Below are 288,358 nucleotides of genomic sequence, written 5' to 3' on the forward strand. Positions count from 1 at the left end.
CTATTAGTCATCAATAAACCAATAAATTTAATCACCTATCTATATCTGTCTACTATCTGTTACCTACTATATCTATTATCTATTAGTCATCAATTAACCTATAAATTTACCATCTATTTACCTGTCATCTTCCTAATTGTTTTCAAACAAGATCTCGATAAGTAGTCCTGGCTGGCCTTGAGCTCATGACCCTCCTGCCCGTCTCCTGGGTTATAGGCATGACCAGCACACCTAGCAGGTCTAGGCCTCATAATTCAAGGCTGCATCTTCATCAGAATGTACTATGGGTCCAAGCTACCACATGGTTGTTCCTTTGCACACAAAGGAAGCTGGACACCAAAGGGACATTCCATATGAGCCCGTATGGACCAGGTCCAGAGACGGAAACCAGAGTATCGGAAGCATGGAGCAGAAGTAGCAGGAGCAGGCAGGGCTTTTGGACTCTGTTCTGTTCTGATCCCTGTGACATAACTACCTCAGCGGAATCATGTAAATTCATCATGATGGTGGGATTTGAGATCTGTGCCATAAAGTTTATGTCGCTCATAAAATGAAAAAACCTAATAACAGAATTTGAAGTCCAGGAAGGAGCCCTGTGACCAGGCCACCAACAGCCCCTTCAATCCTGAGTGTGTGGAAAACATCAGTTAGACCACGTGGGGTCCTGCCTACAACCTCCCAGGGTTTTTAAGTTCCCAACCCATGGCCAACTGGGTTCCACGTGTCTCTCTGCTTTAGTTTTAGCCCCCAGAACTTCCTTAAGATTCCTTTGTCCTACCCCCAGATGTTCGTGCCTTCACTCCCTTCCTTAAAATGATTTCTCTGGGGCTGGAGAGATGGCTTAGTGGTTGGGAGTGCTGGCTGGGAGGACCCAGGGTTCAACTCCCAGCACCCACATGGCAGCTTGAAGCTGTCTGTAGCTCCAGTTCCAGGGGATCTGACACCCTCACACCAATGTATATAAAGTAAATTTAAATATATTTAAAAAAAAAGAGAGAATTTCTCTGGCCTCTGTCTTTCTGTCTGAGCTCAAATGTCACCTACTTAATTGTGACCAGCCATTTCCACAGACCCCTTGATTCTGTGTCATCAGCAGCGTGTGACCCCAGTGCTTGCTTCTGGCCTGTCACCTTAGATGTTGAGGACAGTAGTCTCTGGTTTTGAGAAATCGGAGACACGTCTTGTACTAAAAGCTAAAATCTCTTGAGCCAGGTATGGTGGCACTTGTCTGTGGCCCCAGCCCTTCAGAGGCTGAGGTGGGAGGGTTGCCAGGAGTTCGAGACCCTCTTTTAAGAATAAAATTTAAGCTGGGCATGATGGCGCACTCTTGGTCCCAGAACTAGGAGGATAGAGACAGGCAGATCTCTGTGAGTTTGAGGCCAGCCTGGTCTACATAGCTAGTTCCAGGACAGGCTCCAAAGAAATACAGAGAAACCCTGTCTCAAAAAAAGAAACAACAACAAAACCCTAAAATAAACTAAATGTCATCCAGCAAAAAGATTTCAGAAGTTTATCCCCAGGACAAGTACCTCTGTTTGAATGGACATTGCCGTCTCCTTCAAGAGGCCATGTATAGGATCCCATCAGCTGGTCTTTTCAAAGTGGCCTAATTCATACCTTTATCATCTACTCATTTATTAGTCTACCTTTCATGTATCTACCATCCACATGTCCATCTGTCTACCACTCACCTAGCTACTCATCTATTTATCCACCCATAAATATATCTACATATCCACCCATCTGCCTGTCCATCTGTCCATCCATCCACATATTCATCCATCCATCATCCATCCACATATCCATCCACATGTCCATTCACACACGTATCCATCCATCCATCCATCCATCCATCCATTCATCCATCCATCCATCCACATAGCCATCTATCCACATAACTACCTGCCCACCCACCCATCCATCAGTCCATCCACCCAGCTACCCAGCCACTTCTCCTTCCAAACATTCCTAAGGGTCCTTCCTAAGGGTCCTTTCTGCACCACAATCTCTGACATATACAGAGATGAGAAAGATACCACCATGTCCACAGCTGCCTCCAGTCATCCAGACTTCAAACTCCAATGCTTGCATTAGAACCTGCCGACTGTTAGCCTCTAGCAGCCCAGCTTGACAGGAGTTGTCCCAACAGAAAATGAAGGGTCAGGTCATCTTCTCCCCTAGACCTTTCCCTGTATATATTACTAAAATTTGACTTCCTTCCTTCCTTCCTTCCTTCCTTCCTTCATTCTTTCTTTCTTTCTTTGTTGTTGTTGTTGTTGTTTTGAGATTGGGTTCTCTGTGTAGCCTGAGTGTCCTGGAACTCACTCTGTAGACCAGGCTGGCCTCAGAGATCTGCCTGCTTCTGTCTCCTGAGTGCTGGGATTAAAAGTGTTCATCACTACCTGGCTGTTTTTTTTTTTTTTAATTTTAAGTACTTATTTATATTTATATGTGTGTGTCTATATGAGTGCCTGCCATATGTGTGCAGGCACCTGTGAAGGGCATCAGATCCCATGGAGCTGGAGCTGCCCAGTATGGGTGTTGGGACACAAACTTAGGTTCTCTGGAAGAGCAGTAAACACTCGTAACTGCCATGCTATCTCTCCGGTCCCCTCTGAGTTTTTCTAACCAAAGACAACAGAAAAATACGTGCAAGTGTGCTCCTTGCTCAGCTCTAAACAGAAGTCCCCTCAATGTAGGTGTGGTGGTGGCACTAAGTGTGACGCTAGGTCACAATGGCATGTGGTACAAGTGCAAGAAAGGTGTAAGGTCCTTGGTACATGGGGGACCCTGAGTATGCATGATGTGCAGTCCCAGGGTGGTTTGGTTCTGGTCTCTGCCCACCCTTCAGCCAATCGGACCCTTCCACTCCTCCTGGGGAACCCCAGGCTGGCAGAGTGTTGAGAGATGGACAAGACAGTAAGATGTTAGGCATTATATCTGCACTGTCCTTTTGTCTGTCTGACCATCTCACACTCCACTCCGCATTGCTGCCTGTTTTACTGTCTTACCTGTGCACCTTCTTACCTGTCTGTGTGACCTGTAAGCCATCTTACACCTGTATACCCAGGCATCATTGCACAGCTCTCAGCAACCCATCAGCCACCAGTCACAGATTTAGGCTAACTGCAGTAGGAAGATGTCCTGGTTAGCATTTTTGTCATCTTGACACAAGCTAGAGTTGTTTGAGGAGAGGGAACTTCAACTGAGAAAATGCACCCATAGATCGGCCTGTGGTGCGTTTTCTTGATTGACGTGGGAGGGCCAAGCTCACTGTGGGTGGTGCCACCCCTAAACTGGTGGTCCTGGGTGCTATAAGAAGGCAGGCTGAGTAAACCACGAGAAGGAATCCAGTAAGCAGCATCCTCCATGGCTTCTCCTTCAGTTCCTGCTTTGGGTTCCTGCTCTGATTTCCCTCAGTGATGGAGACCTGAGAGTTGTAAGCTGGAATAAATCCTGTCCTCCCAAGTGACCTTTAAAAGGTCATGGAGTTTTATTAGAGCAACAGAAACCCTAACTGAGGCAGAAGAATCATCATAAATATGGACAGTACTATCCCATGGATGGGTTCCCAGCTGCATGAAGAGGAGAAAGTGAGCTGAGTACTAGCGTTCATCTCTCTGCTTCCTGACTGTGATTGCAGTGTGACCAGCCACTCTGAGCTCCTATGCCTTCCCCTCTACACTGGACTGTACCTTCCACCTGTGAACAAAAATACACCTTCCCTTCCTTAGGTTGTTCTTGTCATGTCCCAGCAATGAGAAATGTAAACAAAATACCTTCCAAAGCTACTTATTAATTATTCATTCCTCACCCTATCATCTACTCATTATTTCTAACCACTCATCCAGACGATTGTCCATCCATTCATTTCAGCGCAACAACCACTCGCCAACTATCACCAACTATCCACCCACGCACCCATGATCTCTGCAGCCATCCAGCTCATTACTGAACATAGGTACCCATCCTTCCATGTTCCCTCTTCCAATTGCTCAAGTATGTATTCACTTGAACATGCACCCACTCCTGACCCAACTACTTAACCATCTATGCATACCCTTGTCCAATGGCCATGGCCCACCTGACTACCCACCCCACCATCTTCAGCTCTGCAGAGTGTTCTGTTGGGTGATTATCACCACGTGATATGAGGACATCCTAGTTTGTTTTCTGCTGCTGTGCAAGAACACTGACCAAAAGCGGTTTAAGGAAGGGAGGGATTTATTTGGCTTACACTTCCAGGTCACAGTTCATCGTTGAGAGAAGTCAAGGCAGGAGCCTAGGGGCAGGAACTGAATGGAGCCCGTGGAGGAACTCAGCTGACTGGCTGGCTCTCCCTGGCTTGCTCAGCTACCTGCCTTATGTAGTGCAGGCCCTCCTGCCTAGGGATTGGCACCTAACGACATGGTCTGGGCCCTCCTACATCAATTAGCAGTTAAGAAAATGCCTTGCAGACATGCTCACAGGCCATTCTGATTTGGACAGTTCTTCCCCTGAGGTCCTTCCCAGGGGACCAGATTTGTGTCAAGTTGACAGCTGATACTATGGTACATGGAATGTGATCCTACAGGACCACTGTTATACGCGCCTTCCTTTGTCTACTGAAATATTCTGTAATACGAATTAGAGTAGAGAGTAACCAGGAAGTGTCTCCCACACTTGCTGAAGCCTCCTGGCGGCCGATCTTCTAGCTCTGAGGCTCCCGTGACACAGTCCTCTCCTTCAGTATGGCTCCAGGGACCCTGGATTTTCCTTCTTAGAGGAGGCCATGTGTCTTTGCCTGGTGTCAGTCAGATGGACTTGGGCCTGCGCAGTGACACGCTCACAATGTCCTCAGCTCCTCTGTGATGTCCTTTCTGCCCCTTACACTGGCTCATTAACCTATATCCTGTCCTCTTCAAAGTCCCACGACTGCATAGATAGACACTGGCATTATTGGAGCGCATTTGGCCCCTCGTTGTCCTTTCCCCAGGTTGTTTGATAATAGCTCTCACCATTGCTGGTGGCTTTCCTTTGGAGGACAAGCTCCTCAGCTGTCCGTTCATGAGCAAATCCAGCCAGGAGAAGTTCCTGGAAAGAAGTCATATCTGATTGGGAGCGTTCATTAAAAACTCACAGTTTAGAACTTCAGCGATTGTGGAGAGGTTAGAGTATTGTGGGCCCAGAGCCTAGTCATGATTTATCTTGGGCTATCTTTCTGGCTTTGGAGGCTGTCCTGGAACTAGTTCTTATAGACCAGGCTGGCCTCGAACTCATAGAGATCTGCCTGTCTCTGCCTCCCTAGTGCTGGGATTAAAGGCCTGTGCCACAAACACTTGGCTATCTTGGGTTATCTTATAGTTCCTCAAACAGCCATTTCTTGCTCTGTGTCTGAACTAACACCCTTGTGACTAAAGGTTGAAACCTTTTGGAATGTATTAACAGACCACTCACTGGCTTCCACCAACCCAAAAGCTAAGCATATTACCAGACGGCACTTGAGGCTGGCAGCAGAGGTCGCTATACCTAGCTCTGCTGCACCTAGCTGAGGCAACCATCCTTATTTACCGCGATAGCAACCATCTATCCACCGGAAGCGCCTACCAGTGTATTTATTTTTTAAGATGTCTGAGTTTATGACCATCCTTATTCTGTTGTTATGAGACTTCATGAAGCTGTCACTATATTGGGAAATGGAATTTGGGGTAACCTACTATGTACCCCTGGGCCGTGGCCACTCTTATTTGGCTGCAGAACAAACTGTCTTTTATGTTCTTTGAGCTGTGTGTTTTGTTTTAAAGCCAACATCCTTAAGTCCAGCTTCCTGGATATTATACGGCTCAGTTTGGTCAAAGAGATGGCATATAGTATCTACTGTGTACTGTGGCTAAGGCCCCTCCCCAACTTCACTGGAACCAGTTCAAGTTCAACCTGGATTTTATTAGTTGCAACTTAAAAATGCTAACATGTGGGAGCCTAAACAACAGGTAAAAGTCACCACAATCGTCCAACTCCAAATGTAAACGTGGTTTTATTTAATGCCTTTATCCATCATCACAAAGTACCTTTTCCTTCCCAGGGTCCCCCTTTTCCTACAAAATAAGATGGCGGCATAAGGCACGCACATTGTCCAGATGACATCAGGGAGGGGCTTGGAAAATGAAAAGTCAGCAAGAGGCATCCCCCACAGCCCCACACTGCCTCCCTCACCAACATCCAGAGAAAGATTGTCCCTGAAGCACAGAACTGGGAACCACCCCTCAGCCAGTGTAGAACCCCAAACCAGACTAACAGCCAAGAAACCACAGCACAGGGACCAGCGGGTAATGTGAGTAATGGGATCAGTCCATAAATTAAAAAAAGAAAATAAGATGAGCTGCCCCCGTGCCCTCCCGAGCCGACCGACGCTCCCTCATTTGGGTCTCTGGGTTTCACAAAACAGCCGGACTGTCTGTCCCCAAGGGAAGAGGACACTTCTGAAGTGGCTGTGGGACATGTCCCCAGGGTGTAGGGCCCCTACCCAGTTTCATGGAGTGAGATGACGAGGCCTGGGTGGCGGGTGGTGGCTGCAAACCTCACTGCTATAGATACTCCAGTTCCAGGGCATGCCTGAGAGCTTCCAGGTCAGCGTGGCAGGATATCCTCCAGAAAGGCATGTTGTGCTGTGATGGAAAGCATTGGTTACACATGTTCAGACAAGTTGCCTAGCCAGTCTGGAGTGTTCCAGAGCACATCAGTGAGCTCCTATGTGCCCAGCATCCTCAGTGAAGCCCAACCTCTCTGCTCCCTCAGGGCTGAGTCCTCATGCAGGAAGCAGAGGGAGCCATCCTCCGTGGCAGTCAGAGTGCTGGGGTGGCCCAGAGCATGGCATAGGTTTGTGTCAGGCCTTGGAGGATGAATGAGAGCTTCCTGCTCTGTTGGTGACTGAAGGGGAGGGTGTCCCAGGACTGGTATCCTTGGGCCAGTGAAGGCTGTCAACTGTCTTCCTCTAGTGCTTTCCAACCTGGTTTTTTTTTTTTTTTGGTTGTTGTTGTTGTTTTATTTTTGTTTGTTTGTTTTGTTTTTTGAGGCAGGGTTTCTCTGTATTGCTTTGGAGCCTGTCCTGGAACTCACTCTGTAGACCAGGCTGGCCTTGAACTCACAGATCCACCTGCCTCTGCCTGCCAAGTGCTGGGATTAAAGGCATGTGCCACCAATGCCTGGTTTCAACCTGTTGTTTTTTTGAGACAAGGTCTCTCACTGAACCCAGACTTCAGCTAGACTTGGATCCACCTTCCCCCCCCAGTGCACCCCCCCCCACTTTTTACAAAGGTCCAGAGGACCTGAACTCAGGCCTTTATGTTCATGGAGCAGGAACCGCTGGCCCCTTTATCAGCTGAGCTGACTCCCCAGCCCTGTGTGGTGAACTTAAAGTTACAAAGATAGGCTTAAAAGGCTTTCCCCCATAATGCCTGCAGCCGCTCGGTGCTGTCGCGTCCCCCCCCCCTCCCGGCAGCACCTTGCCAGCTAACTCTAGCCTGCAGGGCTTCAGCTCCCGTCCTTTCTCCCTGTCAGTGAGGCCTGCCTTGACGACACTGGGCCTGTGACTTGCCCCCTCACCGCTCTAAGTTCTGTCACCTGCTGCCATGCAGGTGACACTTCTTGATCCCCAGTCTGTGTGCTGGCCAAGTGGTGGGTAGCAAACAGTAGCTGCTCACTTGGCTAACACAACCCCCACACTGGCTGGAGCATCACAGGCCATTGTTCTGGGACAAGAGGGGACGAGGGTAATAGGAAGCCGAGTTTGGCAGCTGGAGGCCCTAGGCAGGGTGCCTAGGTGAGGTGGGAGGGTGTAGGACTGAAGTCATTCAGTCAGGGAGGGAACTGCAGGGCAGCCTCCTGGGGCCTTGCTTCTTCTTTTTCTCCCTAGGGACCCCTAAACACATTTGCATTTCCCTGGGATATGTTAAATGAGTGGGCGGGTCCCTGAATTAAGCTTTATGACATTGACTAGGAGCTTGCCTGGCCTTGGGGTGGAGGGTGACAGCTCTCTGGGGTGCCGTTGACAGGGCCAGATCCAGGGTCCGGGCAGCTGTTTCTTTTCCAAAAGCCCCCTGTGCTCTGCTGGAGGCTGAGATCACAGATGTGGGATTGTCTTTTTCATCAGCCTAACCCTGCCTTTATTAGCCGGGACGCGTTCTTGGAATCTGCTGCCCCTGAGCATGAAATAAAATGCCCGCACGTGCACTGGCCCTGCTGGTCCACCGTGTCCCTGGGGTTCAGAACCGGGCCAGGATGCCAGGGGCAGCAGCCAGCGCCATAAGGGGGATTTGTGGGAGGAAATTACTCAGGATGCTCCTGGATCTGCAAATGTGAGCAGCCCTGGAAAGCAGAGCCTGGGACAAGGGGCAGGGGCGGAGGGTGGGAGTGTGTGTGTGTGGGGGTGGGGTGGGAGGTGGGGGGTGCTGTAGGCATGCCGCCCACAGGCTCAGGTACCTTCTTAGCTCCTTGTTCTTCTTCTACTCCATCACCTATCACAATGTAGACAGCTTTGCGGCCAAATCTCTGCATGATTCTCTCGAAGCAGCTCTCCTTGCCTGCACAGAGGGGGAAGGAAGGCGATCAGAGCTCAGAGTTCCCACAAGGAGTGGAACAGTGCAGGTGGCAGCTATCCAGGGCAGCCACCGCCACCCTGTCATCCATCCCACAGCAAGCTCAGCACTGCCATTAACCAACCTCACAGGAAGGCGGCCAACTCCAGCCACACAGAGAATTTGAGCAGCTTGTCTCAGAAAGAGCCAGAGCAGGGTGGAAGGCAGCCCCTGTCTATGGTGCTGCTATTTGGGCCTTGGCAATGTACACTAACAAAGGACTGGCTGTCCTGTGTTCAGTCCCTAGTATTGCAAAGTGGTTACAAACATTTATATTGTTGCCAAATGTGGTGGTACAGGCTTGCCATTCCGGCTACTTGAAAGGCTGCAGCAGAAGAAACCCAAGTTTAAAGCCGGCTGGGTACTAGTAGGTTCAAGGCCAGGGTAGTCAACTTAGTGAGCCCAGTAAGCCATCTCTCCAGACCTTGGTTTGTTTTTTTTTATAAGTTATTATTTTTATTTTATGTGCATTAGTGTTTTGTCTAAATGTACGTCAGCGTTAGGGTGTCAGATTCTCTGGGACAGTTGTGAGCTGTCATGTGGTTGCTGGGAATTGAACCCAGGTCCTCTGGAAGAGCAGCCCATACTCTTAACCATCTCTCAGACCCCTAGGTTTATTTTTTAGTCCTGTGCACTTGGGATGTAAGAATAAAAAAAAAAAAAAAAAAAAACCTAGCCTCCTCATGGGAAAAAGAAAGCTACCATTCCGTAGATTTTTCAAGGGACTCAGTAAGAGGCTGAGAGTAAACTGGGCTGTTGGTTCTTGTCACTCCAGACAGTGCTCAAAGTCCAGCTCTGTCCTTTGCAGGGCCATAAGGTTGTTTGAGGTCTGAGTCCTGTCGGCTCTGGGTGAGGGCTCCTTCTATGTCCCAACCCCAGCCCTTCCTACCTGTTTTGGTGGCACTGTAGATGTTCTCAATGGGGAACACGGAGCCCAGGCCATACAGCAGGACCTTGGCCAGTGCAGGGATCAGTTGCGTGGTGGTGACCAACACATTGACACAGTTGGGTCTGGAGACAAAGGCAACTTTGTGTCAGACCCAAAGGCACAACCAGGCTACTCTTGGTGTCATGGATGAGTCAGAGCAGGATCTGGGTGTGGGGTCTGCCGGATTTGCCGGTGGGGTAGGGGGTGTCTGTGACATCTAGGGGGTCTCTGGGATCTGGCTGGGCAGCCTTCAGGTGGGGTGATGACCAGGGATGATGTAGCTGCTTCTGGCCTGAGGGTGCCTAACTTTGGTATGCATTGGGGTGGCTCCCTCCTTATTCATTCACACACACACACACACACACACACACACACACACACACACACACATTTTTGAGATAGGATTTCACTGTGTAGCTCTGACTGGTCTTGAACTGGCTTTGTAGACCAGACTGGCCTCAAACTTGCAGACACCAGCCTGCCTCTGCTTCCTGAGTGCTGGGATTAAAGGTGTGCCCCAGCTTCCTTCCTTAGAAGCAAGGATTTACATTGAGAACTGCAAGCTCTTTAACTACAAGGCTCCAGGTCATGTGATCTAGAACCAAGTGTGGGACTGTGTGGGCGGGTGAGGACAGGGTTCCACACCACGGCACAGGGGTCCATTCCAATCTTTTGAAAGTTCTGGAACTGGAAGGCTACCGGGGTAAGAGGCCTTAAGCTATTCACAGCAGGCGTCCACTGGGCCTTGAAGAGTTAAGCTCTAGCCCACACTTGGAAAACATGCAACTGAGAGTTGGGAAGTCCCTCTCCATGTGTCCTGCCAAGTGAGGGAATGAAGATGTCACCACTATGCACGGGTGAGGGGTGGCCACTTGCCGAGAGTTGATGAGGTTGAGGGCCTTCAGGGAGTGGGTGAGCCAGAGGTCAGTCAGGGCTTCCAGCTCGGCACGCAGCTGCAGCCATGTCTCTCTTTTGGGTGCGCCTATCAAGCCTGCAGTAAAGGGAACAAAGACGTCCTTAGGTTAGAAAGAACTGAGGGAAATCAAGGAAGCTCAAATCATTCAAGGTCAGCTCAATTTTGTCATTCTTCTTCATCTTCAGGACATCCACTGACTGATTTATCCATTCATCCAACATCTACCCACCCAACCACCCATCCACCCATCTAACCCATTCACTCACTCATCCATCTACCCATCTAGCCTAACCATTCACCTACATGTCTAACCCACCCATCCATCCACCCATCAAACCCATCCATTCACTCATCCATCCACCCATCTAACCTACCTAACCATCCACCCATCTAACCCATCCATCCACCCATCCATTCACCCCCATCTAACTTTTCCATCCACCCATCCACCAATCTATCCACCCATCTAACTCACCCAACCACCCAACCACCCATCCATCTATCCGTCTAACCTGCCCACCTACCCATCCACCTACCTACCCACCTATCTAGCCAATATTTCAAGATTGTCTTCTATGTGCTTGGTATTGTGACAGGCACTGAATGTGTGGAGCTGAAGGCCAGAACTATTAAGATGGACACAAAGACAGCAGAAGATGCTAATGACTAACTTTGCTAGGATCTTGCTATACACCGAGCATGTACTTTTGATGTGACCTCCTTCCCCTCAAATCATTGAAGTCCTAGAGAGAGGCACTAACTGCATTCTGTCCTTTAGATGAAACAAACAAACAAACAAAAAACCAAACCAAACAAAACCAAACAAAACAAAACAACAAACAAACAAACAAAAAACCAGGCCCTGTAAGAAGTTGACACACTTGCTTAGCACAGGGAAGCAGTAATGGAGACAGGACTGGTGGATGACTCTGGAACCCTCTCTGGACGTTTCTGAATTGTCTTTCTCAGCTGCTTTCAGCCTCCTTAAGATAAAGTCCAGAGTGTCCAGATGATCCTGTCGCAGCTGCCACCTCACCTCTCTGCCAGCGCTCTAGTGTCTTTCTATCCCAACCTCAGCGTTTGTCCTTAATCACTGAAGTACTAGGTGTGTGCCTGCCTCAGGACCTTTGCACACTCCATTACAGATTCCGTGTAATGCTCTCTTATCTTTCTCATCTTTTATCCAGCTTAAGTCCTCTCCCCAACATCTCGGGTCAAGTTCCAGCAGCATCTCCTCTCTCAACCCCTGGGACTCTTCCCAGGGCTTCACACTAGGATGGAAAACTCCATGATCGTGTGTTTGATGCCTCCCTAGCCTCCCAGTTGTCTGCTCTAACAAGACAGGGCCAGGAGGAATACCATAGGACCATCCTGGGTGACAGGGTGACTCATGCTTGCTGTTGAGCTAGCCTGTGCTGGGGGAGGATGACTTCATTGGGACATGATGCTGCCTTGTCCCCTGAGCCAGCCCAGGTCATGCATTTGTAAGTAGCTTCAGGTGGCTGCTCTAGAGACGACACTTGGTCCTTAGACTGCACACACCACCTGACTTGGAGGGACCACGGCCTACCCTGAGCAGCAGCCTTGGAGGGTGGTGGGAGTGGGGTCAGGAATCTGTATTCTTTTGGGAGTAGATGTAGTCTGCCATCTGAGTGGCTTTGGTAGTGTTAGGAGGATTCCATGGGAACTGAGTGTTTTGGGACAAGATGTGACATCAAGGTAGCTGGGAGTGGTTGGCAGCCATTTGTAACCACAACATTTGAGAGGCCAAGGCAGAAGGACTGTTGTGAGTTCAAGGCCTGCCTGGCTGCATAGAAAGGCTATGCCTCAAAAGTCAACGAGGACTAGGGAGATGGTTTAGTAGCTAGTGTGCTCACACTGTGGAGCATGAAGACCTGGGTTCAGATCCCCAGCACCATGTAAAAAGCACCAGCCCATAATCCCAGTGATTGGAGAGGCTGAGGCAAGAGGGCCCCTGGAGCTTGCTGGCCAACTAGCCCAGCCTAACAGCAAGCCCATGCTACGTGAGAGACCCTGTCTCAAAAAGTAAGGTGGTGAGTGATCGAGGGAGACAATGACATCAGTCGTCACATGTACATGTTTATGTGTGCCTACATGTACATGTGTATACACACAAACACATACATACAGGACACACACACACACACACACACACACAGCCATCAGTCCACTGGCATCCTTGCAATCATAAACATTCCAGAACCTTCCAAAGCAGTGCCTGGCCCAAGCAGGGTCCAGGAGACTCAGTTCAGTCTTCCATATACTCTCCCATCTCTTCCGTCTTGCTGGTCACTCACCACCCACGTTGTTGCGGTAGGTGTTGTACATCTCCTTGACCCGGCGGTAGCGGAAGGCTAGTTTTCTCATCCAGTCCACGCCACCATGCACTCCTGTACCCAGGCACAAGCTGGCCCCCGGTGCCGTGCTGTGGAAACCATCAGTGGAAAAGTTGTATGTGCTGGAGAGACAGAGGTGTGGTGGCATTAGTGTTGGGAGACCCAAGTCCCTGGGACCATGGTGGGCTTTGGGGTATCTGTGAATCCCTGGACACACTCAGGGTGCCTGGACATGTATATGGAGGGGGTGGGATTTCTCATTAGATTTTGAAGAAGGCTGCATCCTTGCTGGGGCTGAGCAGAGATGCCCTTGGTTCTGTCTTTGGGCATCAGACTGTACCCCTAGGCTCTTTTGGGGAACTATCTCTGCCCCTGAATGCAGGGGCCAAGCCTGAGAAAGTCTCCGTCTTTGCCTCATGGAATTCCAAGTGCCAGTGAATTAACTGTGCTTACTGAGGGCCAGAGGGTTTGTAACGTTGGATTTGGCCATATCGGCACTCCTCTCTCACCCCTAAATCTAAACAATATGCCTCAAATGTATTCATCTACAAAAGAAATTCCTAAAGATAAGAGGGATAAGTAAACTGGCTCATGTATCTTTATATAATTTTAAAACTTTGCTTACATTTTGAGCTTTTCTTAATCTTTAACCCTTGGAAATTATACACTTGAATGAACCCAGTCAGCCACAGGATCTTAAGATGTCAACAGCTATCTTTCACAATCAATCAAAAGTCATACACCCATCATCTGTTATCTTCCACCTGTCAGACATCTATCTCTTGATCATCTATCTACCCATCTTCACCTATTATCTATCATCTGTCAATAATTCATCAATCATCAGTCTTTCTATTATTCAATCAGTCATTATTTGTTATCTATCACCTAACATCTAGAAATCAACTAGTCTATTATCTATATCCATCTATCACCTATCTACCAGCTATTTATCCATTTATCAACTATCAACTATCTATCAATCTATCTACCTATCAATCTTCAATAAACTGTTAGTCTTTTGTCCCTCCCTCCCTCTCTCCCTGCTTCCTTCCTCCCTGCTTTCTTCCTTCCTTCCTTCCTTCCTTCCTTCCTTCCTTCCTTCCTTTCTTTCTTTCTTTATTTTTTAGACAGGTGTTCTCTGTGTAGCCTTGGCTGTACTGGAATTCACTCTGTAGACCAGGTTGTAGTCCTGGAATGCACAGAGATCCACCTGTCTCTGCCTCTGGAGTGCTGAAATTGAAGGTGTGTGCTACTACTGCCCGATTGTCTTTCTATTATTATAAAAAATCAATCAGCTTTCAACTATCTGTATCTAGCTATTTATCTATCATTTATCATCTATCCACCTATCTATCAGCTATCAATAGTCTAATCTATCTATCTATCATCTATCTATCTATCTATCTATCTATCTATCAATCAATCATCTATCTCCTTGCTTACCTACCTATCTCATGATAAGGTGGCCTTTCCGTTGAATTTTATTCTTTCCCTGAACATCTGTCTATCAAACCCTGTACTTAAAATCTGGGACTGGGAATATGGCTCAATGGGTACAGTGCCTGCTGGGCAAGCATGAGGATCTGATTTTGGATTCTCAGCACCCATGAAAAATGCAGTGACCTCAGTGCTGGGGGCAGGAGATGCTTAAGAGGCAGAGACAGGGTCCTGGGGGTGCTGGCCAGTTAGTTTAGCTGAAATAGTGAGCTCAAGGTTTACAGAGAGATCTCATGTCAAAAATAAAACAAAGTGGAGAGCAAAGAGGAAGACATGTAACACCAGCTCTACACACACATGCTCAGATTGACATACCTGCACACACTAAAATGAATTTTAAAAATTCCATGTTGGCTGTCCTTTCTATGGCAAAGCCGAGTCCAGTCTGACTTGTGTGGAAGGAACTCTTTAGCCTGGAGCAGGAGTGGGGACCAGTCTCTACCATAGACAGTGAGAGCCTCTCTCTCCTAGGCTACTGTGAACACATGTGGGGTTAAGCCAGAGCCAAGCAAGCATCCTACCACTGAGTTACAGCCCTAGTCTCCATTCTTTTTAACTTACTGTGAGAGGGTCTTGCTAGGTTGCCCAGGCTGGCTTAGAATTCACTCTGCAGCCCAGGCTGGCTTTGTTCTTGCCAGTCTTCTGCCTTAGCTTCCCAAGAGAAGGCAAACACTGTACCACTGAGCTAGGTCCCTTGAGAAGGAGTTGTTTTTTGTTTTTAAGAAAGAGTTTTGACTCCCCAAATTCTTTGTTTCTTTTTTTTTGACAAGATCTCTTGACATAGTCCTGGCTGAGCTGGAACTCATTATGTAGACCACGCTGGCCTCAAACTCAGAAATCCTCCTGCCTCTGCCTCCCGAGTGCTAGAATTAAGGCATGAACAATCATGTCTGGCTAGACTCCCCAAATCCTTACCTTAAATCCTGGCCATTGTCATCAGATGAGACATCATCCACGTGGATTTGGTCACAGTCCTTGTGGAAATGTGATAAGGACAAAGATGTGACAGTTAGTCTGAAGTAGCGCTGATACTTTGGTTTGCTTTTTGAGACAGGGTCTACTGCAGCCCAGGATGACTTTGAATTTGTTACATAGCAGAGGATGACTTTGAGCTTCTGGTCCTCCTGCCTCCAGTTCCTGAGTACCAGACCATAGCTGTGCACCACCAACACCTACTTTATGCAATGATCCTGATAGGGCCAGGCTTTCATGCCTCCTAATCAAACACTCCCAATTGGGCTACTTTCCAGCCTAGTGGCTCCGTCCGTCCGTCTGTCTGTCTGCCTGCCTGCCTGCCTGCCTATCTATCTATCTATCTATCTATCTATCTATCTATCTATCTATCTGTTTGTTTTTCAAGACAGGGTTTCTCTGTGTATCCCTGGCGCCTGGAACTTGCTCTGTAGACCAGGGTGTCCTCAAACTCAGCGATCTGCCTGCCTCTGCTTCCTGAGTGCGGGGATTAAAGGTGTGCGCCACCACTGCCTGGCTTTGTTGGTTTTAAGAGTGTGTTTCCTAAGCTGAGGCTGGGTGAGCGAGCCCTATAGCTGGCTCTCTTGGGGGCCAGTCTGGGTTTTGTTAGGGCCTTGGCTTAGGTATCAATAGCTTTCTCTCTGGTTCTCATATGAATAAGCACATGGCCAGGCAGAGGAAACAATGTACTGTAGAGCTGGTGCAGGATGTCCCTCTCTCAGGCCTGAGAACCCTGCAGTGTGTGGGGGGTGTCAGACACGCCCCCATGCCCCACTCTCTTCCCCTGGCAGGTTCCCAGGGTTTTCCTGACGTCAGGGGAAAGGCATGCGAGGAGGCTCTGCTTTTCTCATTTGTGAGGGGATTGTCAGGGGCGCTAAAGTGTGACAACAGTAGCGATCACATTTCTGACTTCATAAAATGCCGTGACACATGCTAGACGCTACCTCATACTCCACCAACTGACCTGGATCAAGTTACCCTCCAAGCCAGTGGTGCCAGGGCCACTGGACAGTGCAGAGGACAGGGGACCTGACTGGGCTTTTATGGAGGAAGATTGGTGTCCCTAACTCTGCTGTGCACCCAACCCCACCTCGGTCGTGTGGGACAGCACTCAAAACTGGAGGGGAGGCATATTCCCAGGGCCTGCAGGAAAATTCTGGTCTATTGGGTCAAAGAGGGAGGGACTACCCTGTGGAAAGGGTTTCAGTGGGACCCACTGGCAAAGACAGGCCAAGGCTTCCTATGGCCTTGGTACAGGTGAGATGATGTGGGTTAGGGGACCTGTGCACAGAACAGCCATACAATGCCAGCTTCTTGGTGCAGTGAAGGGGTACCCTCTCCTCCATCTATTGGAACAGAGTGGAATAACAGTGGTATGCCCATTTGGGGAATTCCAACATTAGAGCCCAGAAGACCAGAGCAGTCCTTCAGTTTACTCACAAAGGGCTCCAAGGCATCTGAAATTGGGGAAAAGTGGCTAAGAAAGCCACATTCACTGTGGAGTCATGCATGTGGTGACAGCAACCCACCAGAGTACTTGATATGTTAAAGAGCAGATATATAGAATATTTAAGAGGGAAAAGAACAATCTAGAAGTTTATATATCTGGGAGGAAACAGCAGGTCCACAGGGAAGAAGCTGAGGTTGGCTTGGAAGGCGGTAGAGGGATTAGCCTTACCTAAATGGTGTCAACAAATTAATGATAAAGGTAATAATAAATATGAGAGTTGGGGGTGTGGCTAAGCCGGAAGGCCTTGTCTAGCTTGTGCAAAGATTCAGTCCCCAGTGCCACCACAACAAAGCAAAGGCTGGGGAGTGGCCTAGTGGCAGAATATTTGCATTATGAGGCTCTAGTTTTGTTCCTCAGAAGAGAAAAAGTAAGGGCCTGAATCTACGTATGCACATGCACAAGCACACACACATACACACACATATACACACTTGAGGAGGGGCAAGGATTATAGGCATATGCATTGCTTTAAATAAATGGTTGAAAATATCTTCCTGGGAGGAGATAAGACCTGTCACGTGGACTCTGCCTGGACCTTTGCACAGACTGAGAGTCACGCTCATTGCCCCACCTTACGTGGGAGAAAATGAAACAGAGAGCACACGGGGCCTGTTATGGGTTCAACTCTCCCACTGGAAAAACAAACAAAACAAAACAAAACAAAAAACCAGAGTAGGAACGTTAGCCTCCAATGTCTGTGAATGTGTCTTTATTCAGAAATCGTCATACCAAATGAGTCTGATAAGTCCCTAGGTTTGGATCCAGGGACGATTTTGTCTTTGCCTGTATCACCCTTCATGCACTTGATTTGGTCTGGTTTGGGAAGCTAAGCAGAGTCAAGCAGATTAGCACATGGATGGGAGAAAAGTGCTGCTCTGACAGAGACCAGGCACGCCTGAGACCACCGGGAGCTGGGAGCCTGCGTCCCTCTCAACCCTGGCTTGGTCATAGCAGACTGGCTCCTGTAGAGGCTGCTAGGCATGCACACAGTATTTGGGGTTTTCTGCCTGGGGCTTATTTATGGTTCTTATCGTCGTCAGCGTGGACCTGTGGGTGCTTATTCTGTACTTTGAGTTGGAATTCAATAGTTCGTTGTTTACCACTAAATCAGCCCAGCTTTGGCCGCTGGGGACCCTTTCAGTTTCGTCCTGTCCTTTGACATAAGGCGTCATTGGGTTTTGAGAGCTCCCTCAGTTTCTGGTGATCCTTGTGTCCCCACCTCTTCTGGACAGACCGATCCTCCTGTCCCCGCCTGTCAAGCATATCCCATGGGTGGTCGCCACTATAGCTTTCCCTTATTTTCTATCTCTCATCCCTCCCATTCCTTCTTATTTTTGAAATTTAGTTTTTACATTCTAATCCCAGTTCTGTTTCTCATCTCCTCCCTCTCCGTCCATTCCCTCCCCCACCGCCCCCATCCCCTTTTGCTCCTTGGAGAGGGTAAGGCCTCCTCTACCTTCCTTCTTTACTTTTCCCCCTTTTGTTTTTTGACACATATCACTCTGTACCAGCTGATGGCCTTGAACTCGATGTGCAGCCCAGGCTGGCCACACTATGTAGCCCAGGCTGCTTTGAAACTCCTGCTCCTGAGTGCTGAGATTACTGGTGTGCCCCACCATGTCTGGCTCTTACTTTCTGACCCTAGGAGATGTTCCTGGTTAACTTGTCTACCACCTGCCATCTCCAGGGTCACCTTCAGGGACTCTCATGGTAGAGAATGGGATGGGAGGCGAGGTTTGGGGTGCTGGGTGGGGCATTGGTGCTGGGCCGTCCCTGTTTTTATCCTCAGAGGACAGAGCTGCCTTTTAAATGATAAAACACAGTGAATGAACATGCCTGCCGGCAGGTGTTATAAAACAAACACTGGGTGCTCAGTCAAAGGCTCACACCCCACAAAGGCTGAATGTGGCTGAGGTCAGCACATCTTCCCCATGAGGTCTGTTGCCTAGGAGATCGAGGAACACTGCTCTTGCTTCTGGTCTCATTTCTAAGCCCTCTTGTCCACTGGGTGGCCACAGGTAGTCTCTGAACCATGCCCTGAGCCTGAGGTTCCAAGTGCCTAGTGCTCCCTACCCCTTTTATATGCAACCCCAACCTCTGCATTGGCCCCCAAGCTGCACCCCATTGCGTACCCCACTTTCTGCTTCTACTTCAGCTACGCTGCCTCCTCTCTGTTCCTGGCGCTGCCAGCCTTGACAATATCTCTTGGCACTGCCATCCATTGTGTCTGGAAGACTCTCCACATACTCACAGGCCCCTCTCTGACCAACTTTAGGTCTCTGCTCAAATGCCTGAGGGGCCCTACTGGACAGATGAAGTGTGATAGTTGTTGTCTTTTTAAAAAATTATTTATTTGCATTTTATGTGCATTGGTATTTTGCCTGCATGCATGTCTGTCTGTGTTAAGGGTGTCAGATCCCCTAGTATAGGAGGTACAGTTGTGAGCCATCACATGCATGCTGGGAATTGAACCCAGGTCCTCTGGAAGAGCAGCCAATGCTCTTAACCACTGAACCATCTCTCCAGCCCCATGATGTTTTAATTGTTGACACAGATCTAGAACATCAGGGAAGAATCTCAGTGAGGAATTCTCTAGCTCAGGTCAGCCTGTCAGGGGAACTGTTTTGGTTACATTGATTGACATTGGAAGATCTAGCCCACTGTGAGTGCTACCATTCCCTGGGCTTGAGTCCAGGTCTGTGCAAGAGTGGAGAAGGAGAGCTGGGCAGTAAGCAGGCATGTACTCACTGCTCTGCTCTGTGGACGTGACATGTGCACGCTAACTTGGTGGGCTGTACCCTGAAATGTAAGCAACATAAACCCTTGCTTCCCTAGGTTACTTTTTGCCATTGCTTTCCCAAATCTTACTATCTGGGTCTAACCCCACCTTTGCTCGGACCATTGCAGTAGGTTCTTCATCCACCTGTCTCCTCCTCTCCTCACCCTCACATCTCCCATTCTCCATGAAACAGCTAATGTTTGGCTTTGTTTTGAGACATCTCAAGAGGTCCAGGCTGGCTTTGACCTGCTGTGTAGCTGAGGGTGACCTTGAACCTCTGATCTTCCTGCCTCTATGTCTCGAATGCTGGGATTACAGGTATGTGACACTGCACACAATTTATATGGTTCTGGGTCTCAAACCCAGGGCTTTGTGCATGCTAGGCAAGCTCTCTACTGATCAAATTGTTCCTAGTTTCAGTCTGGTCTTTTTTCATGCAAATCACAGGAGACTTTCCTGTCCAGTGTCTTCTAGCCCCATGCTGGGTTCAGCAGTTAGAATTAGTCATTGTCTAGGACATATCCCCTCTGAGCCCAGATCGCCTTCACCCCAGGGCCTTGGCACATGCTGTCTGCCTCTATTGCTCTCCCTGGCTGGCTGTTTGTCATCACTTGGTCTTGTATGTGTCTCAACACCTGGACAATTCACTCTCCTGCCTGTAGCTCGGTTTCACTATCGTAAATCAGTGAGCTGGTCTGGCCTATGCTTGGACCTTTTTCTACCTTAGCTTAGTCCTCAGGACTGTTCTAGGACAAAGATGACATTCCCAGGACAAATAGAAATGTCCTTTCATGCCCAGCTTGATTGAGGTCATCTTTAGCTTAGAGATCAATTTTAAACTCGACTGCAGCTGTTAGCTTGTGTTGGGCATTTTTGTAGAGCTCTTTGCCCTCACCCAGTACACAGCTTTCTATCCCTTGGCTTCTATTTCTATAGTTTTATTCTACTTTATTTTAATTTTAGAACTTCTGTTCTCTAACTTTAAAATTAAATTTTTTATTGTTGTTATTATTGTATGTGTGTGCACACATATGTGAGGTGAGTTTGTGCATGTGTCACTGTGTGTGTGTGTGTGTGTGTGTGTGTGTGTGTGTGGTGAGTTTGTACATGTGTCACAGTGTGTGAGGACAACTTTGTGGAGTTCAGTCTCTACTTCACCTTCATGTTGGTTCTGGGGTCAAACCTAGGACACTGAGTTTGTGCAGCAAAAACCTTTCCTTTCTGAGCCATCTTGCTGGCCCCAGGAGTTCTATTTAAGTAGGTTTTCCATTTGAATTCATCCCCAAGTCTTTCAACATAGATTAGGTGTAAGCTGAGTCCGAAGCTGCTTCCTGCCATTTTTCTCTGCATCTTGATCAGGGGTTTAAGGGCTCAAGAGCAAACCTAATAAGTGTATCCTCTCTCTCTCTCTCTCTCTCTCTCTCTCTCTCTCTCTCTCTCTCTCTCTCTGTAAACCATGTACCATGTGTCCAAGGAATGTAAACTCTGTTTTGAAAAGCTTCCAGCCTGGCCCATTGCTAATTATTTTGCCCCAAGAGCATCTGTACTAGTCTGCCTTAATGCACATATTAAACAAAGGCATTTCAGAAGGAAGAAGAGGTCATCAGTTTTTACTGGATTAGCAGAACCACTGTCCCCTGGAGCAGGGACAGATGAGGCCCAGCAAGCTCACTCTGGCAAGAGTGGTCCCCCAAAAGGACACTGACTACAGATCTGTACTTTCCCAGGAGTCCTTAGTGATTCTAGTCTCTAAAAGAAACGGGAGCGCTGGAGGAAGGCTCAGCGCTTGGGTGCACTGCTCTCCCAAGAGAACCCACAGTCTGCTCCCAGCACCCACATCAAAGTGGTTCACAACTGCCTCTACTCCAGCTTTAGGGGACTCCATGCCCTTTTCTAGCCTTTGAGGGCATCTACACTCATACACACACACACACACACACACACACACACACACACACACACACACACACAAACAATAAAATCTTTAAAAGAAAAGGAGCCAGGTGGTGGCGATGGCGGCGCACACCTTTGATCCCAGATCTTGGGAGGCAGAGGCAGGAGCATCTGTGAATTCAAGGCCAGCCTGGTCTACAGAGCGAGTTCCAGGACAGCCAAGGCCACACAGAGAAACCCTGTCTCAAAAAACAAAAACAAACAAACAAACAAAAGACGGAGATAGATAGCACTGTCCCCCGCCCCAGTAACTGTGAAAGTGAGCGTTGCATGCTAACCTCCAGGTCATTGAAGAACAGGTGTGTGTCAGCAAGGTTGAAGATCATCTCCTCCATCATCAGCCCGATGCGCACTGACGTTGTAGTGTCCTGTGGGAAAGGGACAGTTTAACAGCAAGCTTGGCCTCCTGGTCTCAGCCCATCCTCCTACCCCCATCCTGCCCTGCTTGCTCTGGAAGGCGGCTGGAGTCCAAGCTCTCAGGAATGGCTCAAAACCAATTTGTGTATCTGAGATCATGGCCTGGGGTGGGAATAGCTCATCTATACCAGGAGAGAAGAGGAGGAAGAGAGAAATGACACTGCTCTACAGTGACGGCTGCAAACAATAATAGCAAAGAGGACAGGAGCAAGTTTGTCCGAGCAAACCACAGCCAGTGTGCTCATCCCCCACCCTACTATGTGTGACGCGGTTGGCTCTTGTGATGGTTCCTCCACGGTCGATTTGACTGGACACAAAGTTGTACCTCTGCCTTTGAGAGCGGGGATTAAAGGTGTGTGCTGTCACTACCTGGCCCACTTTCTTTCTTTCTTTCTTTTTTTTTTTTAACCCAGGAGAAAGTCTCACTCATTGCTATGTTTGAATGTGAAAAAGCCTCCACAGGCTCAAGTGTTTGACCATTTGGTACCCAGTTAGTGGTACTGTTTTAGAAGGTTGTAGAACAGAATTGGGTCACTGGGGGTGGGTCTTAAGGTTTGATAGATAGGCCTCGCTTCCTGTCTGCTATTTGCCTCCTGATTGAGAATGCCATATGGCCATCCATCTTCCATACCTTCCTGGTCACGATGGGCTGTGTTCCCCTTAAATTGTGAGCCAAAGAGACCCCTTCCTCCCCTAAATTGCTTTCTTATCAGGCATTTGGTCACAGCTGGGACAAAGGACACTAATACACTCATGAACAAGGGGACCTCCCGAGAGATGCTCTGTACAGAACTGATGGTGAGTTGCAAAAGACTGGACCTAACTTAGCCTTTCAGCTGAAGAAGATGAAAAGAGAAAGATGTAAAACCGAATCTCAGCAGAAGGGAGTCTCCAGACTGCCTTGTATTAATATGAATACTTAAAATATATTGAGGGGCCAGGAGGTGGCTCAGTCAGTAAGTCCTGGCCATACAAGCATGAGGACCTGAGTTTGGTCCCCTAGCACCCATGAAAAGGATAGGCATAGTGGCTCATCTGTAACCCCAGTGGTGTTGGTGGGCCAGAGACAGGTGGCTTGCTGGAGCTCAGTGGCCAACAGCGTGCATGTGTTTTCACACCATATATATGCACATACCCCCTCCCCACAGACACACCTGCATGTATGTAACGTTTTTTTTTTTTTTTTTTTTAAAGGTCAGAGAAGTTAAGACAAAGCCAGAATTCAGTTGTGAGAGCTGGAGGGACACTTCCCATGCACCTCCCGCTGCCTACTGGGTTATTCCTGAACATCTTCCATGACACACCAGCTTGTTCTGCTGGCTTCAATCCCACAAGCAGCAGTGCTCGGTAACTTTCTCACCATACTTTAGGATCCACACTGAGCCTTGTATCAGCCGATGGTGCATGGAGGGTTGTTTAAACAGTCTGATATGAGTGTAAAAACCTCACCCAGTCTCCCAGTTCTGCTCTTATCCCAAAGGCTCCTGTCCACTTCCTCACACTCTCCATCAAAATACTCAGCAAGAGCTCCTAATGGCCCATAGTGCAGCCCGAGATGTCAGGCACGTGAAAGGTACTCCCCAAACCATCACATGCTCTTTGGATTAAAGCAGAAGTCCAGTGGTTAACTTGCTAAACAAGCAACATCAGACACGGATGCCTTGAAAAACAAAGAGCAATTAAAACCAGAACGGGAGAACGGAGAACGAGTTCAGTGTGGAGCTTGCCCCTGGAAGGGCTGTGCTGGGGCAGGGTGGGGAGGATGGAATGCCATTCTTGTCGGCCTAGTGTGCTTGTGGGTGGCTGTTACCCTGAGAAGGCATAAACCTGGTCCAGACTCTGTGGGTTTCTGGAATTGGCTCTGATGTCACCGTGGTGGTCTCTGCATGCCTTGGGTTAGGGGGCTGCAGAGCAGTGTTGGGGCCACTGGGACACAGACAGCTCCAAGGATCCCCAGGAAGCATGGGGACTCAATTCCAGCACCTTCTTGGCGAAATTCTTTTAGTTAGCCTGGTGGTTGTTAGGCTATCTTGTGATGCCTGGTTATATTTCTTGGGTGGAAGAGAGAGAGAGAGAGAGAGAGAGAGAGAGAGAGAGAGAGAGAGAGAGAGAGAGAGAGAGAGAGAGAGAGAGACTGTAAAATAGCAAAGTCTTTCCTAAAACAAAATCAATCTGATTTGAAAGAAGAAAGAAGGCAAGGCGAGTGGCTTGGAGAGGCTTTGGAGTTTGAACGCAGAGTTACTCAGTGTGAACCACAGCATTTGGTCCTTGGGGCATGAGTGCCTGCTGCCTTCCAGAGGTTGGGTTTCCAGCACCCACACCAGGTGGCTCACAATCACCAGTGTCTCTAGCTTTAGCTAGATCAAACTTTACCAGGCCTCTTTTCCAGTGATGACTCCCCATCGCACCCAACCAGAGGTGGCTTTGACCATGCATCTAAGGTCTTGGTTATGCAAGGATTATGGAGTTAACAGTCTTTGTAGCTAGGCATTGTGGCACATACCCTTTAATTCCCAGGCAGAGGCAGGCAGATCTCGGTGAGTTCAAGGCCAGCCTAGACTACAGAGTGAGTTCCAGGACAGCCAAGGCTACACAGAGAAACCATGTCTTGAAAAACCAAAACCAAAAACCAAACCAAACCAAAAAACAAAAAATCACTTGTTGGGCATGTGGCCTCTTGCAAACAATAGACCACTTCCATCACTGACAAATTGTCCCTGACAGTGGCCATAGGCAATGGTCTATAGGAGTCAAATGATTGGGCGCACCAACTCTGGAGCCAGAAGGAGTTGGGCTCAGATTCTGCCCTGTCATTTTCCAAGAACACCAGAGGTGACAGATCCCTCTGTGTGTCCCAGTTTCTTAGTCTGAGTCTTTGTAGGGTTTCCTCAGAGTGACACCTCGATATCTCTTGGAGCCCAGGTGTTTAGCAAGAAGCTGCAGGGCCCAGAATCACCCACAGAAAACATTTAAAAATTTTCATGTAACAGTTTAACCTGGTGTTTTGCAAGCCATGGCCATTCTGTAGTTTGTTTATTTTAGAGGCCGGGCTGTCTTCAAACTCATGATGTGCCTGAGGATGACTAGGAACTTCTGATCCTCCTGACTCCGTTTCTTTTTTCTTTTTCTTTTTTTTTTTTTAAATCCATCTTTCTATTTGCTTATGATAATATTTTTTATTTAAATTTGAAACAAGCTTGTTTACATGTCAATCCCAGTTCCCTCACTCTCCTCTCCTCCCTGTCCCTACCAACCCCCATCCCATCCCCTTTCTGCTCCCCAGGGAAGGTGAGGCCTTCCATGGGGAGTCTTCAAAGTCTGTCATATCATTTGGAGCAGGGCCTAGGCCCTCCCCTGTGTGTCTAGGCTGAGGGAGTAACCCTCTATGTGGAATGGTTTCCCAAAGTCCATACTAGGGATAAATACTGATCCACTACCAGAGGCCCCATAGACTGCCCAGTCCTCCTAACTAACACCCACATTCAGGGAATCTGGGTCGGTCCTATGCTGGTTTCCCAGCTATCAGTCTGGGGTACATGAGCTCCCCCTTGTTCAGGTCAGCCTGACTCCATTTCTTGAGTGCTGGAATACCAGGCTTGCATTTATCTTCCCTGCTTTAGGTGGTTTGGGGGATCTTACCCTGGGCTCTGTACACGCTAGACAAGCACTCTCTTTTTATAGTGTTTACTTAAAATTTTATATGTATAGGTGCTTTGTCTGCATGAATGTCTGTGTGCCATGTGTATACCTAGTGCCCATGGATACCAGAAAGGGGCATTGGATCCCCTGGAACTGGACTCACTGATGCTTGTGAGCCACCATGTGAGTGCTGGGAATTGAACCTGGGTCCTCTCAAGAGCAGCCAGTGTTTTTAACCACGGAGCCATCTCTCCAGCCCCTCCTTTTGACTTTTAATAGCATTTGTCACGATGTGAAGTGATCTTAAGTATTTTAAGTACTTGTGATGTAGGGTCTCACCACCCCACCCCTACACACCCTCAGGAGGCAAACTTCCCCAGAGCTGGCGTCTGATCCCTCACACCTGAACCGGCAGTTGCTCCAGAAAGCTCTTCTGAGACATGACCCTGTGTGTCCCTGTGTCTGCAGCTTATTTCCTCTAGACAAATTGAGACTCTAAGGCCATACACATAATAAGTGGCAAGAGCTGGGATTTGAACCCAGGACCATTCAAATACAAAAGAAAACTAAAGTTGTAACCACTTCAATGACATAAAACAAAATACTTTTACTGCAATGAAGGCAATGATCATGTTTCTTTTGATAAATGCCTATTTGAAAACAGTGGTTGTCTACTTTTTAAGATGTAAGTGGGGCCAACCAAATGGCTTCGTTCGTAAAGGCACTTGCTATGTCAGCCTTGGCAATCTGAATTTGATTCTTGGGACCCAAGCAAGGCTGGAAGGAGAGAACCAACTCTACAGAGCTGTTCTCTGACCACACGCGCGCGTACACACACACACACACACACACACACACACACACACACACACACACACACCTCTTCTGCTGGCTTTCAGCTCTTTAGATTTTAGATATGTTTCAGAAAGATAGCAAACGGATGGTTAGTAACTTCAATGGTTTGGTTAATTTTTCTCCTTGTGCTTCTGGATACAAGGCCTCTGTATGTACCAGGCACATGCTCTACCACTGAGCTTTCCCCAGGCCACATGGGACCTTATCAATACCTCTGTCCCTTGTTTGCAAGGCGCCCAGAGACTACATAGTCTGAGTATTCTAGTAATACAACCAGGCGTTTTGCCTTAGTGCTTGCTCTCTCTCTCTCTCTCTCTCTCTCTCTCTCTATCTCTCTCTCTCTCTGTGATATGCATGTGTGTGGTGTGTGTGGGTATATGTATAGTATATATGGTGTGTGTATATGTATATTTGTGAGTGTATATGTGTGATATATACATGTGTGGTGTATGTGTATGTGGTATGTATGTATTGTGTTGTATATACATGTGCATGTGTGTGCTCAGGTGTGCAGGTATGGAGAGCAGAAGTTGACTTGGGCCATATTCCTCTATTGCTTTCCATCTTATTTGAAACAGGGTCTCTCACTGAATGTGGAGCTGACTGCTTCAGTTAGGGTGGCTGACAGTGAGACTTAGGGATCCACCTGTCTCTACTGCATGCCCCTCTCCCACATCGATAGGGTTACAGATGTGTGCGGCCATGCCTGGCTTTACATGGGTGCCAAGGATCCAAGCTCAGTTCCTCATGCTTGCATAGTGTGCACATTCCTCACTTAGCCATCTCTCCAGCCCCCAGCTCAGCGTTAATGGTATTTCCAGAGGGGGCCTTCCTGGGTATCTGTGTCTCTAATCTCCACCCACTAAATGCCAATAGCAACTTTCCCCCTCCCCCCCTCAGTGATGACAGCCACAGATGTCTCCAGACTTGGCCCAACAGGCCCCAGGAGCCAAGTCTGAGAAGCCCCACTCTAAAGAACTGTAGACCAGAAAAAGTGTGGTTCTCGGCTCACAGCATCAGCAACTGAGTTTGCAATTACAGAGTGGAAAACCCTGAAATGAAACCAGCTTTCTAACTCAGGCTCAAACTGGATTACATTAAAAACCACAAACTAACCCAGGCCTGGAATTGGGGCTCAGCTGAAGGAGTGCTTGCTTAGCTTGCCCAAAGCCTGGAGTTCGATCCCCAGCTCCAAAAAAAACCTACAGCGTGCTGCATGCCTGCAACCCCAGCACTTGGAAGGTGGGGGCTCAGTTCAAGTCCATCTTAGACAATTTAGTGTGTTCCAAGCCAGCCTGGGCTACATGAGTCCCTGCCACCACCACCCCAATATGGAACTCTCCCAACCACCAAGGCAGGAGGTGCCTCTTTTGTGTCTCAAGGAGGAGGTGAGACAGAGACTGGGAACCCTGGGTGCACACTGGCACTCTGCATGTGTTTTCCGAGGGTGACTTGGGGCAGCCCCCTTAACTGGAGTAATTACAGACCCGCTTCCCAGAGGGTCAACAACAGTCTGGTCACAAGGAAAGCACTCTGCTTTACGGGGTGGCCAGGCTGTCATCTCTGTGTCTCTGGCCACACCTATAGTGTGAACTTGGCTCTTCCTTCCACCTGGGCAAAGGATTTGGGGCAGAGGGAGGGTGCTGGCTTGGCACTGTGCCACCCCAGGTCTTTTCCTCTCCTGTCAGGACCCAGACTGCCCTGGAGTCAGGCCTGCATCCCTGAGTGGTGCTGTCTGGGCTTGCCCATGTTCCCTACACAGGGTGGGTGTTGCACCAGCTCTGAAGCTGGCTCACAGCCTGCCGCCTGCACCTAGCGATTCAAGATGATGTACTTCTGCACCTATTCTGATACGAAGACCCATCTCTTACTTTAAAAAAAAAAAAAAAAAAATCCCACCTGCACAACACAAAACCAATTGAAGCCATCATCACGCCATCCAAACCAACCCGGCCTTTAAATATCCCTGCCAAGTAGCTGTTTATAAGCTGAACAAATAATTACTCTGCCACGAGGAAGAAAAGTACTAATTAAAGCTATTCATTAAAGCGGCTCGCCTATTCTGTGGGGTTTATCTCTGTGAGTGTCAGCCAGAGGTTAGGGGCGGATTAGTGCACAGTGGAAGGCTGTTCCAGTTAAACCTCCTCCTTGCGGTTAGCCTTTAATAATAAAGTTGTCATTAAAAGCAAGAATTTAATGGTTTTAATTGGGTTTAATTACTTGGAAACTCCTGGAAAACAGATCAGCTTGTTAGAGAAAGAAAAAGAAAAACTTTTTTTTTTTTTTTTTTTTTTTTGAGAAAGGCAAGAAAATGATGGTTATGGAAAAAAAAAAAAAAAAAAAAAAGCCCCAAAACCAAAACAAAACCCAACAGGTTAATTCACGTGTTTGAACAGTAAAGAAAAACAAATCCAAACAAAAAAAGCTCTCAAACTTGCTTCCTTGGCAGTTCCAGAGAACAGGAAAGTGAGAAAAATCTGAAAAGCTCAACAAATGTGTCTATCTGTATGAACAAGAACTTCACCCAAGACCCCGGGATAAATTCTGTCATGGCCATAGCAAGAGCCAATTGAGGACTCACGACAGAATCAGGGTCAGGGAAGAACAAAGACGCCTCAGCCGTCTCCGCTCTCAGGGTGTCATGTAGCCCCGCACTACACGGATTCTTTTTATTATTTTTTAATTATTTGCCTTTAAAGAATTCAATGCTGTCTAGCTGCAGCATTTTTCACTCTTATCCGAGGAGGCCAGAAATTCAAAACCAGAAACACAGGGGAGGCAGCAGCTTCCATCGTTTGCCCTGGACCCAGCGGCCTGGGGGAGGTGATCATCCTGACGTGAGTGGGTGCAGGGTGGTCCAGGATGGAGAGGCATAGATAGCACTGGGACCTGGTGCCTACACATCTGCTTTGGACAAGGAGGTACTAGATGGTACCCAGTAGCTGCTTGATGCTCTACCTGTGTCCCTCCCAGCACTCCGTGGTTTCTCTCTTTGCTCATTACAAATAGTGATCCTTCAAAATTCCTTCCACAGATACAGCACTGGACACAGCCAGGAGCATGCTTTAAGTTAATTAATCAACTAATTAACTAATTAATTAACTAACTAATTAATTAACTAATTAAGTAATTAGTTAATTAATTTTGGTTGTCTTGAGAAAAGGTTTCTCTGTGTAACAGCTCTGGCTGTCCAGGAACTCACAGAGATCCACCTGTCTCTGCCTCTTGAGCGCTGGGATTAAAAGTTTATGCCTTCACCACCTGGCATTTTTTATGTTTCTGAGACAAGAGTTTGCTATGTATCCAAGACTGACCTCCAACCTGGAGGGTTACCTCCTGCCACAGTATCCCTGGTATTAGCACTACAGGCTGAACCAGTATTCCTGGTCCCAGCAGTCAGCCTATTTGATTCTTAAGATTCAGTTTTTTCTTTTTCTCTTTTTTCCTTTCTCTCTCTCTCTCTTTTGATACAAGGTCTTGTTGACCTTGAACACTAACCTCCCTTGCTTTAGCCTCCTGACTGCTGGGATCACAGGTGTTCACTACCACACATGGTTTAAGACTCAAGCCTGTAAGACTCTGCATTCAATTTACCTTATAAGAGCTACCTACCACAGAGCTGACCCCTTGTAAATACCCACGATGTCTTAATGTGCACATTCCAACCTGGGCCCCAGGAGGTGAGTGTTGCTGATATCACAATTGCATTCCCCACAGGTGGAAACTGAGGCACAGGGAGACCAAGCAACTTGTGAAATACAGCTAGGGAATGAGGTTGGCTTTGAACTTGAGCCATCTGGTTCCAGTGCTTACACTCTATCTAGCCCACAAGAGGGTGAACTTTTTCTATACAATGCAGGTAGCCCAGGCTCCATGTTCTGTGTGGCCTCCACGATAACTCCTCAACCCTCCTGTTGCAGTACAAGAACGGCCACGGACAATGTATAAGTGCATGGGAGTGGTGTGCGTCAACACAGCTTCACTTACAAAGACAGCTGCTGGGTCACACTTGGTACACAGAATGGACAAGATCCACAGCACAAGCTGATCTCAGAGTCTCCAGCTCACCTGGGAGCTGAGGTGAGCCGGAGAAATCCTGCATGTGTGAAGAGCCTTTGCTTTGCGTGATAACCATGGAACCTGGAGTTTTCTAAGAACTGACACTATTCCCTTTGGTGGAGTGTATGTACTGATTATGAAGATGTATGGACATGGTGGACTGCGGAGTCCACACAGATCCGTTGTGCACACTCGTCCTCAAGCACCCAGCACTAATCCCCTGTCTTGAACCATCTCTATGTAGCTGAGGATGACCTCGAACCATTTGGTTTTAAATATTAAATATTTATTGTGTGTGTGTGTGTGTGTGTGTGTGTGTGTGTGTACGTGTATACATACCACAACTTGCACATGAAGGTCAGAAGACAACTTTTTGGAGTCAGTTCTCTTCTTTTACCTTCTGAATCCCTGAGGTCAAACTCAAGTCATCAGGCTTGGTGGCAAGAGCCCTCTCCTGCTGCCCGCTCTTGCTGGCCCTGCCTTGAACTCCTGATCTTTCTGCCTCCACCCTCCAGGGCTTGGGATCACAGGTGTGCTCTACCGTGTCTCCTCCCTTTCTTATATCCATCATTCCTCTGTTCTTTTCCTCTCTCCCTTTCTCATTTTAAAGCATACAACCTGGGGCTGTGTGTGTGTGTGTGTGTATGTATATGTATGTGTGTGTATGCACATGTGTGCATGTATATGCATGTGTGTGTATGCATGTGTGTATGCATGTGTGTGTATGTATATGTATGTGTGTGTATGCGTGCGCGCCTGTGTGTATATATATGCGTGTGTGTATGTATATGTATGTGTGTGTATGCACATGTGTGTATGTATATGCATGTGTGTGTATGCATGTGTGTATGCATGTGTGTGTATGTATATGTATGTGTGTATGCGCGCCTGTGTGTATGTATATGCATGTGTGTGTGTGTGTGTGTGTGTGTGTGTGTGTGTGTAACTCAGCTGTAGAACTTTTGTTGAGCATACACAGACCCTGGATTTCATCTTTAGCAAAATCCAAAAGAAACACTTTTGAGATGAAATATTATGTAGTAAGGCTGACCTTCTTCTTGATCCTTCTGCCTCCAGCCCCCACATCTTCACCAAGTACAGGGATTGCAAGCATGCTCTACTGTGTTTGGCATAATTTTGAAAAATTAATTGATTTATTTAATGAATATGGGTGTTTTGCCTGCATGCAAATCTATGTACCATATGTTTGCCTGATATCCAAAGAACTCAGAAGAGGGTGTCAGATACCCTGAAAATGGTGTTCCATGAGCCACCATGTGGGTGCTGGGAATCGAACCAGGCTCTCTGCAAGAGCAGTCAATGCTCTTAACCACTGAGCCAACTCTCCAGCCCCCACACCTTTTTTTTTTTTTTTTTTTGAGCATGTAATTCAAGGGCAGCTACCATCTCCATCTACTTCCCAAAGTTTTCTTCACTGGAAAAAAAAAAAAAAAAAAAAAACCCAAAACCTTCCTCTCTACAAAACTCTGGCTATCTAGTACCCTTTACCCCAGGTAAGCACCAGTTCCCATCCTAGCTCCTTGGACACGCCCATCTGGAGCCATGGCACTACTCCACCTCTTATCTATCTCCCGTGCTTTAGCAATCTTTCACATTGTCTCAAGTAACACGCTCCATTCCTCTTTAGGACCAAATGATATCCCACCAATTGGCTGTTCTGTTTGGGAACTACTTGTGTACCCAGAGGGATCCTTTAGCTATATGTCCTAGGTCCTAGTGGGAGTTTCCCCCTGAACGCTGCCTCCTGCATTAAAGGGGCCCCAAAGTCTATAAACTCAGAGGGAGATGGGGGCTGGCACGGGGAGGGACACACCCCATTGCAGTGCCCACCTGCCACTCATCCAGCCACACCTCAGCACCAGAGGCTCCAGGAATCCCAACAACTTTTGGACACGCTCAAAACCCCTATTGTTGGAGACTAAATGGCATGACGCGCAGGTGGGCGCTGGTGGGGGTGAAGGTGGGGGAGCAGGGGGCACCCTCTCAACTTGAAAAGGAAAGCCTCTGCATTGTTTCGGTTTCCAGGGCACCTGAGCCTTTCTCGCTGGGGCCATGGAGGGCACAGACCCCGTATTTAGAGAACAAACAAACAAACAAACAAACAAAAAAAAATCCTCTGGTCCCAACTCAAATGCGTTCTCTTCGGTTTTCAGAGGTGAGTGAAGCCTTTCTTCTCCTCTCGGGTCCCCTCCAGCAGGTGGGCAAGCAAAGGGAGCAGGCAGCCTTTACTAAGTCTTTTACTAGTTCCCAACCCCTCAACCCAAGCTGGAGGGTTCCACAAGGAGACAGCTTCAAAGAAAGACCATAATGAAAGCTCTCCAGATAACCCCCAGCCGTCACCAAAACCTCTATTTTCTGTTGAATGGGATCCTTTAATGCCAAAAAAAAAAAAAAAAAAAAAAAAAAAAAAAACCCGCATAAGCACAGGCCCTCAGCATTTAGGCTCCTGCTTGGGGGTTAGCTATTATAAGGGATTAAGATGACAAAGGGTACCGCCCACTGCCAGAGGCCCAGTGACTGTCATTCACCTGTGTGGCATTTTTCAAAACTTCTCTGGCTCCCTCCTGGTCCACCCCCAGCGAAACAGCAGATGCCTGTGTTTGGTGCCTTACAGGATGGGTACTGGGAAGCTACCTCGTACCACAAACAAAATAATCGTGAGCTGCAAGTACTCATCCATGTGGTTTGGTCCCAAGAACCAAGTATCTTTAACTGCCAGCATCTGGAGGTGGAGAAAAGACTCTGATGTGAGATCAACCCCAGGGGAACAAAATCTCCCACTTCCTCAGCAAATCCTTTCTAAATTGTATTCATCTTGACTTAATCCACCTCTGCCGAGCGAATTAGGCAGTATTTATTTTGAGAATCCACTTTATAGAGTTCTAAGGACTGTGTTTTGCCTGGGCTGGGGCTCCCTCAGCCTGTCAGACCTCAGGCTGTTGCCGGCCCAGAGCCCAGCACAATGTAAATAAACACAGCTGAACTCTGGAGGAATGAGAAGGTTTTCTCATTAAAGAAATAAAATAAACAGCGGTCCTTAAGCATTTTGGCTGGTGTTTGTTGGAGAATGGAAAGACCTAGATGCCTGAGAGGCAGCTGTGAACAGAGCTGTGTCTTGAGGTGGGTGGGGGTAGGGATTCAATCCAAGGGCCTTGGGATGAAATAATTGTCTCATTTGAACCTTAGCAATGTCAAAACAGTAACATGATCATTTTTATTTTTAAAATTTCTAGTGTGTGCATGGTGTATGTGTGTATATTTGCATATGTGTGTGTGTGCTTGTGCATGAGGTGCGCTATGTATATATGTATGTTTGTATGTGTATATATATGTGTGTGGTGTATGTTCATATATATGCGTATATGTGTGTGGTGTATGTATGTATGTCTGTGTGTGTGTGTGTGCAGGTGTGTCTCCACTTCCCCAGTGCTGGGATTATAAGTGTGTCATTGTGGGTTTTGGGGATTGAACTTGATACCTCATGCTTACAAAGCACACTTTGTATTGACAGACATCTCAGAAGCTTCATATACAGTTCTGCTTTCAGAAGAGATCCAGCCTTCTCTTCCCCCTCTACCTCTTAACATGAACAGCATTTTCTTCCTTCCTTCCTTCCTTCCTTCCTTCCTTCCTTCCTTCCTTCCTTCCTTCCTTCCTTTTTTTATTTTTTTATTTTTTTGGTTTTTTGAGACTGGGTTTCTCTGTATTACTTTGGAGTCTGTCCTGGAACTATCTCTGTAGACCAGGCTGGCCTTGAACTCACAAAGATCCTCCTGCCTCTGCCTCCTGAGTGCTGGGATGCCGCCCAGCTCATGAACAGTCTCTTTTATCTGGCCTGCAGCTGGCTCTCAACTATGCCTCCCTGGGAAGCAGCCAGGGCCTCAGAAAGAGAATGTGGTCAGCTTTTCCTCTGCCCCCTACCCCGGAGCTCCTGCTTCACAGCAGAAGCTGGTCCCATTGCTACAGCCTCACTGGCCTCTCTGCTGGTTTTCATGCTCACCTGGGAGACTTCCTGCCACAGGACCTTGGCACATGCCAGGCCCCTGCTTTTCTACTGGGCATCCGTTTCTCCACCTCATTTTAGGTTTATGTTCAAATGTAGATCCCAAAACTGGGTTTGAGCCCTGTCCCTGTGGTACTTCCTGCTCTCCACTACCTTGTTTTGCTCTTCTTTCCTCCTTCCTTCCTTCCTTCCTTCCTTGCTTCCTTTGTCCCCCATACCCTCCTTTCTGATACAGGCTCTGTCTATGTAGCCCAGGCTGGCTTCAAATTGGTGATCCTCCTGCCTCAGCCTCCTACTATGGGACCACAGATGAGTACTCCCATGGCTTTTCTCTGTATTTCTGGTTTAATCTCATTTATTGTCTTCTTTCTCCTCCTCAAAGACATATGTTTTCCTGGCTTTGGCTCCCTGCTGTATCCCCAGGAGGGGCTGGGCACTTGTCCAGCTGAGCTGAGGATATTGACTGGGCTCCTGGGCAGCACCCTTGGGGCATCATGGGGCGGAGTCTTAAGTATACTGCAACAAAGTCAGCTGCCTCTCTGACCCACAGACCCTGCTGTTCCCTCCCACGATGACATGGCAGAATGTGAGTGGCCCTGTGAGTCCCCTCTGCTCTTTCCTCCCAGCTACTCCCCTCCCCCCCTCCCACTGCACAAAGGAGCAGATTGGAAGTTTGGGGATAAAGGACCAATCAGTCAGCCGCGCTGGTTCCTGGCCTGGTTTCACAAAGCTCAAACCACTGAGGAGGAGGGTGTTCTGAGGACCCCTGACCTCACTACTCCATGAGCATGAAGTCCTTGTGAGGCCCTCATCCTGTTTTCCCATGTGGGAGCTAAGCCCACCAGAGGGACAATTTGGCTAGGGTGAGATGGCCAGGACCACGGCTAGCCTCACCATGAAAGTTCCAGGGACAGGCCCCTGGTGGCACCCTTAGCAGCTGAGGACTGCAGCAAGCAAGCCCTCAGCCAGGTCCTTGCTGCTGACTCCAGTCACCCGATCCAATCTGGGGGAGGCTGGTGAAGAAGATGAAAAACATGGGCTTGACTCGAGATGTTAAATTGCATTAAGGGGAAAGAAAACTCCACTTAGTGAAGCGAGGGCCGGGAACTCTTGTCTGCTCCAGACACTTTAAATGTCTCCTCGTTAACATTCATGGTCCCAACAGACACTTCTGGCTCCCACTGCCTGCCAGGCTCTGTTTTAGTCCCAGGCTGCAGCTGGGACAGTGCTCCTGTCCAGCCCAAGGCAGAAAAAAGCTGACAGCCCCCTAACAAATTCTTAATAAACGTTTTTCTGTACTTTGGACCAAGTGGAAAAGTTAATGAAATCCTCACAGTATAAACACAACTATATCAGGGGCTGTGGAGGAGGCTCTGTGAGAAAGAGGGCCCGGGACACACCCGGGAGGACCTGAGTTCCCATCCTCAGCATCCACAAAGAACCCTGGGCATGGCCATGCATACGCTTGTAGGGGGTGGAGTCAGGAGGATCACTGTGGCTTGCTTGCTGCTAGCCTATCTCCAGGTTCATGAGAGACCCTGTCTCAAGGGAACAAGGCCAAGAATGATGGAGGACATCTCACATCCTCCTCTGGCTTCAACATGCACTCCCCAACATGAGCACACACATGTGTACACACACACGTGTACACACACACACACACACACACACACACACACACACACACACCAGGCATCTCTAGAAAGCCTGTTCCTGCTGTTGTCACACTGTAGAGTGTGTCTGCCCTGTACAGACTCAATGGCCACTGGGGATCAGGCCGAGGAATAATCAGGATTGAATGGAAGCTGTTTTCTCTGCGCAGTGACACTGGTTGTGACCTGCATTACAGCTACTTACCCTTATTCAAATGCTGATTTTCTTCTTTTAATTATTGAGTTTTGGTATTGATTTGAATTTTTTAAATGTTGTATTAAAATCTGGCTGATATTCATGTCTCAAGTTTTGGCACACAGTTTGGTTTTATGCCTAAGGTGCCTAACTGAGGCAGGCAAGCATAAGGAATAGTTCAGTGAGCAGGGGGATCCACTTGGCTTGGGCTGTGTACACATTAATCTCCAAACAATAGAATCAGCTAGCCCTTCCTTATGAGCCACTTGCTAACTCCCCTTCTCAAATGATTTATTTCATTTATTATTATTGGGTCTATGAGTATATGCCACACGTAAGCTGCTACAGTGTCTCTATGAAGGTCAGAAGTCAACTTTGGGAGTAAACTTCCCAGTGTGGGTTCCAGGGCTTGAACTCAGATACTCAGGCACTTTTACCCACTGAGCCATCTTGTGGGTCTGGTAACTCCCCTTTTGGGTATTCCCCTGAACATGCATTTGAGAACATGTCTGCATATGGGAGGCAGGAGCCTGATCTGGCCTGAATGAGCTCTGCATGCTTGAATAATAAGGCATACCATATCCCCCCAAGTGAAGTTTTGGGGGAAACACTTACTTACTATCGATGTCTATACTGAACTGGTGAAAAACCTGGTTAAAATCAAAGCAGAAAACCTGTGACTCTACAGCTCTTAGCAGCCAGCTCCTCCTCCTAGGCTCTCCCCCCGACCCAACACACACACAGAGGAAGGCACCGCAATACCTGGCCCTTGAGTACTCTGCTTCAGTGCCTGCTGCTTTCTTGAGGTGGCACATCTGATCTGCCCCATGCTTTGCTCCTGAAAAGTTCCCCTGCCACATGTAATCTGTACCTTTTTAAGTCTTTGACTAAGGTGCCAAGAACCTGGAACCACCTGGCAGGGCGGGTGACCTCCAGTAACAACCCTGTCATGGACCGCTATCACAGAGTCTACATTCGTGGGAAAGGGACAGAAAATTAATAATGAACATTAGCTATGACAGGAGGCAGCAAGGCTTGTTTGGTGAGAGAACATTTGGGTAGGTTCCAGAATAAAGGAAAGGAAGAACCTTGAGGAAAATTAGGGAAACGAGATTCCTGGTAGATGATGCAGAATGTGCAAAGGTCCTGTGTAACCACAGACATACTGGATCTGATGGAGGTGCCAGTTACAGAGGTTGAGATGGAGCTTCAGCTCCAATTTCAAAACTGACTGTAAAGATGATGCAAACAGAACAGTGTGGTACTGGATAGAGACAGACACACAGAACAGTGGAGCAGAATGGACAGGCCCAAACAAACCTGTATATGAATGATTGTCACTCCCCACACACCCGAGTCTGACCCTCAGGACCCACACAGTGGAAGGAGAGACCCCATTCCGGCAAGTTGTCCTCTGATCTCCACATGAACACCATGGCACGCACGTGTGTGCACACATACACACATACTAAATGAATGTAACAAAACTTTAAAAATGATACAGACTGGCTCTGCTCTTTCAACTCTGGGGATAAACAATGGTGTATACCAAGATGGTCATTTATACTAAACACACTGAACCTAGACAAGGCAGTCATCAGTAACAGTGCAAGCTAGAGCCACCATTGTCACCATCCCAGAGGTAAGGGAGGCACGGAGGGTGTGTGGGAGGGAAGATGGCTACCACACCTCTCCTCAAATCTCATCCTGGTTCCAGGATACCTTCCACCTGTGTTCTCCTAATCCCAGCAGGGAAAGCAGGATTCAGAGAGGAGTAAGCAAGAGGTTTAGGAGGGAGTGATCACTGCTGGGGCACATCTGATTGGTCCACAAGATGTGGGAGGCAGCTACTCCAGGGGTGGGGGGTGGGAAGGGCTGAGCCCTGGGGAGGAGGGCTTGGCACAGAGCTGAGAGGTGACAGCTGCTCTCATCAGCCCCCTGATTGGGATCAGGAAGACAGCCCAGTTTCTGTTTTAAAATGCAAACACCCTGTTTTGGATCACTCCTTAATTGGTTAGCTCTAGTCTCTGTTCCCTCCTCTGGCTGGAGCTGACAGACATGAGCCCTGCTTCTGTGTACCACTCAACAGGGTGAATGTTGAGGGAACAGAGGCGTGGGGCCTTGGCATGGATGCCCTGAGGGTTTTGGTCTCCAGAGCAGGACTCATGCATATCTGAGGGCTTATGCCCTTCCAGAAAGGGTGCTTCAGGTTCCTTGGGGTGGGGTGGGGCAGCCCTCTTCCACTTGGTTCATTTAGTTGGGGTATAGGATGGTTTGTTCTCCATTTCTTCCATACCAGGAATGGGCTCTGGTTTAGCCTGGGCAAGTGGAAGTGCAGAGGCTGGAATGGACATGGGAGCCTGTGTAGAGCAAGAGCTTTGTGGGGTTGAGGAAGCAGGAACTTGTAACGAGTACAGGTTTTTCTGCCTGCCGCCGCCCGGTCTTGTCCTGCCACTGCGCCAGCCCCAAATAACACACAGAGACTCTGTATTTGATACAATGCTATTGGCCAGGTACTAGTTTCTTATTGGCTAGCTCTGCCTTAGTTATTAACCCATTTGTGTTAATCTATGTATGTCCACGCGTTCTTCTTACCGGGAGCCTGCAGCCGCATACTGCTCTCTCCAGACTCTCCATCTTGACTCCTCCCTACTACTTCCTATTTCCTCCTTGTCTCCTAGTCCCTCCTATCTTCCTTTCCTATTGGCCAACAGTGCTTTATTATTAACCAGTATGAGAAACATATACAGAATGACATCTCCCATCATCTCCTCTTTTCTGTCTAAATAAAAAGAAGGGTTTTAACCTTAGCATAGCAAAATATATAACACAACAGTTATCAAATAAGAATCACAGTTAACAATATTTAGTCCATTAACATTTAGCAAGATTTGAAGAAAATATTTCATCATCTATTCTATCTTTGTGTGTCTAAAATCTAAGTAACTTATCTTTAATCCTAACTAATGAAAACTATAACCATAACTATCTGTCTTCAACTCCTTCAAAGACCACAGAAGGATAATATATAAGCTCTAGAAATGACAGAGACATCTTGCCTTTTCAGTCACCCGAAGTTCTTTTGTAATCTTTCATCTTCAGCCCATAGGCCATAGTGTGTCTGACAGACTCTCCAGTAAAGCAGAAAACTTTAAACTGTCTTCTTTATTGGCAGTTTGTCAGTCACTTTTCTCCGTGTCCTGCATACTGTCTCGAAGACTCTTCCATGAAGCAGGATCTCTGTAGCAATGTCCATCTTGAATCAGGAGTCACTTTCCTGTGGGTCCTGCATGTCCAGTTTATACAGCATAAAGTCAAACAGTCCAGACAAGAGCAGTATCTTGTCCAAATGGCTAGTCTTGCCATATTGGAAGCAAACTTCATAATGCATTTCTTCGATGTTCATCTTCCTTTCTGGTGCAGGTGGTATTGCCAAGAGCAATTATGTCTCACTGTCACAAAAACCCTAAACCACTTTAAATGCCATATTCTGTAGGTCTTTGAAAGATTTGAAGAATGCCTATTTATCTCAAATACATCTCTGTGTATCTTGAAAACCTAACTAACTTAACTCTAAGCTTTGAATATCATAGGTAATTATCTATAATCTGTACTACATTATACAATATGTTTCTGAATGAACTATATAAACACAATACCTAAACAAAAGGAGAAATATATACATCACAAAATTGACCTTAAATTGTATCAATAAATGCAAATCCATTACAAAACAAACTATGCATATCTATATCATAATTCCCTTTTTACCTTTAAAAAGAACTGGCTGTGATCATTAACCATTTATACACAAGTCCATTTAAATGAAAACAAACATTTATAAATATTTGTGGCCCGGTTACTTGTTTCTTATCGGCTAGCTCTGCCTTAATTATTAACCCATTTCTGCTGATCTATGTATTTCTCTTACCGGGGAGCCGGCGGCATACTGCTTTCTCCAGACTCTCCATCTTGACTCCTCCCTACTACTTCCTATTTCCTCCTTGTCTCCTAGTCCCTCCTATCTTCCTTTCCTATTGGCCAACAGTGCTTTATTATTAACCAGTATGAGAAACATATACAGAATGACATCTCCCATCAGGAACTCTTTTTTCAGTTGGGATTGCCAAGAGGGACTCAACTGCTCCGTGCAGAAGTTGGCTGAGGGTGCTGCTCTAGATCCAGCCAGACTTGAATTTCAGCGGTCCCTGGATGGTTCAGGTATTGTGATTAGATTAGGCCCCTGTGTGGCACTCTTACGTATACTTCAAACCCAGAGTTCTACTTGCTCTCAAATGGTAGGCATAGGCACCATGATTACAGCCGAGGAAGTACAGGGAAAGGCAGCAGGCTAGAAGCGGAGGCCTTGGGTTCCATTTGTTATGAATATCCCAAATGCACTGCCTCCTGGGCCTTGGTTACTCTGTCTTCAAAATGGGCTCAAAGCTATGCTCATGTCAGTGGCTCCCACTTCTCCAACTCCCTGGCTTAGAGTTGTAGCTTGGACTTCTCTCTAGAGCTCAGACTCACAAATTCAGTCCTCCCATACATGGAAATAATTGTATGCTGGGCAGTACTTTGGACTAGAAACTGCCAGATGTCTTCCACTATCTCTTCCTACTTTCTCTTCCTCAGAGCAACAGAACCCTTGCATCTTAACTGGGGCATATGATTGCCTCAGAGAAAGACCATTTTACCCTGACTCCCTTGCAGCTACAGTGTGGTCATATGACAAAGTTTCAGCCAATGGGATGTGAACAGAAGTGACATGTGTATCTTCTGGGTCTGGTCCTTAAAAGAGGGGGACCAAAGAAAAGAGGCTGGAGAGATGGCTCAGCAATTTCCAGCCAGCACACAGTAGTTCACAACTACATCTAACTCCATGACATCCAACACCCTCTCCTGGCCTCCATGGGCGCCTGGTGTGTGAGTGGCGCACAGATACACATTCAAGCAAAACATCTATTCACATGAAATTTAACAATGATAGCAACAACAAAAGGAAAGGGAAGAGAAGGGAAGGGAAGGGAAAGAGTGGCTTCCCTCTTCATGTTCCTTCTTCTTCTTGGCTGGAATGAAGACATGAGGTGAGCTGTGAATAATCTTGGCTGTGACAGCAATGTTCCTGAAATGGCAGAGAGCAACTCTGGAGGAGCTTCCATCCCTGGGGCTGGTCCAGCTCGAGCTGCTTTTGCCTGGATTGTGAAGGGTGTGTGGGTACATGCATGTATACATGTTCATGTGTGTGTGTGCTTGTGCGTAAGAAACTAGTAGTCACCTTGCTATTTCAAGGCTCTTAAATTTAGGTCTGCAAGAATTAGCAACTAAAAATCCTCTTTTTTTTTTTTCCCTTATAGGGAGATGGGGGGGGGGAATGGAAGTTTCCAGAAGAGGAATGAGGACATCTAGAGATTACACAAGAAGGCAGATGAGCTTGAGCCTGAGCCTGGGTTCCATGTCTCCCCTGGGGTGATCTTACTTCCTCTAAGTTTCAGTTACACCTTCAAATGACGGAGACTGATTGCTTATGGTCATTTTGGGGTCTTTCAAGTTCTGACCTCCTACAGCCTGGTAGTTCTAGGACTTTGCAATCCAGATACCCAATGGGGCTAGAGAGCCCCATTGCTGGGAGAAGGGGGGGCAGGTAGGGCCGTGGGCCTGGAGAACACGTGTCCCTAAAGGCAGTGCTGTTGGGTTCCTGCTGATTGCTGTCACAGGGGAGTGCTGGCATGCCAGATTCCCTCATTTTTCAAGAAGGGTTGGAAATCTGGATTGTTCTGGTCTGAGCAACTGCCTGATTTTTAAATGCTGGCGATAAATTCACTTTTTTTTTTTTTTTTTTTTTTTTTTTTTTTTTTAATACTCCAGAGGCTAAACAAAACTATCTGCAGGCTGAATTTGGCTAGTCTCCACCAGTTAGGAATTTCTGTTTTGACACAATCTTCCTTCCTTTTCTCCCTCCTCCCTCCTTCCTCCCTTCTTCCCTCCTTCTCTCCCTCCCTTCTTCCTGCAAACAATTACTTGATGCCTGTTAAGTAGGAGGCCATGTTCTGTGACTGAGTATGAAGCAACAAACAAGACAGAAATGGAAACCCTGGTCTCCAGAGGTCAGGCATACTAAGACATCACCCCGACTCGCTCAGCCAAGAAATGCTCACTGAGCAACAAGTCCTCCCCTGAACCATGCTGGGTTGGGAAGTTGAGAAATGTTCATGGTCCCTTGTCCTCAGAGCATCCACAGGGGAAGGATGCATGAAGAGCAGAATTATGGTAGAAGTGCAAAACGCTTTTCTAAGGAGAGACGCATAGATAGAAGTGGTTAGGAAAGGACCAGTGAAGAAAGCAACATTAACTAGGCATGATGGCACACTCCTGCAATCACAGCTGTTTGGGGGGGGCTGAGGCAAGTGGGCAGGAAAGCAGAGGATGGGGGGAGGGGTCAGCTAGGAAGCCCAGCTGAAGGTGGTGACTTGACTGAGGGAGTGATGCTGGGCCTGGCATTGCACCAAGGCCATGGGACCCAGAATGGAGTTGTAGGTGGGCCCTTTCCTTGAGGGGCTTCTTGGTGAAGCTTAAGATGCCAAGGGGACACATATAGCTTCTCCTGAGCTCATAGAGGCTCACTCGATGTACATCCAGTGTGTGCCTCTGTGTGTGTGTGTGTGTGTGTGTGAAAGAGAGAGAGAGAGAGAGAGAGAGAGAGAGCTGGATGGATGCCACAAAACAGTGAGTGACACACAATAGCCCTGGGGTAGAATGTACCTCTAGTTGTGGCCCTAAGGGATGGTATATGCTTGCTGTGACTGCTGAGCCCCTAATGTCTGCAGCCACTCTTATTGCTGGCACTCACCTAAGTAAGCTTCACAGAGCCTGAGAATGTACTCCGCTGTCCCTGCCACACATATTAATGGCATGTCTATGGGCGAGAGATTTCTGCGCCCCCGACACCATTTTTATATCCGGCACAGCATTGTGGCAGACAATAAATCTACCCTGTTAATCACACCTCCAGCTTGTTACAGCCTCCATAAAAACCGCAAGCAGCTGGGAAAGCCATGAGGTGATGTCAAGTCCAGCACACAAGCAGAAACAAAAGGGTTTCACAGGCCTGGTGAGCCTCTTCCCCGATCCATGCTGGAAGCAGCTGCCCCTGGGCTCTCACCTCTGAGTAGGCTGCCATTATGTTTTCCTCTTAGGTACCACATTCAACCCCTACCCTGATGGTTTGTCTGTGATCTGCAAGTCCACAGCAGCCTATGGAGATGGCTCAGTCAGTAAAATGCTTCCACAGAAGCACAGGGCCCTGAGCCCAGATCCCTGACACCTGTGTAAAAAGCCAGGCATGGTGGGGAAGCAGAGACAGGGTCCTGGGGCTTGCTGGCTAGCCAACCTTACCAAATCAGTGAGTTTCACCTTCATCAAGAGACCCGCACCTCAAAAAAAGGCGGGGAGAAATGAGACGATGCCCACTGTCAACCTCTGGCCTCCACAAGCCTGTGTCAGCGTTCCAGATAACCGGGGCGTAGGAAAGCACTCTGCCCCATTTTCTGGCTTAATATGTGTTTGGCTGTGGTGTACCCCTGCTCTTTAAGGAAGTAGACCCCCCAAGGACTTCAGTGATTATAGACACTGATGAATTCATGCGTTGGAATGTGTGAGATGGCAGATAGGAAACTGATGAAATTGTCACACCCTGAAGGAACGACTCCTAGTGTCAATCTCGGGCTAAACCAGAGGGGCAGTTTGGGGTTGATATGTTTCTTGTGAGCAGCCTCTATGATTCCCAGGACAAGTAGCCTGCCTGCACACACAGTCACATCTGAAAAGAACTAAAAGGTCCAGCCAGCAGGTTGGTGATGGGAGATGTCATTCTGTAAATATGTTTCCCTTATTGGTTAATGAATAAAGCACTGTTGGCAAATGGGAAAGCAAGATAGGCAGGACTATGAGACAAAGAGGATTTTGGGAGATGTAGTAGTAGGAGATTTAAGAAGTAGAGACTTGAGAGAGCAGAGGTCCGGACCTTCTGTCCGGTAAGACCACGTGGAAACACTTAAATTAATAGAAATGGGTTAATATTTAAGACAGAGTTAGCAAAAAAGAAACGCTAGTATCAGGCCAACAGCTTTATATATAATACAGAGTCTCTGTGTGTTATTTGGGGCTGGCATGGCTGTGGGACCAGGCTGGTGGGAAAACTGGTCATAGCAAAAAGGCGTCTAAATGGGGTCCGAGAACTTTCACTTTACAAAAGCTTAAAAAGACATCTTAAAAACAAAAGAACAGAGACAAGCAAGTCTTGATAGCAACATCCCCCCCCCCCCCGGTGGGCTCTGTTTTGCTAAAGATAAGCAGAGATTTGTTCGGCTCCTTTAAGGGAGGTTTCCTGACTCAGCTTAGTGACAAAAAACTGCAAGGCTTTTAAGAAGCCCTACTAACAACTTATTGGTATGTATGAGAGCTGGCAATGACCACATCCCACATCTTCTAGCCAGCAACATGCTCCTGGATGCAGCAAAGACCAAGGTGGTGAGCACAGCTCTCAGTGCTGGTGCTAAATGTAGCCCCCGATCTTAGATAGACCAAGGCTGACACAGCTGTGGCTTTCATTTTAGCAATGTTGTTGTTTACCAGATAAAAGACTCCGTGGACAAAAAAAAGATAAAGATTTATAGTAAAGACAGATTCAGATAAAGACAAACCTCTAAAAGTTTACAATATGTTTTGAAGTATACTTAGGCTTGGGAGAAAAAAAAAAGAAACAAAATAAAATGGTTTAAAAAACCCAAAAAAACGAAACCAATGTAACAGGTTTGCTGAGTGAGCAAAAGGCGCTTGCTGCCAAGCCTGATGATGTGGGTTTGATCTCAGGGACTCATGTGGTGGAAGGAGAGAACTAACTTCCTTAAGTTGTCCTTAGACCTTCACACCCTTACAGTGCCACTCATGTTCACACTCAGACCCAGACCCACAGGTACATGCATAACAAGCAACTAAGTAAATGTGATTTTTTTTTTTTTAAGAGAAAAGAGAAAGACAAAATGAATTCTTACCTTCCCATATCTGGATGCAAAAGTCCCCGTGAGGAGGGAGTGGAAAATGATGATTGTCTCGTCCAGGTCCCAGACGAACACCCGCTGTGAGGGAGGAGAGAAGATGGGTTCACCTATGTCTGACTTGCCCTCTGCAGATCCCAACCTTCTGGAGAAGTCTTGAGACATGTTAAGTTGTAAAACAGGTGAGCCACACTGTGCCCGGAGCTGCCACTGAGCCCCATCTGTGTCAAGTGCGTTGTCATGGCCAATTTCTAGACTCCTACCAGCCCCACCCGTGCTGGAACCTAGAGGTCTTCACATAAAAGCTCAGAAAGGGAGGCATTTGGGCCAAACCAACGCTTGAAGACACCATAGAACTCTCTCGACAATGTGAGATACTACCAAGTGAACATTCACAGAAGCTATTTCTGTTTGCAGCAAGTTTGACTCTGCAGTTCTAAGTAACATGGGGAGCTTTCCTCACAAACTTGCCAATGTTTGACAATTTCTTTTAACTCCAATGGAATCTTCCATTTTTACAAATGGAACCGCTGCATTTCTTCCCTGGTCTAAGACAGAGGACCTAGTGGGCAAGAGGAATGTGTTGATGTCCTCTCCTCGGCTCTGTCTCTGTTCTCAATTGCTGTTGGCTTTACTTTGCCATTGTCAGCGTGAGCGAATCAGCCTGCACATTTAGTTTCATGATTATAAATGTCTTCTACAGATGGATTCTTAAAAAGACTGTTATTGTATTTGAATGGTGTGTGTGTGTGTGTGTGTGTGTGTGTGTGTAAGGCAGAGGACAACTTTGTGGAGTCAGTTCTCTCCTTGTATCTTTATATGGTTCTAGGGATCGGACTCACAGCATTAGTCTTGTTGGCAAGCGCCTTTTCTCACCGAGCTATCCTCTGGGCCCTCATTCATAACTAGGAGCCATTTACATTGTTTGATTAGTGTTCATTGCTGAGACAAGTAATATGCCTATCCAACCTCATAGCTCTGGATCCACTCTGAGGAGAACACGTCTACCATCAAGGTCATGAGTCTCCCTGTCCATCTTGCATTCTCTTGCAGACACCCTCATTCACATAATCTCAGTGTGTTCCCAGATGAGTCACTGCTTGTAGAACTCACTGTCCCTGCTGGAGCTTATATTCATTGCTTTGCTTTTCTCTTTCTTGTTGTAATGTGCCTTCACTATAATGTCAAGTTTAGTCATACCCCTTGTCCTGAGAGCAGTGTCTTCAGGGATGGGAACAGGCAGTGTGGACTGGATCACCCCTGGGCTCCCTGACAGCATGATCCTCAGAATTCCATCCATGTGTTTGAGTTGGATTCATTGTCCCCTGGACTCTAAGTCTGTCCCTTTCTTGATTTTCTGCCTTGTTTGACCTGAGTGCATCCTTAAGTCTCGTCTTCTGAAGGGATGTGTGGAGAGTAAACCTTCCCAAATTCTAGCAAACCTATTATTTACGTTTTCTGTGCATCCAGAATTCTCCGTAGTAAACAATGTTCTCCGGCTCTTTAACATGGCCCCTTCACTGCTCTCAGGTGCTGATCTGATGCTTTGCTGGCCTGCTTCTCGAAGACTTGACTTTCCCTCCCACTTTTCTGTGTGTGTGTGTGTGGGGGGGTGTGCACACACAGGTAGAAGGCACACACAGGCATCTTCCTCTACCTCTCCCTGCCTTGTTTTTTTGAGACAGGATCTCTCACTGAACCTGGAGCTTACTGATTGGCCAGGCTGACTGCTCATCAAAACCCTGGGGTCTTGCAGCACTAGGGTTACAAAAGTGCCTGCTGTGCTCAAGTTTTTAAGTGGGTGCTGGAGATCCCAACTCAGGTCCTCATGCTTGCACAGTGAGCACTGTACCTTCTATCCTGGTTAGTTTTTATCCTCAGATTGACCCAACCTCCAGTCAGTCCCCTGGGGAGAGGGGACCTCTGCTGAAGAACTGCTTCTATGCGACAGATTGTCTTAACTGAGTATTGATAAAGGGGAGCCCAGCCCACCATGGGTGGCACCATTCCTAGGCAGGTGGGCTCTGCTTATATAAGAAAGCTGGCTGAGCATGCACCAATGGACAAGCCAGTAAGCACTGTTCCTCCATAGTTTCTACCCCTAGTTCCTGCTTTGAATTCCTGTCCTGACTTCCCTCAGTGATGGGCTCTCGTCTGAAGTCTAAGCCAAGTAAACTCTTTCCTCCCCTCAGCTGCTTTTGATCGTCATGTTTATTATTATTATTATTATTATTATTATTATTATTATTACTGACAGTCTGCTTAGCCCTGGCTGTCCAGGAACTAGCTCTGTAGCCTCAAACTCACAGACATCCACCTGCCTCTGCCTCCTGTGGGCAGGGATCAAAGATGAGTGCCAGGCTAGGCTCCAAAGCTACACAGACAAACCCTGTCTCAAAAAAGAAAAAAATTTCTATAGTCACATCTTTGGGGGCTATCAGTAGTCAAGCAGTTTGAGGGGAAAAGAAAGCCCATTGCGGATGGAGAAAGGCCCAACACTTCCCCAGGACTTGGTTTCGGTAAGAGTAGGGAGAGGCTGGAGTGGTCTGAGGTGGACTGTATGGGACAGGGCCATTGAAAAGGTGCAGCGTGGGGCTTTTAGCTCCTTTACACACAAGGAGAGAGGCCCAACCGAGTTTCCTTGTCCCATTTCCCAGGCGATCCCACCACCTCTCTGATGCTCCATTGTTCCGTTCACTGCCTTTGAGTTCTAAGAGGTGTCTGCATCCTTCAAGGAAACCCTGCTTTTACATGTCAGCCAGCTCAAGCCAGTTCCTGGCCCCTGTAGCCCAAGGATTTCAGCTAACACACCTCAGAACTGCCACTTCAACACAGGCTCCTCTCCTGGGCTTCTGTCATTTAAGAAACCATGGAAGACTTAAGAGGTGTGAGTGAGCCTGCTGACATTAAACTCAGAAGGAAAGCGCTGCTCACACCTTGGTGCCCAGTCTCACACGCTGGTACTTTAGGATGGAGAAGCAGGTGTTTCCAGAGTAATATTGCCCTGTGAGCCCCCACTTCCATGAATGCCTTGAGCCCCTCACCCCCTCTTCAGTGACTCTCCATTCCCCTGTTCCCATCCAGGGTAGAACTCCTCAGTCATCCAGGTGATTGCGGAGTTCTTCAGAAGGAGCATTAAGGCCTTGTTACTATATGTTTTCAAGTTGGTGGAGACATGCAGGAATGTGGGAGGGAGGCAGGCCACAGACAACAGAAGCCCTTTTGAGAAGACCCAAACCCTGTAGCAGGGCCCTGTCGCAAGCCCCACCCCGCACTGGCCCTGGGAAGCTGAGGCAAGAGGATCACTGTTCAGCCTGGGATATACAGCTGGATATATGTAGCATTCCTTTGAGCTCGGAGCTATCTGGGAGGCTGAGGAAAGAGGATGGCTTGAGCGCAGGCCTTTGAGACTGTTTTGGGCAATATAGTGAGAGCCCATCTCAAAGTGAAGGGGGTGGGGCCCGAGGGAGGAGAGGACAGAACGGCCCAGGCTGAGGGCATTCCTTTCAGCAGGGGAACTCTCCCTGGCAGAGTCCTAGAGTGCATTAAATTTGTTGATGACTAACGGAAGGGTTAAGAGTGAAGTCCACAGGACAATACTTGCCAGGCTGGAACAGCAAAGCCACAGACCTCGTTAAAGTTGCATCAGTGGGACAGGTGGTACCAGGTGCCTCAGTAACGGGTGCTCCTGGCATGGGTCCCCTCATGTCTTCTGATGGGGGCGTCCTCGTCCCCCATCCCATAGGGTATCAGGCAAGGGACATTCATAACACTTAAGCTGGGCCTTGAGTCTGACCTTGGGTCAAATGGGGCTGAGTTCTCAAACAGCTTGTTCTTTGATGGCATAGCACCCGAAAGTTCCCTGGGTTTGCATTCTTTAATCCTTGGTTCTTTGTGTGTGTGTGTGTGTGTGTGTGTGTGTGTGTGTGTGTGTGTGCCTGCACATGTGTGTGCACATGTTCATGCATGTGGAGGCCAGCTATCAAAGTCCAAAGTCCATTGATTGTTTCTCGATTTATTCGTTGAGATAGAACCACTCATTGAATCTGGAGATCACTGATTGGCTAGACTATCTGGTCACCAAACTCCAAGGATCTTTTGTCCCTGGCCCAGAGCTTGCCCTTCTCCAGCCTGGTTTATTACGTGGGAGATTCAAACTCAGGTCGTTGAGTAACAAGCTTTTTACTGGCGGAGCCATCCCTGTAGGATGCACTTGCTCGTTACAGCCTCCTGCCACTCTGCCCCAGGTTGGGACAAGCTGGACTTCCTAAACTGCCCACATGTATTGTCATTTGATATGGGATGGGACTCAGCACCTGTCTTTGATTGGAGTACAGTGTCCCCAACACTGTATTCCAATTAAAGACCCTACCCAGCATCTTCCTTCCCAGGGGCTCTAAGGGTAATCCCCCTCTAGGGTTCAGCAGGCTAAGGGGCTTGTTACACATGCCACTTCTCTATCTTGCCCAGGACCTGGGGAATTGGAGCCTCTGAGAGGACCCTATAAGTCCCCCAGGGGACTCTGAAGCTACTGAGGTGTGAGAGGCATGGTTCATGCTGGCTCTCAGGCTGTCCTTCCCCAGACTAGTTACCCAGAAGAACTCTATACAGTCAACCTAATTTTTCTGGGTTTATCCCCCTGGTTAGTGGAGCTGTCACTGAGCTGTGCTTACACAATGCAACTGACCAAAACTTGGAGAGCCTTGGCCCCCAGCAGTGACTCAGGCTACAGATAGAGATCACTTTTTACCCCCATTAAACATCCCTGGTTACCTCAATCTCATTGTCCCCTGATGGGGAGGGGTCACTACTCCTCTTTGACCGGCCGCGTAGCTTCCCATCTGAGGCCCGATGGGGCCTGTCTGTGTCACCCTCTTTTACTGGTGTGGAAGGCCCGTTGTGTGTGTTGTAGTCACCTGGGAAACAATAGCGGATGATACACAGTTCAGAAACTCTCTTCCTGGGAAATATTGCACCAGCCCCATCACCATGCAAGCCCCAGATTGGACACCCTGAAGAAAGTACCAGAGGTCAAGATCATAAGATTAAACTGCTGGTCACTGCCATCCTCTGTGGAACGATCTTTTCGTTCACTGTGAATATTTGTTGCTCTCACTGGTCACCAGCAAATGCAGAGGGAGCAAGACACGCTGGAGGACAGGTAAAGCCACAAGCCGTGTGGCAATACATAGATTAATAGAAATGGGCTAACTTACATTGAAAGAGCTAGTTAAAAACAAGCCTAAGCTATGGCCAAGCTTTATAATTAATAAGTCTCCACGTGTACTGTTCATGACCTTCTGCCAGCCAATAGGTATCTATGAGGCTGGCTCTGTTTTAGGTTCTGGGCCCTGTCTAGAGGCTCAAGCACTCAAAAACTTCAGCAAAGGCTGGGGGCACAACTCAACTGGTAAGGCTCCTGCCTTATAGGCACAAGGACCTGGATTTGATTCCAGAGAGCGATCCCAGTGCTGGGGAGATAGAGTTGGTAGAACCTCAGAGGTGGCCCGCCAGCTGCTCTAGCTTATTGAGCTCCAGGTCAATGAGAGACTTTGTCTCAAAGGAGGTAAAGGATGACATTTGGAGGGTGACACCTGAGATTACCATCTGGTTTCTACACACAAATGCATGCAGGGTATTGGGTGATGGTAGGGTGTTACAGGAGAGGTCTGTCGAGAAGGCTTCCTGAGTGAGGGTGTCTGGAAGGTCTCAAAGGTCTGGAAGACGCAAAGGAGGCTGTAGCTACAGTGAACATCCCATGCCGATGGCTTGAAGACTGCGAGGCAGACAGAAGGATGAAAATGCATGCCCACAGGGAGATGATTTTCTAAGACTTCTATTCCAGCTTCACGATTTGGGGTTTGAGCCCCAGATCGGTGATGGTAGGACTTCTAAGGTGGAACCTTGTGAGGTTCTCAGATTTACTGGGGACACACTCCGAAAGGTCCCAGGTCCCCCCAGAGCTGTGAGACAGCTAAACCTCTCTTTTATAAAGTTAGCCAGACTCTTGGTTTGCATCATGGTGGTGCGAAAACATGACCTCATAAATGTAGTTTCAGGAGAGGCTTCGTGAGGGGGCTGAACCTGCCTGGGGTCCCTACAAATTAATGGCAAGATTTGGGCCTGTTCTTGTGAGTATAGAGTCAGAACTGCGAACCCTCTTGGACCCTCAGAGAACTCCCCATCCCATTCCCTCACACCTGCCTTGCTGGTTTTCTCTTCTAAATGCATCCTGCAGATGCCAGCTCTCCTCCAGCTCTCAGGTCACCATGGGAGGGAGGGGCAGCTTTTTCTAAAAGTATTTGGAAATGAGCTGAGTTCTTTCTCCTATCCTGGAAGGACCATTTTCCTTCCAAACCCAGGAAACTCAACTTTGTTTAATATTTAGAAAGCTCCTTAGCAGACTAAGGGACGCAATGGGAGAAGAAGCGGTAATGTGAGATGTCAGGATGGTGGGCATTTCCCCGCCAGCCAGCATTTTGGGGCTCAGCACTGGACACTCGCAGCTCAGTCAGAAACAAGTTTCTTCAGGAGGAAGAGTTCCTCCTCCGCTCAGATACTTGATTGAACTAGTAGGAGTGACATTTTCGCTGGTCTCAGAGACCTGGCTTTGTTGATGGGGCAAAGCAGGGCAGTGGTGGCCGGAGCCTCTTGCTGTCGGTGACATAGTCCTTAGTCCGCCATACCTGCTGCTGCCACCAAATCTCTAGCTCCTCTTCTCTCCTCCAAGCATGCTGCTTCATCATTTTCTCCAATCCCACAAAACCACTTTTTAAAGCACCTTCCCACAAGATCTGCCTTCTAGAAGTTGTTCCCAAGATCCTGTGTGCTCTGCAGGCTCATCCTCCACTGTCTCGTCTTCCCTTGTAGCCTCCACGGGTCTCTCAGGCTCCTGGGAGAACCCACAGCCCTGTGGGTGCTGGCAATGCCTCCATCTTTTCTAACAGCCATTTACTGCTAAAACCTTCCCTTTTCTGCTTTGATGACATTCCATAAATTTGGATGTGCTGTGTTTTTATTTTCATTCAATTCCAAGTACTTTTAAATTTCCTTTCGATTTCTTCTTTGACCTCCAAGTTACATAGAGTGAGTTACTGAGCTTTCCAAAGGTTTGAGGAATTTCCAGAAGGATTCGTTATTTATTACTGATTTAATCTTATGCCGCCAGAGGACAGGTTTTCTGTCTTGAATGCTAACTTAACTGGAACTTGCTTTCTGGTCCAGAATGTGAGATGATCTCGGTGGACGCCCCCGATGCTGCTGGAGGGGACACATTGCTGCTGAGACATGCTGTACAGACATCTGTTATCACAGTCTTTCCCTTCCAGTCCTCGTTCCCAGCTTTTTTTCTCCAGAGAAAGTGACCACAGACAGTTGTTCTGTGTTTTTCCAGAAACTCCCTTTGCAAACATGGACTTCAAACAACACTTCCATTTAAGAAAACTCTCGGGACACATTTCATGCATAGCTTCCCCCCCCCTCCCCACATGGGTGAGATAAAACACAGTCTCACTCTGTGGTTCATCCTGGCCTGGAACTCAGTACGTACGTAACTCAGCTCACATTTGAACTCATGGCAATCCTCCTGTCTCAGCCTCCTGAGTGCTGAGGTCTCAGCTGTGAGTGAGACACCATGCCTGGATTTTCACATGTGGATCTTTTATGTCTCCCTACCTATAACATCAGTTCAAAGAAGGCCGCTTAGACTGACATCACTCCATCTTTTTCAGAGCTGCATAGTATGCCATGGGTGGATGCATCACCCTTTTCCCAACTTGGGTCCTGTTAAGTACTACCATGGCGTGTCTAGTCTTGCTCTGATCTTAACTGCAATAAGGGTTCTTTTTCTTAAGTGTTTGTATTCATGTGAAAGTTGTCTTTAGGATAAATTCTTAGTTGTAGAATAGTTGGGTTAAAGGGTGCATGGATTTCTATGTTTGTTAGGTGTTATCTGACTGCACAGAAAAACCTTAAACCTCTTCTTGAGAGCTTGACATTCTGTCACCAGTAGTTTAAGAAGTTGCAAACAACCTTCCAACTTCTTTTGGGTAATTTGTAGCAATTAAACAAAGGGAAGGAGTTCTTAAGCAGTGACCGGTGGTGCCTGTTCTCTTGGGTCTGGACAGGTGTTCAGCTCAGCTGGCTGCTCAGTGTCCTCTACACAGATGTTCATGCCTGTCAGAGAAGTGTGGCTTTCAATGTGTCTGATGTGAGGCGGGGGCTGGGAAGGAAGTGTTAGAGACCATTTCTGAAAGCCGGTGGTATCTGTCAATCAAACCACCGGAGTATCTGGGAAACACCAGGCACCCTAGACTGCTGTAAAAGTGGAGTTTTGTGGGACACTCTCTAAATGTCTGAAAGTGAGCACATATGTGTGTGCTCTTCCTGTGCAACAAACATTGGGGGAAAGAGAGCAGGCACCTCAGTTAGAGGTAACAGTCATTGCTGCCATTAAACTATTTTAAGATTATATATTTTTTTGTGCATGAGTGTTTGCCTATATGTATATCTGTGCATCACATGTATGTCTGGTGCCCTTGGAGGTCAGAAGAGGGCATCAGATTCCCTGGAGCTAAAGTTAGTAATGATTGTGAGTCACAATTTGGGTGGTGGGGACTGAACCTGGGACTCTGGAAGAGCAGCCAGCGCTCTTAACCACTGATCCATCTCTCCAGTCCTGTGATGCCATTAAATTTTATATGAGCTTTTAGACACAGCAAAAAACCATACCAACCATTTATTCATTCATTATTTATTCATTTATTCATTATTTATAATAGTTTATCATGCCTGAGGCCAAGGGATAAATGAGGAATGGGGACAATGAAGGAACACTTCAGAGATATATGTCTCCTGTTTGTCCCCAATGGGGCCCAGAGATAACCTCGCCTTATAACCCAAATCCTCAGGAAGGGTACCATATGAGTCAGGCTCATCCTTGGGCTCTGGATCCACTGGCAGGATCTCCTGCCGGGAGCTCCTCTCCATCTCGACTCCCCATTAGCCTCTTATTTCTCTCCTTTATTGAAAGCAGTGTATTCAGAGAAGCAGGATGCCAAAGATGGTTCAAGATCAGGGAGAGAAGTTTACCGGGCTCTGTGACTTTGAAATGCTTGACCAGGTGTCTCCCTTTGTCTTTGGGATAGGGATGACTCCTCAGGGAAGGGACGTGTGGATCTAGACCCACAGCCACACCAAGAGCCGAGGAAAAGAGGGGGCAGGGACCCCCACTGCTTTTTCCCACCCCTTAACTAGCAAGCAATAGCTAGTAATGAATGCCCACACAGCACCAACCCTGAGAACACCAGTGGAGGCAGGAACACGGGGAACTCAAGGTCATCCTTGGCTACATACTGAGTTCAAAGAGAGCTTGGGCTACACTAGATACAGTCTCAAACAAGACAAAACAACCAAAGAATAAGACCCAGTGCTGGGCACACCTGTAACCCCAGCACCTGTGAGACATCTGGTTTGTAGAATAGCTTAGCAACCCAAGACCACTCCTGCCCTGAGCTACACACATGCTCCTTACCACACAAAGCAACCTGTCACTCCACTTCAAAACCCCCTAGTAACTCCCTAGCAACCACTCAGTAACTCCCTTTTGTGGTCAGACACATCCTGGAACTGGGGGCAGTGGGCTGCTCCAATCTGGACTGGTTTTGGGTACTCGCACAATAAGGCATTCTGCCCGCTGAATGACCTTTTTGGTGAAAATCTTCTATTTACCATCTTATGCCTATGCATGATTGGACATGCATATGATTAAGCCAGATGCATCATGGGAAAGGATATCTGCAGCAAACCGAGGTTTATATAATCCCAGCCCATCAGTCAAAACAGAAAATCACCCACATTCTGCCCCTAGCAACCAACTACCCCCCCCAGACCCTCACAAAAGGAAACTGCAAAAGTAACCGGGAGCTCTTGAGCAACCTTGTTGGAGCCCAGCAGTCCCCTGCAGCCTCTCCACTCTGGGTTTTTGCTGGAAAAAACTCCTGTGGCTTTGTTATTTCTGTGCACTCCTTAAATTCTATGAAGAAGACACCAAGAATCTGGAAACACCTGGTCCAGACAGCAACTCTGGTAATAGCTGGGAGACTGCCACAGGAGGATTGCTAGCTTGAAACCAGCCTGGGCTGTATAGCTTATATCTGAGGAGGGGCCCAGGTCAGGGGTCAGGGTGTCTCCTCTGCCTTCTGGCTCTGGGGCTCTGGGTTTCCTTGCCTCCCCCTTCCTCTTAGTCTATTGGTTCTGGTTAAGGCTGACCCAACACTAGCTCCAGCTGTGGGTTACAACATATCTTCCACCCCAGCACTGTACCTAAGCCACAGAACCTGGCTACAAGATGGCCATATGACTACGCTGCTCAACGAGAGTGGTGTAGGGCTCTGGCAGAAGTGTCCAGAAGGAAAGGGCATTTCTTTGTGGTGGTATAGCGGGCAGGATGAAGTCCTGAGGTCAGAGGCCCAGGCTCAGCAATTTGTTGGAACCCCTGAAGTTATGCTGACCCCCAACACTGTGGTTACACCTACCTAACAAGTGTTTTGTTTTGGAGCCTAAATCCTCCAGGAGTTCCCTAAAACTGTGGTGCCTCAGAGACTAATGTGTCCCAGGGCTGTGTAAGGGTTCTACAAAGCTGGGGCCTGTGAGCCATGGCAGCCGTTCTGAGAGCACAGACACCAGAGAGCCTCTGGCTCGCTCCCAGGTGTACTTACCCTATTATTTAACAGAGATGCTGGGGTCAGTTCCCAGCACACACATGGTGCATCACAACCATCTGTAACTCCAGGTTCACACCAGCAAAACATACATACTTGTGAAAAAAAAAATTATCTTAAAAAAATCTGTAGAGCCCTTTATAGTTGTTCAAAGTAAGGACTGCCTGGAAAACAGCAGGAGTTTAATAAATGCACGTTACCAAGGGTAGAGAGGTGGTGACAGAAGACTCTGCCGATGTGTGCTCCTTTGGACCACAGCTCACCAATCTCCTTCACACAGGAGCTCAGAATGAGAGCAAAGGCAAGTGGACTTACCAGCCAGTGACTCAGAACTCTGGTTGGGGACATTGTGAGGAGCCTCCTGGAGGACGTAGGTGGACGTGGAGAGGGGCGAGGAGCAGAGGCTGCTGGCGGGGACATAGGGAGGGTTGTAGGATGGGCTGAAATACTGGGGGTACTGGTTCTGTGGGAAGCCGGGGTAGGAGGGGTAATCCTGGTAAGAGAAAAACAGACAGGGATTAAGTGAGGAGGTGCCAGGCCTGGCAAGCCCGGGTCTCTCTTTCGAGTAAACATTGAGCATCCATACCATTGCCATTTGTTTTCCCATAAATCAAATCTGACCCAAGAGCCAAGTGTAAGTAGTGCAGGCTGGAAGTAGAGGAGACTCGAGGGGAAGGAGGGATGAGGCCACAGAGTGGAAGCGGGTGGTCCTGTGTTGGCTGTCACAGGAGTGGGCAGGATGACCCCCACCGGGAAGGTGGAGGTGGTGGGAATCCCACTCACACCAAGGGGTGGGAACTGCGATGTGGACATACTGAGTCTAGCCATCGCTAGAGTAGCTCTCGGGGCTGGAGGTGGGGGATGTGGGATGGAGGGGGAACTCCTTGATACTTCCTGCCTGCCCTACACACTGCATGCTTGATGATGGAGGTTGGTTGATGACCCTGAAGAACAAGGGTGTGGCCTCGACAGCCGCCTGGTCAATGCTGTGTCTCCAGCATGAGAACTGGACCTAGCACTCACAATAACTTCAAAGACGTTGTGTGAACAATGAAGGGAGCACAGGCCCGGGGGCGGGAGGACATCTCAGGAACAAGTCACAAGTGTAGTAGCACCTGCAACATCCAGGGTCGGGAATACTCTTCACCAGGAAATGCCAGTCAGCCTGCATCAAGGTCAACAGGGTGGTTCTCCCCACAGCCCTAGCCATCATGGTTTCAAACACTCAGTTCATAGTCACAGTTGTCATCCTTATCACCTACACCACCACCACCTCCATCACCATAGCCACCAAGACCACAGTAACCACCACCCCTACCATGATCAGCATCACCACCATCCCCAACAGCACCACCATTCACACCACCACCATCACCATTACCAACATCTCCTCTACCACCATCATCATCTCCATCATCATCACCATCACCCTCTGTAACCACCACACTATACCATGGTCACCATCACTACCAGCATCCCCATTCCCATCATTCCCATCTCCCCACCACCATTACCATCCCTATCATCACCACCAAGACCACAGTAACTACCACCACTACCAGATCACCATCACCGTTCCCACCACCACCATCTCCCCTACCACCACCATCATCATCACCATTACCATCACTGTAGCTACCACCACCACTACCATGATCACCATCAGTGCCATCAGCACCATCCCCATCACCACCCTCACCACCATCATTACCACCAGCCAGTGATTTACCCACAAGGATCTCATAGAAAGCTCTATGCCCTGGGCCCTAGCTCATATCTGCTAAGTCGGGATTTCTGGGGAGTCTGAATCTGTGTAAGGTATTAGAGTGAAACAAACGGATACCTAGACTTAAGAGTTGCTCCTTGCACTTCCGTGTGTTAGAAACACATGGAAAGAATTTTAGATTTACAGGAAGTAATATAAGAGGGTCCTTTAGCAAGTTCCCCCTGCTCCCCACGCTCCGTCCTGAATATGAGACCCAGGGCCTCGAGCATGCTGGAAGAACTATACACTCTACCCCCAGTAGGCTAATTCTTTTCTTTATTTCTTTTTTTTTTAATGATTTCTTTATCCTTATTTTATGTGCATTGGTGTTTTATCTGCATGTATGTCCATGTGAGGGTGTTGGAGACCCTGGAACTGGAGTCACAGACAGTTGTGAGCGCCATGTGGGTGCTGAGGATTCAATCATGCTCTGAAAGAGCACCCAGTGCTCTTAACCACTGAACTATCTCTCCAGCCTCTTTTTGTGTATGTGTCCATATAGGTATATGACACATGCATGCAGGGCCAGGTCCCCTAGAGCTGTAACTACAGGCAGCTGTAAGCCACCTGAGGCTTCTGCTATTCTTAATCACTGAGCCATTTTTCTAGCCCCCGGATAATTTTTTTTTTTTTGGGCTGTCTGAGACAAGGTCTCATGTAGCTCAGGTTGGCCATGGACATACTATATAGCTGAGGATGACCTTCAGTGCCTGGCCCTCAGACCTCACCCTCCTGATTACTGGATTACAGGTATGCACCACCACATCCAGTTATTTTCTAGACTGATCCTTAGCAACTGCAGGGAAACCCCGTGAATTATACAGTGGCCAGCATCCCATGAAGCAATGCTGAAGCCCCCATTGGATGCAGAGAGAGCAGATGTGTTGTCCTTTTGAGAGGCTCATGTTCCAGAGAACACACACACCACTCACAGCCCACGTTCAAGAGCTCCTAGATGCTTTGAGCTCAGGTAAGATTGGACCTGACAGCTTGGGGATCTTGTGCTTTTATTTCTGATGGTCTCTTGTACAATCTGGCCCCCTGGCATCCCCACACCCAGGCAGGGTTAAGAGGCCATGTTTCTGGTAGGGACTGTGTGTGTGAGGTGGCTCTGTTGTGCACCTTAAGCTAAGGGCAACCCTGAAAGAAAGAATCGAGAAGAGAATTGGCAGGCGCTATGTCTACCTGGTGCACGCTCCCAAATCCAGCCGTGTTGGTCAATCCGTTGGTGCCTTGGTAGAGCCCTGCGGTGCCTGGAGGAAGACAGGACGGGTTAGGACTGCATCAGGGAGGGCTTGGGGGAGGAGTAGCAAAGAATGTGGTTCTCAGGCCTGAGGTGAGGGGCAGGACCTGTGACCTGGAACCAACTCTCCCTGGCCTGTGTTTCTTTAGTAAATGAGGAAAAGAATGCATTCTGAGCCAGGTAGTGGGTGAGAGGGAGGGCACCTTTAATTCCAGCACTGGGGAAGCAAAGGCAAGTGGATCTCTGAGCGTTCGAGGCCTGCCTGGTATACAAAGTGAGTTCTAGGACAGCTAGTGTTATTAACATAAAGAAACCCTGTCTCAAAAACCTAAATAAATAAATAAATAGATAGATAGATAAATAAATAAATAAGGATGCACTCTGAGGGGTTAAGAGAGCAGTGTGTCCCTGCACACAGCGGTGTCAGCCCTACCTACCATGATTTCTGAAACACTGTTTTGTTCTTGTGCACAGTGTCAGGCCTGGTGGTAAGTGCTTTTACCTGCTGAGCTGTCTTGGCTGACACTGGTAACATTTTTTTTTTTTTTTTTTTGAGATAGGTTTTCTCTGTGTAGCCCTGGCTATCCTGGAACTTAATTTATAGAGCAGGCTGGCCTTGAACTCACAGAGATCCTCCTGCTTCTGCCTCCCAAGTGCTGGAATTATGCTCAGTCCCAAACCATTTATTTTTCTAAACCGTGGTAAAAAATTATGGAACAAAATACCACTCAACCCAGTTTAAAGTGTACAGTAAGGGCATTAAATGCATTTTTATTGTGTCACCATCATAACATTCATTGCTAAGACTTTTCTAGAACATTCTGGAAAATCTCCAGAATCTTGTAAAATTGGAACCCTGTATGCATTAGAGAAACCAATCATTCCACAGCCCCCAGTAACTGTCATTCTCTTTGCCTATACGGATTCAGTTAGTTTAGGAATCTCACTTAAGTAGAGTTATCCAGTATTTTTGTTTTTGTGATGGCCTCTCACTTCTTCCTCAGGTCAATCGTGAGAAGATACAATCACCATTCTCATTTACTCTGTGGAAAAGTGCAGGCTGAGGGTGGTGGCTTGTGCAGGGTCACAGGGTTGACGGGATGCATTCACAAGTCCAAGCAAACAGATCCTGTGGTGTAGGGGACATTCTGCAGTGTAACAGATGTCTCACCAGGGCCAGCAGAGGCCAGGGTGGCATAACATTTTCCAAGCTGTTTCACAAAAACCTGCCCGCTCAGATATCTATATCCAGGGTCCCTGACTTCAGGCATGCAGGGAAAACAGGCATGCACAAGTCATGGGGAACCCCAGATCTGTTCTGGAAGTTCTACCCCAAGAACAGAATGGGGGGTGTCAAGGGAAAGGGACAATTAGTGACAAAAAGAAGGAAGGGAATCAAAGTATGCTGGGGAAGCAATTTCCAATGCCCCCCTTGTAATTTAAGAAAAGCGGCATGTGCAAGAAAGCCGCCATGCAACAGGGTTTAAGCAGAGGGACCATAAAGAGGGGAAAGGGGAGGGGGGAGACCAGCCTCTGGAGACAGGAGCAGCAGGAGAGAGGAGAAAAGAAAGGGGGGGAGGGAAGAAGGGAGGGAGGTAGAGAGAGAGAGAGAGAGAGAGAGAGAGAGAGAGAGAGAGAGAGAGAGAGAGAGAGGGATGGGAGGTCGGCAGGGCAGGGCCCTTTAAAAAAAAAAAGGGAACACAGTGAATTTGCACAGGTGGTGCTCTTAGTGGCTGCAGCTGAGGGTGTATCCTGTCAGAACCCCAAGGACAGGCCAGTATAGATGTCTGAATATTAACAACCCTCTCAGGTTCTGATAGCTACCGGACAGCCCAGTGGAACTTGCTGGTGTTCATCTGTCTAGGTTGTAAGTTATTTCTCCCTGAATAAACATCTGTTCGGCCTATTTGTTTATCCTGATCCTTATTTAACAGCAATATCTGGTGTCAGAAGCGGGATTAGAATTTTTAGGGGACCTGAATTTCACCCAGGCGGCAGACGCTGCTCCCTTCCCCCACCATCCCCAACAGGCAGAGTCCCTTGCCTAACCAGGTGGACTCACCACAGCTTTGGGACATTTGCCTCTTCCTTACAGCAAAGGAGATCTTTGCTGCCAAAGCGGGCCTGAGAAGGCACTCACTGCTTCTCATTTTTTGCCCATTTCTGCACTGCACTTTGCATTTGCACAGAGCCGCTTGGCACCCGCCCTGCTTGTGTGTTTTCCCGCGGTTAGCCCTGCGGTCCCAGCAATTCCACAAGACTCCTTTTACTCATTTGTCTAACAAAATTTCACTTGCCATAGTTTGTTAAGAGCTATTCTACAGGGACCAGGATCAGAAGGATCGTCTGCTGCCAGACGATATTTGGTGGTACACTTCCGGGCAGAACCGGGATCAGACGGGTCCTCTGCGGCTGAACGCTATTTGGTGGTACACCTCCAGGCATAACTACCACAAGCTGAGATCTACAACTAAAAGCATCAAAGTTCCAGGACAGCAGAATTATACCTAAGGTAATTGTAACATCCTTTGCAATTTAAGCTGAAATTATATCTGCGATCAATTTTTCCATAACTATGGCAGATAATTTTACAATGCGGGACTTTAAGAATTATTTTACTTCATATATAGAAGGGATTTTAGCAGAAGAAACTTATGACTGGACCAATATGTACTTTTATTTTGTAATAGCAATGGGTTTCATCATTAACATGATATTCTTAAAGAAATGGTTTGAGATTACAGCAAATGATAAGGAACTTGTACAAGCCATAGGAGACTTAGTAACAAGGATTCGAAACATTGAAAATGATAGAATTCAAAGCATAGAAAGTATAGAAAGAGAGGTTCAGAATATTGAAGATGGCATTGGAGAGCTGACAGGTAGAATACAAAGCGTGGAACATGAAAATGACCAAGTAAAAAACAGAATTTGTTTCATGTCAGATACCTCAATAACCAGAACAGAAACAATGGAATGCATTAATGCTAGCAGAAACAGCTTGTTCCTGATCGGAGGAAGCTACTAATAAGTTTAAAAAACTGGAACATCAGATAGAAAGGCTAGATGATAGAATCTCTTCTATGTCTGAGGATAATGGCAAGCTAGCAGATAGAACACATTGTTTCTGGAAGGCAGTTTACATGCCATTCAGATAATATCTAAGGATGATAAGATTAAAAATATGGAATCATTTGTAGTTGGAGAAAGTAAGAAACTGACTGATGCAATGAAGTCTCTAGAAAGTTATTTGATTCAAGAAGTTCAGACACTCAAAAAAACAATGGTGAATAGATTTCAGGCTTTAGAAGACCTTCAGTCTGATACATCAGAAGAAGAACTACAGGCAACAGGGCATGAAAAAGATTTAAAATTTTCCACACCATTTAGGGTCAGGGGAGCTTTCCCTGTATCTATTAATGAAAAACCAGCAACGAAAAAACACCCAAAAGGTGTCATTGCATATCAGTGGGAACCAATACGTATGAAAGATTTAAAAGGTATAAAGGAAGCAGTAGTCTCTTATGACGTGTACTCACCATATGTGAAGCAATTAGTAGAATCATGGGCAAGGAATAACAAGGTAACCCCTAAGGATTGGGATCAATTAATATCAGCTGTCCTTGAAAACGCCTCTCAATTAGAATGGAGGGCTTTATGGAGAGAGGAAGCAAAAGCTCTTGAACTTCAGGGCTTAAAGAAAGGTTATAAAGCTCCCCAAGGTAAAATTCTTGGTGAGGGTCTTTATGCTGACCCAGGAACCCAAGCTGCCTATGATGAACATATCTTGTCTCTATGCAGTACAGCAGCTCTGAATGCTTGGGATAAGGTTCATGAATTAGGGGAGAAGATATAATCCTACACCAAGATAAGGCAAGGACCTAGAGAACGCTTTAGTGTCTTTCTAGAAAGATTATCTAGGGCAGTACAATTAGAGGTAGCAGACATAGATTCTAGGCGAATACTCATAGAATCTTTAGTTTATGAGAATACAAATCCTCAATGCAAACAGGTGCTTTGGCCTTTAAAAATGTGATCAGCACCCTTGGATGAATGGGTCCTATATACAGGAAACACTGAGTATAATGACAATAAGACTGAAGCATGGGTAGGAGAAGCCATATCTAAAGGTCAGATAAGACATCAAGATAACAGAGTTCCTTACTATGGTGACTTAGAAGCTTGGGTAGGAGAAGCCATCTCCAAAGGTTTGAAGAGATATCAACATGTCAGATGTTATAACTGTGGTAAGATAGGACATCTAAAAAGAAATTGTAGGCAAAGCTTCCCTAGAAATAACACTCCCAGGAATGAATCAAACAGAAGGCCTTAGCCTCCTAGGTTATGTAGAAGGTGTGGCAAAGGAAGACACTGGACAAATGAGTGTAGATCCACCAGAGACAAGCAAGGAAACCCTTTACCATCGGGAAACTCCTTGGGGGGGCCTCTTGAAGGCCCCCACTTACAGGTGGTCCGAACATTCCCAGTCACAGTGGAAGACAATCTCCCACAGGACAATTAGAAAATTCTGTGCCTATCATAAAAACTCATACTGCTCTGGATGACAAACTAGTGACGGAAGTTGAATCAAACATGACAGAAGGAAATAAAAAACGTATATTTTGGCAAACCGCTATAAATAGTCATAGGCCTAGATTGATAGTTAAGATGAATAATAGACTGTTTGACGGTCTCCTGGACACCGGGGCTGATGTAACTATCATATCTAATAAATCTTGGCCTCGAAGATGGCCCCTGCATGAGGTAAATGTTCAATTCTTAGGGATTGGAACCCTGTCTCAGGTAAAACAAAGCACGAGATGGATTGAATGTATAGGACCAGAAGGACAGAGAGGAAGGCTGAGACCATATGTGGCTGATGTAGTGATAAATTTATGGGGTCGTGATCTATTACAGCAATGGAATACACAGATTAACATTCCTCCTGTATTAGATAGGAACCATAGACGACCTCATGATTGTGGAAAAAATACTGTTAAGTACTATACAAGACAGATACCAAATATCCAGGCAGTACAAAAACAGAATACAAGTGCTGAACAAACCGAGGAACCAAAAGCCCTACCTTTAAAATGGCTAACAGAGGAACCTGTCTGGGTAGGACAATGGCCTATGACCTCTGAGAAGTTAGAAGCTTTAGAAAGCCTGGTTCAGGAACAGCTAAATGCTGGACATATCGAGGAATCAACCAGCCCTTGGAATTCTGTATTTGTGATCAAAAAGAAATCTGGTAAATGGAGAATGCTTACAGACCTGAGAGCCATCAATAAAGTTATCCAGCCAATGGGCTCTCTACAACCTAGAATGCCCTCGTCTTCTTTGATACCCAAAGAATGGCCTATTATAGTTATTGATTTAAAGGATTTCTTCTTCACTACACTTTACAAGAACAAGATAAAGAGAAATTTGCCTTCACGGTACCTAATTACAATAATTCTCAACCGGTGAAGAGATATCAATGGAAGGTTTTGCCACAGGGAATGCTAAATAGCCCCACCCTGTGCCAATATTTTGTACAAAAACCGTTAGAAATAATTCGTAAACAGTTTCCACAATCCATAATCTATCATTACATGGATGATATATTGTTAGCTGACTCTAAAGGAGAAATATTAGAAAAAATGTTTGAGAAAGTAAAGGAAGTTTTACCTCGCTGGGGATTACAAATTGCACCTGAAAAAATACAAAAAGAAGAGTTTATCAACTACTTAGGATAGGTCTACAGAAAATTAGACCACAAAAAGTACAGATCAGAAGAGATCGCTACCAGACCCTTAATGATCTTCAAAAATTACTAGGAGAGATTTCTCAACTGCAAACCATTATTGGAATAGAAGGGCATGATTTGAAAAACTTGAAAATGGCCCTAAAAGGAGATAAGGAGTTGAATAGTCCACGAATACTATCAGCTGAATCTGAGAAGGAATTAGAATGGCTAGAAAAGAGGTTACTAGAAGCACATGTGGACCGTGTGGATCCAAACCTAGACTGTATTCTGGTTATATTACCATCTAGAGAATATCCTTCAGGGATTTTGATGTAGAGAGAAGTTATCATATTAGAATGTATATTCCTACCACATAAACAGAATAAAAAACTGAAAACATATATAGAAAAGATCTCTGACTTGATTATAAAAGGTAAATTAAGACTTTGTCAGCTAACAGGAAGGGACCCAGCAGAAATTATAGTACCTTTAACTAATGAGGAAATTTCCTCCTTATGGAAAGATAACGAATATTGGCAGAGAGCTTGCAGTAACTTTTTGGGAACGATTAGCAATAACTATCTCAAAACTGAGAGAATCAAATTCATAAAGAAAACGATTTGGATCCTCCTCCCATGCATTGTAAGAAAAACACCTATTTCTGGAGTTCATACATTCTACACTGATGCAAACAAATCAGGTAAGGCAGGATATAAATCAGGAAAAATTAGCAAAGTGGTTCAAAGCCCTTACAATTCTGTACAAAAGGCAGAATTGTAGGCCATTCTCATGGTACTTATGGATTTTACAGAACCCCTCAATATAATTACTGACTCTCAATATGCAGAGAGAGTCGTTTTACACATTGAGATTGCAGAATTTATTCCTGACAATACAGAATTAACTTCATTGTTTATACAGTTACAAGATAATATCAGAAAGAGGACTCATTCTATATATATATAACACACATCAGATCTCATACGGGTCTGCCAGGTCCTCTAGCACAAGGCAATGATGAAATTGATCGTTTATTGATAGAAAGTGTGCTAGAAGCCTCAGAGTTTCATAAGAAACACCACGTGAACAGCAAAGGTTTAAAAAAGAATTTTTCTATCACTTGGGAACAAGCCAAGGAAATAGTAAGGAAATGTCCTACTTGCTCATTCTATAACCAAACTCCTTTACCACCAGGCAGTAACCCTAAAGGTATAAATATGAATGAAATATGGCAAATGGATGTGTTCCATTTTGCAGAATTTGGAAAATTAAAATATGTACATCACACTATAGATACATTTTCAGGGTTTCAATGGGCTACTGCTCTGAGCTCTGAAAAGGCTGATTCTGTTATCACACACCTATTAGAGGTAATGGCCATTATGGGCATACCTGCACAAATAAAAACTGACAATGCTCCAGCATATGTCTCCAGCAAATTGAAACAGTTTTTTGAGTATTATAACATAAAACACATAACTGGTATACCACACAATCCTACAGGACAAGCAGTGGTTGAAAGATCCAATCGTACTTTAAAAGAAATGCTCCATAAACAGGCAGGAGGGACCAAGACACCCAAACACAAATTACATAATGCTTTATTAACATTAAACTTTCTTAATGCTGATGAAAAAGGAAAAACAGCTGCAGAAAGACACTGGACAATAGAAAAAACTTCTGAACTAAATTAGCCAGTGTACTTCAAGGATGTATTGACTTCAGAATGGAAAGCAGGATATGTGTTTCATTGGGGTAGGGGTTTTGCATTTGTATCTACAGGAGAAGAAAAATTATGGATACCATTTAAGTTAATCAAGATCCAAGTTGAACAAGAGAAACATCTTAATAAAGAGAAATGACAAGTCATCCAACAAATTAGGTCCCGTGATGTATGCGCAGACCTCTCAAAGGTAGGGGAAGTGTTCTGTTCTTGTTCAGAGAAAACCTATCATCAAACAGCCAGAAGACACTGAACATGTAGGTACCTACAGAAGAGAAGACAGCTCTTCAGAAATAATCACTTAATGAAGCAGAATCTTATATATGGTAAAAATATTTAATTGTAGTAAACTATTTCTATACAGAAATCTATTTCTCTCTACTATCTAGTATTCTTGAAGTCCCAATTTATGTAAACCAGTGCTGGCTTTGGAGTTGGATTTGGCTTTCCTTCTCTAAATTCAAGCATGTTGTTAAGATTAAATTCATGGTTTCTGCCTTAAATCAAGAAGCCAATTGGTGTAAGACAGAAGAAAACAAAATCTGGGGACTCATTTCTTATATGCAATTTTCTCTCTGAAATCCTAATTTTCTCACATATGTTTTAATGCTTATTGTTGTCTTTCCCTAATGCATACCTTAAAACTTGAGAATTTTACTTTAATATTGATGTGTAACTTTTCCACAAGGAATAATAATGATTTCTAACAGCAGTCTTTGAACTCTCCGGAAAGAAGATGGCCCCACATCATCGTTTTCACTTGACTCAACCTGATGCATCGGAACTACAAACTTCACCCTAAAACCAGTTTGAGACTGTTTTGCTCAAGACAACTCATGACTAGCTAGCTGTAATGGTGCACCTTCTTATTACACCCTGGCCAGAGTTTCAAATAGAACTACAGTCAAGCATTTTCTGCCACACAGTGACTAGCTACATATGTCACAGCCAGTTCTGTTGATAAGTTTGGTTGCTAAAAATTTTCTTCCTACAGGATCCATTGGAGCAATCATCGTCCCATTTCAGCAGGAAGTAACCTTAAGAAAACGATGCCCCTTTCCCTACCCTTGGAATTTTGGGATAATAGTCATCGTCTTTGGGTTGGTTTTAGTTATTTAGGGTTGGGTATGGAAGGTGATGCTTACACTTGGGTTTATCTTTTAGACAGGAATAGGGAATGGTTGGGAAATGTAAGGTTTAGATGGGATATAGGTAGATTAGCCTATTTTCTTGTGAATTTGAGTTAGAATGAGATAGTATTTTACAGCTTACATTGTTATATATTCTTATTTGTGGTAAGCTATGTAAAATTAAGTTTATATTTTGTTATATTGTGTGAAATTTTTCCACTTACGATGTTTTATGCACATTATTTTTTCCATATTCTATGTATGTATACTTTTACTTATGTTTAAGACATTTCATATATTGATACAATTTATGCACATTTATTCTTGCCATATTGTATGTATGTATATTTTTCTTTTATTAAAGACATTTTGTATATTGATTCAATTTGGGATATTTATCATGCTGCCCTTTATAGTTCTACCTCTTGTCTTGACATTTCTACTCTACCTCTATTTTAGGGATTTATATGTATGTATATGTATATAGTTATATTGTTTAAGTATTTGTTCCTGCTTTACTCAGGGAAGTTTTAATCAGTTTTTTAGCTAAGTTCCTGAGTATTACAGATTATCTTCACTCATGTTTCCTGTACCTATGAGATTAGTCAGATATAGATGCTTAATCTTCAATCACTTCATAGACATGCAGAACATGGCATTTAAATGTTTTAATATTAGTACTCCATTGACATGAGACACTGTTGCTCCTGACAGCACCGTGCACTTTCCTGAAAATATGCTGGACACTGTTATTGCTCCTGCTGGAGTTCATTCTTGCCTCAGCTAATGGCCTGTTGGGCAAAGAATTGCCCCCACCTTGACCACTGATTTGGACATGCAGTCCTATGTGCTTGCAGGAGACAAATATAGAAGACTGCTAGACCTTGCCAAGTCAGGATAAGACAGTCATTCTACCTTCCTGCTGTTGTTGTGGTCTGTCAAGTTCTCTTGGCGTTAGCCAAAACTGGGTGTACCAACATTGCTGTGAGAACTAGGGTGACTGTCCAGGTAGCTTGCTGTTTCTGTGTTTGCTGCACCTTTTGGAAGTTGCCCATCTGTACTTCCTGCTTACACTAGTATCATTATTTTCCTTCACAGGTCTTGATGAGGTTGAAGATTAAACTATCACAACTATTATTCTCTCTTCCTAGTTAGATATATTAGGTACTAGACTTATGTTTTCCAGCTTAGGACAACTCTATTGTAAACTCTGTTATGCCTTCACCCTAGGACTAGATATGTAGGTCATTTTTTTCTCGATTTTCCTTTTCTTAGAGCACACTTATTATTCATTGTTTTTTATATAGTTTTGTATTAAGCCTAAATCTTTTCGTTAGACTAAAAGGGGAATTGTAGTGAGATAGTCCTTCTGTGGAACTGACCACGCCCATTGGGGGTGGAGCCATGGGTGGAAGTGACCTGTGGAAGGAGGTCTGAGGAAGAGCCAGGAAAAGCTCTCTTGCTGGCGGGACTCGGACAGGAGATCATCTGGTGGAAGTTGCTGGTGTTCATCTGTCTAGGTTGTAAGTTATTTCTCCCTGAATAAACATCTATTCGTCCTATTTGTTTATCCTGATCCTTATTTAATAGCAATATAGCTACCGGACAGCACAGTGGGTCCTTTGTCCATATGTTACCAGCTGTCAGCAACTACTTTAGAAATGGGTTGACTTGGGGGTTGTGCACCTCCCAAGTCAAGCCTGTTAGGTAGGCCCTATGCCCATCTCAGATCAACACTAGGAGAGAGGAACTTCTAGTATGGTTAACAAAAGTCAGGGTTTAAATTTGAAGTGGGGAACAGGCAGATATCTGTGATTTGAGGCCAACCTGGTCTATCAACAGAGTTCCTGGACAGCCGGGGCTACCCAACACAATGAAACCCTGTCTCAGAAGAACAACATAACAACAAAAACAAACAAACAAACAAACAAAACCTTGAAGTTTGGAACACTGAGGAAATACACGAGAGCTAGGCTCTAAGAAGGATAAGCAGGCGAGTACTCTCAAGTCTACCTGGCTCCCACAGAGGCCTCTGGGGACACCTTCTGAGGAGCCAACACAAGGCACCGTTGCCTTTTCCCATAGTACACTTTATGTAGAATTGTACCTAACACAACATGGTAACAGACTGAATTGTGGGTAAGCACGGTTCTGAGAACGCTTCATCCTATTCCAGGAAGGAGACTATCCAAGACTACCCAGGGGAGGGGAGGGGCATAGTGGCAAACCCAAGGCCAGGCATTAGAGGCAGCCCCTACCTGCTCTGTACCCACACCTGGTGTGAACGCTGATCCAAAGGAGGTAGGATGAGGTGTCTCTCATCTGTTAACATTTCCATCTCTAACACAGTACCCAGGACCTTGGGGACTCAGAGAAATCCTGAATGGTGGTTGGGGAAAGGGTGGGGTTGGGGAAGGCTTCATCTGAGCTGAGGTCCAAAGGAGGAAGAAGTAGTTGAACAAAGAAGACCAGAGGCAGGAACAGGACCCCACTGGGCCTCTCTCCTGACTTCTATTACACAGTAGGTCCTTAATCTTAAAGGACACAGACCGTCAATCCCAGTGTGGTCCACTAAGTCCACTCTGACCCACTGGGATCCCACTCTGTCCCTAATGCTGGCCTGCACACATGAATCAGAAGAAGGCCCGGGTGGCAAGTCTAGGCTAGCTCATTCTACTCAAGGTCATCTCTATGGTCCTGGTTACCATGGTGAGCCAACATGACCCAGGACAAGGCCTGGCTGTGGCATTTCCATCCTCCTGCTGTTTTGTGTGGGATTAAGGAAGGGTGACTTGAGAAAGGGTAGCCATAGCCAGTCCCTGGACCTTTCTCAAAACATCTTTTTGTTTATTTTAATTTTGTGATTCAGGGTCATCCGAAGAATAGACAGCTGAACAAAACATGGTGAGAAGAGACATCAACAGACCAAGCAGGGACTCCTCCTGGGCCAGAGAGGGCTGGAAGAGATGGGGTATGAAGTCTTGGACCACAGTACCTGGGGCCTGGAGAGGTTTTACAGCCTTACCTTGGTGTCTGAAAGTTAGGCACAGACCTTGCTGGCTGGGGTAATGTATGGTGAGAGGCAGGAAGTCTGGCAGTGGCAGGCCCTGCTGGAGCCCTCTCCATCGTCTCCACCCCATCACAGAGACAGAATGCTCTATGTTGGACATAGGCTGATTAGAATAAGTTCTGCACTCCCCAGCCTCTTTTGTGGCTAGATGTGGTGACATGACAGGGTGTAGACAAGGGGGAGAGATAGGATGGGCAAGTTCAACTTGCTGGTTGTGCTTTTACAGGGCAGGCAGGGCCACTCCATTTGGAATATGGCCATCTCGGATCACTGGGCTGAACAACAGGTGGAGGGAGTTGAGGCCTTGTCATACTCGGCAGAGGGATTGCCACACTGCACTGTGTGTGTGTGTGTGTGTGTGTGTGTGTGTGAGTGTGTGTGTGTGTGTGTGCTCACAAGTTTGCTAAAGATGCTTGAGTATATTCCACATACACAGACATCTTCAGGAGGTTCGTGTGCATGTCTCAAGACACTTCTATTGGGTAGGTGAATTATATTACATGAAAAAGAAAAGTGGGTCTTTGTAAAAGATCTTGACAGAGAACTTTTACAAACAGCAGGCAGGCGTGTTCGTATATGTCTACAGTGTTTAAGATGTTGATTCTCCCGTATCATAATGGCCTCTATCATGTCTTTTGTGAGCCTGAAATTTTGTTCACAAGAGCCAGTGTATTGCAAATGTAAGTACCCAGTGTCAGGGATAAAGCGCAGCTTTGGAGGTGTGCTTATCCCTAACACATTTTAAACTTCCTTGTTCAACATCACTTGAAGGCTGGGATACAGCAGGAAGGGAAGAAACAAAATAAATAATCCTGTTGTAAATCCTAAATCGACTAGGAAAACACCATTACTTCTGACTGTGTAGACTAGGTGTCATGGTTAAACTTAAGGATCTAGGTGACTGAATGGTACAAAAACTGGGGCTTACATCTACTTTTTCAGATTAAAAAACCATCCTTTTAAATCTACTTCTTGTCTATTCCCAGAAGGCAAAGCTTTGAAAGCCAAGATCTGGCTGCCTGGTCCTGCTCCCACGCTAAGCCGCCTTCTGGGCTTCCTTCTTTCTCCCTGACCCCAAACACACACATGCTTGGAAGAGGGTGGCAGACAGGAGAGAACCCACATGCAATTATGATTTTCCCTGATGTCTGTAGACAGGTGGGTGATCTTTCTAAACCCATTTCCCTTTTGAAAAACGGAGCCAAGTGTGTGACATTTGTTTGGTGTCTGACAAGGATTCTAGGAAACCAGGGCTCTGAAGGGCAGAGCTAGCTAGCATAAGCCATCAACAAACTAGCCATGACTTTCATTATTTTATGCACTTGGCAGGCTAAGGGAGAGAAGGATCGTGATGCGTTGGAGGCTAGCCTGAATTACGTAGCGATAGGGTCAAACAGCAGAGCACAAATGAGTACAGAACTTGGGATGGCCCAGGCTGAGTTCGGGGCTCTGACAACAACAGGGATGTGCGGGAAGGGAGACATCAGGTTCCAGTTCTCATGCAGTGCAGGGGCTGAGTGTGGTAGCTGAACAAGAATGGCCCCCGCAGGCTCACATATTTGAATGTTTGGTCATCAGGTAGTGGCACTATTTGAGAGGGATTAGGAGGCGTGGCCTTGTTGGAGGAAGTGTGTCACTGGGGGTGGGCTTTGAGGTTTCAGAAGCCCAAGCCGGGCCCAGTGTCTCTTTCCACTGCCTGCGGAGCCAGATGTATAACTCTCAGCTACCTCTCTAGCACCATGTCTGCCCGTGTGCCGCCATGCTTTTTGCTACAAAGAGAATGGACTAAACCTCAGAACTGCAAGCCAACCCCAGTTAAGTGCTTTCCTTTATAAGAGTTGCTGTGGTCATGGTGTCTCTTCACAGCAATAGAACACTAAGACCCTGAGGGAGGTAGGAACTGGGTTCAATCAGATCCATTGCTAAATGTCACAACGGCCTCATTCACTGGTCATGTGAGGCATTCTTAACTGGCTGGGAAACAATCTTGAGTCCTCAGAGGTGACTTGTCACTGGGGCTATCATACAGGCTGGCATAATGTGGCAAGGAAGGAGGGCAGAGGATCCAGGACACTGTTAAGTAGAAGGCCACCTATGTCCTGCCACATGTCTCCGTGAGAGATGGCACAGAGACAGTGCCAGCTGAGAGAGTGCAGATGGCAGAGTCCAGGCTGCCCCCGACCCCTGGGACAGGGCCTTAGTATTTGAGCTTTAGCTGAAAGTCACTTAGAGCACACTTCAGCTCTCCACCGGAGGGAGAGCCCTTTTCAACCAAGAGATTTACATAAGATCACAGGTTTACAGAAAATAGTCCTTCAGATCAGCAGTGTGTGAGCAAATGATAAAGCAGCTGATTTTATTTGTTTTTTGTTTTTCGAGACAGGTTTCTCTGTATTGCTTTGGAGCCTGTCCTGGAACTAGCTCTTGTAGACCAGGCTGGCCTCGAACTCACAGAGATCCGCCTGCTTCTGTATCCTTAGTGCTGAAATTAGAGGTGGGCACCACCAATGCCCGGCCTAAAGGAGCTGATTTTAAAGCCCATCTCCACTATGCTTGTAAGTTTACTGTGAACCACAGAGGAAAGTGAGCTTGTCTGATGCTGAGCGATGCTGGTTGGGAACAAGAAAGGCTGATGTCTCTTGTCAGCACTCTCATCCACGCCAACAGGACATGGCCACAGTTCTGTAATATGGGGTAGTCTCCGAATCACAATGCGTCAGGTAGCGCTCAGTGGTGTTGCGTGGCGGGATGGTGTGCACAGTTTATGTTCAGATCCAGGCTACAGGGAAGTCACTCCATGCAACATGGGCAGATGCTGCCAGGAACACCTCGGATCACTGCATGATTGATTTTGACTTAATTTCTGGTCAGTGTGTGTCCACAAGGTCCAGGCCAGCCTGGGCTGCAGAGGGCATTCCTGCCTGATATGACCCTCCTTCATGCCACCCACAGCAGACATCACATGATTCTTCCACAGCAGGGGACTGCCTGTGTTAGTTTTTGGGTGTTTGGGGACACTAGCTCTGAGCCTGAGGATGACATGACAGTTCAGGTCTGCAGAATGTACTTTCATAACCCTCTGGTTTCCTGTGTTCAGTCAACAGGGGACAGTCTGACAGGAGCCAGGGTGACACCACAGGGCAAACAGAGGCCAACATCTGTTTTGTAAAAGGGTGGCTGTGCCCTAAGTCAGGGTACAGTCTCTGGGCTAACACCTCCTGGCAGTAAAAGACAAACTTCTCCAAATTGGTTCTTTTCAAAGAAGGTCAAGGCTCAGGGGAATGACCTCACAGGTGACCTGGGGATGCCTCTGAGATTACACACTGCCATCAGAGTCAGAGTCTCATAAAATACCGTGCGCAGCTGGGTCCTCTGCACATGCCCACTCAGTCCCCACAAAGCTGCCTACCCTGGGTTTCCCGGCAGGAACAGAGACACAATGACCCACACATTCTGAGGGCTCCCCAGTGTCCCCCAGGAAGAGGTGGAGATCACTTAGGCTAGGACCATAGCCTCCCAAGGTGTCTCTGCTTTCAGATCAAAGCCTCAAGCCCTGGGGTCCTCCAAGCTATATATAATTCACTGCTTGCCCTAAAACCTCAGGTTGCCATTACAGGGTGATGGCTGGAGCAGCTGCAGGCTTGACTTTCATCTCAGCAGGGTTTATTTCCTCTTTTCTTGTCCACCACCTCCTGTCCTCAGGTGAGATGCTCCTCCCCTCCTGCTGTCACCGGGGGTGGGGGGTAAAGGGGGGTGAGGGGGTGGGGTGTTCTTAAGCCTTTGTGTCCATGCTTACTTCATAGATTTGAGGTCCTTGCCAGACAGTGCCCACCCATGTAGCCTGCATATATTCTGTGTTTAGTATTTACACAAGGTGAACATTAGGCCAAGGGTGGAGCTCGAGGTCCCTATTAGCAAATCACGAGACATGCCAGGGTTACACTGTTCTAACCTGAAGTGTCACCTCAGCATGCAGTGTGATTTCCATGCCACACACGAGCTGACAGTTTCCATGGGGAGGACCAGGCATGCCCAAAGGAAGGGTCGCTCAAGTCGCTCAGACACTTCAGCTCTGTTCAGCAAGCCAGTCAGTGTGGTCAGGGAATGTGGCTCAGTTGACAGACGATACCCTGGGTTCAGTCCCTACTACCACACCAACTGGGAGTGGTCTTTCTCAGCTGCACAGTGACTTTGAGGCCAGCTTAGACATGAGATCTTGTCTCAAAACTCCAAAGGCAACAACAATCACACGTGCCCTGACCTCTCCTTTGTCCTCCTGGCTCCTGGTTCTATCTGGATTGAGATGTAGTATATACCGTATTGGGTGCTGCTGACGGGACCAGACCCTCACCCAGTCCCCTGATTTGGCAGTCATGACAGGCTGCAAAAAAAGACACAGAAAGACAAATGCCCCTGACTCAGCAATATGTGCTTGCCTGACCTTGCCCGACCACCTAGTCACTAAGAAGTCAGATACCCTCCACGTGGCAAGGAATCAATCAGAAGTTAGATGGCGGGTTCTGGATATGCTTTATGGTAAAAGTGGTGTAACAGTCAGAGCTTATTAACTGCCTTGGGAGGGCCTACAGGCCATAACAACCAATTGGCCAATCAACACAGGACAGGTCGCCCAAGCCATAACAACCAATTGGCCAATCAACACAGGACAGGTCGCCCAAGCCTGGAAGCATACCAATCATGAGACTGCTGCATACCCCTAGACACGCCCCTTACTCTGCCCAATAAATCGCACCCCCCTCGAGGTTCTCCTGGGTCCTTCTCAATCCAACCTCTGTGTTGGACAGACAGGGAACTGAGTCAATACAGTTAACTCGATAAACAAAAGACTATGCTCTTGCATTGGAATGAGTCTCTTGGTGATTTTGGGGTTCAGAATTTGGGCACAACACTACACAGTTCTTTAAACTTCAGGGCTGGAGAGATGGCACAGTGGTTAAGAACACTGGCAGTTCTTCCAGAGGACCTGGGTTCATTTCCCAGGTCCTGGGTCAGACTATCATTAAGTCGAGTCCTAGGGGATCAAATGCCCTCTCCTGACCTCCAAGGGCACTAGGCATGTTTACAGTGCACAGACCATACATGCAGGCCAAACACCCCTGTGCGCGTGGCCCTGAGAACACAGTACTCTCTTCCCCTCCTCCTCTCCCTTCCTTCCTCCTTCTGCCAGTGAGGTGCTCCCCCAGCCCTTCATTACTGCTTTGTTGTGTGTCTTGTTTCTAGAAGCCTCCATTCTCACTTTTAAGGTGCTGATAGGAGACAGTGCAGCCTGGGGCATGCCTTCAGGGGTGGAGACAGTCCCAAGCTTAGTGAAAGGTGGGGAGGGCAGAGAAGTTCAATGGGCAGTGAGATGAGGGTGTCCCAGAATCCACTCACTGACGTGGGCTCAGGTCACACCATGGGACCCGGTGCTTCCAAAGGGTGGGGGCGGTCGACTCTATGCTATCTTGACACAGAAAGTATAGTACATTATACGTGTAGGCATGGGTCCTCATACATACACAACACACACATCCTTCCTTTGTCTTTTCTGGCTTTCTATCAGGAGCCTCGCAACAGGCAGAAAAGACAACTTACCAGCTGTAAGTTGTGGTTCCCACATAGCTGGGGACATAGGAGAACCTTTTTAACCCCAGATAACTCTCCTGCCTTAGGCTGCAGCACACACATGCCCTCTGGACCGGGTCAGGGCTGAGTCTCTTCTAGGCTCCCCACCTCCTCTGGGGCTAGAGTGGCTTTCCTTCTTGGCCTGTTGAAACACGCTACAAACCCCACCTGCTCTTCCAGGCCCAGTCTTATCTCCCAGAGGTCCTGTTGGAACCTGTGTAGCACTGAGGTGTCGTCCCCCCCCCCAACACAGGGCCTGAAGAATGTGCCCTTGCATGGAAAGGGTCTTAGCAGTTGTGACTGGGATAAGAAGGCAGAGATGCTGTCAGGCAAGTATGGGCCTTTAACCCCAGGCCAGCATTCCCCAGAGAGGTAGGGAAAGACACAGGGACCCTGATGGGAATCCAACAAGGCAGCAGGATGGGGTGGGGTAGGGAGCAGTCATCTGGTCTCCAGGTGGGACCCTCCTATAACTTGCTACAAACTTCCAGCCTCTAGAACCGCACAGAAATGATTTGGGGTTGCTGCAAGCCCCTTTAGATGACAACACTTGCTACAGTGACCTGGAAAAGTACTATTATCCTCCAGCCCTGCCTTCTTGGAGACACAAATAGGGTCCTCCTGGTCCATGCACCAGCCACACTGCTCGTCTCTTCCTCTTACCTCCTCGGTCCTGGCCATGCTGGCTCTGCTATTCCTCCACCCTCGAGTGTATGCCACCTTGGCAAGAACTGTTCTCTGCCTGGAATGCCCTTCCCTGCACCTTCCCATAAGACTCTCCTACTGTCCTTTGCCCTTTGCTTAAATCGCCATCCCAGCCAGGCCTTCTCTGGTCCCACTAGCCCCTCAGCCCTCCCCCATCTCTGCTTTTCTGTGACTACTGGCATCTGAAACACTATTTTTTATTAAGTAAATATGCTTTTAAAGAAGTAGGATGCAGAGAGGACTCAGTGCATGAAGACGCATTTGCACACGAGGACCTGAGTTTTGATTTCCCAGAGCGAGTGTAAAAGCCAGGCATGAGGTTATTATATGCCTGTCATCGCAGCATACTTGAGGCAGAGAGCTCTGTGGAGCTCATGGGCCAGCCAGCCTAGCAGAGTTGATATGTTTTAGGCTCTGATTTAAAAACACGAGGTAGAGAGTGACTGAAGAAGACAGCTGCTGTTGATCACTGCCCTGCACACATGCATGCCCACACGTGCTCACCCCCCTATGAACATATACATGTACCAAGCAAATCAAAAGACCACCAGGGACCTCTGCGGGTTAGTTATGAGTGAGCACCAGAGGGCAAGGCAGTGCTGATCTGTGTTGTCAGTAGCTACAGCTGTCCTTGTTGCTGGAGCCTGGGGCTGTATGGATCATGGGGTAAGGAGAACTCAGGTTTAAGATGGCACGGAGGTTGTTATCAGCTGACCTTCAATTGGGCAGTTTTTCTGGATTGTCTGGGTGGGTTTGGCGGGGTCACAAAGGGCCTTAAAAGAGGCAAAGGTGCTAGAGACATGGTCAACAGCAGAACATAGTAAGTTGACACAAGCCAGATGTGCCCTGCTGACCTGTCATACACAGAGAGGGGACCCAAGACTAGGCTCAGAGCCCGTAGACTACAGCTAATGCTCTTCTGAGGCGAAGCACCCTGGGAAATGGCTCTGCTTTGAGCTGAGTCCTGGTCTGAGCTTGAGCCCTGTCTCTTTGGATCCTCAGTGTGGTCCTGGTCAGGTAGACCACCTGTCACCTGCATCTCACAGTGTAGGAACCAAGGCTCTGAGAACAGAGGCTGCTACTCATGGGACTTTGCAAGAGCAGAGCCAAAGGGAAGTTAGGTGGGCTCAGAGGCTTCGTATTGAACCCACAAACTTGCTTACCTGGGTGTCATGAGATCTTGGATGCAAAACTATAGAACCCATCAGTAGGGAATCACTATAGAACTATTGATTCAGGTTTGAGCCAAGTTGTGCTATGGAGGGGGTCACAGGGAAAACCACTTTGCTGTCTGTGTTAACCAAATCACCTTTCTATAGTGTGATCCTACTGGAAAAAGTTATTCCAGATTCTTTTGTCAAAAAGCATCTCTTGGGCTGGGCAGTGGTGGTGCATGACTTTAATTTGAGCAGAGGCAGAGGCAGAGACAGGAAGATCTTTGAGTTTGAGGCTAGGCTTGTCTACAGAGTAAGTTTCAGGACAGCTAGAGTTACACAGAAACCCTGTCTCAAAAAACAAAACACAAACAAGCAAACAAAAAGCACCTCTTGGCCTGAAGAAATGTCTTAGTAAGTACATAGGACCTGAGTTCAATTCCCCAGACCTACATAGAAATAAAGAAGGGGAGAGTGGGAGAGAAGAGGAGGGAGGGAGGGGGGAAGGAAGGAAGGAAGAAAGGGAGGAAGGAAGGAAAGACGGAAGGAAGAGAAGACCAGGTATGGCAGCTCCTGTTTACAATCCCAACACTTAGGGAGGGATTATAAATCAGATGGATCCCTGTGGCTCACTGAACAGCCAATCTAGACTAATCTGTGAGTGCCAGGCCATTTAGAATCCCTGTCTCAAAGGCAGAATATATAGCATTCCTTGGGATGAGATTGTGTGTCCCCAGTCAGGGTTGGCTGTGTTCATCAGGTACCTGCCACCGATGGGTGGTGGTGTGATCAAAGTGGTGACAGATAAATGTGAAATAAATGGCTAGCATCAGGGCATGCCATGAGTTATAGTGGCCTCGGGGCAGAGATGAGTGGGGAGGACAGAGGTGCACACTGCAGGGGAGTTTATTATGAATTTTTCCCCAGGGGAGGAGTGGTGGCGGCTAGAAGGGGCTGGTTTTAAAACAATAAAGTCAATTCGCTATGGTCTGCTCGGATGTTTTGAGATCTTTGAAAGAGATACTGTGTGGCCTCAGGAGGGGTTGGCTGGGACCTACTCTATTTATCCTGTAAGGAGGGCGCCCTGACCTTCGCTGGCTACCATGGCCTCTCAGCCTGAACTTGCCAGGTCTGGACAGCAGGGCTACTGCCGCCTGAGACCGAGACAAATGACAGCCAGCTGCTGCTGGCCTCGGCAGCCTCTGAAGCCCCTCTCGCCTGGGTGGTTTCAATTTCTGCAAAGACTGGGTGTCTCAGGGGCACAGCCCAGGACCCTTAGCCTGTCGCCGCTCAGCAAGAATACACCAGAGGAGGATGTTGGGGGTTGGCTTGTGTTCCCCGAGAAGACAGATTCACATCCTAACTCTGGTACCCATGAATGTGATCTCATTTGGAAGTGGCCTTCACAGATGCTGTGAAGTTAAATGAGGCCACGGGGATGAGGGTGTGCTGTAAGAACAGGAAAACTTGGGTGCTGACTCTCAGGAAGGGTGCTTGGGGTGAGAGGCAGAGATGAGCTGGTATGTAATGTCTCCTGGATAGAAGACACTGGACGCTACCAGAGAGTAGAGGTGGTGAACTTATGGTTTTTTAGCCACAGACACACTCCTTCCTTACAGTAAATACAGTGGCCCATGGATGGACACCATTCTCCATAGTTTCATTCAGTTCTCATGGGGACAGAGCCATGGGTACAAGGATGATCCAGGCTCTGAATTGCAAAACCTGGTCCCTGGAGACCTGAGTCACCCTCTGTTGAGGATGGCTCTCTCCTAGCCCCTACCTTTATGTCTGTGAAGGGAAGACACTAAATTTCCGAATCTCAACTCCACATGTTCCTAGGACTCTCACAACGTCACCATATTTGCAAATCTATACCATTTAATCTTACTTCACATTTCTGTGTCACTTTCAAATGGGCTCATGCTTCCGTAAAGCTTATCATTATAAAGCTATGTCATCATCATGGTGTTTACTCAGGAGAACTTCATAAACATCATGGTGTTTATGAAGGAGAAAAATTAACCTCAACCCTGCAGAATCAGTACCATTTGTCCTCAATAATAAACACAGAAAAAGAAGAAATACAAGGAAAACAAATGTTTTCAGTCCTAGCTAAATACTGTTGCTTACCTAAGATCCCTACCTGGGGTTTTCCCCTGTTTTGTGAAGAATAAGTATTTGCAGGAATTTAGCCGATGTTGAAGACATATTAGCTCCCAGCAGAGATTTCCAGTCTCATTTTCTGACTGAGCCAGAAAGATTGGGAAAGACAGGACAGGGCATAGTTTCCTCACCACGGGAACCAGTGATTTTCACGTGTCACTTTCACCTTCCATGCAAGTGGATTAGTCAGACAGTGAGTGAGCTGCAGTATCAAGCATCTCTGGGTATCAGTTAGAACAGGTAATGGTGAGCTGTGGTAACAAACATCTCCAGGATTCAGTTAGGATAGTGGATGTTGAGCTACAGTAACAAACATCCCCAGGAATCAGGACAGGAGATGGTGAGCTATAGTAACAAATATCCCCAGGAATCAGTTAGGACAGTGGATGGTGAGCTACAGTAACAAATGTCCCTTGAGTCTCAGTGGCTCATACCCAACATACATGAACTTATTTCTGATGCTCTATGTCCACTGGGGGCTGGCAGAGGGCTCTGCTCTTTTGTATAACTAGTAGACATTTACCAAGAGAATGTCCCCTGGTTTGAACATTGTCAAAGAGGAGAAAGAGTCCCATTCTAGCCCTTGAGTGCTCTGGCCTGGAATGGTCTGGTTACCATCAACCTAACTTCACTGTCACACTGGCCAACTGCTTGTCTCTATACACTACACATGTGAGAGGCCAGGAATGCCCTCTTGCCTCTAGGTCATTTGATATGACTCAGTGTTGGGGGCAGCAGTGGTGGCAGCCATGCTGCTTTCCAGCCTTGGCTGATGTACTATAGGCACTGGGAGCTGGCACACTTGGGTCTGGTACTTGTTTGTATAGACAAAATTTATTTGGCAGACAGCCAGGCCTTGTCTCTGTGTGGTCCAGGTAGAACTGAACTGCCTCAGTGACTTTCAGAGCCCGAGATGTTTCCCAGTGGGACTTCTATAGAAAGGGTTTGCTGACATCTCCTCTGGGAGAATACGGCAATTCTAGAAGTGCAGTGTTGGGGCACTACCATCTTTAGGAGGCTTCTGAACCTGTTTCTCGATCTTCTGTTCCCTGCCCCAGAGGATCGTAAGTACTCCCAGCACCCAAGTCCTCAGTCACCCCACAGAGAACTCATACAAAGACAACAAAGCCACAGAACTCCTCAAGCTCCTGGCTGGTGCTCACAGAGTGACACTGGGTAGCATGCAAGGCTCCCAGAATTTCATAGCTTCAGACTTCTTTCCTATTTGTAACAGTTCAATGAGGCAGGGACTACTGTCCTTGCCAAAGGAGTAGAGGCATGGGAAGATTACAAAGCACACACATGCATGATTGCATGCATATGTGTGCACACATACACACACCATCCAGAGTCCCCATTTTACACACTGGCATTCCAGCACTTCCCAGCAGGAGGGTGTGTTCTCTTGATCTGTTCTATGCTGGGCAGGCACCAGAATCTGGATCCTACTGCCTCTTTCAGAACCTGCCTAGAACCCCTGCCCATCTGTTCCAACATGCTGTACTGTGTCTGGGCATTTAGCAACCCTGGCAGGTCACCTGACACTGAGTGTGAGCAGCTGGAATCTCAGTGAAGCAGAATCCAAGCCCCTGGGGCTGGAGGATAGGCCCCTCCCCTGGCACACAGGTAGGACTCTGGGTTTTCTCATCCTTGTCCCTGTCTTGGTCACAGGGGTGTGTCATGAGGCCAGGAGAGCAGCCTGGAGATGTGAGAGACCGAGCAGCCATTGTGGACTCAGATGGGCAGGACTGCTAGCCGTGGGCCTAGCTGTGGCTGTCAGAGCTTTGCAGCACTCCTAAACAGCCAGACCCAGCAGCTGTAGCTCAGGGCAGCAGCAGAGATGTGTCTGGGAGGGATCTCTGGGTGTCACACACACACACACACATACACACACACACTCACACTCACATATGCATGAATGCATCCAGACACATGTCTGGAGATTACAGGACGGAAGGGTGCTACACCAACCCAAATTTTAACAGAGTAGAAATTTCTGGAGGCTGTGGACTTCAGAGGCGATTACAAAAATAGCTGACATGGTAGAAATGGTCACATTATTGGGAACCCATGGGTGAAGGGGAAGCGGGGAAATTGGCATTTGCCAACAGTGACAACAGCAGCTTCAGCTGAGCGAGCTCTGGCTTCATTCCAGGGCTGTCCTCAGCCACAGCCTGCACAACCTACACCCAGTCCACAGCAGAGGCCGCAGTGGACCCGTTCCTCAGAGAAGACCATTCCCCCCGGGAGGTGGGATCAGCCTGAAGGTGCATACCAGCGAGCAACAGGACGGAGGTGCCATATGAGGTCTAGCTCTCTCTGCTCAGTACCCAGAAGCCAGACCAGAGACCAAGATGGTGCTTAGGGACAGGCTGCAGATGACCTCCAGCACATGCTATGGCAAGATAGTATGTTTAAAAACAAATGGAATTACACACACACACACACACACAAAGAGAGAGAGAGACAAAAACAGAGAAAGTTCTAGAAAGATTTATACCACTAACACTTACACGACTTAAATATCTGAGCAACTCCAGGTAGGTCACCTGCATGGGGCACATGGCTATCACAGAGGACATGGTGCTCTGAGAGCTGGGGACTCCCTGCCGGGCTCTCAGAGTGAAAAGCTCTGTCTGGCAGCAGCTGGCTCTGGTTCCCCTTCACAGCCTAAGCTCTTAGTGACAGCTAAAATGGATTTGTTCCAAGGGATCACTGTGCATCCGATGGCCTGGCCTCAATCCTGACCAGGGACAGTTTCCGAGTGGAGGGGAAGTTCATACCACACTGTCTGCCTCTTTCTCAGTAACAGCTCCCTAGGCTGTGGGAGGCTATGTCTCCCATTCTTGGCTGCTGGGCCTTCAGGATCCCATTGGATTCCTGAGCAGAAGGCTGTCTGCCAGGCCTTGAGCTCTCTGCTTCTGGAACGGCTCATCATGTGGCTCCCATGGGTCCCTCCCATCCCTCACTCCCAGAATTACTGTGGGCAGGAAAGGGGACTCTTCCATCACCTTTCAACAGACTTTATCCAGACCTTAGTGCAGGTTCAACTCTTATTTCTTTGAAACATCTGAAATAAAAATGCTAACACATAGGCTGGAGAGATGTCTCAGCAGTTGAGAGCACTGGCTGCTTTTCTACAGGAGTTGGATTGCTGCACCCTTATCAGGGGGTTCACAACTACCTGTAACTCCAGCTCCAGGGAATCCAATGCCTTCTTTTGGCCTCTTTTGTTATTGCATTCATCACACACACACACACACACACACACACACACACACACACGCACGCACGCACGCACGCACGCGCACACACACACACACACACACACACACACACACACACGTGCGCGCTGTCACCTCACCCCACTGTGGTCACCTGGTCTCTGAAATGCAAACCAGGTCACCTCCTCTGTCTTACAACTCTGATGGCTTCCTGATGATCCACGGACCAGATCCCAAGCCGGCTGCCAGGTCTGGCCTCACCTACCCTCTGGCTTCCTGGGCCCTGTCCATGGTTTCTCAGCCTCTGGACTCCTTTGTGATTTGCTGCACCCAGCACTACTGTCCCCTCTTGGACAACCCTCTTCCTCTCCCTGTTGTGCTCCAGGGAGCACACACCACAACTGGGAAGGCTCCAGCCACTTGCTGGCTTCCCTACGGTTGCACTCTGAACCCTTTACTCCCCCCCCCCCAACCCCGTTTGTATGTTAAGGCTCTGACATGTAGGGTGTCTGCATTTGGCAAGGGGGCCTCTACGGAAGGATTGGAGTCAAGTGAAGTCACAAGTGTCATCAGGCCATAACCTGTGTCCTTTTAAGATTGGAAGAGATCTTTCTCCAAGCCTATACAGAGGAAAGCCCATTAACTGCTGCCCATTAACAGCAGAGGTGGCTGACCAAAACCTGGCAGAGCATTTGCAGTCATCAAATATGCGGCACCCGAGACTTCCAGACTTCTGACCATGAGCAAGCAAGCTTCTGTTGTTTAAGCCACCCAGCCTGTGGTACCGAGTGACTGGGTGAACAGTAAATGTCCCCTTCCTGGGACATGAAGTCTGCACAGCCTTGGCTACCATCTCAGAGCTCCATGGCATGCATCCTACCTGCTGCCTGGAATGGAGCCTGCACTTGGGGGCCTTTGCTGAATGGATGGTTTTCCCTGCAACGCACCCATCTCTCCTCATGCCTGCTGTTGCCACTGTGGGAATGAGTGACTCAGGGGTAGTACAGGACCTTGCTTGGCAGGCACTTTAATTTATTTTGGGAAGTATCACAACCTCTAGGAGTGGGGTGTAGCTGGAGGAAGGGACAGGTCATCTCCAGAACCTGGTTCTAGCCTGGCTTTCTGCTTTGTGGTCCTCTGTGATGTGAACGGCCTCCTCCACACACTCAGGTTCCTCTATTGCCTTCCCCGCCATGATGAACTAAAACCCTGAGTCAAAAACACATTTCCCCTTCCCTAATTGTTTCTTTCAGGTGTGACCACAGCCACATGAACATCACATTGCTGGTGACAGCCACGTCTCCCAGGAGCTCAGGCTGCTGTCCTGCTTTTATCTCTGTACTGTTTCATAGAGTATCTAAAGTGCTATCCACAGGTTCAAAAGTGTATCTTCTAAATTACTTCATTTAAAAATCATTATACTAAGAGCATTTTATTTGGCTTAAAATGTTTGACTTAAGGAGCTGGAGAGATGGCTCAGCGGTTGAGAACACTGACTGCTCTTCCAGCGGACCCAGGTTCAATTCCCAGCACCCACATGGCAGCTCACAACTGTCTGTAACCCCAAGATCTGACACCCCCACACAGACATATATGCGAGCAAAACACCAATGCACATAAAATAATAAAATAGCTATTTTTAAAAAAAATTGACTTAAAAATAAGCATAAGCAGGGGCTGAATAGATGGCTCAGATGGTAAAGTGCTTTCCATACAAGCAAGAGGACTTGAGTTCAATCCACAGAACCCATAGAAAAGCTAGATGTGTGGCACACTCTAGTCATTCCAGCCCTGGGGAATGAGACCAGACGATGCACTTGGCTTGCTGGCAAGCTAGTCTACCTGAATCAGAAAACCTCAAGCCAATGAGAGATCTTGTCTCAAAACAAACGAAACAAATGAAAAGCAAAACAAAAACCAAGGTGAACAACTAACTACCATGGAAGGACAGCAGAGGTGGACCTCTAGCCCCCACACAGACGCTCATGCATGTTCACACGCAGATTACATAAGCTGGTTAGATGGCATGTGAATTTCACTTCAAGATCAGGAAGGACTTCTAAAATGTTTGTTACAAAAAGGGAGCATTGGATGTGACAGGGATAAGGGCAGCCAATGTCTACTTCAGGCTTCCAGGTGGTTCTCCACTGGTACCTGTGACCCACGCTTTTCTGTCCTCAGTCCCCAGCATTGGGAACGATTCCACCACCACCCTTGGGGACAATGGCTACGTGGGGACAATGGGCCTCTGTGTCTACCTGCTCTCTACATCACAAGCAGATTAGCAGTGGCACCTCAGGCCCCAGTCCTGTCACTCTGACTTAAGAACCCCTCTAAAAAAGGCCGAAGAGGGATGTGGTGTCCCCCACAGAGCAACAGAAACTGTGCCTGGCACACTGGTCTTCCTCTTGCTGTGGCCTGGCTTGGAAACCTGCCGTCTTGGTGAGTCAGGCTGTCACAACGAGAAACTATAGATGGATGGAGTGGCCTCTTTCTGTAGACTGGAGGTTGGGAAGGTCAAGATCAGAGGGTTCAAGGCCCTGGTGAGGATGCTCTGCTGTCTACAGACAATCCCCATCCCCACACATCGTCACCTAGATATTCCACGGGGAGCATTGTGGTAGGTGAGAGCTCCAACTCAGTGAGCTACTACTGTAAGTGCCCCTCCCCCAGGCCTATTTCCAGATCCCTCCCCATGGGGTGAGCCCTATAACACACACATGTGGAGTACACAGTTCATAGAAAATACCATGACCTGCCCCCCGGCCCAGCATTAGCTGGGTTGACAGCTGGCTTTTATACTTCCCTTAGAAGCTGGATGTGCTTGTGCTGGAGGATGCCTGAGTGGGGCAAGTGTTTCATGCACAAGGACCTGAGTTCAGGTTTCACAACCCTGGGGATAGGAGGCAGAGGCAAGAGGATCTTGATACACGCACAGGCTAGGCCCGGCATACACCGATCAACAAGACATCATATATCCAGCAAGGTGACAGCTAGGGCTGAAGTTAGAGTTGTTCATGGACTTCCCATATATGTGTTATGATTTGCATATTCTCACACACATTAACACATGCATAGATCATATACACAAAGACATGCGCCCAAAAAGATAGAAAAGGAGGAGGGGGAAAGTGGATCTGCAGCCACGAGATTGTAATTCTAGTTACTTGGAGGCTGAGGCAGGAGGATCATGAATTTAAGGCTCTTAAATGAGATCTTGTCTCTAAATAAACATTTGTTTTTAATAAAGGGTTGCAGGGAGAACCTAGTGGCAGAGCCCGTGTTAGATGCACAAGGCCCTGGGTTCAACTCTCGGTGCCACAGAGGAACCCACCTCTCTCAGAGCTGGTCTGCCCAATTCAGTAGCCATGCTGACACCTTGATTAATCACAATGAAATAGGAGTGAGAGCCACTTTCTCCATCACCCTGGCCACATTTCAAACGCTCAGCAGCCCCGTGGCCAGTGAGCACTGAAGTGGGACATATTGTCTCATGGGGTGTTAACTGAGCCGTTCCTGTTCCCCAGGCAAACTTTTCACATACACCCGCCCCCATCATTCCTGGTGGCTTTGGGGTTTGTGACCAATTAAATTCTGTATATGATCAGAGAGGCCCCGGCTCCGTGACCTAGCCACACATGGGAAAATGGAGGGCTGGCCAACCTGTGAAGGTGACCACCAGGGTGAGGTGGGGCTGAGGCCAGAGTGACATGTGTTGGGACCTCAGAACTTTGTGGTCAGCAGAGTTGCTGACTCACACCTGGAAACCCAACCTCGGGCCAGCAGGGCTGGGCTGCCAAGCCTGGCTTCTGACAGCTTGCCCAAGGGAGATCAGGCTGACTTGGCCTGCTCAGAACTGGCTAGGCCAGGGCAGCTACCATTGCCACCACCAAGGTGAAACACAGCCTCGCTCACTTGGCCAGGAAGGGGGGCATTGGACCCCAGCCCTTGCCATGGCCACCTGCCGTTAAGGTTCACTGGGATGGGCTTTTTGTCTGCCTGCACCTCAGACATGGCTGCCAGGCTGGGGACAGGCCCCAGTCAGTTAAACAACTTTCTGTACAAGTATGAGGGCCTGTAGTTGCAGTACTGGTGGTGGAGACAGGGGGATGCCTAGGACCCACTGGCCAGCTAGACCATCCAAAGTGGCAAGTTCCACATTTAGTGAGAGACTGTCTCAAAAACTAAGGTGGAGAGCAAGAGAGGAAGATACTTAAGGTTGACCTCTGGTGTCTACATGTGGGCATGCCCCATTTCCACAAGTGCTCATGCATACACAAGTACACACACACACACACACACACACACACACACACAGAGAGAGAGAGAGAGAGAGAGAGAGAGGTGAAAACATCTTGGTTGATGGGACAGCGTCAAGTGTACATCTTGGCAACAACGGCAAGAGGCTCAAGGACTGGCAAGAATAAAGTTCCTCAGAACACTGAGGGTGGCCAGACGAGGAAGAGGAAGAGCCCAGTGCATATAACAGCATCTATATCTGCAAGGCTGGCAGCATTCATGCCAGAAAAATTACAAGTAGCACTTCCCCATGGGACTCCCACTCCTGGCCATGACTGATGTGCTTCTGGTTGACAGAATCTGAAATGGCCATTTTCCCAGGCATTGGGCATCAGGCCACCTGAAACAAATGGCAAATGCCCTTTTCAGGATGGGCACCTGGGTGGAGCTGTACCAGCAGGAAGTATTGTGGCTTAGATTCTTAGGGTGGAAGGCCAGAGTGAAAAAGCTGTCTGAGAGCTTGTGTGTGTGTGTGTGTGTGTGTGTGTGTGTGTAGGCAGTGGTCTGCAGATTGCTTCTCCTCAGAGGCTACTTTTAGGGGAGGCCCATGTGTGTGTGAGGAAATTACCTGGGTGAAGAGGGAGAAGCGGTCTTCAGAGATTTCCTTGGAGAGAGAGAGAGAGAGAGAGAGAGAGAGAGAGAGAGAGAGAGAGAGAGATATTACCCTTCACAGGTCCTGGGTAGAATGCCCTGGAGGGTTAGTTTCAGTGAATGTAAAAAATGCCAGCCTCAAACTCACTATGCAGCTCAAGCTGACCTTCAACTTGGATCCTCCTGCCTCCATCTCCCAAGTACTAGGCTCACAGGTGTAAGCCACCATGCCCAGTTTATGTCAAGCTGAGGATGGAGCCTAGGGCCTTGTGCATCCTAGCAAGCACTTCACAGCCACACCGTCTATGTCCTTTGAGTCAGGGTCTTTTCTGGAGAGAGATCTGGAGTGCCAGGTAGGCTAGGCTGGCTGTCCAGGGAGCCCCAGAAGTCCACTAGTTTCTGCCTCCTCAGTGCCCTAATTTAAGGTGGGTCCTGGGGGGGATCGAACTCAGGCCCTCATGCTCATGAGGCAATTACTGTATCAACTGAGCCATCTTTCTAGGCCAGGATTTATTAGCAGAAACAAAACTATGAACCCATAGAAGCTCAGTGAACTCAGTGCATGAGAGTCAAGAAGGGAGCCTTGAGACAGCACATGAGCACAAAAGAAGCCGGCCATAAAGAGAGACTCCAGGGCAAAGGAACTTGGCCACCTAAAGGATGTTTTTCCTTATGACCATTGTCATAGTAACAGGATCCAATAGTGTTGATGGTGCTTATGTTTCATAAGAAGTTCTGTGTGGGTTCTCAGGCACTTGAAAAGTAGTTTGAGGTTTGGACATGGGGTAGGTACAGGACCTGGGTGGAAGCAAATGTTTATAGATGTTCAAACTTTAACCTGCTCTCAAAATCAGTGTGAAAGAGGGGTGACTTCTAATGCATATTCCACCCTTATTAGTAAAAGAATCTACTAGAGGGAGGGGGTGTCTTCCTTTTTATTCCTCCAATACCAGGAATTGAACCTGGGATCTCTGTGTGATGGTTAAGGGCTCTAACACTGAGCTACAGCCCCAGTGATATAGGGTGTCTTTTTAGGTTGCTGTAACTACTGGGGAATCACTGGCAGAGGTTGCACAGCTATGTAAATGTACTGACTTAAACAGTCCCAAAGAGCAAAGCTTATGGCGTGTACATTATGTCTCAGCAAGAAATAAATGAGTTAGAACGAACAATCACATCTGCTATGAACAAATACTGCATTTGGTTTCAACCCAGTCAGAACGGTGAGCATCAGGAAGAGCAGGCAAATGCTGGCCAGGATGCGGGCGAAGAAGAACCTTCATTCGCTGCTGGGAGTGTAAAGCAATAAACTTGCTACAGAAATCAGTGTGTGAGAAGCCGGGAGATGAAGGGAAGTCTTCAGCTTACTGAACACTTGCCACACCATTGCAATGCCTCAGTTTACCAATATGTAGAGTGCTGGGATGGTCCTATTTCTGTCCTGTGCACAGTTTTGGAAGGAACCCTGGCTTCTCATCACAGAACATTGCTGCTAGCAAGTCAGCCCACTGATATCCTCAGGCTCCACTCAGCCAATGTAATCGTCCCCTCCTTTCTCTCTCTCTCCCCACAGAATTAAGTCCCATAAGCTTCTGAACTGTACAGATCATTTGAGAGTTTATTCCACCTCTGGAACAACTCAGGGCAGAAATGTTGACAGGCTGCACATAGATCTGGGATGTGAGCGTGCTGTGTTTGTGTTTGAAAAGGCGGAGGCCCGGCTTTCCTGACAGTCATCAATGTCAGACTCAGAGCTGGCAGGAGGTTCGGTCATAGCCTCCACACACGGTGGCCATATGAAAGTAGTACAGGCCATTCCCAAGGTAGGCAGGAAATGAGTAAGGGGTGTGTTTGATGTGTGAAGGGCTCATGGGGATTGAGGTGGGGTGGGGTTCAAGGCTGAGTCTTCTCTCCTGCTGAAAGTCACGTTCTGAACGGAGCCATGAGTGCAGAGGGGCAGGGTGCTGCGGGGCTGTGTACCTGGGCTGGAGAATGCTAGGTCTCCATCTCATTGTCTGGGTCACATGATCTTACTCGACTGTCTTACAGTGCCATGGGTTCTTCGCCTAGGAGGGACGATAATGCCTTTGCCATCGGGCAACTAAGTCCATCCAGAGGATCGGCATACGGATTCTTGTTCCTCTGGAATCAGCCATCATGACATCCTGAGCTTCTTCTTACTCTTGACCACAACCTGTAACTGTTTTCCTGTGAATGGGTTACTGACCAGCCCTCTCCCGAGGGAACCATCCTTGTCCATGGCTGCCTCCTCACCCCATGCCAGGCACAAAGCTAGCATTCAGTAACGGAACATAAATGTGTGAATGAACGGAGAGGCACCTCCAGAGAGTCACATAATATGCAGCTGGGGTGAGAATGGACGGTGCTTCCTGTTCAGCCTCATCGGCACTTCTGTGCCCAAGTCAGCATGTGTGGTTTCTATCTGCAGCACTAAGGATTGGTCTAAATGCAAGCTTGAGTTCATGGCCCTGGTGAACCTTTATTGCCACGAATGGTCCCCTCCTCATTGGCTTTCAGGGATGGATCCAGCAGTTGCCACCCTCTAGGGGTACTCAGAAAGGTCACTGGCAGGATGGCGTGGGAGGAAGGAGATGTCATCATAGTCAAGGTCAAGGGTTTGGGATGGAGGCTGAGGGATGGGACTCCACCTCACCAAGGAGACACATTTTTCTCACTGAATTTGAGACAATATCTGAAGTTCTTGCCCTGACACCGACCAAACTGGCCATTCCCTTGACCCCTCAGTTTCTTCTGTGAAATGGGCACACTTACTATCGCAACACTTCAGAGTCGTGATGGCTGTATGCCCCCTCCCATGGCACCCACTGGGTGCTGCAACAAGGTAGGACAAGGGACAAAGTAGGATCATCTGCCTGGTTGTGACTGCATCCACTTTCTGCATATACCCTGAAGACATTCGTACAGCCCTTAATGAAGCAAGCAAAACACAGATGATCAAGTGGCCACACTTCCCAGCAGCCATTTTAAGTAAAAGCACACTCACCCTTGCGCCCGCCCAGACATCATCCCGTTTTTCCTGGTGCTATTTTTCAGACCCTGATGGTTTATTGGGGAAAAAAACACACCAGGATGAATGTTCCCAGAGTCACTGCCACTATTCCCCTGCTCTGTGCCTCAGGCCCAAGAGCCACCTGGGACATCAAGCAGAGAAGGAGCCGAGGGTCAGAGAGGGGAGCATGAGTCCAGGGGAGCCCAGCAGATCCGTTCCTTCAGTCACATCGGGGCTGCAGGAACACCTACTGGGCAGCTGGAACTACAGTCTGTTTTTCTGCATGCCTCTTAGTCCCTGGATGGACTTTCTATGCATCTTAGCAATGAACTTGGAACTCAAGCCAACATGGTTGCATAGACCGCAGGTTCCTACTCCCTCCCGGAGGTGCCCTTCTCAGGGACCCTCTCAGTCTGTCCCAGTGTCACCATTCTGCTCCGTTCCTTCAACACATCGACATATTTTGCCCATTCCCTCTGTGTATCTAGCTGTGCACCTCACCCTTGCCTTTGTCCTGTGTCGCAGTTGGTCCCACCTCTCCCCTGCTCTCTCAGCTGCTTGTCAACTCTATGTCAACACCATGATGCTGGCTTGTGTATCCCATCTCTGCCCTGAGGCATGCATAGAGCAGAACTCACATTTTGTCCATCACTTAAGATGGAGCCTGGCACACAATAGGCACTTTGGGAGTCTGCTGAGTGGGTGAATGAATGGATGGACATCCACTGTAGGGTGCCCCAGACAGTGGCAGGGAGGACCGGACACCATACTCACTGTGCACTGGGTAGGCATATGGGCTCTGTCCAGCAGGCGCGGTGCTGAAGCTTGGTCCGTAGCTCAGGAAGCCACTTTGGCTAGGGGAATGGTTCAAATTGTCTTCTGTCTTGATACCTTGGAAGGAGACAGAAGCACCGAACACATAGCTAGAACTTTCCCTGTCATCCACAGAAGAGCCACCGAGTCAAGATAGTGTTCTTATCAGCGTCTAAACCACAAGTCAGTTTAGTGCTAAAGTTAGCTGGTGTACAAGTTTGTGTATTTTTGAGACTGGGTCTCATCCATCACAGGCTTGCCTTAAATTCACTACATAGCAAGAAAGATCTTGAACTTCTGATCCTCCTGCCTTCCCAAGCACCACACTCGGTATATTCAGTGCTGGGGTGGAACTCAGGATACTGAGTGTGCTGGAGGAGCCCTATACCACTGAGCTACTGCTCCAGCCCCACCCTGACCGCTGGGATTGCCAGTGTGTATTGCCATGCCCAGCTCTCATACACATTTGTGTGCCTGGAAGTGGAGGCTCTGTAGCCAGTTGCCCCTTCTCTGAGCATTTCCCCTTCTTTATATTAGGTTAGTTGCTCTGGATGGGCCTGACCCCCAGTTATGCAGGAACATGTGGTTCACAGCAACCATCTAGAGCATTCCATCCTGTCTGCTCTGGAGTCTGGGTCAGGGACAGGGTGGAGCTTAGTCAGAGGGAACCCTGGAACTTTAGGGAGGTATCCTAGGCAGGAAAAGCTCACTGTCTGCGGGGTACTTGCAGCTTAGAAGTGCTTGGGGTACACCTGCCATTGTAATGGAAGATCCTGCAACACTGAAGCCCACATACAGGGAACCAGCTGATTCCTGATAGTATTTGAACATTCAGGTTCCTGCCTGAAGCCGGTGACATAACACTTCTCTGCTCGGAGGTGTTGATGGTCAGGGCCTCCAAAACACCCTTTTCAGCTTCTCCCACCCTACCTGACTTCAAGAGAACTGTCCTTCTCTACACTTAACCTGTGACCCATGGTCTCTTTCCTTTGAGTGAAGCACTGCCACATGACCCAGTTTGGCCAATGAGGACCAACATGAGCTCCTTTGGAAAGTACCGAGAAGGGCAAACTTCTTCTGCCAGGAATACTGATGTCCAAAGACCAAAGCTGGCAGGCACTGTCTGTGTCACCACATGGAGACACCTCTGTGAGAGGAAGACCATTCAGAAGAAAGCAGCTATAGACGGTTCAAGCTTCCCACGGGCTCACTGTAGATGATGTGTGAATGTGTGCACGTGCAGAGGTCAGAGGATGGCTTGTAGAGTTTGGGTCCCCGCCCCATCCATCCTTAAGTGGCTTCCAGGGATAAAATTCAGGTTGCCAGGCCTGTGCATCAAGCCCGAGACATCTCATCAGACTCTCATGATGTCACTGGAGCACCTGGCTCCCGCCATACATGATGGCAACTGCATTCCCAGATGTGATAGTATGTGAATCACTAACTTCTCATTTTTCTGAAACCAGAATGGGTTAGTGTGTGATTCTTGCAATCGAAAGAGGCTTGCTGACATAGTCTGGAAGCAATCTGAGCCATGCTTCAGCCATGTTCTCTCCTCCTTGACCTATAAGCCAAAATGAGTCCAGCTACATTTATGATCCTGTACTGAGGCATGAAGGGACCACAATGTTGGGGCTGCCAGTGGGTGCAAGGGCTTGCTTGGTACTCACTGTAAGGGGGTATCCCATAGGCTTGTGCTGGAGGTGGGTACGCTGTATAGGGTGGTGCCTGCTGGATGCCTGCGCTGTACTGTGTCTGGCCATAGGCTGCCATGGCTGTGGAGCACTGACCAGGAGGGACACGCGGGTGAGGCCTGGTGGAAGGAGAGATGGTTAAGTCTTCCAGTCCAGCCCAGCATCTTCCCCAGGATCCTGGGATCACCACTAGTTTTCCTTGGGCATTATGTCATCTGGACTCTAGATGGCCATCACCAGACTGTGACCCTCTGTCTGCTCCAGCCCAACCATGCCATTTCAGTTGGTGATAACAGCTGGCATTTCCCTTCCCATTGCATGACCAGGTCCCAGTCCAGGTCATTTTCCAGCCGTCCTGTGAAGCCTCCAGTTCTGACAACACTGGAGGTTCTTAGTTTTCATTCCAGGACACTCGTTAACCTGCACACCTGAAGGCTGGCATGGACCCAGAGGCCACACACAGGACGCCTTCGCTTTCCCCAATTCTTTATCTCCATGGCTGGCCGAACGCGGCCCACATGTTTACTCTCTCTGCTTGGGCCTCCAGGAACATGACTGTGAGCCAGAAGCTGGGACTGGTCTCCGATTATCACTTCAGTTAAAATCTGTCCACTTTGAATGTATCTTTTAGGTAGACACGAAACCTCTGGGTTCTCCGGGTCTGAAGCCTCAGGGCAGACCGTAAAAGGGTGCAGGGTCACAAACAGATGTGACCTTGCCTTGCAGAAGGTTCCTCTTTCCATGAGGGAGTCCTTTGGGGGAATTCACACTTAGCGATTCCAGGCTGGGATCTAGAAAGTGCTCCACCAGCCACTATCCCAGCTGTGTGGATTCACGTGGTACAGTCAGTGGGCCTGTAAGGCGGGACTTCCTGCTGAACACAGGTCCCTATTTGACAGTGTTCTTGGATCACATCTTACCTTTCCACAGAGACGTTCAAGGCAGGAAGTCAAGCCTGTCTACTCCAGTGTCCTATCACAGCCCACTGAAGAGACTTGGACTGAACTGGGGCTCAAATTAAAAACCCAGAGAAATGGGAGCTGATGTTTTGGGGGTAAAACAATGGGGCTCTGAGTGCTGATCCCCAGGACCATGGACAAATCCAGGCCCCATGAAAGATATCTGCAATCCTACCGTGGGGGAGGCAGAGGTAGCGGCTCACTGGCCAGCCCACCCCGCTGAATCTGTGTGCTACAGGCTCAGTGAGAGACTGTCTCAAAAAATAAGGTGGAGAGTGACTGGGGGAAACATCTACCGTGGACCTCTGGCCTCCACATTACTCACACACGCATACCCACTGAACATAACACACTCACATACACACGTAACACCTACACATAACATACACGTAACACATTCACATAACAAACACATACACACATAACACATACACATAACACACATATAACACACTCACATAACAAAGACACACATAACACATACACATAACACACATAACAAACATATACACATAACACACAAACATAACACATATAACAAACACATATACATAACACACATACACACATAACACATACACATAACACACATATAACACACTCACATAACAAAGACACACATAACACATACACATAACACACAAACATAACACACATAACAAACATATACACATAACACACAAACATAACACATATAACAAACACATATACATAACACACATACACACATAACACATACACATAACACACATATAACACACTCACATAACAAACACATATACATAACACACAAACATAACACATATAACAAACATATACACATAACACACGTACACATAACACACATACACACATAACACATAACACACTCACATAACAAACACATATACACATAACACACATACAATACACACACAAGCATAATACGTGCATAACATACACATAAACACACCCCACACATCTCACCCTTCCACATCATACACAGCTCACATATTCCACACACCACATACTCTACACATCCCCCCATAACACTCGCTTGAACACACAGACACCCTCCACACACACACACACACACACACACACACAGCCAGTGCCCCCACACCTCTTCTGATGGAGAAGCAGCCTGAGCCATGCCCTCACCAGAGCTCCTCTGTGGCACGCAGAGAGGGGGATTTCTGGAAGCCTAAGAGGGCAACATCTGGCTAGGTCTAACCTGGTCTCTGTGCTCAGCTCCTAGGACTGGAGCTTGCTTAGGGAAGGCTCTGGTACCCAGTGCTCCTGGTTGATCTTATGGTGGCACACTCATGACACCAGATGAGGGGCTCAGGTTCTGTCTCCTCACTAGCCTGGAAGCCCTTATGAGGCTGGGCTGTGTCCCCTCCTCTCTCAGGGCTCATATGGCTTTAGGACTGAGTCCTGGGTGAGTGTCTTGGAGCCAGAAGAAAGGAACAAGGAAAGGATGACTCTAGCAGGAAGCAGGGAGATTGGGGACAGCAGGAAGAGGGAAAGGAGGCGGCAGAGGGTGGGGGGAGGAAGGAGGGGAGGGGAGACAGAGGCGGGGAGGAGACAGGAGGGTGGGGGAGGGGAGACAGAGGCGGGGGGAGGAGACAGGAGGGTGGGGGAGGGGAGACAGAGGCGGGGGGAGGAGACAGGAGGGTGGGGGAGGAGTCTACACAGGGAAAGAAAAGAATGGGAAATGAGCAAACTCCAGAATTTACACATTCATCCACTTTGTGGGACAGGCCACTCAATGTCCTCTTTCCTAGATGGAGAAACCAAGGTTCAGGCAGACAGATTATCTGTGCAAGGCTATCTAGCTGTGTCCATGCTGGCATCCCTATTGGGGGAAACAGCTCCAAAGCACCCCCATCCCACCCTAGCCACCAACCTTGAAAAAGAGAAAAAGGAGTAAGTAAGACAAATGGGGCGTGGCCAGAGTACTCACTTTGCAAAGAGCTGAGGCACACACGGAGAGGCCGATTTGGTGATGCCTGGAGAGAGAAAGAAACACATGAAGGTTTGGCTACTGAGGCCATGTTCAGCCCAAACTGTGACTTCAGAGGGACTTGGGTAGGGGGCAACTTAGAGAGTTGCTGCTGGGGACTTCTACCACAGAAGTTTCTGGGAGGCAGGGCACTCTCCGGGTAGTGGGCTCAGAGACCCTCTCTTGTGCAGCTGCTCTTCAGACACAGCAGGCAGGAGAGCAGGATCAGAAAACACATAGAGCATCTAGAACACCATGGAGAACCCACACCCCACACAGGGCACAGAATGGGAAACAGGCCAAAGAGATGGAAGGTACATGCTGGAGAGGTCCCAAGACCACAGGAGGCAGCCAAGAGCTGCAGGGTGAAGATGCAGGCTGGCTCCAACCATATGACTTGTCCTCATCTTCATCATCTCCTCCTCTTCTTCCTCCTCTTCCTCCCCTTCCCCTTCCCCCTCCTCCTCTTCCTCTTCCTCCTCTTTTCCCCCTCCTCCTCTTCCTTTTCCTCCTCTTCCTCCCCTCACGCACTATATTTCTTCTACTTGCTCCTCCCCCTCCCCTTCTTGTGCAGGTGCAAGCGTGGATACCAGAGGACAACGTCAGGTGTCATTTCTCCGGAGCGGTTCACTTTGGGTTTTGAGTCAGGGTCTCCCAGGGGCATGCCTACTCTAGTAGGTTGCCTCAAGGGACCCTCAGGTTTCCACCTCTCCAGGTCTGGGATTACAAATGCAGACCACCATGCCCAGAAGTTTTACATAGGTCCTGGGGGTTAAATGCAGGTCCTTACCCTTCCGTGGCCAGCACTTTATAGATTGAGCCTTCTCCCCAGCCTGGACATCACTGATGGATTCACCTTCCCGTTCCTCACTAATTCTAGTTGGTGGGGGTTCAGGTCAGGATAGCTCCAGCACATCCAAGGAAGGCACTTCTTAGCTTACCTCTGAGGTCCTGACATATATATCTCATTGTGCATTCCTGGACACCCAGTTACCACAGGGAAAAACTGTGGGTGACGGACAAATGGCCACAGACTTAGATGGAGAGCTGGTTTTAAGGGTGTAATTGGTCTGGGGCGTATTTTTGTGCCTCATCATTTCAAATAACACCACTCCGTGTCCTCAAGCAGTCTGGATGATTTCCAGATGGGGACAGGATACACTCGTTCACTGTTACCCTTCAAGTCTTCTGACTCTGAGCCTCTCTCCGACTGCCTCACCTCACTCTGAGACTGGGCTGCCTCCCCCACCTCCAGCCTCAGAAACTTCCCAGACACACATCTCATATGCCAATAACATCTACCTCTTACCCAGCATTCCCTGTGTGCCAAGCTTCCTTCGAATCACTTTCTCTGTATTGATGATTTTAATTCCCAGGTGAAGAGTCCCAGGGGACTTGGAGGGTCTGAATAACTCACTCAGGGCCTATGATCTGAACCCTGGTGGCCCAGCCCTGCAGTCTGTCTTAACCATGACACTACAAGCCAAGAGACAGACACCAGAATAACTGCAGCAAGCACTCCCTCAGGAGCAACTGTGAGCCAGGCCCAGTGGTAAGGACTTAGACATAGGATCTCATTTAATCCTTACCATGAGATAATAGGACCACCAGGCAGGCAAGGTCACCCTCCTCCCATCCTCTGTCCAGAAGCTCCAAAAACTGAGTGTGTCACATGAGCCTGATCTCTTTAGTCAAGTCCCCAGACAAACTCCAATATGTCTCCTTGAACTGCACAAAGTCACAGCTGAGCTTAGACACACAGAACTGTCTGCATGACTACAGACAGTGTCAGCATGTATAGATCATGGTAAGAAGGACCAGGGCTCAGCTTTGTGTGTGTGTGTGTGTGTGTGTGTGTGTGTGAGAGAGAGAGAGAGAGAGAGAGAGAGAGAGAGAGAGAGAGAGAGTGAGTGCACGTGCATGGTATGATAGCATAAAATATACTCCTTACACACTACACTTAAAAACTAAACAGCAGCATTGACTCAATGTCAAGGAAAGTTCTGGCACCTACTTGGTACCTCCTGATACTTCCCATGGTCCTGAGGTCTTTGCCCCAGGCAGGGTCCACATGGCCCCCTTTCTTGGTCCTTGGTTTCCAGGACCAAGAAGCAGCCACTCTCACTGTTGGGAAAAGCTCAAGTGTGCAGAACAAATTCAGGAACCTTTGAGTTAAACACTTTTAATGTTTTCATTAATAAATATGCAAATACTTGCCAAAATGGAACCCATGGGAACTATGTCCCCATGGGCTCCAGTTAACTTGCTGTTCCAGGCATTTGAAGTGAATGCCTTTCCTTCTGGTCGCCAAGGAGTGACTGGCATGGTGGCTTTGCTTAGGATTCTGGCTCCCTCACTTCCACCCCCTTCCTGAGCCCAGTGCTTTCTCTCTTGCAGACTGTTCTTTAGAAAATAGTTTTTAACCTCTTGCTTCCTGTATCACATTTAAATTTTGCCATAATGGGACACACTAGGGACTGAGAAGGTGGGGCAGACTCCCCTCCCCTTCCCTTGTCTCTCCCTGTGTTCCTCCTGGGCAGGACAGAATAGCCTTCCTGGATAGTCCGCCTGTGCCTAGGGGTGATGGGATTGGACTGGAACACGTAGGACAGAGACTCTGGATATAGTGAAAGGCAGCCAGGTCCTCCCCAGGGACAGAGCAGAGCCCCCAGTCCCCTCCCCAAGCTGCGCTCCTCCTGCTCTGTGACTGCTAGTCTTTGGAAGGAATTTGGATCAGTGGTCATTCTGCATTTGCTACAGCCAGTGCTCAGCAAGTGGCTTGATAAAAAGGGTCACTGTGGGTGAGACTGACCCCAGAGTGGCAGCTGGGGAAGCAGGCAATGCTGTGACACTCTGACAGGAGAGGGTGAGTCCTCAGTGAAGCTTTGGGTGCTCTTCCCAACTGGGGTGCCAGTACCACCACTGCTGTCTTTTTCTTTTCTCTCTCTCTCTCTCTGTGTGTGTGTGTGTGTGTGTGTGTGTGTGTGTGTGAGTGGAGAGGCCAGGAAGAGGGAATCAGATCCCCAGGAACTGGAGTAACAGACAGTAGTGAGCACTGCTTGATTCCGGTGTTGGGAACTGGATCTTGGTCCTCTGCAATGGCGGGCGGTGTGTGCGCTTAACTGCTGAGCACCTCTCCAGTCCAGGGTCCAGTTTTAATATGTAGAAACTACAGGAGGAGTCTGCGTGTGAGTGCGGACAGCTGTGTGATTGTGTCTATGCACACACTGTATGCACTTGCGAGTGTGTGCTTGTGTGAAGGATACACCCAGCTACTCGCTCACTTGTGCACTCTGTATAAGTATTTAGCTTACTCACCTTGAGCCAAATCTGCAAGCACATCTCATAACTGGCTGACTTAGCGCTGTTTGCAGAGGAAGTGGGTGGGGCTTAAGTGCTCAGGTGCAACCTGACAGAGTGGCACTGTGCCCTCATTTTTTTGAGGCTCACTTTTCTCCTCTGTAGCATGGCTACAGTTTGTACCTGCAGAGGAAATCCAGGCTACCAAATACCAACCCCAGCTACTCTTATATTTCCACTTCCCTGCCCTAAGCTCTTTCTCTTCTGAGACTCATTTGATATCGGCACACCTTTATCATCCCTGCAGGGATGCTACCAAGCTAATGGCTCTGGAAGCCGATAGATAGCCCTAGTAAACAGCCTTACTGAGCCCCTGGGCTAACTCTGAACTGATGTTCAGTGACACAGGATGGCTTCTGAGGCCAGCAAAATGTCTCCAGGCAAGTATGTATGTGTTATCCAAGTGTATCCTCTCCTCTTCCCCAAGAGTGTGACAGGCATTACTCCCAACCTGGAAGAGCCTGCGGAGAGTCCACAAGTGTACCTCAGTCTCTTCTCTCAAAGGGCACTTTGACAAATGAATACCTCTCTTGGCCCTCGAAGTGATGTTCTGAGAGCAGAGGTAGAAGGGGAACATATCTCATAGTATGAGAGGGGGTCAGAAATACATGCTTCTCTGTGGAAACCATCACAAGTTAATCTTAATGTGTGTTAAGAGCATAACGAAGCGATATAAGTCAAATTTTCTAAAGCTGGTTTATTTCCAGGTTGTTGCTTTTCTTCTCTCTCTGTCTTTTTCCTAAAGGAAAATTAGTAGCAGCAGGCATATCAAGAGACAGACACGGGCTGCAGAGGGAGTGTTTGAGCCATAGTAGAATCCCCAGCAGTTGGTGTCCTTATTCCTAGAGTGGGTTCTGGAGCATCCTTGGTACCCATAGCGGCCTCTGGGAAGCCCAGAGAAGGAGCAGAAAGTAGACTGTGTTCCTTCAGGTTGGAGCTGGCCAGAGTAACACTGGAATACTCAGTCTGAGGGGAGTGGGAGGGAAGTCAGAGAGCCGGACGCCTGCTCACCTCCCCTGAAATACTTGACCGGGTCATGGCTGAAAATTTTCAGGAAACACCTGTGTTCAAAACAGGAATCTTCCCCTTGGCTTCTTGGTATCCGGAACTTTTACCTCCTCCTCCCAGAAAGCAGGAGATAACTCAGATCCAACTATTGCTTAAGTAGGAATGAAGGAAGGACAGGGTGGGTTTGCCCAGTGGCTACTGTAAATTGGGAGCGTTGTGCTCACCTAAGTGTTACTCATTTTATCCCTGAGAGAATCTGTCGGCATCTTGTCACAACCTACAGTCATCTGAGAGCAAAGCCTTGGTTCAGGAATTGCTTAGACTGGACTGGCTTGTGGAAGCGTGTGTGTGTGTGTGTGTGTGTGTGTGTGTGTGTGTGTGTGTGTTCTTCATTATTAATCGATGTAGGAGGAAACAGGTTGCCATGAGTGACACCATCCCTGAGCAAATGATCCCTGGCTGTTTTAACAAGGTCAGCCAAGCATGAACCTAGGAGTGAGCCAGAGAGTGAGTCACCAAGTAATGTTTCGCCTAGCCTTTTGCTTCAAGTCCTTGCCCTGACTTCCCTCTATGATGGGCTGTCACCAGGAAGTATAAGCCAAACAAACGCTCTGCCTACCCTGCCCCCTAAGTTGCTTTGGCTTAGAGGGTTTTTATTACCCTCTAAGCAACAGAAAAGTAGCGGAGGCAGAAAACAGGACCAAGATGTTGCTGTGATACCCTGAGCATGTAGGATTTTATGCCTTTGGATTCAAGTTGGGGAAAATGGTGGAGTGTTCAGAGATTACTGAAATGTTCTGTGGGAGTTTGGATGCTAAGAAAGCAGTGAGAAGTGTGGGCTGTAGAGAACTGTCTCGTGAGGTTTCAGAGGGCAGTAAAGTCTCTGTCTGTCCCATTGTGTGATATTTTCAATGAACAACCTGTGGTTGCTGGTCAGTTGGGGTTGAAGAATCATCCACAATTAATGAGAAATCAGCTTATTGAGACATAAAAGTTCTCTCTGTGCTTCACTGGGACAATGGAAACATATTTCCTCATGGCTGCACCTAGAAGCTAATGTTCCAGTGGCCCCTGAACTTGAGAATGTATTAGAGTTTCTATGTGGCACTGGTTTTAAAGGCATGGATGCTACATGATAAGAGGAGTCAAGGAGCACAGCTGAGGCCTGGCACTGTGTGGTAGGGTTGGAGTTCCTGAAGAGAGGCCATTGGTGAGGATGCAGTCTCGGCACCCTGGAGCCTCCATATTGGAGATGCTGGGAGTGCACGCTGTCTACCAGCGACAGAGACAAGCTTGGCATGGAGCTGACCTCAGACTGTGCAACAAGCCTTGTGTGCTACAAATGGCAGAGCCTGAGAAGTGGGGCTGCCCAAGCTCTCTGGAGTCTAGAAGACCATGCGTGAGCTCAAATGCCAGGCACTGAGCTACAGAATCTGGATTCACGATGCTGGTTAGTTCTGCTTTGATCTGATTATTAATACACCCCGGGCCTTCCCTTTTGGAATAAGAAAGTATGCAACTTGTATGAGACTTTTGATTTTAAAAGAGACCTTGGACTTTTAAAGTGTTGAAAAATGTAAAGACTGGGGCTTTTAAAGAGCTGTATGGTCTTTTATAATATAACATTAGCATAACGTCTCAGGGACAAGGTATTGAAAGGTTACAGTTTAAAAGTGATATGTTTGTGGGCCAAATTGACAAGAGACAAAAGTCAACTGAAAAGCCTCAACTGAAACCAAAGGATTGCCTAGATGGGCCTGTGGGAATGTCTATGGGAGAATGTCTTGTTTATTAATTGATGCAGGAGGGCCCAACCCACTGTGGCTGTCACCATCCCTAGGCAGGTGGTCCTGGGATATATAAGAAAGCTAGCTGTTAGCATGCTTGTGTGGTTTGTTCAATTAGTGGACAAAAGCAGAGAAGATGCCTGAAAGGGCCTATCTTCTTTTACAACCAGAGTTCATAGTTCACAATGAGTTTTGATACACACAAGAAGGACTACGATACACAAGATAGCTCAAAGGGATGACGGTGTTGATGGTGAGGTTGGTTGGTTCATAATTTAAAAACATAGGTAAGGAGAAAACTAAGACCTATGAATCACCATGTAATTTTCATGTGATAAATGAATATGCTATAATAAAGTTAGCTGAGCGTGAGTCTAGGAGCAAGCCAGAGAGCAGCATTCTTCTGTGGTTTCTGCTTTGAGATGTTGCCCCGACTTCCCTTAATGGAGGACTGTGACCCAGAAGTATAAGCCAATTGAGCTCTTTCCTCCCCTCAGTTGCTTTGGTCAGAGTGTTTTATTAGAGCAACAGAGATGAAACTAGAACAGAATCCAAGAGGAGGTTGCCATGACCTAAACCTTAGGGAGGCAACAAACCCAGGCAAGGGAAGTTAAGAAAACCTCACTTGTGGTTCAAAGCTAATATTGACTTGACATTAGCTCATCCCTCAAGACCACTGTCTGTATCCATGTTTCAAAACACACAACTGCCTCCCCATCTACCCAACCACTCACCCATATATCTACGCAATCACCCACGCACTCACACATCCATTCATGTACCCACCATCCACCCATCTATCTATCCACCTCTCTATCCATGCATATACTCATCCGGCCTCCCACCTATCCATCCACCCATGCATCCAGTTATCCATCCATCTGCATTTTTTAAGGTCTTTTATAAGTCAGGCACTGAGCTATATACTAAATAGGAAGGGGATTTAAATGCATATATAGGAATGAAGGCATATGCTGGTGGACTGTAGGCAAATGCTATCCTGCCGAGCTATGCTCCCAGCCCTTTACTTTGATGTAGGGGCTCCACCACTGAGTCACGCCCTCAGCCCCCAGTTCAAAATGACCACCGAATGTTTGCCATGGTAGTGAAGGAGAAGGAGGGGAGGAGGAAGCCAGATTCATAGGACTGGGTTGGGAATGCACCCCAAAGTGACCCTGTTCTGTGGTAACATCAGCATTTCTTGGAACCAGGGATGAGGAAGGACCTGCCACAGAGTCAGTTCTCAGGACTATCAAAGAGACATGGACTTATCCAAGGGACAACTGCTCCTTTGCTCCTGCCAGGTTCCCCTCCTCATCTCAAGGGAAAGTAGATGTCATCAACTTTGCAGAACTTACCATTAAGGCCAAACAAAGGACTGGCCCAGGACCAGACTCCCACCCTGCCTCTGATCCCTGCGGTTATTTGACTCAGAGGGTGACAATGGTATACTTAATCATTTACCATGCCCCTGGGGTGGGTGAGGTCTGCCACACACCACAACTTCATTTAATCCCCTGTATGGCACTCTACAGAGTAGGTCATTATCACAGTCCATTCAACAGGGGTGGAAACTAAGACTTAGAAAGATTGCTTGGCTGGGGAGTGGCTGGGCTGGGAGTCAGACCTGGATGCCCCACACCCGCAGCCCAGACCCTTGCTATGATAACTTGGAGGCACAGTAGGAAATTGGCCTGGGCATCTACCCAGAGAGAAAACTATGACGGTCCTTGAGCCCTCGAAGTGGGTCATTTTCACAGATGTTTGTAGATGCTAGGAGAACTGTGGGTGTGCCCCTCATCCAGTCTTGGTCTTAGAGACAACACCCTTGCAGTGAGATTTTGAACAGGGTTGTCTAATGTTATAACCAGCATGCAAGGGCAATGCCATTCATTGTCTTGGTGACAGAATAATTACTCAGGGAAGCCTGGATTTGCTCTCAAAAAGTTCCTCATGATGTTGCTTTGCATTGCACGCATGACCTCCTGGTTACTTGGGACAGTCCTATCACATTCCTGTCCCATGATCTGGCATCACACAGGGGCCATTGAAGAACAAGTGGGGGCCCTGGGCATACTGCCGGGGAAAGGGTTAAGTCTAACACTTCAGTATGATCGCTTAATGCCTTCTGCTCACCCCAGGCTCTACCAGGAAGGCTGACAATCCCAGCAGAGCAAACAATAGCGTGGATTGTTCTAGAGAAAACTAGTCTGGCAGCATCATTTGCCAATAATTTTCTAAACAGCTTTAACTGTCTTCTGCTTCCTTGACTTCAACCCAACCTGAAAGCAACAGGCAGACAAGGTCTCATCTTGGGCACAGAAGCCTGTGAACCCAACTCCTGCTGGGAGGGGACGATGGCAGGAGGGAGCTGAGGGACAGAGGTGGAGACCCAACAGGTCATGCCTCGGGTAGGGCTAGGAATGCACCCAAGGCGACTGTTCTTCATAGCAAATGTCAGGATCTCTTAGAACCAGAGACCAAGAAGGGCTGCTTAGAGCAAGACCACGTATACGTGTCCCTTGAATGAGGGACAAGACTGTGATGCATGTATACCCAACTTCTCCTCTAGAACCATCAGTGGGAGTGTCAGGTTCTGGGAATGGTACCATGGGAACCTCAGGCTGTCACAAATGAACAAGGCCCTCTTAACTCGTCCAGTCAAGTTTTTGCAGAGGCCTACCTTCTCTGTCACTCAGAGCCCCCAGGGCAGCTTTGTCTTCACTCCACGTCAAGGATTCCTTGCAGTCACTGCTTGCTGCGAGGCTGGGTGAGATCACCACTTCTAACATTGCCTTGTACCTGAGTGGAGACAAAGGGAAATGTAATTTATTCATTATTATGCATGTTTGCTAATGAATCATCTTTCTCCCCCTAAGAATGTAAATATTAAAAGCTGATTACCTATTCCCAACCTTCTAATAGATTCCATATTATACAAATTTACAAACTTTTTGTCAAAATGGAAATGAAATCCTTGTCCCTAGAGAGCATGCCCACTCCATAAAAATGCCTCTCCTGTGTTCGGAATTTCCCATTAGAAGTATTGTCTCTCTTCTGGATTGCCTTTGAATAGGGAGAGGAAGGGGTGACAGGGAAGGGGGGAGGATTGGTATTTCAACCTCCAGAAACTAGAGGAGCTGGGGGAAGGCACTTAGAGTTGGCTGTGGTTATGGTAGCAAAGTGAGTAGTGTGTTGTTCGCGCAGGTGGAAAGTGCCATAGAGGACAGTCACAGTGTCCCACAAGTGCCTCAAGGATGGGGCCTGGTGCCATATCTCTGTAACCCCAGCTACTTGAGATGCTAAGGTAGAAGGATCTTAAGTTCAGTGCCAGCCTGGGCTACAGACAAAGTTCAAGGCCAGCCTGGGCAACTTTGTGAGACTCTGTTGCAAAATGAAAAGTAAAGAGAGGTCTAGAGAGTAGGCGCTGGGTTCCATCCCTGGGACCTGAGTGTCTCTAGGTGGTGTGCCCCACAGCCCAGAGCAGCCGCCCCTTCCAAGAAAGGAATCCCTGAGGCTGGAACTCTTCCAGATTTTAACATGCCACAGGGTTGGGGGTGGGCGTATGTGTGGGGGACACAAGGTGACAGATGGCCAGAGTCCCGCCAAGAGGCAGAAGGGCACCATGGGAGGCGAAGAGTCTACCAAGCCCCAAACACACAAGTCAGGATTGTACATTTAAGATGCATGAGGTCAAAGGAGAGCAGAGTGGGCAGGAGAGGAGGCTGGGGGAGGGGGTTGGGAGCGTACACTTCCCTTGTTGAGGCCCCAGGCTTGGTGTTTAGCGCCCACATCAGGGGGCTCTGGGCCAACAGTCAGTTCTAGGGATCTGACCTTCTCTGGCTTCTTTCCACACTGATACATACAAATGCACATAATTTTTTTAAAAATACCTAAAACACAACAAAACAGACAGACCAACAAAAACCAGCAATGTGGATGGGAATGATAAAATGTGATCTCTTGAGGCAAGCGGGAAAGGAGGAGGCTGTAAGCTTGGAAGTGGACCCCGGAAGTTCAGCCAGATCAAGGGTTCAGCTGGAGCAATGCCCCCTGCCCCAGGCCAACTCCAGCTCGTCTCCTACTCCAACCTGAGAGCTAATAGTGGCTTTCAGTTTTTTCACATTTCTTTCTTTGCAGTGTTAGAAATTGGACCCAGAGCTTTGCAATGAACGGCAAGTGCTCTACCACTGAGTATTTCCCCAGCCCAGGTTGTCATATTTTTAAAGGGTTGGGAAAAAATCCAAAGAAGAACACCATTCCCTAACAAGTGAACACAATATTAAATTGTCAGTGTCCACAAGTGAAATTCCAACAGGCTTCAACCTACTGTCATGTCCATGGTTACTATTTGGGCAGAGTCCTCTAAGAGAGGCTGTGGCGGATCCCCAAAGCTGAAGATATTTAATGTCTGGGAGCAAGCTTTTCCTTTTGGGCCATCAACCAGCTCCCAAATCATGTCTCAGAGAGTTCTCATTAGTTATGAATGCTCAGCCCAGCGTAGGCTCATTTCTGGCGAGCTCTTTTAACCTAAATTAGCCTGCTTCTCTTTGTCTGCTTTTGCCTTGGGGCCTTTTACTTTTCTTTCCTTCTGTAGACCTTACTTCCAGTGCTTCTCATGTTTGGCTGGCGGCTGCCAGGCTTCTTGCCCTGAGTGTGTCTTCCTCTTTCTCTCTCATTCTCCTTTTTCCTCTTCCTACTTATTCTTTCTGCCCACTAGCCCTGTCTATCCTTTCTCCTACCTATTAGCCAGTCAGCTCTTTATTAGACCAATCAGGTGCCTTAGGCAGGCAAAGTGAAACAGATGCAACACATCTTTACATAATTAAACACACATCCTTACATCGTTAAACAAATGCAGCGTAGACAAATGTAGCACACCTTTACACAGCTAAAGTAATATTCCACAGCATAAACAAATGTAACACATCTTTTCCCGGCAAAAGTTGATCAACTGTGATTCAGATTTCAAGCAAGGTTGTGGATACACCATTATTCTGTGGTTTCCTACACTTTTGTATGCCTGAGGCAAGTCTTTTACAGTGTGTGGTATATGTATGCATGGGCAGGCACTCGTGGGAGGGTATACGCACCTGAATAGGTACAGGTAGGAAACATAGATTGACGCTGGGATGTCTTTCCTCAGCCACTTCTCTATCTGAACTTTTTTCAGATAGCATCTGTCTCTGAGGATACAGATGGCTGTTTAGCTAGTCTGTGTGGACAATAAGTCCCCAGATCCTCTAGTCTCCTCTCCCAGACACTGGGGTGACAGCTGTGTGCCATGTTGTGCAGCTTTTGTTGTGGGTGTTGGGGATTCAAACTCAGGTCCTCATGCCCTTATAGCAGGCACTCTACCCACAGAACCACGCCCCTCAGCCTGAAAGTGCTTTATATAAAGTTTCTAAACTGGGAAAAACAAAACAAAACAAAACAAAACCAAAAAAAAAAAAAGCAGTGGGCACTTGGGACTTTACATAAAAAGAGGATTATTGGTTCCCTTGTTCCCACAAACACAGCATCGTAAGTGTCCTTATCCTTGTTCCCAAATTGCCACAGGTACTGCAGGGTGAAGGTGTGGATGTCCCGTCCTTTAGCCCTGCAGGGTGGATTGTGCCCTCTGCCGCAGACTTCAAATCTGTAACCTGACTGTAGGTGACAGAACTTTACACGGAACCCCCATCATTTCCTTCTTTTTTTCAGGGTGTCAGGGGATAACTTGAAAGGAAAGATGATGTAAAAACCTTTGTCCCCAAATGTCACCTTGCTGTCTCTGAGTGAGGTATTCAGAGACTGGGGCTGCTAGCGGAAGCTGTCAAACCCAGTTTCTTAACGGCATGAACCACGTTTCCCCTGGTACTTAGAAGTAGTTGGAAGAGCTTGACAAGACAACACTACATGGCAACCTAGGCTCTTGCCTTCTCTTGAAAATGAGGGAATAACACCATGATTTTTGCTTGGCAACCGTTTGCCACAGGCTGTGCCGTTTGCCTCTTCTCCTACTGGCTCCCTTTTTCTTATTTACTCTTCTCTCAGGTGCCACAGTCATTCGCTCTAGAGGCCTGGGCATACGTATTTTCAGAACAGAGTGGATGGACACTCCCAGCCTGTCACATGACTTAGGGGTCTTCCACAGCTCTGCCTACACTCTTAACAGTGTCCTCTTACCCGATGGCCTTTACTGACTACACTCTGGTGGGTGTGTGCCCTGGAGTCTCTGCTATGGGACAGAAGGAACGTGGATGAAGTTTGGTGGATTTTATGTGTTCTCCCACCTAAGCTGTCAATGGCTTGGAAATCAATTTTGTTTTCCTCATAGGACCCATTCATTCCGTTACCCCATTAACACCTGCTGGAGGAAGGAAGGGAGAGCGAGGGAGAGCGTCAAGAAAGCTGATAAAGTGCCTCCTGTGCACGAGGACCTGAGTTCAAATTCAGTGCCACATAAAAACGTGGGCATGGTGGCACATGCCTGTAACCCCGGAGTTGGGAAGAAAGTAATGGGAGGGTGGTCTCTGGCCAAACACTTCAGTCTGATCGGTGAGCCTCAGGTCCCAGTGAGAAAGATTGTTTCAAAAACTAAGGCTGGTGCCCTAGAAGCATCACTCCGGGTTGTCCTCTGCCCCCTACCTGATATGCGTATAGTGTACACACACGCATGCACGCAAACACACACAGAGTGAGTTCAAGGCTAGCCTGGGCTACACAAAATCCTGTGTCAATTTGAAAACTAAAAGGAAGACATCTACTTAGTAACCAGCATCTTTCCATTGGACCAACCCCTTTCCCTCTTGCCTTCATTTTCCACCCGACCCTAGACAATGACTCTAATCCCTAATGTATGAAATATGTAAATATGGTTTTTGTAGACATCACTGTGCCCACCTGTTCTCATTAGGCTTTTTACAAAAGGCTTACTTATTCATATATTTTATGTTTATGAGTTCTCTGTCTTCATGCACACAGAAGGAATCTGATTCCATTACAGATGGTTGTGAGCTGCTATGTGGTTACTGGGAACTGAACTCAGGACTTTGGGAAGAGCAGTGAGGGTCTCTTAACCACTGAGCCATCTCTTCAGGTACACTCCTTAGGCTTTTATCTTTAATCTGCACTGTGACTTTTAAACACATGCATTGCCTGGTGGAAGCCTAGCTTGTAGCCATAAGCGCACTGCCCTGGAGGGGGAGTCCAGGTAGCTACTATCTCTCACCCATTCCAATCAATCAATGCTGCAATGAATCTCTGACTATCCATGAAAGCAGCATCCATCTATCCATCTGTCTGTCTGTCTGTCTGTCCATCTATCTATCTATCTATCTATCTGTAGATAGTTATCTGTAATTTGCAAAGACATGGCCTCTCTCTCTCTCCCTCCCTCCCCCCCCCCACTGTGTGTGTGAGCATCAGAAGAGATCTTTAATGTCATTCCCTAGGCACCTTTTACCTTTGGTGTGAGACAGGGTCTTATTAGTTTGGCTTGTAGCCTGGGCTGACCGGCCAGCGAGCTCTGCTTTCCTAGTGGTGAGGTAACAACTGTGCAATTCGAGGGTGGGTTCTGGGGCTTGAATTCAGGTCCTCACGCTTGTGAGGCAAGAGCTTTACTGACCAGTCATCTCTCGGCCCTGTATCCATGTATCCTTAAAATGCACGAGCAACCCCCCCCCACACACACACACGGAGCAAGATTTCCATGTGATTTGAAATGTTAATGTTGATCAAACATTAACAGCTGTCCCTCATACTTCCTGTGCTTTTTAAGAGCCCATCAGCCATGCACAGGCTTTCAATTTCACAGCTTGATGTTACATTTGCATTGTGCTCTCCATAAAAAGGTACTCCACAAAGGCTGCTGTATGGAAGGCTTGGCCCCCAGCTGGGGGATCCAGTCACAGAGATGAGGCACCTGGTCTGCAATACACTCCCATGTGGTTGGTCTCACCTTATCCTCACAGCCACGAAGTTGTGGCCTGAAACCTCTGAAATGAGGCATTGCCTCCAGGCAGTGAAGGGCAGTCTGATTAACACACTCAGAAGTACCCAGAGCTCTAACCTACATACTGAAAGGCAGGAAGCAGAATTTCAGTCATTTTCATTCCCATCTCTCACATTGATGGTATGTTGGGGAGAAGTAGGTGCTCATTTCCTGTATTCTTGTCCATTGTTATTATTATAGCTTCCCTTTGTCATTGTTGCTTAGGGATTTTTCTTGTTAATACATCTAGGAAGCTTACATTAGTCTATTATTCTGTTCAGATGTTGTAAATTTCTTTCTCTTTGCTCCCTTATCCCTTTCTTTGGGGGTAGGGTCTCATATAGCCCAGGCTGGCTTGGAAAACCCTGCATAGCTGAAGCTGACCCCTGATCCTCCTGCCTCTGTCTTCAGAGCGTTTGGATTATAGGAATGTGCTGCCATTCCTAGCTCAAAATGACAACTCCCCACCCCCTCCACCATGATGGAACCTAGGGCCTTGTGCATGCTAGGCCGGTGCCGGTCATGGCTGCATCCCTAGTTCCACATGCTTGGAATGTCTTTCCTGAATCTTCCATTTGTGTATTTCCTTCATTTCTGGAAGGGAAAAGTATATTTTAAATTTTATTCTATGTATGTGGATATTTTACCTGCATCTGTATTTCCAGTTCCAGAGGATGACACAAGCAACATTCTCTTCTAACCTCTGTAGCCACCAGGCACACAGACATTCATGCTGTCACATGGGTGTTGATGATAGTGGAGTTTGAAATTTTAGCTCACTTTCTCAATCACAGTAAAAAACAACTCTAGGAAGAATGTTTTTTGTTTGTTTGTTTTTTGAGGCAGGGTTTCTCTGTGTAGCTTTGGAGCTGTCCTGGAACTCATTTCATAGACCCATAGACCAGGCTGGTCTCCAACTCACAGAGATCTGCTTGCCTCTGCCTCCTGAATGCTGAGATTAAAGGTGTGTATCACCATCGTCTTGTTAGGAAGAATGTTTTAAGGCATTCAAAGACAAGGAAGGAAGGCAAGACTTGAGGGCCCAGGTCTCCAAGATCAAGGATGGTCAGAGTTAAGGCTAGCCTCTACCTTCTTTTCTCTCAAGACATCTACCGAGTCCCGAGCAAGAGCAACCTGATGCCTCAGTGTTTCCCCATCTCACCGGGCTGTTCAGACAGCCACTAGTTCAGCTTAGACACAAGGGGAAGAAATCGTAGAAATGTGAGGGCTCAGAGTTCGGCCTGAGATTGCGAAGGTGTTGCTTTCAGGGAAATTGCTGAAAGGCTGGTGAGGGATAGCAGAGAATCCAAGCAGAAAGGGTTCCTCAGCAAGAAGCCAAAGATGGGGAGCCTTAATCAGTACCTTAGGCTTGTGGGGTTGGGCAAGTAGCTTAGTAGATAAGAGCACCTGCCAAATGAAGCCATGAAGACCTGAGTTTAAATCTTCAGCACCAAGTAAAAACCTGGATGTGGCTACCTGTGACCTGTAACCCCAGAACTGCGAGAGGGGGGTCAGAAATAGAATTGCTGGGTCTTGCTGGCTGCCAGCCTAGCTCCAGAGAGCTGTCACAAGGGGAGACAGTGGACAGACAGAGCAGGGCATCAGTCCTTCTGTGCACTCAACATGCACACATGGACACATCACCAACATATACACACACTGCTCCCTCATACACAATTAAAGCGTATTCCAGGATTTCACTTGGAGTAAGGGCAAGACAAATACATACTGCACGTGTTACATCCCAATCTCACATTGGACTAAGGATTGCCTCTGCCATCAGGGCCTGACTGGAGAAAAGCCGTGTTTCCCCTAAGGAAGATGCAATGTCCTGGAGTTTCTACATCGTTTTCAAACACAATAAAAACAAAACAGAACAACAACAACAACAACAAAACCAAACCAAACCTCAAACTACCAGACATGTAAGGAGATACGACCAAAGGATCAGGGCTCAAGACTGAAAACCAAACAAATTGCTAGATTGAAGAGGAAAAATGCACTAAGGCACAAGAATGTGTTTTTAAAAATCAAGCGGAAACTGCAGAGCTGCAAAATGAAACAAGCACAACCGAGAGGACAACGCAAACCTCAGCGGAGCCACAGGGTAAACACGGAGAAAGAAAAGATTAGTGAACTGGAGGGCCAGTCCGGAGGCGAGGCTCCAGAAAATTGGGACACAGGATTTGGAAAGACTACTCATGGTGAATGAGCTGACACACATGTAACAGGGCCACAGAAGCACTGGGGGAGGAAGAAATAAAACAGTGTATTAAGGGAAACTGACAGAAGACTGTCAAAAAACCAGTAAGGACATGGATGACGGAATCAATAAGTTCTGTCTCCAGCACCGTGCAAGCGCGAGGGAGTGAGGTCTCAGTCTCCAGCACTGTGCAAGCATGAATGGCAGTGGTGATATATGATTTGTGATTTATTAAAGCTTGCCTGAGGATTCAGAAAGCAAAGTCAGCCACAAGCCATAGAAGCCGAGCACACACCTTTAATCCCAGCAGCCAGGAACTAGAAGGTGGTGGCACACACCTTTAATCCTAGGACTAGGATTAAGAGTTAAATAGATCTCTGTGAGTCCACAGCCACTCAGATCTATACAAGAGTGAATCAGTCTAAAAGAGAATTATAGCTCACACCTTTAATCCCAACATTAGGGAAGTATGTAAGCTAGAAGCAGGGTCCCAGAGAGGCATTCTTTCTCCAGCCACGCTGAGGAGAGGTTATAGTCTGAGGCTTGGTGAGAGCTTGTGGAGACAGGATCAGCCCATTCAGCCTGAGGTAGAAGAAGCTAGGGGTCAGCTGCTTTGCCTTTCTGATATTCAGCTAGAAGCTTGAACCCTAATACCAGTCTCTCGGTCTTTTATTTATTTGTGTTACAAGAGTCCAAGCTCAGTCTCCAGCACCGTGTAAGAACCAGGAGTAAGAAGGCTGCCAGTAACTGTAGTGTGGGTGTGCAGGAACAAGGAAAACCCCGGGGGCTTTGATGGGCAGCCAGGGTAGTCCAAAAAGAAAGATCTAGGTTCTGTAAGTGATCTTATCTCAAAGATTAAAGGAGAGAGCTGTGGAGGAAGACAACCAAGGTCAAGGGTCTGTTTCCCATGTGCACAGACAAGGGAATGCAGCCATACATATACACACTCATATAGCTCATACACAAATGAAAGCCAAACAAAAATAAAGCAAGAGTTGTGTGTTTTGTTTTGTTTTGTTTTGTTTTGTTTTTTGCCATCAGCAGAGCTACAGTACAAAATGTCATGTTGTAGAAGCATGACAATTCAGCAAGGATACCCAGCGACATAAAAGGGCAAATGTGTGAGTAATCAGGGACCAACACACTCAGTCTGGCTTATGTAAAAAAGGTGTGTGTGCTAGTTATCGACATCAAGAACCACCAGAGGTCCGTATTGTGAGTTTTACAGAAGCCACTTAAAGAATGTAAAGGAATGTAACCATTTACTGTCAATTTACATTCTTTTATAATAGCATAAATATAAGCAGGATGAACCTTCCAGTTATAAGGGTGGGGCTGGTGGGATGGCTCAGTGGGTAAAGGCGCTTGCTGCTTGACTGTGCTAGCCTGCTGACCTGAGTTCAATCCCCTGGATGCATGTAAAGGAGTGGAGAGAATCCCTCAAAGCTGTCCTCCACACTTGTCCTTTGGCATATGTTCTCAATTAAAATAACAGTGACAACAAAGATTATCAAATCAGACTTTTAAAGCTGACATGCTTTGTATGAGACCACTTTTAAAGATAAAGCTATATAACTTGGAAACATTGCAAGAGAAGACATTGAAACAGCAAATCCCAGGCCATATATATATGGGAAAACATGATATAAACACTAGGAAAGCTGGAGTAATTCCAGACAGACTTTAAAATAAAAACCACAGCAACAGATTTAGGGGAATATATAGATAGTTTGCAAAAGAATCCCTCAATCAAGGTGTAATAATTTAAAACATGTCCTTTCCAGGTTCATTTCTTGATAACTGACTGAAAATAGGGATAAAAAGGCAGCTAGCTAAGTCTCTGCTAGACAACTCATGACCTAAAATCCAAACACAGGATACAAACAATAAACGGGTCTGTGGAGGCGATGTAGTGGGCAAGGTAAGGTAATTGATACAGAAGCTAAGGGGCTGAGTTCAGATCCCCAGAGCCCATGTAAAGGTGGACACATCTCTAATCCCAGGCCTCCTACATCATGACATGGGGTAGAGACAGGAGAAGCTTCCGTGTCAGTTAGCTTGGGGTATGAAGCAGTGAACACAAGGCCTGTTTCAAACAAGGTGGGAGGTAAGGACCAACTCCCAAGGTTGTCCTCTGACCTCCACCCAAGCTCCTTAACAGAACTCTCTCTCTCTCTCTCTCTCTCTCTCTCTCTCTCTCTCTCTCTCTCTCTCTCTCTCTCTTTCTCTCTCTCTCTCTAAGGGAAAGAACGAAGAGAAACTTTAAGAAGGAATATGCACAGTTGACTGAGCCTGACTCCCTGCCAGGCAATGCAAGGTCCCCAGACCTCTGCAGCAATTCAAACATGCCCCGGTTCTGAGACAGACAAGCATGTGGCATAACCAGCCTCAGCAGTAGGGATGCTGGCCTTTGCAAGGTGATGAGACTTTGAGTCTACTGATGGACAACTGACCTTTCCTGCTGCCCTCTCCAGCTCCAGGCTCCCATGCAGACAGACAGGTTGACCTTCCACATGAACTCTGGCTCTTACACAGCAAGCACCATCACATACCGGGGATTGCCTGGATCTATTTCCCCCCAGTGCTTCCTGTGACCGAGGGGGATGAAAGTACCTGCCCCGTGTTTCCCAATAAGTGATAAACCCAGGTCTGAGCCAAGCCCAGGCACTGGCAGCTTGTGAGTCATTCCTGCTGGCTAAGCATTTCCTGTTCTGAGGTGGTTCGGCATGGCGAGTTTGTGTTTTGTGAGCTGTGGTTCTGTTAGTGACTTGCTGGGGCAGAGGAGGAAGAAGGCAGACCTCTTCGGTGTCTTGAGGCATTTGAGCTTAGCCTGGCTGTGTTCTCATTTTAGAGAAAACAGAAATGAATAAATCTTCCACTTAAAAAGAGTATTCCCTCTGGGGCTAAGGACTCTTGGCCAGTGTCACCTTGTGTCATCCTGTGAAGCAGGCAGAGATGAAGAGATCAGGGTTCACAGTGATGGCTTCTTAGTGAGAGAGAACCAGGACTCACTCATTCACTCTCAGTCTGGTTCCAGGGTGTGAACTAGGGGCCACAGTGTGCAAGGAGAATGGGCCGAGCTTTGGGACCGGGAGGATGCCTCAGGGGGTAAGAGAGCTTGCTGCACAAGCATGAGGGCATCAGTTCAGATCCCAACACCCATGTAAAAAGCCAGGCATGACCCTGTGAGCACGTAACCCCAGTGCTTCGAGAGGCACATGGATTGCTGGAATTTGCTTTCAGCCTGCTTCTAGGCTCGTGGAGAGACCCTGTTTCAAAGGGAAACGGTAGCAGGAGGGTAACAGAGCAGGGCATCTAGCATGCTTCTCTGACCTCTGTGTGTGCAAGACACAGGTGCACACACCTGCATACATGTGCACATATAACACATAGGCACCCATTTTCATACACATACACACACACATGCACACACACACATACCAAACAAACAAACAAACACACAAAAACAGAATAAACCAGGCTTTGAACCCAGGTTCCAGCTTACTATAACATCTATTCCCTAACCCATAGAGTCCCAGACTTGTCATCTGCTACAGGGGCTGAACCCTTAGCTACCCCTTCTTATTGGCTATATGATCTGGGACAAGCAATCAAAACCTCTTGAATGGAGAACTAATAGAATCTTCTAGGCTTTCAGATTATTCAGAGGATTTAATCAGAGAAAGCACATGCCAGAGAGTGCACTCCCAAGGGTAGGTAGCTCAGGACGGTCTCTGTCCCATGGTCAAGGCCTTAAACACACCATGGGGTTCGCTGAGGCGGTGGGGGAGAGGGAGACACACTGGAGCTCGAGACAGTTATTGCCAGAGACCACTGGTTCTTCTACACAGCTCAGGGAACAGAGCTGAGCCCTGCAATCAGGGGTGGGGATGTCACCCCTTCCAAGCTGCTCCCCCAAAGGCCTGCCCCAGGGCAGCAGCTCCTCTGTTTGAGGACAACCTGTGCACAGATGGGCTTGAAAGGGAGCACACCTGCAGAAGGCATTTGCAAGACTCCACCCCCAAACAAAAACCTTTTCCCTGTGTGATTGGTAATTCTGCTGCCCTCACCTTCAGAACCGATTCTGGAATCAGCAGGAAAAAGGCCTTCAATGGCCCTGCCTCTCTGCCTTCTGAGGGAGGGGCTGCTGCTGTCTGCCGGTACTCCATTTATTATCCTTGTCACCACCCAGGTCCCCAGGGGCTGGGGCGCTTTGGGGGAGCCAGGGCTGCCCAGGAGCAGAGCTGACAGCTGGAGGCTGGGGGGCAGGGTGACTTCAAAGGCTGGCAAGGATCAAAAGCAGATGGAGGGTCCCAGGCGGTGGGTCCATTCACCTTTCCTAGCGCAGGGCCACCTTGGCTGAGCACAGGGGCCCTCCCTGGGAGAAGGAGAGAGGACAGAGGGCCAGGCAGGCTTTGGAGAGGGCCAAAGATCCCCATCCATGGAGGGCTTGAAATCGAAGCCTGTTGACAGAAATCTCAGGCTTCTGGGTAGACAGCTGTGGTCCAAACTCAGCCTCCCTGGCTGCCTCATCCTCATTTGATTTCAAGTGCAAAGGAGCCTACTGATCTCTAACAGCCTGGGCCCCATCTCCCTGTGGTGGGGACAGGTGCTCACGTAGGAAGCTGTCTTCTCCCCGGTCCCCGGAACTCTCAAGTCTGAGCCTTCACCAGGTCCTGCCAGGTTCACTTCCATGGCTACTGCTCAGTTCCAGGCCACCACCTCCTCTGTCCCGGAATGCTGCGGTGGCCTCCACACCCATCTCCCTGGGGCCACTCTGGCATCCCTCCAGTGTCTTCTCTGTGACAGCTCAGATCGGAGCCCCCTTGCTGTCCTTGCATGACCTCAGTTTGCATCCTGTTCTTGCCTTGGGGTGAATCTTTGAGGCAGGCTTGGTGAGGCGTGTCTCCTAAGAAGGCTGCCCCTTCTGTGTGCCGTACCATTCCCTGGGGCTCACTTCCAGAGGTCTCATCTCTCTTACATTTGTCTCCATTCCCCACCTTTTAAACATCACTCACTACGTGTTTTGCGTGTGTGCACGTGTCTGTGTGCGTGTGTGTATTTCATCTCCATCCGCCTCCCCCACCGTACTTTAAGCCTTCTAATAGCAGGGATTTTTATCTTTTTAAAAGGTCCCCCTGTTAGTACTCAAATCTCCTACAGGGACTTTAGTAGTGGTTTTCATGAATATTTGTGGCATGATAACCGAATAAACTCTGGGAATAAAGGCACTCATCCAACCAGTATGTGTTGTGTGCTTGTTATATGTGCCAAGCTGCCGGTGACAGCTTTTATCACCTCCCCAGACACTGCCTTCATTAACATCACCTGCAGCCCCTCTGGGCGTCTCATGGAGAACCCCAGCTGGCCCTCTATCTGTAGGGCATATGCAGGAAGTATAGATGCTACTGTCCCCCCCCCCCCCAAAAGGCTGCATTGCTCCAGATGACTTGAGATGCCGCTTCCATTAAGACCTCCGCCTGGCGTTCCTGGTTCTGAGCAAGGGGAAGGGGATGAAGCAGGCATGCCCAGAGCTGCAACAGGGAGAGGGAGCCAGGGACTGTTCCAGGCACAGGGGATGTGGTGGCAGATCCCACCTACAAGGTCCCTAATCCTGCAGTGACAATCCACAGTGAGGTCTGCTACCTCGGCTCTGCTGGGACCCTGCAGTGGGTCACTCCACACCTCTGGAGTGTGAACACACAGTGGGTGCAGACACCAGAGCCCCAGGCTTCTACTTCATTAGTCAGGAATTGTTTTCCCCAACCCTATCCCCCCCCCCATCTCATGTAGCTCAGGCTGACCTCACCTTCACCTCTCAAGCACTAGGACAAGAGGGATGCACCACCATGCCTGGTTTACTCAGTGCTCCGGATGGAACACAGGACTTCATACATGGTAAGCACTCTACCAGCCAGGTCACATCCCCAGCCTTCATGCCCCGCCCCTTTTTTCTAAGATAAATTACCTCAATAGTGTCTCAGAACACTTAAATATTTTCAGTTTTCATATGGTATTTAGGTCTCACAGTTGATGTGATAAACTCCAGCAAGCCTTTTCTCTTTCACAAACACACAAAACATCCACATGGCCCACAAAGATGTTATTTATGCTTTCTGAGACAAAAAGCCAGGCTCTCCTCACACTGGTGATTCTCCTGCCTCAGCGGTCTGAGTGCTGGGGTCACAAATATGCACCTGGTAGGAATATGCTTTTTATCCATGTTATTTAAGCTTACATTTTCCTGAGACTTTTTTTCATCTTGTTTATTAGCTACTTCGGTGTTAGCTGGGAGGTGCTGGCGCATGCCTTTAGTTCCAGCACTCAGGAGGCAGAGGCTGGTGAATCTCTTGAGTTTGAGGCCAGCCTGATCTACAGAGTGAATTACAGGACAGCCAGGACTACACAGAGAAACCCTGTCTCAAAAAACCAAACATTTTATCGGTGTGTTTTGTGTGCGTGCGTGCGTGTGTGTGTGTGCGTGCATGTGTGTGTGTGCATGTGTGTGTGTGTGTGTGTGTGTGTGTGTATGGGGGGGGTGCTTGTCTGCCATGGTGAGTGTGTGGAGGTCAGCGGACAGCTTGCAGGACTCAGTTCTCTCTTTCCACCATGTGGGCCCTGGGGATTGAACTGATGTAGTCAGGCTTGGCAGCAAGCGCCCTTACCCCCTAAGCCAGTAGTTCTCAGCCTTCCTAATATTGTGACCCTTTAACATAGTTTCTCATGTTGTGGTGACTGCCCCCCCCAATAAAAGGTTGTTCCACCCCTCCCAAAAGGGCAGTGGCTCACAGAGCCACTTAGAGAACCATTTCTCTAAGCTATCCCCACTGATCTTCTTATACCACTGGGAACACAGTCCGTATTCAACCTTCTCTAAGTGCTGACTCGGGAGAGGCATGACCTGCCTGCACAAGCCCACCCTTATGCTTACCCTCCACATGGGACTGGCCACACCGTCTTTCCCTGTATGGACAGCTGACACATGGGAACCACCAGGCCACCTGTGCTGTGCCATATTCTCATGTTCAGGATCTGTCTGCTGCTAGCCTCTGTTATTTATTTACTTTTTCCTTTCCACTGTTTTTCCTGTGAGCAGGCTTAGATGAGTGGAAGGGACAGGGATACTTCCAAAGTATTGCCGGCCTTCCACTGTCTCTCTTGAGGACAGCTTGTCTGATGACACCACCAGGGAGCTGCAGACTCAACGGCAACATCCCAGAGCCACCCACCTGGGCTCTAATGATTTTACTCCCGAATGTTTGTGGTCCGCATCACTTGTTTCGCGAAGGTTCAGGAACATTTAAATCCATGTATTTTAATGGGAGGAGGGATGCTGTGGGGTATTTGATCCCACTGTGAAACTCCGATACCGTTAATAAAATTAACCTTGGCCGGTGAGCCTCAGGGAGCCTCCTGTCATCTCCCTAGCACTGGGACCACATCTATGCATCACCATGCTTGATCCCAGTGTGGTTTCTGGGGATGGAAGTCACTTCCTCTGCTTGCATGGCAAACATTTTACTGACTCAGTCAGTAAACTCCCAACCCCTAGGGTTTACATGTGAAACATGGCTGATATGCACCTCTCTTTGATGCTCTCCTGAGCAGCCCAGGCAGAGCTAGCCAGAGCCTGTGGCAGCTCCCTGGGTGCCCGTTTGCCTCCCCAGATCTACCACTGCTTGTCAAACGGTGACACAGACAGCCGGTGGTGGCCTTTTCTGAGGGCTTTGGTGAGGATGTCAGGTTGGCAAGGTTCCGGGGGCAGAGTGTGGTACAGAGCCACAGCCTCACTTTTCCACCCTCTGGAGGGACAGCACTGAAAACCCAGCCACAGAACAGAGTTCCCTCAGGTCCCATAGGAGCTGACAGGCAGACCTGGTCAAAGCCGTTAAGCTGGTCTGTCTTCTAGGATCAGGCCTCAGATTAGAACAGGATGGGCCGAGAGGAGACACATCCTGTCAAAGTGGCCTCAGAGACAAGTGTCATTGCCACTGCAGGGTCTGCACACTTTAAAGGGTGGGGCTGAGCCTTGGGGGGTTGGACTGGCCTGTGTATCCCGCACCCCACACTTCAGTGTTTTTAACAAAGAAGCACTTCTTTCTCAGAGCGAATGGAAGCTGGAACCAGCCTTGGGGATGTCTCCTGGGCCATGTTTAGCATCCAGACAAAACCTGGTAGGAAAAGGTCAAGCCCCAAAGAATATACTATGGTGTGAACCAGGCCAGGGGCTTGGACAAATAGACTCCCAATTTTGCTAAGTCACAAATCTAGGCTGATGAACTCCTGGGGTTTGGGAGAGGCTGGGGTGGGAGTGGGATGGGAAGCACTTTCAATCAGAAAGTGCTTCCATGCCAGTGTGTGGGTCCATGTTAAATTCTCAGAACCCACGGAAGCCAGGCATGGTGGTATGTGCTTGTAGTCTCAGCTCTGGGGAGATGGCAGATTTCTGGGCTTCACTGGCTTTCCGGCCAGCCTAGGCTAACCAGCAAGTTCTAGGTTCCAGTGAGAGGCCATGCTTTAAAAATAAGGTGACAGTCCTAAGAAAGGACAACTGAGATTGTCCTCTAGTCCCCATGGATATGCACATGCACGATCACGCATGCACACATGTGCACACCCTCACATAATATGTACACATACTCCAAAACAAGTTACATGAAGGAGTGAAAACCAGAAACTAGGAGGACTGTAGAGAAGGCACAAACAAGGAGCCCAGATGTTAACAGGTTGCTAACTGTGTGCTCCCAGGACCTCATTTCCAGGAATCCAGAGGGAAGGAAGACAGACAGAGTCACAGCTCTCAAGAGCTAAGGTCCCCACTGCAGACCACAAGATTTACAGCCACCGCTGAACATCTCTGGTTGCTCCTGAGTAGACCAGGCTGGCCTTGAGTTAGTGATGCTCCTGCCTCAGTCTCCCGAGTTCCAGGGTTACAAATGTCCTCCCCATACCCAGTCTGACAGCTTGTCCTGGCTGAAGAAATGCAAAGCAGAGGCCAGGGAGCCAGCTTTTCAGGTAGAAAGGAGCTCATTATGCACCAAGCCTTGACCCATGGTGAGCCATGCACTGAATGCCCGAACAGGATGACCAACTCGGTAGGTGAGGTGACTGGTGGCACCCACTGTGGAAGGGATTGTCCTTCGGAGGCTGTCACAGTTTAGGGAGGGGGTGGATCTAGTGGTCAGAGGTCAAGGGTGCTTCACAGGACTCAGGACAGCCCTGAAGCACAGAGCCACCTACCCAGAGTGGCAAAAGTGCCAAGGTCGAGAAATGCTCTTTTACAAGTATGCTGAGTATTGGGTGGATAAAAGTTTCAAACATTAGTTTGGACATTAGATGTTAAAGTTCAGAATTTAAATTTTAAAAATTAAGGAACAGAGAGCCAGGGAGGAAACTCAGCAGATAAAGGGCTTGCCATGCAAGCCTGAAGTCCTGGGTTTGAACCCATGGAAAATCCAGCATTGTGCACCTGCAAATCCAGCACCAGAGAGGCAGAGACAGGAGGACCCTAGAGTTCACGTCCCACTAGCACAGCCAAGACAGTGAGCTCCAGGTTCGGTGAGAGGCCTCGTCTCAAAAATAAAGTGCAGAGCAGCTGGGAAGACAAGCAGCATATCTACCTGCTACATGAGCATGCAAATGCATATTTGTCTGCCACATGAACATGCAAACACATATCTGCCCACATGAACATTTTGCCCACATAAACATTATTATGTGCACACGCACACACACACACACACACACACACACACGAGAGAGAGAGAGAGAGAGAGAGAGAGAGAGAGACAGACAGACAGACACAGAGAGAGGTGAGAAAATGAACTGAGTGAAGGCAGCCCCTAAGACCCAGAGGTGTCTGATAATATTCTCAAGTGGCTTCATGTGGAATATTCCCTTCTTTCAGGGGCCGAGGCCCTGGCAGCCATGAAGCCTAGCTGTGAACACTGCCTCATTTGGCCAAAGTGTCTAAGAAAGGCCTGCATCCATGAGAAGAGCTATCAGGAAGAGCTCACATTGAGCAGACATCAGATAAATGTTTGCTATCCCTGGGCTCACCACACACGGCAAAAGCTAACTCTACAGAAGATGTGTATGGTGGCCCAAGAGGGTCAAGTGTCAAGATCCTAGCGGAGAACTTGTGTATCTCTTGGCCTCCTGGTATCTTAGGATTGCATACACCTCACTTGACAGGAAGGAAGGAAATGGAAAAAGTCTCCCTTCAGATGTCTTCCTTTCCTCCAAGAGAGGCTTTTCTATTTCCAGGAGACTTCCCCATGTCTCATTGGCTAAAACTATGGCCGTACCTAGCTGATCATTGACAATTGGCTTAGTCTTGCCATCCTCTATCCATTCGGCTGAGAAAGTGGCCAAGCAAGCAGGACTGGAGCTCTGTAGTCTTGGAGTGGGGGACAGTGGCTACTGGCTGAGCCACAGAGCTTTGCTATGGCTTCAAAGGGACCCGTTTCACCATATCCCTCACTGCTTTCCTTCTGTGGGCATCAGGGTTCTACCCACTGCCACTTAAAGCACTGAGCTTCAGGTTATGGATAACTTCATGCCTTCCATCCTTGTAGCTTGTCCCCCCATTGCTAGGCACGGTCACCCTGTCACCGCTTCCAGGTAGCCCTTCCCCAACACGCCCACCATCGCCGTTCAGTTTCACTAGAGCAGTTTGCATGGCACCCTGCTATGTCTTGTGGGCCACCAATGGCTGCTATGGTGGACAGCTGAGTGAACCCTTGTGTGGTACTCACCTCTCCTTCCAGATCCTGTATGGTCAACATGAGCCACAGGGCCTCGGTGTGCTAGTCCAGACTGACAGGTGCCCAAACAGGTACTCAGCAAGAACCAGAACCAAAACCAGCAACACAGTGGGTGATGAGCTCACCAGTTGACTCTATCCCAGTAGATGACACTTTGTGTTAAATGAAAGTTTTCTCCATTTGTTCCTACTGCTACTGGAACATTCAAACTGCATGTGTGTGCGTGAGCTTGGGTATGCATGTGCAACCCATACCACACCCTTTTTGGACAGCATTGTTTGAGAGTTTAGTATACACTCCATGAGGGTAGAGAGCGGAACCAGATGGTTTCCCAGGGCTTGGATCAGTGCCTGGCATAGAAGATGCATTGAATGAGTTCTTGCCCAGTGAATGACTAGATGAGCAAATGAATGAATGAATGAATGAATGAAGTTTAAAAGGCTGTAGATGTGTGCTTGTTTCCATCCCAACTGTGGCTGAGGGTGTAGCTCAGTGATAGAGCTCTTGCCTAGCCTGCACAAAGATCCTGGGTTCCATCCTTGCTGTCATAGAAACAAATACACCCTGGTTGTCAGAGCGCTCCCTTCCCACACAAGTTTTCCAAGGACTCTCAAGGGCCACCTCATGGAGTCACCTTGCCCCAGCCTGCATGACTGCCAGCCTTCAGACTGGGGTTCTGTAAACACAGCCTGCTGCCCCACCCTCCTCACAGACTCCATCCTACAAAGAAGACAAAGCCAGCCAGCGATCCTCGAAGCTGTAGAGCCAGGACTTCCCATGAAAATCAACAGACGGTGGCTTGGGAATGTTGTCAACCTTGACTGGACAAACATTCTGAAAAGGGCCACTCGTCATTAGAGGGCTCAGCCTGGCAGACCGGAGCCAAGGCAAGCCAAGCAATGCCAAGCCCAGGGGAGTCAGAAGGCCAAGCCTCAGAGCGTCTGGGAGACCGGGCAGGCCTGGGCCTGAGTCAGCCAGGTGGGACCACCTGTCTCCCTCCCAAGCCAAGGAAAACAGCCATCTACAATGGGGAGGCAGGACCGGTCATACTCAGGGGCTAGGAAACACAGGTTCAGGCCCCAGGGTGGCACCTTTGGCCTGAGGCTTCCTGTCATTCTTAGAGGCTGAGGGTGAACCATGCATCTGAAGGCTCAGCAGGTCCGGAGATCTAAAGTGGATCCACAATTTCTCATCAGAAACAGAGAAAGGAGACTACAAACCCTAAAGGACAAAATGATACCCAACTTGGTGTCATGGGGTGGGGGGGGCAAAGGGCTATGAGTGTGAATTCTGCCTTGGAGTGCCTATTCATCGGCCTTGCACTGTGAGGCCAACAGCTCAGTCTTGGTGAGAGGCGAGGCTGTACTGTAGGCACAGGCAGGCTGAGGCCTGAGTGCTGACACGCAGTACCTCAGAACAGGAGTCGAGAGGATGTCCGGGAGCGAGGGCCGGGGTGGCTCGAGCCCCACAATGCTCTGTGAAGTTGGTTTGAATCCAGCATGACTGCTCATTTGTTGGAGCAGTTTTGGCACCTTTGCTACTGTCCCCCGATGCTCAAGGCTCATTGCTCTGAGCTCTCACCAAATCCTTCCGTCCTCAGCTGACCCTGATCCCAGTCAGCATGTAGCTGTCACATGTGCTGCAGGATCAGGCCTGGGATTCACTACCTGGCTGCTGAGCCCTCTATGCTGCATCTACTTGTGTGTGTGGTGTATGTGTGGGAGGTGCAGGTACACGTGGACACGGGAGGTGAGCATGGGTCTCCTCCCCAGCTGCTTGCCCGCTTAATTTTTTTGAGGTAAGGTCTGACCTTACTGGCCCTGGAGTTTACATTTCAGCCACACTCCTGACCAGCCAGTCTCTAGGGTTTAATTATACCCCCCCCCGCACCCCCCCAGCACACATTACCACAGCCAGCTTTTTAACCGGGTGCTGGGGATCCAAACTCAGATCCTTTGCTTGTGAGGCAAACATTTCATGCACTGAGCCGTCCCCATGTGTCATCCCCCCCCCCCCTTCAAGACTGTCTTATCCTATAGCCCAAGCTGGCCTAGAACTGTGTAGACCAGGCTGGCTCTGAATTTACCACAAATCCACCTTGACATTCTGAGTTCTGGGATTACAGGCGTGAGCCATCACACAACGCGATGGCAGCTGTGGCTCCAGACAAATAACCCCTCCTTTCCTGAGCCTCGGTTTCCCCATTTTTGAAGTGGGGAGAGCAATAGCACCTCTCGATAGGGTTACGGTAAATGGGCAGACGCTACAAATGAGTGTTCTGCAGGTCGCCAGGCTGAGGGGCAAGTTCAAGAGCCTTTTGTCGGGCAGGTGGCTCAAAGGATTACAATGTAAGCACAAGGACTTCAGTTTGAGTGCGCAGAACCTGAAGGCCAGGCACTGGGGAGCACATACCTGTAATCCTAGCTCTCCTCAGGCGAGGTGGGAGGCAGAGGCAGGAGAAGCCGTGGAAGCCTGTGGGCCAGCCAGTCTGGTGTGTGAAGCAGTAACAGCAAGAAGGCCCGGAAGGTCTCAGCCAAGTGGAAGGTGGAGAGTGACACCAAGCTGCCCTCTGATTTCCACATGGCACATCGTGCCCATGTGCACACATGTGCGTGCACACTCACACCATTCACAAAAATGAAATAAAATGTGTCCTTTGTCTGCTGTGCTTGTGCGGGTTCTCCCCAGAAAGGAGGTGAGTGGGGAGGAGTCTGGGGGTCCCCAGGGAGGGAGGCAAACCTTTCAATATTCTAGCCCTTTGCCCCTTGCAGGACATGAAGCCTTTTACAGTTATCTGCAAGCCCCGCCCTGCCATATGCCAGCTGCCACTCAGGGCTGCCTGCCTGTCACTCCCTGGTGACTAACTCCAACAGCCTCCTGGCCTGCCTCCCCCAGACTCCCTCTGCCAGCTCCCTGAGTGAGGCTTTAAAACACCATTCTGGCCTTGTCATGCCCCCATTAAAACCTCTTTAATGACTCCCCACTGCCCTTGGGCTAAATTCCAAACTTCACAGGGACCTGAAGCCCTGGCTTTCAATTTCTTTGACCCCCAGTGCACAGTAAGAAACCCATTTTACAACACAACACAGTGGAGCTCTTTACCAAACTGGGAAGAAAGGCTGGAGAGACCACACTGACCTCAGGCAGTACACTCTGGGCTCTCTGTTCTAGTCTCCCCACAAGCCCCTCCCTTCCTGCACGCTGGCTGTGGCCCATAGAATCATCGAAATGATTCCATGGCTAACAGCTGAACCCCTCCCACTTCAGAACTCTGAGAGCCAGGTCTGATAGTCAGACCTTTGGCTTCACAGCCCCGCCTCCCTCTGCCCCCCCCCCCTGCTTACCCTGGCATCAATACCCTCCAGCCACCAGGCCTCTTCACACTTAGTTCCTTCAGTCTAGAACACTGTTCCCACTGTCTATCTGGCACAGCCAAAGGCTACTTCCCAGAGGATCATCTTCTGGACTCAGCAGGAAAGTGTTTGTCTAGCATGCACAAGGTGGTAGGTTCAATCCCCAGCATTTACCCTCCACCACTCCAAAAGCAACATAAATAAAAGTAATTTTTTTCTGTAGCCTTTTCCAGGCACCGCCCTGAGATTTCTGATTGAGCTGGTGAATACCAGGGCCAATGGCTCTGGCATTCCTCTGAGTGCCTAATGCTGGAGTGAGACTTGGGGACTGGGGGCTGCAAAGAACAGATGGATGAATGGATGGATATGTGGATGGATGGATGGATGGATGGATGAATGGATAGATGGATGGATGGATGATGGATGGGCATGTGTGTAAGCAAGCAAACTTTCTTCTCTTTGTCACTTTCACATGCCAGAATGGGAGCAGGTGTGCACACAGGTTGTGTGCGTGTGCACGTGAGATGGCTCAGTGTGTAATGCACTTGCTGTGCAAACACGAGGACCTGAGTTTGAATCCCTGAACTCACATAAAATTGGGTGCAGCAATCCTAGAAATCGTGGTGAGATGGGAGAGGGGACATCAGGACCCTTGGAAGCTCTAAGGGGACCTGAGTTCAAACTTTGCTCAAAGTAGCAAACAACAAAGAGACTTTATTTCAAACAAGGTGAGGGCCAGGACCAAAGGTTGCCATCCGACTTTCCCTTGGGAAGCATGTGTGTATATGTGTATGTTTTTCAAATACATGGATTTTGTTTTTGTTTTGTTTTTAAATAAAAAGAGTACAGGGGAACCACTTCAGAGCATTCTGATAAGCCCTGGTGGCCAGTGGTTTACAGGAGGTGAGGGACGAGGAGGTGGCTAGGGAGACTGAGGCCTCCATGCCAGTCTTCAAGGGGAGGGGGAGCAAGCATACACCCATCGGGAGGAAGGACCAGCAGGATGGCAGGGGATTTAGTTTGGGACAATCTACAACTCAAGTTTCTTACACATTGCATCACCCAGAGAACCCCAGGAAGCCTGGAGGTGTCCCAGTGTCCTGTAGCTTCTGCCTTGAAGTGCCACACACTCAGCTGCTGAAGATAAACAGAAATTTATTCTCTCAAGCTTCAGATCCTCCTTTAAGTCCCAGCATCTCCAGGGCTGCGTTCTCTTGAGGTTCCTGGGGAGACGCTTGTCTTTCACCTCTTCCAGCTTCTGGTGGCTCCCAGTGTCACTTGGCTTGTGGCTGCATCCATATGGTCTCTAAGGCTAATGTCGTCAACCTTCTGTCTTCACATGTGTGGGAAGGTATGGAGTCTACCTTTTTAAGAAACACCCATTATTGCATTTGGGAACAACCTGGATAATCTAGGATCATCTTCTCCTCTTCATCTTTAATGCAACCCCATCCACAAAATCATTGACACCTGAAATAACATTTATCTTTTTCATTTTTATTTTTGGTCCATCTTGTGGAGGGGGGTGGTGTCAAACCTAGAGCCTTGGACATGCTAGGCAAATACTCTGCCATCAAACTACTATTTACACTTTCAACAATTAATTTTTATTTTTGGAGACAGACTCTCATTTTGTATCCCAAGCTGGCCTTAAATGCCTGATCTTTCTGCCACCACTTCCTGAGTGCTGGGATTATGGGTGTGTACTACCACGCCCAACTAACACAAATTTCAGTATAAAGAACCTGATATTTTGGGGGACATAGTTCAGCCTAGCGCACTTGGTGTTGATCAACTTTTATGACTAATTCTAAAAAGTTTGGACAATCAACAGGCCTGCCAGTTGGTAGGGGATTAGGAGTGGTTAAAAAAAAATTGGCACTGATGCAGACATCTGCAGAGACAAAGGGCATACGGGTGCTATGAGGATTATGACATTATAGAACAGGAAAGAAGCATGTGCTTGTAGTAGCAGAGGCCACATTTAGTGGATGTTCAGTGCCCTCAGGTTGGTACTGCTTAGCCCTGACTGAGACATCTAATTTCAGAAGTTCCGAGGAGGCCAACATGCTCACCAGAATCTAGCTTTCTTCCTCTTGGACGTGGGTACACACTATTTCCCAGGCTCTCTTGCAGCTAGGTATGGCTAATGACTGTTCTGACCCAAGGATCATGGGCACATGTCATGTGCGCAGCATGTAGCTGTGATGCAGACTGCATGCAACACAAATCTCTAAACATGTGTCCTGTGGCCCTTCAAGCTTCCAACCCTCAATCTTAGCTTCTCTTTTCTTACCAACTTGACAACTGGACTTGTTATTGAGGGACCAGAGGGAGGAGGAGACAGGGAGGGGAACAAAATTGATCAGAAATCTGAAATTGGTCTGTATGTGGGAAATCACTTGTGTCTGTGCTGTGCCTGGGGACTACAAACTGTGTTTGCCACAGCAGCTAGCATTACCATAGCCACTCCCCAATGGTGCTCCTTGCATATGTAGGTTCCCTCACCTCTTCTGAGGGAAGCCTCCAGAGCATGTATTTGTTATTGGTTGTACCCTAGCTTTTAGCAGCTGAGCCATCTGTCCATTCCAGAGCTGGTCCTATCAGCAGTAAGTCCTGCATGCCTGGCGAACACATCCCTCATGCCAGCCTTCCCTTCCCTTCTCGTCTTTTCATTTCCAATATAGTGTTTCCCAAAACCACATCCTAGATGGGTCACTCGCAGCTTAATCCTCATCTTGGGGTCAGTTCCAGGGGCAGCTGGACTGAGATGTCATGGCTATCAATACATAAAACTATGAATACCCACTGAGATTCTATGAAGGCTGTAATCCAAAGCCCTCTAGATTGTACTCATCAGCCTAAGCAGCAGAGATGGTTTAGTCATGACCTCTGCCTTTTGGATCCCATAGCAGTGAGTCTTCTTGAAGAAACCTAGCTGCAAAGGAGTCTGGAAATACTGTCACCAACCAGGTTTTCGGCCTAGTGACAGAGTTGAGAATAGGTGCTGGAAGCTGACCATTGTGCCTTTCTCAGAGTCTAGCACTCCAGCCAAGGTGCAATTCTGGGATACAAAGGCCGGCTCAAAGACTTCCGCATTCATGGAAGTGAGTCTCAGAACTTCGACTCCCAGGGTGAGTGGGTCCTGGAGATTATTTTATGGTAGTGAAGACTCAGTCTCTGAGAGGGGAGGGTCTCACAGAGGATGAGGGGCATAGTGGAAACAGGAATATATTCCTTTCTAATTCTGGGAAAGTAACGGATATTATTTAAAGACCTTCATTTATATGTATGCATGTTTTGATTACATGTATGTATGTGTACCACACATATGCCTGTTATGGATCTCCCAGGACTGGGGTTGCAGATGGTTGTGAGCCACCATATTGGTACTAAGAAATCACCAATATGATTGAAGAGGTTCAAGAGGAACAAATGCTCTTAACTACTGAATAATCTCTCTAGCCCCTGAAGGTAATTGATATTTATAGTACAGCTATGTGTCTGTGAAGGCTGACCTTTAAACAAACCCACAGAGATGGCTCTTCACACACCAGTGTAGTCTGCCAGGTGCACACTGTGTGGATGTGGTGAAGAAAGCAAAACTCCAGAGACAACCGCCTGAAATGCACCCTGGCCCCACAATCCCACAGTTCACCTTGCCCCAACTGCCCTGCTTCCTGTTGCACCATGCTTGTAAATCTTGTGCACATCGCAGGATGGCTAAGTGTGCCCAAGCCCCACGGTAAGTCAGAGGCATGAGCAGGAGCCTCTCCATTTTCCTTTCACAGACGATGCATGAGCACTCCCAACTTCCGGAACAGGGACCGACACCAGTTACTGAGGACCTACTGTGTGCCTGAGAGCAGGCTGGGATGCCCCCACCATCTGGCTCATGTACAGGCCGAGGATCAGATCAAAACAGCAAGGAGACCAGAATGTGGTCCACAGCCAGAAAGCATCAGGAATCCTCACTGTCTCACCTGAGCCCTGACCCAGCTGTGCCTTAACTTACTCCAACCCCAGACCCCTCCCCAGTTCCTCCAGCTTACATCTCCCCTCCTCTGGCTAAACTGGTTTGCACTGCATTTTCTGTATAACTGATTCTTCATTGTGAGAACGGGCTTGGTCCCACTGTATCTCACACCATCACAGTTCTAAACATTAAACTCCCAGGCTGGGGAGATGACTCAGTAGGCAAAGCCCTTGCCATACAATCTGACCTAAGTTCAGATCTCCAGAGCATGTAGAGCCAGATGTGGTGGCACCTGTCCCCCAGAGCTTCTGTGGTGAAACGGGAGGCACCTAACTGGTGCGCTCCAGGCCAGTGAGAGACCTTCTTTGTAAAACTACAAACAAGTCCGCCAGCTCCCGAGGGGTGACTTGGAGGTTGACCTCTGACCTCTGTATACCACAGTGCATACCTGCTCCCCACAGAACTGGAATGACTAGATCCAATAATTCTAAAATGGGCCAGTTTTAGTCTCGGGTATGTAACAAAAAATCCCACTACTTGAACAACATCTAAGGCAGGGAGAAGGGTCAGTAGACATTTTATGTGATGAGTTGAAGAATAAATATTTCAGGCTTCTGGGGGATGAGAAGTCTAACTCTTTGTTGTAGAAAGGGAAAAATGCAACGTTATAGGAGCCAGTGGTCATGGCCCTGTGACAATAAAACTTTATTTACATTACAGACAAACAAGGAAAGTTGACCTTTGGATTTAGGCTTGCTCTAAGAGATCACTTGAAGAGGAAGCAGGTTAGAAGGGCTTGAAATGAGAACCACCAAAGGGTTAAAGAGGGGCTCCAATTTGAACAAAAGCTATCATCCAACTCAGGGTCTGCACACGATGGCACTCAGATTGGTTTTAGCTGCTGTTTTCAAAAGTAAAGTTTATTTGTTTCTGTTTTGTCTGTGCCTGCTTTGACACAGACAGGAGACGAATGGAGTTGAATAGCCACTGGAAGACTATCTGGCCCTCAGAGCCTGAACTCGCTGCTCTCTGGCCACTCATGGCGCATGTTTGCTCTCCTCTGGTCTCCACGGACGCCCCTGTGTTCAAAGAATGGTGTCAAGGGGCTTAGGGTGGACCTGGGGCCACAGGCACAAAGCTCTGAGAACAAAGGCAGCCCCAAGTAGAACAGTGTTTTTAATAAAGTGGATAGGGCAGATGCTAAGACAAGAAGCAAACCAATGCTCTGCCCCGCACCCTGGAGAGTCTGACCACAGTGACGCCTGAGAAAAGTTCACAGCTAAGACGCACTCCATAAATGTTAAAATAACAAGAACAATAAATAGTAATAAAACACAAAGCACTGCACGCAGGCTCCTCGGGCTGGACCTCCCAGGGTTTTGACCTCCGGAGCCAGGAGATCAGGCTTGGCAGTGGTTCTGCAGGGCCTGCAGGGGCTGAGCAGGGGCCAGAGGAGGAGGAAGTTCACATATGAGCAAGGAGGCACTGACAAACAGCCTTGACTGTAAGATGGTAAAGAGATCCAGGTGAGGCTGCTGTTAACTCAGCGCCTTTCACGATGGGGCACGGGAGATGGTCCAGTTGGTAAAGCGCCTGCCCTGCAAGCACGGGGACCTGAGTACGATCCATAGCATCCTTGTAAAAACTGTGTGGCACCTTTAACTCCAGTGCTGGGTAGGAGGGTGAGATAAGTGGGTCCCTGGGGTTTGCTGGCCAGCCAAGCTCCAGTTATAATTCCAGTTTCAAGGGATTGAACGCTTTCTCAAATCCATGTGCACACAAATGTGAGTGTGCACAAGTGCGTATGCACGCACACAGGCACACACACACACACAATAAATATTAAAAATAAGGTGGAGAGTGAATGAAGACAGCACCCAGTGTTGACCCTTGACCCCTAGTCTCCACACACACAGGTACACATGTGCACGTGCTCTGTAAGGCCCTAGTCTCAAAACTAGGTGGTGCCTTGTGGTTCGCAGTGGGCATTAGGCAAACAGTTCCTTTTCATGAGGCTGCTTGGCTCCTCCAAATGTCTTAGAGTTGGTTAAAAACGGAGCTTGCAGGATGCCATCGGCTTGTCCCCAGTACCCAGCCACCTGACTTCACTTGGTCAACTCCTAAAGTGCTCTTAAGAGTGACCGGGCACTGCTCACAGCCCTGTGTCTAGCCAAGGCCACCACATGTCCTGCACTGCTGGGGTGCAGATACAGTAGGACTCCATGTGACAGATGAGTAGGCTGAGGTCCAGAAGGTGAGAGCACCAGGGACAGGGGACCTTCCTGTTATTTACTATGGGGCAAGGTGACCAAGGAATATCTGGGCCTCCACATCCCTTCCTTCTAGCTGGATCTCTTATGATTCAGCATGCTGGAGATTGAGCAATACTTGAGACATAGCCCAGCAATTGGTTTGAGAATACTGAGAGTGCCAGGTCCTCTTGGGAGGAGAGTCATGGCAAAGAACTTACAGAGTCTTCTGGAGAGATTGGAGGAGCTGGTCTGGTCTTTCCTCCCAGATTAGAGATAGAAGCGCTAAACTGAGCAGAGCACTAGGCCGGGCAGGTCGAGAACATAACCCCTGCTGATCCCAGGGGCAGATAGGCGAGGTCACTCTCTGCACCATAGAGCAAGAGGCCAAGCGACAGCTGTGCCAATGCCAGTACAGCCCTTACCCATGGCCAAAGCATCAGATGACCACCTTCAGATCGAACCTCTGACATCTTGTCCCCACCCCTTGTCCTTGGGTCTGAAAGACTGTCCACATCACATACAGACTGACTCTGAGCTAGGAGTTTTCCTTTTTGGGTCCATGGACTGCAATGTCCTCCCCTTTCTCAGAGGGAAATTCATGCAAAGCTGCTTCCCTGCCACGGCCATCCTGACCCCAGAGCAAAGTGGAGGAGAAGGGGATGAAGCTGTTGCTGAATGCATCCAACTCCCTGTGCCAAGAGGAAAACCACTCTTCCCAAGAACGCGCGGGAGTTTGCTGGGGAGATGGCCCAGTGGGGAAAGGGCTACTGTACACGTGTGAGAACCTGAGCTCTAATGCCACACGCCCAAATAAAAAGCTGGCCATGGCCAGGTGGTGGCGGCACACGCCTTAATCCCAGCCCCTGGGAGGCAGAAGCAGGAGGATCTCTGAGAGTTCGAGGCCAGACTGGTCTACAGAGCTACACAGAGAAACCCTAACACTGCTCCCCCCCTCAAAAAAAAAAAAAAGAGCTGGGCATGGCGGCACCAGGGGAGTGGAGACAGGTGGATCACCGGGACTCACTGGCCAGCTAGTCTTGCTGGCCAGTGAGCTCTTTATTCAGGGAGCTCTGCATTCAGAAAAACAAACCAACCAACCTAGACAACGATAAATAGACTCCCTGCGTTGATCCCTGGCTTCTGTATGCATGAGCACACACGGGGGCATACACACTGGCTTCCGCACACACGAGCCCACATGGGAGCACACACATGGAGACCCAGGAAGATAGACCCCAGCTCATGAAGGGCTTCCAGCCCTGAGGGTGTTTTACCCAGGAGCTCCCTGTTGAACCTGGCACAAATATGGCCACCAACATCCATTAAATTTCTCTCAAAATTCTTCCTGCTTTGGGAAGGAAGGGGGAGGGAAATGGGGATCAAGTATACTCTAGACTCCTTTGCTGTTGCCTCGGCCAACTTTCTTCAGAAGTGTGAGTTTGAGCTGGAAGCTGTATGCGCTGAGATCTGAGCAGCCCATCTTCCAGATGAAGCCTCTTGCCCAAACGCCAGCTGCAGCCTCCCTGGAGCCCTCCCAGCCACTGTCTTCTCATGGAGGGCCTTGCCTGTGGGCACTTTGGTGTATTTTCTCATTAAGTCTCACAACACGACTACGAGGTATGGGCATTCTCCCCGTGCCAGGAGAAGGAGACACCGGGAGCGGGCAGATTGGTTTCATTAGGCAACAAAAATGAGCGTTCATTGAGCAGAAGACAGCTTCTACTTCGTGACTTTTATGGTGACTACTGACACTTGGGGAAATCACTCTTTGTGCCAGTGGTTCTCAACCTGTCAGGCACAACCCCTGTTGTGGGGTGAGGGGGTCAAATGACTTTCACAGGGGTCACATATCAGATACCCTGCATATCAGATATTTATATTATGATTCATAGCAGTAGCAAATTATAGTTAGGAAGTGACAACGAAATAATTGTATGGTTGGGGGTCATCACGTGAGGAACTGTAATAAAGGGTTGATGATTGAAGCAGGCCTCTCTTCTAGATTTATGCTGTCAAATGTTTTCCCTGACAGGAGAGTGAGTCCCGGGCTGAGACTAGCTGATGGGCTCCCAGAATTCTCTCTGAGCTGGGTCTATCTGGTCCTCTGTAAAGGGAGGAACTAGCTTGGAGGAGTCACGTGGTTTGCTTTGTCACAAGCCACAGGGCTAGTGTACTAGAGTGGGGTTTTAAGCCAGCCAAGTCTCAAACCTTAGCTGGTATGTGAACCTCCTTTCCTGCTTGACCCCACCCCCTCCTTGGAAGGGACAGGTTGAACCTCCAATGCCACAGAGCCGGCTGTTAGAGACCCTTGGAGATGTTATCTTTGGGGGTTGTGTTCATACACCCAAAGACTACACAAATAGTGTCCCCAAATATCAGTAGGTCACTCCCTCCCTCCAAAAACCTGGTGACAGACCTTTCCTAATGGATAAGATTTTGGTCACTCTGAGAGCAAATATTTATCATGGAGTCACCACCTGCCAAATCCCAAGGGCTTTTATGCCCCAGACAAACTGCACAGGAAGGGGCTGGAGTATCTCCATGTGACAGGTAAGGAAACAGGCACAGTGAAGGGAAACCATTTGCCCCACCCACATGGCAGAAAGGCAAGTAAGGCTGCATTTATGTGTGTGTGTTGTATACATATGTACGTGTTCATGTATGTGTATATGTTCATGTGTATGTGCATGTAGACAAAGGCATGTAGAGGTCAGAGTTCCACACTTGGTATTTTCCTCTCTCTCCACCTCATTTTTTGGGATAAGGTCTGTCATCAATTTAGCTAGCCTCTCTGGCCAGCAAGCCTCAGGGATCCTGCTACCTGTCTTACCAGGGCCCGCTGGGATCCTCGGATGCCATACCTATTGGTGCACTAAACTCCTTGAGGCTATTCTGTCCAGGGTGTCACCTCATTTTACAGATCTAGAAGATGAGACTCTAACAGCCTAAGGAAGCTACTCCATCCAGGCCATAGATCTGGGGAGGGATGGCTCTGCCATCAGCGGGCTGGACTCCAGGTGGGTCTCAGGGTAACAGAGTCATCTTAGTGTCTCCAGCTCCTTGCGGGAGGAGATGGGAATCTGCTTTACACGCGACATCGTGGCCACTCACCAAAGATGCTCCTGGGGTCCATGGGACCTCAGTGCCTGCCACTATGCAGATACCTCCATCTTTTTCAGCCGGTACCCAGTGACATCCAGCCTGCCCGGGCCTTTGGAGGAGGGGGTGCCCTGTCTGTTTCTTGCCGTTTGTTATGTCTGTAGCTGCTTCTCCGTTGGTGCTGAAGGGGAGAAGCCAGAGTGGCGGCTGCAGGTGGTGAGGCAGATGGTGAGGCAGGAGGCCTCGGGCCACAGGTGAACCTTTCACCCCGGGGTTACTGGCCCCACTCCGCAGGTCGCGTATGGCCAACAGGCACATTCTACTGCGGCAGCTGTTGAAGTCTCATGTGAGAGGCCTAGTTAGGGGGGGGGGGGTTAGGGCTTGGTCAGCAGGAGACAGCTGGCCCCAGCCCCCATGCTACCAGATGCTGGGAGCCCTCCCAACCTACTGTCCTTGAGAAGCCATCCCTGAGCCACAGCCTTTCCTGGGTCCTTTGCTTGGCTCTGCCCATCCCTCATTGAACAAAGAGTTTAATCTGTGGGTGGGGGGGGTGTTGCAAGCACACAGACCTGGACCAAGTGCTGTCCACATGATCTGTTCTTCCTCCCTCCCCTCCCCTCCCCCCTCCCTCCTTTCTTCTTTCCTAGGGCCATGGCACAAGCGGACATAAGGAGCACATCCCATCAAGCCCGACACACAGTTAAGTGTCCAATAAACACTCCATACTACTAGTATTGACTCACATTGCTGGACCTCCCTGTAGGAAGCCCCCTTGTTCATTATGGTTTTAAATCTAGGGAGGTGTTTGGAGCGCAAAACCCAGCTCTTCCCCCTCTACAAAGCTTCCTGAGACAGTGGGGGGAGGGGGAGAGCTGTGTGACTCCTGCACCTCTAGAGGCATCGCACAACACTAGGCAACAGGAGCTGGCAGTGCTGGTAACGTCTGTTTTGTCAAGTTCTTCCCATAACTCAGCCCCACCCTCACCCCAGCTCAGCATATGCTGTCTTACATTTACATTCCTCTAAGTCTATACCTTAATAATGGACCCATCCTATTGATGAGGAAGCTGAGGCTTGCCAATGCTATGTGATGGGTGTGGCAGCCCAGAGCACAGGGTAGCAGGAGGAGAGGGGACTGAGGCTTGCCTTGCACCATCTCCGAAACCCTCATATGGTCTGAGCCTGGCTGTGATGTCTGAGAACCCGACCCTAGCTTTTCAGAGCAAGATTCTACTGTGAACCAATTTACATCTGTGGTAAAGAGTTCCAGTAAATCATCCCCACCCACCCCTTGCCTGGAAGATGCCTGGCTTAGTCAGGACCCTTTCCCATGCAAATAACAGGAAAGTTAGTGCAAAGTGGTTCAAATTAAAAGGAGGACTCACTGATCCACATAGCTAGAAACCCTAAGATGTTGGCTTCAGGCACAGCTTGATCAAGGGATTTTTTTTTTGTTTAAAAAAAAAAAAAAAAAAAAAGAACCCACTACCCTGTCTCCTCCCTACTCTTTCTCTCTTTCTGCCTGTCTCTCTGCCTAACATTACTCTGTTTTCAATTCCCTGAGAGCCTCTTCCACAATCTGTTGGCAAAACTGTCTCCCAGAGCCTTCAACTGGCCCTGGGCTCCTAGTAGGAAGACAGCATAGTTTCCCTAACATTAGAGGCTAAAAATCCAGGAAATGTTCTGATTGGCTGGGCTTGAGTCACATGCCCATCTCTGATCTAACCAGTATCACCAGGGTGTTGATGTGCTCACTGGGGGACCTGAGTCATATGCCTTTCATGGTTGGGGGATAGGACCAGTTTCCCCTGAGTTAGATAACCTGGGAATGGGAAGCCTGCACTTCCCAAGGTAAAGGAGTCTGTGTGTGTGTAAGGGAAGTGGGTGGGTCTAGACTGGCCCCTCAGACCTGGCACAAAGGCCTGCCCCAGACAGTGAACCATGAGAGAGATTTACAGAAGAATGAATGAGCAAATGAGTTGATTTTCTGGTGGTGATTTCCAAATTCTCCTTTGTTAGCTCACGTCTAAATTGCCTTCAGGAAGCCTGTCCCAAAACGCTGGATTAAAATCTGAACAATGAGAGGCTGGACAGATGGCTCATCAGGTAAAGGCATTTGCTGTGCAAGCCTGGTAAGCCTAGTTGGAGTTCTTCCAAGCACTTAAGACTAGGTGCTGATTCATGGGACAGGCCCATAATCAGCTGTCTGTGCACAAAGATGGGAAAACACTGCGAGGTGACGACATGGACCCAAGAGCACATTGCCACCAAGAGGCTTCCTAGCTCATGAAAGTGTATGCTGTCATGCATGGGCCCCACTTCCTGAGACAGTACACTGAGCCCTGAAGTAACAAACCTTGAAGACAACCATTGCATCAATGATGTTGTGGTTGTTAAACTGCTTTAACTCCTACCTATGCCCCTAACAGCACCAAAGTTACCTACTGACCCAGGCAGTATTGTCTGGCTTGCTGTCTCAGCTTACATCCATCTTCTGGCCTGCAATGGGAGGTCCTGATAGCACGCTGCACCAGGCCATACTGACTTCCTCACCGCCAGAATCTGATGAGAGCCTGACCCAGGTGGGGCTCACTGGACCTTGCCGGGTTAATGTATTCCTCCATTGAATAACTCTTTATTGAGCACCTACTACGGGATAGACAGTGTTATAGGTATAAGGATCCAGCCTTTGTCTCTCCCAGTGACTCTGCATCTTGGTGGCCTTGGTAGCAGCCATCACACAGACTTCAGATGCCAAGCTCAATTGCTGTCTAGGCCGAGTCTTAACACAATGCTAAAGATCCTCCCAGGAACACGGCGGACCATCAGCAGAAGCTTCCAGAGTGCTTCCTATCACCTCTTTGATTCTGGTGACATGAGACCCCTGGCCCTAACTCCTCCACACAGCTGCAGGCCACAAAGCCACCGCATTGCAGCCTGGATCTGGTTCTTTAAATACAGAGTGGCCTGACATATGTCATCTACCACTAGTATTCAGAATCTAGCACCAGACAGATCTCCCTCTTAGGGGCCACAGCCTCAGAAGTGTGGCCAGGTGACCTGGCAGCTGTAGCCACACTGCAGCCTGGGGACCTTGGTCCTGCTCAGTAGCCCCACCAACCCCTGGACCCCACACTCCCTGGCTGGCTTGTTGTCTAAGGACATGGACCTCGTGCCCTGAGCTGGCACTGACTGAGCTCTTGCCTGTGCTCTGTACACAACACATTGTCCAGTTTCCATCTCACATGACCCCACGAATAAAGGTCCTGATTGGCCAGTAGTACTCATTCCATAGGGGAAGAAACTGAGGTCCCCTTGTCTACCATCTGCAGGGCTGGGGCTTAAACCTCACCCCAGAGCCATGGTTAGAAGCTACACTGCTGGAGCGAGTGAGAGGCATTGGGCAATTTAGGTACAGTGACACCAATGAGGGTAAAGAGGTTCCACCAGGAAGAGGAAGCTGGGAACAGAGGGTTGGAGCAGAAGGAAGGCTAGGAGCCTGGAGTGGCAATGGGATATGGAATAAAAAGCCACCCACTTCTTAACTCTTCACCACCCCGTGGTTCTGGGGAGCCCTGGATGCTGGGCCAGAACCCCAGAAGCCCCAGAGCTGCAGATCAGGGCCCGCCTGGTAGAGCACTCCCTCCATCTGCAGCCGAGTGGGTTGACATCTTTGGTGTGCATACCTCCCCAGGATCCTCCAGGACTCCTGCTCGAAGGAGACACAGGCTCCACAGCTCAGACAGTGTTTCCTTGGGACATGGGTGGGGGACACCAAGGCCAAGTCCACTTTTTTCTGCAGCTTGGGGCTGGTTGCTCAGGAGTCAGCAAGAACGCTACCTAACTGTGTCTCCAGTGCAAGGAAGCAGGGAGGGCTGCTCGCAGCAGCCCCTTCCTCTCTCCGCACGGCAGCCCATTATACAGAGAAGAAAACCGAGGGACTGGGAAATTTAAGGCACTAGTTCCAGACATGGCGTGTGGACTGGATGGGGGTATTCAGCTCCGAGGCCCCTGCTCGTTGCAGCCACACCAGCAGCTGGCTTGAAAGCCCTTAAAGACACTGCGGCCCGTCTTCAGAGATGCCCACTAGGCGCCAGGCAGCAAAGACACACAGCGGGGCTCCCCAACACTGCCCGTTTTCAGTGCCCCCAAACCCCAAAGAGAAGAGCCAGCGTGTCCCAGACAAGCACTGCTCTCTCTCTCTCCCTCTCTCTCTCTCTCCCTCTCTCTCTCGCTCTCGCTCTCTCTCTCATGACTGTCTTGTGCTCCTTTTAGTTCATGCCAAGTTGCAGAAATCCTAAAAACCCACACTCCAGAGCCAGGGCAGAGGCACACACATGTAACCCAGCACCTGGCTAAAGGCAAGAGGGCTGAAAGTTCAAGACCAGTCTGGGATATGCACTAAGTCTCTGCCTCAAAACAAATAAGAATAAAAATTAAAGAAAATGTAAAGCAAAAACCATAATCTCCTTTTGTTGTTGTTCTCATTTTTTCTCTGTTTTTTTTTTTTTTCATGAGTGTTTCTTCTCCATGTAACAGCCTTGGCTGTCCTGGAACTCACTCTGTAGACAAGGCTGGCCTCTAACTCACAGAGATCTGCCTGCCTCTGCCTCCCAAGTGCTGGGGTTAAAGGAGTACACCATCACCACCCAGCCTTATTCTCATTTCTTCTAGCACCTTCTGGTCCTTTCTGGAGCACCCTCTCCCTGAATGTCAGACCTCACAGAGGTCTCACCCATGCAGGAGACACATGAACATTATAGACATGGGTGTGCATCTGACATAGTTCTAAGTCACCCAATGGGAAGCAAGCCTTGCCCACTGCTGTCCCCTCCCTAACCTGGGACTCACTACAGAAAATAAGTGCTCTTAGTGCAGAACCCAGTAAGGACAGCTACTGTCATGGTCTTTTGATGTCGATAAGTTTTAGGGCTGGGAAGATGGCTCAGGGAGTAAAATGCTTGCTGTGCAAGCATGAAGACCTAAGTTTGCTCCCCAGCACCCATGTAAAAAGCTAAGCACAGCGGTGTGCATCTGTCATCCCAGTGCAGTGCAGGGGAGGTGAGGCCAGGAGGGCGCCTGGGGCTCTGACCAGCCAGCCTAGTCAACTTGATGAGCTCCATGTTCAGAGAGGGACCCTGTCTAAAAACAATAAGGTAGAGAGTGACAGAGAAAGATGCCCAATTTCCTTCTCCGGTTTCCACATGCATGAGCCCAGATGTGCATATACAAACATGTACAAACACACAAGAACACAATGCATAAACAATATGCACACACATGTACAATCACATATATGCCTACAAATATATGCACATATAAGCATGTACAAACACATATGTACAAAACATGTACAAGCACACTTACACAAACACACGTGCACAAAACGTGTATAAACACACATGCACAAGCACACATGCACAAAACATGTATAAATACACATGCACAAACACATATGTGCACACATGTACAAACACATATAAGTATTTACAAACACATATGCTTATACACACAAAGAAGTTTTAAGTTTTTCTTTAAGTTCCTATTATACCTTTAAGTCATTTTAAAGCTCATACAACACAGAATTGGTCACATGGGGCTGGTTCCCCAGGGAACTGGCATTGCCAACCTGCCCACTGTTACCTACTGGTCATTAGTGCCACTCTCTAAATAATGAACCACCAGCCACACACCCCCAGGCTCCTCTTTACACTCATTTCTCCTCTCCTGTTTCATCAAAATCAGAAACATATTTTCCTAGAGTCACAGACTTTAGTGAAGGGAGGGCTTAGCCAAGGTTTCCAGGGCTTCTACCCACCTGCTGTGCATTCTGGAAGGGCAGCTGAACACCGAAAGGGAGGGTGCAGATCTTTCAATAAAACGGATCAGGTTTGGTTTGAAGAAATGGCTCAGCCACAAAAGTGCTTCCCCTGAGAGCATCAGGACCTGAGTTCAGATCCTTCATCCCCCACAGAAAAAAAGCTGGGTCAGGCATGGAGATGCACGCTGTAGTTTCAGCTCTGGGGGGGGGGGTAGAGAAGGGAACCCTGGGGCTAGCTGCTCATCCAATCTAGACAATGAGCGGCAGGCTCAGTGAGAGACTTTGTCCCCCGAAATAATATGGGGCTAGCAAGATGGCTCAGAAACTAAAAATGCCTGGGCTGAGCAAGCCTGGTGACTTCTGTTCAATCCCTGGAATACATGAAAGGTGAGGTGACAGACAGAAGCAACTCCCAAAAGTTGTCCTCTGACTCCACATACAGACCTGGGCAGGTGCACACTCAAACACATGCATTGAGAACATGCAATAATGATAAATTAAAAAACAAGATAGAGAAGGATTGATGATGGCACCCACTTCTGACCTCCACACGTGTACACACACACACACACACACACACGTACGCGCGTGCACGCACACACACATGCACACACGCACACGCGCACACACACACACACACCATCTATTGTATTTTTCAGAGTTAGCTTTGATAATCAGTTCCCGTTTCCCTCCACTCACTGTGGACAAGCGCAAGCCGTGCACACAGGCCAGTGTTTGAGTTTCTGCTCCACGTCTCACACCAAAGCTAAGCTCTGGCATTACTACCAATCTCTGCTTGAATGCTTCTGGGTGTGGTCCACTAACTACCATGGGAGATGGCCTCTGAGCAGCTCCAGGGATATGTGTGGGTTCAGACTTATTTTTGCAGATTTTTTTTATAGGGCTCTGATCATCCATGACAGCACTTACTTCCTCAAAAACATTTTATTTTAAAGGTGTGGGAGACTTTTTTCATCTCCCAAGCTTTTGCCCCTGCCTCACCTCTTTCAGGGTCATTATGAGGTGCTGGGCAGGTCCACAAAGCTCCTTCCAGGTCTGAGATGGATCTATTCTTCTTAGAACATTCCAGGCCCCTTTTGAGGGGTTTCCATGACCCTATGGGATGTCAGAGCTGACTGCATTCACTCTCTCTACCCCTCAGCATTGAGGAAAAGCCTGCAGTGACATTTTTCACACCCCTTACTTGTGACAGCAGAGCACATCTCCAGGCTGCTCCAAGTCGCTCCAGCCTGCATCTGGCCCAGCCTGCTCTGAGCCCTCAGAAACAATGGCCCCATTTTATTATTCCTCCCGTTTCTCCTTCTGATAGTCTGCCCTGCTAAAAGTGGCTGTTGGCAGAGATTTCTGCATTTCAAATGGCTGGGGTGGGAGACCAGGGCCTGGACACAATACACTCTTGTTGGAAGGAAGAATTGGTGTGTCCTTAAGGGATGGCCATGGGGACATCGGCGCAGCACTGTTTCCGGGCCACACAACCCTGCCCACACAGCAGCCCAGGAAGCTGCTGGTGCCTGCATCCCGACCAACAGAGAGACACAGGACAGCTCTGGGGAGCTTCCACCAGGAAACACACAGGAACAACACAATGTGCCCCACACCCCACAAAGCTAACTCTCATCTTGTGACAGTTCCCCAAAGACACAGGAGAGGGGAGGGCCCAGGCTCTGGAGTCAAAAGCTGTGGTTTGAAATTCCGACTTTTCCTTTTACAAGTGCCCTAAAATTCTGAGCGGGTGCAGGCTCACACTTCAGACTTATGGCCCCAAGGTTACTAAAGAGAAGTTAAGCTAATATGAGCTGGGTTCTTGCCTGGGTTCAAGCCCCACCTCTGGCACTTCAGGAATGGGCAAGACAGGTGATCTCCATGGTGAGATCAGTACATGTGATAGGCCTTGATCTACTTCACAGGGGAGAGTGGGTGAAAAAGAAGTAAGAAGGGTCCACTTCCTTGTCCAGGACACAGCTGTCCCACCTGTCCTGCTATAGACCATGAGCTGACGTGCATTGTCTAACGAACTCTTGAGGATGGGGTATCTCCTAGAATAACAAGAGAGCCCCCAAGTTTAGAACTTAGGGTGTGATGGCAGCAGCATGCAACATCAAGGAAGCCACTGCACTAGAACAAGGCTGGGCATTGCTGTGTGTGTGTGTGTGTGTGTGTGTGTGTGTGTGTGTGTGTGTGTGTGTGCGCGCGCGTGCACGCACATACACATGTGTGCATACATGAATGAGTGTGCATATATGTATATGTGTATATGTATGCGCACACTTGTGAATGTATGCTGGGGCTGGACCCTTGTGTATTGTACAAGGCACACAAGCACTATACCTTTGAGCCACACCCCAGTTCTTGCACTGATCTTTAGCTTAATTTCAAATGTAGACTCTAGATTCACATGATCTAGAAATTAAAATGAGAGAAGAATTCAATGGAAAGGTCTCACACCCATCCTCTCCCACAGCCACGTGGCACTGGAATCTTTACAATTTACAGTGTTTGCAGTTGGGTTCCCAGATGAGATTGGCACTTGAATCAATGGGCACAGTAGGTGGACCCCCTCTCCTCTGAATAGAACAGAAGGCAGAAGAAATATTTCCCCCTCCTGCCCTCTCCCCGTCTTTTCTCTCCTCTCTCTGCTCCATTATTTGAATTAAGACATCTGTCCCCTGCTCCTCTGTTCTTGAACTGGCGCCACACCCTTGCTGCCCTAGTTCTCAGGGCTCTGGATTCAGGTATAACTACCCCCATCAGCCTCCCCACAGCCCAGCTACAGAGAGGAGCCTGTAGGAGTTCTCAGATTTCACAATTGCACAGGTCAGTTTACTAATACAATAGTTTTTAAAGTACCCTTGCACATTCATTTTATGTAAACTGGAGCAAATACAAAAAATACCACTCCTATTTTAAAATAGGCAGAAGCATCCTATATCACTGTCTTTTAGAAATAATTGTTTAGATTCTTAGTATGATAGTGGTGCATGCTTTTAATCCCAGCACTCGGGAGGCAGAGGCAGGTGGATCTCTGTGAGTTTGAAACCAGCTAGCTCCAGGACAGTCAGGGATACACAGAGAAACCCTCTCTCAAAAAAACTGAGAAAAAAGAAATAAAGGAAGAGAAAAAAGACAGTCAGACAGACTTATTCAGAAGTTTTGACCAGAGAATTCCTAGAGTACATTGTCACTCTGTCTCAAAGGTAGACTGTTAGAAATAATATCAGGCAGAAACAGTTCCATGTGCTGTTTCATATGTGTACACTTGAGTAAGTTACTGGAAGTAAATTCTCAGAGCTAAAGGAGCTTCACTTGTAATTTGAATAAGCATGCCATTCCGCACCCACTCCATCAGGCCTGGAGCTTTACATACTCCCCTAATAGGCGAGTGTTCGATTCCCCACAGCCACCCACCCCCCAGCATATTAGCAAGCTTGGAATTCCTGTCCATCTTATGTGAGATAGAATACATTTCCACATGTTAAGAGTCTAGTCTGTTTCCTTCTCTGTGGACCACCTGTCCATGTCTTTGATTCATTTTTTTTAATAGTTAAGTTCTTGTTTCTTCTCTACCTCTTCCTTCTTTAAATTGATTTCTAGAAAGCTTTCCATGTGTTAGAGAAGTCAGGCTGCTTTTCTGTGACTTGAGATATTCAGCCCCAGGCTGAATTTTGCCTTTTGATTTTGCAAAAGCTCCATAATATACCAGAGCTATAGTGAGACTCCATCTCCAAAAGCCAAGAGTTGTCCTATGCGGCTCTGTGGCAGAGCAGTTGCCTAGCATGTGAAAGACCTTGGCTTCTATCCCTAGCACTGCCAAAGACACAGCCATACAGACAGGCAGGCAGAGGGACAGACAGGCAGACAGACAGAATTAAGAGACAGCTGACCTCTGGTGCAGGAGAATATTTGTACAAACAAACAAACAATCAAGAAACCTAGCATAAACCCTAGGTGGATGTGACATTACAAGTTTCCCAAAGTCTCACAGTTTTCTACCACCCAGTGCTCCATGTGTCATCTAAAATTATCGCACAGCTGGGGAGGCAGCAGGCACCTGGGACACTGTGGGTCCCTCAGAGTCTGGCCCGCACAAGTACAATGTAGAGAGCATGCACACATCCTCCAATCAGAAGAGTGGGCTGTCAATATTCCACAGATGGCTTGGTTACTGCTCTCTGTCCCAACATGCTAGTTTTCTTTCATGAACCACATGGAGAAAGGGAATTACACCCCCACTCCCTCACCCCTGAACACTTGCACTCATGTTTCCTAGGAGTTAGGACACTGTCTCACCACCTCAGGTTTGTCATTAACCTCAAGGAAAGTGGCAATGCCAGTGTGCCTGCCATCACATTCCCTTGCTGCAGTTCATTACTGAGGTATGTGGCACACCTCTGTTTAAGATGGGCTGGTCTTTGCAAAGCCTGTTAGCCCAGCTCCCAGCCCCCAGCTCGTCTCCACTCGGCCTTGGCACCCTGCCCTGCTGGTTTATGTATTGATTTATTACTAGTACAGATCTGCGTGTGCATGTGTGCTGTAAGTGTTTATGTACATGTGTGTGAGTATGGAAGTCAGAAGTCGATGTCGAGTCTTTCTAAGTTCCCCTATACCTCATTCCTTGAGATGGGGTCCTTCTTAGTCATTGTTTCTATTGTGTGAAGAAACACTGTGACCATTTAATTGGGGGCTACTTACAATTAATTTCAGAGGGTGAGTCCATGACCATCATCATGTCAGAGCATATGGCAGAAGGCAGGCAGGCATGGCACGGAGTAATAGCTGAGAGCTCACAACTGATCCATAAACAAGGGGGGAGGGAGAGACAGACAGACAGACAGACAGACAGACAGACAGACAGACAGACACTGGGACTAGCACAGGCTTTTGAAACCTCTAAGCCCACCCCTAGTGCCACACCTCCTCCACCAAGGCCACACCCCCTAATCCTTCCCAAAACAGTTCCACCAATCCAAACGCATGAGCCTATGGGGGCCATTCTCACTGGAACCACCACAGGGTCTCTCCGAAGCTGACATTTGCTGACTCAGCTATACTGGCTGGCCAGGAAGCTCCGGGGTCCTCCCATACCCACCTCTCCTGCACTGGGGATTAAGGAAATCATGTCAGGAGAGCCTAACCAAAACACTGCTGCAAAGTTGACATCTACAAGGTTAACACTCAGGATCCATAAAAACAGCCTCATAATGTTTAGAGTAACTGTATCAAGTTATGTTGAGCCACACATAGCTACTCTGGGGCATACGTAGCCCATGGACAATAGACTAGACATGCTTGCAAGAGGTCATACCAACTGGGCCAGTGGCACAGGTCTGTCATCCCTGTGCTAAGGAAGATGAAGCAGGAGGACCTAAGTTCAAAACCTTCCTGGGTAACAAAACAAGTTCAAGGCAACCTACTGGGATCCTGTCTCAAAATGCAATGAAAAAAGAAAGAAGAAAGAAAGGTTAGATATGCAATCAATGGTAGAGCATTGCCTAGCATGTGCAAGGCCCTGGGTTCCATCCCTAGCACCTTAAAGGAAAAAAAGAGAAGACATTGGGTCAACAATATGGCTCAGTACTTAATGGGACCTGCAGCCAAGCCTGACAACCTGAGTTCAATCCCCAGAACCCACACAGCAAAAGGAGAGAACTGACTCCCATAAGTTGTCCTTTGGTTTCCACACTGGCACCATGACAGTCACTGACTGCTCTACACACACACACACACTCTCTCTCTCACACACACACAAAATAAACAAACACGTGTAAATGTTAAATGTTAAAGACATTAAGTCCTTATATGGGCTCACACACCCAATCAATGCTCATGTGTATTGCTAACTTTTCCCCCACAAGTCCACTCACTCACCCACTCATACGTGATCACTTACACACACACACTCACAATACACACACTCTCACACACTCACATGCTCACACACACTCTCACACACACTCACACACACTCTCTCACACACACTCACTCACATTCACACACAGTCACACACACTCACACACTCTCTCTCACACACACACTCACTCACACTCACACACTGTCACACACACTCACACACACACACACACACTCTCACACACCCACACTCACTCACACACACGTTCTGGCATCCCCTCTGACACACACACAGTACACTTCATCCTACTTTCACACTCATACGCACGCACACACTCCTTCCCTAACAATCACAAAGGCTTTCTCTTGAGCAATTAAAAATTATTTAAACTTTTCCAAGCGCCTTAATTTGGTTTAATAGCATCTCAGGTCTCAGACAAGCGGGGCAGATTTAGGTCAAATACGTTTAATTCAGCCTTAAAAAAATAAGTGGAAACTGTAGGGCTGGCACATACAAGGGCAAGCGTCATGCTGGCAGAAGAGGGATGGAGAGAGATGGGTGGCTTCTCCGGACACAGACACATTGCCTGCATATTAAATGCACACACATTCCCCCACCATGAAGAAAGAATGTCCTTCCAGCTAGCTGCTGAACCATAGGTGGCTTTGGTTGTCTACTGTCGCTTGCTAATACGCACACTACAGGCCTATAATCCCAGGGACTAGAGAAGCCAAGGCAGGAGGGCCCTGAGTTTGAGCACCGTCTGAACCACTTAGTAAGATCCTGTCTCAAAACCAAACAAACGAGGCCTGGGGACACAGCTCAGTGGTAGAGGACTTGCCTAGCCTGTGCGAGGTCCTGAGTTCAATCCTCAATACCACAAACAAGAAAAAAAAAAAAATCCTGGCCCCTGGGAGAGCCAAGACAAGAGGATTCTGAGACAGCTGCCTACCTGGAGCTCCTAAGATGAACAGGGTGTGTTCCTGGGAAAGGCAATGGCTGAGTCCCCAATTGTCACCGTGCAGGAATGTAGGCCTCATTTGGCAGATCTCCCAAGGGCCCGGGAGAAGCCAGAAACCCAGGTTTTTATATGGAATCTCCCAAGTTTTAAATGCTGGCAACTCACTCAAATCAAAACACCCTTAGGCCAAAGAAAGCACATTTGTGGGGCAAAGGTGGCCTGAGCCTGTCCCCATGACCTGGGATCAAAGAGGACAAAGTCAGCCTTGAGATTTAGAGATCTGCACGTGACCTGGGTGGTTGAGTGCACAGCCTCCCTCAGTCTCTGTTTCCACATCTGTCTGGGGGAGCTGGCCTAGACAGGAGGCAATGCTCTACCACCACAGCCCTCGGAAAGGCCGTTGGTAGAAAGAATGGTGTATCTAGGCCACAAAGGGGGGCATAATCTGACACCATTTCAAAAACCGGTAATTCAACCAGAAATGTTTCCCCTTCCCTGGCTGAGGTTTTTGGAGGCAGTGGGTGTGTTTTTAGAAAAACACACCACACCAAGTCAGGAATTTCATGAGGAAAAACGTGGCAGCTGAGAAGGCCACATCTGGGGATCTGCTTGCTGTGTGAGTACACACTGTTCTGCCTTCCCCAGAGCAAGGCAGGGCTGTAGCCTGGCTGCTGCCGGCCGGCTTCTCTGGGACCTGGGGTGCTTTAAGGGCCAAGGCAGGCCTCCTGGGAAGGGACACACACCCAGATAGGGCCTTCCTCCTCCAGGACGAGGAACAGAGAACGGAAAAGGCCGAGTCCCAGAACTCTCCATCATGAGGTGCACCAAGCCCCTCGCCACACCCCTGCCACGAATATCACTCCGTCCTTGGCTACAACTCAAGCCTTTGTCCTAGTCCCCATCGTGAACAACACTGGCCATAGTAGCCTCCTCTGTTCAGTAGGACTGTGTGCCTGTGACTTCATTTATGGCCCCACTTCACAGATGGGAAAACTGAGGCTCAGGCATAAGGCCATTAGGTGGTGGGTCTGGATTTCCACCAGCATCTGAGTAGAACAGAAGCTATCCACACTGCCAATCGTTTGTCTACTGCACCCTGCAGGTTCTATAGGCATGGACTCTCCATGAGGTCTAATGTGGCTCTGTCCAGATGAACCCACATATGTGGACTCTACCACTGGGCCCCTCTCTATGGCCAGGGGATAGAGAGTCTCAGTGACACTGTGGGGTCTTTTGTAGAATTTCTCTAACCTCAGTTCCTCAGAACAGAGACTTGGGATGGCCTAAGAGAGCCCAGCAAGTCAGGAGCATGGCAGCATGGTGGCAATGTGGCCACAATGCCACCAGGCCCACGCCATCAGTCATCTTGGCCATGCTGTTTAACCTTTTTGCGTGGCTGTCATATTCTCTGAAGTGCCAATAAAATGTCTGGCCCATGAGGATGGAGGCGGTGCTAGATATCTGGACATTCTAGCACTTGGTTTTGAACCAGACTGTCCAAGGTACCTGTTCCTTCTGGTGACTGGTCCACTGTGTCACACTTCGTGAAGCCTCTGAGATCTCCTGGTCCCACCCACAGTGCCCAGGTTGTATTCCCAGGGCAGCCAGATCTCACTGCCCCTGCTCTGCTGAGAGCCCTGCACTGGCTCCCACCTTGCTCAGAGCCAAGAATCAGACAGGGCCTGGGATGTCCCTGTTTTCTGACATCCTGACTCTGCCAGCTCCAGCAAGTTCCTGGTTATTCCAGAAGGTACCAGTCAGAACCCACTCTGAGTCTTGTGTGTACCCTTTGGTCTCAGCACTGAGGGAACCTTTCTTTGCTGACGATGGCCTGGCCCATCCTGCCTGTGAGGGGCAGTTAAGTCTTTTGCAGCTGGGCGTCAGTCGTTATAGAAGATGCACTATCAGAAAAGGCATAGTCTCTTATCAGAGCCCTAAGTTTCCCAAAAGCTGGTTTCCCAGCATGTCGGGGCAGTGGCCACCTTTCTTAATTTAAATGTTATGACCCCTCCCCTTTAGCAGCACTGACCCCCCTGCCCAGCCAGTTTTCACAGCAGACTTGATTTCGAGCTAGGACATAGCAGGTAACATTTGGAGCCCGTCTTGGGCACATTCATTCTGGGTGCAGCTTGCAGGGCCATAGTTGGGCATGCTCAGAGGTCACTTGTTCCCTCCACCCATTTTCTCACGAGCTTCAGCCACTGCCTGAACCCCATACTGCAGCCTTGTTGCAGGGCCAACCAAGACTTTGAAAGGGGGCATCCACCAAGGCCTATCAAAGGTAAATGTTAAGAAAGGTTCCAAGGATCCTTTTAAAAAGATGGACCCTCTCATCCACACCAATTCCTTCTAGAACATTCTAGGAGTTGTAAATAACCTCAATGGCTAGAAAATACTCATAGGATTAAGCCAGTCAGCCAACTCAAAACTGTCACTGCCAACATGGTCACAGTAAGGACAACTGTCTTCACTTAGCCTAAGTCTGTTCAGACCTGTGTTAGGTGCCAGTGTGTGGGGGGGCTGTGGGTCTCAGTGCATCACAGCCCGTGTGTGTGTGTGTGTGTGTGTGTGTGTGTGTGTGAGTGTCATCCCTTAATAAACAGGACAGGGAATAGAGGTAGTCAATAAGGCGCTTGCCAGACAAGCATGAGAACCTTGGTTTGATTCCAAGAACCCAGGAAAAGGTGGAAAAAAAAAATAAGTGACTTCATATAGCTGCGTCCTGACCTCCACACACACCACAGCACACACAATGCCTGAACTTATAGAGCGCACTCACATACACAATAATAATAAAATCAAAAGCTGGGTGTGGTAGTGTGTGCCTGTAATCTCAGAACTGGGATGGAAGAGTCAGGCAAACCCCTGAGGACTTGATGGCCAGTTGACCTAGCTCACATGATGAGTGCTGGAGCAGCGGGAGACCCTGCCTCAAATAACAGGGGAGGGAGATGGCCTCCAAGGAACGACACCCAAGGTTGACCTTGGGCCTCCATAAGCATGTGCACACATAGGCACACTCATGCATGCATTCATACACACATACATGCTAGGAATAAAAAAGACAGATCTCCACAACGAATACACACCCTGCCCTGAGTGTCAACAATGCCAACCTTGAGAGACCTCGACATCTCCAAAGACAGCACAGCCTCTTATTTTTGCACACTGGTGAGAACTTGGCCTCCATGCCTTTCATGGTTGGGGGAGGACATGAGGGCATGATGTTGACATATCTTATGATTTCTTTTTTAATGGAAGCTAGAAGGCAGCAGTTTTGTGTGAAATACCTAGAGATTCAAACGATGGCCCCACTCTCTTTTAAAAGTGTCCTGCATCCCAAGGAATGCCAAATTCTCCTTGGAGTTGGGCTGTCTGCCAGGGCCATATCACATAATGCTGCAGTACTTCTAGCCAGGGAAGAAGTCTGGGGGATTTTACTGGGGATCTGAACTCAGGTCCTCACACTTTTCAGCACCACTTACCCCCTGAGCATCTCCTCTGCCCACTTCCCACTTTCCCTCCGAAGTCCCAGACACCTGCTGTGCATGGCTGGAGCCTCCCCAAATATGGAGTTCCAATTTTATAGCCAACACCACGATTAAAGATGACCCAGGATCGGTCCTTCAGGCACAAGTGGAAGGGCAGATGAAGGGCCCCTAGAAGCTCATTTTGCATTATCCGCCTAACAGGGACATTTGGACAGTAAGGAGAAAAGACAGAAGGCCCACCGTGCATTTGGACAAAGGGCACATTTCATACAAAGCACAGCAACCAGAAAGGTGAGGATGGCGGGTCTGCAAGTGTCCAGCAAGGCAGTTTGGGGGTCACAGGGAGCTTGTGTACTCGTCTCCTCTAGCAATGGTTACTGAGTTCACACCTTTCTCCATTCCCTCCCTGGCGCTGAAGGTGACAGTACAGAAAAGGATGGACTAAGAGAGGGTATATGACCCACAGATGAGCTTTTGACCCAGCTGAGAGTCCTGTTGGTTGAGATTTTTGCTCAATGTGACTTTTGGGGTGGGAAGAGAGATAATGATTTCACTGCCAGCCTGGGCATTAACATATCTTTAAAAGCTCCAAGCACATCCCTCATCATGCCATCCCATCCCCTCCCAATTCCCCGGCCTTCCTTCTTGTGTGGAACCCTCCCAGGTCCTTGCTGCTCTAAACAGTGGCTGACACCACTTGTGAAACTTGAAGATGTCTCATCACTCTTACATTGACCCCAGATGACATAGCCGTCACCTTTGTGACTCAATGAAAGCTCAGGGGATAGACTTGGACCACTGTACTGTTATTCATGATGGGCCGTGATTAGGGACACTCCTGAGGAACACATAAAGCTAGGAGAGCTAACTGCTCCTTGCAAAACTCCGCCAGGCTCCAGGAGGCCCGAGTCCTGCTTCTTCCTGGAAACAATATTTATCGAATCTTTGGCATCTCTTCTGGTCAGGATTTAGTCAAGAGGAAAAAAAGGGACAGGGGAGGGCGAAGCTTAGGGTCTGTTGACCAAAATGAGATGCCCAAGACCTGTGATGTATGCAAGGAGGAGTCGAAGGAGTTCCTCGTTCAGATTAATTTGAAACTCAGGATCTTTTTTGTGAAAATCAAGGTTGCGCCATCTTTTGAAAAATCAAAACACCTGGCAGCTGGAGCTTCATCCTGGACTAAGTGTCCCACCCCATCCCCTCTCTAGCTGCTCTGAGAAGCCCACTTTAGACTAAGGGTGTGTGCATGAGTGTGTGTGTGTGTATGTGTGTGTGTGTATGTGTGTGTGCATGAGTGTGTGTGTGTGTGCATGAGTGTGTATGTGTGCATGAGTGTGTGTGTATGTGTGTGTGTGAGTGCATGAGTGTGTGTGTGTGCATGAGTGTGTGTGTGTGGGGTCACTCTACATGCCCCTGTCAGTCCTGAAGTCACATTGCAAACCGGGCTGGCCTCAAATTCACAGTGCTACAACTAAAGATATGTGCCACCTCATCCAGCTAAACTTTGTGGATTTTTAAAAATCATCTTCAGATACAGTATTGTTTTGGACACAGCTGGTTGAGACAGAATCACGGGTTCTGAGCAGGGCCCCTCTGCTGTGATCTCATCCCTGCAGCTGCCCCCCCAACCCCAAGGCTCCTGTGCCTGACTCTTCCGCTGTGCTCTTGAGGTCTCCCTCCCCGGGCTCTCTCTAACTGCCTGCCCCACAGACTTGTCACCATGTGATATTTTGTCTAATTTACATACTTCTGTTACATTCTGTCTCTTCCATTCAATTAGGACTCCATGAGGGATTGTGTGTGTGTGTGTGTGTGTGTGTGTGTGTGTGTGTGTTTGTGTGTATACCTGTGTAGGTACATGTGGAGGCTAGGGATTGACATCCAGTCTCTCTCTTTCTCTATCTGTCTCTGTCTCTCTCTCAAGTCATGGTTTCTTTGTGTAGTCCTGGCTGTCCTGGAACTTTCTCTGTAGACCAGGCTGGCCTTGAACTCACAGAGAGTGCCAGTAACTGCTGTGAGCTGGCTCCAGGGTGTTTCTGTCCTCCCACAAAATCCAGAGTTCTTGGATTTAGGGCTGAGGTCTTCACTCTAGCTGTGTAACAGTGGGCTAGGCCCTCACCTGACTCATTTTCCTAATTGTGGCTCAGGGGCTTTGACTCTCAGGCTCCCATAGAAGGAGAGGGGACCTCTCAGGCAGGGCAGGGGGGAGCCAGAAGCGAGGGTCTCAGAATGGACCTACCACTAGTCCTAAAAATCCCAGTTCCTTTGCAAGTCATACCTGTACCCCAGACCCTTTCCCTCTTCACCCAGAAATGAGCCTGGGAACATCAAGTCCAACAGAAATCTAGGATTCCAATGGCTGAATCCTTTTCCCCCAGCAGGTGATAAATAGCTTTTAATAACTTCTGTGGGTCAGGTGCCTAGTGGCACAGATCCATTCCCATCCTTCATTAAAAAGGAAACCGAGGCTGGGAGGGGTTGTGTGAGCCCAGAGCTGTGAGACCAGAAGATGCGATCACAACAATGCTTCCATCCATCCCCTAAGATCACAATGGAGCTGAAAGATTCCCTTTGCAGGGTGACATCATGGCCCTTGAATCATTGCAGTGCACACATCGTGTTTGGGTGGTTGGCACTGGCATAAACTATCCCATGGCACCCTCGGGATAAACACAGCACACACAATTACTCACAGCACATCAGACTTGACCAAGACAGTAAGTCACCTGTCAATGCCAGGACCGGAGTCTACTTCTTCACATTGTCACTGGAGCGTGCCTCTATACTGTAACATGGGGTGCTGCATGCACCAGAGCAGTCTTGGCCATCAAGGTGATTGTCAGCATCTGGATCGAATGCAGCAACTGACTGTACAGCGTAGATCTGTGTAAATGCACACAGCATTCACACCACAACTAAACCACCCAACGATGCATTCCTCAGAAAGTAGCCCAATGCATGGCTGAGGTAGACTGCATCTGATCCCAGCTCCCAGATCGTCCCCAGCACTGTGCTGCGTCTGAGGCCAGGAGAGAACACAAATGAGGCTTGGCAGGTAGAATGGGAAAATGATGGATCTGAGTTCCACCCCTAAGATGCACGTGGTAGAAGGCAAGAATCAACTCCCGTAAACTGTCCTCAGATTTACACACGTGTGCCCCTCCCCTGTCCACAAATGTAATATAATTTCTCCAAACTCCAGAATTGCAACTAAAAAACTTTTACCTCCTTTGCACACCTGTGTTTAGATTGTCTATGACACAGTTAAGTGAGGGGCAACAGGAGGGAGCTGGATTCTTTCTGGGGTGCTAGAGGCTGGGCAGTGTAGTAATTGGGAAACATACACCTCTAGAACCCGCCCCCACATAAAAGCCTGGCTTGACCTCTTTCCGGGGTCAACTTGAATGGGCCACTGTGTGATGCCCTTTGTGCATCTATAATAAGAACAGCTGTCATGAGGTAGAGGGAAGTTTGTGTCTGCAGCATTCAGGACTGGACCATGGGGAGGGAATGCTTAGACTATTGCTGTAATCTCTGCATGTGCCCAAAGCTGGGCCACACATGCACATACACATGTACCATGCAGCTGCTCAATCAGCTGAGACCAGCTGTGAGTGTAGGCCCAGAAGGCTGTTACAGACAGCCTCGGGAACCCCTCTCTTTCCATTTTATGCTCCTGAAGACAGAGCTCAGAGTAGCAAGTCTCTATACAGGAGTCTTGTTATATGAGAGTTTAGAAAGGAAATATTTCATTGTTGTGTTTTATTTTCAGTGCTTGAGATGGGGTTTTGCTAAGAGCCTAGGCTAGCTTCAGAACTGATGCTTCCTGCCTCTGCGTGTGTGTGTGTGTGTGTGTGTGTATGTATGTGTGTGTGCGCGTGCGCACGCGCATGTGCGCACGCACGCATGGGTGTCCTCACATGAACTGGAAAAGAAGGACACAGACATGCTAATGTGGACGGGGAAAGCTCACAAGGCCCCACCCCTACACAAAGAACTGTCATGACCAAGGAAGGCTAAAGGCAGAAGTCTTCCCCAGGGAAGAGCTCACCAAATGGCTGTCCAATACCCAGTGGTCAGCTCTGAAAACCTACACACAAGTTACATTATACAGCTTGAGCAGGTTGTAGTTACATATTGGGAACACACACGTAACAAATTAATGAAAAGGGAGGTCATAAATTAGAAAAAGCAAGGAGGGTATATGGAAGGATTTGGAGAGGGAGAGGGGAGTGATGAAACACTAAAATGTCAATAATAAAAGAAATATTTTTAAAAAGAAAAACAATTATTGGTTCTCAGTGAAAAGAGAGGGTAAGGGCTACAGAAATCCTGGTTAGTTTAACATAGAGAACCTGCCATCAGTCTCTCAATTTGTCACACAGACACTCTTATATAAGACAAGGGTTTTTTTTTTTTTTTTTTTTTTTTTTTGTTATTGTTTTGATGTGCAAGGGCGTTTGCTTGCAAATATATACATCAAGTGCATATAATACCTACAGAGGCCAGAAGAGGGCAGCAGATGCCCCAGGAATGGGAAAAACAGGCATTTGTGAGCCCCATGTGGATGTTGGGAACTGAACCCAAGTCCACCTGGAAGAGCAAGCAGTTGCTCTCAACTGCTGAACCATGCCTCCAACACTCTATCACGAGGAACTTTTTTTTTTTTTTTTTTTTTTGGAGAGGATTAAACACTTTAAACCTTAGTGAGATTTTAAATCTTCTACACCTCCCCCACTCCTCTCTGACTACTGAGATGACTTCGATCTCTGACACCCTCGTGATTTCATTCTTCAAAGTCTGGGGGTATTTCACACTCTAAGGAAAGCAAATGATGAAAACAACCACCTTGATGTATTCCTACCACAAACCCCAAACACGCAGGTTATCTGTTTTGCAAATGGGGAAACTGAGGCAAAGCTCGGCTTTGAACCCAGGTCTTGTCTGTCAACAATGTACGAACTCCCTATCTATAAAGTCTGATGGAGACATGGTTGAGATTAGGTTAGCTCAGATCGGATCTGGATCATTCCAAGGTGGTACCTCAGAGGGTCAGGGCTATGGCACTAGCTAGCCAGTGAGTCCTAGGGACTCGCCATGAGTCTTTGGCATTTGGAGAAAATCTTTTGTTTTTCTTTTTCAGCCCCTTAACGTTTGCCTAACACAGCAAGACCCTCATAATTTTTTTTTCCTTCCTGTGATTTCCCTTTCATTTAAACGGGAAAACATGCATTTCAAAGACGTTCAATAGCGGTGTTGAAGTCTCAGGCTCAATCACAATGTCCCCATTGTGGCTGGGGGACTCCCTGGCCTTTAAGCTTGGGTTATAAAAATTTGGTCTGAGCCCAAAGTCTGGCTTTAATAGAATATTTAATTTTGTTTAATGAATATTATTTTAAGTCTATTTGGCAGTTAAAAATGTGTTCTTTTATTTTCAAATTAAGCTTTGTCCATGATCCGTGCTTTCTTGGGGGTGGGGGTACAGCGTGCAGTGGGGGTGATAATAATACGAGCTACCATTTATTGAGTGCTTACTATGTGCCAAACGCCCTGTGAATGCGTGCCACCTCATTTAGCGTGCACGGTCTTTCCAGGAACAGCGACTGTGCCCAGAGGTGACAGTACTAGGGCACTGTAAGTGGCCAAGATTCACACCAGCTCCGTCTGAGTCTGGGGCCTGTGCTCCCAACCACAGCCCACACTTTCTTCACACGGACCGGCAGTTTCCAGGCACCTCATTGGCCTGGTATGCAACTCTCTACCATCCTTACAGCCGACTTATTAGATGCAGGCAAGCAGGGCCACAAAGCCAAGACTCTCAAAGGTGATGCCTTTAAATGTTCACCACAGCCCGTGGCAAAAATCCTTGTGATCATCATCACACCCAGTTTTACAAACTGAGAAACTGAGGCACAAAGAGCGAAGTCATTAGCATCAGGCCACGTGGCTTGTAATTTGTGATCATGGCAGTATTTGCCTTGGTCATCACTCATGCTCTGCCCCCTGCTACTCCAAACACGTTCTGACTAACTTCGTCTCTACAGAAAGAGGCACTATAAGCCTCGTTTTGCAGATGGGGACACTGGGGTATAGGGAAGTACAGTGAAGGGTGGGCAGTCCAGGGATCCCAGCAAGGCTCCCATTTGGGGGAAGCCGATTCTCCCCACCCTGCACCATTTCCCAGGGAAGCTTGAGAGCAACTGCCAGGGTACCAGCATGTCCCATGATGAGCAAAGCAGTTTAGGGCACAGAAGCTGGCACGACACTCTTGCTGAGCTGGGCTTCTTGGGGCAAGTGAGCATCTGCAGAGTTGCTCTATCCCTCATCCTGCTGTGGGAGCCACAGAAAGCTCCCAAAGGTCTGGGAGTCACGGCAACACCCTCTGTCTACTCCATGGTCACCAGGACTAAGGCAGGTAACAGCTCCAGGACACTGGAATCCTGGTCTTGCCGGTCTCTCTGATCATAGACACGGAAGTGTCACTGAAGAGAGGGATAAGAAAGAAGGCGCCGGGAAACCCAGAACATCTTTGGGATGGTTTATCAAATGCTCGGTGGAATTTATCTTGCCACACTGCAATGGGTCAGGGGTCAACATATTTTGCTCTAAAGGGTCACAGCCAGTGTGTAAGGATGTGTGGGCTGCCTGAGGTTATTATAGTGGGACAGCAGTTGGAGATAGGCAGCTGTAGGGTAGGGGACAGCCAGCTGTAGGGTTGCAGACCGGCCCAGTTTCTGGTTGCAACAGCCCCGATCTCCACACATGCCTTAGCTTCCGCGGGGCAGACTCCTCCTCTTACTCCCAGGCTGGCTTCTATTCTGGCCCTCTGAATACACACAAGGCAACACAAGTGGGGTTGACTGGGAAGTCTGCCTCCCCGGGGCCGACGTGGAAGCTGTCTGTTCTTGGGGCTTGGAATCAGAGCTGGACATAATCCAGGCTTTGACACAGGCTATAGGACCTTGACCATGTGCCTTTACCCCCATCCCGCAACATTCCATTTCCACATCTGTAAAATGGAGATAATAACAGCCCACTCCATCCAGAGACAAAGCAAAGTATTTCCTAAGTGTAACGGCTGGCACGCAGCACATCTTCAATAAACAGGGGCAATCGGCGGTTGCCAACAAATCCGGCACTGGCAGCTTTTTTTTTTTTTTAACAAAGAAACCAAAAATTAATTCACTGAAATAAAAATATTAAAAAGTGGACAAACTTTCCAAAGCAAGTTCTTAAGTTAACCCCGGGAGTCCCAGAGGTCAGAAAACACCCCGTCCTGGATCAACACACTAGAAACCCTCCCCTGTGCCTCTCTGCCTCCCCGAGTCTGCATCTATGCCCCTGTACCAGTCTGTCTTTCTTGTGGTGCCTGAGCAATGTGGAGACATTCCGTGAGTTTCAGACATCTGCAGAGATGAAGACATCACCCCCCCATCGTCCCTCCCCCTTCCTTCTGCACCCCAGCCACTAGCCTCTGGGGGTGGGGTCCAGTCTCTTCAGCAAGAGTGGAGCACACAGCTCAAGATGCTCTCAGACCCACCGGAGGTGAATAATCTCCCAGGGTTCACTCTTTGTGTCGGCTGGATGGGGCTAAAACTCTGTTAACAACACAGGCACAAGTCACAACTTGTTATGGTACTTGAGACCATCCATCCCAGCAGAGCCATCATCTCAGCTTCCCTCTGCTTCCCAGTGGCAAAGGAGGCCAGAAGATCCTCCACCCTTCCCAACCAAGCAGGGAACCTTTGCTAGAGAGATACATGGTGCTAGAATGTTCCAAAACAAAGGAAAGTGGCCATATGTTCAGAGAACGAACATCCACAAAAGCAAACACCTCTATGGGCTGACACCTTCTCTTTCTCTCAGAGGAGAGTTAAATTCTTTGTGGGATTCCATTTAGGAACCAGTTAGGTACCAAATTCAGGGACACCCAGACTTCAGGAAGCCAGAGGCTAGTGAGAGCTAAAGGCTTGCCTTCACACTGTGCACCCCACATTTTAAAAATCATGGAAACAAACAAGAAAACAGAAGCAAAAACCACCACCACCAACAACAAAAAGGCAAACTATTAGTACTTCGACCGTGAGATGGAATAAGAGTGGAGGAAATTGACTGGGAGACCACGGGACGTTTTAAGCTCTGACTCTCCGCGGACAAAAGCATCAGGAGGAGGTATCAGTGGAGACAGATGGGCCCTGAACCCAGTTTTCCCTCTAGAATGGTGAAAGAAAGTTCTGGAGGAGACCGCCATTCCAGCCTCTGTCTCTTTTACCACAAGACGTCTTTGCTAGTCCTTGGAGAACCAGATCAGGACAAGAGCAGAACGCCCCCTCTTCTGAGTCCAATTCAACCAAACACGTCTACCAGGCAGGAATTCGGACTTGGCCCGGGGAACGAGTGCGGGTGGTTTTGTCCTGTTTTGGTGACCTTCAGTGCGTTTATTTATGTACTTCAAGCCCATGATCTAATACATGTTGGTTTGGCATCCCTTCTTATAATAGCAGCCTGTAAAAAGCTATTGAGAATTCCCCGTGTTTTCTCATTTTGGGTCAAGAAAATAAAATCGATATCTAAGTAACCTTTTAAAAAATGTAAAGGCCTGGAGTGTTTGCACCTGAAGAAGGGCTATCTCTTAGGGCCTCTGTAAGGTGCAAGATCTGGTGGTGGCCGACATAAGAATTAGCTATAAGGGACTTTTTCGACCTAAGCCAAACAATGACATTTAAAGCTGACGTTAAAGCAATTACCATGCAGAATCTGCCCGTGTTTTTCCCATTTCTTAAACAGAAGTGTGTATGTTTTCACATAGTTTCCTGCTGTGATTTTCTTTCTTGGCAAAGTCACGCTGTACCATGAAACCCAAAGTATTCACGTTGCAGGAACAATAATGGCTGAAACAGACCCAGCCGCTTCTACCACGATTTTTCTTTACAAAATTAAAATGTCCACTGGTTAATAATGCTATATTTTAGTTCCGAAAAATGGTGCTTAGGAGATAAACAGAAAAGAGATGGGACCCCGCCTCTAGAGGATGCTAGGAAAAGGGTGTTGCCACACATGTAAGAGTAGGAGTTGGACCCTCTGGTCCCTCATTCTTTGGGGGAGGGTTATACCGATTTTTATCATTTTTCCTTTCATTGCAATCCCTAAGAGCTGTCTGTTTCCTGAATGAATGAATATAAGCAGATATGTTCATCTCAGTTATGTCTGAGAATACACAGCCTTTTAAAACTTAATTTTCCTAGATAGCCAGACAAAAGGGGAAAGTTGGATGCCATCGGCATCACACGCATTTTATGGTATGGGCACAATACTATGGATGGTAAATGACAAAATAGTTCTTAACCTCTGTTAAATTCTTTACACGTTTTAAAAGTGTTTAAATTGGCATTATTTTGTACTGGCATTTCTGTTTTAAATTTCTGCATGGATTTGAGAGTACAAATTCACATATCAAAACACCAGGAGCTGGAAAATCTCTGTTGGAGGGGATCTAATTGTAAGAACAGAGTAGCTGCGAGGCCGAGGCTCCTGCTTCAGTAGGAGGGTGGGCTGAGACCCTGTGTTCCATCCATTCCACTCTGCTTCCTCCCAAGGATGCATCTCTCAGGCCCTGTGAACCACAAGCCTGTGAGTCTCCACATTCAGGCCACTAGCCGCATCCCTTGACATTCTAAGTGGCCAAGACGAACCGCTGTTGTTACCCGACCCTCGAAACCACCTGTTCCAAATTACTCTGTCCTCCAAATGTTTACAATGGAACCCCAGGCCAGCTCCCACCCGTAGTAATACAATGCAGCTCCTTCCGGTAAAGCTGACCTGTGCTGTGCCTACCGTAAGGTTTAGGGCCTTCCCTCTGCCGGTAAATATATTGACTCGTTTTAGGAACAGAACTGCTCAGTGTTAATATAAAAGGGGCAAATCAAATTAGCCCTCGTAAATAAACAGCAGTTTTCCTTGACAGAACCAGAACCAAACTGCCAAATACGACTCCCAAGGTTTCTATTCCTGCTTCCTAAACACTGAATATGATTTGCCTTCTATTTAAAACAACAGAGACAGAGAGAGAGAGAGAAAGAGAGGCAGAGAGAGAGAGGGAGAGAGAGAGAATAACTAGGGCAAAGATAATTCGTTCTGTGCATGTTCAGAATATACAGATAGTGTCACCCTCCGAGGGGAGGGAGAGCAGGGTTTTCGGAGGACGTGGGTGAGGCACCCGTGGGGAACTGAAGGCTTGGGTTTCATGTGCACTTCATCTGTGGCCTGTGTGAATCATCCGCTCTGTGACTCGGTTTCCTCCTTAACAAGGCTGGGCTATTAATAATTACACCCAAAGGACTGCCGTGACGAGCTACCCTAAGGATCGATGGGATGAATTGACTGTTGTCCTTTGCGTTCAAGTCCTGGATGTGTGGTGGCTGTTTTGCTTGGTTGCTTTTTTTTTTTTTTTTTAACAATTCGTGTTTCCATAAGTGAATCTTAAGGGTGTTCTGTAAGTGAGAAAAACAGCATCGGTATTCACTGCCATGAAAGCCAGGGAAAAGAAAAGGAACAACACACACGTAAAAATGTGTAGCTTCTAGGTACATCAGGCAGGCACTTTCCTACCCGGAATTACAAGCTCCACAGAGTAAGCTCCTGTGGGCCAATTACGGTGAGACAAGTGGGTCTTCAAGTATTAGTCCCTGATAGAGGGTTCACCCTCCTTAGATTAGAAGGTGTTAGGCAAACACCATTAGACCAGTTAAGACAGTCAAATAGCAAAACTAGAGTACTGTCAACAGCAAATACTCCACGAATAGCTTTTCTAGCAAAGTGTGTGTGTGTGTGTGTGTGTGTGTGTGTGTGTGTGTGTGTGTGTGGTGTCTGGGACTCTTGCATGGCCTCAGATGCTGAGGGGGAAGTGAGGTGCTCACTGCGATTCTGGAATCAGGAAGAGTGTTGCGAGGGAGCGAGGAATGAGAGAGAGTATGTGTGTTCTGTCAACAGGCCATGTTTTCTCAACTCCCGGGTTAAGCCTCTATAAAGGATTCCTTCTGGGCAAACGCCTCCAACTCCTTACTCAGAACAAATAGCGAGAAAAATGTTTCCTGCCCACAGCAGAACCCAGTCTTGGTGACAGGCAGAAAGTGTGGCGTCTGGGAATGACTCTCAGCCCTCTGCCTGAAACCCCAAGACCAGGAGAGCCACAGAACTAAGCAAACCTCCCCTCTCAGAGGCCTCTGGGAAGGCAATTCTTTCCCTTAAGGAATTTCTGTCAGGCCCCACAGTCTTCCTTTGTATTTTGTGCCCAGGTGAGAGGCAGGTAAATATCTCCAGCCATGTGACAGGAAGCAGGTCGTTTCTCCCAGTCTTTGAGTGCATACAACACACACCTAAGGTCTGTGGACACTGCCTGAGAGCTAGGTTTTCCCTTGTGCCCTGAGCATCCTTCATGGGCAGGAGGCCTGTCCAGCAAGGACTATCCCCGGCTTCTGCTCCCATCCATCCTCTTAGATGCAGGGGCTTCAGCAGCTGGCCCTGTTGAGAAAGACCTCTCCCCTTCCCCTTTTTGCTGACACCCATGGCTGTCTCTGTACCCAGAAATGCGTCTGCTGTGGGTCTCCGGACCCCACTCCCGCTCAGAGATAACCTGCGCTTTTACTACACAACTAGTTTATTGCTGGCTTAATGAGTTTCAAAGGGGGCTTTGCAGCTGAGGACACCCAGCACACATCTTCTGTGTGTGTTGTGGGGTGGGGGTGGGGGTGAGGGTGTGAGACAGAGAAAGACTTCTTGCCCCGAGCTTGTCTTGAGCTGGTGACAGCTGGATAGGATAGCAGCTTAGTTCTGGTCTCCAGCACCCTGCCTAAGATATCTTTGGGAAATAGCTGAAAAATAAGGAAATGCTTTCTTCTTTGTTAGGGATGGAGTCATCTTGTCTTGGCAGAACCAAAAGACATCTTAAGTGGACGTGCCTGGACTGTGTATACATTTTTGCAAACTGCCATCGTCTCCACAATGTATTCAACCCAATTCTGAAAGTGCCCAGCCATACCACAGACCCATTTTACTGCTGGATTTTTCACTCTCCCCCACGGCAGCCAGCATTTTATCCATGTATCTATCTGGAAGGAGACTTGAAACCTCCTGTGATTTAAGGCAGTGGGGTGTTTTGGAAGCAGTGCATTATATGGGTGGTTCCCATCCCAAGTGGTAATCCTATGAAGGTCAACAAATCACATCTCTTTATGAGGTGTTTAACCCAACACAAAAGTCGTGAAAAGATGCTAGAACTTAGGACATTAAAACAGCTGTGATATATATACACATATATATATACATATATGTGTGTGTGTGTGTGTGTGTGTACACACAAACAAACACACATACACACACACACACATATATATCAGGCAGAAATCTTTTCATTTTTCCCTCATGTTGTTTAGTTGTCTGATACTAGGAAACCAACTTATGTGTTTGTGGGTTATTTTTACACATGCAGGCAGAGCTCTTTGAGACACAGAAGAAAAATACCAATTATTTTAAGATAAAAAGTTTATCAAGTTTTGAACTAAGATACAAAGGAGCACAGGAACCTAAAAATCACACACACACACACACACACACACACACACACACACACACACAACCCAGTGTCTCTCAGATCTATCCACACTGGTTTTTCTAGAGCTGCAAAATCCCAAGTTTCAAATACACTCTCAATATTATGCTCAGCCACAAACAAGATTCAAAACATTGTCATTTCTTACATAAATAACCTGTTAATTTCCCCAATCTGTAGATGTCTAAAGACAAGGAAATATTAGGCTTGAGGGGATTTTATGCTGGAGGGAAGTGGGAAGTGATGGGCATTTCTTGAGTAAAACTGCGGAATGACTTGGACAGGATTATTTGGAAGTTTGTGTGTGCTGGGATCTAACACATCGCGGTGGTATAATGTGTCTGCTGACCCATACTCTGGTAATAGAAATTTCACCAGAGCATCAAGGGCCTGTGGAATTAATAGTCTCGGCTCTAAATACAACCACTGTCCCTAGTTACAATTTCCTTGGTGCGGGGAGGGGGGGTGTCTTGTATACTTCGCGTTGTGTTTTTTATTTTTAAGTCATTAAAGGTTGTGTAGCATTTCTGGGGTTGGAGGGAAGGGAGATAAAGGACAACTGGTAGTGTAATGAACAAGGGCTGTCAAATGTGAGCCCTGGATGGCTTTGGGGCAGGATGAACCTTTTAAGAAAGGCTTGCTTTTAACTGCTGAGCAAAGCACGTTGAGGCTTTAGCGGTGGGATGCTTCTCCCAGTCGTACTTCCCTGGTACTCCTTGAGCTCCAGAGCTATTTGAAAAGCACCGAAGCAGCTAGGGCCAGTCCACAGCTGCCTGGTTAAAATAACTACACACCGCGCGCTCTCCCCTTAGTACGAAACCCAGTCTAAGTGTTCTGATGGAAAGTTGTAAGTTTCAGCTCCAACTTCAGCGCCCTGAGCTGGACCACTACTGGCTGCAGGATCATAAAGACTTTTCAAAAAGAAAATCGGCGTGAAGGACCCTGGGCCACCCGCCCTGAGTTACAGCGGTTTGCCCCGCTCCTAGGTCACCCCATCGCTCTGGCACCCTGGGCATCAGCTTAACTCTGGGTTCCTTTTGGGTGGGATCTGAGACTCAAGATGAGCCTCCTCCGAGGCCAGGTATCTAACCAAACCACGGCCGCGTCCTGCACTTGTCCCGCGCGCGGGAGTTGTCAACTTCAGTCACTGCGCCCCGCACCCCACTCACCTGAAACACGCGGGGAAACTGAGGCCCAGAGACCCAGAGGGATTCCGAGAGATCTGCTTGTGGCGACCCGGCCTCGACTCTGTTCTTGTTTGCGGGGTCCCCGGATCTGCGATCCCGCCCTCAGTCCCCTAGCGCGGTACTCACCCGCGCAATGCAGAGGCGTCCCGAGCCGGCCAGGCCGGGTGACGGCACGCGGAGCGACTAACGCGGGGTTGCGGCGGCCGCCTGTGCTGGAGATCGGCCCCCTGTCCCGACCGTGGGTCTCCTGCGCCCCCGCCGGGCCGCGCCGTGCGTGGGGGCCGCGAGGCGCGGCGCTGGCTCCGGGCGGGGACTCGGCCCTGCAGTGCGCGCTGCTCTCGCTGCCTCCGCTGCGCTCCCGGAGGAGGGACGCGCCGGCCTCCTCCCCGCGGCGACGCCCACGCCGCCTCCCGGCCCCGCAGCGTCCTCACCGCGGCCAGGCGCGGCCCTAGAGAGGCAGCAGAGCAGACAGGGACCGCGTGCATGCATTTATCCATCCATCATCCACCCACTCATTATCTATCCATCCATCTATCGGTCCATCCACTCCACTTCACTGCCCGTGACGGGCCAGCCACTTCACTAGAACAAGACCAACTCGTTCTGTTGTCCTAGAACTTTCCATTCACGCCGAGAGAGGGATCATGAACAAAGAATCCAGGAAAAAAGAAGGCAGTTGGAGAAAGTTGTAAATACTAAGGAGAGGGGGGGGGGAAGATGGGGGGGCCGAGGTTAGAGCACCAGAGAGCGGTCCTGGTAGACATCTCTGAGGAGGTGTCACCTCAATTTCAGGAAAATGTGTGTGTTATCTTCGTGAATTGCTCTTTACCTTCTTTCTTTTCTTTTCTTTTCTTTTCTTTTCTTTTCTTTTCTTTTCTTTTCTTTTCTTTTCTTTTTAAAGCAGGGTCTCTTTTTTCAATCAGCCAGAGTGGCTGACCAGCAAGCCCCTGGGATCCTCCTGCCTCTGGCTCTCAGTCACTGCATTATAGGCACCGACTGCCATGCCTGCCTTTTTATATAGGTGACGGGGATTTGAACTCAGGCCCTCATGCTTGTATGGCACTTTATTGACTGAGCCATCTTCCCTGTCCCAGCACCTCTCTATGGAGCTCAGCGGGCTCTGCAGACTACTACCACTGCTGGGACTATGAGTGTCTCCAGCAAGCCAGGCTTTGCGCCCCTTAGCAACCAAGTCTGTCGGTCTCTGGGCCCCTTATCAGAGGCCCTGATGGGAAACTAGAAATGGGCTCCAACTGGACTCCAGTGGTGGGGGATCTGCTCCAGGTTTACAAACATCAGCTTCTTTTGGCCTCTAGCTGTTAAGAGCAGCTGACTGAACTCTGACTCCTAGTTCCAAAAACCACTCAGCACTACAAACTCTAGAGCATCGAATGCCCTCTTCTGGCCTCTGCAGGCACTGCACTCACATGCATGACTTCCCCCCCCCCCCCCACATACAGATAGATAAAAATAAAATTAGGGGCTGGAGAGAGCACTTGTTGCTCTTGCAGAGGACCCGGGTTCGGTTCCCAGCTCTCACATAGTAGCTCACAACTGTCCTAATTCCAGTTCCTGGAGATTTAGTACTGTTTTCTGAATTCCACGTGGTACACAGACATTCATGCAGGTAGAACACCCATACACAAAAGTAAAACTAAAACGAAATCAGAACCAGTTGTGAATCCTGTTCATAACTTAAAGAAATAACCACCTGTATATCTACCTTTGTGCTTACGGTAATTATATACCCTTGCTAGATAGGGGATCCCCAACCGTAGATGGGTCAGGCTGTGGCATTCCTGGCCACATCTCCAGCCCTATCTTTCTTTTTTTCCCCTCACACAAACAATAGCAGAGCAAATGCCTCCAGCTGGCATGGGTGTCCCCACTTGGTGAGGACAGACCAGGCATCTCTAGGTGTCACAATGACCCTCTGCCCTTTAGAGACATAAGGGAAATCTGCCCTAGGTCTTGGTTTTTCTCATCTAGAGCTCGGAGATCTGAGACTTGCTTTGTATTGTCACTGTGAGGAGGCAGTCCACGCACACCGCTAAGACACTTCCCACCAAGGCTGTGTCTGCCACCAGCCATGCTCCACATATTACCTACCGCTCTGGGCATTTTGTTCCCTTTGGGGTCATCTCAGGAAGCACAAGGGTGCTCTCACTTGAGAGTTTCAGAGTCCCTTAACAGGGCTTTGTCTTGCCCCCAAACCTCACTTTTTCTTCTAAACAGCAAACACAAACCGAGGATGAAGGGCTGGGGTGGGGAGAGTGGCTCAGCTGGTAAAGTGTTTGCCCTTCAAGCATCAGGACTCGAGTTTGCATCCTCAGCATCCACATAAATAGTTGGGTACCATGGGTAGCTCATGTCTATAATCCCAGAGCTGGGGAGGCAGAGACGGAGAACGCCTGAGGCTCACCAGTCAGCCAGCCTGGCCTATCCAACAAGCTCCAGGTTCAGTGAGAGATAAAAAAAAAAAACAAGGTAGAGTGTGATGAATGTGTCCCTCGACATTGAACTCTGGCATACATACACGCTCACATACACCAGACCCAGCCTCATCTTAGACACTTTTTCTTGTCATTATTCCCCAAGAAATATGTCACAGCAAGTATTTTAATCACCCCTGATCACATTAGGTGCCCAAATAATCTAAAGTTCACAGTGCATAAGGCGATGCAGAGACTCTATGCAAATATTATGCCATTTTACCAATCACTTGCATATGCTGAAGTGCTACAATATACACATACATATATATATATATATACACATACATGCACATATACCATATACACATCATACACTATATACACACATATACACATGCTATATATACATGCATATATTGAATACATATGTACTATATACACATGTTCATACACATTCACACATATACCATATATACATATGTAGACACATCTATATACACACATATTTTTACATACATATACATATACACATGCATACATATACTGTGTACATGCGCATACATGCTATATACATAAATATACTATATAAACACACATATACATACACACATATCTGTACACACATACACAATGCACATGTAAATGATATATACACATATACTATACACTCATGCACATGTGCACACAATGATATATATACAGATACACCATATAAACATATATACACATACACAATGTACACATATACTATACACACACATATATATTATATAAATATACACATATACTGTATACTCACATATAAAACACACACACAGAGGACCGGGATATGAAATGTTTTATTTCCTGTGGACTGTGAGGAAGTCTTGGACATCTCATAACTCAGTGAGAATTAATATTGACTCTGACACCAGAACTGGTCCATTACCTCCTGCAGCCTCACCAGCCTGATGCCCTGAGATATAGGTGGGAGACAGGTGTTTACTACCTTCCTTTCTCCTTCTTCCAGGGCAGTAGCCCTCAGATCTCAGGATGGTGCTCATTAGTGTCTTCAGGCTCTTGGGACAGGGCTGGGGACTAGCACTTCCCAAAGCTTCCTGGGTCATTTCTACAATCAGCAGAGAGGGAATCCTAGTCTTTGAGAAGCTGCCACTAGAAGTCATCCCTTGAGCCCTTGGCCTCAGTTTTTAAAGTGAGAGTGCCAGGCCATCGGGCAGGTTCTTCAGGAATTAGTGCCTTACACATCCACCTTGGAGCAATGTTCCCTCATCTTCCTAGTCAATATACATAGGAGAACAGATGGACCTTGAAAACCATGAATTCCACACCATATCCTACACACATATACATCCTATACACATGTGCATCCCATATCCCATACCATACACATCCTACACACACATATGTGCTCAATATCCCACAGTGTACACATCCTACACACATGTGTGCACTCCATATCCCATGATGTACACGTCCTACACACACATGTGCACCCAGTATCCTACACCATACACATCCTACACACACATATGTGCTCAATATCCCACAGTGTACACATCCTACACACATGTGCACTCAATATCCCACACCATACACATCCTACACACACATATGTGCTCAATATCCCACAGTGTACACATCCTACACACATGTGTGCACTCCATATCCCATGATGTACACGTCCTACACACACATGTGCACCCAGTATCCTACACCATACACATCTTACACACATGTGCAACACACACACGTATACACTTCATATCCTATACACATACTCATCTTCCAACACATACATGTACTCTTGATGCAAAATAATTCCTTTCCACACCATTTCTTTCCTACTCACAAGATATCTTCTGTGAAGACATTTTTCAGTGTTTTCATAGACTTTAGCTCTTTTCAAAAAGGATTCAGGGCAGTCGTAATGGAATGGTGATAGAATAAAGAATGCAAGATTACAGGGAAACCCTGAGAAGGAAAGAAAGTCAAGGATGAGGCTTGCACACAGATGTGAACTGGGTTTGGGCACTCGAGGGGTGAACTGAGAATTTAATGTGAGCTTCCTGGCGGCCAATGCAAACAGGAAAATGTGATCAGTTACATCTGCATTTCTCTGATTTAAAAGCAAGTGTGCAAAGATGTTCCTGTGTCATCTCCTTCCCCTGTGGGAATTGTGAAGATGTGAAGGATCTCCCATACCTCCAAAATCTGTATCAAAACTGAAAATTAGTCTTTTCAAAGCCTTTCACGTGTGGAAGACAACCACAAACCAAGCTGCTTGGAAAATCAGGCCTTTGACTGCTACTAATAAAGGGAGGTGACCCAGGGGTTCTTACAGATGTGGAAACAGACTGCAGCATGGGGGCTTGTTACAGACATCTGGGACTCACAAATATTTTCACACCAGGAAAAAAAAAGGTGTGTGGAGATGCCCCCATGCAAAAGTGCCTGATGTACAAGTGTGAGGGCCTGAATTTAGATCCCCAAAACCCACATAAAACCAAACATGGGAGCTCCCATCTGTAAATCCAGTGGTCCTATATGAAATTGGGGGCGGGAAAGAAAAATCTCTGGACACTCAGGGTCCAGCCAGCCTCAGGGAACACAACGACAAACCAGGAGAGGCCATTTCAGACATGGTGGAGGGGAAGGCCAATACCCGAGGCTGTCTTGCCACCTGTACGTGGGCACTGTAATTTGCACTCACAGAAGGTGGGGTGAGTGGGGCTCATATTTTCCCTAACCCAAGAATCAGACTTCATTTAGACAGCTCTCCAGTGAGCAGCCAACAGAGAGCTCCACTTCTGACAGACACCCAACTGCACAAGGCACAGCTTCCTGCAATAATCACATGCATTGATGCTGGTTGCCCCTAAACTTGATTCAGTATTCCTCTCAAAGCAGCAGGAAGGAAAAATAACATCATTACTGCCAGTGAGAGAAGATGGGGTCACATTTGGATGTGAGGCTAGGTTGCTACATGCAAACAACAGTCTGTTGATAACTTCAGTGGTCGTCCATTGATCAGAAGGCTGTGAGTTTTGTTAGTTAACTAATTAATTAACGTTCCATGTTCACATGCTAGTCTGTGCTTTACTGGGGACTCTTGATAGGGTTTGAGTATGTCCTCACCAAACGATCTTTGTATTGGTACTAAAGGAACATTAAAAGGTGGTTAATGCCCAGGGCTCCTTCCCCAATATTGTGGAGGGTAGAGATAAGAGGATTCTGGAGGTTTGCTGGCAGCTGACAACACTCTAGGTTGAGTAAAAGACTCTGTCTTAGGAACTAAGAAGGAGGGCCATAGAGGAAGACACTACATGTCCTCCCCTGGCCTTTGTGCACATGCATGGGTATGCACACATACTTTATAAGTGTGCAAGGAACTGAACTCAGTCCTCACCCTTGCACACTTGACATTTCCATAGCCTCTCATGGGAGCTGTAGTTAGTTATTTACAAACACAACAGTAGATTTGAAATTGAAACCTAAAAGAACGAAAACCCAAACCCCTCAATGTGTAAAAAAGATTGTGGGGATGTTACCACTCACGGGCAGATGGGGCAGTACAGCAGGAACTAGAACAAGTCACAGAACCTCCATCCCGCCTGCCCCCTCCTTGGGCTACTGCCATGGAGGAATTAGCCACACACACAGGAAGGTTCTTTTCATGTCACAACAGTGTGGAACTTAGGAAAAATTTAAAGTACTGAGTCATTTAATTTTTCAAAATGGAGAAATCTCAGCAAATACTGGGCCTGCCCATCCCAGCTGGTTTTGAAAGCTTTTTTGTCCCTGCTGGTTCCGTAGGCAGGACAGGAGCCCCTGCCCACCTCTCTGCCCTGATTTGTTTTCAGTGGCTGTGATGAAACACTAGCCAAAAGCAACTTGGGGAGGAAACGGTTTATTTAGCGTATAGGTCACCATCAGCCTTCCAGGGAAGCCAAGGCAGGAACTCAAGCAGGCACCTGGAGGCAGGAACCTAGGGGAATACCATGGAACATCTTCACAGGCTTGCTCCCTCTGGCTTGTTTGAAATACAGCCCAGGCTCACATGCCTAGGGATGGCTCCGCCCATGGTGGACTAGAACCTTTCATATTAATTAGCAATCAAGAAAATGTCTCACAGACATGACCACAGGTCAAACTGATGGAGTCAATTCCTCAACCAAGGTTCCCTCTTGCTAGCGGTGTCAAGCTGACAACCAAGATTAGCATCACACCCTTAATAGAGAAACAGTGGTCCTGCCATGTGTCTTAGGTATGGTTTCTGTCACTGTGAAGAGGCCCCATGACCATGGAAACGCTTATAAGGAAAAACATTTAATTGAAGCTGGCTACCATTCAGAGGTTTAGTTCATTATCATCGTGGCAGGAAGCATGACAATGCACAGGCAGGCATGGTGGCAGAGAGGTAGCTGAGAGCTCTATATATAGATCCAAAGGTAACAGGAAGTGAGCTGTATCACACTGGCCAGATTTGAGCTTGTAAGACCTCAAAGCCCACCTCCACAGTGACATACTTCCTCTAACTAGGCCACACCTCCTAATAGTGCCACTCCTTATGTGCCAAGCACTCAAACATTTGTACTCAAACCACCACAGTCTGTGAGACAGGCAGCTACTCCTTAGAAATCTCCACCATCTTCCCAATGTAAAGGGCTACTGCCACTTCCAAGCCTTGTCTCTCAACACTCAGTGACCACTCTTGTCACATAGTGTCTCCATCCGGCTGCTGTGACAGTGTGACATTTTTTGAAAAGTGACTTTCCTGTGATAGTTTCTGAAAAAGCAGTAGGTAGCTGTTTTGAGGCCTCACAACCATCTGTATCCTGGGTCCTCATGTTGTGTTACAATGCCATTCTCAAAAAGGACTTTTACCGTGTAGTCTATCTAGAATGGTTGCTGTAACTCCAGCCATCACATCTCTCTTCTAGACAGAAGGAAATAAAGGAACTGTGGGGCATCCTTTGCTTAAAGGATCTGTGCAGAAGTTGAACATGTCATCTCTGCTAAAAATCCTGTTGACTGGGACTTCATGACAGCCATATCTACCTGCAGCAGTCTTTGGGGGGAAAGACTGTGTTTAGGTATTGGGTACTGAGCATCCCATCACTAAGTGGGAAGGAGATTGAGTAGAGCTGATCTCAGCCTCACTAATCACTGAGTCATCAGGATATTGAGTTTTGTACACTGTGAATTCTCTCATAATATGCCAATATTCCTTGTAAGTGCAAATCGTTGAGGGCCACTAACCAGGAAATTAGAAAATACTTTCTCAAAACATAATGTGTGGGTGGGGCTGTGGTTCAGCAGCAGTGTTTGACTAGCATGCAGGAGGCCCTGGGTTCCATCCCTAACACCATGAGCAAAACAAATAAAATACAACCCACTAGTTCTACTTTCCAGATCCTTCTGGGGACTCAGAGAACCTCTCCGGGGAGCATGGTCACTGTTGTAGACCAAATGGGAAACAAGATGCATGACCATCCAACGGATGTGGCCAGATGCCCCAAACCCACATGTTGGAGTGCAAAGGAAACCCCCATGCCGGGGCAGGCAAGGGGAGGTAATCTATAGACATTGGGGAATGATATGAGTGTCAGTGCTTGTGTATTCCAAAGAGAACACAGATGCACACATGAACTCATGTATATCCAGAAAAAATGTCTGAAAGAATTACACCTTTGCAGATATGAAAAAGCTTGCATTTTTAAAAGGAAACTTCAGTTTTTTATTAAATTATTTTCTTGACATGCATTGAATGTGTGTGCCTGTGTATGCCTCTCTCTCTCTCTCTCTCTCTCTCTCTGTGTGTGTGTGTGTGTGTGTGTGTATGTGTGTGTGTGTGTGTATGTGTGTGTGTGTGTGTTTGTGCTCATGCTCTCTAGCACACACCTTTGGAGGTCAAAGGACAACTTTTAGGAATTGGTTTGGCCCTGCCTTTCTGACTTTCCCACTTGGACCTTTCCCAGTTCTGCCTTTCTTCCTTTCACCACCAGTTGGACCATCAGGTTTGGAGGCAAGCACTTTTACCTGCTGAGACATCATCTCATCAGCCCTATTTCTGTGGTCCTGTGAGGGTCTTTTTTATTTTTTAACATTTGTTTGTTTGTTCAATTACTTGCTTGTTTATTTATTTATTTAGTGAGTGTGTTGGCTTTGTGTTCGTATGCACAGCATCTGCATGGACTGAAGAGGGAGTTGGATCCTTGGAGTTGTAGTTAAAAATAGTTGTGAGACATCATGTGGGTGCTTAGAACCACGCCCCAGACTTTGCAAGAATGACAGATGTCCTTAACTACCAAGTCATCTCTCCAGCCCCATTCCAATTTTGTTCCCTATTTTGTTTTTTTTTTTGTTTGTTTGTTTGTTTTTTTGAGACAATGTCTTACTCCGAGCCCAGGCTGGCTTGGCACTTGTAGCGATCCTGCCTCCACTGAGAGCTGAGAGATTACAGGTGTGAGTCACCACACATACATACACACAAAACATATTCACATATAAAATGTTTGTTTAAACAGGAAAATACATGTTGAACATGTGTATGTATGATGCTGGGCATGCTGAGATTCTGACAGGCCCAAGTCTGTGGCATATCCCTGTTTAGATGACCTGACATTCTCTTGGGATTGGGTTAAGGCAGGAATCTTCAGTAAGAACACTACGGAGTCTGCAGTGGGCTCCTCTCGGCACGTGTTTTTAATTTGTCCCCTTCAGAGTGACATTGACTCTGATCCTAATTGAAGGTGGTGTCTGCCAGGCTTCCCCATGATCAAGTTACCTCCTTGCCTTGGTAGTTAATAAGGCTTCTGTGAGTGGAGGCTTTGAGGCTAGGTGGGCCCCTGCTTCCCCAGCCAGTTCCAATTAACAACCTCATTGATACTTTTAGCTGACGGCTAGAAACCCTTACTATACTCATTTTTAAAGAATTATTTATTTTACGTGTGTGTGCCTACGTGATCTATATATGTACCATGTGTGTGCAGGGCCTGCAGAGGCCAGAAGAGAGCATCAGATCCCTTGGAGCTCGATATACAAGTGGCTGTGAAAAGCCTGACATGGGTTCTAGAAATTAAACCCAACCTGTGTAAGATCACCAGGTGTTCATAACTGCTGAGCTGTCTCCCCAACCCAACTACACTACTTTTTCAATGTCTGGCTTGTTGCCCCATGTGCCAGAGAGCATCTTCATGATGGCTTCTATGTCCCCTTGGCACAGCCCTGTCATTCTCTGAGCAGTTCCTTCCTTTCTGTCCATTTCTGACATTCCCTTTCTCCTCCACAGCACTGGAACTAAAAGCCTGATTCTTTGAAAGGAAAGTGGTTTTGGAAGACAAGACCTGCACCTGAGGAAGTCTGTGGTGGCTCTGACATCACTGCTTTCCTGTCCTCTGGATAGACAGATCTGCATACATAAGACAAACAGACACCTGTACATACTCCAGTTATCTACTCATTTATCAGCCTATGCTTGTCCATCCATCTAGCCATCTGTATATCTTTAAATCTGTCTATCCATCCAATTATCATTTCACTTATTAATTTATTCATGCATTTAATCATTCTTTCTTCCATCCCTCATTTATTCATCCATTTATCTACATGTCTATCTATCCATCTACCCATCCATCCATGTATCATCTATCTATCCATATATCTATTCATCTGTGAATCCATCCATTCACCTGCCAGCCAGCGATCAATCCACCCATGTATGTGCATATTCATCCATTTGTCTATCTATCATCTATCCATTTATGTTGATGTGTCCATCCATCCATTCATACACATATCCATCTACCTATCCACCCATCCACCCATCCACCCATCTATGTATCTGTGTGTCCATCCATCTATCCATCCACCCACCCACCCATCCATCCATCCCATTATTCAACCACATATCTATCTATCTATCTATCTATCTATCTATCTATCTATCTATCCATCCATCTATCCATACAAACATCTATATATGCATCTATCCATCTATATATACACTTATTCATCATTCTATCCATCTACACGAGGAGAGGATTGGTGTTGGAGCAAGAGGTAAAACTAAGTTCCTTCTAGGCTGTCTGAGTAGTTTGAGAGCCTAGTATGAAGCAGGAGCTTGGGATTCTTGTTGCAAAGATAAAACAGAGAGTGCCCTCCTCCCCTCTCTCTGGATTTGTCACAGGCTCTTCCTCTGCATGGAAAGCTCAAATGATGGTGCAGAGTCTCAGGGGTGCCCAGGGTTTTAGCCTGTGGCTCAGAGGAGTGTGATCCATCTGCTGTCTGTCCTCTCTTCTGTCACTGTCCCCTAATGGTGGTGCCCCTGACAAGCAAAAAAGTGAAGCCAAGAGTCTCCTCTTTTCCAGCCCACTTGTCAACCCACAGCATGGTTTCAGCCTGTGAGGCTCTATGCACCAGGTACATGAATGTCAGGTGCACAGGATGAGCTTTGGGCAGAGGGTGGCAGAGAAATGATTGCTGCTGTCAGTGAAGCCAGGCAGGTCCAGTAGTAGGATGGAGCTTTAGCCTCCATCCCAGGGAGATGGGAAGGTGAGACACTGGGCCACTCCTGAGCTCCAAGTCTTTATTCATGCTCCACTATCCCATTGGACTGGGCTCCTGAAATTCAGATTTAAAGACAAAACTGCCAAGGGTTGCAATCTGGCAATCCACCCATGTTCAGGGTCCCTTTGAGTAGTAGGTTCTGCAATGGCACAGTGGGCATGCCCATGAAGCCCTCCTGGCTTATACCTCTTGCTCCAACACCAATCCTCTCCTCATATATTTACAAAAGTGGGCATCTTATTCCTTTACCAACAACTGGGTTCACCCTTCTTGCTGCCCAGCTCCCTGTTAGTTGCACACAAACTGTATCTGCCCTGCTTGCACTTGGTGAATAACTTAAGAGCTTTCATCCTCCAACAGGCTAAAGACAGGCAAGTGCTTACTCAGAGCTGGGCAGCACCTCACCCAGATACCCCATACCAGCTGGACCTGCAGCATCTGAGGCCAGGTTGGTCTCCTTCCTCTACCATGGAGAAGCCTTTTCTCCCTCTGGGATACAGGGATGCTGTCCCAGACCATTGTGTCCTGTTCTTTCACCAAAGACGGGGGGAGGGCATAGGAAGGGGCAAAGAGGAATTTTTGGTTTTATCTATTTGTTTAATGAATTTATTTTTCCTGGGAGCACACATGCCAAAGCTCATGTGTAGAGGTCAGAGGACAACTTTCTGGAATTAGCATCTGGTGGCAAGTGCTTTTATCAGCTGTGCCATCTTGCTGGCCTGAAAAGGGAAATTTTGACAGTGGTAAGTCGATGCTATGTAGATGGAGTTTCTTTCCCACAGCTGTTTAGCCCCAAATAAACACACAGAGACTTATATTAAGTATAAGCCGTTTAGTCAATGGTCCAAGCTCCTTACTGGCTAGCTCTCTCTTAATTGTTAACCCATAACTAGGAAGGTTCTGTTATGCCACTACTAATCTATGCATTTCTACGTGGGCTTATCTTACCAGAGAACATCTGACATCCTATCTTCCCAACAGCTACATGGCATCATCTCCCTCTGGAGACTCTTCTCTGTCTTCCTCCTCCCAGCATTCTCCTCGCCTGGTAGTCCCGCCTGTACTTCCTGTCTGGCTACTGGCCAATCAGTGTTTATTCATCAACCAACAAGAGAAACACATATACAGAAGGACATCCCCCATCAGTTCTATAACTTCTTTGAAGAAGGAGGGGGTTGCAAAGGACATCTTGAAGGTGAGTACCGGGTCCTTGCCAGGCGTCGATGCTGTCAGCTAAGCTGTGGTGATAAAGTGAGACAGTGCTGGCAGAAAGGCAGACTAGACCAAGGCAACTGGTCAGGAATCCAGGTGCAAAAGGAGATTTATGCAAATTTTTCTCCCTGTAGGAAAAATGTGGATTAATTTATAATATTGAACAATCATTGCTCCGTGAGAAGGGTTAATTCTTACCTGCCTTGAGTCATAGATACAAATTACACAGAGGGTAAAAGGTGCACTTGTCCTCAGGCCTGATGACCTGGCTTAGAGCTCTGTGTTGGAAGGAGAGAACTGATTCTACAAACTCCACACACACACCATCACACACACACACACACACACACACACACACACACACACACGATGGTAATTTTAAAAGTAAAAATAGTACACGTGAAAAGAAAGGACAATAGTTTGGTCATGGTGCCTCACACTTGTAATCCTAGTCCTGGGAAGGTGGAGTCAGGAGGCTCATGAGACCCCGGATGTCTGGTCCAGCAGACTTGTCCATCTGTCCTTAAAAGAAGGAGTAAGGATTGAGGAAAGAAATAGAAAAGAAACATAAGATAGAGTTGTGATCAGCCCCAAGTTTATTATCAAAGTTCTTATATAGCCCAATCAAAAGGTGGGGGGAGGCAAAAGACTTCCTTACCATGATACAAGGAACAAACAAACATAATTACCTCCTTAATACCCAACATATCAAGAGACCACAGCTTAAGCCAAACATTCTGTTATTAGTCAAGACATCCAGGAGCCACACCTTTGGCCAAACATCCTGTTGTTTAATCTTGAAGGAGCAAGAACCTTAGATGGAATGGAACCACTTCTGTGGGCCTCCACACAGGGAAGGCTTGGTTACACCCCACAGCTGTGTCACAGCGCCAATCAAGTAAGAATCACTCAGACAGAAAAAGCAAAACACACAATGAAGAGGGCAGACCCCATCAGATGAGAGGTATAAGGCTGTCTGAAGATGACAAAAATCAGAAACCAAACTAAGAGACAAGAGACAGTACAGAAGCACTTGTGAAAAAATAAAACAGGCAAATGTAATCATTATGACCACGTTTAAGAATTTCTATGACAACCCTATACAATATAGAGAGAGCTAAAAGTATAAAGTAAATAAACTGTGAAATAGAAAAGTCAACAGCATAAAAGGAACACTGCTTAAAAGTCACACACACACACACACACACACACACACACACACACACACACACACGATGGCAGATAGGAAGGCAAGATAGGCAGGACTAGGAGACAAGGAGAATTCTGGGAGATGTAGGAGAGGAGAGTCAGGATGTAGGACTTGAGAGAAGAGGTCTGGACCCTCTCTCCAGTAAGATAAGACCACGTGGAAACACTTAGATTAATAGAAATGGGTTAATATTTAAGACAGCTAGCCAATAAGAAATACTAGTAACTAGCCAACAGATTCATAATTAATACAGCGTCTCTTTGTGTTATTTGGGGCTGACGCCACTGTGGGACCAGACTGTCAGGAAAAGTACTTGTAACACACACACACACTGTGCACATGTCCATCCGCATGTATATGTCGATACATGGCATGCACATGGGTGAGAATATAAAACCAGAGGACCTTAGATGTCATGTCTCAGACATTGTTCATCTCTCTCTCTCTTTCTCTCTCTCTCTCTCTCTCTCTCTCTCTCTCTCTCTCTCTCTCTCTCTCTCTCTCTCTGAGGTAGAGTCTCTCACTGATGTGGAACTCAAGCTACACAGGCTGACCAGAGAACCCAGAGACCACCCTGTTTCCATCTCCTCAGTGAGAGAGTATCAGGGACCCCACACAGGGAGTCTTTTTCAAAGGAGCTCTTATTATGCAGTCCAGGCTGCTGTGAAACTTGTCGGTAGACCATATCCTCCTGCATTTGTCTTCTGAGCACTGGGATTAACAGTGTGTGCCACTGTGCCAGAATGCCTGGCATTTCCCTGCCCCCATGGGCTATGGAGAGCCTATATTTGCAAGGGAAGCACTTTCCCAGCAAAGGCAACCCCCAAGCCAGACTGACATGTTCTTTTGAAACTGAAGATTGAAAAACAAAGAGAAGATTGCCAGAAACCAGTAAAGCCTGGGATGATGAGGGGATGACTCTGCTCAAAGTAATGGAACATACATAAAGCTGTTCAGACTTTTAAAGGGAAGGCTCAGTTTAAAAAAAAAAAAAAGATGGATGTATTTACTATATTAAAACTCGGTACTATTTTATGTTTCAAATTCACACATGGCCATATAAATTAAGTATGCAAACCCTTTAGTCATGAAATGTAACGTCGTCTATCTTAGAAAAACAGTCATACAGAGGCATGAGGAAAACCACATGAGACTTTTCATCCAAACAGGCTGGCTGTTCCTAACCCCAAAACTCACAAGTTCCAAATCCTCCAGGTCCGAGACTTCTGGATGCCAGTGTGTCACCACAGTGGAAAATTTTACGCTTAGAAACTTTATTTCACACATAAACTCATTTTAAGTATCATCTGGGGTTCCGGTCAGCCTGCATGTATGGGACAGATGAAGTCTATGTCTAAACTTGGGTCCCACCCCCAAGAGATCTCATTTATGTCTTTGCAGACTACTCAGTTCCAGTCTCTTGTGTGTGTTCATCATATTTGCGAGTGTGAGCATGTGTGAAGGTCAGAGGACCGCCTCAAGTATCCTTCTGCTTTGTTTAAGGCAGGGTCTCCTGTTTGCCACTGTGTACTCAAGGCTAGTTGGCTCAGTAGTTTCCGGGGATTCTCCCGCCATCCTGTCATTGCCATAGGAGCAAGGTACTGTATCTGGCTCTTTGTGGGTTCTGTGGTTTCTTTGTGGGTTCTGGGCATTGGAAGTCATATCTTCGTGCTTGCACAGCAAGCACTCTATGCACGGGCCATCTCCCCAGGCTCCAAATACAAACTCAAAACATATTTGTTCCAGTAGGGGCTACTCAGCCTGTGTATGGCACTTGAGTGGCATCCCACTCCCTCAGATAGTGCGTTCTTGTCCACTGCCTTTGCCAAGTTCTACTACCAAAGCCACTCAAGTGCTACCTGCCCTCCAGGGGAAGGACCCATCATGGCCAATAGAAGTAGAAGTTGAGAGTGGAGATCACCAGGGCTTACTCAGTGTCTTCCTGCAACAGCATGTCTTTGTTGCAATCATTAAAACCCATGTCTTTTGTTTGTTTCAAGACAGGCTTTCTCTGTAGTTATTTGTTTATTTTACTCTTTGCTCTTTACTTTGGGGGGCTCATCACCCAGCTCTCAAATGAACACACAGAGGTTTATTCTTACTTATGGATGCCCAGGCCTTACCCCTTCTACCTTTTGTTTCTGGGCTTTCCCTACTTCTTTATTATCTGTTCTTTCCTTCTTACTCTGTGGCTTGCTGTGTGGCTGGGTGCCTGACCCCTGATGTCCTCCCTCCTCCACTCACTCCTGCTCCTCCATCTTCTCTTCCCAAATTTCTCCTCCTATTTATTCTCTCTGCCTGCCAGCCCTGCCTCTTCTTTCTCCTGCCTTGCTATTGGCCGTTCAGCTATTTATTAGACTAATCAGGTGTCTTAAACAAGGAAAGCAACACAGCTTTGCAGAGATAAACAAATGCAACACATCCTCACATCATGTTCCATGACATAAAAAACTATAACACATCTTAAAATAATATTCTACATTTCTCTGTGCAGTCTTGGCTGTCCATAGACCAGACTGGCCTCAAACTCACAATCTGCCTGTCTCTGCTTGCCCAGAGTTGGGATTAATGGTGTGTGCCATTTAAAGCCATCCAGCTTTAAAAACCAAGTCTTAATTATCTTCTTGATAAAACTATTTTAGGTCAGGTGTGGTGCTACATGGCTGTAATCCTGGGACAGAGAAATAGATTCAGAGGATCAGGAGTTTAAGGTTGTTCTTAACTACCTAGTAAGTTCAAGGCCAACCCGGGATACATAAGACTGTGTCTTTTTAAAAAAAAAATTATTTTGGCCATAGAGTAAAGAGGAAGAAAAGATTTATCAGGAAAGTAGATGTGCTAGTTATTTTTGTCAATTTGTTGGGATTTATAGGGACAATGGAAACACATCTCTGGGCATATCTATAAATGGCGTTTTCCACAAAGTTTGCCTACTTAGGGAATACTCACCCTGAATGTAGGCAGTGTTGCCATACAAAAGACCCACCCTGAAGGTGGGCGGTGCACACCCACACATTGGGTTTGTGGGCTGAGTGAAAAAGGCAAAGAGAGCTAAACTCCTACATTCATTTCTCTCTGTGCCTTCCTTGCCTGTGGGTACAATGTGACCAGATGCCTTGAGCACTTGTTAGTACACCTTCCCCACCAAAATGGTCTGTATTCCTCATACTGTGGGCCAAACAGCCCCGTCCTTAAGCTACCATGGGTAGGTGATTTGCATAGCAACAGGAAAAGTAATGGTAGAAGTTCATTTTCAAAGAGATATTTTGCAGCAAAAAAAAAAAAAAAAAAAAAAAAGTCAACAAACTTTATACCCAGAGTTCTGGTTTTATGATTTATTCAGAGACTATTTTACACACTAATTTTAAACCATCCCTTCAAGCCATGATGCACTGGAAAATACATATTTAAACAGCATGTGAAAACAAACCACCCCTAGACAATTATTTTGAAAAATTAATTCCTACCTGATTTTTAAAGATACATCAAGTTCATCGTTTAGATTCTATTTTCCATCATTTTTATACAATTATACTAACAATTGAGGCTATGGTATGCTTGGAGGGGGGCAAAGACTGAAAGAGCAATTGAAAAAAAATAAAAGAAAGGAAGGAAGGCTCCCTCTGAGATGTGCATTTCAGCATCCATCATTTGCATGATTCCATGCAAAGCAAAGAAGGCGTGAGGCTGATACTCTCTCAAAAATATGGCAACTGAGAAGCAGTTAGGCAACAAAGACGAGGAAAAGAGAGAAGAGGTGAAGTAGAGCTCCTGAGGCGGTAATGGGTGATTGATGATGGAGACATCCATGCATCTGTGATGGACAACCGCCAGCAGGTGTAAAACTCACTACTGGGATGCTACCTCGTGCCCCATCTGCACGGGTGAGCAACGCTTGGCTCAGTTACAGAGAAAAACAAAGAAACTTGTTAATTCTTTCCTTTATAAACTAGCCCAAAGGAAGGGTTTTCAGGAAAGCTTAGCTAGTTTCACCCATCGCCACAAAAGGCCATCACAGTTAAGTCAAAACTTGTGACCCAGAAGCTACTTCTGTGGGAACAAGCATATGTAATGGAGTGAACATGGAGGGTGTGAGTCTGTCACTGGGGAAGGAAGCTGCACGGTTACCTAAGTGCCCAAGTTGTCCATGTTGGACTGCAGGGCCGGCTTTGTTGTTCGGTGTCTGAGGATATGGCTCAGTGGGCAAAGCGCTTGCCCACATTCACAAAGCCTGGGTTCCATTCCCAGTACTGCATGAACTGAGTGTGACGTCATAAACATGGGCCATACAAGCAAGAGGATCGGGAATTCGGGATCATCTTCGACTACATGGTGAGTTGAGGCTAGTCTGGACTAAATGAGTCGAAGGAAATAGAGCAGCTATGTCATAGTTACATAGATATCTACATAGGAAAGAGTTAGGGAGCATCCAAAGAAATGAGACCACAAGCAAGTGGACTCTCGGACTCTTGGGTTCTCTCTCTCTCTCTCTCTCTCTCTCTCTCTCTCTCTCACACACACACACACACACACACACACATGCACGAGCACGCATACGTGTGTGTGTGTGTGTGTGTGTGTACAGGTGCCCAAGAAAGTCAGAAGATGGCATCAGATCTCCTGGTGCTGGAGTTCCAGGACCTTATGAGTCACCAGACATGGGTGCTGGGAGGTGAGTCCTCAGCTACTGTTTGGTCTCCCTGTGAGTTCCTCCCACGGCCGAGTATGCTGCCTCTGCCCTCTAGTTCCACAGCGTTTGCCTCACACTCACATCCCACAGTCACTAACCCCTGGCCCTTTCATAGCACTTCTAGCTGCCCAGCATAGTTGCCCAGGTGACCGTGTATAAGTGGCTTTGCCTTGGTCTTCTCCGTGCCCATGATTCACTCACTTTTCTTGGTGTTAAGAGAAGATAGGATCATCTTAGGGAGGTATGATTTATTTTGGCACTGTTCCTGATTTCAACAGACACTGTTCCTGATGGCCAGAAAAACACAACAGAGAGAGCCTGCAGCTGAGGCATATTCACATCATGGCCTACCAGTAAGCAAGGAACTGGTCTGGAAACAGGGCCAGGCTGTACCTCTCAAAGGCCACCCCCAGAGACCACATCTGCAAGCTGACGGAACCTCTTATAGATTCTATGATCTCCAAGAACAGCGTCCCAATCTGGGACTGATTGTCCAAACACAAGAGCCTGTGAAGGACATTTTACACTCAAAGCACATCATTTTTAGCTCCACTCTTTAGATGACTGAAAACAGGGTGCACAGGCTTTCCTTCTGCACAGAGCCCTTTAGCTGCTTCCAGACTTTTTCGGAATAAATGCTTTGCCACAGAAGAGATGCCTATGACCTATGATGTCTCCTGTCCTGCCTCTGTCACCACCCTGCCCTGTCTTGTGCCTCTGTCTCTAAGATGCTCCTCAGATGCTGAGGGTCACCTCGTCTTGGGATCTCTGCTGGCCCTGCTGTTCCCTCTGCCTGAAGACTCCTTACCCTGCAAGATGACCTCATGTGAAAACTACGCCCAGAAGCAACTGTCCTTTGGGGAAAACGGAATTTGTAACTAAGATTGCTGGCCTGTTGGGAACAATTAAAATTATGATTGCAAAATTCCTTTAGGCTGAAATAAAGTTATGATCAGAAGCCATCCAGTTTTAATAGCACCCCAAGAGAAAGAGCTGTTGAAGGGTCAACACAGGACTTGAGTACCACATTCTGATTTCCCTAGACAGGTGAAAATTCTCTAGTATGCAGGAAGCTGTGGGTTCCATCCCCAGCACCACATAAACCAGACATGGGGATGCACACCTGGAATCCCCCAGCACTCCAGAGGCAGAGACAGGAGGATCAGGAATGCGAGGGCATTCTCAGCTACATAATAAGTTTGAGGCCAAACTGAGTTATGTAAGACCTTGTCACAAATAAACTCAAGCAGTGTGGATGACAAGATACTTTCCTGCACGCAGGATAATCATGAATATGTTCTCCAATGGAAGTTTGGAGTGAAACTCACAAACCATCCCTCTACTATTTAACCAAATGCTAGGTTTAAATATGAAGTGCCCCCCCCCCGTTCCTGTGTTTGAACCCTTTGGTCCTCAGGTCCTGATGTTGATTTGGGACTGAGGTTGTCTAAGAACCTTTGTGAGGAAGTACTAAAGTTCTGAAGGAAGTAGATCTTGGGGGATAAGGGTTTGCAGTTTACAGCTCAGAGCTGGCTCCTGGTCCACCAAGATGCAAGCTATCAGCCTCAAGCTCCAACATCATGGCCACCAGCCACCTTTCTGCTTTCTATCCCACAATAATGGACTACCATCTCATACAACGAGCCAAAACCAATACTTTCTCCTGTGGCTTGCTTCTTGTTGGGTATTTATTTGGTCCTCAAGTTAAGGAAAGTACATATCACACCTATTTCTTTGTCCTGTAATCTTGAGGGGAGGGGCTTACTCTTTTCTTTATGCAGGAATTACAAAGGAAATAAAAATGAATTACAGTTATAGCAGGGATGTTACAAAGAAAGGGGGCGGGGGAGCTGTGGCTGCGCACTCACTCCTTATTCATCACTGTCTCCCAAAAGATAAGCTAGTGAAATAGAAAACAAAACTGATTCCACCCCCAGGTGGACTTGGGTTCAAATCCTAGCTCCAGAACTTTCTAGATGTATGACTTCAGCATCTGAGTCATACATGTCTCATGCTCTCTAGAACTCTAGAACCACTCAGTAACTTTCAGTCACCACTCAGAGCTTTCAGTTGTATGTGTGTATGCCTATTGCAGTTTTTAAGTATTTCTTAAATAAATTCATTTTACTATTGCAATAAGTTTACTTAATGAGAAACATTGTGCTAGATTGGGGGTGTAGATCAGTACTTAGATTGTTTACCGAGCATGTGCAAAGCTCTGGGCTTGATCCCCAGCACTGTATAAACCAGGCTTGGGGGGGTGAGGCTTGTAATTTCAATGTTCCAGTAGATGGAGGCAGGAGGATCAAGGTTATCTTCCACCATCCATCTAGGATTTATGATACTCTGTCTTAAAGAAGGGTTTGTGGAGAACAAAAGGTCAATTAATCCAGGGGTTACAAAAGTGTCTCAGACTAGCCCAGTGTGCTGGCATGCCATTGTTATCTCAGAATTTAGGAGGCTAAGGTAAGAAAATCTGAAATCAGAGGCCAACCTGGGCTACACAGAGACTCTGTAAAAGAAAAAAAGAAATATGGCACCTCTGTTCACTATGAAATGCAGCATCATCGTCACACACAGCAACATAACATTTCATATGTATTTATGCATAGTTATGTGCTTATTTCACATATGTATACATATGGCTATATGTATATATGTCCCGTACTATTACTGATGCTGTGGCCTGCTGAGAACTGCTGAGATTAGCCAATGAGAATAATTGTGAGATGTTAATAATTATGGAGAATGTTAAAGGCATGCCAGTTCCCAAGGGAGACTTCCTCCTAGGTGTGATCAGACGATTGAGAGATGATTGACAGGGATTATTGAGTTATCACTCTGTTCTGTTATCTAACATCCTGTCCACAGGTAGCAAGCAAACTCAGTGCTCTTCACCATAGCACTGAGGGATGCCCCACACTTTGGAGAAGATTCCCTCAACCTGATATCTCCATAAGAAAGCATCAGAATCTCTCCATCATGACCTCTGGCAACATTGGGACCCACATCCATCTGCACAGCCTTGTGTGTCCCATGGGGGCAGCTCCTGAGGAAAGTGCTCATGCACAGTCCTCCAAGAGAATGGATTTTGCACAGAGATCCTCCCTTCTTTGCTTTTTCTTTTTCTTTCCTGTTCTCAACTCTTTACTTTTTTGACAGAGTAGTAATCAAACCCAGGGCCTCCCATGTGCCAGACAAGTACTCTGCCACCAGTGTGTGTCCTCTACCCTCTCTTGACTTTTCACTTTGAGACAAATTCTTACTGAGTTGCTCAGGCTGCCCTTTAACTCACTCTGTAGCCCAGGCTGGCCTTGAATGTTCTGTCTCTTGCCTCAGTCTCCATAGTCATTGAGACTGCAGGCTGTGTCACTTGGCCTAGCTTGTTGAATTTTCTAGAATGCTAACCTAGACCAGAAAAACAGACACTGGTATCATATCCAAAAGCCAAGAAGATACAAGGTGAGAGCATTTAAAGCTGCTAGTGTAACTCAGTGGGTAAGGTGCTTGCTGCCAAGCCTGGTGACCTGAATTCAGGGTCCCCACGCCCAGAAAGTGTCCTCTGACCTCTACCCATGCACTGTTGCATGAGGGCAAACACACACACACACACACACACACACACACACACACACACACACACACTAACTAATCAATAACACTTTAAATAATTAACAACACTTGGGAGGTGGAGGCAGGTGGATCTGTATGAGTTTAAGGCTAGCCTGATCTACATAATGACTTTCAAAACTACACAGTGAGACCCTCTCTCAAAAAGAAAGGCTTGAGTGGAAAAAAGAGGTAGACAAAAATAAAGACAGGGGCTAGAGATCTCTCTCAGTAGTTAAGAGCACTGGCTGCTTTTCCAGAGGACCTGTCAATTCCCAGCACCTACAGGGGCAACTCACAGCTGTCTGTAACTCTAGTCCAATGACATTTAATGACCTCCTCTGGCCTCTGTGAGCACCAGAGGTGTAGGTGAGGCACAGGCATTCATGCAGGCAAAATACCCATACACATACAATAAATCAATGTTTGAGGAACGCTGAAGAGAGAGCAGGGAATTCAGTAGCTAACACAGTGTGACTGTGTGGTGTGCTTTGGTGACTTCAGGCTTCCTGAAAACCTGTCAGGGATTCATCAGATCAAAACTACTTTGTCTCAGTCAAACAGTCCTGGGACATTATCAGCCTGCACCATCTCTCACTCCCAAAAGTGTGCTGACACCACTCTTTATGGACAGATTCCCTGAAACTTGTGTGTAGAATTCAGCAACAGATTCAAACCTGTATTGAGTGAGGGCAGTGACTGGAGCTGCTGTTTGCAAGGAGGGGTCAGTGAGATGAAGGCGGAGCTCCATCCTCTAAATTCAGGTGTGGTCCTGGGTAGGACCGAGGTCCAGGGCAGAGGCTCAGAGTATGCACTAAGACCAAGAGGTGGAAAAGGACAGGTGAGGTGGGCCAGGGTCCGGAGGAGCCTGGTCCTATTTGTTTGGAAGGTTCGGGTTAGGGACACCCTGGGGTTAGGGTTCACAGTCTCTCCCAGCAGTGTTTCTGAAGCTTACTCCCAGGCCCCCCTTGGCTGGCCCCAAGAAAACCAAACAGTCTGGGTTGTTCTCAGTGAGTGTTTCCTCCCCCGTCCTGGGAGCACAGACCTCACCCTGGGGTGAGGGTCTACAGTCAACCACAGAGCTGAGAAAGCCCAAACTGTTTCTTTTCTTTGGACGGCCTCTGGAAACAGGAAGAGGGGCAGTTTGCTGGCTTGCCAAGAGTTAAGTCATCACAAGCTGATGCAAACAATTTCTCCAGTTACTCTTTAGGGTGCAGGAACATTCCTGAACTACACAGGGTTTGAACTCTTCAACCTTCAAATTCAATCTCTGGGGTTAACGGCTGGGGCTGGTGCATACCTCCTTGGCCTTGGCCTGGGTTCCCTAAAACATGGAGGAACTGAGGGTGGGTGAGACAAGGTATACCACTTGCAGGGAGGCCATAGAGCAAGGCTTCTACAGAAGCTGCCAGGTTTCCAGACCACATAGCCATGGCTTTCTTGGGACTTCGGGGAAGGCTTGATATGAAAATAGCTGAAGAAGGTACATCAAATCAGGAAGCAAGCTTTATTGAACTTCTACCATGCCCCATTTCCTGCTCTGAGCATGTGAATATCAGCACATTTAATTCTCGCAGTCACCCTGAGGGTCATAGGTCATGGCATTTAACTGCACTTGTGTTCTTTTTCCCCCCAAGATGGCCTCAGCATCCTCTCTTATGTCCCGACTTCTACAATACATTGAGAGAAGTGGAGTTCTGTCTCGTGCTACTATAACAGAGTACCAGAAGCTGTATATAGTAGAGAGAACAGAAGTTTCTTTTTCGTGGTTCTGGAGGCTGGGAAGTTCAAAGTCAAGTGTCCAGTGAGTGGGCAGAGCTTCCACGTTGGGTCAGAACATCAGAAGGCAGAAGAGAGCCTGCTTTTAGAGTAAACCCACTCCTGCAGTAGGGCTTAATTCATCCACAGAGGCAAAGCCCTTGTCTTCCAATGGTTTTTCTCTTCTATTTCTCAGTGTGTGCAGGGGTGACTATGTACATGTTTTTTGCATGTGTGTATACCTGTGTAATTGTGTACACATGTGTATGTGTGCATGTGGAGGCCAGAGGTTGATGTTGCAACCCTCCGTCACAGTCTTTGATCACTCACTTACCTTATTCGTTGAGGGAGGGGTTTGCAATCAAACTGAGAGGTGGGTGGTATGACCTGTCTTGCTGGCCAGCTCACTCTGGAGCTCCCCTGTCTCCACTTTCTGGGGCTGGAATGTGAGGCAACTCATCACCCCATCTAGCATTTATGTGGCTTTCTGGAGATCCAAACTCGGGTCCTTACTTGGACAGCCAGTGCTGTAAGCCAGCCCCTCATGACTCTGTCTTAAGGGTTCTACTGCCACACTGTTGCACAAGGGATTCAGTTTCCAACACTTAAACTTTGGGGTCCATTCAAACCACAGTAGGCCTTTCCTTCCATCTCCAAGGGGCGTGATTGTGTGTAACCAAGGGAAGAAGCAGATGGAAGACTAAGAAGTTAGGAAGAGACCTGCTGTCCCCTTTGTTCAATAGATTGCTTCTGTAGAGCCCGGATGCCTCCGCGTTGTAAGGAAGCCCATGGCCACAGGGGAAGGTTGTGAGCAGGTACCCACACTGGAGGCACCAACTGTGCGAAAGTCAGAATCACGCTCACCCAGGTGGCAGATAGTGAGGACAACCTCGGACATCATGGGACTGCAGAATCCATTTCTGTTGGGCCCTTGCTGAAGGCTGTTCACAGGATACATGAGCAGACATAACAGTCGCTGATTGAATCCCTAACTTTGGGGTGACTTTACATAGAGTCAATACTACAATGTCCTCCCAACTTGCTGTGTTTCCTTGTGTGAGTTCCTTTACCTTTCTGAGTCTGGTGCTGATAATCAGGAAAGCAAAAGTAATTATATTAGCTACTTCATTGATCCGTGGGCAGATTAGACTAGACACTGAAGCTTGGTGTTGTAGTGAGGTAGTCCTTCTGTAGCACTGACCACGCCCATTGGGGGATGGAGCGATGGGCGGAGAGAACCTGAGGAAGGAGGTCAGAGGGGGCCAGGAAGGCGCTCTCTCTTGCTGGCGTGACTGGGACAGGAGAGGATCGGGTTGAATTTCCTGGTGTTCATCTGTCTAGGTTAAGGGGGAAACTAGTTCCAAGATTCTTCCAAGGTTGTCCCACAGCTGCCTTCTCACACACTGGGCAGAATTGGACCCTCAGACCTTTTGACAGGAGGAAAAGCTCTCTTGCTGGCGTGACTCGGACAGGAGAGGATCGGGTTGAATTTCCTGGTGTTCATCTGTCTAGGTTGTAAGTTATTTCTCCCTGAATAAACATCTATTCGGCCTATTTGTTTATCCTGATCCTTATTTACCGCAATAGGTGTTGAATACAGAACCTGGCACAAAGCACACATTTACGACAAGCTTTTATTATCAATTTCCAAAGATCAATCAGTAAGTAGAAATAAAGGAAGAAATTGTGTCTCATTCCTCAGCTTCCGGGCCTCATTCATATCCCTATGATTCCTGATAATGAATTGTGAAGGTTTGTAAAACAAAGATGGTATAAGGGATTGTCACATGCCAAGTGCAGTGATAAACACTTGGTCCATTTCATCTTTATCTGAACCTTAATATGTCTAGTTGCCTCCATTTTATAGATACAGAAACAAAGGCTCAGAAAGAACTGCTCAAGGAAGTTCACATGTCTGATGAGTGACAGATGCAGATAGCCTGCCCCAGCAAAATCTCACATAGTCACAACGATAGCTTCTTAACTTTTAGGGGGTGAGTCACTGCAATGAATACCTGGACATCATGACACAGTTCCCATACACACATTCACCCATAGCAGATCTAGATAACAGCTAGTCACCAGCCAGTTGTCCTCAGTCAGTCATAATCAATTTTCAGTCAGTAGTCTGACATCAGTCATCAGTCAACCATCAGTCATCAGTCAATAGTCAATTATCAACCATCAGTCATCAATAATCAGTCAGTAATCAATCATCAGTCAATCATCAGTCATCAGTCAATCACCAGTCATCAGTCAACCATCAATCATCAGTTGGTCATCAGTCACTTATCGTTCAGTCATTAGCGATCAGTTACTCATCAGCCAATCATCAGCCAGTCATCAATTAATCAGCAGTCATCAGCCAGTCATAGTCAGTTTTCAGTTAATAGTCAATCATCAGTCAACAGTCGTCATCAGTTACTCATCTATCAGTCATCAGTCACTCATCTGTCAGTAGTCAGTATTAGTTAGTTACAGGTCAGCCATCAATTAGACCTCAGTCAATTGTCAATCAGTCATCAGTATCAGCCACAAATCAGTTGTCAGTCAGTCAGCTGTCAGTGAGTCAGTTGTCAGTCATCAGACAACTACTCAGTCAATCCATTTTTCTTTAGAGTTCCCTACGGTGTGCCAGATGCTGAGCAAGTGAGGATTTCCTTTATCCTCAAAGTATGTCCAGCCTATAAATAGATGTGTGGACACAGTGCAGCATAGTGACAAGTATGTTATCATGATAAAGACCAGTACAGAACATTAGGGGCAGAAAATGTGGAGCACACAGGAGGATTCCCGGTGGAGGCATTTAACCAGATCCTGGTGAGAAGGGGCTTCCAAGTTCAGTGCTTCAGAGGTGGGCCCGGGCAGATGGCATGGTGTGTACATTGTTCAGGGGGCTGGCACGGCCTACTGTGAGGACTGAGGCAGGCTCAGTGCACCACGAGGAAGCGGCAAAGGGACCAGGGACACAGACTGGAGAGCAGTGTCAGGGATTAGAAGTCAAGGGCTCCTGGTTCCCACATGAGGAGCAAATGACGTTGGGACCTGACGTTGGTTTCAGTAAACCCTGAAACCAAGCCTGAGAGCTGTATTGGGGGCATGCCTAATTTAGGGAAAGAATGGCACACAGCTGCAAGTGTTATGGGAGACATACCCATCATCAGCCATGGTCCAGCTATCCAGGAAGTTGGAGACCCCACATCTCATCCAGGCCAACTCTGAGATCACCCAATGTCAGATCCTTGGGCAAGAAGTAACAAGCTAGAATTTTGTTAGCATCGCTGCCCAGGTCAGTCTGGTTATGGGGGTAGACAACCCCTATATGCTTATCAAATGATGCTTTAAAGTCAGAGAGGCCTGGTTCAAATCTGAGTCTGTCGCCTGTTAAATTCCTAAGCAAAGGTGCATTGTATGCCTCAGTTTCCCTGTATAGAACACAGGGGTAGCAATAGCCACTTCCTAAAGGGGCAAGCACATTAATGCTGGGCACAGCCTTGCTACATTGTAAGTGCCCAGCACCTGCCTGTTCCAGCCTCCAGGATGGACTTAGAAAACACAGGCACAGAAGGTGCGTTTTGGGGGCTCAAAGAGCTGCAGCACTCTGGGGGAGACGGTCAAACAGAAAGTACAAAACACAAGGGTTGAGGACAACTGTGCTGAGTGCACTGAAGGCTGGAGAAGCAAAGGGCATTAGCAGAGAATTTGGGGCCCCCTCTTTGGGGTTCGTAGTCTCATTCATCAAAAGAATTTAGACACGGACTTAGAAGAAAGCTCCAGGGCAATTTCATTAGCGCTTAAGAGAAGCACTGTAAATCTTGGCAGCTGCCAGGAGGAAGGAGATGGAGAGGAGGAAGCCACACTTTCTGAGTTAGGGTCCAAAAAAGCAGGGAGGTTCCATAGTGGAGGTGGGTAAGCTATGGTGGAAGGAGGTGTGGGGCATGTTTCGGAGAAAGACAGGGAGAGCCCAGAGTGTCAGGGAAAGCGTGCCCAGGCTTTGGCCAGCATCCAAAGAGAGAGCAATACAAAGGAGACGGGAAATGGTGGTTTTCTGAGCGATCCGTGTGGTGGAAGCTAAGTGGCTGCATGGAGAAGCCACTGCGTGGAGGAGGGGTGTCTGGGAAGGGTAAGTGCGTTGTCACATTAAGGGAAGACTTATTCCTCTCTCTCCTTCCCACGTCTTCCAGTGAATCAGATGTCCTAGCTCCATGACCGACAGGCCCAGCTGGATTGACTCAAGTGAAGAGACAATAGTATGGGACGCTGTCATTCCAGGAGCAGACCAGAATTCATGTCTTCACCCAGGACAGGAAGTATTCTAGTCTTTTGACTAGGAGGCCTAAAGGGTGGTGAAACTGGCATTTCATTTTCTAGTGTTAACGGGGAAAGAAACGATGGGACCTAAGGTCCACGGTGAGGTCTTCAGTGACCTCCAAGGCTACAAATCCCTGTCTAGCTGCATAAAAAGGGATCGCTACCTTAAAAGATACCTGCCAAGAGTCACAGGCTAATCTTACGACTGCTTGAGTGTCTTTTAATTATAAATGATAGAAACCCAAGTTCAACTGACAAGCTTTACACAGCAGATAATTCCAGAGGAAATGCCTCAGGCCTGGCAGGTGCTCAGCAGAGCTCTCTCTTTCTCTCTCTCTCTCTCTTTCTGTGTATGTGTGTGTCTCTGTGTGTGTGTGTGCGTGCGCATATCTGCGTGTGCGTGTCTGTCTGTCTATGAACTTATGAACTGTATGTGAGCCAAATAAATTTCGCTTCTTTGTAAAGTCATCTGGCCTCAGGTATTTTATTGTAATAATAGGAAACAGTTCAACAGTAAAAGATATAAAAGTAGGTCAGAGGAGAGTGATGGCAATGCTCTCATGTGAGCTGGTCATGACAGTTGTTGACACTTGAGTAGGACAGGGGATACCTGACACTTTGGGGGATGAGACCAGCATTCAGAAGGAGATGGAAAGAGTTTGAAACCATGCCATTGCCAATGAGAGATGAGTCTGTGAGCATCTGAAGGTTTCTTTCAGTTATCATTAATGTATTCTTTACATAAACCATGTAGAATGATAAAATCTACACTTTTTTATGGTTTGGGGAATTGTCTGGTTTTTAGGAAGTGAAGGGCAGAATTCATTATTATGTAGCCCAGGCTTGACCACAAACTCATGATCCTCCTGCCTCAGTCTCCCAATGCTAAGATCACAGGCTACACCTTACCTATGTATATTTTATGTAGTATTCTATAATTTTCTGTCTTCTGAACTTCATATGTAGGCATTTTTTCATGCTCCAAATGTTTTGGGTTCCTCCCCCCTCCTTCCTTTCTTCCGATTATTTCCTTAGGATAAATTCCTGAGTGAGAAATTGCTGAGTCTGTGGATATGGCCATTTAACATGTGACCGTCACCCTCTAGGAATATCAGACCATTTTAACTCTCCACCAGCTGTGCAGACAAATCCCCCTTTCTCTGCATTTCTGCCAGCACGTATCTTTAAAATCTTTGCCACAGATTACTAGCAATTTTAGAAAGGGAAACTATTTTCATGTGTTTTTAAAAAAAAATCTTAGTAGAAGTTAATAACACCCTCCTTTTTCTAAGGGGGTAGGATTGGGGAAGAAGGCAAAGAGAGAAACTTTAAGAACTCATCCTCTTCGGGTGAGAGATGCCCTTCAGTGTTTACTCTGCACCCTACGGATAAACTCTCCCACTGTAGGGAGAGAGGACAGAGGCATCTGCTAGTGACCTTGGTTTTATTGACAAAGATACCAAAACCCAGTAGTCATCCACCCAAGTGGATTAGTTAGAGCCAGGTCTCTGACTTTTTTCTAACTGTAAAATGTTCCCAACAAAGCAAGGGGTGCTGGAGGCCACAGGACCGGAGACCTGTGGCTTTGGAAGCAGGGAGTTAGGGATAGGAAGTAAGGCTGGAGGAAGGAGAATGGGGTTGCCAAAACTGAGTAGCCGTGGGGAGCTGGCCTTGCTCTGCAAATGTGGCATTCTTCAGTGGGTCCCCAGAGTCAGATGCACTTAGGAAATTACCCTCCTGGCCATCCTTGTCATGCTGAATCCCTCACCCCACACTGTCTCTCTCCCCAAGCCCAGTAGAGAAATCCTGGCCCATTTCTCTTGCTTCTGACTCTGGTGACTGAAGTTTCTCTCGGCACCATAAAAGCTAGGGCTGTAAAACCCCCATTGTAACTTTAAGAGCCACATCTGTTTTAATCATTTTTTTTTTCTTCCTGTTTTAAAGAACACACCGGGATTTTCATGACTGCCATAAAAGGAGGAAGTTGAAGGAAATGATCACAGATTTGGAAAGCTGTAAGTCAGGTTCCTGGGCTCATGTGAGCAGTCAAATTACAAAGAATCGCCCTCTTGCTTTATGGCAGTCGAGGCTCTGGGTGGCGTGCTTCTCAGATCGATCTGGTGGAGGGGATTAGTGTTTTATTCATTTTGGCTCTTGTAATAACCTGCCACATGCTGCTCCAGTGGGCCAGATTACTGGGAAATCACACATTTCAGAAATCCAGCCGGAAGTGAAAGAGATTGGCCACGGTAGCCCAGTGTGATGGCTCATGCCTTGGATCCCAGTACCAAGAGGCAGAGGCAGGGGGGCCTCTCCAAGTTTGAGGCTTGTCTACATAGTTTCGCGTCAGCAGGGACTACAAAGTAAGACCTTGTCTCAAAATACCCAAGGTGTGTGGGGGCGGTGCTGGGGGGGGGCAGCCTGACCTGGATTTGACCTTGACCTACCGTGTGTTAATGAGGTGTGTGGTTTTATATAAAGACCAGGTTTCCCTAAGCTTCACCTTCCTTATTTAAATCTGGAGGCAGATAGGTAATTTTTTTTTTTTTGTGTGTGTGTGTGAAATTATACAAAGAAATCACTCGGGGGTACCAGGCAAACAGTGGGTGCTTACTAGTTGTTGGCCGTCATGTCAGGCCCTCCTAAGACAGCAGCTAATTGGAACAGCCACCGCTTCTCCATCCACTCGCTCTGCCTTTCTTTCAGCAGAAATATTGCTTCCCCACCGCAGGTTCAAGGCACCACATTCAGGGCTCAGGACAAGCCCTGAATTGTGAGGAACCCATGCTCCTACCAGCAGCCCTTGGCCAATCACAAATGGGCAGGAGGATGCAAGCCTCTATCCCCTCTGGTAGCAAAAATGATGACTTTCCATGCCTATTTCTGCACTACCTCCCAGAGACCCCATATGCCCGAGGCTTAATGGTGTCCTGTGGCACCTGCCAGGGATCCCACTCTTCTGTGTCCTGGCTCTTCTCTTACAATGTGAGAGGGATGAGAAGTAGTCAGACAGGGACAAAGACATTGTTTCCAGATGCTCTTACGACTTTCAGCTTTTTAGCACCTGTTGCTTTTCCTGGGAGTCCTTTTCCTAAAGTTGCAAGGACTTGGCCGTAACTGAAAGGGCCTAGGATGAAGAATCTATTGGGTGTCCCCAAGGGCAGATGGATCACAGAGAATGACTCTTGGGGGGGGGGGTCCCAGGAGGTGATCCCATGCCGCTGAGCAGGATACTCCCCGAAGAGTGCGGATTTATTTGAGGAAGGAAGATGACTGTGCTTACTCACTGTGGGTAAGGCACACTGCCAGCTCCTAGGTTTTCAATAAACTACATGCCCCAAAGTCTTGTGACTTCTTCCTGGGATGTTCAAATGTCAGCGTCTCTTCTGATATTTGAGTGATGGTTGATTAGAGCCTATAGGAGTAAAATCAAAAGCATGGCTGGGGTTTTGGGAGGGGAGGGAATGCCTCAGTGGGTAAAGAGCATACTGTGCAGGAGTGAAGAGATACCCAGAATCCACATAAAAGCCAGACAGCGCAGCACAAGTTGGCATCCCCGACAGTCCCACAATGAGATCGGAGACAGGAGGACACTCCCTGGAAGTTCACAGGCCAGTGCAAGTGTGGGCAGTGGAAAGCAAGGGCCCCAAAGCTCAAGGCACAGTGGCTGACACACTGGGCTGACATGCAGGGTGTGGCCTGTACACACCCACAAACATACACTTACAAACATACGCCATACACACAAAGATTTTTTTTTAAGTGTACTTGGATTTTGACGTTTTAATTTTGTTTTAGGCTTTTTTTTTTTTTTTTTTTTTTTTTTTCTGAACATGGAAGACCAGGGGAGAGTGAGAAGGAACAGAAAGTCAGTGAAGGACCCCTGACGTCATAATCCATCACAGCCACTTGTCATCTGCATCCGGGTAGGGATCTGTGGAATGGCATGAGAAGGGACCTGCAGGGTCCCAACAACCACCTGTGTCACAATTGTTACTGCTTCCCTGTGCTGGAGAGGCTCGCTGACACCCAGTTAGCTCTGCCCAGCCCTTCCGTGTCTCCAGGAACACTGTGTCTCCTTCATAAGGGCCATGAAAAAACCCTAGAGACGCTTTGTTACCGGCTCTCTGAGCCTGAGACCATGACTAACAAGCCTCAGTTCCAGGCTCTAGGCTGCTCAGAGCAGTGGCTGGGGAACCCACTGAAGGGGCAAAGGAATGAAGAAAACAAAAGGGTCTTGGGGGCCACGGGTAAGGGGCAGTAATGTGAGATCAGTGTAGCGAAGCCCCAAGGCTGCCCCCCCCCCGTTCATTTTCCTGACAGCTTCAGGATTGCCCACCCAGACTGAAAAGGCTTTCTTGAGAATGAGGCCTGGGCTGTGCAGATCTGAGATAAAACAGCTCGAAGGTTGGGGTAATCTGAGCCACCACTACAGTGCAAGACGTGTTGTCTCTGGTGAGTGAGGGCAGAATGCCAGCCCAGGTAGACAGCCCGCCCCATCTCCCTAAGACAAGAGCTACAGCAGAGTGTCTTTAGCCCCAAAGTTTCCTGAAAAAATGGAGCTGGCTGCTGTCCGAGGCTGGTGTGAGCTTTTGAGCCTGCAAGTTGGCAGAATTTGACACATTGTGCTGGCATTTTCTAGTCTGAAGCCAGTGTGTGGTGTGTGTGTGTGTGCGCGTGCGCGCGTGCATGTATTTATCATGACTGTAATCCCAGGAGTACCTTGGATTCATGGTCAGTGTAAACTACATAGTATTCTTCATGTTGGGCATCAAGCCAGAGTTTGGTGCTCGCTAGGTAAGCACACTGCCCACGGGGCCACATTCCCAGCCCGCTTTAGCAAAGTTGTCATGACTGTGTTAGTTTCAGAGGATACATTTCCCAGTCATTCCTCCCGTTGCTGAGCAATTGGATGACACCCATCACTACTCAGGCAGGGCCTAATTTTGGGCAGGGAAGTTTTGGTAGCCAGGGACCGGGGAGGAGGGGGCGGAGCTAGGCGAGGTGCAAGTTGCGGGCGGGGCGTGGTCCGCCGCCCCCAAGGTCAACCACTCCTGGCGTCGCACCCGCCTCAGCGGCCCCATTGGGACTTCGGGTGCCTGCTGCCGCGGGCGACACCATCTGTGCCGCGCAGGTGTGCCCGGGCCCTGCCCAACCTGGGGCGTTGCGAACACTGCACCGATTGTGGCTCCGCGCGCCCGCCGGGCAGCTGCGCTCGGGCTGCCATCTGTGCGCGCGGGAGGCCCGAGGCGGCGGGGACGCGCCCTCCCGGGCCCCATTCAAGCACTGCCAAGGTCTAATTGATGAGAAATGTCCCCAGCAGGTGCGAACCTGTCTCCGGAGGCGTCGGCGCCCGGGAAGCGGCGGCTGCTTCTCCGGGAGCGCAGCTGTCGCAAGGTCATTACCGCAGTGGCGTCCCTGGGGCGTTCCAGGAAGCCCGGAGCCCGGGTGGGCGTGGAGGCTGGGACAGGGAGGGGACCGCCACCTTTTTCTTCCCTCCGTTAGCATCCTTCTGCCAAGATCTACGAGCTGCTAGGCATCCTTGAGATCTTGTGACCCTGGCAGGAGACGCTAGCCAGGTGGAACCCTACCAGACCAGCCAGGCAAGAACAGCAGCCAGTGGTGGCTCCTCCAAGGCCCCAGTCCTCCCAGTCCTCCCTGTCCTCCCAGTCCTCCCTGTCCCTCAGGGACTCTGAGAGGTATTGAGCCAACCTTCTATCTCCCGTAGTTTTGCTTGCATTTCTTTTGCTTTGCTTTACAGTATTGGGAGGTTCAACCCTGGGCCTTGCGTGCTGGATAACTGCTCTGCTACTGAACTCTTTCCCCCACCCTCTTTTCACTTTTTATATAGAGACAGGGTCTTGCCATGTTATTCTGGAGTGGTCCTGTGGTCAATTCTGAAGGCTAAGCAACACTTAAACTCCCCATCCTCTTACCCCAGCCTCCAGAGTAGCCTTGTCACCTTTGTAACCATGGGTGACTCTGAAGTCCTGATCTTCCTTCTTCTACCTCTCAGAGTACTGAGATCACCGGCATGTGTCATCAGGCCCAGTTTATGCAGGGCTTGGGACAGGACCCTTGCAAGCTTTCTTTTTGCATGCCAGGCAAACACGCTACCAACTGCACTGAATGGCCTGTACAATTGCCAATCAGTTAGGTCTCTGAGACTTGGGCCCACTCCTAAGATGATAACCTGTGAAAACATTGTTGGCCCTCCTAGTATTAATCAAATAGTATCTCCCCTAATAGACATGTCCATGTCCTCCCCACCTCTGCTTCCTGTGATATGACTATGGTGATTATTTATGATTTATTAACACTTGCCTGAGGGTACAGAAAGCAAAGCTAGCCCAAGCCATAAAGCCAGGCAATGGTGATACACACCTTTAATCCCAGTAGCCATACTAGCTAGCCATAGAGCCAGCTAATGGTGGCACACACCTTTAATTCCAGTACTCAAAAGACAGAGGCAGATGGATAGCTGTTAGCTCAAGGTCACACTGAGCTACATGAAATTGATCCAGTCCTAAAGAGACACATCTTACACAAAAGTGATCTCAGCACTTGGGATCATACACCTTTAATCCCAATGCTAGGGAGGTATAAAAGGAAAAAATCAAAGGACCTCATGTGAAGATTTAGTCTCCAGCCACACTGAAGAGAGGAAGAAGTCTAGGGTTGCAGTTTGAGGATTTGTGGAGCTAGCCGGATCACACTTTCAGTCTGAGGTAGAGGCAAGGTAGTGGCTGGCTGCTTTGCTTATCTGACCATCAACCTGAACCCCAATGTCTATCTCCAGGTTTTTCTTTTCCATGTTACTAAATGTCACTTGTGTTACCTTATGTCCTTAAGGTCAGGATCTCAAGGCAAGATCATTCTAGATTGGAGGAGCCTTAAGTCCCATGACAGCCCCCAGAGGAAATACCAAGGAAGCCATTCAGGAAGCCAGGGAAGTGGACGGGTGGTGGCAGAGGCAGGCATTAGGGTGATGCTGCCAGGAGCCCAGAATGACAGGTGAGGGTGAAGGGGATGGGAAGGTCCCTCTCCTGGAGCCTTTGGAGAGAGCATGGCTTGCTGACACTTATGCTGAAGTTCCAGCTTCTGGGAGTGTGATGAAGTATTTCTGGCACTTTAAGCCACTGAGCTTGTTGAGGCTTGTCACAGGAGCCAAAGAAACAAATATCCCCTCTTGTGGTTTGAGACCGAAACTCCCCTCCAGGGTCATGGCCCCCAGCTGGCATGCCTGTTTTAACAGACCCTGGAACCCTTGGGAAGTGGGGCCTGGCTGGGTGTGAGTGCAGCCCAAACTGCTCCTGGTGAGGTACAGTGTGACCACCATGAGCTCTGCCATGCCTTACCCCGATGGTGGACTGAAAGCAGGAACCAAATCAACAGTTCCTTTGTTATTTGTTTGAAGCAATAGGAAAATGAACTTGTCTCTGTCCCACGTACAGGAGTAAGTGCCCTCCATTCCACATTAGGAAGCCTGTGTGTTTTCTTTCTTTGGGGGACTCTGGCCAGGGACTGTCAGCTGGGGTGTGAGGAGGGGATGTCCAGGACCCATCTGGAGGTAAATTTCCTGGGAAGTTTCTGAAGCTTAAGAGCCCTCAGTGGCCCGGGGAAGAAAGGTTGATAAAATTGTCAAAAGATTTTTGATTAAGGCTCACAGAGCCATTTCACACTGTCCTGTGCATCTGTGACATTGGGATGGCCTGGCCACCTTTGAAATGGCCAGGACTGGGGTTGAATTTGGTTAGTGACATGAGATGGTTGAAGAGGCCTCCAGTCCTGTCACACTTACCCCACCCAAGTTTGAGAACAGCCCCGCCCCCCCCTCGCCACCAGAAAGCTGAACTTTAGTCACTATCCTCAGGACTTGAAAATAACTTGAATTCCCCGGTCTCTGAAAGGAAAACACTTGGCAGTGACTTCCCCAGACTGGACAACTGTCCTGCTACAGTTTGAGGGCCTGAGTCCCTAGCTGCTATTCATGCACTCAACCCCAGCCTCAGGACCCTGGAATGTGACTGCATTTGCAAATGGAATTTTAGAGAGTGAAATAAAGGATCGATGAGATGGCTCAGCAGATGAAGTTCCTTGTTACCAAGGCTGCTGAGACCTGAGCTTCACACACACACACACACACGCACGCACGCACGCACGCATGCACGGACACAGAGCAAAAATAAAGAAATGTAATTGAGGGGGACTATAAAGAGGGCTCGGTGGTTAAGAGCACTGGCTGCTCTCGAAGAGGAGTTGGTTCCCAGCACCCATGTGGCAGTCCCGTTCCAGGGCATCTAATGCTCTCTTTTGACTTCCATAGGTAACAGCATATCTGGGGCACAGACATACATGCAAGCAGAACACTGGACACATAAAATAAAATAAAATAAAATAAATATATCTTTAAAACTCGACAAATAATTCTAATTAAAACAAAGAACAACAAAACCAAATGAGTTAAGTGTAAGTGATGTCATTGGCATGGGCCCCAGTTCAATCCAACTGTGTCCTTAGAAGAGAAAGACAGAACAGACAAACAGAGGGAGCCACATGCATAGCCACATGCACACATTGAGAACCCCCCCTCCTGATGCCTTAACCTGAGCAACCAGGCCCAGGTGACATTAAGACCATAGTGCAAAGAGGGAAGAAGCTTCCAAATTGCCATGAGCTTCTCTCCTCTCTCTCTCTCTTTTCCCTCTCCCTCTGTCTCTGACCTAGAGAGAACAAATGAAGGAACCATAGAGTCTATGTCTAGAATAGGGCAAAGGCTGTCAGAGTCTTTCTTACATGAGCTGTCCCACGTCGTTGATAATTGCCTTGTGGAGCGTCAGTCCTATACTTTTACATTATTCTATCGTGTGTGTGCATGCGCATACGGTGCATCAGGAGGGCAGAGTTATCTGGCAGGGATCAGTGTCTTCTCCTCCCCGGGTCTGAGTACTAACCTCAGGTTGACAGGCTTGGTAACACGCTCCTTTACCTGTTGAGCCATCTTGCTGGGAATCTCTTCGAGTTTGTCAGCTGGTTAATAAATGTGCTTCCCCCCCCCTTTTTCTTAACATTTGGACTTGTATCATCAATTGCTTAAAAAAGCAGCCTAGCTGGCTAGAGACAGGAGAGATGGCTCAGAGGTTAAGAGCTCTGGCTGCTCTCCCAGAGGACTCAGGTTCAATTCCCAGCACCCACATCGCAGCTCACAAAAGTCTATAAATCCAGTCCCAGAGGATCCAATGCCTTCTTCTGACCTTGGGCCACCAAGCATACATGTGGTGCATAGACACATGCACACAAAACACCTATTCACAGAAAAATAAAATAAAATAAAAAAGAAAACCAACTGGCTGCAATTTCCTCTCCCTAAACTGACATTTGTTCCCATGACCCCGTTTGTTATTGATTAGCAATTTTTCGTTCCTATTAGAGGCTGGCAGGAGAGTCTGCTTCAGGCTAAGACTGAACCCGCCCTAATCTTCTCATCCATCTGGACCTACCCCACCCTCAGACAGGCTCCTACTCTCTCCCTGTTTCCTAGGAGTAAGTGATGAGTGCTCCAAGCCTGGCTGGTGAGGGCAATTAATTATTAAACACGCACTCAGAGAGGAGAGATTTCATTATGGGGTCATTTAATTAAGCAGCAAGCCAGAGGGACCACATTTGAGTAGCGGTTCCACGTGCTCTTGCTTCTGAGTTTGAGTCTCCACCATGACTGAGAAAACAGACAAGAAGGTCCTAGCATCTGTGTGAGACTGTCCACTCCCCCCTCCCCCCTCCTACCCCTCCCCTCCTTCTCTTCCTCCCCCTCCTTCCTCCCTCCATTCTTTACCTTCCTCTCTCTTCCTCTTTTTTCCCCTTCTTCTCTCTCTTCCCACATTTTTATCTCCTTTTACCTCCTCCTTCTTTTCTCTCCTCTTTACTCCTCCATCTCCCCCTACACATACATTTTTTCCTCTTGTTTCTATTCCCTCCTTCCCTCATCACCCTCCTTCTCCCTTCCTTATTGGAATATATTTCTGAGTTTGTGCCATACACCATTGTCCCTGAGTGCTACAGAGATGCCCAAGAAGGCTTTGTGTCCTCTCTGCCACCCACACACCATGGCTCTGTCCCCATGCCTTGGATTCAGTGGGGTCTGGTGTTTTATTTCCTGTTCTGTGCTTTTAAAATGACAAGACTATACATATTCATTATGAAAACACACCCATACCCGGTCCCTGTGCCATGCCGAGTCTCCCCTTTTGTCTGCCTGAGGACGGTCTAGGCCTTTGAGCTTGTGCATCCAGGGGCGGCTCAGATTTGCAATGTGCTCTGTGTGATGAGGGCAATGGAAGAACCCTCTGCCGCCGTATCATCCACGGGCACGAGGAAGCTCCAGGCTCTTTATAATCTAAAGGTCCCTGCCCTCCTGTCCCCAAATGCAGCCTGCCTCAACCACCCAAAGCCACCAGGACTAAGCTCATCTGTTCTTTGACCCTTTCACATCCCAGAAAGACAGTCACCCCTTCCCACCTCCTCATCTGAAGGCAACAGCAAACCCCCGCCTCTTCTTTCCCTCCCTCTGACTCCAAAGCACTTTTGACCATCTGCCCTGCTGTTGCCCGGACTTGGGTTTTGTCTTCTGAAACCTGAGAAGATGCTTCCATCATTCCTGTTTCCTGTCACATCCTGAATATTTGGAACAGTGCCTGGTGCACAGTAGGTACTCAGCAAATGGATTTGGCTCTTCCATGGCAGCCCCTGCTACCTGCAGTGTTTCAGCACCCAGAGACGAGAGCGCACGGCGCAGTCCCCTTCCAATCCAGATTTTAGACAAGTGCCACCCTTTTTCCTGAACAAAAACAGGACAAGAAGCACCCAGTGTATGTGTTTCCCCCAAAGCTCTAGGCATAGAGGATGGTGCCATTTTTAAGTTGTGTGTGCAATTATGTTTGCATGGGTGTGTGCGAGTGTGCTAACATGTGTGTGCACACAAGAAGGTCAGAGGTCAACTTGAGTGTCTTGCTCTATCACTCTCCATCTTATGTTTTGAGACGGGTCTCTCACTGATCCTGGAGTTCGCCATTCTGCCTCGGTTGGCTGCCCAGTGAGCCCCTAGGCTCTGCTTGTCACTCCAGCAAGTGCTGGGGTTATAGGCCTCTCCCTTGGCTTTTATATGGATGCTAAACTCAGGTCTAAACTCAGGTCTTCATGCTTTCATGGCAAGGAGCCATCTCTCCAGCCCATACTGTATTTTAAAAATGTTTATTTGTTATCTGTGTGTGTGTATGCACGCGCACGCATAATTCATGTGTGGAAGTGTGTATTGCCACAGTAGGAGAAGGGAGCCCAGGGGATAGCTCTGTGAAGTTGAAACTTTCCTTCTATCATGTGGGTCCCCTGTGGGGAGTGGGAATGCACTCAGGTCAACAGGCTTGGCAGGGAGCTTCTTTCCTGGCTGAGCCATCTTGTCAGGCCTCATACTGATAGAGACTGCTCAGTACTGAGTGCACAGGGCACAGTCAGCTGGGCACCGTCTTGCCATGTCCTTTGTTCTGATACTAAAGCCTCAGAGCTGGGTTGGGGGACTCTGGGAAGTCAGGAGTCTCATGAACTGGAGATGACCCTGATAAAAGGCCTCTAATGCATTCCATTTACAAACTCAGGAACCATTAGTTAATCATCTACAGTGTCCTAGGTGCTGATGATGGCTCCTCCCCCCACCCCCATTTTTCAAGACAGGGTTTCTCTGTAGTCTTGACTGTCCTGCAACTGGCTCTGTAGACCAGGCTGGTCTCCAACTCATAGAGATCCACCTGCCTCTGCCTCCCAAGTGCTGAGATTAAAGATGTATGCCCCTCTACCACCTGGTTTGACACCCATTTGTGTGTGTGTGTGTGTGTGTGTGTATGTGAGAGAGAGAGAGAGAGAGAGAGAGAGAGAATAGAGAGAGTTGTTTTTTGAGACAGGATTTCTCTGTATAAGAGTCCTGGCTGTCCTGGAACTCACTCTGTAGACCAGGCTGGCCTTGAACTCACAGAGGTCTGCCTGCTTCTGCCTCCTGAGTGCTGGGATTAAATGTGCGCATTACCACTGCCTGGCTGACACCCGTTCTTAAGCAGAGCATTCCAGCCAGGAGAAGGAAGTGATAATCACACAGAGAAACAAACATGAGAAGGATGCTAAGAAGCTCAGTCAGAGGGTGTAATGGCCACTGAGGCAACTGGCTGCTTAGCCTGGGACACTTCCTGGAAGTGGTGTTCCACTTACCATGTGGGAGATAAGATTTTGAGCCACATGGGGGGCAGATTTGTCAAGGGAGGAAACACTATGTTGCCCATCTGTGGGAGGAAACAAAGCTTAGCATTAGTAGATGGGATCCCACTGGAGTGATTAGCCCTAGGAATCTTCTCCAGGAATCCTTTGGTAGTTGAGGGGCTCGAAAAGGCAGTGTGTGCCTGCCAGAGCAACAGCAGTGTGTGACAGATGGTGATGACAGCTTAGACCAGGGTGATGGCACTGGGGGTGGGGTGGGGGGGAAGCAGGTGGGTGGAGCATTGGGGGATGGGAAGCAGGTAGATGGAGATATTTCCTGCCAAGTGCTGGCACACTATGGAGCTGGGCTGCACAATGTGGGCTCTGCATAGGGCAGCGGAAGGACACAGGGTTGCAGTGCGGAACCTCAGCTTATGGTGACAATACTTCAGATGCTGTGTGTTTGTATGCATGGGGGTGGGTGAGTGAGTGTATGTGTTGCATGCACCCGAGTGTGCCGATTTGTGCTCTTTCACAAACAGGATATGAGCTCATGCTGCCATCATCCTTTATCTTATTGCCTTCGTCCTTTTGGTGCTAAGCTGTCTTGCCAGTGAACTCTCAGGATCCACCTGTCTCTGACAAAGCTGGCACTACAGACATGCCCAGCCATATCTAGCTACTTCCATGGGTACTGGTCAGGTCATCATGTGAGGACTGGATGTAGCCCAGCCTGAAGCCAGTCTAAAGACCACATCCTTCAGCTAGGTGGACAGAAAGCACTCCCTCCGCGGAAGCCACTTTAAGGCTGTGTGAGGTACTTGTCATACAGAGAGCATCAGTGTTGGATAGTAGCTGATAGTGGGCTGCTGGGGGTTAGGGAGTGAGGTTGAGGGAAGCAGAAGAGAGAGCTACTGCATCTGGAAGGGCAGGTTTTTCTGGAGAACCTTCCAGAAGAGCAGAAGGACCCTAGCTTTTACTCTGTGGGAAGCTGACTCAGAAGGGATTAGAGGATCAGTCAGGATCATGCCTGTCTCATGAACCCCACAGTTTATCCTTCCCTCTGGCCCCTGCTGGGTCCCAGAGATTGACAGCCACAGCTGCTAGTCCAGCCCCTTTGCACACACACAGCTCTTCCTGCCGCCCCTGGGGGCCACGGATGGGAAGGGATGGGGGTTCTGCCAGCTCCTGTGCCTACAGAAGGCTGAGAACCAATGCCCGAAGCTGTGATGTAGCATTGTTCAGAGGAGGAGAGGTACACAGAGGACCAGCAGGGCTGTAGAGACGGGGTGAGGGTGGGGGCTGGGTGGGGTGGGAGGTGCAAAGGCTAGAAGAGATAACAGGGCTTCTCTTCCAGAGCCTCCTCAGTGCACATCCCCGATGACATCTCAATTTATGGCCTGAGAACTGTGTGCAGACATTATCTTCTTGTTCTTTACCATCTAGCCCAGAGCGACACCGATGGCATCTCCAGGGATCAAGTCAGGCAGCTCACACCCCTGGTCCTCTACCGCCCACCTGTAAAATATTGACTTGGGGCCAGTGAGATGGGGCTGTGGGTAAAGGTGCTTACTGCCAAACCTAACAGAGTGAGTTTGATCCTTGGGTTCCACATGGCGGAAGGAGAAAGAGAACCAATTCTTCTGACCTCCATACATAACGTATGTCCCCCTCAAATATATGAATAATAAATAAATAAATGTAATTTTAAAAATTTAAAACGACATCAATGTGTTGAACCCCTGAGTGGGGACACCTAAGTGTCAACACTGGTCGTGTGCAGGCAACCCAACTGTCCTGTGACACTGACATTCTGGAAGCTGGAGACAAAAATGCAACGGGGGGAAAGAGGGACATCTGCCATTTCAGGACAGATTGAGAGAGACTGAAGCAAGGAGATGATGCTTGAGGCTGAATAGGAATAATGTTGCCTGTGTTCCAGGCAGGGGGCCCAGAAGCCCGGAGAAGGGTACCGGTGGGGGGGGGGGAGGGACACTGAGGACAGGGCGGTGAGTGGAAAGCAGTGAAAAGTGCCACAAGGGGCTGGGTTTCCTTCTTCTGGGGGGGGCGGGGAGGGGGCTTCTAGACCCTGCTTCCTTGTGTGGCTCAAACAGCCTGACAGCTTGACTGGAACTGTGCACATGCTGGGTGGGGGATGGGTGGGCCTCACAGATCACCAGGGGAGAGGCCTGGTCAGAATGTGTGGGTGCACCGGGGTGGCTCCTTGCAGCACCACAGATAGTGATCCTAATGCCCAGGCGGTTATGGGGTGTGGGGAGACAGGGCACACGGCTGGGTATTTCTGGGCTGCAGCAGAGCTTAGACCCTTGCACACATCAGCCCACCCCACTCAGGCCTGTCCTCTTCCTATAGGGAACTGGCTCTCTGGCGCCCTCTTCCTTCAGAGCCAAGCAAGAGACTGGTGGCAAGCCCTGAATTTCTCTTCAGATGTTGGATGTAGTAGCCTCTAGGGGAGTTAGGACCAGATTCCCACAGGGGAGGGAAGGAGTCCAGCTTCCAGCTCTCCAACTTGCCTGTTGTTTGACCCTGGGCGAGTGTTCAGCCTCTCTGTGGTTCAGTTGCCCAGTCAGCTAGTGGGGATATTGAATACTGGAGCAGAGGACAAGGCGTCAACAAAGGTCCTACTATCAGAGGTTACTCTTACTTCCTTTGTGGCTATTGACCTGTCCCCTGCATTTGTAGCCATCAGGGTGGGAATGTCACCCAAGTCAGCGGCCAAGCTACCCACAGTTACTCCTAGAGTCGTCAGGGGTAGCATGGAATTGGGCTGTGGAAGTGGGAGTGACGCATCTAGCACCAGCCCCCGTTGACAGACAGATCCTCAAGGAGCTCCTTGCACTGCTCAAGCCAGCCTACCTATCCTTGCCTCAACAGTGACTGGATAGCTGCATCACCGTCTAACACAATACGATGCAGGCCAAACTCTAGTTGCTGGAGACAAGAACAGTCAAACTGAAACCCTTGGTGGCTCAGGGAGCGTAGCAGGTAGGATGCAACACTCAACAGACAGGAATTATTAGATACAGAGGATGAAGGCAAAAAGGGCTAAGAAGGAAGAAGGGAGAAAGGAGGCTGGAAGCCAAGGAGACACCTTCGGATGACGGTCAGGTGAACCTGGTCATTGGCAGTGGAAACCGGGAAGACAGCTGAAGTCCAGGGAGAGTAGCCTGCCCCTCTGGTGTTTAGGGAATGGAGTGATTTCAAATAGTGATCTTCAGAGTCAGCCCCTGACCCCTGCTGTGAAGCCCAAAGGCTTCCAAGCCTGGCACTCCCTCTGACCTCTACATGTGCCCCTCCACAAGCTTGCCCCCCATCCTGAGGCTTCACCTAGCCCACAGCTCCTCCATTTGCCTCTGAGAAGCATGGCACCCCAGAGCCATGGAGGCTCTTCAGTTCTGACTCCAGACAGAAGAGTAACACTGGACCAGCAGTTCCTTGGGTTGGATGACTCCGCTCTGCGGTACGGTGAAGACACCATCAAAAGCAAAGATGACCCAAGCCTGATGAGTAGGCAGAAAGGCCCCCAGTGGGGTAGAGAAGACACTTCTTTAGGCTACAAACCTGCCCCTCATCTCCTCCTCAAGTCACCCCCAATGGAGGAATGGGACATCTGGAGTCCATTAGGATCCTGTCAGTCCCTCCCAGAGACATTTTGACTAGGCCCTGAGATGGGGTTTCTTGTATATTAACAGTGTTTATTTTCCAATGAAGATTTTCAAGTGAAGATTGCTGCCCTGACCCCCTCTGAGGGCAGAGAAGAGGCACAAATCCCACCCTGTTGGTCAAGGGCTCTTGGGCCTCTCAGCGGGGACCGTGGAAGCTTCCAGACGTGGCCCAAGGTCATGCCAAGCACTCTTATGACATTTCACCTTTAAAAAAGGCTGTTAGCCCGATCATTGTGTAGTAATAATATCCATAAACACAGCCTACACTCACTGTGTTTAAAAAAAGAAAAAGACCTAATTTTCCTATTGCCTGGTGGTAGCTGGAAAATGTCCAGGGTGCTGGAGAGCCCAGGAGTGCTGCTGCTGACTCAGCATTTTACAACATATGGCTGCCCAGTGCCAACTGGCTAAGGATGAGGTGGAGGGGAGGGTGAGGTTTGTTGTTGCATCCCCTTGGCAGTGAGTTTGTGTTAGTGGCCACACCCCTTTGGGCGTGTCTTCAGGTGCAGAGTGAATTCATTACTACCCTGCATGCAAGGGTCAGAATGAAATTAGGAAGTTGGGAAGCCACTATCACCATCCAGCATATTAGGGCTTCATAGATTGGATGTGAAGACAGCCTTGGGTGTTGAAGGCTCTGTCTCCAGCAGGTGGCAACTAGTGAGAGATGATTGGCTTAAGAGGGCTCTGCCTTCATCTGTAGACCAATCCTCTGATGGCTTTATAATTGGAAGTATTGTTAGGAGATGGTAGGAACCAGGAGGAGGGAGAAAGAAATCACCAGGGTGTGTCCTGGAAAGATAGGCCTTGTCCCTGGGCCCAGCTTCTCTCTGCCTCCTGGCCACCACGAGGTGAGCAATCTTGCTCTGCCTTCGTTTCCCTCCATGGATGAGAAATAAGGGATGCCAGCAGCTTGCTGTGGACCAGAGGGATGGTGACTGTAAGAAGATAGGTAAATGGGCTGTGCTGGAGACACCCAGGGCAGAGGTTGTGGAGGTCAAGAGAGTGATGAAGAGGCAGTCAGACACTGGGGGGGGGGGAGACAGGTGGCTGTAAGCACAGGTATATGGTCCAAGTCAAAACACTTGGACCTTACAGACATCCTCTGCCCACCATGGATTGAAACAGAATATCTCATAGTGTGGTGGTTCAAATGAAATGGACCTCACAGGCTCATCTTTAAATACTTGGTCCCAAGGATCCTCCATTGGGGATGCTCTGACGTGGAGTGTAGTCCCTTCATAGCCACTGCAGAACAACGATCAATGACCAGACAAGGCAGGTGGCAGACAAGGCAGGGTGGGGTGGCACATGCCTTTAGTACCAGCACTGGGGAGGTAGAGGCACGAGTATCTCTGTGGGTTCGAGGCCAGCCTGGTCTACATAATTCTGGGGTAGCCAGTAATACACAAATGCTGTTTCAAAAGCAAAAACCAAAACCAAAAAACAACAACAAAACCAAATATTCCTACAGACAGCAGGGAACCCTCCCTGGTCACCCCACCCAAACCTTCCAACCAATCCTGATGCCACAAGAACTTCCAATCTGGCAGTCCATTCAGAGAATGTGGGGGAGCTTCAGCCTGGCAAGATTAGGGTTTCACTGCTCCCTGTCCTGCCTTGGCCCAAGGCCAGAATGCACTTGCCCAGGACCTCCAGTGGCCCAGCTCCCACACCTGGTCTCTGGACCTTGGCTGAGGCTTCTGTCTTCACAGAGTGGATGTCTGTGAGCAGTCTGGGGTTTGTGCTGTCTGGTCAGTTTTTGTGGGTGTGATGGTTAGCTGTCATTGTCCACTTGGCCCAATTCAGTCACCCAGGAGGGCACACCTCAGGCATTTACCTCTGAATGTATGCTTCCAGAAAGGTTTGACTGAGGGGTCGCCCACCCTGAATGTGAGGGGCACATCCCAAGGACTACAGAATTAGACTAGAAAGGAATATAAGTAGCAGGGATACCAGCTGTGGATACCAGCTGCCTTGAACTCCTGCTGCTGTACTGAACAGCACTGTGAGCCAAAATAGCCTCTCCTACCCTAAGTTTCATTTTTCATCTTTGTTATGAGCAGTTTTCCCGCCAGCCTGGTCCTACAGCCATGTCAGCCCCAATTAACACATGGAGACACTGTATTAGTTATAAAGCTGTTGGCCTGTTACTAGCGTTTCTTATTGGCTAGCTCTGTCTTAAATATTAACTCATTTCTATCAAGCTAAGTGTTTCCACATGGTCTTATCTTACAGAATGACATCTCCCATCAACTCCTCTTTTCTGTCTGAAATAAAAAGAAGGGTTTTAAACCTAATATAGCAACATATATAACGAAACAGTTATTAAATAAGAACCACAGTTAATAATATTCAGTCCATTAACATTTAACAAGATTTAAAAAAAGCATTTCATTATCTTTGTGAGTCTAAAGTCCTATATGCAACTTATCTTTAATCCTAAATAAGGAAAACTATAACCATAACTATCAGTCTTCAACTCCATCAAAGACAACAGAAGGGTAGTATATAAACTCTAGAAATGACAAAGACATCTCACTGCCTAGTCAGTCACCTGAATTTCTTATGTAATGTTTTATCTTTGGGCTATAGGCCATAATGTGTCTGGCAGACTTCTCAGCAAAGTAGGAAATTTCAAACTGTCCCACCTGTGTTGGAAGTTAGTCAGTCACTTTTCTCTGTGTCCTGCAGGATGTCTGGCAGACACTTCCATGAAGCAGGAACCCAACAGCAATGTCCATCTTGTTTCAGCAGTCACTTTTCTGTGGGTCCTGCATGTCCAGTTTATACAGCATAAAGTCAAACAGTCCAGACAAGAGCAGTATCTTGCCCAAATGGCTAGTCTTGCCATATTGAAAGTAAACTCCATAACGAGTTTCTTTGATGTCCATCTTCCTTCCTGATGCAGGTGGTGTTTCCAGGAGCAGTTGTGCCTCACTGTTAAGATAAACTCTAAATCATTTTAAATGACATATTCTGTAGGTCTTTGAAAGGTCTGAAGAATATTTATCCATCTCAAATATATTTCTGTATAACTAGAAATTCTAACTAATATAGCTATAAGTTTTGACTATTACAGGTAACTAGGTAACTATAAATAATACATTACATTTTTAAATGAACTATATAAACAAAATACCTAAATAAGAGGAGAAATATACTTATCACAAAATTGTCCTTAAATTTGTATCAATAAATGAAAATACATTCCAACACAAAGTATTCATTTCTATACCATAATCCCCTTTTTACCTTTAAAAAGAGATTGATTGTGGTCATTAACCATTTATAACCCACCCCATTTAAATAAAAACAAACATTTATAAACAATATTTGGGAATCGTTCTTTCCAAACTGCTTCCTGCTGGTAGGGGGCGCTGTCATGAGGATACTAAGAAGACACAGAAATCCTGGCTGTAGTGGTCTGCAAGGCTTGCCTTGTCCCAGCTGTTTTGAATGTTGGATCACCTGGGACATTGCTTCAGGTGGTCTTACTTGATCAAACCATGTTAGTCTGGAAGGAATCTACAACTTTTTATTTTCTGTGGAAACAAAAATAGAAATTCTTTTCTCCAATAACCTGTCCTTAGACTTAAAATTTAAAGTCAAGGCATTTTTTAAAATATATAAATTGGAATAATCCAGCAGCATTTCTTTTAGCAGTTGTTGCTATTTCCTCAGCAGTCAAACAATGCAAAAACAACACAATAACATGCAGTATCCAGACTCTCTCTCTTTGCTTTTTATCTTTATGTGGCTTTTTTATTACTCTATTTTTTTCTACTTTTATTTTTTTTATTTATTGAGACAGGGTTTCTCTGTGTAACTTTGGCTGTCCTGGAATTAACTCTGTATACCAGTTCGCTTTGAAATCACAGAGATCTGCTTGCCTCCCAAGTGCTGGAATTAAAGGTGTGTGCCATCACACCCAGCTACTCTCTTTCTATTTATTTTTTTTAAAACCACTTTATCCTGTTTCGTTTTCTCACCCAAGCCTACATATACTTTAAAACACACTATAAACCTTTAGAGATTTTTCTTAATCTGAATCTGTATTTACTGTAAATCTTTATCTTTTTTTGGCCAGCGAGTCTTTTATCCGCTAAACAACATTGTTAAAATTAAAGCCACAGCTGTATTAGCCACTGTCTATCCAAGATGGTAGGGCTAGATTTATCGCCAGTACTGAGAGCTATGCTCACTGCCTTGGTCTATGCTACCATCAAGCATCATACTGCTGGCTTGGAAATGTGGTCATTGCCATTGCCAGCTCTCGTACACACCATTAATTTGTTAGCAGGGTTTGCCGATTATGTTGAGTCAGGAAATCTCCCTAAAAGGAGCCATGCAAGTCTCTGCTTGTCTCTAGCAAAACTGAGCCCAACCGAAAAAAATGCTGCTACCAAGAAGCCTTGCTTGTCTCTTTTCTTTTGTTTCTAAAAACCCTTTTTAAGTTTTTGTTAAGTTTAAGTGAAAGTTTTGGGGCCCCACGTTGGCTGCCATTGTGTTACAAGCAGTTTTCCCACCAGCCTGGTCCTGCAGCTGCATCAGCCCCAAATAACACACAGAGATGCTGTATTAGATATAAAGCTGTTGGCCTGTTACTAGCGTTTCTTGTTGTCTAGCTCTGTCTTAAATATTAACCCATTTCTATTAATCTAAGTATTCCCACGTGGTCTTATCTTACTGGAGAGAGGGTCTGAACCTTCTTCTCTCTCAAATCTCTACATCTTGAATCTCTTACTACACTTCCCAGAATCCTCCTAGTTCCTAGTCTCGCCTATCTTGCCTTCCTATTTGCCAACAGGGCTCTATTCATTAACCAATAAGAGAAGCATATTTACAGAATGACATCTCCCATCATAGCTATGTCTACACAGTGGTGAGAGAAGCAACTAAGACACAGAGCTTGCAGACTGTGAAAGGACAGAGAACCATCCAGTCCATCCAGTAGGCTTTGTGGGCCATTTTGCTGTCCCTTTATCGTCATCAGCTCTTAAGCCCAAGTGTTCTTTGGTTCACAAGCAACAGCATCCAAACTTGGCTTTGTTGGGCTTGTGCCTGAACCTGAGGAGGACAGTGTATGGGTCACGGTTGCTGGGCCACCTCTGGGACGATATGAGGTATACATCCTACACAGACAAAAATGTGTGCTCCCTCAGAGCAGCTGCCTGCTGCGCCCCATCCCAGGACTCCTGCTAAGCTCTCCTCGGACCTCGGCACCAGGACTGTACTTAGCTGGTTGTGACTTTGTGTGCATTTTGTCCCTCTGAGCTTGATTTACAAAACACTACAGATTACTCACTACTGCCAACTACTGCCATGGCTGCAAGGTCATGGTCAGACCTATCTCATACCTATTTTACAGGAAGGGGAATGGGGGTGGGGTTTGAGCACTGGCAAGCTTTGAGGTAAGAATCAGCAGCCCCTGGCCATGGTCGTATCCAATGGTCATCTCTCCTCTGTCTCCCTTTGGTCCCTGTAGCAACTTTTCAAATGCCCACCATAAGTGCAAAAGAAGCCACAGATAACCCAGAAACAAGTGAACAAGGCTGCATTTCAATAAAACTTTATTTGTATAAGCAAATAGTGGCCCCCTGTGTTTTGCCTGCTCTTACCTGTGGTGTCTGCAGGACAGAATACAGGATCATTAAATACACTGTAACAATTGAACCTTGCTGACTGCTAGCTAAAATTAGCAGATGGCTTTTCTCTGAGCCCATTTCTTTATTTATAAAGCAAAAAGTTCAGCTAAGATGGGCCTCTGCCTCTGGGAGTGAACCATGGGCTGAGAGCATCCCGGTACTGATTTCTTATCAAAAGAGTCAGGGGCTTTGGGTATGCTCAGAGGGTAGAGAGCTGCTTTGAAGCATGAGGGCCTGAACTTGGATCTTTGGCTTCACCTGTAATTCTAGTGCTGGAAGGAGGAGACAGGAAGATCTGTGGGGTTCAGTGGCAGTCAATGTAGGCAGTGAATGTAGGCAGTCAGTGAGCTCCAGGTTCAGTGAAAGACCCTGTCTCGAAAAACAAGGCGGAGAGCCAGAGAGATAGCTCAGTTGGAAAAGGTACCTTTGGACAAGGCTAATAACCTGAGTTCAATCCCTGGAACCCACATGGGTGGAAGGAGAGACCCAAATCCCAGAAGTTATCCTCCGAGGTACACACACACACACACACCATACATACACACACGTACACACGTACACACGTACATACCATGTACATACATATGCACTCACCATGTACTCACATGTGACACATGTACACAGTGTACACACCACATACACACCATGTACACACCTTACCCATAGGCACACCTTGTATACACATCATGTACACACACATGACACATGTACACACACAAATGCACATGTGCATAAAAAGCATGTAAAGATTTATTTACTTAGTTACCCTCTTTGATTTGGTTTCATCTTGTTTCTCCTTGGTCTGAAACTTTAGTCTTAATTAGTGGTGAGTCTCTGACCTCCCCAGGGAACTCTGACAGCTTATCCACCTGTCTCTGAGCTATCTTCCAGTGTCCTCTCTTTTAGTTACAAGTAACAGAAATTTGAACTGGCTGGGACATAAAGAAATTTATTGGCTTGTGAAAATTAAAAGGCCGTGTAAATAAGGCTTCCAGAACATTCTAACAGGAAGTTCCAAGGACTCCAAGGTCTCTGTATCAGAATTCAGCCTTCCATGTGAATCAAGGGAAGGAGAGAAAAATCATGCTTAACATAGTTTATGATCTATAAAATGGACTGTTGGTAGAGTGTGCTTGTACTTTCATTCTGTGCTCCTCCCAGTGAGTTGGGGGGTGGGTGGGTGAGCTTGGGTGCTGGGGAAGGACAAGAGGGAGAATCCAAATCCATGGATAGCCACAAACTGGCTGTGAAGCCCCTAGAGCAGGTGGCTGACAAGTTCCCTCTAATACGGGCCTCAAAATACAATCTAAGTGGCGGGGTCAGGGGCAGAAGCAGAGAGATAAACGTGCATGAACTGCTTTGAGAAACTCTATACACCAGCGGGGTTATTATCACTGCTGGAAGTGATTAGTGGCCGACTGGCTTTCATCGCCCTGGGAGGAGATGGAGACGAGCCCTAGGGAACCTGGGAAATGTCTGAGAGAAGGGTTGCTTGAAGACCAGAGATAAAGTCCCGGGTTTAACATGGCAGAAAATTGTAGGAGCCCTTCAAATATTTAGTTTTGGCCCAGACAGCTGTTGAGATGTCTTTGGCTGGAAAACCCACCATGACCTCTCTGATCTCTCTCTCTCTCACCTGAAGCACCGGGGGTGTTTTGATGGAAGAGCTCCTCCTGGTTTGTGGAAAATCAAGGTTGAAAATCGGGCTTGCTGCCGTGTGCAGAGGTATACGCTATGTAGAGACGGGAAGGACCGAGGGGAAATTCCTAGCATTTTAGAGCTGGAAGGAGGGCCAGGAAGATGGCTCAGCCGGTAAAGGCATGCAGTTGACCTGAGTTCAATCCCTGAGACCCAAATGGTAGAAGGAGAATGAACTCTCCCAAGTTGTCCTCTGTCCCCCCAGAGCTGTACCTCCAGAGCATGTGTGTGCCCTCTTCACACAAAATAAATGAAATAAAAAACAAAACAAAACAAAATGAATCAAGCCTTCTCTGCCATGATGGACTGATACCCCCTGCAGCCGAGAGGCAAAGGAAATCTCTTCTTGAATTTATCTCTTACTGAGTGTGGTCATGGTGACTGATGTGCCCTCATTAATGAGAGACTCAGTCCCTACTAGCACTCTCTGGTTTGAAACCCTCATCTTCTGTGCCATGTTTAAAGCATAAAATTTCCAGTAAGATGGGGAGTTCCCCCTGGCCATGCCTTAAATCCCCCAGGTGCCCTCTGCAGCCATCTGTGAGATAGCCATCAAGACTGTCTTTACTGGGGAGCCTGACTACATAGGTTCAAATCACAGCACTGTCAATTATGTGCTGTGCACATCTGGAAAGCGGTCCAGCCTCTCTGTGCTTTGCTATTTGTGGTGTAGATAAAAACAACTGTAGTAAATGTCACATAAACGCATAGGGCAGAGCCAGGCACAGGGGACACATCCAGCCATAGCAGGAGTGACTAACAGCTTCCCTTCTTTCTCTGTTTTCTAAGGATAGAGCAGGTTCTAGTCACTCTGACACCGGCAATGGGCTATCTGCCCAGACTACTAGGACAAGAATGACAGCTGTTGGGATGGTGGCTGGGAGTATTAGCTCAAAGATTTTTTAAAAAACTTTTTTTTTTATTTCATTCCAACCACAGTTTTTCCTCCAACTCCCTTACCTCCCCCTAGCCCACCCCCAATCCGCTCCTGCTCACAGGTAAGGGCTCCCATGAGGAGTCAACATAGTCTGGAACATTGGTTGGGGCAGGGCCAGGCCCCTCTCCCATGCACTAAGACTGAGCATGGCATCCCACCATAGGGAATGGACGAGAAAGCTAGCTCATGCACCAGGATTATATCATGGTCCTACTGCCACTGAGCATGGCATCTCATCCTAAGGAATGAGCTCCAACAAGCTAGCTCAAGTACCAGGTTTGTATCGTGGTCCTACTGCCTGGGGCCCTCAGATAGTCCAAGCTTCACAGCTGTCTCCCACATACAGAGGGCCTAGTTCAGTCCTCTGGAGTCTCCACAGTTGTAGGTCTAGAGTTCATGAGTTTCCATGAGCTTGCTTTAGCTGTCTCTGTAGATTTCTCCATCATGATCTTGACCATCCTTGCTCATATATTCTCTTTGACTGGATTCCTGGAGCTCAGCCTGGTTTTTGGTTGTGGATCTCTGCATCTGGTTCCATCAATTACTGGATGAGAGAAAGCTCTATGATGATAGTTGGGGTATTCATCAATCTGATTACAGGGTAGGCCAGTTCAGGCATCCTCTGTGCTATTGCTGGGAGACTTAGCTGGGGTCCCCCTTATGGACTCTTGGCATTTACCCTAGCACCAGTTTCTCCCTAAGCCCATAGTGGCTCTCTCTATTCAGATATCCCTTCCATTGCTTTCCCACTGTATCCCTCCTACCTGGGCCATCTCATTCCCTCCTGTCTCATCCTCCCCTCCTCCCCCTTGCCACGCCCTTGCCCCCAGTTTGCCCCAGCTCAGAGGTTGTACTGAAGCCCCCTGTAGGTGTGTCTGTCTTTGGGAAGAGGGCCATCATCTCACTGTAACCCAGGCTGATCTTGAACTCAGTCCTATCTCAGTCTCTGGACTATTGGGATCACAGGCCTGCACCACGACACCGGAACTGTTTCTGTATGTTTGTTTAGAGCAAGCACTGCTGTGACTCCTGTTGGCCCCAGAATGGAGCTCCGGAGAGTCCACTCTGGAAGATGGAGAAACTTCAGAGTCAGAGCGTAGGCCTGAGGTGGTGGGAGGAGGGAGAGGGGGGAGAGGGGGGAGAGGAGGGAGAGGGGGGGAGAGGAGGGAGAGGGGGGAGAGGGGGAGAGGGGGGAGAGGAGGGAGAGGGGGGAGAGGGGGGAGAGGGGGGAGAGGGGGGAGAGGGGGAGAGGGGGGAGAGGGGGAGAGGAGGGAGAGGAGGGAGAGGAGGGAGAGGGGGGAGAGGGGGGAGAGGAGGGAGAGGAGGGAGAGGGGGGAGAGGAGGGAGAGGAGGGAGAGGAGGGAGAGGGGGAGAGGGGGGAGAGGGGGGAGAGGAGGGAGTAGAGGGAGAGGAGGGAGAGGAGGGAGAGGGGGAGAGGAGGGAGAGGAGGGAGAGGGGGGAGAGGGGGGAGAGGAGGGAGAGGGGGGAGTGGAGGGAGGGGGGAGAGGGGGGAGAGGAGGGGAGAAGCAGAAAGAGGGAGAGAAAGGGCTACTCTGCCTCACTCGCTTCCAGTCTGCTCTGCTTGGGCAGCCCCTGGCCTCGCCCCTTATTAGGCTGACCCCCACCACTCGCATGCACACACACACACACACACACACACACACACACACACACACACACACACACACACATGCTTTCTGAGTCTCTCTCACCTCCTTTCTCTGAGATTCCCCTCTAGGCCACTGCCTCTCACTTTATCCAGGTCTTCTGTGACCTACATCTAACTTCCTCAGCCAAGCCTAATTCAGGTCCCATGTTATCACACCCAATGAGTAGGAGGCACTCGCCCAGGCCTGCTGAGTGAGCATCCATGATATGTCCTGGGTTACACATTTGGCCTGGCACAGCAGGACCCAGACCTCCAGGTACTTCCTCGGCAAGGGTGGCTCCCCGGGAACTGACAACTGCGGGCCTTAGTCCCCTCCTTAGATCTGTGACTGTACACTTATCTGGTGTCCCCTGCTTGGAGTGCAGGGGTGGGAGAGGCAGCTGGTGGATGGAGAGAACCAGAATGTGACTGAAGCCCCGCCCCCACAGGTGCCCAGGACTGTTCCAATCAAGGACATCGACTCTTGCAGAAAAGACTGCACGCTCTTCCAACAGAGGGAATGATTATAGAATTCAAGAAGAACTGAGCTGAGCCCAGTGGCTGGTACCACCCCAGTGGCTCTAACGGATGGCAGAGAGGTGGCTGCACAGGGTAAAGAGCAACAGCCAGACTCCAGGAAGTGGGACAGAGGACTGCCATCTTCCCAATCAGGCCAAGTGACACACTGATGTCAGATAGAGTTTTCAGTTTCTGGCCCCACCCGCCGCCAGCGTCTGAGAACCCAGAGTGCTCATTTAAAAGGGGAAAACCACATTACCGTTCTCCATGAAGATCTGAACTTCCATTTTAATTTGCCTTCATTATCTCCTCCTCTTATTAAGCATGGTAAATCTGTTTTGTGTTTTCATTATTCCATTAGCTGGAAGAGGCTCATCAGTAATGTGGGGGGTTGCCGACACAAATCGCACAATTTTCATGTGAGCGATGCAATAATTGGCTTAAGTCCCTATTCTGCGGAGGCCGCAGCTCACAATTAGAGAAAGCAGCATGATTGGAAAACGAGTTAGAATTGATTGGATTTCAGGGGAAACTGGGTTTGGAATGTGTTAATTGCATTCCGCCTAAACACTGACTCTAAATGAAGCAGCCAGAGATTTGGGGAAATAACAAAATCTTCTCCAGAAATGGCCCCAAATTGCTTAATAGGATGGGAGAGATCTGATTAAGATGGGGGCTAAAGGCCTTGCTGGTTTCAAGGCGGCAGCCTGAAATTCTTGTTTGGGTGGCTCAGAGAGAAGGCACAAACTTGAGTCATTTTTCAGGGGCTAGCCATCCATGGCATCTCCTTCCAGGGTCTCTTCTCCTCTCCCCCACAAATGACCCATTAGCAAATATTGTGAGTTTGTGTTTTAAACACACCCAGATCAGCACACAGCGTTAAGCCTCTGCCACCACAGGCTGCCAGCCATCAGCAACCTGCCTTCTTCACCATCACCCCGATGCCTTCTCTTAGACAGCAGCAACAGCTGCCCGTGAACTTCCCGTAGCTGCCATCTAGCTCCAGAGCCCTGGCCTTACTGAAGCTGCAGGGCCCTGTGTGCTCTGTCCATTCAACCAGGGATGCGCTCCCCTTCTATGGTCTTCTTTTATTGTTTCCCCCTCTGTTCCAGGCACCTGGAGTCACTCAGACCCTTGATTGTCTCTGCTCTGCCTCCTCATCATAGAAGCTAGGTGTGTACTGTCCCCATCTTGATAACCTGGCTAACTCCTCAGCTTCCCCTCAGTCTTATTTGGTTCATGACCCACTTCCTCTCATTTTTCTTCTTATAGACCTTAGGAATTAAAGGGGGAAAAGTAGTGGAAAACTGTCGCCTTGTGTGACCGGCTGCTTAGCTGGTCTTTCCCACCTCCACTCTTTAAGGAAATAGACCAGCAGAGAGACATGCTGCTTGAAGGCCCACTGACTGCACTTCCGGCTCACAAGTCATAAGCCCAAAGCTGACCAATCAAAGTATTACTTGGGAACTTTGAAAGTGATATAAAGAGTCAAATGTCAAAACAGCCACACCGGTACATGCCCGTAACTTTAACATGGAGACGGAGGCAGGAAGATCTAAAATTCAAGGCAAGGCTGGGTTACACAGTGAGAACTTGTCACAAAACAAAACGAAACAACATAAGAAATGTTAGTCTCATTGCAGTTTCTTGCCTCCTTGATCCTTTCTTTCTCCGTAATTTTTTTTTTGTTTGTTTGTTTTTTTTGCTTTTTATTTGTTTTGAGGCAGGCTTGGCTCAGCCTAGCCTTAAACTCACTACATAGCTGAGGGTCACTTTGAACTTCTAACCTTCCTGCCTTCTCTTCCCAAGCATTGGGATCACAGGTGTGTACCGCTGCTCCTGGACGTATGTGGTAGTGGGTGTTGACACCAGAGCTTCATTCATGCTCGGCGAGCTCTCCACCAACTTAAAAACATTTCTTACTGCTTGGTTCCTTTTGATTCATTTTGCATAAAGGGATGTGTGTGTTGCTAAGCATGTGGGGAACAGTACTTTCTTCTCTCGATCCTTCCCCCATTAACAACATCCCTGTGGCCCTGTGCAAGAGACCCATATTAGCACCCCGAATGTGCCCTCTCAGATACTCTTGTATTTCTAAGTCTCCTGGTATCGTATCAGTTTCTTTCTTCATTACCGTGACCAAACACTTGACAGGAAGCAATGGGGGAAGGATTTCTATGGGCTCATGCACTGAGGTTATTCAGTCCATCGTGGTGGGGAAAACAGACAGGAGCTAGAGGCTGCTGGCCACATGGCCCCTATAGCCAGAAAGCACAAGAGGGTTAGGAAGTGGGTTGAGCTATCAAAGCCCAAGGCCCTTCCCCAGTGACTCACTTCCTTTTGTACACTGTGAATATGTATTACTCTCATTGTTAAGAAGGAGCTGAGTGGCCAATCACTCGGCAGGAGAGCCCAACTGAGAGAATGCTGGGGAGAAGGAGGGCGGAGTCGCCAGTCAGATGCAGAGGAAGCAGGAGATGAACATTCCCTGCTGAAGAAAGGTACTGCCACATGGGAGATCGTAGATAAGAGTTAACTGAAGTTGTAAAAGCCAGTTGGTAAGCAGCCTAAGCTATCAGCTGAGCATTTATAATTAATAATAAGTCTCTGTGTGGTTATTTGGGAGCTGGCTGGTGGGACAGAGTACTCAACCTACAAGGGTCCGCTTCTTAAAGTTTCTGCAGCCTTTCAAACAGCACCAGCTGGGGACAAGGGCTCAAACACAAGAGCCTGTGTGGGACAGTCACACTCAAACTGCAACAGTAAACTGCTCATGATGGCACACACCTGTGACACCAGCCCTCAGGAGCTGGAGGTGGGAAGATCAGAAGTTCCAGGCCATCTTTGGCTGCACAGAAAGTTTGAGGACAGCCTGGGAAGCATCAAAACTTGCCTTAACAAATAACATTCAGAAAATATGTAAATAAGCTGGGGATTTCTATTAGTCTTTGTTCTATGAAAAGAGGGGTCTACTTTACACCTATCTATCTATATCTATCTTTACCTCTCTCTTGCTCCCTTTCTCTCCCTCTTCCTCTCTCTCTCTGAAAGATGAGGAGAAGCTGCAAATGCTACCAACCAACACTTCCCAGATAGATATGTCTCTAAGCCACCCTCCATCTCAGCCCTGCCTAGGAGCTTTCAGAAGCAGGGGTCTCCAAAGGCTGCACCCAGCCCCCAGCCCAATTCTGGTGAAGTGACACCTAAGCAGAAAACTCCAGAGTGAGTCTCACCTGTACCCAAGGCTTTGGGTACAGTGACAATAGCTGCAATGCAGCATTACCTAAATGATACCCGGTGGCCAACTCTCTTTCATCCAGCCACACTGGATCCTGTTCTCCAAGCCACATTTCTCGGTGGCATCTGAAGTCACGGGTCCTCACCCTGCCTCTTTTCTTTCCCCTTCACCTTATTCTGGTCACTGCCACCTCCTGGCAGATAGACAGAATATGCATCTGCCACAGGCCCTTTGCATGTGCTGTTCATGTCACCTGAACATAGCAGACATCCCTCAATGTATCTTTCTTGTCATCCTGTCTGCCCTCAATCTTTTCCCAGCCACGTCTACCCAAGGATACTACTGTTTTCTCTTTTATGTGCACCACGGCCTCACAGTGCCCTTTCAAAATAACCCCAACTCATTTAGTTTGTTGAAATCTTTTCTCTCCATGAGTACATATCGTTTTAAACATTTTTAACTGCCCAAAGAGTTGCATTGTGACATTTCTATATCTGCACATGTATTTCATATTTTACATGTTTATCTATCTGTCCCTTTTTACTAGAGAGAAAGTTCCACTATAGCTAGGTTCTCTCTGTCCTACTCAGTACCATGTTGCCAGAGTTTGGGCAAATCAAGCATGCAGCATGTGCTCAGTAAATAAGTACTGAGACCATGGACCACTCACCCTACAGAGTCCTAGGAGCAGATCAGTCCAGCTCAAGCCTTCATAGACATGCAAAGCCCTGAGCAGCCTGGGAAAAGACAGATTCTGAATTTTCAGGGCTATATCTGCTTCCCGATTGTACATGATGGTGGTGGTGGTGGTGGTAGTGGTGGTGATGATGATATCAAAGGCAATGATGATGTTGAGAAGGAGGAGGATGGTGCCATTACTGGTCCTTGGCTATAAGAGAAGCAGCAGACACTTGGCCACTGCCACTGTCATACATTTACCCAAAAGCAAAACCAGTTCAAAGGGAATTTTTATTATTAAGGTGAAAGGATCCCAGCTTTAAAGAATAAGGCTGGATCCCAAAGCTGCCACACTCCCAAAGCTAATGCAGCTCCTAACAGTTCCCTGTATACCGTAGACTCCAAGGCTGAGGATCCCCTGAGGGTTTGCTTACTCCTAGCTTTCCAAGTAGGACTATCTACAGTGCTTCCCAGAGACGCTGGGACATCCTCTTGTGGGCCAGGCTTATAGCACCATGATCCCAACCCAAACTGTAATCTTCCACCTAACCAACCTGTTATCTATCCTCTGAGCCCCAGATCTCTCTAGCACATAACTGGTAGGTTTACTGGAACCTTCCAGTTAGCTTTCTTGACTTCTAGACAGCAGAGGATGCTTTCTTAGGTTAACACTGCATTTGACCAGAATGAGCTGATGAACTTGGAAAACAAATTGGGAAGCAATCTGTAACCTTCCCTATCCAGAGATCTATGGGAATCTCCAAGAGGAGGACAAATGAGGTCATTTCATGCAGAGCCTTCTAGAGTTCATGAGTCCAGGACAGGCCTCTTTGGTGAGCTCAGGTTCCCTCTGAGCTCTTAGGTGGTTAATTATTGAGGCCGCTATTCCCAAATCTAACTAGCATCACCCTCTGTCAAGGCAGTCTTTCACTCAGCAGATCTATACAGGCCCAGCCCCAGGGTCTCGAAGCTTCTCCATTTCCTGTGGCACTGAGTGCCATTGGAGCCGATCCCAGGCTCACAACAGCCCCTAGCTCTGGTTTGTCTCACCAGCAGCCCTGGTCAAAGCAAGTGAGTAGAGACAGCCAGAAAATGGCTTATAAACTCAATGCATGCTGTGGTTGCGGGGTGAGGAAGGAGCCTGAGCTCAGGCCTGGGGCTGAGGCCATTCCTCTGTATTCCCTGAAAACCATGCTCCCCAGTTGTGTTTCATTTTGCCCTCCAGGGAAGTGGGAAGATCTGGAGTTCTGCATGAATGATCCCCAGGATCCAAGGCTGCAAGGCAGTTTGGAAGAATTTGCAAAGCACTAGGCTGTGCATGGCAGCTGAAAGCTGGAGACAGCTGAATTCAGCCCCCTGCTCTCCCCCCTGCCAGGACCACCAGCCTACAGGGGCCACTTGGAGGGAAGGGGTTGAAATGAGGAAGTGAAAAGGAAGGGGGCTGTGTCAGAGTGTCTCAGACAGAAGCAAATGCAGTCAAATAGGGTTGGGCAGAGTGGGCAGGTGGAGGACAAGAGAGGGCTAACCTGGGGGTGTAGAGGACAAGAGAGGGCTAACCTGGGGGTGTGGAGGACAAGAGAGGGCTAACCTGGGGGTGTGGAGGACAAGAGAGGGCTAACCTGGGGGTGTGGAGAACAAGAAAAGGGTTAACCTGGGGGTGTGGAGGACAAGGAAAGGGTTAACCTGGGGGTGTGGAGGACAAGGGAAGAGCTAACCTGGGGGTGTGGAGGACAAGAGAGGGCTAACCTGGGGGTGTGGAGGACAAGGAAAGGGCTAACCTGGGGTGTGGAGGACAAGGAAAGGGCTAACCTGGGGGTGTGGAGGACAAGGACAAGGTCTCTCACTGAACCTGTGGCTCACTAGTTAGAATGGGCTGGCTGGTCAAGGAGCTCCAGGGATCCCTCCTGTCTCTATCTCCCCGGTGCTGGGTTTACAGATACGTGCTGCTAGCTGTTCCTGGCCCTTATGTGGGTGCTGTGATCCGAACTCAAGTTCCCATCCAGGCCAACTGACCCACACCGTCAGCCCTCATTTAAAACTTGTTACTAAACATCTGCTTCATGTGATGCAGACAAGATCTACAACTACAAAGACAGGGCTCCCAGGTGGGAGGACACAGATGTGGACAGCTAAATAATGAAGCCAGGGAGAAGGCGGTGGTGGTATGTACTGGAGAACTAAGTGAGGCTTGGGATAGTGACCCCTTCAGGGAGGGTGGGCTCAGGAAGACTCACTGAGGTAGATGTAGCTGAGCAAAGTTGGGAAAGAGAGGAGGAGTGGGCTTATTTGGGGGAGATGGTTCCAGGTGTCAGGAATAGTTACTGCAGGGTGCAGGGCCTGGTGGCCTGGTTTGGGGAGGGGGGATGCACAGGGACTAGTTCTGTCTGTTCTTCTTGATGTATTTTCTCTACCTAGAACAGACATTTATTGATATCATAATATAAATAAAATGCTTTATTGCACGAAAAGAGAGGAAGAGGAAAGGAGGGAAGGAGAAAAGGGAGGAGAGGGGAGGGGGGAGAGGAAGGGAGGAGGGGTTAGTAGGAAGAAAACCTTTCTTTCCCATCCTTGCTCAAGACACAGCATCGAGCCCTGGCTGGCTTTCCACTGAATCCTCTCAAGCCTGCCCTTCTCTGGACTGTCACACAGAGCAGGGTGACCTGTGATCTCAGGGTGAGGACAGCCACCCTTTCCTTCAGACCTCCTACCACCATCCACCACAGACTGACACGTGAGCGAACCGCACTGACCACCTCCTGAGGTTACCAAAGTGGTACCAGGAGTCGCCTATAAAATTAGACGTGCCAATGGGGAGATATTTATCCATTAACTCCGCCCGGAGGGGAGGGCTAACTTCCCAATTACTGGTAATGTGAAACACTAGCAGAAAGTCCAAAATGACAGTCTTTTTACAACAGCCGTGGGGCCACTTCCCGCTGACCCTGAGCACTAACCAAGCAGGGACGGTTCAGATGCCTGCTCTCTCCCGGGTCCTTAATAGCATAAAATAAAAAGATTTTTAGCTAAGATTTCATTCAGCGAGTCAATAGGGTAAGCATACCAGGCGTCAAGGATGCCCTGGCTTCAAGCTAATGGAGACAAAGATTCTCTGAAGAGACCTCCGATGTAGAGCTACATTCTACAGAAGGATTCTGTCTCTACTGGCTTCTCTGGCCCCTTCTAAGTTTTTTGCATAACCCAGTACTAGCCAGCCCTTCACCAAGGAAGGGGAGCCTGGATGTGGGGCAAAAGCCCAAATCCCTGCCATGACAATGGGCTCTTCCTGTTTTCCCTACCAAGCCATGTTAGTCTCTTGTGTGTGGATGTGTTGTATGCACGTGTGTGTGTGTGTGTGTGTGTGAAGCACACGCCATAGACATCAAAATATCTTCCTCTGCAGCTCTCCAGCTTATATTCTGACATGGGGATTCTCACTGAACCTAGAACTCATGGGATCTAGGGGTCCTCCTTCCTCAGCCATCCAGGCACACAACACCATGCTAACCTTTTATGTAGCTACTGTGGCTCTGAACCTGGGTTCTTGTGTTTGCATGGCAAGTGCTTCACCGACAGCCATTTCCCCAAGCTCACATTCATTTCTAGTTGGCTCCTCAGAGAGGTTCTGTTCTTACCTCAGGCCTTTGCATTTAGAGTTGCTTCTTGCTGGCCCAGATTATAACTCTCATAGGAGGGGGGTGTGGCTCGGTAGAAACACATCCAGCATACTCCAGCACTGCAGACACAGCTTTAGGAGAGAGGATGGGCCACACAGTATCTTGTCACTCACTCTCAGCATCTTCCACCCCCACCACAATCGTCATCTGCGAACAATGTCCTTTGCACCTGTTTCTACTGTGTAGCTGGCGATGGCAACATAGTAGTTAATCTTAGCCTCCACTGTCTTGATGGCCAAGTGCTGTAGTAAGGAATTTGTCCTCTGGACCTGGAGGTTATTGAGAAGGCCACAGGGCTCCAGGGGGCTTCTGTGCTGTCAACACGTCAGTGTGATGGCCACCAAATGGAAGTGGCCTCTGCTGGGAGCCACAGCTGATGACCAGTCGAGTCAGTGAGTGTCCCAGGAGCTATTTGGGAAGAGTGGATTGGGGAAGGTGCTTTGGGCGATTTCAGGCTCTGTGCAAATGCTGGGCTCAGTCAGGGTTGGCAGCGGTGCCCACAGTCACACTGAGGTCACCTCAGCTTCAATCCATTAACCTTAGAACTGATGGCAGGTCCCACCCCTTCCTCACAGCAGCTCCACCTTGGGGACATGGGAGCCACCGAGAGTGGAGGAGGCTGGCACAGAGCAGAGCACTGAGTTTCCTCAGAACTTGGGGAGATGGCACCCTGGACCCCGAGGGGTCATATCCCATGTTTGTGCCCTAAACGTTCCTGGTCCCTGGTCCAGGCCATCCCCACCACAATCACATGAGCAGATGGACGGGTTCTCTTGATCTTGCCTTCCCAAAACCTGGGTGCCAGCAACCTAACGCCCTTATTCTTGTAATTCAGCAACAACTGCTAATTGAACTACTATGCACTGAACACTGGGCAAAAGGACACAGCAGGGTCACATCGCATTCACACACTGGTGTGACCAGCAGGGGACAGATGCCAGGGTCGGGAACAAAAGAACTTGGCTTTGTCATGAAGACAGCCTGGCAGCTGACTGGGGACAATTCGAGGCTTGGCGGGTGGGTTGGTGCTTAGGGAGCAGGTGAGACATCTTGAACCATGGTCCTCAGATCTGGATTCCAGCACGCCAAGGCTTGAGGTACCCTAAGACCCAGGATTCCTCTGTCCCAGATCTGTTGTGCATTCTTCATCGACGGTTCACATTGGGTCCTCTGTTTCCCTATGAAAATAGCCTCTGGGCTGCTGATTTTCACGACTGAGCTAGGAGCTAGGAAGTTGGTCATGGCACCAAATAGTCAGTTTGTGAGCGTCGTTTAAAAAGAGGAAAATGGAACAAAGTATGATTGGTACTGTGCTGTGACATGTGCAGGCATTCATGTGGACACGTGTATACACTAATCACAGGTACAGTAAATTTCCTATGGTCTTAAGATGACAAAGTCTTGCATAGGTCACCTGTCTGGGTCTTCCCATTTAACCTGCCCTGCATCCATCTCCCATCGCCTTCAGAACCAGTGTACAACACAGCCAGAGCCGCGTGGAAACTGAATCGGAGTACGTTCCACACAGATATGGCTTACGCTTTTATTATTCCCAATATGCAGAAATGACATTAAGGCTGAGTTTTAAAAGCTGGAACATGGCAAGGCAGCTGGTGTTTCCTGGGGCTGTCCTCACACTCCCACCCACCCTGGCAGGAAACTCTGAAGCCCCCCTGCTCCACTTGGGGAGAGCAGCCTCCTGCCCTCCCTTCATTCCAGGGGTCCTCTATGTTCTTGTGCAGTCACTCTGATGACGGCCGCAGTCATTCACCAAATGTCCATTTTTTGAGTGCCTGTAGCGGCCCAGGCACCAGCCCTATGCAAAAACTGGGGTATGGGAGGGGTGGGGTGGGAGAGAAATCTGTGGCAGCTTCCAGGCGGCGATGGGAGGTGAATGAAACAAGATGATGGGGGCAGGGGGAGTAGCAGGACAGGGAGGGGACAGTATGGTGTCCAGGTGGCACGGTGACCAGGTGACCTCCATAAGAGGTGACATCCAGTCTGAGACCTGAGTGAGCAGAAGGAATCGGAGGAGGAGGGCCTAGCCAGTGCAAAGGCCCTGTGGCAGACACTCCTTCCTCTGTCCCCAGGCTCAGCATTGGCCTCAACCACCTGCCAGCCTCCATGACACTACAGTGAGTTCTGTAGTGAGGGAATCGAATGCCGCAGCTCCCTCTTCATCTTTGTGACGCCCTCATCCGGCCAGTCCTCTCAATGGCCTTTGTTTATCTCCATTTCCTAGATGCTGAAATGGAAGTCAGAGAAGGTGGCTACGTCAATCAGGGCCAGGTGGCTTTTATGGGGCTAGGACAAAGGGTTAATCTAAACTGTGGCTGTGACACCCAGAATGGGGTGTACAGGCCTCTGCCTCACCTCCTCCTACTCATCACCGGGCACCACATTTCTCTCCCTTGCCTGTTCTGAGTGACCTACAGTGGCTGCTGGACCTGGACCCACAAGAACCTTAAAGCTGCTCTGCAGGGCAGCGTCCCTTCTCCCAGGCGGTCTACAGGCCCTGACTGTGCCAGTCCCACGCCAGGCACCTAGCTTCAGTAGATCCGCCCTATGGGGCTGACGGTGCCACAGAAGCCGTGGTGGCAACAGTGGCTGTGCTGGCAATGCTGCTGCTGGGCAGGAGATGAGAAGGCCCGGACTCGGGAAACAGTTACGTATGAGGTTATCCCTGAGGCTGTCTCTGCCTGCCTCATCCTCTGAGCGTCAGCTCAAAGGGAGGCCTTCCCGCACTGCCCGGCATGCTGCCTGCCCTACTGTATGCCCTCGCCTGGCTTCCCATAGTGCTTTGCTCCCTCTGAACTTCAAGCCTCCTCTGCTCTGTCTTATCCTTCATCCCAGATCTAATCTCAAGCCCACTCAGAACCACATCCACACCCTGCTTTCCACCTGATGGCACACCGCATGGAGATCTGACAGGAACATTAGTATCCTCATTTTCTACCACATTGTAGCAGCTAGAGAAATGCCTGGTGAGCAGTAGGTACACCCAGCAGAGGGAATATTCACGTGCGTGTGTACGCACATGTGCATGCACACACACACACACACTGTTAAAGAATTTACCAAGAGGAAACACTTTAAATGAGCCAGTGAGGCAGCTCCTTGTTCGAAGGCACTTGATGCCAAGCCTGATGTCTGGAGTTCATTGCCCAGCATCTACATGGTAGGAAAGAACTGACTAACACAAGTTGTCCCGTGATGTCCACACACGTGTACACACACATAGATAGATGATAGATAGATAGATAGATAGATAGATAGATAGATAGATAGATAAATAGATAGATACAGACAGACAGATCTTAGACAGTTCCTGAGATGGGTAGGATCATACATGTGTCTCTGCCCTCTGCCCTCCCTTCCCTAGTCCACTCCCTCCTGTGTCCTAGACTGCATCTTACAAATGTTTCTATACCAACCAGTAATTATTTTTGCAATATGAAGGAATAAACACATGGCCGGTTTTAAAGGCACCATGCTGAGCTCGGCCTCACTGACTCCCCATTGTACTGTTCTCCCTGGGTCAGAAGTCCAGGCAGTCTGCAGAACTGTTCCTTCCTTCTAGGATGCTGGATTAGGGGACCAGAAATGGGGATGGGCCTTCCCGTCCGACTCCTCTCCCACTCCACCGACGGCACCCTTACCCAAAAGCAGGCGGTGGTGATGTATCGGTTACTGAAGATCAGAATGCAAAGCTAGCTACAGCCATAGAAGCTGGGCAGTGGTGTCACACACCTTTAATCCCAGGACTCAGAAGACAGAGACAGATGGCTCTCTGTGAGTTCAAGGCCACCCAGGGCTACATGATGATGAATCAGTCTAAAAGAGAAACAGAGTTCACACCTTTAATCCCAGCACTAGGAAGGTACTTAAGATAGGAGCAGGGCATTCAGTAGTTACTCTTAGGCAATTAGTCTCCAGCCACATTAAGGAGAGGATCCCACAGCCTTGGTAGAGGTAAGAGCTCTCTGGCAGTTTGGCTGCTTTTTGCTTCTCTGATCTTCAGCTTGAACCCTGAGATATCTGTCTTTGGGATTTTATTATTCATATTACAGCAGAGAGAAGGGAGCAGGTATCTCAGACCCCCTCCCTCCATCTCTCCCAACTCCAATAAGAAGTTCTGACAAAGCAGCTTGCCCCCTTCCTGCTGTGTCCATCACACAGCCCAGGGGCCTTCCTGCCACTGGGCTTTCCCAGACTTCTTGCTGGTCTCCACCCCCCCCCCCAGCCCTCCTGGAATGGCCACCTCAGGAACTTGGGATAGGCATTGTGGTCTCTCCTAGCAGCTATGACAAAGACCCTGGCCTCTCTGCATCTCAGAAGTTCTCCACAGCAGGTACACCCAAGTTAACACGTGTGGGTTGACAAGATGCATCCCACTCCACACCATCATTGGGGACTTGTCTCTCACAGACAAAGTGTGATGTGACCACCTAGACTGCCAAACTTGTCTACAGGGTGGTTAGGACAATGAAGTCAACAGCTTCACCTGCAGAGAAGATGGGAGGAAAGCACACACCGCTCCTGTGCTGACAGCCCTCAGAAGTCAGGCTGTGGGCAAGATTCGTCTCTTGTGTTTCTTTGTTCTGCTTTTGTGTGTTTCACTCATTTTCTTGAATGCACCATGTTCCCTTTTAAGGAAAAGCTGTAACCGGGAAACGCAAAGGTACTATTGCGCCATCTGCTGGTCACTCTTTAGAACTGCAGCAGAGTGCTTGAGGGATGGATGGGTAGTGGGGGGGTATAAAGGCTGTGAAGCAGGTTTTCCTTCCACCAGAAGCAGACTACAAGAGGAAACATGACATACCAGCATTCCCACCCCAATACTTCCAATTATCCTTAGTCTTCTCACACTCTTGAAAGCCTCTAAGTGGAAGCCTTTTAGGGGTTCCACCCCCAGCTTAGGGGCCCCTCCTCCTGGCTCCCCTACCCCACCTCCAGGGGAGGTACCTGGGTACAGCATGGGCCCTTGTGGCTGCATCCCTTCAGATATACCTAGCTGCTTTGTGCCTTGATTTCTCATCACACACAGTTTTTATTAGGCAGGGATTCTCATCCAAGCACCGGTCACGTTTTATGTGGGCAGGAGCAGGAGCATTCTTTGTTCTGTGTGTCCATCCTTTTCATATCTGACCTCCTTTCTAGCCTCTACCTGCCAGAGATCAGGACATCACCACACCAGCCATGCCAACCCAAAGGGTCCCCAGCATTGCAAACACCCCTGGTGAAGCGACAATAACTACCCTGGTTGAGAAACTGCTGTTGAAGAAACTACTGGAAAGAAGACTTGAGGGGTGATCTGCTCTGACCCCACCATGAAGAGTCAAGGGGACCCTCTGCTGGCTAGTTTTATGTCAACTTGACACAAGCAAAAGTCATCTGAGAGGAGGGAGCCTCAATTAAGAAACTGCCTCCATGAAATTGGCTGTATGTGCTGGGCGGAGGTGCCGCACGCCTTTAGTCCCAGCATTCAGGAGGCAGGGGATCTCTGTGAGTTCCAGGCCAGCCTGGTCTACAAGAGCTAGTTCCAGGACAGCCTTCAAAGCCACAGAGAAACCCTGTCTCACAAAAACAAAAACAAACAAACAATAAAACCAAAAATAACAAAACAAAAAACAATCGGTTGCAAGCCTTTAAAGCATTTCCTTAATTAGTGATTGATGGGGGAGGTCCCAGCCTCTGGGCTGGTGGTCCTGAGTTCTATAAGAAATGAGGTTGAGCAAGCCATATCGAGCAAGCCAGTAAGCAGCACCCTCCATGTCCTCAGCATCAGCTCCTGCCTCCAGGCTCTTTCTACAGGAGTCCCTGCCCTCACGGCTCTTGATGATGACCTGTTATACGGACTATGAGTGAAACAAACCCTTTCCTCCCAAGTTGCTTTAGATCAATTTTTCTTTGCATCACAGCAATCGTGACACTAACTGAGACAGACCCTGAGTTCCTTCTTCCCCTTGTACCCCTTCCCAGGCCACTGCTGTCTTCACAGACCCCCCCATAAACATTCTTCCTGCTAGAGTTCCCCCCCCCACTGCAAGGTGACCTCCTGGGACCCCTTTCACTGGCCTGCTGGGTCGTTGTGCTTGGCACTGTCCAAGGAGCGATGGAAAAGGGAAGGGCGACAGAAGACTGTGGCAAACACTTGGTGAGAGGGGTATGCGGAGACCTCAGCAGAGGAGGGCACTGATATTCCCCGACACTAGTAAATTAACCCTTCCCATGCCCTGGCCCCTGGGCTTCTCGCTTGGGTGCTTAGAAGGGTTACAGCACAGCTAAGTCTCTAGAGCCTTCGAGGCAGGCATGGGGGGGGTAGGCAAGAAGACCTGGGGTCCTGCTATGCATTCTGACCTCCTTGCTTCCTGGGGACAGTCTTCTATCCCCAAAGCCCAGAGCATGGGGGACAGAAGTTAGAACAGAGGGCAGCATGTCTCCTGAGGTCTTAGGCGGGGAGGCTGGCCTATGCTGGCAGGTGACCTTCAAGTGCTGAGTTCATCTCTATTGAGGCCAGGCACTGAGAGGAAAAGCTGGTGACCTCGCTGGGGGTGTGTCTCTGTGGTAAATCATTGCCTCACGTGTGCAAGGCCCTGGGTTCAATTCCCAGGACTGCAAAAAGATAAAAGGACAATAAAATAAAGACTAGGGGCAGAAAGATGAATTGGTTGGTAAAATGCCTCACAAGTGTAAGGGCCTAAATTTAATCCCAGAACCTATGTAAAAAAAGTGGGGTACACACTTAAAATTCCAGTTCTGGGGTGGCAGAGGCAGGAGGATGCCACTCACTCTGGACTAATAGTGAGCTCCAGGCCAATGAGAGATCCTGTCTCAAAGGAGGCAGACAGCATTGTGAGTATGGTACCCAGCTTCTCCTCCGATTACACTGGGCAGCATCCTCTACCTGACCATTTGTACATCTGGTAGGTGATTTTGAGCACCTACTGTGTACCTATTTGATGATCACCTACTATGTGCCAGGTTCTCATGGTGATGGAAAAATTGACGAGGAAACAGAAGACATGGGGCTGCAGAGGAACTGTGACTCAGCCACTCCCAATCATCCTCCGGAAACAGTGAGCACTTTCTTAGCAGGTGGAATGTACACTTGCTGGATGGCTCCACCATCCCAACCCCTGGGCGTGCAACCCAGAAATGAAAATCCCAGGTCCACACAGAGAGTGATCACAGCTTGTTTATCATCACCTTGAACTAAAACTGCCACCACCATCACCGCAGTGTCCCTCGTCTGGGAAAGGGAAATCTGCTATGATGCACCCTGAGCGGGACCTGTGACTAAGCAACAAAGAGGAGCAGGGACCAACAGACAAGTGGGCAGGGCTGCAGCTCAGCAAGGGCTCTGCTAGGTGAAGGAAGGCAGTGCCCAAACCCACAGGCAGTGTGGTCTACTTCTACAGCCTTCTAGAAAAGGCAAAACCAGAGCTGAGTCCAGAAGAAATCAGACAGAAGAACCAGGGTGGGGGCTGTGAGCCTTGAGCCCCACTATTTCTATTTTTAACTACATTTAGTGTGTGTGTGTGTGTGTGTGTGTGTGCGCGCGCGCATGCACAGGTACCATAGTGTTCATGTGGAGGTCTAAGACAGTGTCTGGGAGATGGTTCACCCTCTCCAAGTTCCTGGGGATTGAACTCAGGTCATCTAGCTTGGCAATAAGCACCCTTGCACGCTGAGTCATCCGGTTGGCCCACTACTTCCCAATGCACGTACCTTCTCTGTGCGCATGGGTGCAGCACTGAGCCCTGCAAGCTCACCTCTTGTATCAGTAAGGTATTAGCCCCTTCTTGTCATTTTCCTGACCTTGGGGCTTTCTCCTTCTCTCACTCTTGGCTCTCCTTGTATTTCTTGCTACATAATAAGGAAATCGGGCTTCCCCTGACCTCTGAAAGAACCCCTATGAGTCTCACTAGCTCTGGGCCCCTTGCATGACTGAGGGCACAGGCCTGGGTGCCCGGCTGTCTCCAGACCTGAGGCGCATTCAGAAGACGAGACTTGACATGACTGGCAAGGCTGTCAGACTGGATCTAGATGGTGCCAGGACACCCCTATCACCCACCAGGGACCTGTAAGATTTTTCCCTCTTACTCCTAAGGCCTCACCAAGGGCTGCTGCTTGGAAAGCCCCTTCACAGGTTCCTGGTGCTCCCTCTTGTGTCCATGTCATGTAATAACATCTCCAGTGTTTCAGATCAGAACCACGAACCAAGCAATAGACTTGCCAAGCAATGTTCACAGGAATCTAAATGCCTCACATAGTTCTGATATTGTGCCTTTCTTTGGAAAAAATATAAAACCACAGTAAATATAAATATAAATAAAATCCATTCAGCATACAGAGACACATGTGGGAAATGCATCTCCCTCTTTATCCCCTAAGATGTGAAGAGTGTTCCTTCAGGTTGGACAGTCCACGACCTGCCCAAGAGTTGAGTGTGTGTGTGTGTGTGTGTGTGTGTGTGTGTGTGTGTGTGTGTGCATACACACACACACACACGTGCACAAGCATGCACTGTGTGGTGTAATCATACTTCCATTGTTTCCTGTTTGTAATAAGGACTGCAGACCCATTGGATAGAGAACTTTTGGCTTCATCCTCACAACAGAAGTTCTCAGGGTTTTAAGACCTATCCCTGGATCCATTGTCACTGTCCCTGATTAGCTCAGCTTACCCTTGCCCCTCCTTTTAAGTTTATCATCCGTCAAGAATGTGCAGGGTGAAAGGGTCATTTGGCCAATCGGGGGATTGCTGGGCGCTCAGGAAGTTGTCCCCAGGGGAGACCCCTGGGAGAAGATGGTATTTAAGCTGCACAGCTGGTCCTGTTACTACACAGTTCACAAAGGCTCTCAGATTGCTGCCCTGTGAGAGTTCTGGAAATGGTGCAGGTGTTTCCTGTGTCTGGTGCAGTCAGGAGAGGACAGATGGAAGGACCAGCAGACAGTGCGAAGGCCTCAACAACCAAGGAAGTGTGGGCATGGACATGAAGGCACCAGGATGAGTAAACGGGGATCTTCCTGCTTTCCATTTGGCTGAAATCCAAAGATCAAGAAGAGCCCAGTGGGTAGCCAGAATCCTCCCCTCCACTCACGTTAGAATCACAGAGAGAATGGATGATGGATGGACAGATGATGGATGGATGGATGGATGGATGGATTGACTGATGGATGGACAGATGGATAGACGGACAGATGGATGGCAGAGACTCGAAACACTGAGAGAACCGGCTGCTTTGCCGTCTGCTGTAGCAGAAACATCCAGGGTGCTGCACATTTCCTGCCACCCACACCTCCAGCCCAAAGGTGCAAGACATTCTTACTCTTTATTAAAGTCAAGGATGAGGGGACTCCCCTAAGTCCCCTCACAGACCGACATCCATGAGATAGGTGTGGGGGCATTCCTTGGGGATGTTGGTGATGGGGTCCCACACAGAAACAGTGCAAGCGCTTACTCACAGGTTTGTATTGCAAGCAGCCTTTCATGCATGTTTTTCTTATGAATGAGCTATTTGGACCCTTGAAAGACAGCTGCCAGACCCTTTCCGTGTTCCTGCTGTTGGCCAAGCAACCTCTTTGCTGACAATCAGTCAGACTGCCCTGCAGCTGTTTTAAATGCTCCCTGATCATTCTGGGATGACTCCACTCCAGCTGCAAAGGCCACTGTCACCACAGTTGCTGCAAGCTACAACTCCTTCTTCTGGAGGCCTCGCTCCAGTCCTGACTGCTCCAGGCAAACTGTGCTGGCTTTGAACAGCTCCACCCAGTGTAGAACAGCCTCAGTGGACCCCAGATGTACATGCTCACCCTGTAGCTGGTCTCACTCGGGACAGGCAGGTTGTACCTCCCTAGTGACTCCACAAAAACCCTGTGACTGGTTCCTTGTGAAGATGTTGTCTTGGTCAGGGTTTCTATGGCTGCAACGAACCACCGTGATCAAAAGCAACTTGGAGAGGAAAGGGTTTATTTAGCTTACACTTCCATATCCATCATCCAAGGAAGTCAGGGCAGGAACTCAAGGCAGGAACCTGGAGGCAGAAACTGAAGAAAAAACCAAGGGGAACATTGCTTCCTGGCTTGCTCCTTACGGCTTGCTCTGCCTACCTTCTTGTAGAACCCAGGATCATGTGGGCTGGGCCCTCTTACAGCAATCATTAATCACAGAATTGCGTACAGGCCAATCTGATAGAAGCATTTTCTCAATTAAGATTCCATCTTCCCAGATATGTCTAGGTTTGTGTCAAGCTGAAAAAACAAAAACCAAACCAACCAGGACAGCTGTGAGTGGTTTAGCTATTGGTGTGGTGAAGGGAAGCCTTGCACAAGCCAGGCTGTGCTTGCTGGCGTTTGAGTCCTGCACAGCTGTGCCATTCTCCCGTCCCAGCTCTGTAAGCAGCCTGTTTCTCAGAGTCCTTGGGGTGACTGGGAGGATTCTCTGCCATGCACTACCTGCCTAGTGTTGCCGCATCAGGCCCAAAAAGGCTTCTCCTACTTCTGTCTACTTTTGGTATTTACCACTGGCAAGGAAGGCTGAGCTGGTTGTGGAGAAATGAGTCAAGCCCCAGGACTTGCAGTTCAGAAAGGAAACTAGTGTGAGTTCCAAAGAGTGATGGAGAAACTTCGAGAAGCAAGGGCAAACCATGCTGGAAGTATCCAGAAGGTGAAAGACCATGGGGAACCAGAGGCTATGGAGGACAGCAGCAAAGAAGAGTGGAGGGTGAGAGCCAAAACTACAGGACTATGAACCCCATCCCGACAAAAGTAAAAGGTACCAGTGGTTAAAGAGCAAAGGCACAAGGGCTGTCGCTCTGGTTTTTGCTCTAAGCCCAGAGCCTCTGACTCTCAAGATACAAGCTTTCGTTTTGGAAATCCAGTGTAGGAATCAGAGCTGTTAACCCTGAGAGCTGCAGGTGTGGAAGTCACATATGTAATCTTGGTGCTTGGAAGGCTGAGGCAGGAGGATTGCCAAGGGGTTCCAGACCAATCTGGGCTACAGAGAGTGAATACGATGTGGGATGTGTGTGTGTGTGAGAGAGAGAGACAGACAGAGAGAAAGAGAGAGAGAGAGAGAGAGAGAGAGAGAGAGAGAGAGAGAGAGAGAGAGAGAGTTTGGTCATATAAAACCAACCCATTCCTAGAAAATCCTAAGTTTCAGAGGCAGTGGACTACCAATCTGATTGGAAAATGTGTGTTTATTCCAGAGACTGGTTCTGAACCTTTAGAAGCAGTTGGCTCTGGGTCAGATGACAGTCCCAGTAGAATACTGCCCCGAAGAGTGACAGACCCAAGCAGGTGTCAGACCCTGGGCTGCCTGGGACCAGCAGGCAGACTGGAGAATGAATGGATAGTCAGGGGAGGAGCACCCCAAATCTTAGGAAGTATGTTTTCCTCCTTCTGACTCTGCTCCCTCAGTATGAAGAACTTATGGCCCCGTGAACAGCCTCATAGCCAAGGAAAGACACACTGATTAGAGCTGGTCATTCCTGTGGACCCATTTGCCATGGAACAAGATCTCCTGGCTAGAAATCTTAGGGATTTGTTCATGTTTCAGAATAAATCATTTTGAAAAACTAACTCACTGAGGGAATCAGGAAAGTTACCACGGCCCTGAAGCCGTGGGAGAGCTTGAAGTAGTGCTTAGAGCCTACGATGTTAGGAAACGCAGTGAGGTATTGATGTGATTGGGTTTAACCACTAAAGATGTCATAGCAACTGGTTTTGTGCCCAACTCGAAGTCTGTTCAGTCCCAGCAGTTGGCAGGGAACTGTGGCAGCCAAGTTCAGCACAGTTGCCAGTTTCTCCCTCCCCAGAAGTTGACATCTGATTGACATATGGTTCCAGAGAAAGTTTTTCAGATCATGTCTCAGTAATCACCAGCCTTGACTGTCAAGGCCAGAGATTTAGGGTGTCATCTGGCCCCCAAGTCTGGGGTCACGGGCCTGAGTGCAGGGGAGATACACATGTAGGGAAAACAGAAAAACATAGATGAAGGCAAGAGAAAATGAAAACATTGTTTCCACTGGCAGACTCGGTCTTTGCCAGGAAAACTGAAACCTTGATTTGGTGCACGTGACTCAAGTTTCTACACAAGCACAAGTCAAGAAACAGCCAGAGGGTGGGAGAAAGTGTTGATCCTGCTCTTGACGCCATTGGCGAGGACATGGCATTTCTGAACTCTGCTTCACAGGAAACTGGACATGGGCGTGTACACCTATAATCCTAGCACTTGGGAGGCAGAGGCTGGTGGATCTCTGTGAGTTCGAGGCCAGCCTGGTCTACAGAGTGAGTTCCAGGACAGCCAAGGCTACATACAGAAACTCCATCATCTTGGGGGAAAAAACAAAAAAGATAATAACAAAAAGGAGGAGGGTATGATGTTTATATTTATCCTTATGCTTTGTTGTTGTTTGTTTTTGTCTCGTATGTAGCTCTGGCTGTCCTAGAACTCACTGTGTAGACCAGGCTAGCCTAGAACTTACAGAGACCTGTCTGTCCCTGCCTTCACACTGGCTCTTCTGTCTTCTGTTTTAACTGGCTTCATTTATCATCACTGACACAGGAAGAGAGCAGACACAAAAACTTTCTCTGACACACAGGATGTGGGCAGTCCTTAGCATTTAAATGTAGCGTTCTAAGTGTTAAAAAAAAAAAGATCTGGGGGCTGGAGAGATGGCTCAACAATAACAATCAAGAACTCTTGCTGCTCATTCTGAAGACCCAGGTTCAGTTCCCACCCGCACCAGGCAGCTCACAACCACCTGCAACTCTAGCTCTAGGGAAACTGATGCCCTTTTCTGGCTTCCATGAGGACCACCAACACACACACATACACACACACGTGTATGAATATACATAATATTTTAAAGCATTCCTAAGAGATTTTTTTTTTATTTAGAAACTTTGTATGGAAATGGAACATTACAGGAGTCACATGAACACAGGTACAAGCTAGAAGGTTCTAGACAGGCAATTAAGACCTCTCATGTCCCTCCAACATGCCTGGTCTAACTGTCTTGAGCTTACTAAAGCTAGAAATTTCTTTCATTTTGAAGGTGATATGTTGGAATGGTTGTGTAGATCTGGAGTGAATTCTACGGTCAAGTATGGGATTGCAGGATACAGGCCCTTCCTGGACAGTTCTCTTTTAGAGAGAATTACAGTTATCTGTGAAATATCCCATACTTCAAAAGCCTGACATTGTGCTACATGCCTTTAATCCCAGCACTCGGGAGGCGGAGGCAGGCAGATCTCTGTGAGCTTGAGGCCATCCTGGTCTACAGAGTGAGTTCCAGGACAGTCAGGGCTACACAGAGAAACCCTGTCTCGAAAGACCCGCTCCCCCCCCCAAAAGAAAACAGAACTAGGAAGCTGTGTTGTCGAGGTTGCTCAGCAGGTAAAGGAACCCTGATGGCCTGCAGTTGATCCCAAGAGCTACATAAAAGTGGAAAGAGAGAACTGACACCATAAAATTGTCCTGTGTCCTCCGAGTGTGCACAGCGACACATGTGTCCCCCCCCCCCCGACACATCATACACACAAACACCAATTTAAAAAAAAAAAAAAAACGCTTAGAAAAGAAATAGGAAGTAGACCGCCTGATGGCAAGATCTGTTGGCATGGGTCTATACTCCCGGCTCTCCTGACCCTGAAGCAGGAGGATTCCTAGATCAAGGCCTTCTTGGGCAACAGTGAGACCTTGTGTCAAAAGTTTAAAAAGTTTTTTTCCTTTAAGGCGATGGGGAGCAGGGAGTAGCCAAGCATGCTAATGTAATCCCAGGGTTTGGGAGGTAGAGGCTGGAGGATCAAGTAGCTCTGGGAGACATTCAGTCTCACTTCAAAATCCCCAACCCCTAGGCCACATGTGAGAAGATTCCAGATTGAAAGGCAAATGAGCAAATATGAGACCAGTGTCTGGCTATGAGTCACACATGAGGACATTAGGTCCTGAGGAGACAGAAGAGGCTGAAGAAGCAGAGAGAGGGTGGAGCATCAGCTGAGTGTGTGTTTGTGTGTGTGTGCCTGTGTGTGAGTGTGTGTGTGCCTGTGTGAGTGTGTGCGTGTGTGTGTGTGAGTGTGTGTGTTCAACTGTGCACTTGAGTGCACGTGTGCAGGTTGCACAGAGGATCTTGCCATCCCAGCTGCATGTACCGCTGACCCCACTCTGTTGCCTTAGTCCTTCTTCTTTCTTATTCTTCACAAACCCCTCATCTGTTATCTCTCTCCTACTTATAGTCTGTCAGTCTGTTGTCTGTCATCCCTTACCTACCTACCATCTACCTACTATTCAATATCTGTCAATCAATGAGTTTTCCTCACTCCATTCCTTTCCCCCTCGCCATCTCCTTTTCTGGTCTCAGGGATCGAGCACCCGACCAGAATGTTGGGATAAGAACAGGAACTTCATCTAGGCCACAACTCTGCCCTTGGCACTCCGTAGACAATAAATGAGCATTTGTGCAGGAATATAAATCACCACACACACTTTGTTCAAAATAATTTATTTTAAAATACATGTATTTGTGTGGGAAAACACTTCATCTAAAGAGCATTCCGTAAGTAGTCAGCGGGAAGTTGGGGCTACCAGATGGACACACATCCCAGAAGGTCAGATATACCTCAGAACCCCTTGTTCCATCCAGGCCATGAACAGTATCTGCTGAACTGACCAGAGGGGAGGAATTTTCACACACCACATTTTCTCTGTGCTATTTTCAATATAGCAGCTACACACGGGAGGCTCCTCAACCTTTGACCCAGCAGTTCTCTTCTCCAGAAAAATCAACCAAACAATAGACCAAAGCCTGGTCAGCAGTGTTCCCTAACTTCTGGAATGCAAAGACACGGCCAGGCACTTCCTGTGAAGGCACTGAGTGCAGAACACAGCACCTTCCTCCATCTCCCTCAGACACATGTGAGGATGACCAGCAGCACTGGGGAGTGAGAAATGCAGCAGAAAAATTAGGAGGTGGCAACAGGGTTTTGTTTGTGTATTTACCTATTTATTTGGTTGGTTGAACAAGGTTTAAAGCCAGACTGGCCTACAGTGCCCAATCCTCTGGCCTCAGCCTCCTGAGTGCTGGGATTACAGGCATGTGCCACCACACCTGGTAGGAGATGATGAAGTCTGAACACTGACTACTATAAATACAGTAATTGTTTATTATAAGTTAAAATATTTTTTAAAAAATGACAGTGCTTAGCAATCAGTTTGCAGAAATCTGAACTGTGTGGCAGTCAGCTCTGAGGAGCCACCACATGCTGAATCCAGCACACCACTGGCTGTAAGTGAAATATGTAGAAAAAGAACAAGGTCTCTGGGCCAGGCTCGGGAACCAGAAGGGTGTGTCTTACAGTGAGGCCAGCTACCCAGTGTCCAGGAACCGACTCTCTTTTTTACAACCCCCTTATGCGACCTCTGACCTCAGCCACTTGGTGGACCCCAGCTGACCGGCCCCTTACAATGCCCCAAGGGAGGTGCCCTGTGTAACTCTGTGAGCTGAAGCCCCCGGAGCTCAATGAAGACCCTCCTGAGGCAGATGGGGTAAGTCAATACATCCTGAGGGGCACAACTCTGCCCATTCGCAGGTGGAAAAATTGAGGCTAGAGGCTGTCAATAGCACCCAAAGTAGAGGCCACAACCAGCAATATCTGAGTGAGTCCCTTGCCCTGTCACTTGTCACATGTTGTGGCCAGCTCTTGCATTCCAGGGTGCTAGACTCTTGAATCTAGGTACAGTTTCTGCTAACAAAGCTCCTGTCCCAGGACCGCGTGACAGTGCTGAGTGTTTCTGTCCCAGCTCTGAGACTTCCATCCCTGCGGTGTGAGAAGAGATCTTAGGAGCAGCCTAGTCCAGGTTTTTGTGGGACCCATGGGTAAACTGAGGTCAGGGTCATAGAGCCATCTTAGCAACAGCCTCTTGTTCCCAGTCAGAGTCTCAGTGCCTGATAAACATCCTGGGCAAGAGGAAGGGAGTGACCTAAGCAGGCTCCCCATCACCGAGACCCTGCCAAGGGGACAGGAAGGCAGAGACACTTCCTTCCCAGGTCATCTGAGAAGCCCTTGATGGAGATGCCACAGAGGATGTCATCATAAACACTGCAGACAAGCCAACTCCATGGGGACATTAGAGCACCCAGCTAGATCTTCCAGAGTCCTTAGAGCCTCGCACTTAAAATGAAGGGAGGGGGTCATCTCTCACCCCAGCAAGAGGCAGCTTTCGGGCAGGGATCACTATGGAAAGAAACCTGGACCATGAGTTCCAGGCCCCAGCAGACAGGGAGCTGGAGCTGCAGAAACCAATATACCAGCACCTTCCAAGCAGACAGGGCCCTCAGGAGGCTGAGGAGACGTCCAGGCGGTGGTACTGGATACCGCTGGGGTTCTGCCTGTGGCCAAAGCGTAGAGGGAACCTGCCAAGGAAACCATATGGTGAGAGGGCAGTAAGCCTGGGGCCTTCCCTGGGCAGGAAGCAGTGGACATCACTGCCCCACCCTGCCCCACCCCTTCCCGATTCTTCCTAACAGGCACACCCCCTGTTCTCCAGCCTGCACAGCTCCACAGCGTTGGCTGTGTCTCCGTCCCAGCTTCTAAACTCAAAGCCAGACCCTCCCATGTCCCTGTGAGGACCTCGGCCTAACATCACAGCCACCCTGGCCTGCTGTGCCTGTCTGCAAACATCAGAACGCCGGCCGTCACCCCAGCCAGGGCCTTTGCTCTTGCTTTTTCCTCCCCCCGCCCAGAACGGTCTTCCCTCCCACCCAGCCCTGAAACCACTGGCCTTTTCTCCCCACTCAGGCACCATCAGCTCAGGCACCGGCTGCCCTTGAACTCTATTTGGAGCATTCATAGAGTTATCACTGGTGACCGGGGTGTGCTTGCCACTGTTCCAGGCCCCAGGGTGCTAAGATTCTGAAGTCCCCTTTGTGACCTCCAGACAGGAAGTGATCTAGCTCCATCTGGCTGAGTTGACCCTCCACCCTCTTCCTTCCCTCTTCCAGTCCCAAGGGAGAGGGGTCTTTTGTTCCTTGCCCAGGTCAGACAGGCTCCCACCTCAGGGTCTTTGCACCAGCTACTCCCTCCATTTTGGATGCCCCTCCCCTCATCTTTCCATGGCTGCTTCCCCTCCTCACTGACTGAAGTGGCATCTACTCAGAGAGGTCCTCACTCTAACTGAGCCACAAGCCCCGATCCTCTGTCTATCCCTGTGCTAGTCTGGCCTCCCAGAAAGATATGAGACTTCATTTTTTTCTTCTCATTAAATATCACCAGTTTAGAGCCCTCTTCCTCAATGTTCTGTCTGCCCCTTACCAAAACTGGAATAGCAGCTCATTGGGGATAGATAGCACCTTGTCATTCTGGACCTCTGCTGCATCCCCAAACCCTGCCTGGGACAAAACTGCAAGGACTTAGTATAAAAACCTGGTGGAACACGGACTAGGACACAGCTACTTTTTTTTTTTTTTTTTCTCCAAAGTCCATGACTCTTAAGATTCGGCAGCTTTAAGATTCCAGGACTCTGTGGTTTTGTGATTTTCAATCCCTATGAGAGCCTGGCATGGTGGCGGGAAGCTTGCAAGTATGATGTCGGCTTGAACTCAGGTTAACATGGACTATATGGCAGGGCCCTATCTCAAAAGCAAAATGTAGCTCAGGACTAGAATGCTTGGTTACACATACAAAGCCCGGGGTTGATCCCTTCACCACACACAAAACTCCAGGAGCCAGGCCTTTAGGCCAATGCAAAGCTTCTGTCAAATGGAACAAAACAGATGAAGGAAAATGGCTTGGGGACAATGGCAGCAAGCCAGGAGGAGAGGTGAGCATCTGGCAAAAGGCCTGAGGTCCTGCAGGGTCCCACTTTTGAGGTACCATCCCAGCCTCCAACCCCACCCATCAGGTACCTGTTCATCTGAAACTGCTGCTCTATCTCAGCCAGGGACTGCCCTTTTGTTTCAGGAACAAGCAAGTAGATGAAGGCTAGGCCAAGAACAGCAGTCATCCCATACATCAGAAAGGTCCAGGACAAGCCGATGGCACCTTGGGACACAATGTTAAGACTGTGGGCCAGGAGCTGAGCATCCTGCCCCTAGGCCCATACCACCCAACAGGTCCTAGGTACAGAACCAAGAGTTCACCCTTGCAAAGGCCAGTTTGCAGAATGCCTGAGAAGCCACTGGCTGTCCCTGAGGCTGAGGCCACCAACACAGTAAGACAGCTTATATGGAGGGAAAGGTCCCTCAGAGTCAGGACACCTGAGTGGAGGTGTGGGCAGCTGCAGGGACCACCATGATAAAGGAGGCTACAGAGCTTCTGTTCCAGAAGGCCACAACGGGTCACTCTGCAAATGGACCAAGGTCTAGACTAGACCTGAGCCAGGAGAACTGGAAGACAAGGCCACTGCTCCATCCCAGAATGGAAGGCTCTGCCCAGGGCTAAGGACCATGTTAGAGATGACCCCAGGGGCCTCTAAAGTCAGTGGGCCCAAGAGAGGGAGAGGGGGCTTGAATGAAGGGATTCTGTAGAGGAGAAAGTCAGGTTCTGTGTGGGTGCTTTTCTCTCTGGCAACCTGCATCACCCTTCCATCAGCTCGCTGAGCACTGGGATCTGCCCTGGGCTGTTGGTAGGGCCAGGCTCCAGTCCTCTGATAGCTGGCTGGACTCAGGAATTACACATTTCCTCATCAGTAAGTTGGGAGAGGCTAGGGCAGGATGCACTAGGAGTCCCTCCTCTCTTCCCTCCCTCCCTCCCCTTCTGTCTTGTTCATCCATCCCGCACAGATATGTCTGGACACAGGGGCAGCAGGGGAAGGAAGCCCGGGAGAGCATTGTGTTAGCGGCCTCTCAAAATGTCCCCATGACCTGAAGAGCTAGACTTGGAGACATTTGACCATGGGGAGAAGAAAAGTCACCCTGTCCTAAAAATTGCCCAGAGGAAAGGAGCCATGGGCATCAGAACAGCACCGGCCATTTGCTCTGGGAGGGGAGAGTGATCTTGTTGAGCCAATGAAGGCTGAGCCCAGGACTTAGGTTGCACTAGCGATCTGCTGGCAGCCACCTTTATACCATGAGGCAGGAATTACTGTGAACAAAGACCCTGGGTGATAAGCAGAGCTAAGAAAGAGTGAAGGACAGTCCCTGAGAAGGGAAACCCACAGCTGGCTCTGTCTGAAGCCACCCACCCACCCCACACCCACCCACCCCACACCCATCCACCCCACACCCATCCACCCCACACCCATCCACCCCACACCCATCCACCCCACACTCATCCACCCCACTCATGTAGGTGGCTTGAGATGGAATATTCCCTTTTGGTTCACAGGCTGGGCTGGATCAGGTTTCATGCCACTGTGACCCAGCTCTGCTGAAAACTGCCCCCAGGTCCAGATGGATGTGGCCTGGGATGAGGCAAGAGTACTCACCGATGAGGTCGAGGAAGGTAAGGCTGATGAAGAGGTTGGCCGCCCAGTTGAAGCTGCTGCAGAAGGCAAAGGCTCTCCCTCGGATCTCAGTGGGGTAAATCTCACTGAGGACCAGCCAGGTCACTAGGACAAGAGCAAGAGACATAAACTGACCAGGCCACCCCCATCCTCATTAGCTGAGCCCTGTGCTTCACCCTCAGCCCCAGATTCTCCCAGCTGCACACCCCAACACCCCCGCAGGAATCCCATGAGTGGCTGCAGTATCGGGTTCCTGGGACACAGGACATTCAGTGCCAAGAGCAGAAGGGGCCTAGGCAAACTGGCGTGTCTGGTTTTTATCTAAACCCTCTCAGATGAAGCCATTCAGGGGTAGACTCAAGAGGGGAGGAGACCTGACGTTTAAAATTTGGTGAGGGGCAGAGGAGACCTAAAAACTTGCAAGTGTAGTTAGACTTGGGCCCTGGAGAAACCCTTTGATATAAGCGGGGGACCCTGGAGCCCCAGTCACCCACCGTTAAAGTTCTGATAAGGTCCACTAAAAGGGACAGAGGTCTCTGGATTTACCTCCTACCTGGTCCAAATCCAAAGGAGAAGGCACTCACGTAGAGCATCATACAAACCAGTGCAGACCAGCACAGCAGGGTGTGTCCCAAGATGGGAGCTGGGGGGACTGGGGAGGCAGTAGTAAGAGCTGGTTCCAGGGAATCTGTGGTGATTGGATGGGGCTTGGTTCCCTCAGTGATTGACAGGACTGATTGTCCTGGGTCCCCACTGGTTTGTCGCACTGGTGGTAGAGATGAACCCTTAGGCAGAGCCGAGCTTTGAGGCAGGTCCATCTGCCGACTGGTGTTGGATGTGGCCAGGCAACTAGGGCCTGAGTCCAGAGACACAGCAAAGCTGGCCAGGCCTATGCCACTGACAGACAAGGCCATGAGAGCACATCCAGAAAGTAGAAGGGCTCTACGGCCTGCACGGTCCACCAGCCCTGTGGCAGTCAGGGTGGCAGCCACCTTCACAGTACCAAGCCCCACAGAAGCCAGGACAGCTGAGGATCCTCCTCGGAAGCCTACAGAGCGGAAGATGGTGGAGGCGTAATAGAGCACGTTGGGCTGTCCTGTTAGCTGCTGGAATAGCACCAGGCCCAGTCCCACTACAGTCCGGCTCCGCATACTGTCCCGGGTCTTGAAGAGGTCCAGGAAGGTGTACTGTGGCTTCCCTGGGCCCGGTTTGCTGGCCTTCCCTCCCTGGAGTTGGATGAGGTCTTGGTGGGCTGTCAAGCCCTCCGCACCAGCAGGCAGGAAAAGGAGGCTGAGCGACTGCAGGAGAGCAGGTGCAGCTGCCCAGCCAAACATGTGCCTCCAGCCCCAAGGGGTGCCAGCCAGGACATAGTTGAGGGCGTAAGAGAACAGGATGCCCACGGTGATGCCCACCTCATAGAGTGACACCAGAACACCCCGCTGCCGCGGCCCCACCAGCTCTGAGATGTAGATACAGCAAGCCATGGAAGACAGTGAGATGGCGAAGCCAACGGAAGAGCGGCCCAAGAGCAGCCAGGGGAGGGAGCCAGCCAGACCCAGATCCAGACTGCCAGCCAGCAGCACCACATTGCTCCCCAGGATGGCCCGTTTCCTGCCATAGCAGTCGATGAGGAAGCCCCCGACCAGGGAGGCGAGGAGAGCACCTAAGAGCAGACTGCCCACCAGGAGCTCCTGTTCCAGGCAACTCAGCCCAAAGTCCAGCTGTAATGGTAGCAGGGCACCGGATATGACAGCCAGTTCATAGCCAAAAGTCAGGCCACCCAGCAGAGACACAGAGGCACAGAGCGGGAGGACAGGTGGGCGATGGCCTGGAAAACAAAAGGGACAGGGAGGGGCTCAGATGGACTCTCGCCGGAGGGTCTGTGTATTACATCCTCCGTGCTGTGCGTCAACCCTCCATCTGTCCAGCTGTCTACTGTTCAAACACCTGTCCTCCCTCCCTCCCACCCTCTCTCCCTCCCTTCCTCCTTCCCTTCTTCCCTCCCTCCCTTTCATCCTTCCTTCCTCCTTCTCTCCCCTCCTCCCTTCCTTCCATCGGCACAACCATTTATCCTTCCAGCCCTCTAACCATCCTGGCAGCCATCTGTTTACTCCACCTGTCTCCCCACACTCCCTTTCTCCACCCATCAGTCTATACATATATGCATCCGATCAGTCAACTACTTCCTTCTTCTCCTTTCTTCCTTCCATCAATTCACATATCCATCTATCTATACTTATACCCACCCACCCACCTACCCACCTACCCACCCACCCACCCACCCATCCATCCATCCAAGCAGGCAGCTGTCTGTCTACCCTGCCTCCCTTTCTCCCTCACTAAAGACCGGACTGTCATGAAAGCTGTTGTCATAGCTCATCAACTGTGTGACACTAGACCAGTCTCTTTCCCTCTCGAAGACTCTCAGTGTTGCTCAGGCTGGTCTTGGAAGAGATCTAAAGAGATCTGGTCTAAAGTTGTCTTGTCCTTCCAAGTAGTTGAGACTATACCACTTGGCCCCGCTTCAGCAGAGAATGCTCAAGTGAATGACAAGGGACTGGGAAAGCAGTGTGTGGGACAGGGAGTGCAGCTTAGCAGTAGAGTGCTTGCCCAAGGTGAATGGGGTCCTGGGTTCTATCCTCAACACTACCTAAGGACAAGAAAATCAGCTGGTGGCAATCAAGGAGCACATCTGACCAGTTACTTCCCTCCTTAAGAATCATGAAACCAAGCTGGGCCATGGTGGTGCCTACCTTTAATCCCAGCACTTGAGAGGCAGATCTCTGTGAGTTCTAGGACAGCCAAGGCTACATAGGGAAACCTTGTCTGGGGTAGGAGTGAGGATCATGAAAGTAGTGTTCCTATGAGACCTTAGGCAGGCTGTGAGCCCAGCAGGCTGTAGGTTAGGGCAGGAGGAGACACAAAAGACTAGCAGAGGAGGAGGACTAAGAAAAAAAAAATAGCCATCTACAGGGGACAGAAAGGCCACATGCCCCAGACTGTGGGATGCAGTCAAAGAGGCAGCCGGGTGATTTTTATCAGAAACCCCAAAATAACCTGACAATAAATTATACCTTCAAGTAAGGAAACGAGAAAAATCCGAAAGAAAAATAGCCCCAAGGAACATGCAGAATTCATGAATTTAAAAGCAGATATTAATGAAATGGTAAGGGAATGAGAGAATCGAGGATCTTTGGCCACTAAGCCTTGAGGGCATGCACAGTGTGAGGACGAAGAGACAGAAACGCGAACATGGTGGCTTACAAAGGGACTGTGAGCAGAGACACCGGAGAAAAACACAGAGCAGTGGCTCAGTGTTTGTCAGCCATGATCGCTCCTACCCTCAGTTCACAAATCCTCATGGTCAGTAGGTTCCTACCTTCAGATGTGCCTGCCAGGACACCCCTCCTTCAGACCCTAAGTTTTCAGACTACTTGTCCCTAACTAGTTAGAACTGGATGCTTTCCAGCTCATCCTAAGAGTTCCTGCTTTGCAAAGACCAATTTAAAAGTATCAGCCAAGCTCTCCCCACTGACCACTCAACACACACACACACACACCCTTGGCCAAGATGCTGCTTTTTCTTGCCAAACATGTTTTCACAAATGGATTAAGGTTGAGGCTGCTATTTCGACAACCCCCACCCTGTACACACATACCACAGATCCATTTCCTGTCATCTAACAGCAGTGCTGTCCAGGAGAATGTTCTAGAATATGGAAACATCTGCACCTACCCTATTTTATGTGGTAGTTACCAGCCGTGTGTGTGTGTGTGTGTGTGTGTGTGTGTGTGTGTATGTGTGTGTGTGTGAACAACTGGGCACTTGAATGGCAGCTAATGTGATGGAAAGCTTCAGGCTTCGTTTCCATTAATTTACTTAGAAAAACAGTCTCTTAGTGCCCATGACCTTCAGAATAAATTCCTATTATGATCATTAATAATAATCTTAATAATTTATGTGTTTGGTGACTGTGACATTGGCATTGAAGTTGTACAGGTCATTCTTATGTTTAATTCATACATTTCAACATAGATATTTCTGGAAGCATCTAGAAGCAGCCAGCAACATCTGACACCACCTCCACTTCAGACCCAAGAACATTGGTAATATAATAACCAGATTTACTGAGAGCAGCCTCTGATCCCGGCATGGCTTTGATCACCAAGCTTAATAACTCATTTGTGTCTCATCACAACTTTATGAGGTGTGCTCCAGAATTACCTGTAAGGGAATAAACTCATGATGGGGAAGGGGGGGAGCCTTCCCCAAAGCCAAAGGGGAGCATTGGGCACCCCTAGTTAACAAAAGATGGTGTGATAGGATTTTGTCCTGTTCTCCCATTCTTGCTCTTCCCAGCTGTCAGTTTTAACCCAGAGGCAAATATTCATGGTGGGAAAGTCATCCCAATTTCTACCCTCTTCTTTACCAATACCCCTACATCCTGCTACTCAGTTTCCCTGCTCCTGATGGAGGAAGCACCCAAAAATTACTGCTTGGCCCCACTGTTCACCCCTCCCTTAATCCATAGAGTTCACTCTCATAGATTCTGTTAAGCTACATGAGGTGACTCATGGATGACATTATTTGGGAAGGTTCTGGAAGCATTAGGACATGGGACCTATCTGAAGGAAGTAATTCACTGCCTCCCTCTCTTCTCCACACTCTGCTTCCAACCCATCATAAAGTTAAAAAGCCCCTTCCCTCCACGCTCCCATCATCACATGATACCCTGCCGTCATCCCTTCCCTCCAATGTTCCATCACTATGCTATTCTGCCTTTATGTGATGTAAAATAATGTGATGTAAAAATAAGCCATGCCTATATTGGGGTTGCAGTTACAGAAAATAACTAATACAGGAAATTGGTGCCTTAAGTAGGATTGTTGCTGTGGCTATATCTGCCCATGTGGTTCTTAAACCTATAGAACAGGTTTGTGCGAGGGTTTTGCAAGATTTTAGATGTGTGGACTAGAGATTCCCAAGAATGCTATTATCAGGCTTAAGAGGGTGTCCAGTAGGAACCTAGAAGACCAGAGCACCAACAGGAATGCAGACAGCAATATCCAGGCCTGTGAGGCTTCAGACAGGAATAAACATTCTGTTTAGAATTGGACTAGAGGCCATTTGCTACATTCCAACAAAGAATTTATGTACAATTTATCCATAACCTGAGACTCTGTGGGAAGCTAACTTTAAAAGTCATACTTTAGGCCCAGTGAGGTGGCTCCACAGGTAGAATGCTTGCTGAACAAGCCTGACAATGGAGTTTGAATCCTAGAATCTACAGAAAGCCAGATGTGGTTGTCACATCTGTAATCCCAGCATTCATCTAGCAAGGTGGGAGGCAGAAGAAGTAGAATCACTCAGAGGCTTTGAGGTAGCTATCCCAGAACTCACAGAGCAACAAAAATAACCAGAGAGACCTGCGTCAACAAGGTAGAAAGAGAAGCAATTGCCAAAGGTTGTTTGTTCTTTGATTTCCATATGCATAGCACAGGGTGTATATTCCTATGCTCCTCTTCCTATCCATCCACACACATCATCATTATCACCTCTCTCTCTCTCTCCACACACACACACACACACACTCACACACACACACAGAGAGAGAGAGAGAGGGGGGGAGAATGTTTGAAATGTTTTTTAAACAATATTAAGCTGGTTGTTACAGGAATTTCAACAATGTAGCTGTTGCTAGCTGCTTTTTGTCAGGTTTATAGTGAGCGTTGTGAAAAAGAGCAGAGCAGTCCAGTCTGAGAAGCCTGTGCAAAGTTGGAGCTGAAGAAGGCAATGTCTCTGCAGAGATTCACACCATTAAAAAATAAGCCAGACACACTGTATTAGGACAATTGGTAAGAGGCTTTGTGGGAATCTTAGAAAGCTACCAAGTCCCAGCCATGGAAGTAACAAAGCTGGAAACTTAATTAAAAGGCTTTCCTTGTGGTACCAATAGTCTCTGGGGTTACCATGGGACTCAGGGCCATCTAGGAAGTAGTTTCCTCAGAGATTATATCAACATGATCATCTGGCCAGGGACTCTGAGGACACTGCAGTCGTGGATCCCAGAGGACCTCACTGCCCTAAGAGCTGATGGCAGAATGTTGATGTGGAAACCCCAGGAAGTTAGAGGTACCAGAAATGTGGCCCATACACCAAGGAAAGCCACAAAGGAGCTGGCTCAGACTGAACATGTGATCTTTAGTCTTTCAGTTGATGGAGACAAGGCTGTTCAAACCCATGGATACTCGCATTGTGACACTGTGAGTCCCAGATGCCAGGCCTGGATCTCCGGGAACTACTAATTGCCTTTCTGGATTTGGGTCTTGCTTTGGCTCAGTTTTTCCTTGATAATCTCCTGTTGATCCCTTTTAAAATGGGGATGTTTATTCTCTGTCATGGCTGTCAGAGACTACACCTTTCTGAACACATTCGATATTAGCTATATCACAACCAGTGTTAGCTACTATGAATCTCCACTGAAGAGACGATTCAAGGTACTCCATTTACTAATGCAGCTTAAAACCTCCAGCTTCCCTTGTCCTTTGGAATGACATCCAAACTTCTCCTCAAAGCCCCCAGAGCCCTGCACAATTTGCCCCGTACTCAGCTCCCAGCCCCCTCCCCTTATCCACTGAGCTGCTGCCCCTCTGGCTTGGACCCCACTGTGCATTCCTGCCTAACAGAAGCTCTTCCCTAGGTCTCAGAAAAACCCACTTCTGGATAAGGTTTCAGGTCTGCCTTGACCCCTGTGCTACAAAAGGAACACACCTCCGGGCCTTCATAGCCCCGTATGTCCCACAGCATCTTGTTCATTCCCTGTTCCCCCAACTCCTCACCCCCAAGGCTGAGAACGCTTGTTCACTGGGTACCCCAGCCTGTGGGCACGGCCTGAACCATATGCCCGCTGAAGAATGAAGAACGAGGAGCTGACTGTCCCTTTGAGTTTCTAAATCCAGAAAAGTTAACAGAAATCTTGGGCCCCCGAAGTGGCCAAGACATGCCCACCTGGCTAGAACTCCTTCATCGGTGGACCAGTTTCCTCTCACTGCAGGCAAACCCAGCACACACATTCTGTCTAATCCGCACCTGAAGGCGCCCTGGCCTAGGGCAGTACCCAGCACTGGAGTGTTTAGCAACTTGCCGGCTCGCTTGGCTCCGTCTGCAGAACTGGAGTCTCCCCAGATTTGTCTGCAGAACCCCCGGCAGGCTCAAGCACCCCAAAGCGACCCTGTCTGCAGAACCATGCCAAGCCCTGTCTGCAGAATCTGCTCACAGGGCCTCCTGGGGGCTCCCTGGGGCAAGGCCACACCCCGGGAAAGTGGATTGACAAGAGGTGGAGTCACCCTGTCCTGCGCAGGGGTCCGGGTGGGGGTGGGGGGGCCCATGCCTGCAGCTCTCCCAGCCTGAGCTCCGAGGCCGGCAGCGACTTACCCATAGCTAGCCTGCAGGCCCCAGTCAAATCCGCGCTGTAGCAGTGGCAAACAAACTTTCCCCAGGGTTGGGCCTGCGCCCTCCCTCCGCCAGCCACGTTGGCCAGACCGGCCTGAGCTTGGGGGGCGGGACAGAGGGGAGCCTGGGACCGCCCCGCGACTGACAATTCTGTGGCTGCCTGGCTGCCCTACAAGGGAACTTACTTCAAGTTTCCCTGGGAGGGACTGTCACTCTGCAAATAGTTTCCACAGTCACTGTGCACCCCCCTACACACACACCACACACCCCTGTGTCAGGCCTCACCCATGTATATACACACCACACCCCCATGCCAGACCTCTCCCAAGAAAACACACACACACACACACACACACACACACACACACACACACACTGTGTGGGGCCTCTCCCATGTGTACACCCCCCACACTCAGCACCTCTGATATCCCAGGCATTCTCATGGAAGTCTGGGCACCTGCAAGCCACAGGAACACTAGTTTAGACACAGTGTGGCCGGGAAACAAGGCAGACAAGCTCCTTGTTCCTTAGGAGCCTTCTTTGTAACAGCTGAAGAGAATGAGCTAAAGGAGTCAGAAGAGCCAGCTGCATAAGGAAGGGTGACATACCATGAGACTGGGCGCTGGGCCAGGCAGTTGGGGACAGCTGGGTGGGTCTAAGCAGGGGAAACATCAGCTGGGGCCTGATGGACCAGGCCCAGGGAACAGCAAAGGAGCCCATGGGTAGGAAAGAACACCACGGTGACGGCTGAGGGTGTGGAACCTAAGAGTTTGAGAGGTCAAGTGGAGAGGAGAGGATGGGCCAGGGAAGGGTAACCTCAAGACAGGGAGGCTGAGGAGGAATGTGGGGGAGGGTGCTGGGAGCTGCATTTAAGACCTGTGTGCTAGGCAAATGCTCTACCACTGAGTATATCCCACTCCAGGAACGAGGAGTTTGATCCCAATTGAAGGGACAACTAAGAGTTCTGATGGGTACACAAGCCAGGCTGGGAGCTGGGCAGCTGGCAGAGATGGGGCAATTTGGGCTTGAAAGACAAAAATGTAAGGTTAAAGAACCCCCCCCACTTGAAATGAAGGACAGACTAACCTGGAAAGCTAACCCAGACCAATATCTGTTCCTTGGAATTTGCTAACTTCCCCTCACAAGGCCCTGAAATAACAAGATACCAAGAATTCACACTGCCCCTCCTTTCTTGTGAGTCAGCAGGTGGTGAATAGGGTCCTTAAGAAACAAAGAGATAACTGTACCTCTGGTTTGCCCAGACAAGATCAATTAGCACACCCTGAGGCCCTAAGGTCTGTTGACCCTAATAGTGAGAACATCTGGCCTCAAAGGGTCACAAACTCAATGGAGAGAGGGTCACACCCCCTCCCTAAGCTTGTGGGTTTTGCCTTTAAAAACACCTGTGCCCTGGGGATGGCGCTTCTCTCTAGCCTTCGTGCTGGAGGAGCCCGTTTGCGCAAACGTTTCCTGTTCATTAAAGCTTCTTGTGTGTTGCAGCAACTGGACTGGACATTGAGTTCTTGGGGGCACCGACCGAAACTGGGAGACTCCTCATTCTGAGGGTCTTACAGGCTCAGACAATAGTTGGGGTAGAGACATGTGGGCAAACCAGAGGAGACTCACACACTGGAAGGGGGTGCTGTGCAGCTGGGCAGGGAGATGGAGCGTTCTGTGCTTGCTGCTGTATGGCTGTGGGCATCCATGTAGAATCAGGGGGCAGCTGGCTCTGCACCTAGGCTGGGGACAATATCACTAATGCTCACTCCAAGACCACATGCAGGCTCAGCACCCAAGTGAGCACAGCCTTCCCCAGCCTTTCACACTCACGTATTCATACTAACCCAGCCTCCCAAGTAGACACATGTACTTTCTCCAAGCCCATCCAAGTGCCGTGGGCACAGACAAATATCTTGCAAAATGGTGTAGACAAGACCTTCTGAGTCAAGGCCCTTTATAGTCAGAGAGGAATGGTGGTGAGGGCAGTTTGAAAACATGGCCCCAAGTTCTTCATGTTCTCCCTTATGTATGTACTCCAAGAGATTGCACAGAGTAGCAAGCTATGTGACTGTTGGCCCAAGACACTGGGACACTGTGTCTCCAGGTGGGTCTCACTAACTGGGCATAGTGGCACACACCCATAATGCTGGCAACTGGGAAGCTGAAGCAGGAGGAGTATGAGTTTGAGGGCAACTGGGGCCACTTAGGGAGATTGTCTCAAAAAGCTAACAAAGGTCAACTATCAGCCACGCTGTGAAGAAACCCACGATAACAAGAGTGACTTATAGATAGTCTCAACATATAGTCATATGAGCTTCTGCTCATTTTGAACCCATGCTCTATGAGATGACCCCAGCCCCCAGGAGTCCTTAGACTTAGATACCATGAAGCAGTGTCAGATTGGATCCAAGGGTCCCAAATCCCATGCACAAGAATAAGAAATGGTTGGTTCGCAGGATGGTGGTGGCAGTGCAGGCCTTTAATCCCAGCACTCAGGAGTCAGAGGCAGGTAGATCTTTGAGTCTGAGGACAGCCTGGTCTTCAGGGCAAGTTCCAGGACAGCCAGGGCTATAAAAGAAACCCTGTCTCAAAAAATCAAAAGAAAGAAAGAAAGCAAGAAAGAAAGAGAAAAGGTTGCTTAAGCTGCAGATTTTAAGATCAAATTGTACAGCATTAATAACTGGACTGAAAATTTGAAACAGAGTGAAATTACTTTTGATAATTACTGGATATTGTTGGTGTTTTACCTCCCTGTTAACCCCACCATAACCTAAGGAGGTAGGAATTACTACAATCTATCCCTGTTTTGGAGAACAAGAAAATTGAGGCCAAGGGAGATGGCTTGACAGGAGGAAGGTTAGTTTGGCTCATGGATTTAGGGGGATTACAGTTCAATGCAGCAGGACAGACATGGTGGAGGTCACACTGCCAAAAAACCAATATCCCTGTTTTGGAGAACAAGAAAATTGAGGCCAAGGGAGATGTCTTGACAGGAGGAAGGTTAGTTTGGCTCATGGATTTAGGGGGATTACAGTTCAATGCAGCAGGACAGACATGGTGGAGGTCACACTGCCAAAAAACCAATGTCGGAGACACCTCAGATCATGACAGACCGGAAGCAGGGAGCTCTGGGCCAGAAGGAGTGGTGGGGATGACTTCAAAGGCCCCTGACAAACTACTTCCACCAGCAGGCCTTGCCTCCAGTCTCACAGCCTTCAAACAGCCAGCAACTGGAAGCTGGACTTCAGATGTGAGCAGTGGGGGGGGGGGGGCACATTTGGGATTCAAACCGTAGCAAGCGGTTACTGGGATCAACTGTCCTATCACACCACCGTCCTCCAATGACTGCCTGCTGGCCAGTCCCATGTGGTAGCTCATCCTTTCTCTGTGGAACTGTCAGCATCATTTCAGCAAGTGCTGTCCCATCCCTATGAGACTGTCCACATTGCTGTCCACTTCTGTGAGACTGTCCACGGAAGCTGTGTGACTGGAATGGCCTAGATGTCTTTGGTCTTCATGGCTCACATGTGCTGTGGGGATGGTTGTGCGCCTGCCTGATACCCCGTCTGATACCTCCTTCTACATTCGACCCTTTCAAGGAGGAAGCGCCTTTTGAATGCACCCCAATGGTCTCTGCCCCTTGCCATTCATGTCCCAGGGCTGTCCACTTCTCTGGGTTCCCTGCCAGTAGTCAGGATCTAGTGATAGGGTTCTACAAAACGGAAGCTAACAAACTGCCATTTACAACCTGGTTGTAAAATCTGGCAGTGTCAGCCTTACTCTTGGTCTCCTGAGCACTTAGCCATTCGTTCTGATCAAACCACTTGCCATAGCAAGAGATGCCCTGTGGAAGCCCCACCCACCCAGGGCAAGTATCTACTGAATCACATAGTGTGGATGCCTCCAGGCCCTAGCCAGTGGAGAACTGAGGGCCTTAGATCAGCTTCCCATGAAGGACTGAACCTCAGCCAAGACCACAGTGTGCCCAGTTCTCCTTCCCCAACCCTGCCGGGCTGGCAAATCCTCCTGGCTGACACCCTGATCTCAACCTTTGCCAGGTGCATACACCATAAGGGGATTAATTTTGCTTTAAGTCATTAGGTTTGTAGTAATTTGTTCTGGAATGATAACCAGCTGGTGCATATTCTGTCACTATTAATTACCTTGATGGAGAAAAGGAGAAAGCCACGGACCAGATTGTATATGCACACACAACGGGGGAGGGGTGGGGGGGGGGAGGGAGGCTTATTTGCCTTCCTGAGAAGGCATGCAAACCTACAGGACACAGTACAGATCTGATTATTCATTGTGTCTCCACCCTAGAATGAAGACATGTAAATGGGGACTTTCAAAAACTTTCTTTTTGAGGTTGAAGGTTTGGCTGGGTGGCAGAGTGATTGCCTAGCAAGCTCAAGGCCCTGGGTTCAGTCCTTGGCTCTGAAAAAACAAACAACAAACAAACAAGCAAAACAAAATTCTCTTGTATGTTCTTCTTTGCTCCAGCATACGGTTCAGAATAAAAGTCCAGGACTCTGCCCTGTTCATGGCCAACGCTCAGTGACAACCAGTGAGGGCTGTCGCCTTCCTTGTAATCATCTAAGAAGCCAGCTGAGGAAATTTCCTGGAGTCATACCCATAATGAGAACGTAGACAAAGTGAGACAGGCAGAGGGACTGCCCTCCTTTGGGCACTGAGGCAGGGACTTGGCACAATTAAGCATCATTACTGTTCAAAGATGTAGTCACTGTTCATTGTGCTTTGGCATTTCTTTAAGTTTTTATTATAAGCACTCTCCCATGAGGGTTTTGTTTTGTTTTGTTGTTGTTTCTGTAGTTCAGAGCAAGGTCCTTCAGGCCTATGAGTGGCAGCAGACTGGCCCTTCCCTCATACCTTAAAGTCAGCCAGAGGAGCCATTAACTGAGCAACCACTTCTCTGGCAAGTGGTTGGATTGCCCTGAGCACAGGCTGGCTGTTTTGGATGTCTCAGGATCACTCTGAGATAAGAGCAGCCATGAGGATTACTGCGGGGAAGCCAGGGCTCCTGTCCCAGGAGGCCTTGTTCCAGTCATCCCGCAGTGGGGTGAGGAGCCCTTCCTCAGAAATTCAGAGGTGCTGGGGAAGAGGCAGGGGAGATGGCAAAAGCCAGTTACTTACCGAGAAGGCCATGAAAAGCTAAGGTCAAGCTGCCAAGTCTTAAGGAGAAAGAGGGCCTCAGCATCTGATGCCCCAAACTAACACGACTCCCTGTAAGAGCGAGGGTTGACGCCAGAGACTCCAGCACTATGGGAAGCTGCGCCTGATGTTATAGAATAAATGTGCTGTCCTGGGGAGTAATCACTCCAAACACTTAGGGATGAATAAAGGAAAAATCCCTTTGATAACTGATTCTGGCTAACACACCAAAGGAAGCAAGTCCCAAACAGAAATATTTACCAGTTTAGTATGTAGGCCTCAGACATATACATGCCACATATTGTCATCCTTAAGTCTTTCATGTCCTAACCTCAAGTCACACTCCCAACAGTTTGAACAAGATGCCAGAGTTATTTCCCAAGTATGTTAGTGTAATTCATACAAATATTTTTCCCATAAGAGAACCGGATTGGACCTGATAGCAGATGAGAGCTGCGAGGTCCCCAGGAACTGTTAGAGGAATGTTCCTTGATATGAGAATGGATCTAGTGGTCAGTTTTAAGTCAGGGCTTGTCTCCTTTTGTTATGGGAATGGAGCCTAATTGCAACAATCTTGGTGAACAAACTTTCCCCCCCCCCTCTCTCTCTTTATTTTTTTTATTTTCTTTTTCGTTATTTTCCCTAAGAACTATACTACATTGGAGAGATTTCCCCTTTTTTATTTAATTTTTTTCATTTTATATACCAGCCCCAGTTCCCACTCTCTCCCCTTCTCCTTCCTCCCCACCTCCCCCATCCCCCCACATCCACTCCTGCAAGGGGCTAAGCCCTCCCTTGAGGAGTCAACAAAGCCTTGGTATTCCAAGTGGAGGCAAGACCTAGCCCCTCCCCTGCATCCAGGCTGAACAAGGTATCACACCACAAGGAATAGACTCCAAAAAGCCAGTTCATGCACCCAGGGTAAGTTCTGGTCCTACTGCCAGCTCCCTCCCCTCCCCCAAACAGATCAAGCCACACAACTGTCACCTACATTCAGAGGGCCAGTTCCATCCCATGCAGCTGTCATCCAGAGTTCATGAGTTCCTACTAGCTCAGGTCAGCTGACTGATTTTTTTCCCATCTTGCTCTTGACCCCCACCCCTTACTCATATGACCCTTCCTCCCTCTCTTCCAGGAGCTCAGCCCAGTCTTGGCTGTGGGTTACTTCATCTGCTTCTGAAAGACCCACAGAGCGTGGACCTTCATGCTCCGACTCAGGAAAGGCGACACCCCAAATCACTCACGAGAAGCGGTCTTGGTGCAAACTGCATGAGTTCTTTTTTATTCCAAGTGCACTGGGGTCCACAGCCATACGCCACGCAGGGGTAGAGGACTGAGGACCCTGAGCACAGAATTGAGACAACTTTTATAGGGTTACAACAAAGCCCGTGCATCGTAAACCAATCACCTCATAGCATCAAGAGCCTGCAGGGTGTGGGTCAATCAATTTAAACCATTTTTTAGTTTTTAGACCAATCATTTTAAATGATCCAAGCCTGTGCTTTATAGACCAATCAGTTTTCTATAGCCCCAGAGGTCTTCATTTGCGTGGTCTCCTAGACCTTTCGCCTATTTACAGGCAGAGGACAGGGTCTGGAATTTAAGGTATTTAAATTAGATAGTATTTCTAAACTTCTAGCTTCCGGGGGTCATTGGAAAGTTAGGCTGTATTTGTCCATCCTTACATTTCCATCAGTTACTAGATGTAGGTCTGTTCCTCCAGGTGCAGGTGGGTCCACTGGGGCCAGTGGTTGCTAGTGCCATGGGGGATGGTTGGCAGGAGAGGGTATTGCTGCCTGGTAGCTGGGGCTGCTGTGGATCTATTTTATTTTATTTTTCCAGACAGGGTTTCTCTGTGTAGCCCTGGCTGTCCTGAAACTTGCTCTGTAGACCAGACTGGCCTCAAACTCAGAGATCTTCCTGCCTCTGCCTCTCAAGTGTAGCCTTACCAGAAATGTTTCTCAGATCGCATAAACTTCAAGTACGGCACAAAACTGTTTCTAACAAGCCTGTTAGTACAGGGTTTCTCTTCCAGTCATACTGAATGCATGCTCCCTTAGCTAAGTCTACCTTGTGTAACCTAATTGTGCTGGCTAATAGTCTATAAGCTATAATAGGCTATAGTCATCTGCAAGGAGGAACCCCAGCTTGAAAAAACAAAAAATGCCTCCATAAGATTGGGCTGTATACAACCCTGTAGGGTATTTTCTTAATTAGTGATTTGATGGGAGATATCATTCTGAAAATATGTTTCTCTTATTGGTTAATGAATAAAGCACTGTTGGCAAATAGGAAAGGAAGGTAGGCGGGACTAGGAGACAAGGAGGATTCTGGGAGATGTAGTAGGAGGGTCAAGATGTAGAAACTTGAGGGAAGAAGTCCAGCCCCTCTCTCTGGTAAGATAAGAACACGTGGGAAACACTTAGAACACATGGGGAAACCCATAGAAATGGGTTAATATTTAAGACAGAGCTAGCCAATAAGAAACGCTAGTAACAGGCCAACAGCTTTATAACTAATACAGCATTTCTGTGTGTTATTTGGGACTGACGTGGCTCTGGGACCAGGCTGGTGGAAAAACTGCTCATAACAATGTGGAATGGCCCAGCTTTCATGGATGGTATCACCCCTGGTCTGGTGGTTCTGGGTTCTATAAGAAAGCAGTCTGAGCGAGTCATGTAGAGCAAGCCAGTAAGCAGAACCCTCCATGCCCTCTGCATCAGCTCCTGCCTCCAGGTTCCTTCCCTGTCTGTTTTCCAGTGATGAACTATGTATGACATAGTTCATGGACATGCAAGCCTACTAATCTCTTTCCTCTCTGTGCTGCTTGTAGGCATGGTGTTTCATCACAGCAACAGAAACCCTAAGACACTAATATTTCCTAAGTATTAATAGTTCTTTTATAGCATTAATTTCATTCCAGGTTCTCCTGTGTCCCTGAGACTAGGGATCTGTGACACTAGTTGATGCTGACTGCTGCTGTGAAAAGCCAAAAATTACGCTAGCTGTGGAATGCTGGGCCTTTGGTAACCCAAGCTAGAGCAATAAGCCTGAGCACGTGGAGCCACAAGTCTCTGGCACTAGAGCCTGGAGCCACAAGCCCCCAGTTGTCAGGAGTTGGAGTTGTAAGCCTCTGAGTCAGTCAGACCCACCCATAAGCCTTTGACACACAAGGGTCCACATCTGCCAACACCAAAAGAGCCTCTCCTCACTTACGTGTGAGTTCTGATAGAGCCAAAGAACCCCACCCACTGATAGGTGATGCAGGTGCTGCAAATTCAAATAAAACCATATCCATGTGGGTCTACAGTGTTACAGGTGAGAGAGCATGCTAGATAATGTGGAGTTCTGAAGACTATAGCAAACTGAAGGCCACAGGTCCATAGCAGGAGGCAGCAAACCACAGCCAGCTATCTGGGTTGTCCATGAAGCACACATCCATGGCCACTCCATTATACAGAGCCCTGGAGAGACTGCACTGCATAGAAGGCCAAAGGGAATAGTTTGTATGGCGACCAGACCGTAGATCATGACAGAAGGCATTTGACAGCCACAGCCTGGATTCCTTGGGCAGCTGAGCAGCAGGGCTGGAATTCAGTCTGTCATGGCCAGGGGGACCTGTGCTTAGCCTGTCACAATCAGGGGACCTGTGCCCACTGTGTAGTCTCTCATCATAGGAGTCTTATATGGTTTGTTTTGTCCTCTGGTTTGGAATGGATTTTCATTTATTGATACAATTTAAGGTCAATTTTGTAATATATATATTTCTCCTCTTGTTTAGGCATTGTGTTTATATAGCTCATTTAAAAATGTAATGTATAAATTAGTACAGATTATAGATAGTTACCTATAATAGTCAAAACTTATAGTTAAGTTAGCTAGGTTTTCTAGATATACAGAGATGTATTTGAGATGAATAGGCATTCTTCAAACCTTTCCAAGGCCTACAGAATATGGCATTTAAAAAGGCTTAGGGTTTTTCTTGACAATGAAGCACAATTGCTCCTGGCAACACCACCTTCGTCACAAAGGAAGATGGACATTGAAGAAACTCGTTATGGAGTTTACTTCCAATATGGCAAGAGTAGCCATTTGGACAAGATACTGCTCTTGTCTGGACTGTTTTACTTTATGCTGTATAAACTGGACATGTAGGACCCACAGAAAAGTGACTGCTGATTCAAGATGAACATTGCTACAGAGTTCCTGCTTCATGGAAGAGTCTACCAGACAGTCTGCAGGACACAGAAAAAAATGACTGACAAACTGTCAATACAAAAAAACAGTTTAAAGTTTCCTGCTTTGCTGAAGAGTCTGCCAGACACACTATGGCCTATGGGCAGAAGATGGAAGATTACAAATCAACTTCAGGTGACTGGCCAGGTAGTGAGTTGTCTCTGTCATTTCTAGAGTTTATATATTATCCTTCTGTGATCTTTGAGGGAGTTGAAGACAAATAGTTATGGTTATAGTTTTCCTTAGTTAAAATTAAAGATAAGTTACATAGACTTTAGACACACAAAGATAAATGATGAAATATTTTCTTAAATCTTGCTAAATGTTAATGGACTAAATATTGTTAACTATCACTCTTATTTGAAAACTGTTGTGTTATATATTTTGCTATGTTAAGGTTTAAACCCTTCTTTTTATTTTAGACAGAAAAGAGGAGATGATGGGAGATGTCATTCTGTATATGTTTCTCATACAGGTTAATGAATAAAGCACTGTTGGCCAATAGGAAAGCAAGAGAGGAGGGACTGGGAGACAAGGAGGAAAAAAGGAAATAGGAAGGAGGGTCAAGATGGAGAGTCTGGAGAGAACAGGACGCCAGCCCATTCTCCGGTAAGATGAGACCACGTGGAAATACATAGATTAACAGAAATGGGTTAATACTTAAGACAGAGCTAGCTGATAAGAAACAAGTAACTGGCCAACAGCATTATATTAAATACCGAGTCTCAGTGTGTTAATTGGGGCTGGTGCGGCAGTGGGACAAGACCAGTGGCCAGAGGAAAAAACTTACTCCTTACAGGAGAGAAGGGAGGAGGGAGGAGCTGCTGGTGCTGAGTCTCTGAAGGCAAGTTGTGGGGGGGAGGGGACCTGGTTCTGGAATGTGGGTGGTTCCTAATAGTCCTCCCTTTTGTTTATTATAAAATGTGAAGAAATAGGAAGGGATGGCTGGTGAGGCAGGAATAGAGGTGCCTTACTCTTTAGAGTGTTTCCTGTTGTCTGGGGGTGTTGACAGTTTTGGGGACCCAAGAAAGCTGGGATGCTGGCTTATTGCTGCCTAGGGGACCAGTATCCAAGCAGCACAGGGCTTGTACTAAGATTTTTCTATTGGGGGGTTAGGGAAAAATACATACACACTTTTTTGATGGTTGATATATATATATATATTGCATTCTCTATTTTTGGGGGGAATTTCCTTCTCTCATTCTAGATGTTTTCCATCTAACTCTCCCATTCCTGGTGTTTTCCATCTTTCTCATTCCTGATGTTTTCCTTCTAACTCTCCCATTCTTGATATTTCCTTTCTTGTCCATTTTAACTCCACCCCCTATCCCCGACTATTCTTTCCCTTACAGCTTATATATCCAGCAAAATCTTTCAGGCAATATAAAAAATTACAATGTAGTTATATTCTGTTTTTTTAAGTGAATGATTACAATGAATACAAAACAAACAGCAAAAACTGGCACATTTTCCATATCCCTTACGTGATCAAACATTTTAGGTATTACAGGAGAAAAACAAATTATCCCGAGAACCCACCTACATACCCAAGCAACTTGTTATAGATTAACCGAGTGGGAAAGCAAGGTATTCTTCTAAGTCAGGTCTTTTACTGGCAGGCTGCATATTGCAGTTACAAAGAAAGGGCCAATTACTTTATTACTTATCTTGAAAGGTAATCTTATCAGGAATCTTAAAAGCATCACAAACCTAAACTTTTATATCTGAAAAATAATCAGTCAGCTCTACTTAAATCTTTAGGGTACATATCTCCTCATCAATAGTTTGTTTGTGTTTTTGTTTGTTTGTTTTGTTTGTTTGTTTGTTTTAAATCAGGAGCTTGAGGGAAGAAACAACTATAAGGAATTAATTATCACCTTTGGTCATCAACCAATCTTAGCAAGAAAGGCACATCAGCCTACAATAATTGGACTGCTTTTTCATGTTCCCTGACCTTAACGAGTTCCACATTTAACTATTTGCCTTTCTAAAACTTTAGATTGTCTTCTTGGTTTTTTTTTAACCTCAAAGCTATTTGACAAAAACATCTTAGTCAAACTTTAAATTATTTTCAAAACTTTGTTTCATCTATGATGCACCCTGAAACCTGTGAACACATCTACCATCATTCAGGTTAAAATAATTTAAGCTGGTTGGACTACCTGAACTTGGCTGTTTTTCTTAATCTTTAACTGAAGCCACAGTCTATAAGTGACTCCTCAACAGCAACTCATGTGTTCTAGCTGTGTGACACTTCCTTGTTTATATTTTTAATCATTGAAACTTTGTTTAAACTAACGTTGTTATCATCGATTAGACAGTACAGCTTAGGAGAAATCATCTTCATAGTAACCCACAATAACAATGCCCAACAGAACAGGATGTCTCCATAAGGTAAACACACTACATTACATGCAGTGAGGAATCTTTCCGCTTCCATTCACACCACGCCAGATGCCTTTACATGTTTGCTGCTGCTATCTTTCCTGGTATCTTTTGCAAAAGACATTCTGGAGTCTGTGGTCTCAGGGCCTTGCCTGTCCCAGACTGACCCATCAGAGTGTTTCCTCCTGGTGGGATGACACCTTGAACTTCAGTTGCCACCTGCTGCTCCTCTGAAATGGTCACTGGTACTGGCCAAGTCCTAGAAGAGTAGGTCATTTCTCCCACTGTCCAGGCTCTGCAGGCCATCTGGGGCTAGAGGAATACAGGCAGTGTGTGGGAATACAGGCAGTGTGTGAGGGCTAGCCACTTTGAAACTATCTGGGATGTAGATTTTGAGGGAACATCTGGAGCTGCTGGGTTGTTGGAACGCGCGCGCGCGCACACACACACACACACACTCGGCAGAAGGTAAAATTAAGGAGTTCAGGGTAAAATCTTTATCTCAGGTGTACATTTGAAACTTTTAGGCCATGGTCCTGGTAGTTGGGGAAGGGAAGTCCCAAGACTAAGGAATAGGGAGAGATCCCACCCTCAGGAATAAAAGGGTTAGGCAGGTGAGGAAACAGGCTGTTGATTGACAGTCCTTATCTGGAGTCCACTAGACCTGTGAGAGGTGGATTCAAGTTGATTCCATGAAGCTTAGAAGGATATTTTAAGCTTACCAAAAGAGACAAAAATTTCAGATATGTTAGCATCACCACCGTTTGTAATCTCTACTGAAACCCACACTTTCGGAAAGGCAGACTCACACCTCTGAGTCACAGTAAAGGTTTGGGGACCTAAAATTATTTTTAGAAGCACTCTTTCCTCTGTCCAGAAGACTGGTGTATGTAGAGCAGACAGATTTTTTTTTAAGTATAATGAGAAGCACTTTTAAGTCTATACTTAGAAGATAACCAAAGGAAATTTAAAATCTTGAGATTGTGACTATGATAGTAGAAGTCATTGCTTACCAGAGCTAGATTAATAGTGTATCAGAACTGCATTGGTTAATATTAAAACTCAACTTCTGAAGTCTTAATATAACAATAGCATAGTGAGGGAAAGAAATCTGAAAGTTTTAATTTTTACATATATCTTAAATCATACACACACACACACACACACACACACACACACACACACACACACACGGGGAGGTTGATTTAGGGTTTTTTGACATAGGGTTTCTCTGTGTAGCTCTGGCTATCCTGGAACTCACTACTCTGTAGACTAGGCTGGCCTTGAACTCACAGAGTTCACTTGCCTCTGCCTCCCTGAGTGCTGGGATTAAATGCATGTGCCACCACCATTCGGATTAAATCACATTCTTATAACTTTATAGATTTATAAAGATTTTCTTAGATCCTCACATCTCAAGCTTCCTTATTCTCAGAGCTTACATAAATAACCTTTACACTTTTTTTCTATCCAACCATATGCTAAGAGACACAGGTGGTTGATTACTGAGTGCAGTTGTTGTAAATTGAGTTCCTTTAAATAAAGGAATAATAGAAAGTCGCACTGAAATCTGTTTTGTGAATTTATCTCTTTTTAGAGTCTGGTAACAAGGTAGACTGTGTCTAGACCTTGTAGTAGCTTTAGGAACGTGAGGCCTGTTTTTCATATATGAAGAGAACTGAGAAGGCAGCTGAAGCCTTGGTTGGTGCTGTTAAACTGACATAGTTATCCCTAGGCTAGTCATCAATGCCAATCAATGCCATCAGAGGTCTAAGAAGAATGGATTTACCACAGTAAAAAGGAAACACAGACCAAGCAGTTCCTGAATCTATTAAAAATGACAGAGACTTACCGGCAACCTGGACAATCAATCACCTTACATCCCTTCATGATCACTGGGGGCAGAGGCCTCAGGACAGCATCAGTTTTCAGCCTCCAGACCCAGACGATCTGACAGATTTTCCTGTGAAGGAGGAGCTTGGGGAACCAGCCTACCTTGTCTAGGCCAAGTGGGGCAATCAACTTCCCCATGTCCTGCTTGTCCACAGTTTGGACTGGGTCCTGGTGATGGGTGAGGTGAAGGGCAGTTTTTCACCGAGTGGAAAGCCAGCTCTGGGTGAAGTTCTTCTGTGTCCATCAACATCCTTGGAGATTAGGGCTACTGCCAGGGCCAGTGCTTCTCTCCATCACAGGAAGCTTTTTATTAAACATTTTAAATGCCATAGTCAGCAGATCTCTGAAGAGTCTGAGGAGCATCTATCTACTAAGTATATCTAAACAACAAACTGCTTATTTCTGGTTACTCATTTTAGGCTTAACTTTGAAAACATATACAGGAGGCTAAATAATGTTTGTTCCTATAATGAATTACATCAGTACTTAGCATGACTACAAGTATAGTTCTGAAGACACTAAAGAATCTGGTCACCTATAAGGTGACTGACCATTAACTACAGTGTCTTAATTATCTTTAACGGTTTGCAAGTTAGTACTTCTGTAAGATTAGGATTTTTGCAGTGTTATTCCTGTTAAATTTGAGCCTTAAAAGTAATACTTTTTGAATTGAAGTTCTTTTAATTTTAAAATGAAACTTTTAATCATATTGTAAACCTGCGTAGATTTTAGGAATTTATAAACCTTATTTACAAAGTAGACCTTATTTAACAAACGTATGTGGTTACTTATCTAAATTTTTCAGGAGCTTGGCACTGAACAGTTAGCAAAGACATAGGTAGTTAGATGTAAATCTTGAAGTTAGTTTTTGTTACTCTGAGTAGACCTTTATAACTAAATTTTTATCATCATATACAGTATATTCTAAACCGGAGTTGAATCACATATATAGTATGGTGTATGTAAGTTCAGATGGTAATGAACATTATCCCTCTCCCTTTTTTTGAGACAGGGTTTCTCTGTGTAGCCCTGGCTGTCCTGGAACTTACTCTGTAGACCAAGCTGGCCTTGAACTCACAGAGATCTTTCTGCCTCTGCCTTCTAAGTTCTGGGATTAAATGCATGCAATGCCATCATCTGGCTATTTCCCTTTCCTTGAAACTTGTTACCACCCTAGTACTGAGTACTGAAAATGCCCCCATCCTGGATGGTGAGGCCTCTACTCCCCCCCCCCATGTGTACCCTGGTCAAAGCATAGTGCCATGTGAAGACTTGTTCTGTCTGTCCCCACTCTGCTGCTGGGTAGGCCAGGGGAACCTCGTAAGTTACCTCAGAGTGAGTGACCCTCACCCATGGAAGTAATGCCTCAGTGACCAGGGATCTCAGGGTCACTGTTGCAGGCTGTGTCAAAAATCTGGGAGGCAAGAACTGGTGAATGGAAAGGGTTTGCTTACAGTGTGGGCAAGAACCGGAGAGAGCCGAACTTCGCTTCTCTCTGCAGTGGTAGAATTCTAGAAAGTAATTGTATGAAATTTTCAAAAAAAAAAAAAAAAAGAGATAAAATATTTTTTTAAAGGTTAAATTTGGATTTAGGTGCCCCCAGCATCCACCCCTCAAGCCTCACTAAGTAGTCCAGGCTTGTAGCCTCCTGCCTCCGCCTCAGGGGGCTGGGATCACAGGTATGCACCAGCTCTATTTTTTTTTCCTCTCCATTCTATAGACACTTTAGTCCAGTACCCACTGGCGCTAAGAGAAGGGTTGGAACCACACAATCTATGCACCTAGCACCCAGAGGGAGGTAGGCATCAATCAATCGAGTGATTGCATGGCCAACGACAAAGGGAATTGGAGACAGGGTTGGAAACTAGAAAACTAGGTCTGATAAGAGCTGGAGTCCCTCTCCTGAGAGAGGCCAGGAAGGGCTTATCTGGGAAGTGACTTTGGAGTTGAGAGTAAAGGATATATCTACAAGGGTTTAGCTGATGAGAGGCTGGAAGAACATATTCCCCCAGAGGAAATCCTAGATGCAAAAGCTGTGTAGAGGGAGCATGATGGGGAGAGGGGAGGTGTCTGGGGAGAGAAGGGTCTGCAAAAGATGCAGGAGTTCCCTGCAGGACCTCATCGGCTGAATTAAGGTTTTTGATACTTTATCCTCAGCACAGTTGTGAGATATTGAACATTTTTAAAGAGCTAAACCCTGTCTGACTTAGTAAGCCTGGCTCTGATCAGCGTCTTTGCACTGCAGATTTCTAAGGCAAGGATTCAGATGGTTTTGGTCACCATAGCAATGGCTGTGTGGACACAACCAATTATGATAATAAAGCCACACACTTGAGCACTGGAGGATATAAAGGGACCCGGTTCTCGGTGAGCTTTGATGGAAAACATTCTGCCCACACAAGGGGTCTGATGTGTGAAAACGGTTCTGTCATGAGTATGAAAGAAACCCAGGGACCACAGAGCCAGGATGCTGGTGCCATAGCAACCCTGGTCCAAAGGGCTTTCTCTTCTGCATTTTCAACAAGAACCCAAGGAGCATGGGGCGGGGCAGAGAGGTGAGACACCATGCCCCTGTCCACCTGCATCACATAATCACCCTGTTTTTTATTCTGATAAGCTCTGGCCCCAGCAGAACCAGGTACCTTCATTCTGAAGATGAGAAAACCAAACACAGAGTGATGGTGCTGGCTGCTGACACGCTAATGTCAGACACCTGTGGTGTCTGGGTCGCGAGGTCTGCCTAGCCCCTTCCTCCCTCCCGGCTTAAAGACCTTGTTTCCATAGACTGAAGTGGGAAGATCATGAATTCGAAGCTAACCTGAGCTACACAACGAGACCATGTCTCAAAAAGGGAGAAAAGAAAGGAAAAAGAAAAGAAAAGGACCCTCGTAAAAAGGAGTAGTGTTCACCAAAGAATTTTCCCTCCAAGTTGGAGAAGGCGCCCCAAGCCTGAATATCGCCAACGCGCTTCCGGAGAAAGCCGAAGAGTGAGAAGCTGTTGGCCGAAAGTTGCCGAGCTCTTACGGAGATAGGCGAAGAGCTTCGGGAAGAGCCAAGTGGCAGAGCCAGAGCTCGGAAAGGTCTCCAGGAGGCACCACCCCCGCAGGGGCGGGGTCGTGTGGCGGAAGAGGCCCGAGGATTTCCGAAGAGGGCGGAAGTGGCGCTGCCAGGGTCCGGACGGGCCGAAGGCATGGCCGAGTCGTCCTCGGAGCGGGAGTCGGAGGCCGAGGCGCTGGCAGCGGCGCGTGAGCGGAGCCTCGTCTTCCTGCGCGGCCTGGAGCTGATGCAGCAGGGCGCCGAGGCGCGCGTCTTCCGCGGCCGCTTCTTGGGCCGCGCGGCCGTGGTGAAGCACCGCTTCCCCAAGAGCTACCGGCACCCGGTGCTGGAGGCGCGGCTCAGCCGGCGGAGGACGGTGCAGGAGGCGCGAGCGCTGCTCCGCTGCCGCCGCGCGGGTGAGGGGGACCGGACGGGACGGGAGGGTGGCGGTGGGGGGGGGACGGGTCAGGACGGGACTCAGACCTGGGAGACCCGATCGGACGCCATTCTGTGTGGTTCGCGCGCTGCTCTGCCTTCCACCTTGTCCTTTCGCCTCAGTTCCCCGGTTTCTACCGTTTCTGCTCACCGTCCTCCTCTCTCCACTTGGTTAGTTTTAAGCTGCAGGCGCCCCGGCAGGCTCCCCGGATTCAGATTCTAAGCGCTGCTTCCCGCGTGGCCCTTCAGCGAGTGGTTTAGCACCCCATCCTGTCCCCGCGCGCCTCGGTTTCCTTGTATGTAATGGGAATCTCAGGGATGTTGTGACTTTTAGAGGTCTATGAGTCACATGTTTGTATGCTGATAAAGCATTCATTAAAGTCTGATTTCATTAAATGATTCTTTTTTTCCCTTTAAAAACTACATTTACACCCCCACCAGCAAAACTGTCCTCCAGAGAAACTGAGGCACAAAGGGAAAGTGCCTGAGATTCCGCAGCCACCACGTGCGCCGTCTGCTGCTTAGAAGCACAGACCCTTTGCTTTTTATGCTTACTGGTTTTTAGGTGTCTGCCTCACAGCAGGACACTGATAGGTGCCAGGCCATGGGGGAAACTCCACAGTGATAGGCCTTTATTTTCTTACTCTAGCAGAGTTAATGGAGTTATAAAGTAGTGTTCATATTTTCTGTTTCACCTTTTATAAGTTTTATCAGACAGGGATGGTGGCTACCCTGATCCCCATTGACAGGTCTCCAGTTTCTAGGAAAGAGTCCTGAATGTGGTTGACATTCAGGAGAGATTCCTGGAATTAACTGGAGCTATTGTTACCCCATTATGGTATGGGGAACTGAGATATAGAGAAGCTAGTGGGACCTTGAGGTTTCACAACTAATAAAGATGGAGCTGGGATTTGAACCTGTCTGTTCTGGAACTAAGATGAGATGCTGCTTAGCCTCCAGCTTGTCAGGTAGAAGCTGCTCTGACTGGAGGATGCCTTCCCTTCTGGCCTTTTGTGTTTTTGTTGGGTTTTTTTTTTTTTGTTTTGTTTTGCTTTTTAGGGAGTAGCCATGAGTTCCTGTCCTTAGGTGGCTTGAGGAACAGGGAGCAAGCTTTGACACTTGTGGACATAGCCTGGGCCGCACGCGGGGCCACAGCCCTGCAGGGCTTGAGCAGGGGAGCCTCTGGCTAAGTTATATCATTTCCACAGTATTCCTAAACCCTGTTCCAGAGTACGTAGATTTGGGTGAAAACTTGGCTCCACCCACAGGAATGAGACCTGCCTTCATAAAGAATACAGTGTGTGCTAACCATGTGTGTGTCCATTGCAGGGATAGCCGCCCCAGTTGTCTTCTTCGTGGACTATGCTTCTAACTGCTTATATATGGAGGAAATCGAAGACTCTGTGACAGTTCGAGATTATATTCAATCCGCCATGGAGACTGAGAACGGCCCCCAGTGCCTCTTGGGCTTGGCGGGGAGAATTGGGCAGGTTCTGGCTAGAATGCATGATGAAGACATCATTCACGGGGACCTCACCACCTCCAACATGCTTCTGAAACGGCCCCTGGAGCAGCTGCACATCGTCCTCATCGACTTCGGCCTGAGCTTTGTGTCTGGACTGCCAGAAGATAAAGGCGTGGACCTGTACGTCCTGGAGAAGGCCTTCCTCAGCACCCACCCCCACACCGAGGCTGTGTTTGAAGCCTGTCTGAAGAGCTATGCTGCTTCATCCAGGAAGTCCAGCCCAGTGCTGAAGAAGTTAGATGAAGTGCGCCTGAGAGGGAGAAAGCGCTCCATGGTCGGGTAGCAGAGTTGTTGTAATGACGGTTTCACAGTGAGGATGCTGTGGACGAGGTTGGACCTCTGGCTGTATTGTTAACTGACCTGTGATTGTGCTGGGCCACTGTCATCTGGGGCTCACTGTTCTCAGGAAGCTTAATGTACGTAAGGCCTGTTCAGGCAGAGCTGGGTGAGTAGCCCAGGCTGGCCTCAGATGGGCTATGTGTGAGGATCAGTAGCTGTGCGCTGATGTCCTGCATCCTTGGAGGGGAGGTTAGCAATGCTCACGGCCTCACCCATGCCAGGCAAGCACTCTGCCAACTAAGCTACATCCCCCATCCCTACACTAGAGTGTTGTTTCACATCAATCCAAACAGGCGTTCCCTCAAACAGTGGCTTGTGGGCATCACCCATGGCAGGTGGCATTGAGCTGAGAACAAAACTCTAGTCCTGAGGGATAAACGGGGACTCAGTTTCGGATATCGTTTCTGTCTGCCCTCTAACCTGGTGGAGGTTTGTTGTGTGTACGAAGACTACTAAAACCAGTCTAGTGGGCTATAACCCTCACTTTCAGAGGGCAGAGTAAACCCTGGGACATGGTGGGCTGCTTCCCAGAGCTTGTTTCAGGTGTGTATTTTTACATGGGTGTGTTTGGGGTTTGTTATAAAAGGTGTTTTTGAGGGACTGGAGAGGTGGCCTTGTGCTCGTTCTTCCAAAGGTTCCGTTTCCAGCACTCAAGCCTAAGGGACCCAGTGCCTCCGTCTCCCCAGGCACCTGTACACAGGGGCCCTCCTCCCAGACACACACACATAATTAATTACAAATAGTAAAGATACATTCTTACAACATTTTTGACAGTTGCAGTAAAAAAGATGAAAAAAAGTACTCCAGTGTGGGTTTTTACTGCTCTGTATCCATAGGTTTGAAGCTCATGGAGGTAGAGAAGGGAGTTGGTATCTCGGGCCTTGGGGGTTGGGGGACAGAGCAGAAGTGCCTTGCTATGAAGTTGGTAAGTGGGTGGACAGTGTCTGAAAACTGGGTTCTAACCAGACTAGGACTGTGTTTCATTCACCACAACTGTTGCTGTCTGAGTGTGTAGCATGTGACAGATAGCCAGGACAGGATGAAGATGTCCCTTCCTGGGTGGCTGTTACTAATATAGATTACTATTGCCAACTCTAAAACAGCTCTCAGGATGTCTTCACTATAGGTGGGTGGTAGACTGGACAGGTCACTAGCTCAGGTACCACAGAAAGCAAGAGATGCTCTTACCTGCGTTCTTTCACTGAGTTTCGTGTGTGTGTGTGTGTGTGTGTGTGTGTGTGTGTGTGTGTGTGTGTGTCAGAGAGAGTATGTGAGGTAAGGTCTAATATTAACCCAAGCTAGCCGCCACCACCCCAGTGTGAGCCACCACACCAGGCTTTCTACTGATAGGACAAGAAGTAAGAAAATGGGTATGATGGACTTTCTGAGAGAATGATTTGTGTTAACATCTTCAAAGAGTTCAGTTTCCCCACATGCAATAAGGGTGGTTGCATGGAGAAATGACCGTCTGATGCGCATGCACACGTACGTCAGCAGATCCAGTGCTCATGGTGCTGGTCCTGGGGATTTGAGAGGAGCTGGGGTGGGGCCTGTATACTTCCTTTCCTGTAGGACACAATGCATAGCCACATAACTGCTCAGTGGTGAGAGAAGTTGTAAGAAAACCAGCAATTTAGGAACTTAGGAGCTCATTCCAGGGGAAGGATGGTCACATGCCAAGTTGGTGAGAAGTCCTGTGGGACAAGGCCAGTGTGGCATGCATCAACTGAGGAGGAGGAACAGAAAATGAGTGAGGAGGTGGGCAAGGGCCAGTTCATACAGGTCCCCTATTAAGACAGTTTTTTCCTAAGATTTATTTATTATGTGTACAGTGTTCTGCCTGCAGTCCAGAAGAGGGCACCAGATCTCATTACAGATGGTTAAAGGCCACCATGTGTTTTCTGGGAAATGGACTCAGGACCTCTGGAAGAGCAGGCAGTGCTCTTACCTGTGCTCTCCAGGTCCCTCCTAGGGTTTTAAACAGGGTGACAGCTTCCTCCTCCTTGGGTGTGTTGGTTGCTGGCATACAGAGAGCAGCAGGCCTGGAGTGGAAGTGAGATCCTTGAAATCCGCAAGGCTGCTGCTTCATCCACCCATCTGGCAGTGACCTGGGGACGAAGCAGTAGCCAGCATGGTGTGAACCACGTGACCCAGGGACACCCAGTGCAGTGTGGCACTGATGGCAGCGGCACGGAGGATAGATCTTGGCAGGTGTCTCGGGAGGGGCTGGTGCTGGAGGTGGTGAGCCAGTAGGTGCAGGAGTTTGGTCCCTCTGCAGCCAGTCTTTGCCCGTGATGGGGAGTGAACTAGCTCCGAGTGGAGTGTCAAAGGGCCCAGGGGACCTGTGCAGCTCCAGACCCTCAGTCTACATGGGAACAAGAAGTGGGATGAGTCAACAGCTTGGTGCAAAGCCCAACCCATTTGTGAGACCTGCCCTCGGGTAACCTGAAGTGGCTGGGACCCAAACCCCGGGCCTGACAGCACTAGCCCAGTTGAGAGGCACTAGGATCTTCACATACGGTAAAGACCTTACAGGAAAAACAGATGCAGACCCGAAGCCAAGCGTGGGCAGAGCCCAGGGGACCCTGCAGAAGACAGGGAAAAAGGATTGTAGGAGCCAGAGGTCAAGGACAATGCAAGAAAACTCAAGAGACTGAACTGACAACCAGGGAGCCTGTGTGGGACTGGCCTGAGCCCTCTGTATGTATGTGACAGTTGTGTAACCTGGTCCTCTTGTGGAACCCCCTGACAGTGGGAACAAGCGCTCTGAGTCTTTTACTGGCTTTTGGGACCCTACTCATATAGGGTCACCTTGCCCTGCCTTAATACATGGAGAGATGCTTAGTCTTATTGCAATTTGATATGCCATGTTTTGTTGATATCCATGGGAGACCTGCCCTTTCCTAAACAAAAATGGAGAAGTAGATGTGTGTGTGTGGGGGAGCAGTAGGAACAGAAGGGGCGGGGTGGGGAGAGGGACTGGGAGGGAAAACTGAGGTATAAAATAACATTTTAAAAAGAGGAAATAATAAAAGCATCTTGCAGGAGGCAATAGGCACAGGGGAATGAAGGCAGGCTTAAAGGACCAGGGAAGTACAGCAGCACACCAACACATGTCCAACCCTGAGGACCTGGGCCAGTATCGCCTCTGCTCTAACTGTTGTTGCAACCAGTTCTTGCGTCCATAAATAGCGACTGCCCCTTTAAAACTTGCCACGGTAGGTGCCTCCTGAATGGTATGCTTATAAAAGAGATGAATGGGCCTTGCCCACACAGTGCTGCTGTATTAGGAAGGCCCCATTTGTGGAGGTGGGGGTGGAGTGTGAGCTATAACTTCAGAAGCAAGAGCTAGTGTTAATCCTGGCTCCAGGAAGGCTTTTCAAAAGCAGGCAGCCGTGGAGCCGCCATAAGCAATACTTCGCCAATTAATCCTGGAACTCATTCTGTAAACCAGGCTGGCTCTGAACTCACAGAGATCATCCACCTGCCTCTACCTCCCAAGTGCCAGGATTAAAGGTGTGTGCCATCACATTTGGCTCCCAGTTTGATTTTTAAATTTTAAACTGTCGTGGCTATTGAACTTGATTAGCTTTGAATGCAAACAAGCACCTCATTGCCTTTCCAGTCTGGGTGTCATTGCCCACTCAGCTCAGATGGACAAGCCCCTCACTAGCAGCTCCTGGAGTCTTGATTCAGGGATCTGACTCTGAGACAGTGTCTGTCTTGTGCCACCAGAGGTCGCATGTTATCATTCACTCTGTGGAACAGTAGAGATGAAGGAAAGCTCCCCTGCCATCTCTCCTCTCTTCCCTTCTGACACTCCCCTTTACGCCTCATCAACCCCTCCCTTGAACCTGCTCATCAGCTCCTCAGTGACACTTCAGCTGAGCAGGTGCCACTTCTGATCACCCGCACTCAGACATCTCAGTGGTCACTCGGTGCCACAAGCAAGACACAAGTAGGTGGCTCTTCCTGCCCCGGTTTCTCACCCATCTCACCTAGGTGTTGGGTGAGCCCTTTGCTGAACTGTGGGGCAGCCCCTGTGATGGGGAAGTCCTATTGATGGCCCTGGGGCCCCTGGTCCCTGCTGAACACCAGGGCTTCCTCCTGGGGCCTCCTGCTCCTGCCTGGCCCCACATTCCTCCACACTCAGCAGGCAGATGAACACTTCGAAAAAATTTCTTTTAATTTACATTGGGGGTAGGGTGTGCTGTACCACTCACTGCATGCAGAGTCAGGAGAGACCTGAGAGTTGGCCCTGTCTCCACCATGGGAGTCCTGGCTGTTGAACTCGGGTCTTTGGGCTTGGCAGCAGGTGCCTTGACCTACTGAGCTGTCCCTGGACCCTTTTCAATCCAGCTGCACTGCTGCAATGTTAGGAAGTCTGGGGGCCTTCCATCCATGTCTCCTTGCTTCTAGCTGCAGGTCTGGACCCCTCCTGCACTTCTGGGCCCCAGACCTCACCTGGAGAAAGAAAGTTGTGCCTGTGTGTGGTGCTTATCTCTGAGTCACCCTGAGCAGGAGGGAACTGGAAAGGACTGGGGGAGCCAAGCCAGGAAGTGGACCAGCAATACCCACAGCCAGATAGCCATGAAAGATGTCCCAAGATGGAATGGGGTAGCCAGGCCTTTGCTGTCCCACGTTACAGTCTCCAGTGGACTTCCTTGGGGTGAAGCAGGAGATCGAGGAAGCCTGCCATCTGCACAGAGAGACCCACACCTGCCAGGCTTGACAGTTGGAGGCTGACTGCTGTCCCTGCCTGAAAATTCCATCCTTCCTTGAAGGTGACCTGGGCCACACATCAGTATATACCACAAGCACAGATGTCAACATCTGCATGGGACGTGGCCACAATGCTGGGCACAGCACAGTGAGTTAGCATTGTTGAGAAGCCACTCGTGGTGATGTTTACAGCCTGAATAGGGGCTGTGGCAGTCCTCTGTAAACCGAATAACCAGGCCAGTTCCTGTTTCCCTCGCTGAAGAATCTGCATTTCTAACAAGTTGAGAAGCAGAGGGATGCCAAGAGGAAAGCTGAAATGCATGCTGGGAGGGCAGGAGACAGCATCTTCCAGATGAAGGAATTGAGTCAGCTTTCCCCAGAGTTGTCAGACACCCTGGGCTTCGTACAGAGCCAACCCGGATTGCCACTGCACAATGCACCATTTATCTGGGGAACCATTAGGGGAGGATCAGGCTATTCCTTGATAGAGCGGTGGCACATGATTGCTGGCTGGGCAATGCAACACCAGGGCAAAACAGCAAAGCTGCCTCCTTTGGAGGATTTGGTTCCGATAGGAGAGGACCCAAGGGTTCTCTCTCTGTCCAGACACATCCCTCTCAACAATTCCTGCTTTTATTTATTTAGGTTTTTAGTGGGCAGGGTTTGAGAAAGGGTGTCACCATGTAGTTCTGGCTGTCCTGAAACTCACTATATAGACTAGGATGGCCTTGAACTCACAGAGATCCGCCTGCCTCTGCCTTTTGAGTGCTCTGGTTAAAGGTGTACGCCACCACATGCAGCAACAGTTTCTGCTTTTAAAATATGATGACCGGAGCTTCTATAGCCATCTTGAGATTTTGAGGCCACAACAAAGGTAGTCAGGGAGGGGAAGCCGATGGTGTGCAGAGGCAGAGGCAGAGGCAGGTGGAGAGTGAGCCTGTCACGCCATTTGGTTTCACCCCAGCCCCAATCCCTGTCTCACTGCTCTCAGAAGTAAGCGTCTACTTATTACTCACATAAAGGCCACTGTCAGTAGGTTTTTGGTGACCTGAAATCCAAAGAACTTGAAGCCAGGCAGAGAACTTGCAGGCCTGAGGAGCCATGCTTGTTTCCAGCAGCTGCTACCTTGTTTGGTAGCATGAGGAAACATGGTCTCATCCATTTAGATCCAAGTCAGGGGCAAAGGAAGATGATTGCAGACATGTTCTGGACTCAGATCACAGCCATTCGAGGCTTGGCCAGTCTGTTTCCAGCTGCCTCTGTGAGCTTGGAGAGTTCAGGTTTCCTTGGGCCTCAGTTTCCTCACCTGTGAGGTGAAGCATTTGGTGTGTGTCAGGCCTTGCTGCACCTGTAGGCCTCATTGCTGGACCCTCGAGGTCTTCAGCTGCCGATATAGAATGGTTCAGTGGGCACAGAAGTCCAGGGAGTTGATGCCTGTGGAGACAGCATCAGGAGAGAGCCTTATGGGCCCTGTTCCCACTCACCCCTTTCTGAGTGGTCTGTGTGCTCCCTCACCCCAGCTCCACCCTCCCTCCCTGTCCTTCACTCAAGCTGCTTCTGGAATTGTATCTAAAATAAGCCCTCTCTTCCATAAGTTGCGTTTTGTCAGGGTGTTTTGCCAGCAACAGAAATGAAACAGGACAGCTCTCCTGTGACACTACCTTCAGTTCAGAGCTGCCAGACCAACATCAAGCCCCAGCAGTTTAGGAAGGGCAGTGACTTGGCTGCTCCTGTTCCCTGCGCAGGTTCTGTTCCCTGCGCTTGCTGATGGCTGGCCATAGACCACGCATGTTCTTTCCGTGTTTCTCTGCTACCAAAACATGTTTGGAAGTGAACAGGACCTATTGCTGCTTATTGGAGAGTATCAAAGATTGATGATGTGAGCCTTCCTCCCACACATACACATACATACATCCACATTCAGACACATACATATACATACATGCATGCATATATACACATATACATACACATTTGCATATATATACACACATTTCATACATACAAAATACATATAGTATACACATATATGCATATATATACATATGAATACACATGCACACATTCCATACACATACTTGAAAATATAACACATATAAACTCATACACCACACACACACATACACACACACACACACACAGGATAGAGAGAGAGCACGCATGCCATACACATACACAAGCCCTGCCTACCCACTGACTTCTCTGCTGGAGGCAAAGCAGAATGTAATCCTGGCCTGGGGTTTGGAACAAAAAACATTGAGAATGCTGGGGGTCTGATGTGATCAAAGGCCACTTGTGTGTAGCCTCCCACTCCACCAGGAGCCAGAGTACAGCCTTCCCCATAGGAAGGAAAGCCCCCAAGGATGAGCCGCTGGGCCCCCAGGCCATTGGGGGGCTGCTAATCCAAGCCCCCCCTGAGGGCTCTGCTGGGACCTGCCTCAAAGCCAATATTGCTCTTGGAGCCTCCCAGCAGTGTCACACTGTGAGATGCTGACAGTGGCGCAGGGTAGGAGCAGGGAGGAGCAGCCATCCTGGGAAGAAAAGCTGAAGTGGCTGCCAATGTCCCCTCCCTCCTTCCTGCTTGGTTTCAAGCATTAAGCCCTGTGGGACTTGCTGCACAGTCCCAGGTTGGTTTCCTCTCTTTCCTCCCTCCTCTCTCTTTTCAAGGCAGGGTCTGACTATGTAGTCCAAACTAGCCTCAAAGTCGCGATTCTCAGTTCTCCAGCTGCTGTCCTGCTACTCTGCCGCCATTTCCCATCCGAAGTTCTTCAACACTCTTGAAATACAGTTTCGCTGATGGCAGTCCTCAGAGTCCCACCAGGAATCGAACCCATTCATCTTTCTGACATTACCAGCGTGGCAGCACAACAGATGCCTTGAGTCACATGTCCTAGTTTGGCCTAGGTGTCATAGGACCAGCCCAGTCTGGCTCACGAGGCCTCTTGGGACAGTGTGGCCAAGGGTGAGCAGCATAGGCCTGAATCGCAACCAGCATATCTGAGCTTCAGTCCCCCTGCTCTGTAAAGAGGACAGTTGAAGCCACCTGGGATGCCATGGACACATGAAAGGAGAGGAGCCAGGCATCACTGAGCAGGGAATGAGCTGGGAGGGCTCGACCTGCCTCCCAATCACCCTAACTGGGAAGACAAAGGAAGGCAAGAGTTCTCCCTCTGCTGCAGACTGGTTCTGGATATCCACTGGCTTCAGACTGGCCCTGGGTGTCCCTCGCCTGCAGGCTGGATCTGGAAATAGGTTCCTGGGCTCACTACTACACAGTTATTGTTGGCACAGTTGAGCCACAGGACAGAAACTTCTGTTCTAAGGCCAGACACCCCATTCTAATCTCTCGGCTTATTCTGGAACAGAGGAGTCCACAAGGGTTCCTTCTGACACTCCCTGGTCCCAGATACATGCACTTGGACCTTAGGGAGTGGTTCAGATTGTATCTGTCCACCCACCTCAGCCTGAAAGGTCCGAAGTGACCTTTGCAGGCCCAGCCTCCCCATAGAGGTTGTCTGCTCCCTTTGATGATGCCGAGCTGGGCTGGCTGGGGTCATGGGAGGAGGTTTCATCACAGCCTGGGATAGATCCACTGGGAAGTCACTTGCCCCTGGGATTTACAGGAATGCTGTAGCTTGGCTGGGTTGGGGGTGGGCTTGGGACTTCTCTGTAGTGGGAATTTGTTCAGATAAGTCTTACCGGCTACTCAGAAACAAATGTTATAGCTGGTCTTCTTGAGACTGAACCATTATCTTAGTTTTGTTTTTGTTTTTGTTTTGTTTTGTTTTGCTTTTTGGAATCCCATAGAGAAAATGTTGCCCCCAAGACACCTGGAAGTAATTCTAAGAAAACAACGATCCTTCTCCCAACAGTTGGGTTGGATGGTTTTTTGGTTTGTCTCAAGGTTACGGATAATTGTCATCTGTTTAGGGTTGGTTATAAGTTGTAATAGGGATGGGGGTAGAATATGAAGTTTAGACTCAAGAATCTCTTCTGGAAAAGAAAAAAGGGGAATGGATGGGATAATAAGTAGATTAGTGTGTCTACTTAGCTATTTTAGCAATTACTAGTTATAGACAATTTACATATATATAGATTCTTGACTATTGATACTTATGTAAATTAGCAATTACTAGTTATAGACAATTTACATTTATATAGATTCTTGACTATTGATACTTATGTAAACTTATTTTGTATTTCTGTCATAGTTAATTTATATATTGTTACAACTTGAAATTGTATTTGTCATATTATATAAGTTCTTTTTTTCTGTTTACAATGTTTTTGTACTCTAATGTAAAATTATTTTGCCATATTATATATATATGTTCTACATATGCTTAAGATATTGTATATTGAAACAATTTAATGATATCTTGTCACATTGCACTATTCAGGTCTACCTCTGATCATGATATATATATGTGTGTGTGTGTGTATGTATGTATGTATGTACGTGTGTGTGTGTGTGTGGGTGTAGTTACAATTTCGAGGTCATTGTCCTCATGCTGTTTAAAGATTGTTTTTATATGTGAAGCTTCAGTCAGTAAGTGATATAGGTTATTAAGAATTACAAGTTATAGTCACCCATAACCTAGTTATGTTAGTCAGGCTCTCTAGATGCACAGAGATGTACTCAGCATGGATAATTGATCTTCAAATACTTCAAAGACCTACAAAATATGATATTTAAATATTTTAATAATTTAGAACTCCATTGACATGAGACATGACTGCTCCTGGCAGTATGGAGCTATTTCTGGGAGAATGTTGGACACTGGAGATACTCTATTTGGAGTTTGTTTTCTTCTTGGAAAAACTGGCCTTACCTCAACTGCTGACAGGAAGCACACTGTCCAAACTGGACAAGCAGGTTACAAAGATAAATGACTGTGGGGCCTTGCCAAGACAAGGTAGGACAGTCTTTCAAAATTTCTGAAATTGGTCTGTCAGATATTCTAGGCCTTAGCCAAAGTTGGTTGCTCTGATGTTACTGTGAGACCTTGGGTGACTGTCCAGGTAGCCAGCTGTTTCTGTCATCTTATGCACCTTTAGGAAGTTGCTCTCTTGCACTTCCTGCTTACCCAGGCAATATTATTTTCCTTCTCAGGTCTTTGATGAGGTCGAAGACTAGATAGTCATAGCTAATATCCTCTCATATATTAGCTAAGACATTTTAGATGCAAGACTCAGACTCCTCAGAATAGGACATCTGTTGAAATAATCTCTATATTTTTGCCAATTACCTATAGCCTGGACATTTAGTATGTGTCTCTTGCTTAATGTTGCTCTTGCTGGTTGTAGGTCTAAATTTGTGTATGTTTATACCTTTCTTTCTCCTGGACAATAATTGATATTATTGTATACAGTTTTTATATCAGGTTTAGAACCCTCTTATTTAGACAAAAGGGGGAAGTGTAATGGGAATTCAGTCTTAAGTACCAGTCTTAGGGCATGGCTTTGGTGTGCAGAAGTGGGGAGGGGTCTCTCTCTCTCTCTCTCTCTCTCTCTCTCTCTCTCGGGTGGTGGTGGTCTGAGACCTGATCGCAGCTTCCTGGGGCTTCAGGACAGAAGACCTCGGGGACTCTTTACCTTCGTTGTGTAAGTGTTCCCCAAATAAATATTTGATAGTCTTTTATTTGGGCATTCGTGGACTTTCTTAATCTGCCTGCACTTCTCACCAGGAGCCTCACCCTCTTAGGGCTTCCTGGGACTGCAAGTTCATCGTGACACTGGAACTGTGCTGTCTGCACCTCGGGATACTTAGCCTCTTCCTGCACATCACTTGACATTGTAGACTTAAGTAGATTTTATTTTAAAGGGAGCTTTGAAAAGTTACAGATGAAGTACATTTTTAAAAATTTACTTGCCCAAAGTCAAAGGTAACCATAAAAATAAATGAACGTTGCTGGGTGGTGATGGTGCATGTCTTTAATCCCAGCACCAGAGGCAGGGGGATCTCTGAGTTTTTGGCCAGCCTGGTCTACAGAGTGAGTTCCAGGACAAACAGGGGCACTCAGAGGAGAGAGAGAGAGAGAGAGAGAGAGAGAGAGAGAGAGAGAGAGAGAGAGAGAGAGAGAGAATGAATGAAGGAATGTGCCACAGTGCCATGTAATTCCAGAAAGAGTCCAAATTCTACAGCCCCAATCCAAGTCTGTAATTCCAGTTCTCAGGAGCCTGAGGCAGGAGGATTGCCATAAATTCAAGGCCAACCTGATCTACAAATCTGTCAGTAGTGTAAACTGGAGAACTGAATTTGCTCCTACATAAAAAGCCAGGCATCTTGCTGTGCCCTTTAATCCTGCTGTGGGGAGGCACAAATGGGAGGATGTTTGTGCCAGGCAGCCTGGTCTAATTGGTGAGCCCGGGGTCCCAGTGAGACAATGATCACAAGAATTAAAGGGGAGCCAGGAGTTGGTAGCATGGGCCCTTAATTCCAGCACTCAGAAGGCAGAGGCAGGTGGATCTCTGTGAGTCCAGCCTGGTCTACAGAGTGAGTTCCAGGACAGGCTCCAAAGCAATACAGAGAAACCCTGTCTCGAAAAAAACAAAAACAAAAGAATTAAAAGGTAATTGAACAAGATACCTAGTGTCAACCTCTGCCCTACACACACACAGACTCACACATGCAAACACACATGCAATGCCCCCCTCACACACACTTGGGCACATAATACTCAAAGCAGCACCCTTCCGATCAGCCCAAAATGCAAATCGTTCTGATGTCTGTCCAGTGATGAGTGAATAATAGAATGCATTATATCACATGGTGATGTTTAACAATGAAAAGGAATGAAGTGCCAATGCACACTGACACAGGGATAAATATGGAGAATATGTTGAATGAGGAACGCAGACAGCCAAGGGCTCACACTGTCTGATTCTATTGATGTGAGCTGTCCAGAACAGGCAGAGCTCTAGAGATGGGAAGTAGGTTATATCTCCCAGGGGTTCCCACACACAAGCAAGGCTGGGCACCACTATGCTGGACATTTCAAGGGTGCTGAAGGTGAGGATTAGCCCAGAGCGTGAGCACACACAACCTACTGAAGTTTATAGAACCTGCAAAAACCCAAGACGGGGAGACACACACTGGCTGCATTGGTACTGCCCCACGCTGTCACCGACGCCAGTGACCTCATATCTCAGAAACACACACATAACTGTCACTTGCTAGCAGTGGTTCTGGAACTGCGATGGGTGGTTGAGTGGGGACAGCATGAGCTAACCCCACTGTGGGTCATGGCTGTACAGGGTTTGGCATGTGAATTCTGGCCATACTACTGTGCTTTGAGTTCTCATTTTGTGTCCTTTGATAAGCTCCTTGAGTTCTTTGTATTGGTTTTCCCCTCTGGAAAACGAGGCATCTGAGGACCAGTTTGGAAGGTTGAACTGTCAATGGCTTAAAACATGGAAGGCTGTCGGGATTTAGCCAGGCTGGCTGTTAGCGTTCATGAGTAAGAAGGAGTGAAATCCCTACCCAGGACATCACACACATCAGAAGCATCATTTAATCCCTGCCTGAGCTGCCTTTCTGTTGCCTTGATGAAACACTCTAACCAAAAATCCTTAGGGGTGAAAGAGTCTATTTCATCTTACACTTCTAGGTCACAATGCGTCACTGAGGGGAGGAACTTGAAGCAGAAAGTTCAGAAGAATGCTGCTCGCTGGCTCACTCGCTCTCTGGCTCATGCTCAGCTAGCTTTTTTATATATCCCAGACCACCTTCCCAGAGAGTGGTCCTGCCTACAGTGGACTGGACCCTCCCACATCAATTAACAATCGAGACAATTCCTCACAGATATGCCTGCAGGACATTTTGATCTGGGAAATCCCTTAATTGAAACTTCCTTCTTAGGTGACTCAAAGCTGTGTCACGTTGACAGTTAAAACTGATGATGCCAATTCCCTTCAACAGCCTGAACTGTAGTTACATATTTCCATAAAGCTAACTCTTTTATGGTTCAAGTGTTAAATATACAGAAGTTCCCTTGTGACAAAACTCCCAAGTGCTGGGAGTGCAGGTATGTGTGTGTGTGTGCACACAACAGCCAGCTTTCACTTTATTTCCTGATAGAACTTTGCTAGGTTCTAATTTTACCCCTTCCCAGATAGAACATTAAACAACCCACCTTATGGTGGGCTTGGGAGAGGCTTAGTCAGTAAGGTGCTTGTCATGAAAGCACAAGGACCCGAGTTCAAATCCAACCCCGGGTGAGGCCAAGAGGTGAATCCCTGGAGCTCACCAGCAGCAGGCCAATTGATGAACTCCAGGCTAACTGAGAGCAATGGAGGAAGACACCAATGTCAACCTCCGGCCTCTGCATACACAAGCATTCACAGGCACCTACATACACCACCCCCACACCACACACACACCACACATACACACACACCACATACCACTCATACACATCACACCACACACATACCATACCACACCATACACTACACCCTACCCAAGACACCACACATACACACACACACACACATACAAACATACATATACACATACACACCACACATACCACTCACACCACACACACCACTCTCACACACACATCACATCACACACACATCACATCACACACACATACCATACCACACTATATACCCACACCTCACCCCAGACACCACACAAAAAACATACTATACACACACACACATACATACATACCACACATACATACATATACACACTCATACACACACACACACCACACACACATACATGCCACACACACATGCACCACACCATACCCACACATCCGACACCCCAGGTTGAGCCTGTCCTATGCACTCATGTCATTCTAGCTTGAGCAACAGGATATCCTCCTTTTTCATCCCTGAGATAGGATCTTCCTAAGTAGACCAGGCTGGCCTTGAACTCTCCATCCTTTCCTTCAGCCTCACAAGTTCTGGGGTTGCAAGCACAAGCCTCACATCTGGCTCCTTTTCTTGATACAGTCTCACATGGCCGCCATAGAGATGCTCCAAAGCCCCTATATTCTGTGCAGCAATATTGGAAGTCGTTCTTGATAGTGCTGCACTTCTGGTTGACACAGGAAGTTAACACGTTATTACGTAGGATATGGAGAAATCAACCCTTAACAGCTAAGGCTCACAACCAAGAGAGTCTGCTTCCAGTCTCATAGCCCCTCCTCCACACCCTCACCACCACCAAGAAAG

General features: G+C 48.1%; 3 protein-coding genes and 1 non-coding gene across 6 annotated transcripts; 2 read left to right on the top strand and 2 right to left on the bottom strand.

Moving 5' to 3' along the window:
• Nucleotides 1-5,994: 5,994 nt before the first annotated feature.
• Nucleotides 5,995-167,084, bottom strand: Eya2 (EYA transcriptional coactivator and phosphatase 2). Of its 3 annotated transcripts, none has more exons than XM_051186223.1 (16): nt 166,892-167,084; nt 105,889-106,007; nt 97,012-97,057; nt 94,084-94,226; nt 92,375-92,491; nt 59,097-59,164; nt 56,462-56,639; nt 50,199-50,341; nt 45,423-45,506; nt 21,806-21,895; nt 15,229-15,287; nt 12,775-12,935; nt 10,417-10,531; nt 9,502-9,623; nt 8,458-8,558; nt 5,995-6,644 (listed from the first exon to the last, which is right to left on the bottom strand). In XM_051186223.1, the coding sequence occupies exons 2-16, from the start codon at nt 105,995-105,997 to the stop codon at nt 6,564-6,566; spliced, it is 1,617 nt and encodes a 538-aa protein (XP_051042180.1). In that variant the 5' UTR covers nt 105,998-106,007; nt 166,892-167,084; the 3' UTR covers nt 5,995-6,563. The 3 variants fall into 3 exon arrangements, with proteins under 3 accessions (XP_051042180.1, XP_051042189.1, XP_051042197.1); XM_051186232.1 differs by lacking the exon at nt 166,892-167,084 and adding an exon at nt 166,748-166,795; XM_051186240.1 differs by lacking the exon at nt 166,892-167,084 and adding an exon at nt 143,653-143,724.
• On the top strand, nt 103,296-103,421 carry LOC127225473 (small nucleolar RNA SNORA40). The gene has a single exon (XR_007834787.1). It is a non-coding gene; the product is annotated as a small nucleolar RNA SNORA40 (small nucleolar RNA).
• A 75,930-nt stretch (nt 167,085-243,014) lies between the features above and the next one.
• On the bottom strand, nt 243,015-255,509 carry Slc2a10 (solute carrier family 2 member 10). Its single transcript, XM_051186253.1, has 5 exons — nt 255,406-255,509; nt 248,524-249,798; nt 247,953-248,075; nt 246,433-246,568; nt 243,015-244,941 (listed from the first exon to the last, which is right to left on the bottom strand). Exons 1-5 carry the CDS (start codon nt 255,407-255,409, stop codon nt 244,863-244,865), a joined length of 1,617 nt encoding a protein of 538 aa, XP_051042210.1. The 5' UTR covers nt 255,410-255,509; the 3' UTR covers nt 243,015-244,862.
• A 16,725-nt stretch (nt 255,510-272,234) lies between these two features.
• On the top strand, nt 272,235-275,325 carry Tp53rk (TP53 regulating kinase). Its single transcript, XM_051186266.1, has 2 exons — nt 272,235-272,561; nt 273,910-275,325. Exons 1-2 carry the CDS (start codon nt 272,300-272,302, stop codon nt 274,386-274,388), a joined length of 741 nt encoding a protein of 246 aa, XP_051042223.1. The 5' UTR covers nt 272,235-272,299; the 3' UTR covers nt 274,389-275,325.
• The last annotated feature ends 13,033 nt before the right edge of the window (nt 275,326-288,358 follow it).

Source organism: Phodopus roborovskii, unplaced genomic scaffold (genome assembly GCF_943737965.1).
Source record: "Phodopus roborovskii unplaced genomic scaffold, PHOROB, whole genome shotgun sequence".
NCBI lineage: Eukaryota > Metazoa > Chordata > Mammalia > Rodentia > Cricetidae > Phodopus > Phodopus roborovskii.

Coding starts and splice junctions, on each gene's coding strand:
- Eya2 (XM_051186223.1), bottom strand. CDS start 105,997: ATGTTAGAAGTGGTGATCTCACCCAGCCTCGCAGCAAGCAGTGACTGC. Junction 50,342..56,461: donor GAGTTCTGAGTCACTGGCTG/GTAAGTCCACTT, acceptor ATTGTTTCCCAG/GTGACTACAACACACACAAC. Junction 15,288..21,805: donor TGTTCTTCAATGACCTGGAG/GTTAGCATGCAA, acceptor CATTTCCACAAG/GACTGTGACCAAATCCACGT.
- Slc2a10 (XM_051186253.1), bottom strand. Junction 248,076..248,523: donor CTCCTTTGGATTTGGACCAG/GTAGGAGGTAAA, acceptor CTCTTGTCCTAG/TGACCTGGCTGGTCCTCAGT. Junction 244,942..246,432: donor CAGCAGTTTCAGATGAACAG/GTACCTGATGGG, acceptor TTTCCTTGGCAG/GTTCCCTCTACGCTTTGGCC.
- Tp53rk (XM_051186266.1), top strand. CDS start 272,300: ATGGCCGAGTCGTCCTCGGAGCGGGAGTCGGAGGCCGAGGCGCTGGCA. Junction 272,562..273,909: donor GCTCCGCTGCCGCCGCGCGG/GTGAGGGGGACC, acceptor TGTCCATTGCAG/GGATAGCCGCCCCAGTTGTC.